Genomic DNA, 288,358 nt, shown 5'->3' with positions numbered 1-288,358 from the left:
AAGAACATAATTTGTTTTCTTTTAAATGTCATTAAATTAGGTCTGACTACTTTTCAATTAAGATTAAATTTATTTTGAAGGTAATAATATGCTTTTACATTATAATTTGATAAATTCTTAACAGCTTTCCTGGGAAAATATGTGCCCTCATTCCTCCTGCATATTTATTTATGTTGTAGAACTTTTACAGTAGTTTAAAAAATTTTTTTTCTTTAAAGATATATCAACTTAAATCCAATTGGGAATAACCCATTAAAATCCCCCTTTAATTTATTTATATACTTTTCTCCAAAAAATAAAAATACATATATATATATATATATATATATATATGTAAAAATAAGTAGATGACATCTGGGTGAAGGAGAACTAAGAAAGTGGGTGAGGGAAGAAGCAAGTAAAACAGGTTTATATGCCATAGGGACATGTTCAGTCATTAAATGTAAGACATAATGCAATGTACTGGGAAAGGAAATGAAAATGTTCTTTATCATGATAAGCTCTGGGTTACAGGATTATGATGAAATTGTATAATTAATAGCTGGATGGCCAAGATGGTAGAGTAGGAAGACCCTGAGCTCCCTTCCTCCCATGCACATACCAAAATTACAACTATCTACAGAACAACATTTGTGAGAATGACCCAAAGACTAGCAGAAAAGATTTTCCACAACTAAAGATATAAAGACAAAACTACAATGAGTTGTGTAGGAGGGGCAGAGATGCAGAATAGTCAAGGCCTGTATACCAGGGTGGGTGACCCACAAGTGGGAGGATACAGTTGTAGAGGTTCTCCCCAAAGAGTGAGGGGAAACACACACTAAAAAACTCAAATAGCCAAAATAATCTTGAGAAAGAAGAACAAAGTGGGAGGTATCATGCTCCCAGATTTCAATCTATAATACAAAGCTACCGTCATCAAAATGATATGATTCTGGCACAAAAGCAGACATAAGGTCAATGGAACAGAATAGAGAGCCCAGGAATGAACCCACACTTATAAGGGCAATTAATCTACTACAGAGGAGGAAAGAATACACAATGGGGAAAAGATAGCCTGTTCAATAAATGGTGCAGGGAAAACTGGGTAGCTACGTGTAAAGGAATCCAACTGGACTTTCTCATACCATATACAAAATAAACTCAAGATGGGTTTAAAGACCTAAATGTAAGACCTGAAACCATAAAACTCCTAGAAGAATACAGGCAGTAAGGTCTTTGACATCAGTCTTAGCAGTATTTTTTTTTGATACGTTCCCTCAGGCAATTGAAACAAAAGCAAAAATAAACTAATGGACTACATCAAACTAAAATACTTTTGCACAGTGAAGACAAAACTATAAATAAAACAATACGGCCACCTACTGAATGAGAGAAAATATTTGCAAATGATATGCCCAATAAGGGGTTAATATCCAAAATATACAAACTCATACAACTCAACATTAAAAACAAACAGTCCAATTAAAAAATGGACAGAGGACCTGAATAGACATTTTTTTCAAAGAAGACATACAGATTGCCAACAGACACATGAAGAGGTGATCAACATCACTAATAATCATGGAAATGCAAATCAACTCCACAACGCAATATCACCTTTTACCTGATAGAATGGCTGACATGAAAAAGACAAAAAATGGGGCTTCCCTGGTGGCGCAGTGGTTGAGAGTCCGCCTGCCGATGCAAGGGACACGGGTTCATGCCCCGGTCTGGGAAGATCCCACACGCCGCTGAGCGGCTGGGCCCGTGAACCATGGCCGCTGAGCCTGTGCGTCCGGAGCCTGTGCTCCACAATGGGAGAGGCCACAACAGTGAGAGGCCCGCATACCGCAAAAAAAAAAAAAAAAAAAACAAAAAATGACAAATATTGGCAAGGATGTGGAGAACAGGGAACCCTCATGCACTGTTGGTGGGAACGTAAATTGGTGTAGCAACTGTGGAAAGCAGTATGAAGATTCCTCAAAAAATTAAAAATAAAATTATCACATGATCCAACAATTCCACTTCTGGGAACTTTTCTGAAGAAAACAAAATCACTAATTTGAAAATGTACATGTATCCCTATGTTCACTGCAGCTTTAGTTATAATAGCCAAAATATGGAAAAAAAACCTGTGTCCATCCATAGATGAATAGATACAGTGTATGCGGTGTATATATATATATATATATATATACACCACACACACACACACTTTGAAATAGTAGTAGTAAAAAAATGAATGAAATCTTGCCATTTGTGACAACATGGACAGATCTACAGAGTATTATGCTAAGTGAAATAAGTCAGAGAAAGACAAATACTGTATGTTTTCTCTTATATGTGGAATCTGAAAAACAAAACAAATGAACAAACATAACAAAATAGAAACAGACTCATAGAGCCAGAGAACAAACAGGTGCTTGTCGGAGGGGAGGAGGGGGGGAGATAAAAAAAAAAAGTGACATAATAAAAAAAAAAAACTATGAGGTAATGAATGCTAATTAGTGTGATTGTGGTGATCATTTCTCAATGTATATTTATAGGAAACCAATCACACTGTACACCTTAAATATATACAGTGTTTTCAATTTTACCTCAAAGCTGAAAAAAAATTTAAATTGTATAGTTAATATTTGTGCAGTTTAAGGTACGTAAATTTTACATAAAATAACTGTGATTATAATGGTAATTATGGGGAGAAGGAGGTAATTTCGATGAAACAAAAACTAAAGACTGGAGTATTATTGAAGTTTGATGATAGATAAGTGGAAGTATCATGGACTATTCAGTTAATCTTACATGAATTTCAAATTTTCCTTAATTAAGAGGCCAAAACCTTAATTTAGATTTTCCACTCAATCAGAACAGAGTCAACATAATTATTTATCTTATTAGAGCACACCAGAAAACTAGAAGTACATGTTTTCTTGATATCGTTGCCTTAAAGAAATTATGCCCCTGAGTTCTCATAAAAAGGATATATGTGATTATTTGTCAACATTTTCAGTAAATATAATAGTATGTCTTAATAGATGAGTCTTATTCTTAATCTCTCTAGTCAAACTGATAGCAAAAAAAACAGTTCTTAAAGCTAAAAGAACTGAATAATGTTGATAGTGTTTCTCTCCAATTGTTTAGCTTGATGAATCTTTCAGCTTTGTAAAAAATTAATTTGCAAGTTTCAGTATTTTATTAAAAATAACAAATAAAAAAAAATAGCCAAAGGACCTGAATAGACATTTTTCCAAATTAAAAGGTTGGTCATACAGATGGCCAACGGAAGCATGAAAGATGCTCAACATCATGAATCATCAGGGAAATGCAAATCAAAACCACAATGAGGTATCAACTCATACCTATCAGCATGTCTGTTATCAAAAAAACAACAAATAACAAGCATTAGTGAGGATATGGAGAAAAGGGAACCCTTGTGCACTGTTGGTGAGAATGTGAATTGATGCAGCAACTATGGAAAACAGTATGGAGATTTTTCAAAAAAAAATAGAACCACCATTCTATTCAGTAATTCTGCTTCTGTGTTTACCTGAAAAAAATGAAAACACGAAAGGTGCATATGCACACTGATGTTCACTGCAGCATAATTTACAGTAGTCAAATTATGAAAGAAACATAGTTGCCCATTGATAGATGAATGGATAAAGAAGATATGGTATATCAATCAATGGAATACTACTCAGTCATAAAAAGAATGAAATATTGCCATTTGTAACAACATGGATGAACCTTGATGCCATTATATTAAGTGACACAAGTCACATAAAGACAAATACCATATGATTTCACATATATGTGGAATCTGAAGAACAAAACAAACTAACATAGTAAAACAAATAATCATAGACATAGAGAACAAAGCGGTGGTTGCCAGAGGGGAGGAAGTAAGGATATGGGCAAAATAGGTGAAGGGGATTATGGCATATAAACTTACAGATATAAAATAAAGAAATCACAGGGATGTAATGTAAAGCATTGGGAATACACTCAACACTCAATAATACTGTCGTACCCTAAGGCTGCTGCTGCTGCCACCAAGAAGCCTGTGTGCGAGCACAGGCCACTATCCACACCCCCGTTTGGGGAGCCTGTGCAGCCCACCACTGCCAGGGTCCCGTGATCCAGGGACAACTTCGCTGGGAGAACGCACGGCGGGCCTCAGGCTGGTGCAGCGTCACGTCGGCCTCTGCCACTGCAGGCTTGCCCCGCACTCTGCGCCCCTCCCTCCCTCCGGCCTGAGTGAGCCAGAGCCCCCAAATCAGCACCTCCTTTAACCCCGTCTTGTCTGAGCGAAAAACAGACGCCCTCCGGCAACCTACACGCAGAGGCGGGGCCAAATCCAAGGCTGAGCCCATAGGAGTTGTGAGAACAAAGAAGAGAAAGGAAAATTTCTGCAAGCAGCCTCAGAAGCAGCACATTAAAGCTCCACAATCAACTTGATATACCCTGCATCTGTGGAATACATGAATAGACTACGAATCATCCCAAATTAAGGAGGTGGACTTTGAGAGCAAGATGTCTGATTTTTTCCCCTTTTCCTCTTTTTGTGAGTGTGTATGCGTATGCTTCTGTGTGAGATTTTGTCTGTATAGCTTTGCTTCCACCATTTGTCCAAAGATTCTATCTATTCGTTTTTTTCTTTTTCCTTTAACAATTATTTTTTTTATTTTAATAACTTATATTTTACCTTACTTTATTTTATTTTACTTTATCTTCCTTTTTTCCTTCCTTCCCTCCTTCCTCCCTCCCTCCTTTACTTTCTTTCTTTCTTGCTTGCTTTCATTCTTTCTTTCTACTTCTATTCTTTCTTTCTACTTTTTCTCCCTTTTATTCTGAGCCGTGTGGATGAAAGGGTCTAGGTGCTGCAGTCAGAAGTCAGTGCTGTGCCTCTGAGGTGGGAGAGCCAACTTCAGGACACTGGTCCTACAAGAGACCTCCCAGCTCCACATAATATCAAACGGCGAAAATCTCCCAGAAATCTCCATCTCAACACCAGCACCCAGCTTCACTCAATGACCAGCAAGCTACAGTGCTGGACATCCTATGCCAAACAACTAGCAAGACAGGAACACAACCCCACCCATTAGCAGAGAGACTGCCTAAAATCATAAGTTCACAGACACCTCAAAACACACCACCAGACGTGGACCTGCCCACCAGAAAAACAAGATCCAGCCTCATCCACCAGAACACAGGCACTAGTCCCCTCCACCAGGAAGCCTACAAAACCCGCTGAACCAACCTTAGCCACTGGGGACAGACACCAAAAACAACGGAAACCACACCTGCAGCCTGCAAAAGAGAGACCCCAAACACAGTAAGATAAGCGAAATGACAAGACAGAAAAACACACAGCAGATGAAGGAGCAAGATAAAAATGCACCAGACCTAACGAATAGGAAATAGGCAGCCTACCTGAAAAAGAATTCAGAATAATGATAGTAAAGATGATCCAAAATCTTGGAAATAGAATAGACAAAATGCAAGAAACATTTAACAAGGAACTACAAGAACTAAAGATGAAACAAACAACGATGAACAACACAATAAATGAAATGAAAAATACTCTAGATGGGATCAATAGCAGAATAACTGAGGCAGAAGAACGGATAAGTGACCTGGAAGATAAAATAGTGGAAATAACTACTGCAGAGCAGAATAAAGACAAAAGAATGAAAAGAACTGAGGACAGTCTCAGAGACCTCTGGGACAACATGAAACGCACCAACATTCGAATTATAGGGGTTCCAGAAGAAGAGAAAAAGAAAGGGACTGAGAAAATCTTTGAAGAGATTATAGTTGAAAACTTCCCTAATATGGGAAAGGAAATAGTTAATCAAGTCCAGGAATCACAGAGTACCATACAGGATAAATCCAAGGAGAAATACGCCAAGACACATATTAATCAAACTGTCAAAAATTAAATACAAAGAAAACATATTAAAAGCAGCAAGGGAAAAACAACAAATAACACATAAGGGAATCCCCATAAGGTTAACAGCTGATCTTTCAGCAGAAACTCTGCAAGCCAGAAAGCAGTGGCAGGACATATTTCAAGTGATGAAGGAGAAAAACCTGCAACAAAGATTACTCTACCCAGCAAGGATCTCACTCAGATTTGATGGAGAAATTAAAACCTTTACAGACAAGCAAAAGCTGAGAGAGTTCAGCCCACCAAACCAGCTTTACAACAAATGCTAGTGGAACTTCTCTAGGCAAGAAACACAAGAGAAGGAAAAGATCTACAACAACGAACCCAAAACAATTTAGAAAATGGGAATAGGAACATACATATCGATAATTACCTTAAATGTAAATGGACTAAATGCTCCCACCAAAAGACACAGATTGGCTGAATGGATACAAAAACAAGACCCTTATATTTGCTGTCTACAAGAGGCCCACTTCAAACCTAGAGACACATACAGACTGAAAGTAAGGGGATGGAAAAAGATATTTCATGCAAATTGAAACCAAAAGAAAGCTGGAGTAGCAATTCTCATATCAGACAAAATAGACTTAAAAATAAAGACTATTAGAAGAGACAAAGAAGGACACTACATAATGATCAAGGGATCGATCCAAGAAGAAGATATAACAATTATAAATATTTATGCACCCAACATAGGAGCACCTCAATACATAAGGCAAATACTAACAGCCATAAAAGGGGAAATTGACAGTAACACATTCATAGGGGATTTTAACACCCCACTTTCACCAATGGACAGATCATACAAAATGAAAAAAAAATAAGGAGACACAAGCTTTAAATGATACATTAAACAAGATGGACTTAATTGATATTTATACGACACTCCATCCAAAAACAACAGAATACACATTTTTCTCAAGTGCTTATGGAACATTCTCCAGGATACATCATGTCTTGGGTCACAAATCAAGCCTTGGTAAATTTAAGAAAATTCAAATTGTATCAAGTATCTTTTCTGACCACAATGCTATGAGACTAGATATCAATTACAGGAAAAGATCTGTAAAAAATACAAACACATGGAGGCTAAACAATACACTACTTAATAACGAAGTGATCACTGAAGAAATCAAAGAGGAAATCAAAAAATACCTACAAACAAATGACAATGGAAACACGATGACCCAAAACCTATGGGATGCAGCAAAAGCAGTTCTAAGAGGGTAGTTTATAGGAATACAAGCCCACCTTAAGAAACAGGAAACATCTCGAATATACAACCTAACCTTGGACCTAAAGCAATTAGAGAAAGAAGAACAAAAAAACCCCAAAGTTAGCAGAAGGAAAGAAATCATAAAAATCAGATCAGAAATAAATGAAAAAGAAATGAAAGAAACGATAGCAAAGATCAATAAAACTAAAAGCTGGTTCTTTGAGAAGATAAACAAAATTGATAAACCATTAGCCAGACTCATCAAGAAAAAAAGAGAGAAGACTCAAATCAATAGAATTAGAAATGAAAAAGGAGAAGTAACAACTGACACTGCAGAAATACAAAAGATCATGAGAGATTACTACAAGCAACTCTATGCCAATAAAATGGACAACCTGGAAGAAATGGACAAATTCTTAGAAATGCACAACCTGCCAAGACTGAATCAGGAAGAAATAGAAAATATGAACAGACCAATCACAAGCACTGAAATTGAAACTGTGATTAAAAATCTTCCAACAAACAAAAGCCCAGGACCAGATGGCTTCACAGGCGAATTCTATCAAACATTTAGAGAAGAGCTAACACCTATCCTTCTCAAACTCTTCTAAAATATAGCAGAGGGAGGAACACTGATACCAAACCAGACAAGGATGTCACAAAGAAAGAAAACTAGAGGCCAATATCACTGAAGAACATAGATGCAAAAATCCTCAACAAAATACTAGCAAACAGAATTCAACAGCACATTAAACGGATCATACACCATGATCAATTGCGGTTTATTCCAGGAATGCAAGGATTCTTCAATATGCGCAAATCAATCAATGTGATACACCATATTAACAAATCGAAGGAGAAAAACCATATGATCATCTCAATAGATGCAGAGAAAGCTATCGACAAAATTCAACACCCATTTTGATAAAAACCCAGCAGAAAGTAGGCATAGAGGGAACTTTCCTCAATATAATAAAGGCCATATATGACAAACCCACAGCCAACATCGTCCTCAATGGTGAAAAACTGAAAGCATTTCCACTAAGATCAGGAACAAGACAAGGTTGCCCACTCTCACCACTCTTACTCAACATCGTTTTGGAAGTTTTAGCCACAGCAATCAGAGAAAAAAAGGAAATCAAAGGTATCCAAATCGGAAAAGAAGAAGTAAAGCTGTCACTGTTTGCAGATGACATGATACTATACATAGAGAATCCTAAAGATGCTACCAGAAAACTACTCGAGCTAATCAATGAATTTGGTAAAGTAGCAGGATACAAAATTAATACACAGAAATCTCTGGCATTCCTATACATTAATGATGAAAAATCTGAAAGTGAAATCAAGAAAACAGTCTCATTTACCACTGCAACAAAAAGAATAAAATATCTAGGAATAAACCTACCGAAGGAGAAAAAAGACCTGTATGCAGAAAATTATAAGACAGTGATGAAAGAAATAAAAGATGATACAAATAGATGCAGAGATATACCATGTTCTTGGATTGGAAGAATCAACATTGTGAACATGACTCTACTACCCAAAGCAATCTACAGATTCAGTGCAATCCCTATCAAACTACCACTGGCATTTTTCACAGAACTAGAACAAAAAAGTTCGCAATTTGTATGAAAACACAAAAGACCCCAAATAGCCAAAGCAATCTTGAGAACGAAAAATGGAGCTGGAGGAATCAGGCTCCCTGACTTCAGACTATACTACAAAGCTAAAGTAATCAAGACAGTATGGTACTGGCACAAAAACAGAAAGATAGATCAATGGAACAGGATAGAAAGCCCACAGATAAACCCATGCACATATGGTCACCTTATCTTTGATAAAGGAGGCAGGAATGTACAGTGGAGAAAGGACAGCCTCTTCAATAAGTGGTGCTGGGAAAACTGGACAGGTACATGTAAAGGTATGAGATTAGATCACTGCCTAACACCATACACAAAAATAAGCTCAAAATGGATTAAAGACCTAAATGTAAGGCCAGAACCTATCAAACTCTTAGAGGAAAACATAGGCACAACACTCTATGACATAAATCACAGCAAGATCCTTTTTGACCTACCTCCTAGAGAAATGGAAATAAAAACAAAAATAAACAAATGGGACCTAATGAAATTTCAAAGCTTTTGCACAGCAAAGGAAACCATAAACAAGACCAAAACACAACCCTCAGAATGGGAGGAAATATTTGCAAGTGAAGCAACTGACAAAGGATTAATCTCCAAAATTTAAAAGCAGCTCATGCAGCTTAATAACAAAAAAACAAAAAACCCAATCCAAAAATGGGCAGAAGACCTAAATAGACATTTCTCCAAAGAAGATATACAGATTGCCAACAAACACATGAAAGAATGCTCAACATCACTAATCATTAGAGAAATGCAAATCGAAACTACAATGAGATATCATCTCACACCAGTCAGAATGCCCATCATCAAAAAATCTAGAAACAATAAATGCTGGAGAGGGTGTGGAGAAAAGGGAACCCTCTTGCACTGTTGGTGGGAATGTAAATTGATACAGCCACTGTGGAGAAGAGTATGGAGGTTCCTTAAAAAACTACAAATAGAACTACCATATGACCCAGCAATCCCAGTACTGGGCATATACCCCGAGAAAACCATAATTCAAAAAGAGTCATGTACCAAAATGTTCATTGCAGCTCTATTTACAATAGCCCGGAGATGGAAACAACCTAAGTGCCCATCATCGGATGAATGGATAAAAAGATGTGGCACATATATACAATGGAATATTACTCAGCCATAAAAATAAACGAAACTGAGCTATTTATAATGAGGTGGATAGACCTGGAGTCTGTCATACAGAGTGAAGTAAGTCAGAAAGAGAAACAAATACCGTATGCTAACACATATATATGGAATTTAAGCAAAAAAAAATGTCATGAAGAACCTAAGGGTAAGACAGGAATAAAGACACAGACCTACTGGAGAATGAACTTGAGGATATGGGGAGGCTGAAGGGTAAGCTGTGACAAAGCGAGAGAGAAGCATGGACATATATACACTACCAGCGTAAGGTAGATAGCTAATGGGAAGCAGCTGCATAGCACAGGGAGATTAGCTCGGTACTTTGTGACCGCCTGGAGGGGTGGGATATGGAGGGTGGGAGGGAGGGAGACGCAAGAGGGAAGACATATGGGAACATATGTATATATATATAACTGATTCATTTTCTTGTAAAGCAGAAACTAACACACCATTGCAAAGCAATTATACTCCAATAAAGATGTTAAAAAAGATAAAAATAATATTGTTGTTACTTTGTATATGGTAGTTAGATGGTAACTAGACTCATCGTGGTGATCATTTTATAGTGTATAAAATTATTAAGACAAAACTTATGCCTTCATGAAGCTTATGGGTGAACAGTTAAAGTGGTAGTTAGAACTGAATGTGAATAATATATTCTCAAATATACATTACATGACAGAAAGATAAGATGTATAAAGAACATAGTATTCAATGCATTGACATAAAAAGAAAAGTGATTAAATATTTTAGCATCATCTGTACACATTCATATTCATTTACTTTAATTGAAAACAAAATACTCTAATATGGTTAGCTTAATTTAATTTTATTAATCATGTCTAACCATCATCAATTAGGTAAATATTTCATGAAGATTATAATGTCTTAGTATATCTATTTTTATGTCATTAATTTTTAACCTTCATTAATTTCCAATTTTCAAGTTTCAAATGCTTTTATGAAACTGCTCTGACATATTAGGATTTTACTCCAGTTTCCTTACCAAAATACTGCATGAAACAAAACATTTTAATATGTTTTTTCCCCCAAAAAGACCACATTATATTAGGCTTTATAAAATGTGTTAATATGTACAACATAAAATATGTGTTTATGTTGATAATCTCTGCTGTAACTTTAATTTGTTTAAAAGCAATTTTAATTTTTTTATTTTATCTTGGGCCATGCCACATGGCTTCTGGGATCTTAGTTCCCGGATCAGGGATTGAACCCGGGGCCATCCATGGCAGTGATAGCATGGAGTCCTAACCACTGCACCACCAAGGAATTCCCTAAAAGCAATTTTAAATGTAGTGATATCTTACTAGATGTTAATAAAAACTCATAAGTTGATCATATACACGTTTACAAGGCGGATAAAAATGGTAAAGATTATTTTTCATGAGGCAGCTTAAAATTTTAACTTAAACATGTAACAATATTCAGTTTATAATAGGAAGTGTTTTATATTTCTGGTCCACTAGTCCTATAAAATAAGTCCCTAGTACATATCTATAGAGTGCAATTTGATAATTCACATATTGGTCATGCTTTATCAGAGAATCGAGTGTTTAAAATATAGAAGTGTCTATATTTGTAAAAAAAAAAAAAGTCTTTTAAATGAGCACAAATAGAGCTAGTCGTTAGTCCTTCAGAGTTTCTTTAAAAAAAAATTAGATTTTATTGCTGAGCCTTTATAAACATAAGAAGCAACTAGCCAACAATCTTTTTAATTGGACTTTCCAAACATACACAAAGTCATAAACCCTTTTTCTTTAGAAAAAATAATTTAACTCTAAATGTTAAATTCTGTAGACTAGAGAAATGATAAGTTAACCAATATTTATTCGGCGTATTAGATGAGCTTGAAATGGATTTTGAGGTCCTTCTTTTAAAAATCATTGTGCAACAGAATGAACTAAGCATCTGAATGCATACAGGAGCCATATAGTACATTATAAACTTCATCCCTTAACAGCCAAACCATAGTCTATGGACGAAAAAAAAGTAGTATGGCAAAACAAAACAAAATCTTGCTGCGGTCGTAGAGTCCATCTTGTTTACTTCCTGCTAATTGTTTATGATTTGTTTTCTACCTTTATTAAAAAATCTATATAAATTTTATATTATTTGATTATATATACTTATAAAGTCCAAAGACAACAGATTAAAGAAAATAACAGAAGTCTTCTTAATGTCAACTTCTAATCTGACACTTCTTTTAAGAGATAACCACTTATGGGCTTCCCTGGTGGCGCAGTGGTTGAGAGTCCGCCTGCCAATGCAGGGGACATGGGTTCGTGCCCCGGTCCGGGAAAATCCCACATACTGCGGAGCGGCTGGGCCCATGAGCCATGGCCGCTGAGCCTGCGCGTCCAGAGCCTGTGCTCCGCAACGGGAGAGGCCACAACAGTGAGAGGCCCGTGTACCGCAAAAAAAAACCAAACAATGGCAGCTACTATCTACTTACCATTTTTCTTGAGCACATACTACTGTCCTTCCCTAATTCTTTTTTTCAAATAATAATGCACAATTCCCCCATATTGTAATATCTCTGTATTTGGGTTGACTACTAAATCTTTCAGTCACTCTCAGCCTCATGTCAGTTGTGACACGTTTGTCAATTGTCTTTGAGCAAACATGGTTGTTACTCATGAAAGTTTGACTAGACAATTGCAGTCACTTAACTGTTAAATCAAAAATCATCTTGGGACCAATTTGGAGAAAGAATGTTAGTCATGGTATAATTTGAAAATCTTTCGTTGATACCTTCTGGTAAAATTATTTTATTTCTAGCACCCAAACTAGAAAAATAAGTCACTGGCTGGAAAAATAAACACACTGAGCCAACAGTTGACCATTCTTTTCAGTAATGTTTGTATCATGATGCTGGTAGAACAGAAGATGGACTTATGAATTTCAAAGGTATTGAGTCAATCTCAGAATGTTTAGAAGTCTTAGACATGCCTCCATCAATTCATTTTGCTTGTTTTATTTTAATGTATGCAGATAATGCTATATGATTAGATATATGTACATACATGTTTAAAATAACTTTCAATAAATACAAAATAAAATGTCTAGGTGATTACTGAGTATCATGTCATCGTGTACTTCCTCTTCTTCCTACTATACATAAAATAATCTTACATCTTTAAATTGATGGCATCTTATATTTGATGAAATGTAATTGGTTCTAAGAATTGTACTAAAAGATTTATAAGTAATACTTTACTATATTTTCATATCTAGTCTGTACTACAGTCTATACTATACTGTACTTCAGATATGTAAAATGAGCCACACATGTTAAGTCCATTTCCACAATCCTACATATAGTAAATAACAATTTCCTTGGACCCCACATCTGTCTAATACCAAGACTTGCTCTGAATCATGGTGGCAGTGGATATCAACTTCACTGTGCACAATTATCACCCAGTGAACTTGGTAAATATTTAGTTTTCTGCACTATTTCCCAAGATATTCTGCTTCAATAAGTATAGTATAGACTCTGGAATACACATTGTTAACAAACATCTGAATTGATTTTTTAGCAGGAGGTTTGCATGCCTCACTAAAATTCTTCTCTATTAGATGATGGTGAAACATAAAAAAGGAACACAGCCTATTTGGGGCACACAATCAACAGTAGACAGCAGGAAGGCAAATTGGAAATTAGTTCTCCAAGTTCCCTTGGCAATTATACAAGACAGACTCCAGAGTCTGCTGGAAAATAGTAAAAGAACAACTTGAATGCATCAGTTGTGAAGATTAGACAAATTCAGGGGCAGATAGCCAATCAAATAACTGCTCCAGTGGATTTAGGTAGAGACTATCAAGTATTTAAACAAGTCACCATGCATCTGAATTGCAAACATATTTAAAATAGTAAATCTCAGAATGTTTAAAAATATTATAAATAACTTATCAATTTGTTTTGCTTATATTTATTTATTTGCAGTACGCGGGCCTCTCACTGTTGTGGCCTCTCCCGTTGCGGAGCACAGGCTCCGGACTCGCAGGCTCAGCGGCCATGGCTCACGGGCCCAGCCGCTCCTCAGCATGCAGGATCCTCCCGGACCGGGGCACAAACCCGCGTCCCCTACATCGGCAGGCGGACCCTCAACCACTGTGCCACCAGGGAAGCCCTATATTTATTTTAATGTATGTAAATAATACTATATGATTGTATATATGTGCATACACATATATGTTTAAAAGAGTTCTTTCAATAAGAATTTTTAAAATAACTGTTCATAAAGATGGAATTGATGACATCTAATTTCCTTCAAAAAGCAATATCCTGTTACTTTGATATGTTAAGTCATCAGTTTAGACAAAAACAATGTTTAAAATAAAATATTTTGTATACTCGCAGATAACGCCTGAACACACTTATCTAATTTCACTGCCCCTACTTCGAAAAAAAAATCTCATTAAAATTAGATTTTAATAAATTCAAAAGAATATCAAAGTAATACCCACAGATTTGGGATTCTGATTAATTTCTCCCACAAACAGTATGGACATAACCAAATGGGTGAAAGGAGACACACTACTTTGGCTCCTTGGTAATACAAAGGAATATACCACATGAAAGTAAATGGGAGAAAACCTGGAAGAGCTTTACTTAGAAACCTTATCAATTAATAAATGCTAGAATCAGAGACAAGTTATGGGGCATGTGCAATACAAACATTTCCCTCAGTCACTTTTGGGAAGCACACCAGACAAAGGCAATTGCACTGAATTTGGATTCTGTGGCAGTGCTTGTACAAGCTTATTTTGACGTGGATGGAAACACTAATTCCATGCTACCACACAAAATGCAAAATTAATTGACGCAGAAGCCAAGCTAATATTGGCTTCCACTCTATTCCCAACAAACTTCTGTGTTTCTAAATTAGCAATGTAATGTTATGGCCAAGCTAAGCATTTCTACTTTGTTTTGTTAGGACTGAACTATTTGAACATATCAAAACAGGAATAGAAGCAACCAGATAGAAATTATCTAAGTTTTCTACTGAAAAAGAAGAAAACTCTCTTTAAAACATAATTTTAAAAGCTTCACTAAACATAAGAAAACATACTTAAATAGAAATAAAACTTTGTGTAAACTCTCTAAGATTATCTTATGAAATAGAACTAGAAGAACAAAAGGAATTTTAGAAAATGTGTAAATCTGTTCTCAGTAATATTTAAGAAGAAACTGCATCTATACAATTTATCAAAAGTCCCGATTAGGAGCCATTTAAATAAGGAAAAATTGAGTGGAATTTTAAAAAGAAGTTAAAACCAAAATGAGAAACAGAGAATACAGATTTAAAATTTTAAAACATGATTCAGTGAAATAGACAAACTTAAGACTTTTTCCATAATGAAAACAAAAGGAAAAACAATGTAAAATAATAAGAGAAGATTTGAGAAGCATTTTGTTTTCATTAATGTAATATGGCTACTGGTAAAGGAGTAAGAAAAACATCTTCTTCAAAGCATTGAAGAAATGACAAGCTACTTAATCTAGTAAAGACTGGAGTTAGAGAGGTATGGAGAAAAATTTATCAATTTTTTTCCTGATGTCATTTGCTAAACCTGGTGAACTGGATCTCAGATTTTCTCATCTTTATGGAGCAAGAAGTTTGAAAATAAACCTAGGTAGAGACCTAAGGCAGAGAATCCAATAGTAGGTGCAGCCACCCATGAATCTAGAAGCCCAAAGATCTAAACATTCAGTATAGAAGTATGTTTAAAGAAAAATTCAACTGAGTAAATTTTAAAGATCTTATTGGCTTTATTCAATGATTCATGAATTAAGCAGCACCTGATCTAGCAGATGGAAAGTAATTAAGTAGCTCTACAAAATGAAAGACTTTTATAGGCAGGAGGAAGCAGGAACAAGGTAGTTAATACTGGACAAAAAAAGTGGGTTGGTTATTGTAAGGTTACTTTTCTATAGGGGATGGCAGGGATCTATCAAGCAGATTACCTCACTAGTGCTGATCAGACGATTCCTGATTGTCTGGTTTAAGATTCCATTTCTGGGAGAGTCAAAACTGTAATTAAGTCTCAGTTTGGTGACATAGGGCTTAGCCTAAGCAACTCCATTTTGGGTCTGTTTTATTCTTTTTATAAATTTATTTATTTTATTTATTTATTTTGGCTGCGTTGGGTCTTCGTTGCTGTGCTCGGGCTTTCTCTAGTTGCGGCGAGCGGGGGCTACTCTTCATTGCGGTGTGCGGGCTTCTCATTGTGGTGGCTTCTCTTGTTGTGGAGCACGGGCTCTAGGTGGGTGGGCTTCAATAGTTGTGGCACGTGGGCTCAGTACTTGTGGCTCATGGGCTTAGTTGCTCCGCGGCATGTGGGATCTTCCTGGACCAGGGCTCGAACCCATGTCTCCTACATTGGCAGGCATATTCTTAACCACTGCGCCACCAGGGAAGCCCTGTTTTATTGTTTTTAAAAGATTCTGGAAGAAGAAAATTCATCCCAGATGTTAGGGTAGAGATACAGGAAGGAGTGGGAGTGAGTGCTTGCTATTCTAGGAATGATGGATGGGACAGTCATATGCAATAATCTTCAAAAATATTTAAAAACCATCTTCTTGAGACCATCCAAAAGCTGCTTAAGCAATATGAATTTTTTTAGCCACTATTTAGGAGAAACTGGAAGTCAAAAGAGGTAAAAATGACATTGGGTGCTGCTTTTCCAGCATGTTGATTGGTGATATTAAAAGCTGTAACCAAGAAGTAGGTGAAAACTTGAGCAGAACTTTCCATAGTCTCATGCGGTTAAGGGCGGGTGGCAGGGGGGTGTGGAAATCAGGACTTGCCAATGAGGAAAAGTTCTTGTAAACAACTGAGGTTTGGGAACCTAAAGGGCTACAAATTAACGATTAAAGTTGAACTGAAAATAAACCAGAGAATAAAGACCAGCTGTTATAATTTCAAGTGCTGATTATATTAATTAGGTTTGTCATCTGCCTGCCAGAGAAAAAGTAAATCCTCTCTGGAGAAAGATAACATTATCCAGAAGCTCAAATGATCTCTAAAACATTTCACTTGTAATGTTTAACTTATAAACAAAAGTCGCCAAGTATATAACAGGACAAAATTTGAGTAAAAACAACAACAAACAGAAAATAAAAGAAGGACCACAGGAGAAGCATAAAGGAGATTATCTTACAAAACACAAGATTATGTTTAATATAGTCAGAATATGAAAACACAGATGGAGAATTCTGGTACAGAAATGGAAATATATACATAAAAATCATATAAATGCATTATAAATGCATCAAACAATATCACTGCCAATGGGGGAAAAGGGTGCTAACCTTAGTAACTTTGTAAATTAGTCTGTAAGACTAAAGGCAAAGAAACTTTGCATAGCACTATACTCTCCTTGATAAATTTGTGTCCAGGGGATATGGGTTAACAAGGTTAAAACCAATAATATTTATACTGGAATTGAACAATTAAGAAAATGGATGGTGGATAGTGAGAGCCAGGTTTCTCAGTGTTGAAGTAAGCAGTTACAGATAAACAAAGGAATGTTCTATGTGGTGATGGATAAGGTTTGGTGACATCAGTATGAACTCATGACTTAACATAAATACAGATGGTTACATATAGAAATAGTTATAAGCATGTATAAATACATGGGTTAGTAGTATCCATGCATATATTTCCTTGTTCTGTCAGCTGAGTGGGCCCAGAAGCAACAGGCACATCTACTGCCCAGCTCGTGGTTTCTAATGCCATTCTCCAATAAAAGGAACCAGCACCTCCTGGAAAAAAAGGCTGATTCTAGGACTGGGGCAGGAAGTATACAAGATGAGCCTGGTGTATCGTATAGTGCCAGAAAATATAGATATGCCTCCTCTCCCCCGAAGTAGTACATACACACTGATGGGGGTATGTCAAAGGAATACAGGAGCTAACTGAAAGATTTCCCAATTGCCAAAGCTGGAACACTTTGAACAACAAAATAAATAAAGCAGAGTTGAATTATATGCCACAGTATAAATAAATATCTATGTCTTATGTTGATACAAATGATTGAATTAAATAAATGAGGACAAATAGACAAATTTTCTATGCAAAAAACTCTAAATAATTTTTGTCAATACTTTGCTCTCAAGGAGGTGAAGTGTCACTTCCCACTCATTATGTGTGGTCTGTACATAGTGACCCCCTTCCAAAGACAGCACTGTGAAAAAGTGGAGGGAAGTAACTTTACAATAGAAACACCTGCCAAACGACCTCAAGGTTAACATCAGTTTTAAGCCATGCTGATAATGTATCCTTGATATGATGTAATGAGAATGGCACTTTTCCTTTCTGGACTTTCTCCCCAAAATGCACAACCAGAGTCTAATCATGTAAAAAGTAACAAACAAATCTTGAGGGACACTCTGCAGAATAACTGACCAGTACTCCCCAAAATGCAAAGGTCATCAAAAACAAGAAAATTCGGAGAAATTGTCACAACCAAGAGGAATCTAAATGTAATACAATATCCTGTTACAGAAAGAAAATAGGTAAAAATTAAGGGAATTCAAATTAAGTATGGATTTAGTCAATAATAATATATCGATATTGTTTCATTGATTATTTCACACTTACCATTCTATAATATAGAGTAATAACAATGGAGGAGACTGTGTATAGGGTATGTGGGCATTCTCTGTAGTATCTTCACAATTTTTCTGTAGATTTAAAACTGTTTCAGGGCTTCCCTGGTGGCGCAGTGGTTGAGAGTCCGCCTGCTGATGCAGGGGACACGGGTTCGTGTCCCGGTCCGGGAATATCCCACATGCTGCGGAGCGGCTGGGCCCATGAGCCATGGCCACTGAGCCTGCGCGTCCGGAGCCTGTGCTCCGCAACGGGAGAGGCCACAACAGTGAGAGGCCCGGTACCGCAAAAAAAAAAAAACCCCAAGAAAAACAAACAAAAAAAAACTGTTTCAAAAATTTTTAATAGTATACTACAAATTAGAATGGGCACAATACCACTTATATTAGGACCCAAACAGAATGAAATACTTAGGTATAAATCTAACAAAATATATACAAGATCTATATATAAGAAAATTACCAAACTGATGAAAGAAATCAAACCATGTAATTTATAATATTAATAAAATAAATGAGAAAAATCATATGATCCTATATGAATGCAAAAAAAATCTAATGATTGAAAATTTCTCAATCAGCTAAAACTACAATAGCAATCTAAGTTATTAAAGTTTATATACAAAAAAATAAAGCAGCAAAAACAAGCTTAATAGTTAGATGTTGAAAGCCTTCCTCCTAAAATTGAGAATTAGATAGCAATGTCCACTTTCATCATAATTCAAAATTGTACTGCAAGTCATGAAAAATAAAACAAACAAGAGAGAATACAAAGATTACTCATAGATGATATGACTGTGTAGATAGTCTAAAAAAATCTATAGGTAATCTAATTAATTATAAGAGTATTCAGCAGTGATGTTGTATGCAAGGCCAACCGGAAAGTAAGGTTTTTTCATGATTACCCTAACCACAAAAATCGTGACATAGCTTCAAATAGCAATATTGCAAAAATGGGGAATAAACTTGCTTTTACTAGCGAGTCAGTAGGTTAGGGTAAATGTTAAAGGTTTCATTTATTTTGGGACCAGAACTATACAGATTAACCCTGTTTGTTGTTTTGTTTTTTAATCTTGAGGGAAAAGTGTTTGTTTCTCTTTTGACTGTGAGATCTATTTACTCATAAAGTCAGAACTAAAAGTATCAGTTTCAACTCCATAAGGGAAAAGTGTTTGTATAACAAAATATAAGTAATTTCCTCAAATAAATATAAAAAGTAAAAAACCATTAGAAAAATGGGCAAAAGAAAAAAAGTCAACTCTCAGAAGAGAAAATCCAAACTGGTAAATTAACATTTGAAATATGATCAACCTCCTTAGCAATCAGAGATGCTCAAGTGAAAACTATAGTAACATACTTTAAGATTGACAAAATTGAAAGACGAGATATCAAATGTGTGACAATGTAAAGCAATGAGTCCTCTAATATGCTGCTTGAGGAGAGAAATTTGACTATATCTGTAAAGATGGAATTTTAAAACAGTTACTCAGAAATCTCTCTCCTAGATATATATCCTATCAAAAAAATCTCACATAGTTGCCTAAGAAGATATATGTAAGCATTTATGACACCATTGTTTGAGGTTAAAAATAAAATTCTTGAACTAAATTTCCTCAGCAGGAAAATGAATATTAATATATATTCATAAAATGAAAGTACACAGAAATTGTATATAAAAATACTAAAACAATAGATGGTTGGTTGGATGGATGGGTAGATAGAAATATAGTGAGATAGATGATGGATCACAAAACATTGAATAAAATGTAGCAGAAGAATACACAGGCTATACCATTCATAAAAATTAATTGTGCAACTATATATATTGTACTTTATAGGGGTATAATATGCTGGCTTTAAAATATGTCCACAAATTCTCTGACACTCTTTGAAAGTTGGAGCCTAATTTTCCTCCCCTTCAATGTGAGCAGATTTACTGATTCAAGCAAACAGACTGTAGCAGAAGTGACAGTTTATGATTTCCAGGGCTAGAGCAAGAGGCCATCTTGGCTTCTGCCATGACCTTGGATCATGTAATCTGGGGAAAGCTGGCCACCATATCATGAGGGCAATCAAGCTGTCCTGTGGAGAAGCCAACATGGAAAAAGTCTTGAAAGGATTTGAAACCTCCCATCAACTACCAGCATCAACTTGCCAGGCATATAAGTGAAAGAAAATAAGTGAATAGAATGCAATATATTAACAATGATAATTCAACACTTATATAATTAAAAAAATTGACAAGCTAGAAATAAAATGGAACTTTACTAGATAAGATATGAATATTGGGATGCAGAATTCAAAATTGCAATTATTTTCAAACATTTTAATTATAATGAAAAAACAAGAAAATTAATTTCCCATTTTTAGACATCTAAAATAAACAAGTGGCCAAATTAAAAATTAACACAAAATTTTCTACCTATGTGCCATTTTTATCAAATGGAAAATGAAAGAAGTATTTAAAAAGTGTAGCACACACACAAGAACCACTTTAGAACTCACAAATAACCAAAAAAATGGTCATGTCTAAATGAAAAAGAAAAACTATAGAGCTTTCCTGAAAGTCGTAAAAGAAGACCTCAATGAACTGAAAGAGAACACATTCCTGTAAGGGAGAACTCACTATTGTAAAAATGTCATTTCTCCTTCAATTACTCTATAAATCCCTAGAGGACTTTTATGAAACTTGTCAAACCATCTAAAATGTATCTGGAAGTGAAAATGTGCAATAGCCTAGTACATTTTGAAGAGGAGGACAGCAAGCAGTAACTTCTCCTGTCAGATACCAAAACATACATATAGTATTTAACACAAGTTGATATTATCAAAGGCATATGTGAACTTTATCTTTGTGCACCCCTGCACATGCATAATGTTTTAAAGCAGCGGCTGCCAACCTTTTTGGCAGCAGGGACCGGTTTGTTGGAAGACAAATTTTCCACGGACGGGGGTGGGGTGCCGATGGTTCAGGCGGTAATGCGAGCAATGGGGAGCAATGGGGAGCGGCAGATGAAGCTTCGCTTTTCTTCGGGGGGGTTGGGGACCCCTGTTTTAAAGTATTAGTTTTCACACTTATGCCTTAAAGACTCAGTTGCCTTACCAACAAATCCAAGTAGATACTTTGACCAGCGTCTAAATTTAAAAGCCCTTGTCTAATATCATCCAAAGCACAGGCATTATTTTCTTATACTGCTTATCTGCTCCACTCCCATTCATTAATTCTTTTCCATCCCAAAGTTCTCCATTAAGAACCAGTTATCTTAATTTTGCAGAGTTCTCTAGTTGCTTGCTATTAGAATCCTAAGAGAGATTCTTCACCTGCACGTGTGAGAGGACAAAAGTGCAGTAAAATCCTGACAAAAGTAGACTCATTTTATAAAGCTCTAATCGTATCAACTTCAAGTAGTTTTGCATCTCTATCAAAATTCTGCTAGAGCTGGCTAGCAATGGCCTCCCTTTAAACAAAATGCTGTTAAGAATACAGTTCTACTGCTGTATAGCACAGGGAACTCTACTCAATACTTTGTAGTGGCCTATATGGGAAAAGACTCTTAAAAAAAAAAAGAGTATATATATGTATAACTAATTCACTTGTACACCTGAAATTAACACAACATTGTAAATCAGCTATACTCCAATAAAAATTAAAAAAAAAAAAGAATATAGTTCTCCAGTTTAGTATGTCTTAATTTAACCCACAGCTTCTATAATCAATGATGGCTGTAACTGCATAAAATTTAAAGGTTCTATATAACCAAAAGCACCATAAATAAAGATCGTAAATGATACAAATAGAATAAATATTTACAATATATAACAGAGGATCAACATCCTTAATATGTAAGAAATTTCCATAAACTAATCAGGAAAATATAAGCTACCAATGGAAAATGTTTCGATTAGAAAAAAATATATACAAAAGAAAAACACAAATTGCAAATATTAAAAAAAATCCTTAAAATCTATCCTTAATATTAAAAAGTGCATGGGTAATAACTTTTTAATGAGATTCAATTTTTAACTGATCATATTAAAGAAAAAAGTAAATGATCATGAACAATGCTGAAAAGAGTACGAAATCTGGTATTTTCATACACTATTAAAAGAGTACAATTTGATGTATATATTTGCAAGTCCATTTGACAGAAACTATCAAGATTTAATATACTTATAACTTCTAAATTAGCACTTCTTAGGATTCCAAAGCAAAGCTATGTGTGCAATGATGTTCATTGGTGTATGGTTTGCAATAGCAAAATACTAGAAACTATCCGAAACTCCATTAATGAAGGAATTTCTGAATAAACCATGGTACTTCAGTACCACATGTTACTACATGGTAATTAGAAGTAAAATGTATACACAGATATGGACATACTATAAAGTTATATTCTCAAATGAGTCCATTAGGAATAAACACTGAAGACATGCATGGACCTTCCATGGAAACAACAGTCATGGTGGTTAACAGAACAGCTCTGGAGCCAGATTGTCTAGGTTTAAATCGACATATCCTATTTAGTTTAAGTGTGGTTCTGGGTGAGTCACTTTAACTTTCCGTGCCTAAAGTTTTAATCTGTATGCCCTAAGGGAAAATACTGAGCCCTAAATGGTGGCATTTCCTTTATGGTTCATTTTAGAATGTAAAATGAGCACTGAAGGACTTTAGTTCTGAGCTGTGAACATTGGACAAAATTCACGGAACAAAAGTCCTGCTAGATAAAAAGAAAACAAAATCAGTCTTGAAACTCATTACAAACTGTATTAAACCGTTATAAGTGGTTATCTTTTTTTTTTTTGCAGTACGCGGGCCTCTCACTGGTGTGGCCTCTCCCGTTGCGGAGCACAGGCTCCAGACGCGCAGGCTCAGCGGCCACGGCTCACGGGCCCAGCTGCTCCGCGGCATGTGGGATCTTCCCGGACCGGGGCACGAACCCGTGTCCCCTGCATCGGCAGGCGGACTCTCAACCACTGCACCACCAGGGAAGCCCTGCCATTTTCTATTGAGTGCTTTATTGTGGTCCTCTCTCACACCATGTGCTTGACACCTACTTCCATCTTTCAGATCTTGACCTTGTAGAAGTGTCTGAGTCTCCATTACTCTACCAGATCCCCTTGTAACATAGTTCCTACTTGCCTAGAGCTCATCAAATACCCGTTAACTGAGGCTGTGTATCTAAAGTCCTTTGCACACAGCAGTCCTTCAGTAAATGTCAGGTTCTATCCTTTGCCCCTGTGCTGCTGAGACTCTCCCTGAATGCCTTGTCTCCAGGTCACAACCATCCCTAACCTGGTCTGCCCCAGCTTCCTTAACCCACTTTTAATGCCTATAGAGGTTTCTGAACTCCACCTAGAGATTCATTCTACTTCTATAATTATTTTGTAAACCATGGAATACTATATGAGAATATTAATGATGCATCTCTTTCTTTTCTTTAACAGACATTTTGCCTTTACTGGTACAAGATATTGGAAATCTGTTCAAGGTTTTGACCTTTTATGAATCTGGATTTTTCACTCCACAGTTAGCCAGAGGACTTAATATAAGGTGAAGATTATGTACAAAGGTTATTTTCCCCTTCTGCTTCATGAGCAGTAATATATAGTTAGTTATAATTTTACCAAAACTGGGAGATAAGTATCTGTTGGTCCCTATGTCACTTCTACTCTTAATTCTACAGAGCACAATCAGTTATTTAAATTGACTTTCAAAGCCCTTGGTAATCTGGCTCCATATTAATTCTTCAACCCTCTCTCCTTATGCTTTCTTCTAAAAACCTCTGCTCAAGTCAGGTTGATCTCATCACCGTCTTCTGAACACACCATGAGCATTCCCACCTTTACTCTTCAAACATCACTGCAGCTAAAACAAATTTCATTTTCTCCTTTTTTTCTCAAGTGTTGCATCTTCTCTTGCTATTCTAGAACACATTCATATTTCTCTTCTTTCATTCATTCAATAAATATTCCTTGAATATATATTATTACCAGGCAAGTAAATAAGAAAAACAAAAGCCTCTGTCATCTTGGAACAATAAAGGGTGTAGGAAATAATCAAATAATAAACCTAACTATAAAATATATTTTTAAATATTATGATTATGCTAAGGGAAATTTGAATAATTGGAATAAATTAACAGACTTTATCAATAACTGTCAATTCCAATCTATAGCATGTTCAAATATTGTGCATTGGATTGTTATTTTACTCATATGTATATAGCTTGCCTCCATAATTAGAGCACAGAATCAAAGAAACTGAATTAATTCATATCTGCAGTAGAATTATCAGTGCATTAAGAAATAAGAAAGCAATTCAAACTTTGCTCATTCCCTCATAAGATGGCTTGCAATCACCTGGTATGTAAATACATTAAAGCCTCACAATAAAACAAGTATCTGTTACCTACGCTGACTCTTGTGTTTCCCCTACCCTGTGCAGGGGACGTGGGCATTCTTATGTTCTCCTTGAGGATAAGTAAGACATGAATTGGAGGGGAAGATGATGCTTGTCTCTTGCCAGAGAATTGGCCAGCAACTCAGTCTCAGGGAATAAAGGGGCAGAGAGTAGATTCCTATGTCCCCAGTGTTTTCCAGGGCCACTAATTGGACAAAGGTTAATACTGCAACCACACAATAAGTAATAAGTATAAGATTGTATACCACAATCTTAATACTGTAGCCACAGAACCTGCTCAGAATATTTAAGCTGGAGTGAACAAATTCTATCAGGTAGTGACAATCTATTGCCCAGACTTAATGAACGATGAATATAAGGACCCTCACATCTATGTTGATAAGCACTAATAAGTTATTGCAGAATTGCACTGAATATTTAAATTATAGTGTAGATTGCTTCACCTATTATTGTTAAAACCAAAGATGTTGATAACATTTTCCACAGATTTAATAAGTATCTAATGTACTTGCTATTTGCTTAGTATTAACTGACAATTCTGTAGATACCAAACTTCTGGCATAATATTTGTATAATTTTATAAAACATCAAAACTTCTCTCTCATGCTTATAGAAATAAAAATTTGGCAGTGAATTCAGCACATGATATATATTTTTTTAACATCTTTATTGGAGTATAATTGCTTTACAATGGTGTGTTAGTTTCTGCTTTATAACAAAGTGAATAAGCTATACATATACATATATTCCCATATCTCCTCCCTCTTGCGGCTCCCTCCCACCCTCCCTATCCCACCCCTCTAGGTGGTCACAAAGCACCGAGAGCTGATCTCCCTGTGCCATGCGGCTGCTTCCCACTAGCTATCTATTTTACGTTTGGTAGTGTATATATGTCCATGCCACTCTCTCACTTTGTCACAGCTTACCCTTCCCCCTCCCCATATCCTCAAGTCCATTCTCTAGTAGGTCTGTATCTTTATTCCTGTCTTACCCCTGGGTTCTTCATGACATTTTTCTTAGATTCCATATATATGTGTTAGCATACAGTATTTGTCTTTCTCTTTCTGACTTACTTCACTCTGTATGACAGACTCTAGGTCCATACACCTCACTACAAATAACTCAATTTCGTTTCTTTTTATGGCTGAGTAATATTCCATTGTATATATGTGCCACATCTTCTTTATCCATTCATCCGATGATGGACACTTAGGTTGCTTCCATCTCCTGGCTATTGTAAATAGAGCGGCAATGAACATTTTGGTACATGACTCTTTTTGAATTATGGTTTTCTCAGGGTATATGTCCAGTAGTGGGATTGCTGGGTCATATGGTAGTTCTATTTGTAGTTTTTTAAGGAACCTCCATGCTGTTCTCCATAGTGGCTGTAACAATTTACATTCCCACCAGCAGTGCAAGAGTGTTCCCTTTTCTCCACACCCTCTCCAGCATTTATTGTTTCTAGATTTTTTGATGATGGCCATTCTGACCGGTGTGTGATGATATCTCATTGTAGTTTTGATTTGCATTTCTCTAATGATTAATCATGTTGAGCATCCTTTCATGTGTTTTTTGGCAATCTGTATATCTTTTTCGGAGAAATGTCTGTTTAGGTCTTCTGCCCATTTTTGGATTGGGTTGTTTGTTTTTTTTGTTATTGAGCTGCATGAGCTGCTTGTAAATTTTGGAGATTAATCCTTTGTCAGTTGCTTCACTTGCAAATATTTCCTCCCATTCTGAGGGTTGTCTTTTGGTCTTGTTTATGGTTTCCTTTGCTGTGCAAAAGCTTTGAAGTTTCATTAGGTCCCATTTGTTTATTTTTGTTTTTATTTCCATTTCTCCAGGAGGTGGGTCAAAACGGATCTTGCTGTGATTTATACCATAGAGTGTTCTGCCTATGTTTTCCTCTAAGGGTTTGATAGTTTCTGGCCTTACATTTAGATCTTTATATCCATTTTGAGCTTATTTTTGTGTATGGTGTTAGGGAGTGTTCTAATCTCATACTTTTACATGTACCTGTCCAGTTTTTCCAGCACCACTTATTAAAGAGGCTGTCTTTTCTCCACTGTATATTCTTGCCTCCTTTATCAAAGATAAGGTGACCATATGTGCGTGGGTTTATCTCTGGGCTTTCTATCCTGTTCCATTGATCTATCTTTCTGTGTTTGTGCCAGTACCATACTGTCTTGATTACTGTAGCTTTGTAGTATAGTCTGAAGTCAGGGAGCCTGATTCCTCCAGCTCCATTTTTCGTTCTCAAGATTGCTTTGGCTATTCGGGGTATTTTGTGTTTCCATACAAATTGTGAAATTTTTTGTTTTAGTTCTGTGAAAAATGCCAGTGGTAGTTTGATAGGGATTGTATTGAATCTGTAGATTGCTTTGGGCAGTAGAGTCATTTTCACAATGTTGATTCTTCCAATCCAAGAACATGGTATATCTCTCCATCTATTTGTATCATCTTTAATTTCTTTCATCAGTGTCTTATAATTTTCTGCATACAGGTCTTTTTTCTCCTTAGGTAGGTTTATTCCTAGATATTTTATTCTTTTTGTTGCAATGGTAAATGGGATTGTTTTCTTAATTTCATTTTCAGATTTTTCATCATTAGTATATAGGAATGCCAGAGATTTCTGTGCATTAATTTTGTATCCTGCTACTTTACCAAATTCATTGATTAGCTCAAGTAGTTTTCTGGTAGCATCTTTGGGATTCTCTATGTATAGTATCATGTCATCTGCAAACAGTGACAGCTTTACTTCCTCTTTTCCGATTTGGATTCCTTTTATTTCTTTTTCTTCTCTGATTGCTGTGGCTAAAACTTCCAAAACTATGTTGAATAAGAGTGGTGGGAGTGGGCAACCTTGTCTTGTTCCTGATCTTAGTGGAAATGGTTTCAGTTTTTCACCATTGAGAACGATGTTGGCTGTGGGTTTGTCATATATGGCCTTTATTATGTTGAGGAAAGTTCCCTCTATGCCTACTTTCTTCAGGGTTTTTATCATAAATGGGCAGCACATGCGATATTAAAATTTACCTTTCACTCTTGCCTTTTAAATGACATCTGTAAATAATTTAAATATCTGTAGGAATATTTCTACTTCTTTTCCGTTTGTCTACTGGTGTCTGCAGAGTTCCCATCTGAATTTGGAAATCTATAGTAGATAGTATTATGGCTCCACAGGACATTACATTGGGTTCCTTGGAACTGGAGGTAAATCATCTCTACAAAAGTTTCCTTCTTATAGTTGAAGAGCCCATACTGGTTTGTCTATAAACATTTGAAAATCTCAATTATTTTCCCACTCTTTGAGCCCTAATCAGATGTTACTTTTGACAAATTATTTTTCCCCTCTTATTCATGAGGTCACCACTCCTTTCTTTTTATTTTTCAAGAGGCATTATACATTCAACTTCAACAGATGTATGGCTTTAAAAATGCCTTATCATGACTTATATTCATCTGTGAAAATAGATGTATGGACAAAATAACTCAAAGAAAAGTTTATACCAAAACTCATGTAATGGGTGTTGAATGGTTCCAATCACCTGGAAAAAAAGGTGTTACGTTTAGTAATCATTGAGAGTTGCTAATCAAACATCTTCTGTTTCTTTTTTCCCCTGTTCTTTTATTTTCTGCTATTTGCATCAACTTGGGCTCAGGGATTTTGGCCCTGGATTCCAGCCCATTTTTCCCATTGGAAGTTTTTCAGAAATCCTGTGGGTAAGAGAGCATGTGGTTTATGATATTTATAAGTGTTTGAGCTCCCTAATATGCCTAGTTACTGTGGAGACTAAAAGCAAATAGGAACATGCAATGAAAACAAACTGACAAAGGCTGAACCGAAAAGACAGCTTAAGAATGGAAAGTGCATGGCATTATTCTGCAGTCCTTTCCAACTGAAGTTTAGAACAGGTCATGTTCAGTGTCCTTTCTTTGCAAAGAGGCCAACTTAAAAAATGACATTATTTATCAATACTGAAAACAGACATCAGATAACCCTCACAGCTTAGCGTAATGCACAATGAAAGCTTTCTGACATTTGAACTGATTCATTCTGTATGAGAGATTATATATGCTTCTACTGCTGTTTGCTCATTCTATTTTAAAATGTTACTTTTTTCTTCTGGATAAATATTGCATATATCTACCTCAGTTTACTCATTAACAAAACAGGACCTCATACATTTAAACCACATTATTTGTAAGTTAAATCCACTTTTCATAGACAAGTTTTCCTTATCTGAAAAATGAAGGTGAAAAACGATGCTACTCTGTTTGCTACCCCACTTCCTTCTGTACCTTTGCCTTCCTGGCTTTACCACTTCCCTTTTAATTTTTATTATTTAAAAGAGATGCTGTTTTTTACTCTAATACTTGATGTCTAAGGACACTCCCGGCTTTAACAATACCAGTCTACTCTGTTTGGTATCTATAGAATTGTCAGTTAATACTAAGCAAATAGCAAGGGTGCTACTATTTGATGCAAATGAATAAAATAAGGAACACTGTATTTCACTTAAAAATACTTTTCCAACATTTAAACATTATCTTATACATAAAAATACATCTCTGATACAAACATATTATAATTCTTCACACATATGCTTTTTATCCTAATTACAAACTCATCTTTATTTAGAAATGTTGAAAAAGGATTTTGGTTGGAGAAGAGACGATGGTGCCGGAGACAAGTACTAAAATAATAGAATTGGAAAGACCTGACATATGGGCTTTTTTAGGACTTAATTTCTCCATCTGTAAAATTTTTTCTTTGGGGATATTTTTTGGAGGAGCTGTGATACTGTGGAAAGAAGATGAAACAGAGATTCAAAAGACTTGGATGCTGCTCCTGGCTCCACCATTTATTAACTGGATGTACTTTCAGTTAATAAGCACCCTGACAAGGTCCTTGTAAGGATCAAATATATATGAAAGTACTTTATAAATTACAAAGTTCTATCTAAGTCTAATCTATTAATATTTATTGCTGTATCCCTAATTTACTAAGTGGGCTTATTTAGAGGAGATTCACAATGCACTGTTTTTAATTAAATATTTTTAAATTGTAAAATGATGGATGCTTCTTGGAAGAAGAGAAACAATGCAAGAATATGTAAAGACAAAATTGATAACTTTCCTGTAAACCCCTTTCTTAATTCTCAGACACAAGTGATATTAAAAGCACAGTATATAACGTTCCACAACTTTGTTCATGTTCATGTCAGTTGTATATTAATACAGTTTAGTTTTACGTTTGATAATTATTCTTGTTTTTCCTCATTATTCTTCACTTATACATATTCTTGTGGCTTTGTTTTTTCATTCACTTTTTTAAAGTATGTCATGTTTGTGTACTTTGTGATCTCTGCACATGAAAGGTAGAAGATCTAACATATTTTTAAAAATCACTTTATAATTTTATATGGTGAACGTACTGTAAGTTATTCAACTATTCCTTTACTGATGTCCATTCATGTTGTTTCCAAGTTTTTGCCACTAGAAATTATTCTAAATAAGCTTCCTTCTATAGCAAGACCTTAATTTCTATTGGATAGATTCATACAGGTGGGTCAAAAATGTATATTTTTAACTACAAAAGATAATATCTGATCTCTTGCTGAATTTACATTCACACCAGTTATGAATGAAGAGGGCCAATTTTTAAAGTTTGGTTAATCTTACAGATTTTTAAAAAGTCATCATGAATACATCCATTTTATTGGACTATTAATTATGTTGTGCTTATTTTCATATGCTAGTCTACTATTTAGAATTATGCCTGTTTTTATTTTTAGCCAATTAAGGGGAAAATCTATTTTTTTATCTTTTATTTGTCCATTTGTAGAAAGTTAAAACTGGTAATATGGTAATATCAACAACCTTTTGTTCAATATTATTATATCTTTGAAGGCTCTTACAAGACTTAATAATTAGATAGTCTCTAATATAATACACAAAAGCTTAATTTCAGCCAATGAAATTCTCTAGATCAATGCTGTCCAATAGGACTTTCTGCTATGATGGAAATGTTCTGTATCTACGCTGTCCAATATGGGATCCATGAGCCACATGGGACTGTTGAGCACTTGAAATGGAGTAATATGGCTGAGGAATTACAAACCAAATTTTCTTTCATTTTAATTCATTTAAGTTTAAATTTAAATAGCCACGTGTGGCTAGTGGCTCCTGTAATGGAGAGGGGAAGTCCAAAGTTCTTTCATGTGCTTAGAATTGATTCTTTGGGCAGGGGAGGGGGAGAGTGTGGTTTTTTAACTTAAGAGTTAAAATATACTGAAATGGTTATTTTTGCATAAATAACCATTCGTATGTGTTACTGAAGAACTGGTTAGAATGACTCACACTCAGTCAAGTTGATCCATTTTGACGTGTCAAATCAATCAACTCTCTTGCAATCAGACTTAGCATTTAGATGCTCAACATTCAGAAATAGTAAATGATTCTGCTCAACTGAAATTTAATTGGTCAACTATGAGGAAATGGCTCCATAATATTGAATGTCATGCTATTCTATTTTGCCAATATTCTGTTAATATATTAATACTTTTACAAGGTATGCATTCTTAATTCAATAGTATATATTTTTATGTAATATCTTGTAACATCCTTTTCTATTTTTTAGGAGAAAATATTTTCTTTTACCTAGGTTCTGCCTCATGTGACTTTAGTCAACACTGGAATTTCTTTTAAAGGTAAATTTAATGAAAGTAAAGTATTCTACTATTCTCCCTGTATTTTGAATTTCCTATAATTAGCACCTGAAATGATTTTTCTCTCTCTCTGATTTGATATCAGATTGAGTCTCATCTAATCATGAGATTTCAAAGCAAATACTTTGAAGGAGGCTTTTTTTTTTTCTGCTAGTTTTTCTTTGCAGAAAGAAAAGTCAAGAAAAGTTCTAGCTTCTAGCTGTTACTGGCACAAATCTGGGCTCATTAGAGCTAACCCAATTTGTAAACCTTACCAGTTTCATATGCAAACATTGAGGGCTTGAGTAGCAGAAAATGTAATCCTATTACAGTCTCAACTTTATCTGAGTTTTTAGAAATGCTGATTAGCCTTGGTAATCACCTGGCTTCTTTCTCAGATACTATTAGTATTTGTGGTGGTTTCACATCCTTTCATGTGAGAAAATATGATTTTGGCTACAGCTGCTTCCAAGGTTCTCTTCTGTCAGAGAAATATCTGCATATCTGCAAATATCAGCATAGTCTCTTTTACTTCTCAGTTTGAGTTTTAGTAATAAAATATCTAGATAGATATTTTGTTACACATCCATTAAATTAAAAATTATCTATTTCACAAAATCACTTTAAAAATACTCTAATCTCAAGCAGTGGAAATGGCTTTTCAGTTCAAATCTACCTGAATTTGAGTCTCAGTGATATCAAAAACCTACAACATAACAATACACAGTACAACAAAAAATGTAAGCCTTGTTAAGCAGGAAGTTTAAATAAAACTAAAGTGTATCTGATAGTTTACAAGCATAAAATAAAAAGGACTGCTTTTGTTATTTCAACATGAGTAATTTGGAATGTCTTAAGACTACTATAAATTCTGATTAAACATTGATTAAGAAAGCTTAGATATTCTAAATCAGAAGGATAATGAAAAGAATGTAACTGTTAAAGTTTCAAATACAACCTTTTTGCTGATAATGTATTGTGCAAGATTAAGGATGAGTACAAATACATTGACACTTCTCCTATCAAGGATCTGGGGTTACCTCGCTACTTCCTTAACAAATAGAGCATGGTAGTAGTGACACCATGACAGCTCTGGCTTAGCCTTTAGCAGGACAGATTCCCCCTACATCTCTTGGAGCCCTAGGGTGCCATGTAAGAAGTCCGATGACCCTGTTGAAGAGCCCACGTGGAGAGGCTCTGAGGTTTACATGGAGAAAGAAAGTGACCCAGTTGAGACCAACCTTCTCGCTATCTGTGCCAATAAAACAAAAATGTAGTTAAAGTTATCTTGGACCCTCTAGATTTACCCATCCACCAGTTGAATACTGTAGAATGGTCCCAGTGAATGTCATGCAGAGCAGAAAAATCACTAATCTGAGCCCTGCTCAAATTCCTGATCTGTAAAATCATGAAATATACTAACATGTTTTTGTTTTGGACCACGAAATTATAGGGTAGCTAGTTACACTATAACAGATAACAACAATAACAACAACAAAAAAGTAGAAGTGAAGGAAAAGAATTTCTTGCCATTTGCAATTACATAGACAACTGATTAGTTTTACATGTATGAAGTGTTAAAATCGTAACTCTACACTAATGTATCCAAACTTGTTTGAGCAGATTAACTGACCGAGAGTTTTATTAATATGTGTGAATAATCTTTGCAATAATTATTGGTCTTTACTATTTTACTTTACAGAAGTAATCTGTTGTAAAAATCAAGAGAGGACACAGGAAAATCAGATATTTATAGAGGCAGTTTAGTGTATTTGCAGAGAAGAATTAGGTACCTATCAAAAGATCTGAGATAAAAGATCCACTGCCACTCATTAGCTTGGAGACTTTGATCAAGTCACTATTTTCGTGGGTTTTAAATTCTTCATCTATAACATTAACTCATTAGATTGCCTATCCAGAGGTTACTTCCATCTCCTTGAAAAATCTCTAAGCCCCTGCTGTGTCATTGTCCTATATTCTTTCATGAGATGGTCAGTCAGGTGTGGCCACAAGAAAACAAGGTTTCTTATATCCCAGGTCCGAGAGAGACAGGGTCGTGAAGGGACCTCATGAAGGGAGCACCAAGGGAGCTGGCTCAGCCAAGTGGGTGGGGAGCTGACAGAGAGAGTGAGGACCCGTGGGCAAGTGAGGGTCAGGGGGGAGTACTCAGCAAAAGGTGCCAGAGGATTTCATTGCTGTGTTTGAATGTCACTAGGTCATGGTCAGGGAAGGGCAAGAAGGGGAACCTGTAGCAGGGGTCAGCCTTATCATACTAGTGTACCTGGTCACCTGGGAGGGGTGCTTATAGCCTGTTAGGGAGACGTTGAGGTGGCAGGAAAATAAGGAGTTTTAAAATTTACAATCCAGTCATTAGGTTCTGCTATGGTCTGGATTGTTTGGGTGTCCCTGAAATCCATATGTTGAAATCCTAATGCCCAATGTGATGGTATTAAGAGGTAGGGGCTTTGGTAGGTACATAGGTTATGAGGGTGGAGCCTCTTGTGCTCTTATAAAAGAGACCCCACAAAGCTCCCTTCTGCCATATGAGGATTCAAGAAGTCAACCCAACCATGCTGGCACCTGATCTCAGCCTTCTAGCCTCCAGAACTGAGAGCAATACATTTCTATTGTTTATAAGCTACCCAGTCTTTGGTATTTTATTATAGCAGCCCAAACAGACTAAACTAGGTTGCAAATATTTTAACACTTCACAACTAAATGTGTACCAAACCTAGGAGGTTTGAGAGCAGATAACTTCCTTCCCTACCATTACATTATATAGTATTATAAACATTTGTGGTGGTCCTAAATATTTCATTCTCCTAAACTAACCCTTGATAGTTTCCCAGTGAGAGCTACCTTTACAGGAAGGAGTTGATACACTGTTTGATTCTCAGGTGTTGGATTGTCAGGTAACAGGTGTAGCTGGGAGAATGCTTACCTATACATTATTTATCACTAGAGGCTATACTATCTTATGCCTCATGTGAGCAATCCAGCATATAAATAATATGTATTTTTCCATTAATTTGATTCCTTCTCTGCAGTTTCCATACTTTAAGGTTAATTGTGACAGATTCAAATTACAAAATAATATTAGAGATAATTCACAATATAGTGTTAGCTATAGAAATTTTCTAACATTTGAATTCCCTAAGCGTGTGAGTTTTGGGGGAGCATTATTACGGCACATGAGTTTTACCTTTAGCTTCAAGTAAATTGGTTACGTTGTGTATTTCACAAGTCTATTTTTTGTAGACTTAAGTTTTGTGCAGTTGGTGCTAGGCTAAGCACTTTGAACCCGTGCTGTGCGACAGCCTTATCATCTTTGAGTCATAATTGTTTCTCATCTTTGTTCTCCTTCTGACTGGGAATTAATTTTATTTGCATTTATGTCTCCTCTGCTAGCCTGTGAGTTTGACAAAGGCAGAAAATGTATTTATGCATTTCTTGTACCCCAGAGGCTAGCAAATAGCCGGGTATGAAGTAGGTGTTCAATCAATATTTTTCAATAAAATTAAAGCCCAAAAAGTACATTTTTTCTCTCTCCATAAAAATAAAGCTGGTAATTTTGCAGACATGTTTTCAAAATGTCTTATTTTTCACGATCGTGACAGTTGCTGCATATGTCCTAGAATTTTTTTTTCTTTTTACAGAGGAGAAAACAGCTAACAGTTCTTATTATGTAAAGGATTTTGCCATAAAGCTTGAAAATAGACTGATTTTCTTACATTCTCAGGGCTTGCTCTGGGCGTAGGAGCACATATTTTCAAATAAAATATAATTACTGATTTTTATAAAGGAAGAAACCATTGACTTCATTTTACTCTCCTGTGTGAGCTGATGCTTGGTGACAGTTCCTATCCCCCATGGGCTTCTCTGACAGTTCTGACTAGGCAACTCTATATTGGAACAGGGTAGGAATATAATTGTGCTCTTGTTAAAACATGCTGTAATGTCAAGCGCACTGAATTTTAATTCCCTTGGTGGGTCCAGATAATCAGAAAATTTTCCAACTGCAGGAGGACTTTGAAATAGCATGTGACATTTTTACAGCTGGCCATAATTTCATGTTTTGTCACCTTTGATCCAAGTGTCATCTTAAATGAAAGCAAGGAGACAGAAAATGCTACAGTGAAATACACAATGTAACCAATTTACTTGAAGCTAAAGGTAAAACTCATGTGCAGTAATAATGCTCCCCCAAAACTCACACGCTTAGGGAATTCAAATGTTAGAAAATTTCTATAGCTAACACTATATTGTGAATTATCTCTAATATTATTTTATAATTTGAATCTGTCACAATTAACCTTAAAGTATGGAAACTGCAGAGAAGGAATCAAATTAATGGAAAAATACATATTATTTATATACTGGATTGCTCACATGAGGCATAAGATAGTATAGCCTCTAGTGATAAATAATGTATAGGTAAGCATTCTCCCAGCTACACCTGTTACCTGACAATCCAACACCTGAGAATCAAGCAGTATATCAACTCCTTCCTCTAAGTAATCATTCCTTAAAATGTAATTGTCCTAAGAAGGTGAAAAGTATACTAATTGACCGATTTATAATGGTTTTCTTATTAACGTATGTCTTCTAAATTCAGGAACCACTTCAATTCATTAAACATGTTTGGTATTGTCAACAACTTTTTAACTCTAGTTAAAAAGAAGGCTTTTTCTGGGGGCTTCCCTGGTGGCACAGTGGTTGAGAGTCCGCCTGCCGATGCAGGGGACACGGGTTCGTGCCCCGGTTCGGGAAGATCCCACATGCCGCAGAGCAGCTGGGCCCGTGAGCCATGGCCGCTGGGCCTGCGCTTCCGGAGCCTGTGCTCCGCAACGGGAGAGGCCACAACAGTGGGAGGCCCGTGTACCGCAAAAAAAAAAAAAAAAGAAGGCTTTTATTAAACTCTAGTTTTTACTGATGTTTGGTGTTTTCATCTAACAAAAGGTAAAAATTCTAATATAATCAGAAGACATAAAGTAATGGTAAAGCTAAGAAAGAGGAAAAGGGGAGTTTTGTGGAGGTATATCAGCGGCTCCACAGTAGGAAGGTGGAGGTGTGCAGAAGAGGTGTCTGAGCTTCTATTCTACATTTGTGAGAGTAGCTTTGAATTCATCTACATCAAATATTGAGCATCAACAAAAGACTTACTTAAAAAGTCATACTGCTCAAAATATTTTGTGTATTTCATTTATTTTTCTCACTACATTAATACCATAAGGAGCCATTTCCATTTCTGTGGCGGGCAAAAGCAGTTTAATCCCATTGCAGATTTGACCCAAATCTTTAACTTGTTTTGATTCCTTTGAGACTCGAGGTTCCACTCATTTCCGTGGTTAGAAGAACACCAAGTATTCTAAAGTACTGCCTTTTACCTCTTTGATTTTTCTCCTCCCACCAAGTAGCTGACCTGAAAAATATCTCCTCAATATATGAACTTAACTCATTACTGCTGATTAAATTTGATACACCTCTCTTGTCTTATATGTACCCTTAATTCATCTTTTGTGAATTCTTCTTACTCAATGATACCACTGGGTTGTTGGGTGGTATAGGGTAGGTTGAGATACCCTTCCAAAGTGAAGAATAAGTTGTTACATCTGACCCCTCTTACAACTGAAAAAAAAAAAAAATAGGAAAGAAAAAAAAAGTACCAGAATGTCTAGTGTCATCCTCTTTGGATTCTGGAGGCAACGTATTACTATTTGGGTGTGTTATTCTGGCTCCTTTACTGAGTGACCAGAAAAGCTGCTAGTTTTGAGTGGGGCCCAGAACAGAAGGCTCTACAAAAGGTCCAGGCTGCTGTACAAGCTGTTCTGCCACTTAGGCCGTAAGATCTAGCAAAATCTAATGGTGCCTGAAGCATCAGTGGCAGAGAGGGATGATGTTTGGAGCCTTTGACAGGCCCAGAGGAGCCTGACTAAAGTTTGGACAAGGAGAGAGTTAAGGGGATGGGGTCAGTATAGCTACAATTTTTCAATTTTGTTGATCATATCAAAGAATCAGCTTTTGGTTTTCTTGATTTTTCTCTGCTTTTTTCCTGTTTCCATTTGATTGACTTCTGTCTGATTTTTATTTTCGTCTGCCTAATTTTGGCTTAATTATTTTTCATAATATTTTAAGGTGGACGTTAGATGACTTGTTCAAGACCTTTTTACTTTTTTAAAACCATATACTTCCCTCCAAGAATCGATTTATCTGTCCCCATAAATTTTCATATGTTTTTATTTTCATTCAGTTAAAAATACTTTTAAAGTTCCCTTATTATTTCTTTTTTAATGTATGTTTTATTTAGAGATATGATCTGAGATTATAAGTATTTGGGAGTTTCTCAATATTTTTCTATTATTAATTTCTAATTCAATATTTGAATAATGTCAATCCCTTAAGATTATTGACTTTTGGTTTAAGGCCTAGCCTAAAATTTATCCTGAAGAATGCATGTATATATGAAAAGAATGAGTATTATTTTTTTGTCTGGTAGAATAGTCTATAAACATCAATTAGGTCAAATTAACCAATAGTTTTGGTCAAATCTTATATAATCTTACTAATTTTCTATCTAGTTTTCAAAAATAACCTATTTTTGATAGAGGGTATTGACATTTCTACCTAAAATTTTTAAGTGGCCTATGTATGCTTTTAATTTTCTTAGATTTTGCTCCATGTTCTTTGTTAGGTTCATATATATTAGTGGCATTATATTTTCCTGATATATTGATCCATTTATTATTTTGAAATGTCCCTCTTTGTCTCTAATAATATCTTTTGTCTTATAGTCTGTCCTGATATTAATCTATCCATTTCAGCTCTTTAATGTATGGTTACTGATGGCATGATGAACTTCTTCCATCCTTTTACTTTTTTTTAAAAATAAATTTATTTTATTTATTTATTTTTGTCTGTGTTGGGTCTTCATTGCTGTGCACAGGCTTTCTCTAGTTGCAGCAAGCGGGGACTACTCTTCATTGTGGTGTGTGGGCTTCTCATTGCAGTGGCTTCTCTTGTTGTGGAGCACGGGCTCTAGGCATGCAGGCTTCAGCAGTTGTGGCACGTGGGCTCAGTAGTCATGGCACATGGGCTTAGTTGCTCTGCGGCATGTGGGATAGTCCCAGACCAGGGGTCGAACCCATGTCCCCTGCGTTGGCAGGCAGATTCTCAACCACTGCGCCACCAGGGAAGCCCCCATCTTTTTACTTTTAATCTATTTGTGTTTATGAATCTGTAGTGTATATTTGTAGACAGGCTATAATTGGATATTGTTCTTTAATCCAATCTAACAATATCTTTGGATTAGTGTTTAATCTATACACAATGTTATTATTGATTGGATTAACCTCTGTCATTTCGCTATTTTTTTAATGTGTCAAGTCTTTTTTTGTTCTTCTGTTTTTACTTTTCTACCTTGTTTTGAGATTATTAAATTTTTTTATTGTACCATTTTAATTTCTCTGTTGTTTTTTAGAACTTTTTAAAAGTTACTTTCTTAATGGTTGCTCTAGAGATTACAATATGAATTTTAACTTATCATGGTCAATTTCAGATTAATACTTTGTTAATTCTGGACATAGATAGCAATACTTCTCCAGTATGATTCTATTTCTTTTCCTTCTTCAATACTAATATTTTCATGTATATTTCATTTATGTATGTAAGTTCAATGATATAGTGTTATAGTCATTGGCCTTTGCAACAATATTTTCTTTAACTATTTAAGAGGAAATGGAAAAAAATACATTTGCAGTCATTTATATTTATCTATGTTTTTGCCATCTACAGTGCTCTTTATGCTTTTCTTTAGATATATCATCTGATGTCATGTACTTTAAGGCTGAAAAAGTTCCTTTAACACATTTTAAGGCATTTCTGCTAGGAATGAATTGACTTAATCTTTGTTTATCTGTGAATGTCTTTATTTTCCTTTTTTTTTTTTTTTTTTTTTTGCGGTACGCCGGCCTCTCACTGTTGTGGCCTCTCCCGTTGCGGAGCACAGGCTCCGGACACGCAGGCCCAGCGGCCATGGCTCATGGGCCCAGCCGCTGTGCGGCATGTGGGATCTTCCCGGACCGGGGCACAAACCCGTGTCCCTTGCATCGGCAGGCGGACTCTCAACCACTGCACCACCAGGGAAGCCCTCCTTTATTTTTGATGGTAGTTTTATCACATATACATTCTGGGTTGACAGGTTTTCATTTTTTCTTTCAACACTTTGAAAAAGGCATCTCGTTGACTTCTGGATTCCATTGCTTCTGAAGAGAAGCTAGCCATGAATCATATTGTTGTTTCCTTGTACATAATTAGTCATTTTTCTCTTGCTGCTTTCAATTTTTTTTTTATATTTGTCTTTTAGCAGTTTGAATATGATGTGCCCAGATGTAAATCTCTCTTCGTCCCATGGGAAGTTTTTTGATCTTCTTGGCTCTGTAAACTGTTTATCATCAAATTTGGGAAATTTTGAGCCCCTATTATTAAAATAGTTTTCTCTCCTTTACTTCTGCGACTCCTATGACATATATGTTGATATGTTTCATGTTGTTCTATAGGTTTTTGAAACTCTATTCCTCTTTTAAAAATATTTTCCTTTCTGTCTTTAGATTGGATAAATTAAACAGATTCATCTTCAAGTTTGAGCATTCTCTCTTCTGCTATCTAAAATATGATGTGGGACCAATCTATTTTCATATTGGTTATAGTGCTTTTCAATTTTAGAATATCGATTTGGTTCCTTTTAAACAGTTTCTGTTTCCTTATTGAGATTCCCTTAAGTGTTGATTAATTGACCACATATGTTTCTTTAACCTTTAAGCATGTCTTTTAATTCTTGAACATATTTATAATTTCTTCTTTGACGTCTTTGTTATATTCAACAACTGCACTCTCTCAGGAACACTTTCTATTGACTGCTTTATTCCTTGCGTAAGTCACATATTCTGTTTCTTTGTATGCCTCATAGTTTGTCATTGAAAACTGGACATATTAGGTCATGTATTGTACCTGCTCTGGATGCTGCAGTAGTTGATGTCTTTGCTCAGTTATTTTTCTTCTCATTTTTGATTTTTTCAACTCCCCTGACTTCCTGGGGTTGCTCCTGTATCCACATATCTCACTGGTCAGCCAATGATTGGTTAGAGGTTGTGCTGAACACCATGAGCACATAAGATTTCCACCCTCTGCAGATAGATGTGTGTTTAGTTAAGGAGCGTATGTAAAGTTCAGACAGCTTTCAAGTCTCTTTTGGCATTTGCTTTTAACCATGTCCCCTTGGGTCTCCCCTGCATGTGCACACAGCCTGCTAGTACACCAGGTGTGAATTAAGAGTTAGTCTCACTTTTATAATGTTCTTTCATTCCTGCGGTTCCCCGGTAAAATAAGTGGCAGGTCCATTGATAGCCTCACATGGGACTACAATCCAAAGATAGCAGAATTGAAGGCTTTTCTCATTTGTTTCCTATTGAATGTGCTACTTTACTGACAACGCCCTTCACAGCTTGTGCTTTGAACCTGCAGGTCATGGCAGCACTCCCCCATGCAGTGAAGCCTCTGCTTTACATGGTCAGCACCACACTAACCAAGCTGGGAGTGGGATGAGACCAGGTCCATGGAAAAAAGCCACTGTCTCGCATGGATCTTATTCAATGTTTTGGCAGCTTTTCGTAAATAAAGCCTTTTCCATTTATTGTTAGTAGTTTTCAGAAAGATTTTTGCTGATTTTGCCCAATTTTATAGTTTTTTTAGGGGGTGAAAAGAATTTACCAATTCTTTTATTCTTTCATACTCACATTTTTTAAAATGAGTACTGAGTGGGAACTTACTACACAATGTATTTACAACTTACTATAAGGTTACTAATTAATAGAGTATGAACCTGGAGTAGAAATAATTTACAAGTCTATAAATAAAAGTTCACAAAAGGATCTAAATGAAGCATTGGAGAAACTATGTGACAATGTGTTGTTTTAAATGAATGGGGAGAAGTTAGTTTATTTAATAAATGGTGGTGGTATAATTGGCTATCTATCTGGAAGTAACAAAATATTGTCTACCAAGTATGAATTACATCATAAAATAATAAATTTCAATAAATCAAAGATTTAAAATTCAATAATTAGTAAATAATAATATTAGCAGAAAATGATATAATTTGGGGGCAAGTAAGATTTTTCTTAAGCAAGACTAGAAACACAAAAGCTCCAAATGAAAACAAAATACCTTGGGGGGGCAGGGGGAGAAAGCATCATAAATAGAGTGAGAAGTCAAATGGTATTGAGGGAAAAAAAAGTGTAATAAGTAAAAAGACACAATTTGGCACTGTTCAAAACGTACCCAGAGTCACACATTTGATGAGAAAAAAACAATAGAGAGCAAATGGTGAGAGAGGTTGAAATTGTGAAGTAGACATTAAAGCATTATCATTCAGATCTCTTTTCAAGAGGGAACTTCTGCACTGGTCACTTAGCTGAAAACCTGTAGCTAAAGATGCCTTCTAGACCCCCCTCTGCTACCACACACCCCCTCACAGTCCCAGGCAATGATTTGATTGGTGTTTATTGATTACTTTGTAGCCAAGTTGTTTTCTGAGCAAGGTGATGTTGCAAGGACTCACCATTTCTGCCCAGTATAGGAGCAATATTTGTATCATCCCTCCCACTGGGCTAGCAGAGGCTTTCCCAGAGCTGTCCTTACTACAAAATTCTCCTTCCTTTCATCTTTACTTTCACAGGTCTTACAAACGCATCTTGGATCTGAAGGCTCCCTACCCACTCCTACTTCCTCTCCCTTTTATCTTTCATATGAATTATCCCCATAAAACTTTTTTTTTCTTCCAACTCTTTCTCATGTTTCCATTGTTCCTAAAATAAACTTCTAAGAACTTTGAATTTAAGAATTCAGAATTATAACCAAATAAAAGGATGTTTCAGAAAGACTCTTCCAATACAGTGAGTTATTACCACAACAAAGTGAATCTGCCGTTAAGATACCTGGGGAAGTAGGTTGCATGTTGTTCCCTTGTACACAGTCAATAAACTGATCATATGAATTAAGATTTGAGAACCACTCTACAATTTTGAAGGTAGAAGAACTTCACAGTTACTCTTCCATAAAAAAAGAAATAAAATCATTCAATCAATTATAAAATACATCATCATAATAAATGCAAAAGAAACACAAATCACAAAGGGCAGAATATTAAAAAAAAAAAAAAATAGTTCCGTGAACAAGCCATGTGATTCCTATTGCAGAGTGTTTGCATGTTTAGTTCCTTCTGCCTGGATATTCACTATTCTTCTCTTTTTTAAGTTAATTACTACTCCTGTGTCTAAAATCAGGTGAAATGTCACTCCTAGATTGATCTAAAACAACCATCAAGTGTTCTCATATACTTTTTCTTATTAGAAGGTATTTATAGTTAAATAATTCAATTTGTAATATCATAATATTTTGCTCTCTTACCGATTATAAATTTTATAAAGAGAGAAACTGCATTGTTTGTTCACTGATTTAACTTCATCATCTAACCCAGGACCTTTCACTAGTAGATCACCTATAATTATTTGTTAAATGATGGCATATACAGAATTCAAAAATCATGACCCCTTACATTTATGTAACTGTTTATGGTTTCCAAAACTCTTCCAGAACAAAAGCTTATTTGAACTACACAATTACTGTGTAGCAGGAGAGGGTACTTATTCCCATTTTACAGATGAGCAAATTTTGTCTCATAAAAATATACTTGCACAGACCTGTGTTAGAGGGAGGAAACAACTTTTGGTAATCAGTGATCATCCTCAATTTTCTAACCCTTGCTACCCAAGGGATGGTTCCCAGGCTTAAAACATCTGTGTCATTCAGCTTTTAGAACTAGAAAATCTGTTTTCCTCCCCAAACCCACTAATTCAGAATCTGCATTTTAACAAGATTTCCAGGTGATTCATATGCCCGTTAAGCTTTGAGAAGTATGTTTTAAGACACGTTGATCCTTTAGATGAGTGGAGTGGTGGTGGCCAGTGGTGGGTATAAACTGTTCTGTATAAATAAGAAAGAGAGAAGAGGCAAGAAAGGTGAGTTGAAAAACTAGGGTAAGTAAGCCCTGTAAAGGGAGAGGAGAGAGAAGAGGCTCTGTGACTTCAAAACAGAGACTTGAAAATTGAGCGAGGATGCTTAACTGGGCTTTCTTAATTGAAAATTTCAGTGTTAATAATGAAAATCTTCTCTCCATCTCCACTATGAAAGCTTCAGTAAAATATGTATTGCTTATACTTCCAGAGAATACCAGCCCGACAACAGCAAGGGCATTTTTCATTTGATTGGTGTTGATTGATTACTTTGTAGCCAAGTTGTTTTCTACCATTTATATTATTCACAGAGCGGAAGGTTCATTGAAAAAGAAGGTACAGAGGAAAAGTGAAAAAGTACGAATAAATGTGTTTTAAGTAGTACAGAGGATGCTAAGTAAAAGCACAGTATTATGATAATGTTCATGAATTATCACAATTATGAATGAAAATGCTCACTTGTGTTATTATGGGATTTTCTCTAGAAGAATGTAAATAGAAGAATTTAAGTTTTGTGGACACTCTCTAATATCTAATTTTTTTTCAGTGTCTATTATTATGGAGTCAGACAAGAACGTGAAAACATTAAAAAAAAAACCCACAAACTTAAGGCAAAAAAACAGCAGTGTGATAAGAAATAGTTTACTCATGAGTTCAGTAGATACAAACTGTGTTCCCTGCTAAGTTTGTATATAAAATTTTTTATGCAAGGAATCCAGTATTCAATTAGATTCAACAAGTCTTATGAGGGACTTCCTTGGTGGCGCAGTGGTTAAGAATCCACCTGCCAGTGCAGGGGACATGGGTTCGATCCCTGGTCAGGGAAGATTCCACGTGCCGTGGAGCAACTAAGCCCATGCATCACAACTACTGAGCCTGTGCTCTACAGCCTGCCAGCCACAACTACTGAGCCCACGTGCCAGAACTGCTGAAGCCTGCATGTCTAAAGCCCATGCTCCGCAACAAGAGACGCCACCACAATGAAAAGCCCACGCACCGCAACAAAGAGTATCCCCTGCTCGCCGCAACTAGAGAAAGCCTGCACGCAGCAACGAAGACCTGACGCAGCCAAAAATAAATTTATTTTAAAAAAAAAAGAGTCATGAGTCCTAGACTATGGGGAGATAGAAATTTGTGTGATATAGTCTCTTACCTCAAAGATCTTAGACTTTGCAGACCACACAAATACACACATACAAGTGTGGATGTTGTTTTTTTAGAAAAATTGTTCTGGAAGGCTGTTTACTTAGTTCAATGTAAATATCTTTTTTCTTAAACAAATATGCAAGTGATTCACCTTCCAAACACAGATTCTTAGTGTATTAGTCAAGACACTCTTTTTTTAATGACAAAATTCCAATAATAATAGAAAAATATTAGTGACTTGTATAATTGAAAATTATAAGATGAGAGGTGCTTTTTTTTTTTTGCGGTACGCGGGCCTCTCACTGCTGTGGCCTCTCCCATTGCGGAGCACAGGCTCCGGACGCGCAGGCTCAGCGGCCATGACTCACGGGCCCAGCCACTCCACAGCATGCGGGATCCTCCCGGACCGGGGTACGAACCCGTGTCCCCTGCATCGGCAGGCGGACTCTCAACCACTGCGCCACCAAGGAAGCCTGAGAGGTGCTTTTAAGAAAGGCAGGAGCCTGGCATGGATACAGTCCCCTGAGAACTATATCTCTCTTTTCCTCCCATTTTTGTCTCTGCTTTTTGCCTTTTGCTTTATTCTCAGGCAAGCTCTCACTATGTGGCAGCAATTGGCTAACATGTTTTTTAGTATCCAGGAGCATCAGGGGGAAAGAGATCCTCTCCCAGCATCCATACCAGTTCCAAAATTGATGTTGACTGCTCTGTTTGAGTTATATGCCCACCCCTGGACCAAGTACTGAATCCAAGGATATAGTATATTGCTGTTGGCATGCCCAAGCTAGGTGGGTTGGAAACCTTTTAATTGACAACTCCTGCACATGGGCCAGTACAGTTATGAAAGCAAATTAGTGATTTGTTAAAAGAAAGGAGAGAGGGGACAGACAAGCAAGGATAATAAGTCCTTAGGGGACATGTTTGCATGTTGGTACAAGTTTTATAGTATCCCCATGTTTTATCTGGTATGATAAGGGGAGCAAATCCTAATTCACGCTGAAATAGCAGTGTATGTAAATGAACATGCACACTATATTTTTTCTTGAAAAGTAAAATTGTGCTTTATAAGGTGTGTTTGGCATCAAGATTTCCAAGAATTAGTTCTAGAGAAACCCAAGTTCTATTCAACAGAAAATCTTGCTCTCGGTTGAGATTCATTTTGTGATTTTCCTTATTGAAAGCACTGCAGAAAATCAATGAAACTGCAAAGTAATCTTAAACCTTAACAATATCAAAACCATACCCCGTACCTGAAGGTCCTCCTTTATCCTTCTCAACAAGAAGTTGTTAAGCTGCACTTTGCTGAATTTGAAGTCATCACATGACAGTTTAATCAACTCTTCCCTTTCCTTTGCCAAGAAGCCATCTGGCAGTGTGTCTTTTTCATTGAAAATGTGTCCCTGATCCAATTTTCATTTGTTACTCTGTCGAAGAAGCAGTCATTCCATTGGGGGACCAAATTTCAGCACTGTTCTTTTCTGCCAGCTCTAAGGATGAATTTTCATTTTATTTACAATGAGTAAATTTCCTTAAGGTTATGGAATGATTGGCAATTCTTTTTTGCTTCTTTTGTATGTTCTGCTGATGTTGCTTTCTTGTGGCTTTTGTTTTGTCATGAACATTCAAAGGCAAGCTTTTTTAGTTCTAATATACTGGCATCCCTTTCTTTCATTGTGGTGTGTCAACAAGTCAGTTAAGTAGACTCAGCTTCACAGACATAATTCATCCATAAAGAAATGACTACACTGAAAAGAAATGTGTACCTCAGCGTAGACTTTCAAGAGGAGAATCAAGTTCTTTGGAAATATTTATTTTAAAAAATACATAATACGGGCTTCCCTGGTGGCACAGTGGTTGAGAGTCTGCCTGCCAATGCAGGGGACACGGGTTCGTGCCCCGGTCCGGGAGGATCCCACATGCCGTGGAGCGGCTGGGCCCGTGAGCCATGGCCACTGAGCCTGCGCGTCCGGAGCCTGTGCTCCGCAACGGGAGAGGCCACAACAGTGACAGGCCCGTGTACCGAAAAAAAAAAAAAAATACATAATACATTTTTTGAAATGTCTTTCCCTCTTACCTCGTCCCCCCGCCCCAGCTTTATTGGTGTATAATTTACAATAAAAATGTATACATTTAAGATGTACAACATGATGTTTTAACATACATATACATTGTGAAATGATTACAACAATCAAGCTAATTAACACATTGGTCACCTCACGGTTACCATGTTGTGTGTGTGTGGGAAGAACACTTAAGATTTACTTTCTTTGAAAATTAAAGTATACAATACAGTATTATTAACTATTGTTGCCATGCTGTACGTTAGATCTCCAGAACTTACTCATTCACTGTAACTGAAACTCTGTATCCTGCGGTTAACATCTTCCCATACCCCCACGCTTCAGCTGCTGGCAACTACCAATTCTATGCTCTTCTTTTATCAGTTCAATGTTTTCAGATTACACATGTAATGAGATTATGTAGTACTTGTGTTTCTGTGGCTGCCTCATTTCACTTACCAAAATATTCTCCAAGTTCATTCACGTTGTTGCAAAAGGCAATTTCTTTTTCTTTTTTCTTTTTTATGGGAGAAAATATTTGCAAATGAAGCAACTGACAAAGGATTAATCTCCAAAATTTATAAGCAGCTCATGCAGCTCAATAACAAAAAAACAAACAACCCAATCCAAAAATGGGCAGAAGACCTACATAGACATTTCTCCAAAGAAGATATACAGACTGCCAACAAACACATGAAAGAATGCTCAACATCATTAATCATTAGAGAAATGCAAATCAAAACTACAATGAGATATCATCTCACACCAGTCAGAATGGCCATCATCAAAAAATCTAGAAACAATAAATGCTGGAGAGGGTGTGGAGAAAAGGGAACACTCTTGCACTGCTGGTGGGAATGTGAATTGGTTCAGCCACTATGGAGAACAGTATGGAGGTTCCTTAAAAAACTACAAATAGAACTACCATATGACCCAGCAATCCCACTACTGGACATATACCCTGAGAAAACCATAATTCAAAAAGAGTCATGTACCAAAATGTTCATTGCAGCTCTATTTACAATAGCCTGGAGATGCAAACAACCTAAGTGTCCATCATCGGATGAATGGATAAAGAAGATGTGGCACATATATACAATGGAATATTACTCCGCCATAAAAAGAAACGAAATTGAGCTATTTGTAATGAGGTGGATAAACCTAGAGCCTGTCATACAGAGTAAAGTAAGTCAGAAAGAGAAAGACAAATACTGTATGCTAACACATATACATGGAATTTAAGAAAAAAATAAAAAGTCATGAAGTACCTAGGGGTAAGACAGGAATAAAGACACAGACCTACTAGAGAATGGACTTGAGGATATGGGAAGGGGGAAGGGTAAGCTGTGACAAAGCGAGAGAGAGGCATGGACATATATACACTACCAAACGTAAGGTAGATAGCTAGTGGGAAGCAGCCGCATAGCACAGGGAGATCAGCTCCGTGCTTTGTGACCACCTGGAGGGGTGGGATAGGGAGGGTGGGAGGGAGGGAGACGCAAGAGGGAAGAGATATGGGAACATATGTATATGTATAACTGATTCACTTTGTTATAAAGCAGAAACTAACACACCATTGTAAAGCAATTATACGCCAATAAAGATGTAAAAAAAAAAGGCTGAATAACATCCATTTTATATATGTTTGTGTGTAATATTTTATATATATACACACAAATATATTTAGATATTATATATATATGAACAAATTAAAAATGTGAGGTTATATGTATATATGTGTTCTATATACATATAACCTCACAATTTTAAAATGTGTTCATCTGTTTTAGGCACTTGGGTTTTTTTCATATCTTGGCTCTTTTGAACAATGCTGCAGTGAACATGGGAGTTCATGCACCTCTGAGATCCTTATTTCATTTCTTTTGTATATATACCCAGTACCCGTGGGGCATATGAGATCATATGCCTTCTCTCAATCCCACAAAGCCAGTTTGACTGCTGAAAGCCTCCCATTTATTTTCCTTGGACACCACCATGAAGTGTTTAAGGGTATGTGCCTTCCCCCAATCCAGCAGAGTCAACTAGCTATCTGTATGTGCTCATGCATGATTCTATAGAGCTTGTAGGTACCTTCTGCTGGGGTACTGGCTACCAGGGGAGGGGTCCTTGGAGTGCTGGGGGCACATGTGGCCTAGTTGAGGTGGGGGTGGTCTGCAGGTGATGGGTCCTAAGAGATTAATAGGAAGGCCTCTTAGTGGAGTTCACAAGGCATTTGGTAGAAACCAAGGCCCTTTGTTGAGTTCTGCACCCCAGCTGCTGTGAACTCCCACCCCTTTTCCTGCTCCCAGCTACTCCTGAACTATTCAGCCATGCTGATCTCAATGTTCTGGGTGGGGCAAGAAAGAAGTGGGCCTCTAGGGCAGTGCTCTGCATAGCTGGGGGAGCCACTGCTCACTACCCTCACTTTTCCCTGTGGGAGAAATCTCTCTTGAGGAGAGATTTGTTGGAGTCTCTCTTCACACTGAGCTGTGCCACCGTATAGAGGAGGAGTAATGTGGGTAAAGTGAAATTGTTTTTACCTTATTAAATGCATCTATTATCAGATTTTTTTGCTCCTACAGAGTGCTATGGCCTCTCTGCCAGAGTCCCTGGTTCCCAAAATGGTACTCTCATCCGTGGGTGGTTGTCAAAATCAATGTTTCTGTGGGGCACGAGCCCTGAAAATACTTATTCCACCATCTTGCTGACGTCACTCTCCTAATTTCTTTCCTTCTTTCCATTATGCTGTCCAAAAATATAGACTAAAGTTGATTCCTTTCTTCAAAACAAATTGAGCATCTTTCATGAGTATCTTTGTTAGAATAGGCAATTTTTATGAGATTTGGACGTAGGTGATATAAAATAAGGTGAATGAATTCAACAAAATGTATAAAATATGACTATTTGTTTAACTGTAAGAAGATAGACAACCAGGGAAATGGGCCAGAGACATTATGACAAAGTATGAAGCAAGAAAGCAAGATATTTAGAATATTGTTTTAAAAGTTTGTAGCGTGCTACATGAAAAAGGTAACACTTAGCAAGTGCAAATTAGCTTGCCAGAAAAGTTCTTTCTTCCAGTAACTGACGAAGTCCCTGTTTTTCACAGGCAAGGCCCTCCTCTGGTGAGAAGTCTTTGTTGACCCCTTTGTTCAACCCCTGTGTGTCTCTATTGTAATAACATTTACCACATGTCCTTGCTAATATATGTTTAACTTCTGTGTCCTATTAAGATATGAACTCCTATAAAGTCTGTTCCTATCTTTTTGTGCCAATGCCTAGCATTTTGTGCTCAGTCCAAATTAGCAATGAGTGAATGACAAGGTGTATAAGTTAGTAAAAGGCAGCTCTCTCAGAAACCTCCAAAGAACGAAAAACTCTATAATCATTTACAGGAGGAGGAGGAAAAAATACATGTATCTAAAAATCTCAGAAAATATACTTATATGAACAGCTCGCGGGATCTGTGTTTGTTAGTAAATAAGCAGAGTGTCATAAGTTCAAGCCATCAGTTGCCTAAAGAAAAATGTGAAGGAATTTGAGAAATGGCAATCTACATTTGGCTTACTAGAGAGGATGAAAATTTAGTAAATAAGATGAACCAAACAATAAAATCTGGAATTAAAAATGTTTTGAACAGTTTTTATGGAATCAAAGATGCCAGTTAGGCCAACAGAATACCACAAAGGAGGATGAAGGAACAAACCAACCATTGAAATTAAAGCAAATATAAAGTTCCATATACAGAACATTAAACTAAACCTTCAGAAGAAATCACAGCTAAGTCATTTCAAACCCAGAAAAAAGTAATATTCACTGACACTAATAGGTAAAAACAAACAAGCAAGCAAACAAAAACAAAACAACAAACACAAAACCATTATGGGTTTCTGGAGAAAAGACATAACTGTTATATGTAAAAAATTGTATAAGAATTATAGTCGACTTAAAGCTAAGACCAGCAGTTTAATTTAGAGGGGGAAAACCTCAGCTAGTTCTAAAGTAATGTATTTGGTTTTAGCCGTCTCGTTTTTTTTTAAAAGTGGAGTATATACAGAAGAAGATCTAGGCTGGTAGTAGGAGGTATAGAAATTTTGTCATAAGAATAGAAAAGTTCATTTTATTATAACATTTAAGTATATAAAAATTAAACCCACCTATTAACAGAAAGCAGTATTATAAGAGGAAGTAATCTTCCCATCATCTGAAAAAAACTTAGCAGAGAAAGAAAAACTATCTTTATTATGCTATGGTAGAAATTTCTGCATTTAGTGACCTATTCAATTGGTGATCCCTAATAGTCTCTGCCACACCTAAGATATCATTCTGGGTAGCAAATATTAATGGATCTTTGCAAAATAACTGACTGCTACTAAATATAAAGGAATTAACAACCTTTCTCCTAGCCACCCACATTAAAAACTTGATAGCCTTCATATTGCAATAAACCAGCCTCTTTCTTAATATTATTAGTTTCTTCATTTTTAAAATGCCATTTTCTTTCCATCCACAATTCTTACTGTTTTAGTAAAAGTTCTCTTTCCCTCCTAAGGATTTTCTTGCCTCCAGGGTGTCTGTTCTCCACACTACTCAGTAATCATTTTTGTACATAATAGGAAACAGAAGTGAGCTCATGTCTCTCATCTACTTGAAAAATATTCATGAAAGTATGAGTTTTGTTTAGTTGTGCTTTTGTGTGAAGATGATTATATAGCCCCAGCACCCAGACATAACTAGATCTTATTTTGTCACAGTCACCTTGTTGCTCATAAGTTCCTTGAAGGAGATGTATTCAAGAGCAAAAACAGCAAATGTCAAAAAGGTACTGCTTTAGAGCTGGGCTTCTGCCTGAGACCCTAGTACTGGAGTCCCTAAATCCAAACTTGTGGTTTGCCCAGAATGTCTTTAACATTGCCCTCAGTTTGACTAAATTTTAGGGTTTTTTTTACCCCTGACTATAGGCCCCTGACCTTCCTTTCCTTAGAGCATTTACTTTAGAAAACTTCTAATTGCAATTTTTTTTCTGCCCCTTTGAAATGAATATAAAAGTCTCTTTCTAGTTTTAAGACTCAGAAATTCCAGAGACTGTCTTTTTTAAGGACCTGGAAGCCCTCTGTGTTTGCTTTTGTGGAAGCAAACACAGAAGGCCTAAGACCCCAGATCTTAAAGACTCTACAGCCTTTTTTTTTTTTTTTTTTTTTTGCGGTACGCGGGCCTCTCACTGTTGTGGCCTCTCCCGTTGAGGAGCACAGGCTCCGGACGCGCAGGCTCAGCAGCCATGGCTCACGGGCCCAGCCACTCCGCGGCATGTGGGATCTTCCCGGACTGGGGCACAAACCTGTGTCCCCTGCATCGGCAGGCAGACCCTCAACCACTGCGCCACCAGGGAAGCCCAGCCATTTTTTTTTAAGTGGAGTTGAGGTCAATCTCTCTCCCTTGTTGCAACAGTCTTGAATAAAACCTTCCTTGCCTGTTTAACTTTGGTGGGTTTTTTTGTTTGTCTTGTTGTTTTACTTATATAGGCATTTGCCAATGGAGGGGTGAAGGCTCTTTCTCCTCTAACATGAAATTCAAAATTCTTTTTTTTATTTTTTAAGGAGAACACTTTTATTTTATTTTCTGGTTGCTGCACGTGGGCTTTCTCTAGTTGTGGTGAGCAGGGGCTACTCTTCGTTGCAGTGTGCAGGCTTCTCATTGCGGTGCCTTCTCTTGTTGTGGAGCACAGGCTCTAGGCACGCGGGCTTCAGTAGTTGTGGCACACAGGCTCAGTAGTTGTGGCTTGCGGGCTGCAGAGTGCAGGCTCAGTAGTTTTGGTGCATGGGCTTAGTTGCTCCGAGGCATGTGGGATCTTCCCAGACCTAAGCTCGAACCCATGTCTCCTGCATTGACAGGCAGATTCTTAACCACTGCATCACCAGGGGAGTCCCAAAATTCTTAACATCAGCCATCTGTTGAGCTTTAACCATGAGCAAGTTCAGTGAATGATGAGAGAGAGGATGAATAAGGTGACCTATCTCATTATTAGCTAGCTTGTTCTGAATCATTTTTCTAAGGTAGTAAGAAATACATGAGTATCAGAGGCAACATGGTAGCTGGGCTGGACTGGGTAAGGTATAGGTGAGTGAGAGCCACATCAAGTGTCTACCAAATTGCACACCAATAAGTGGAGCTTAATCAGTGTCCTAGAGAGGGGCCCCATCTGATTATTATTACTTCTTGTCATTTAAAGCAGAAACCAAGGCAGGAGAGGTGGTTTGAGAGAAAGAAAGACAGGTGCATTCAAAAGTTACCATTTGACTGTACAGAAAAGTCCAGCCTCAGACTGTCAGCTAACTTAAGAGTTTCATTTCCAAACAGTGCTGTGATGAATTGGGCTATTGTTTGGCAGGTATTTACTCAAATCTCTTTCATTCTTGAGGTTTGTATGAATTCACTGCTGCATGAGCTTAACCATGCGATTTGCTCTGGTCAATGGGATATGACAGATTTGAAGCCAACAAAGGTTTTTAATGTGCCTGCATAGGTTGGCTTGTTCTGCTAGTGTCATTCCCCATGAAAAGAATATGCCCCAAGTGACCACTAGTAAAAGAATAATGGGAGAAATATGAAACAGATTTCATTCCAATCCACAGTTTGGAGACAGGCCCAGATGCTCCAAAGCCTGAAGCAGTGCCACTAAACCAATCCAAGGCTAGATGCAAGAAATAGTTTCTTATTTGTTAAGCCACAGAGATTTTGAATTATTTCTTATATAGTGAACACTAATACATGTGCTAATATACTGCATTATAATTATTATATCTGTCTCTCTCCTGAACTACACCATAAAAATTAGAGGGCAAAGACTTTTTCTTATTCATTTTTATAGCTAAGAACTCAATACAGAGTAGATGTTTTTACTGTGGGTCTAGTACACAAGTTTGACTGAAGTAGCCACTCTGGTGATGCTAATCAAATTATTCCTATTCAGTGCATAATTTATTTTTTTTTGAAAACTTATGGTAGATGTTATTTTTTTGCATCTACCTCAAATATTTTTGGAAGTAAATAGAATATAAATTTAAAATTCTAAATATCTGAATAATTTCAAACTCTTTGGAATTACGTGAATATTTTAGCTATGAACACTTGCTGCTTTTGAAATCTATGACATGCAATGAAAAATATATCATGTGGTTTTACCTTTATTTGTCAATTATCTATTCATCCAGCCATCCAGCAATGTAACATCTTTTCACTTTCTACCTTTGTGACACCATTAAAATAAACAGAACTTGGAATATGTTGTGAATGATGACAAGGGAAAACAAGAGCCTAAGGACAGAGTGGATATAAAAATTAAAAACCTAAATGAATGTCTGTATAGATCATTATTGTGACTTCTCTTTGACACTCAATCATAAAACTAACATATTTGGCATCACCGAACACTGATAAAATTATACTTTATTACCAAACATTTATTGGGAAATATTAGCTAGGTGAAATCTAAACTACCAGATATCTTCCAAGTTTTGTCAAATATTAAAAAAGACGATCTCTAGCATGCAGAAATCCCTAATTAAGTATTTAACAGTCTTTATGTCTGATCTTTTCATCAGTTATCAATCTATCATTTGAAATTTTGTGCAGCTCTGGTTTGTTCCTCCAAGGATATGAAGTAAGGATGCCAGTGCTCACTAAAGCACAACATATTTAGGAAGCTGTTGTAAAAGTCTAAGTGAGAGAAAATGAGTGCTAGAAATTAAATAGTAGCTGTGGAATCTGAAATGAAAGAGTAGTTATAATTCACATTAATTCTTGCAGGCTTGCATGTGACTGAATGTGCTAAAGTAAGGGGGAAAAATATATATATATATATAAACCTGAAACTTTAATCCTGGGTGATAGAAAGATTTTTATGTCATTATCAGAAAGTGGGCAGTCAGAAAGAGGATCTAATTTGAGAAGAAAGATGATATTTTCATACATATAGGTCAATGATGCAATGTACTTTTCATTATTCTTTTTTTTAAATTATTTCTGTAGATGGGACTACTCAGTTTAATTAGAGCCACTATTTTCTATTAAGTTGACACATGTATAGAGGTGTTATGGCATGTATTAGAGTCTAACTAATTTCTTCCTTTCACCAAAACTCCCAGTTTGGAATACAGACATTCATAATAATAAGGAGGATGAAGAAGAAAAGAAGGTGGAGGAGTGGTGGAGGGGAAGAAGAGAAAGAATTATCCTCCTATGTTGGTTGTCTATTCTCCAAGCATCACTTTACACATTATTAATATTATTACAACTTAAAAATTATCACATTTCTGTGTGTACTCATTAATTCTTCTACATTTTATAAATGCATATATTGAGGTCAAAAGATGTTAATGACTAACCTTTGCTATAACAAAACTGGAAAATATTTGCTCTGAGGCTTGAACTCCCCATTGCCTCACATGTGACTCTCTCTTCCTTGTTTGAAATCAGTCATAAGTGTAACAAAGGAAAGTTTTCCAATTCTTTCTGGCCAGAGACATAACGTAATGCCTATCTATTTCCCAAGCAATTGTTTATGTATATAAATTCAGTTATTTGTCATAAGAATGGGAACACCTTAAGGAAAATATTAATCTTTTCAATGGAATTTTAAACCAAATTAATTTGATTTCAAATCATTACTCATAGATTGTATCATACCACCACATATTTTAACCCATGAGTTATAAAATGATCTCACATCAAGCAATCATTTCTGCATTCAGAAATCTTTAGGCAAAAGTGTAATATAGGAAAAAAATGAAGAGACAAATGCCTACCACAAATTGCTGTCTCATATTAATTCCTGATATCCACTTGTATATATTTTCTTTAGCTCTCAGATATAAAAGATATTGTGAATTCTGTGACCTAAGAAAGTTCTAGAAAGTGCTAGCATTTGAAAAAAGTCTGAAATCTTTCCCAGCCTTCCTCAGTTAGGGGTTTATCAAAAATATATGTGTTTCCTTCTTCTACACTGTGAATCTAACACATTTTTCTCTTCCCCTGGTTTGTGTTCTACCTACTCACTACCTTTTCCAGATTCACTGCTTTAAGGGCATGCCCAAGATGGAGAAGCAGAAAGACCCTGAGCTCACCTCCTTCCACGGCACGCCAAAATTACAACTATTTACAGAGCAACTATTGATGAGAATGACCTGAAGACTAGCAGAAAAGATCTTCTACAACTAAAGATAAAAAGAAGGAACCTCACTGGGGACAGAGATGAGGTAGAGTCAAAACACATACTCCTGGGTGAGAGACCCACAAATGGGAGGATAATTACAACTGCAGAGGTTCTCTCCGAAGAACGAGGGGTTCAACCCCACATCAGGCTCCCCAGCCCAGGAGTTCTGCACTGAGAAGACAAGCCCCCAGAACGTTTGGCTTTGAAAGTCGACAGGGCTTACTTTTGAGAGAACCAGAGGGCTGTGGGAAAGAAAGACTCCACTCTTAAAGTGTGTGCAAAAAAATCTCACTCCGAGACCCAGGGCAGAGCATTAATTTGAAAGAAGCTTGGGTCAGACTCACTTGATCTCGCAGAGCCTTTCAGAGAGGCACGAGACAATTAAGACTCAACCTGGGGACACAGATGGTGCCATAGCTATTTTGGGGAGCTCAATGAACCATAAGGACACTGGTGCTGGCAAAGGGCCATTTTGGAATCCCCGTCTAGCTTATTAGTGCTGGGAAACAGCCCTGCCCACCAGCCTGTCTGCACCAGTCCTAGGATGCCCCAAGCCAAACAGCAAGCTGCATGAGAATACAGCCCTATCCACCAGCAAGCCAGCTGCCATAGGAACCCCTGAGCCCTCAGCTGCCCAGGAAGCAGCCCTGCCTATCAATGGGCCAACAACAGGCTGAGGACCCAGCCTAACACACCAGTGGGTGGGCACCAGCCCCAGGACCAGTGTAGCTCCACAACCAGTTGTGTCAAAGCCTGGCCCAGGGATTTCCCTGGCGGTCCAGTGGTTAAGACTCTGCACTTCCAATGCAGGGGGAGCGGGTTTGATTCCTGGTTGAGGAACTAACATCCCACATGTCGCGTGGTGCTGCTCCCCACACAAATAAATAAATAAATAAATAAAATAAAATGATGTCTTAAAAAAGAAAAAAGATCCGGTCTAACCAGCAAGCAGGAACCACCCTGGGACACCTCGGGTTCCTCAGCCAGCTGCCCTGGGATCTGGCCTCACCCACCAGTGGGCTGTCAACCGTTCCGGGACATCCTGGGCCCTGCAGCCAACCATGTCAGTCAGGAACTGGCCCTGTCCACCAGCAGGCTGACACTAACTCCATGACCCCCAATCCTGCAACCAGTCACCCCAGGACCAAACTCCTCCCAACAGTGGGCCAACACTACCCCTGGGAACTCCCAGAGCTCTATAGTCAGCCATGCAAGGACTCAGCCCTGCCCACCAGTGGCTGGCAGCCTCCACACGAGGTAGGTCCTGGTAACCAACCAGACTGGGGTCCAGTCATGCCTACCAGAGTGTCCTCAGTAGCAAGCCACCTGCAAGAAGACCTAAGCAGCCCACATAGAGGGCACTCCTAGGGCTTAAGTGAACCTACACTTATATGGGCAATGAATCTACCACAAAAGAGGCAAGAATATACAATGTGGGAGAGACAGCCTCTTCACTAAATGGTGTTGGGAAAATTGGACAGCTACATGCAAAAGAATCAAACTGGACTACTTTCTCACGCCATATAAAAACAAACTCAAAATGGATTGAAGACATAAAATGTAAGAGTTGAAACCATAAAACTTCTGGAAGCAAACATGGACCGTATACACTTTGATATCAGTCTTAGAATTTTTTTTTGAATATGTCTTCTCAGGCAAGGGAAACAAAAGCAAAAATAAACAAATGGGACTACATCAAATTAAAAAGCTTTTGCACAGCAAAGGAAACTCTCTCAACAAAATCAAAAAGGCTGCCTATTGAATGAGAGAAGATATTTGCAAATGATATATCCGGTAAGGGGTTAATATCCATAATATACAAAGAACTCGTACAACTCAACATCAAAAAAACAAGCAACCTGATTAAAAAATAGACATTTTTCCAAAAAGACATACAGATGGCACATGATGCTAGGCTCAGCATCACTAATCATCGGGGAAATGCAAATCAAAACCACAATGACATTATCACCTCACACTTGTCAGAATGGCTATTATCAAAAAGACAACAAATAAGTTTTGGTGAGGATGTGAAGAAAAGAGAATCTTTGTGCACGATTGGTGAGAATGTGAATTTGTGCATCCACTATGGAAAACAGTATGGAGATTCTTCAAAAACTTAAAAATAGAGCTACTGTATGTTCCAACAATTCCACTCCTGGGTATTTATCTAAAGAAAACTAAAACACTAATTAGAATAGATACCCTTATGTTCATTGCAGCATTATATACAATAGCCAAGATGTGGAAGCAACTTAAGTGTCCATCAATAGATGAATGGATAAAGAAGATTTTATATATATATGTATATATATACATATATATATGGCCTATTACTTACATAATAGACTATTACTCGGTCATTAAAAAGAATGATATCTTGCCATTTGTGACAATATAGATGGACCTAGAGAGTATAATTCTAAGTGAAATAAGAGAAAGACAAATACTGTATGATTTTACTTATGTGTAGAATCTGAAAAAAAAAAAAAAGAACAAACATAACAAAACAGAAACAGACTCAGAGATACAGAGAACAAACAAATCATTGCCAGAGGGGAGGAGGTCGGAGGAGAGAACTAAGTGAGGGAGATTAAGTGGTGCAAACTTTAAGTTACAAAATAAGTGAGTCATGGGTATGAAATGTACAGTGTGGGGAATATAGTCAATAATTATGTAATATCTTTATATGGTGACAATGGTACTAATCTTAACATGGTGATCATTTTGAAATGTAGAGAAATATTGAATCATTATGTTGTATACCAGGAACTAACACCGACAGTATTGTCGGTCAATTACATTTCAAAAACAAACAAACAAACCCATAGAAAAAGAGATCAGATTTATGTTTAACAGAGGCAGAGGCCTGGGAGGAGAGGGGGGAGGAAGATGACCAAAAGGTACAAACATCCAGTTATATGATAAATAAGTACCAGGATGTGATGTACCACATGATTAATATAATGAACACTGCTGTATGTTATGTATGCAAGTTGTGAAGAGAGTAAAGCTTAAGGGTTCTCATCACAAGGAAGAGCATTTTTTTTCTATTTCTTTAACTTTACTTGAAATGGTGGATGTTCACTAAACTTATCATGGTCATCATTTCATGATGTATGTAAGGTAAATCATTATGCTGTACACCTTAAACTCATATAGTGCTGCATGTCAGTAAAACTGGAAGGGGAGAAAAAAGCAAACAAAAACAAAACAAACAAGAAGAATCATTGCTTTAATTAGTCATAAATACTGATAGGATTATGTCAATGCCACAAGCATAGGCATTAAGAACTTCTGATAACTGTGTAACCCCATTTACAAATGAGAGTAAGTAATGCACCCGATGTTACACAATTAAAATTGACAGAGATAGGAAAGACCTCATTCTGAATAATCTAACCCCTAACCAAATATGATTGCTACTACATTGATGATACTTATGCCAAGGAGAATAGTAGACATAACGATCAATCTGTTAAAGAGTGATCAAAATTCCATCTATTTCTTCCCTCTTTCTTCTTCACTGGCTGGGCAGAGAGAGAATTTTCTTTGTATTGTATAGCTAGCTATTGGGATTCCACAGAGGTCGATGGGATGCAAGAACTTTTGATGTCAATGAATCTTAAAAATTGTGTATTCCTCTCCCTCCCATAATACTTAGGTCCTTATAAGTAAAAGCAGAAACCTGTAGGTACAGGTATACGCAAATATAGCAAATGATTCCACATGGCACAGTGGTAGAAATGTACTAATTTTCAGATAGATGTGGTAATCTGAGAAGGATAAGAAGCGTTTCCTCAAGATGTGTTTTAGTCAGTGGAGATATATTTTAAATTCAAGTTGTAGGTACAAGAGATAATAGAGCAGAACAAAACCACTTGCTGGGTGATTAGGCAAACAGGCCTGATATTACTCACTAGATTTAATGAAAAATGTGTTAATCAGAAAGGGAATGGTGATTTGAATCTTTAAAAAACTTTGTAGTGGCAAACTCTAGTGGTAATATCCACAAGAGGAGGCTTTAATTGATGTAGTTCTCAACTGCCAGTCCCCTAAGCAAGAAGAATCCTCCTTGGAAAATGGACATATCAGACTGTCATAGACCAAAGCCTTTAACGGTTGCTTCTCCCAGCTCTCCCTATTGTAATTCAAGGACCACTCATCAGCCTTCAGTTTATGATTTGATTTCCTGTATACATCTACCTACAGGGAAAGAATGCAAAGATTATGTGATGAAACGTGTCATTTAAAATGAGTACATCAGCGTTCTGGTGTTTACAAGTAATCCCATTAATCAAGATAATTGGTCTCTGAGAGATGATGGACTCAGTGTCTTGAGACATTTAGGTTGAAGAGTCTTCAAAGTTGACCATTAGATCCTGTATCACAAGAAATTCACTAACGTAATAAAGGGCCCCTTTGAGGTTTCTGGGGAGTCAATCTGTAGACCTCACTCCCTGGAGTGTGCAGTGACTGAGAGAAAAATAATTATATATGTTCCCACCTTCCAAGTTTATTCATTTAACAAATATTTACTGTGTGCCTACTATGTGCCAAATATATAATTTTGCTATATATTTCAATTTGCTCAGAAGCTTTATAATCTGGCCATGTTTTTCCTGCTTTCATTATTTCATAGCATGTGATGCAGCAATCGTTTTTATTTGACACAGTGAAGTTGTCTATACATCAGGGTAGTTTCCTGCATAAGACCTAAAACTTTCTTGCATTTGCTAACGTTAACATTAGTGTGCTTTAATTTTCTGAAAACTGTATATTTACATTTGTAGTTGAACCTGCTCCTCAACACGTTTTTTTACTGCCCTGCTTGTGATCTGTAGTGCTATAATTTGTACTGCATTAAGAGATAGCATTCATTAAAATATTTTATTTTATGTGGAACAATGGGAATATTAAAAATGGTTGATCTTCATAGTGAGAGTTGAAAACTCAGTTATAATAATAAGATAAAAATAAAAATTATACCACATAATTTTATATTATGATGATAATTATATTATCCCTTAATATACCACTTGGTCTTTTGCTTAGAAGTAAACAACATGGTTAGATATGGAAGGGATGAATCTGACTAAATGATACCTACCACACAGGCTTCTAGTCATTTGACACACTTTATTATTTCTGAAATAAGTATTACAGTCTTATGGTATGATATTTAATAGTAAAGTAGTTCTTTACACTCAACATTCTTCAAAAATCACTACACAACTGGTGTTTAAATATAATAGAATTAAAGTTGTATACCAGAGAGTGAATGGTCTCAGATATAAGAGCTCTTTCTTAATAGTAAACAGCTGTGTGATAAGAAGTACTTCAATTGAAACTAAGTTAAACATTAAACATGTAATTACCTCTGTTTTGGATTTCTCAAGGATATTAATTTTGTGAAGATGTTCTTTCTTGTTTTCTATAGAATACTTCTAAAGAGAGATTTTTCAAAATCAAGAAATGTATTAACCCTTAATCATGGATGGATTTGTAAAAGGAGCACTTCTGAGCACTAAAAAACTATTGTCTCTAATAGCCCAGGGTCCAAATATTTATTATTTAGGTAACAATCCACCTAAACAGTAAAAAGAATTAAGCCTAATCTTCATTCCTTAATCTTACCTATTCTAATAATCATTTAATCTTCATTGCTTAATCTCCATGTGTAGGAATAAGATCCCTGATATCCTTGACCCAAGTAAAATATATGTGGTTTTCTTTGACAGCACTCATTTTTATTTTTATAATTTATTAATTTAATATAATTATATTGTAATGAGCTTAGGACTTAGCTAATTCATCATCAAAGCAATTAGGTCATTACTCACATAAATTGCTATGTGCCTATGGAGAGTAACCTCTGCACTGACATGATGGCGACTCAAACATCCACCAGCCTTGTCACCCAGTCTCTGTGCCTTGTTCCCCTGATAGGCAGCTTAGAAGAGCAAATAGAAGTTTTGGCTCTGGAGCTCAGAACACCTAGGTTTGAAACCTTGTGCCATATACTCACTGATTTTTCTGATATCGGCAAGTTATTTGTCCTCTTCACCTCAGTTTTCTTATGTGTTAAATGGGGACAATGATAGTACTACAACTCACATGATAGCTATGAGGATCTAATAAGAATCCTGGGCAATATATTTAGGACAGTGCATTAGCACACATTTGGTTTCTAAATAAATGTCGATTATTATTACCTGTTTGCAGTTATCTTCTAAAGGATTTGGGTGTTCAATAGACTAAACAAAATGTATAAAAGCAACAAACTGGGATTAAAAATGGAATATAGAAAGTAAGAAAATTCCTTCCGTAAGACATCTGCGAGAAAAACTAATTATCATAGTAGGGCAATTAACTTGACTTTGTTTCTTGATTACTAAACAATGTTCTGATAAAATAATTATGAATAAATGGTAGTTAGAGATTTTAGTCTAGAATAGCCTTTATGCAAAGTATATTCTCAACTTTCATTGGGTTAATAATCTGTAATCTGAGCTAACTGCTAAAATATAATCACATTGCAGTAACAGGTACTACAGACAGCAAACTAGTTCATGAATCCTTCAGGTGTGTCCTCAATGTGATATTTTGCAGTCCATGTTTCTACTAGCAGTTGAAAGTCAATTTTGCTAAACAATTTATATGTATTACAGTTGGATTTGCTATGAAAATATCAATAGCAGTTACATTTTGTATTCTAGAAAAAAAATACATCATTAATTGTTCTTTCACTTTTTTACTGAGTGGAATCATTTTCAGTGACGATAGCTTTGGGAGCAACAGATTTGCTATTTATCACTCACAATCTGGTATTGCTTTCAACACCTCCTAACTCTCCATTAATTTTATATCAAATTTACATTTTAATTGTTTGCAAAGTGCATTTATTTTCTAATATTTATTACTTAAGCAATTTTGGCACTTTTTAAAACAACCATTTACTCAGCACAATAAGTTGCCATTTCTTAATTGATGGGGAATCACATTTACATATACCTAATTCCATTTGATTTTTCTCTCTAAACTTCGTGCTCATTTTCAATAGGTTGGGCAAGTGTTTTGGAATGGGTCCCTCTCCTCATGGAACTTTTACCTCACTTTTTAGCCTAAAGTTCTTTCAGTTGTGTTTTTTCTGCTTAGTTGAGTCTGTTTAAAACAACTGATTCATTTTTATGAAATCATATCAGTTTTAGTTAAATTAATTTTTATCTGAACTTTCTTTATATTTCGTCTTATTTATTTATTGTATCTGAACATATTGAATATCTATGGATCTGGTTCGAAAATCTACAAAATCCATTCAACCTCATATGAATGAGTAGGACATTAAGTGAAAATTATTTTATAACAGATATTGGCACTTTATCTTGTAATTTTTTTTTTAATTTGGGGATTACCTTAGTGGTTTAAAATGTAAGATCTTTCTAGGATCTCTTTCCAAATTTAAAGCCCTTTGTATGGTTTGTAATACTCTGCATACTTTACCCTCAGCACCATTCTCACCCATTTTCTTCCTCTTTCTCTTTTTTTCTGTATGCTTCAATTACAATGACCTTTCTACCCCTCAGACATGCTTTTACTCACAGGGCCTCTGCTGTTTTCTTTTTTGCAAATCTTCCCAAATAGTAGCCTGACTTTCTCCAACACATCTTCTAGATCTCTGCTCAAACACCTGCTTCTCAGAGAGGTGTTTCTTGACCACCCTATTAACATTTCACTCCTTTTTATTCTCCTTTCCCTTGCATTATTTTTCTTTATAGCATTTATCATTACTTGAAATTTCACTATTTATTTGCTTGTATGTTTATTATCACTTGTGTCCAGTAGAATATAAGTACCTCGTGGTGTGAACATTATCTATTTTGTACTCCAGTGTATCTCCAGGATCTAGAAGAGTGCCTGGTGGACACCAGACACATGTTATTGAATTTAAAAGTGAATTAATTCGTTCATATATTTTCATTTGTCTTCTCAGATGAAGGAAAAAAGTCAGCATAGTTTAAATCAAGTACATTTCCTGACTATGTGATATATTTTCCAACTTACTTAAAATATTGATTTTTAATAAATTAGTACCTCTTTGCAAAAATTCTTATTATAACCTAGTGCATTTAATATCATTAATGCTGTTATTCAAACATGGAAGAAGTTACTATCATACTTTTATTATTATTAAAGTATAAATGTGAAAGGAAACAAAACAACTTCATAGTCTTAGGAAAGGTTAAGACACTCTCAGATTTCAGAAGACTGCTCCTAAATGTTTCTACCTGTTTTCATTATGTGCATAAAATAAATATATATATAGGTCCTTCTCACTATAAATTAGTTTATCCTCAAATTCAATCACATATCAACTTTTTATCCCCCAAAGTCATGTTTATTTAAATTCTTATCCTCTGACCATACTTTTCCTTTCTTTACAAGATTATGTTTTACTCTTAAAGCCAATTTCTAAATAGTTGCACATATTACACAAATTCTATTTAGATTCCCCATGCTACTGTAAGATTAAGCAGTGCCTATTTTGACCACGTGTCTATGTGTCTGAATGTATATGACATAAAAGTTAATAAAAAGCTGATGAGTAATTTTTAGCACCTAAAATATATTTAATAGGATGGATGCCTGTAAATCTGCCCATGAATCCAGCATAATCTTAATATTGGCAAAAGTGAAAAGCAAAGTTATGATTTTATGCTAATATTATGTATTTGATGGCTGCTCAAGGAAATAACTATTGTAAGATTAATCTGAAGAGAGTAGAAGCCAGTACCTTTCCATGATTATCATTCTGAACACAAACTTCCTTCCTTTTTTATTGGTAGAGAAAATAGCAGAATCCTTCCAAATTGTGGAAAGCAATTTTTTTCTTTCAAAGTTTTATCTGAAACAAAATAATGAGTGGTAGCATAGAAAAGTGGGAATTTGCCTCTTTTAGACAATTTTTAATTTATTTTTTATAACATACAGTATAAATTGTTTTTAGTGGGCAACAATCTAGATCACTTAATTTAATATGTAATCTTTTCTCAAATTAAAGGCATCAGAGCTCATATTTTAGTCTTGGCATATCTTTATACTGTAAAGTAGGAAATGGCACATGTTAATTATCTTTATGCATCCAATGACTTAAGCTCTTTCTGGGAGAGAGAGGGAACAGGACAAAAATTTTAATTGAAAGAGTAATTCCTAAATAGTCTTACTGACAAAGAAAAAATACCATAATGTCTAGAAATGGCCCATAGAATATATGAAAATGTGTTATACATTCCTGTTGGGTATTGTTTAATTGAACATTGGACGTAATCAAAGGTTCCAACACTGGCACTTTTATGTTGTATGATATCAGACACTGAGATTAAGAGCTGTGAGATTTAACTTCATGATTTTTACTCAAAAAACTTTGGAGTATCAGTTAGCTTTAGTCTTCTAAAAAAAAGACTGAATAGAGAGTAAATTTGTAATTTAGGCCATATACTGTAATTTCAGGTACTCTTCCACACTCTTTGGTCTTTCTCCCCTTCATCGTAGATCGTCAGAGTTAGATCAGAACTTCCTCAAAGCTCTGGTCCCTACTGGAGAACTAATAGAGTGATGTTTGTTTAGAGGCTGACAGTCATGGATTATCTAATCAGATACATTTTAAAATACTTTGTTAGATAATCTAGTACTTTAACACAGTGGTCTTTAAACTATATCACTGGAGTTATGGTAAGTCACACCACAGAGTACACAGTTGTGGACAGATGGTTAACATCAACTTCCATATGTATTCTTTTCTAAAACTGCTCTACCTAAGGAACACCTATGCTGGAGAGGTCTTGACCATTCCCTTTTCCTACCTTCTCTTTTATAATCTCTTTTCTCTCATCTCACCGAAAAAAAGCCTATTCTTATCTGTCTTTAAAATTACTGTGATGCATTTCCCAGAGCTGTATAAAATTCCATAGTGAACAACAGAAAGATAACTTGATATACGTATGTCGGCTGAGCCTTTTATAAATAAGATACCAAAAAGCCAGGTTACAGTTTTATGTCTTTTTTATCTTACTACACATTCCCTAAAGGCACTATTCTACTTCATGGAGCACACAAAAATTTAGAAGTTGTATGACAGATGGTGGCAAATTCGGAGATACATAAAATATAGGTCTTTTAGTTTGATCAGTTCATGAGTATTTCCTATCACAGTCAGTTAGTCATTTTAATACACTATTCCAGCAAAAAGAACATCAAATCTAATCATTATTTGCTTTCCAAGACCTCCTAAGAATATGATTGGTAAGGGGACTTACAAAACTTTGGATATTATCTTTAAACATGAGGATGCTGTGATGACTAGGCTCTAAAGTAGCTTTATTAAGATATGTATATATATAACTGATTCATTTTGTTGTAAAGCAGAAACTAACACACCATTGTAAAGCAATTATACTCCAATAAAGATGTTAAAAAAAAATGAGGATGTAATACCTATCTCTTAGAGATGCTGTTAAGATAAAAATATAATAATAATACATCTGTACATTTCTGACATCGTAGGCACTTAGTAAAACATCTATTAATATTAAAAAAAGATAGTAACATTTTAAATTATAGTTTGGGAAATGTTTGGCTGCAAAAACGTATTGAATTCAGATTAACATGAGTTTTGGGTATTTCCTTAAAACAGTAAATATGATTAAATATAGGACTTTAAACTTGCATCTTTATAATGTGCATTTAGAAATGAGATGGTAGCAAAGTGAATGCTATTAACATTTGCTTTGATTGAAAAAGACAGTAAAATTATTTTCTGACTGGGAGGATAATTTGACTGATTCTTTTGAGAAGGAAAACTGGCCTTTCCCATTATGTAATGGTAGACATTTTTTTCACTTTTGCATCAAAATCTGCAGTCCATTCACTTCCTTTACAGGGTAGGTAGGGGTGGTTGGGTCTTGGGAATGAGAAAAGCAGGTAACCCAGTCTGTTTTCTTTGTTAATAACAGACCTTGTGGCATACAAATTAAAAATGTGTTATTAGCAGGAGAACTCTAAACTATGGAATTTTTGCAGAATATTCCTTGTTGTCTAGGATTGCTTATGATAAACCAGCAAGCCGTGGATTTATGGAGCAGAGGCTCTCTGGAAAAATGTCATATTAACTATATGTACTATCCGAGTGTAAAATGTAAATGTTGCATGAACCCAATAGTTATTTGTATGTAAACAGAGTGACTATAAACCCTCCTTATAAACTTTATACATTAATCTGTTCCAGAAAATGTCAGATCCAGATGGAGTCTGGGGAGCTACTCCAGGGGTTCAGGACATCTCCTCTGCTTTTTGCATGGGAAATATTCTTGAAATTATTAGGAAAACTTGATACTAGGTAAGACCTGTGATTCAGGTAAATTTGATTTGACAATCCAGTTCTTCGGATTATCTCAGTTGGTTTCCAATTCCTTGTTTAACAATATGGAGAAAAGAGCTAATCAAATTATCAGCTGATTGGTCATTAAACATAATTTTTTCATGAAGATGCAACCCAGAAATTGTTCAGAATAACTGAGTGACAATGTTATAAGAACACATCTACTTTCAACTGCTTGAGCTGTGCTCCTCAGCACTTACATGTGCTCAAATAAAAACAGTGTATCAACTTTAGACATGGAAATGTAATAGACCATAAGATCCCATCCTTATGCCTAAAGAGACGTTAAAAATACAAAAGAAAACTGGAACACATTCCAATAGGCAGTTATTGACTTTGTTTATCTTTGGAAAGAATGCAGATTACTCCTATTGAAGTTCAGCCTTCAATCCTCAAAAGACTTTGAAATCAGCTCCTATAAAGTCCAGGTGTAAACCTCTCCTGGAAATTGTGTAACTTTCCTTGGTACAAAATAGACTTTCACTCAAACATACAATTAATTTTCTTATCAAATATTTACTAACTTTTAAAAGTAATAAATCCATTTTCTAAATTCTAGGAAATTTTAAAAAATATATACAAGAACCCAAAACCACCTCTTATCTTATTTATATTAACCAAATATAAACATTGCTAGCATTCAGATGTTATTTTTTTAAATTCCTTTTGTTGTTATTGTTCATATAATATTAGTGAATTTCCTTTTTAAAATTTGGAATCATAGTCTTTTCACTTAAAACATTAACATTTTCATGTGTTACTAAATATACTTTGAATGCATGACTTTAATGGCTGAATAATATGCTATCAAAAAATAAACAAAAATGTATTTCAGTATTCTGTAACTAATATTGTTACCTCAATCATCTTTTTATAGAAATTGTTGCCTACATTTATTTATTTGAAATAGTGTCCCTAGGTCAGGAAGTTTGTATAGATTACTAGGCTGACAGGGAGCAAAAATGCCTGTCTCTCCGCATTCTCCACATCATTTAGTATGATGTTTTCAACTTTGATACGTGAGAAATTTTAATTTGCCTTTCTTTGATTACGTAGAGGTTGAATGGTTTTTAATTTTTTTTGGCATATGAAATTTTTTCTTCCATGAATTGTTGAGCAACCTAATCTTGAAAATTAAATGTGCTGTTCATTTTATTCATTCTCCATATCCCCAATAATAAAAAATATAGCTATCTCTTTACTACCATCTTAATGAACACGATTTAAGGTCAATCATTTCAGAACATGCACAGACAACATGCTCTCTATAAATGATCTTGTTTCAAGGATACTTCATTTTCCATTACGTAGGAGAGGACTAGTAAATAGTTCCTACTTGGGTACATGGAGATTTAAGGGTCCAGTGCAGCAGACACAAATTTTCATTTGCCCTGAAAAATAACGTATGGCTCTCTCACACAACTCTGCCAAATGCTTTTCATGTATCTCTAACTGTTCTATTTCAAAAAAGTATAACAAACCATTTATATACAACCAGCAGGAAATATGTTTTTTATCTCAAAACAGCAGAAAAATAAAATATAATAGCTTATCATTTTCCTAAGTGCAAAGGACCGTATTGGTCCTGGAAATGAATCATGGAAATCTCATGAATTACATATGAAAAATTTCAAAATGCGTTTGGAATGGAAGCCAAAAATCTCCACACCTAAGAGCTGCTGATGTGGTATTATTTGTTGTTAGATGATTTTTAGTTCTGCTAGCTGAGATCAAGCATTTCCATATTATTTGCATTTGCATCCCCTTTTTTATAATAATTAACAATTCTGTTTCACAGTCAGCAGTAAAACCAATTTACTGACATCAACATTAAATTCCAACAAAGTTTAGGCTACTATTCAGAGTGAAACATTACTGTAAACTACACTTAGCAAAAGGAATCTTTTAAAACTCATTTTAGCAAAATTTTAACTACAAATATTTGATGTTTTATATTTGTAATTTGACTGAAGTGTTGTCATCAGTTGGACATTTACATAAGTTTATTAAAGCAATACAGAAACTCTTTTGTAGATATATTAAGTTTTGTTTATCTGATAAAGAGTAACTGAATTTTAAACCAATATTTCTGGGCAAGAAGATGAAATAATAGCAGAGAAAAGCTTTTTGGTATTGAGATTTTTCTAAGCCATCCTGGTAAACAAAGATGGTAGGCAAAGTTAAATCATTTTTAGGAAGCTCTCTACACTAAGCTGTCTAATTTAAAAGAAAGCATCCTTAGGGAATAAGATAAGCCTACACCTGATAAGAGCTGAGCCTGAATACCTCAAAAGTAAAACTAAGTGACTAGAAAAAAGTGATAGCAAATATCTATGAAAGAAAAATTTGAAGAGTTTTGACAACTACAAACTCATTTCTACAAACATACACACATATTTTCAGGTAAGTTCTCAAGTTTGAGACTATTTCTGACTCTGTGGGCCCAACAACCGAATCAACTCATACTCTGCTGGTGAATACATTCAATTGACCCAGTCACCTGATTTCATGAGCACAGTGATGTGTGAATGGAATAACTGGGGGCTCTAGCTTTCTTGACTGTGTCGGCTGGTTAATAAACTTCAGCATGTAATTGTTTCATTTCACATGTATGTGTGCCATGGGTCTGTATATTACTTATAAAATTAGATCATTTGTAGGACTGTTAAGCTTTGTGGGGATGCAAAAAGTTCAATATGGAAATCAAAACAGTTGGAGGAAACATAACTACATACAAAGACCTTATTTCAGTCTATTCCAGTTGTTCTCAAACAGGGTAATTTTGCCCCCCAAGGGACTCTTGGTGATGTCTGGACACAGTTTTGGTTTTCATAACTGAGGGAGTACTACATGCATCTAGTGGGTAGAGATCAAGGATGCTGCTAAACATAGTACAAGGCACAGAACATCTTCCAGAGCTATGGAAAAGTACTGGAAGGCACTGGGGAGAGGAGGCAGGTTGATCAATGGGATTTGGGATGTGTACAGCAAGCGCATTGAGTTATTCCTGAGTTTGCAGATGTATTAACTGTGATTAGGTCATCTATGTCAGCTAATCAGTATTCATGGAAGTTAGGCTCCTACCCTTCCACAGAGACTAGGAAATGGGGTGTTCTCTCTGTCAGTGTTTACATTTCAAAGAGAAGGTTCTCAGTTTCCTGAAAAAGACATTTCCTGGGTTGTAACACTTGCAGAAGGCTGGGAGAACATTGACAAATATTTCAAAAGGGCAGAGAAAGAATTCACAATTGCAAGTTTTCCAATGTAAATCCTTTAAGAGAAGGTGGGTTAGGGGCCTAGAATCAGGAGGAAACCTCGCTAAAGTTTAGTCACGTTGAGGGGAACATTAAGACCATCTTGGTCACTTGTTATCAAGTTTGTTCACTATTACTTTATAAAAGTTACCTATTTCTTCCAATTACGTGATGACCTCCATAAAGAGTTTTTCTTTCTTTTTAATTTAAGCAGAGAATTGGTTGTATTTTGTGCTCAATACGTAGAGTGCAGCACACAGAGATGAAATAAATCCTTTTAAAGTAATTTGATTGAAATAGGTAGAACTTTTCAGCTCAAATATTTAACTATAATAAAACCTGAGTTTTTTATTCAAGTGTAACCGACTATAAACTATTTAGCACAAAAGAACTAGATACATGTTACACTATATAAGTTAACAATCATAAATATAACTACTTGATTATAATCTAGTTTATGGATGCAAGTATAAGCTTTAGAATCAAACACATATGGGGTTGAGTCCCAGATTAATCACTTACTATCTCATTGAACTCTGAGCTTCAGTTTATTAACTGCAAAATGGGTTTAATAAACCTACCTCGTAGATTACTTTAACGATGAAGTGAAATTATATGTGCTCTTCTTACTCTATTCACATCTTCTCCTTTGGTGGTCTGATCTACTCTCTTGGTGTCAAATACCATTTAAATAATGATGAATTTTAAATGTGTAATCCAGAAGAGGATTCTGAGCTTGGGATCCACATACCAATTGTCTTTTGATTCGTCATTTAGCTTTCTCATAAAACCTCACACTAACATATCCAAAACATGAAGCAGCACCATCATCTACACAGCTACTCAAGACATAATCATGGAAGGTTGTCTTTTCTCTTTCTTTCTCACGGGGAACTGTATCTAATCCATTCAAATATTTTCCATTTTATCTCCTAGCCATTTCTCAAGTCTGTTCACTTCCCTCTACTTCAACTGTTATCTCCTACTCCATGCTATCATTCATTCTGCTCTTAATAATGAAAATGTCTTCAGTGTTTCTTGCTTCATTCTGGCCTTTCTATAATCTAGTTTCCACCAGTTCTTTCAAAAGCATGATGCTGAAATATTTGGACACCTGCTAATTCCCAGAGTCTGGAATACAGTAAGCCCTCAAAAGTTAGTAGGCAATATTGCTATGACTGCTATCATTATTCCTACAGAAAAAGCACTGTGGGTCTCTGATATAAATTTCCAAATCTCCATACCCTAGGATTAGTGAAGGGGCAGAAATGTCTTTCCTCTCATTTGTTCTGCAATTCTCACTCAGCTTTCTCTAAATTCTACTGATATCTTTCTGTGTATTCCACTCTGTTCCTCTGTCCTTACTAATTTGTGCTTATATTGCCCTTCCATAACAAGGCCCATATTAATTTGGCTAGTTTTGCAGGTTAGTACTGGGTTGACAATGTTGCAGGCAGCCTGAGTTCATAACCTTTGGCTCCATCACCTACTATAGTGTGATACATGATAAGTTACTTAACTTCCCCATGATTCAGAAATCCCATCTTTACAATGGGTATAGTAATATGAATTGTACGGAACTCACAGGGTAGATATGAGGATTAGAATTAGAATGTAAAATATTTATAACAGTTTTTGGTCACTGTCAGCACTTAGACATATTAGCATTAATAACGTGTTATCATTACAAAGAAAAATGTCATTATAGATTGTTAAGAACAGACAAAGTATCTCATCTCAATTTTAAATTCTAGGTATTTTTTTTTAATTTCTGGAATATCTTTTAAAGTTACTGACTTCAGCAGATCAAGACCCTTTGTGCCTTTTCCAGGCAAAGTAAGTGGTTGCTCCAGGGTTCCCAGAGTATTTTTAGTTGGATTATTGGCCCTCTTTCAGTTTTTCTTTGGCTTAAAAGCATTTGTGAGGTTAAAGGGACAATTTCACAAGGGTAGCATGGCCAAGATATCTGGCAGTAAGATAACTGGTATGTTCAAATTGGAATCATCAAACTATGGTCCTACTGGAATCATCTCCTAAGCAAAGAAATTTAACCAGGGCAGCTGAATTAGAGAAATACTTGCTCTCAATTGATATACCTATAGAGTAATTTGCTAAATATGCTGGACTATATAAACAATTTTGAACAGATATCATGCTTTAAAGTTATTTTATATTTTCAGTAGTTTGTAAAACCATGCTAGGCATGCAGGAGATAATAAATACTTAATTGATTATTGATTATTACTCAGGGATTTGGAGTAATTAAAGCAGATCCTTGGGACTCCCCTGGTGGCACAGTGGTTGAGAATCTGCCTGCCAATGCAGGGGACATGGGTCTGATCCCTGGTCCAGGAAGATCCCACATGCCTTGGAGCAACTAAACCCGTGCGCCACAACTAAAGAGCCTGCGCTCTAGAGCCCACGAGTCACAACTACTGAGCCCGTGTGCCACAACTGCTGAAGCCTGCGTGCCTAGAGCCTGTGTTCCGCAAGAAGATAAGCCACTGCAATAAGAAGGCCGCACACTGCAACAAAGAGTAGCCCCCACTTGCCGCAACTAGAGAAAGCCTGGGCACAGCAACGAAGACCCAATGCAGCCAAAAATAAATAAATTAATTAATTAATTAATTAACTAGTTTAAAAAAATACAAATGCTACCAAAGCATGCAGAGATAAGTTTTTTAAAAAAGCAGATCCTTATGTACTTGTGAATAACCTAACTTGCTTGTTATATATTCAAGTCAGAAGCTTTTGGATAGAACCTTTCTCTTTATCCATCATACTCCCAGTTATTGTCAAGTACAAACTCTATTCTAGCACATATTATTCTGTCTTGCCATGATTTGTTTACATGTCTTCTCTTTCCTCAGTCTTCCAAGGAACTCAAATATTTGTTGAATTAATGAACCAATTAATGTAGTTTTGTTTGTGTGTGTCTGTGTGTGTGAATTCTCAGGCAGAATCAGTGAGTGTAGAGGTAAATAAATATATTTCCTTGAAGACTTTCTGGATAACGGAAACTTTACTCCCCCCAGAAGAGGGCAAGAGTATCATAAATTAATACTGGTCTGTTTAGCCTAAAATCCTAATGGCCTGGTATGTTTGTTTTGTTTATAACAATATGTCAACACTTTGAGAGGAGATATGTTCCTAGAAGCAGCAACTCAGTCTTCATATTGGCACAAATGAATCTAATGAAACCTAAGTGGATAAAATTCTCTTAAATATAATTTTTATGAATGCCACAAATCCATGCTTTGGATATTATTGGGGAGTTGCAAAACCTAAAGTGTCAATTATTAATAACTGAGTGAAGGGGAGTGCCAGAGGAGAAAGCCATGAACCCAGGAAACAGGTTGTTCTCTACTGTGTGAAAGTTCATGGTGCTAGGAAAGTAGACACAAGAGAGTATGGGAGAGGTTTTGGCTCAGTGACCCAATACTTATAAATTCCCTAGTCATTCTCCCAGTAGTTCAGCTTTTTCCAATGCAGTCCAGAGAGAGGAATTGTTTGAAGCTAAATTAAATTGTGTGTGCAAATTCCAGCATACCCTATAGGGAAAAACACAGATATTGACAGCCAGAAGAGAGAACATGCTTGGCATTGGGCATGTGGAGAAATAATTTAAGAGACTGAGGTTTGAAGAGATGGTGAAATATATCCAAGATTATACAGATTCATATTAATTCAAATTACATCTTCTGAATACCTATTATGAGACAGATATTGTGGTAAAGGCTCTAATATGCAGTTTCTCATTTCCATATCAATTTAACTCCAAGAGGAGAATCGTAAGTGTTAGATTTGGGCAAAAATATAACACCATACCAAGACTGCTCTTTCATATCTTCAGTTAGTTCTAGAAAAACTCTTTTACATGAACAATACTTTTAGGATAAAGAAAGTCTAATTCTTTTGTCCAGACAGCACTGAGGCAATTCTCTTTGTCAACTCTACTTGAGTGAGAGGTAACGTACTATTTAAAACCAGAGCTATTCCAGAGAAGAACAGAGAGGGATATTGGTAAAAACCAGTAGTAGTCTTTTAGTTCCATTCCTTAATGTGCATTTGTGAAACTGTTATCCTTGGACTGTTGCATAAAGTGAATAAATTTTAAGATCCTTCAAATCTAACAGCATGACAACTGACAGAACACTACTATGTCTCAATTCAAAATCAAACCAATAATAGGCATATTTCTAGAAGGGGAAACCATAAGTATCAGAAAACTCCACGTCCCCTTGTCAACAGCAGATTGGACCAAATGGGCTGGGGTGAACCTAGCAGATAGTTTACAAGAGAGATGAATAACCAATGTATAAACTCTCAGCAGAGGCACAATAGTTTAATGCTGGTCCCAGTAATTATAGTAGTCCATGTGCGAAGGAAAAAGAAAACAGATGAGCAAAGAGAATGGCATACATATGAAAAGAAAATCAGAAATTAGAGTGGTTATATAGCTCTTGGTCAGGCCAGAATTGCTGTCCTTCAATTCCAATTTATTTAAAGCCTAAACATACTTTCTCCCCTTGGGTTCCATGAGATTCTCTTTATATTTGAAAACACACACCGTCCCACCTCTTATTGAGTGGAACTTTTGTTTTCTTCAACCTCAAAAGATCCTAGCTACAACAAGCTCATTCATTAAAAAAATCTCTCAATCTCATATTGATATATTGACATACCAAATTATCAACTGTCAACATTATGAAGCTTCAGTAACAATTCGAAAATTGTTACTCTCTTCATTTTTATGTCTGAAAATAGATATCTGGGTCCAACTGGACTTATCTATGTAGTTCTTTGGTAAAAAGCCTTTTGTTAGTAAAGTTCTGAGTTTTTGATTGCTAAATTTTTGTTATAAGGCAAACCTTGTTTAATCTTCAACAGATCTACATTGTTTTTTATTTTGACCTTAGGGATGTATTATTTGTTTATATTTTTTCTGAACTTCAAGTTAAGAAGGCTGGTTGAGTTTTGTACCGTTATAATCAGTGTAGTTCACCTAGAATTTGTGACTGTTTTGAGGACACTTTGCTCAATTTAGATACTCAAGCTCTCTACTAATTTTCCTAAGAAATTTTCATTGACTATTTGAAATATCAGAAACCATATATCTGGATTTATTTCTCCCAACATCTGAATAGGTTTGTTCCTCTTGACAGCCTATTCTCATGCCAAGTATGTAGTTTTCATCTTTTGAATCTGAGGCTAATATAACTTTGGACAACCTGTGAAGTATTTAGCATATCTGAATTAATGTTTACATTGTCTTGCACAAGCCACTTAACTCTTCTGCTAAGTTGACGTGAGTTATATCTTTATGTATTTTAGAAAGTTTCTCTTGATATTTGAGATATTACCAGTACACACTCACTGGTGAAGGAATTCTTCTGAGCCATTAAAATGTCAGTGAAAGAGGACGTCAAAATTGGAATTTCAACTTAGGCACCAAGAAGCAACAATTGCCACAGAAGGCAGCAGGTCAATATTACAAAGAAAATGAAAAAAGATTCAGAGCCAAGATTCTCAGGAACGCCTCAAGCAAGAGCATAAAAAATGTATCAGGTTTAGAGAGGCAACAGATTTTTTTAAGAGGTTTTTTTGTGTGTGTGACTGTTATTTTTTTTTCTGTGTGTGTAAAAGTGCTATTGTCATGCTTTGAATGAAGTTAGAAATATTGATTAATATCTTACACTAAACGCTTCTAATCGCTAAATTGAGACTATGTTTTATAACTCGAGATAAATCTAGAACCGTCTGTCACACTAGATTCAGCACACATTTTCATCCAGTGGGAGAAAAAACAAGCTTCCTCACTGAATAAAATTAAAAAATAAAATTGTGTTTTATTTACATCCACAGGCTGTACATTTTAACATATTGGCTACAACAATTTTTATTTAGCCAAAATATGCTGCTGGAGAGTTATCTCTTTTTTGTTTCATACATCAGGTGGTCAGGAGAGGTCATTAAAAGTAAAACAAAACAAATTTTAAAAAGACTGTAGTGTTAGGATGATGACTCTTCCTGGAAACCAGAATTTATCAGAATATTTTATTTTGCGATTTATAGAACTGGTGAGAGGTATTCCTTAAATATCAATAATTTTTTGAAGTGACTTGCTCTTTTATAAGCCCAAGGTAGTTGGGTAAAGAAGGGTATTTTAATGTAATATATTGGACCCTTGAACCAAAGTAATACTATCATTCAGACAGAAGTGATAAGAAATGAATTCAGGTCGGGGTTGAGATTTTGAAAACAGAAAAAGAAATAAGAGGAAAGCAATATTTTAAATTTTAGTTCCATTAATAACTAAAGGTAAGATGTTTGCGTTAATCCTGACAAGAGTATAATCTTTGAAAATGGCAGTTGGCTGCAGTGAAGGGAACCAAAACCTTACTGGAGAGTTGAATAAGATTTAGTTGGCTAGAATTTTTTTTAAAGCTTAATAAATGGAGAAGAGTAGCCTTTTTATATGCTCCAAGGAGAGCCAAAGGGGGAAACCTAACTATATTCCTATGGAGAAGTGAAGAAAATGAAAACTAGCACAACTCATATTTCTAATACACGATTGAAAGAGAATGGGAAAGGACAGGGAATAAAAGCGAGCACTGAGAGGTTATGAAGAGAAGCCAGTGCGGGTAGGTGAGGTAGTCTTTATCTTTAAGCCTAGTTAGTCAACAGAATAAGAGACAGAAGGAGAGAGAAGCTGCCACCACTAGAAAAGACTGTCCTAGTGCTAAGAGACAATTATGGTGACACAGTTTCATTTCACTGAATATGTTACTCACTCAAAAAGCCATTTTAACTACCTATGGTTGATTTTATATGGGTTGGAATTGATATAACCGAACTGATGGAAGAAATAGACAACAATAAAAAGTGTCCATTTATCAAATTTGCCATCATTAAAACATCCCCATGCAGCTTAATACCATAATTGACAACAGAGATCTGAGAAGCTGTAATTAGAGAACCGCCTTAGTAATAAAATGTGAGCTATTGACATATGCATACCATTATGTTTGAGAAATAGTCACATAAATTCAGGACAATTAATATTTTATATTTAACTTTTGGGTTTCATAGCCTGACTATATGGTACTGGATTCACAGAGACTCCCTGCTTCTTCTTTTTTTTTTTCTGTCTATGACTACTTTTCAATCATTTCACTTCAAGTCAATAGGTTCATCAAAGTGTGGGAAGAAGATGACAGAGAGGCTATAAAACCTGAACCAGTTAGTACCTGCAATTGCTAGTAGTACTGTCAAGAGCTTATAAAGAGGGAAAGATGGAAAATACTATCTAAAATTACATTAGGGTATTATTGTGGCTTTAAATTACCCATGCAATTTTTGTCTCTCATTATCACATGTAATTGAGAAGTAGCTGTTCATGACAAGGCAATAATAAGCAAAAATTCTTGTCCTTAACAAACAATAGAAGCTGTTAGCTTTTTAAGTATTAGCTTAAGTATTAGCTAATACTCTACTAGTTTTAATTAGTGGAATTATTCCCTTTCTACTACATTAGTGCTTACTTAAATGTAAAGAAACCCAACTATTTCTGAAAAGCAGGACAGAACTTATTCCATTTCATTCATAGACATATGTTCTTTTTGAATGTTATGCAACTGAATTTGTAAAGTTGTTTTCAATTAATCTGCAATTGTAAAATTAATATATTTTATTTTGTTATTAAAATTTCTAAAAAAAAACAGTCTTACAATCTGAAAACACATTTTCCTTTACAATACCACCTTCTTTAATCTTGCTTCCTAGAGATAACCAGCCACCATTAACAATTTAGTTTGTAACTTACCAGAATATTTTCCATGAACATGTAGACATATGATTATGCTACCTATACATAACCTGCTTATTGAGGAGTCACAATTCATTCAATAATCAACATAATGACTTTTAGTTTTATGGCTTCTATCTTCAGAAACAGTATGTTTAATTCTTCTCTCTCAGCTATCTCTTCCCTTAAATTCCCTACTTTTGTTTATTAAAATTGAACTCAGTATTCAGTACATTTTAAGATTCTAATATCTTATGTAATTCTGGTGGCCTCCACTGGTGTGTCATTTCTGAGTTCACAATGTGTATGATTTCTTGAGGTAGATTGTATCAATAGCTTCGCTCCCAGTCATACAGAAACACCTGAGGGAGAACAACCCATCTCCCTTTTTGGCCCTGATCAGCACCCTAGCCTCTGTCCAGGGCATGACTTCCTTGGGCACCAACAGCTCTTACCCCTACGCTGGGCTCTATACTCCTTTATGAGGCCCTTTTTATTCTCCAAGAATTGCAGAGATTGGCATGGGTGTCTGCTGCCCACATCTCAGGCATACTATCCCAAAGATCTTTTCCAGCCTATTGCTGGCTACTCTCAAAAGCCTCTACCTTCAGGAACTTCACACAAGATATTGTCTTCAGCCTCAAAATTCATACTTTCTTCCAAACTCCAGAAACACAGGCCCAGTTTTTGCAGAAACTTTGTCACCACGTTTCACTGTTTCAGTTGCAATAGAGAAGCCTGAGTTTCAGTGGGAAAGAAGATGCTCATCTCCTTCTAGAAAACCACTCTCAGTATCTACCAGACAGTTTCTTAGAGCTACCCATTCATTTGGTTTTGAGTGAAGTGGGACTCAAACCCCCTCCCCTGCTGAGAGGGAAGGAAGTTACCTCTCACCCCTAACACTTATCATCACTAACACTACCTTTCCCATAATGCCCTGGTCCCTCCTGCTCTCTCTTCTTCCCGGGCCTCTCCTGGGAAGGGTGCAGGGGAAGATTTTTGAGCGGAGATGCATTTTCAGAGTTTGTTTTTTTCTCTTTCCTCTTAGTAAGCCCAAGAAAGTATCTGACCCTAGCTATCATTTGAGGGCCAATAGGAAATGACTCACTCAGTACAACGTCGCACAGATGTAAACACATTCACACACATGCATACAAAGTGCAATAGCATATTACTATACTATCCACCTTGTTATGCAAATTGATATTGTTTAATATTTTATCAATATTTCCCTCACTGTAAATATAGTGTCACCACTTTCTATTAGTAGTGTGAAACTCCTATGTCTTCAATGGCTATATTTTTTTATTTTGAGCTTTCTGATTAGCTAACATTTATTATGGCATACATAGCATTTACTTACATCTATGCAATGCACTTTTTTATTTTTCAAAAGAAATTCTTTTAATCTTTAAAATATTTTTCAAAATTATTAAAGTTGGAATAGCTTTGATTATATGCAGTAATTTGAAAAAAATTGTATCAATATTGAATTAAACCACATGAATTGGTTTTTTTACATTTTTTAATTCTCCTTTATAATTCTTATTAAAATTTTATTTATTCTTTTTTCTGCAAAATCAATGTACATTTTGTTTTAATTTTATTCCAATGTTTTTGTATGCTGTTTTTTTAAATAAGATTATTTTCAGTGTAATAATATTTTAAGTATGTAAGGAAGCTATTTCTGAGGAGCTGAAAAAATAAAAGTGCTCATGAATGAAACTCTGAAATAGTCTTTTTCAGAGTCTGAATAGTTTGAATTTGATAATTCAAATTATCAATCTATTATTTCAGAGTTTGAATAATAGTTTGAATTTGATAGCTTTAAATTTTTCTTTCAGTTGTACTATGTAACTTATGTTTTCTATTTTTAACTCTTTTGACCTTTTTTTTTCTCATGGAAACATTATGTCCTGATTTTTTGTTTTGTTTTGTTTTAGAATTGCACACAGTATTTTCCGATAATAATATCTATTCTACCTTCAAATTATATGTACTCATGTTATCTCCTTTGACTTTTGAATATTATTTGACAATTACATTATTTTACAAGGACTTGGCCCTTGGAGTGACTTATTCATTTTATTGTTTTACTGCTTTTATAACTCATGATTTTCAATGTTTAATTTGATTGCTTATCTTCATTTGTTTCCCAAAAGCTTTGTTTCAGAGTTTCTGATTTTTAGTTTACTGAATTTCTCTAAGGTCACTCATGTAACCATCTACTGTAAATGCTTAATGGACACTATAAAAAGCTTTATCTTTTCATTGGAAGGTGAAAATTTGGACATATAATTACCATATAATCGTTAATAATTACTTAATTCAGCTATCTCATTTATTTTTCTACTTAATAGTGAAATACTGAGAAAGCTATGTTAAAATTGTTAATCTTTCCTAAGAGTTCAATGATTCATTTATACATGTTAATTACATACAACTATGGCTTATTATAAATTTTGTTTCTCAAATAATAAAAACTTCCATTTAGTAGAGTTACTTCAGAGTCTACCTAGATTCATGTATATATTTCTTAATTTACTTATTTATTTATTTTTGGCTGCGTTGGGTCTTTGTTGCTGTGTGCAGACTTTCTCTAGTTGTGGCGAGCGGCGGCTACTCTTGTTGTGGTGCGCAGGTTTCTCATTGCGGTGGCTTCTCTTGTTGTGGAGCACGGATTCTAGGCACGTGGGCTTCAGCAGTTGTGGCACACGGGCTTAGTTGCTCCACAGCATGTAGGAACTTCCCGGACTAGGGATCGAACCCGTGTGCCCTGCACTGGCAGGTGGATTCTTAACCACTGCACCACCAGGGAAGTCCTTAGATTCATATTTATATTTTGCTTTGTTTTCTTTAAAGGCCTGTAGCGGGTGTATATTTTATCCTGTATTTACCTAATTATTTGAGTTTTTGTGGAAGCAGTGTCTGTCTAAATTTTGGTGTTGTTTTTCTATTTTAATGATAGATTTAAATACTTTAAATTTATTGCCATGACTCATTTTAATTATTGGTTTACTTTCTACTCATTAGGCTGCCAGTTTCTTGAGGCCTGGAGTCTATACATCCCCAAAGACTAGTATAAATTCTTGTTCATAGACCATACTAAAAAAATAATTCTTGGATGAACAAATGAATCTCCTCTATCCCTTCATTTTTCATTCATCAACTTATACTACGATCCCAGATCACGTGTCAAAATATTCCATTTTAGTCCTCAAAACTCCAAATTTCTCACTGTTTTTATAGAAATTAGTTTATAAAATAAATAATTAAGAAATTAAACACATTTCTAGTAGTGTAAAAATGGTTAAATTGGTAATACCAAACTCCTCAGTGTTTTATAATCTAATGCAGGAGCTTAATTTACTTTTAGAAGTGTAATCTTTAGGTTCTTCTAAAATCATTGGCCAAATCACTAGAAGCAATCTTTATTTAGAATAAATAATAGGACTAGTTACTATTTATTCCGAAAATAATCTCACTGAGTTGTTGTGAAGAATTTTGAGGAGGCAAATCCCTTTTGGGGTTAAATTACAAAACATAATAAATTCTGTTGGAAATCGATACTCTGGAAGTTCTGGCACATACGTTATAGATTGAGTTAATTTGACATTCATTTAAAATTTAATCCTTAAAATTATTTTCACAATTAATTATAAGGTTACATACAGAATTATTCTGAATCACGTATATTAAAATTTACTTTTCTAAGCATCTTGGATATAATAAAAATGTACTTATTTAAACTGCTTGATTAAAAGAGCAGTAGGAATTAAAGAAATATGAACTGTAGGATATTTTTCAATCAATGCAATGACCGGAAATAGACCAACATATTGCCTTGAAGACAATCAGATCTCAGTGCTTTATTATTTTGTAAAAATTACTTATGCATTGAAATCTAAAGCTTTTAATATGTAAAATTAGAATAATATACATTATATGTTTCAAGTAGTTTTGAGGTAAGAATGAAATTGTGAATTTAAGCAAAATTAAAATTGTGCCTGAATTTAGTAAATATTGTGACCAGGATTAGAGTCCAGATCAGTCACCAAATCTTCAAGAAGGAAGGGGAAGAAATCATGAGTATTCTCACTCACACACACCTCACATATTCTCAATGAACTGGCAAAAAGAATTCGTGGAGAAACAGTGGTCCCCACCAGCAGGTCTTCAGCATCCTCATGACTCTGATCTCTGATTTTTAGGGCTAATTCTTCCCTTTACTTTCCAGACTTAACCATGATCAAAAATGTCTCCCTCCTTTTCCCCACTAGTTTAGAGAAAGCAGGGCGATTTTATGAAAAATCATCAAGAAGACTTTACTGAAGAAATAAAACAAAGAAAACAGAGCTAACAAAAAGATTATGAAATAAAACATAAATCTACAATGCTTTCTGATGATAAATGGGTTAATGTTATTCATAGACCTGAGTTTCATGCATCCTCCTTATAAAATTCCATGGTCTTTGCCAAGAAAATTTTCTTTTCATATGTGTAAATAATTATTCCTATTCATCTCGTTTTTTTCCCCTACATATTCTCCTGGAGTGGACCAATATATAAGTTTTTTAGACAGCTGACTATTTTCAAGATGTCATGGACAATAGTATATTATTACTTAACTCACATTCAGAGGCTTTCTTTAACTATCTTAGAAATCTACAACAGAACTTTTTATAAATTACTGTGTAAACTAATGCATAAAATGCATAAATGTATTTGTGATTATGTGCAAAAATACTACTAGTGAATCATGTTTATCTAGAATGGACAATGTTTTATACTCTAAATGTGCAAGTTTACTACTATATTATCTTGCTCTTTCTACTGATTACAATTTGTATTATTTCCAAATCTGTATCAAAGTCTGAAAATATTATTTTATACCTGGTCCTTAATAAAAGATAATTCATGATTTACATCAAGAATGTTATAATGTAACAACACATCCTCTTCCACCATCTAATTTCAAGAAAATAATGGAAACATAATTACTCTGTTACAATTTAATGAGTATATGAGAAGTGTCCTAATAATAAAAATGAAAAATATTTTTATATGCCACCCCAGGTAAAATTTCTTCTCAGGAAAAAAATGGTAATTTCAAAACAGAGCTAGAGATATAAAATTAATAATTCCAATAAGTATAGTGAAGATAATGACTCATAAGTAATAAACATATTTTCCTAGACATAAACAACAGATAATTAGTAGAATGAATATCACATAATTTATTGTGCATTATAATGTGGGAGAACTTTAAAAATATCTTTAAATGAAATGATGGTAGTAATTTGAAGGAGGTAAAGGCATTTTATTATGAAAGCAAAATATTTCCTTTATCATATTGCAAGAAATTTAAATATTCTGAAAACGTTATCAAATTAATATGCAGTTACTTCGTAAATGTTCCACACCTGAGGACTTACAGAGTTACAAACTATGCTTTATCATCATCTCTGTTCTTCATTTAAACCTTTTAAGAACTAAAACTGTTTCTGTTTGCCTATTTATTATACAAAGCTTTTCTCTCCTAAACTCCTCTGCAACATAGTGTATTAGAAATGGATAACAGCTTCAAAAGACCCTTCTCCTAGTACTTTGTTTATTTTAGCTCCAGTGACTCAGCCCCCACCATTTTTCCTTAGAATAAGAATATAAAATGTTTATTTTGAACCTATTTTATTTTTCACCTGTAAAGTGTGAGACCAAGTAGATCTTGCAGCTTGTGTTGTAATTAGTATATGAAAGTAATACAACACAGCAGGATGTTTGTTCTTATCATGCTAAAACTATTCCTATGGGGTATTTGAGGAGAAGGCACAGCTGTTACAGGGGAAAAAAATGCAAAAAAAAAAAAAAGGTTTTATGTAAATCTTTATTGGGGAGGAAGATGAATGGCGTTCCTCCCATTATTGAAGAAAGGTTACTTCAAATATGGATGGACAAGCAACCTCAGTTCAAGAATAGGTTACTAAGAAACTTTCATTTATTAACTCGGAAAGTAGTATCAAAAATGACTCAAATATAAAATGTATTAAAATAGCAATAAGATGTTTTAATTTAAGCTTGACAATAATATGAATTTATATTTGATATTGTATTAGTTTTTGACATTCTTTTTATAATATTAATGACATTAACTCTAAGTGGAAAATACTTACATAAATCTAATAAATTATATACCCTTCTAAAAATAATTGATCTTGATTTAATGAATTTATTTATCCTTATTATTTGAAAACACCAACACTATCTACAGTGAACACCATACAATCAACACTTTCTTTTTAAAACAATTTGCTCCTTTTATTCAAATATTATTTAAAGCTTATAAGAACAAAAGAAAACAAATGATTAAGTTTTATACTCTTCCTAAATTCAGGATGCTGGTAAAAATAGAATATTTTATCTTTAACATTTTGCTAAAATTGTTTCAGAAATGTGGTAAAATGGATGCTGGTTCTCCTCCTGTCAGATCCCTCATGTCAGATATTGTGCCCTGATTTGATCTGCTCTCTTGTTATTACATGTAAACACATGTTAGGTGTTAGCCACATCCAACATTTTGATCTTTTATCAATAAATATTTATGGATAATATCTAATTTTATTTTGTTGTTGCTGTAGTACCTGTACCTAATGATTTGTGCACTAAGCAAACTATTAGTAATAATACCCTGAATGTTGTTTGATTCTTAAAAAAATATAATAGGAACTTGAAAGACTGTGATGCTTGTATGATATAAAATTAAATATACATATAATAAACCACTCTACATTTGGCATTATACACACACACAGAGACACACACATATATTTTTAAATCCATTTTGTTCACACAGCTTTAGGTTTACCACTTCTAAAAGAGCATGAAGTTTGATTGTATTCTTGATCCATTCAGACAGTCCTTGAATTTTAATAGGGAAATTTAATCCATTTTTAATTGTCATAAGTGTTACTTTGGTTGTCTATCATCTACTTTAAATTTTCTATTTTTACTCTTTTCATTAACATGAACTATGTTTTATAGACTTTTTTTTTTTTTTTTTTTTTTTTTGCTGTACGCAGGCCTTTCACTGTTGTGGCCTCTCCCGTTGCGGAGCACAGGCCCCGGACACGCAGCCTCAGCGGCCATGGCTCACGCACCCAGCCGCTCCGCGGCATGTGGGATCTTCACGGACCAGAGCATGAACCCATGTCCCCTGCATCGGCAGGCAGATTCTCAACCACCGCACCACCAGGGAAGCCCACTTACTAACCTTTAAAACGTACCCTTGATCAAGAGAATAGATCCTTATTTTATGAATACAGTTGACAACATGTTAGTTTGGAGAGATTATCACTCTTTGCCAAAGTCTACACCATTTGTTCCACACTTTAATTACCAATAAAAGAAGGACCTAATTCACAGTTGCATCATAAAAAAGTTAGATGTGATTTAAATGCATTTGTTTGTTTTTTATTTAAAGAATATTCAATGATGCATCTGTTACACATTTTTCAATATTTTGACACAGAGCATAAAAAAGTACTTGAAAAGGTGTATAGCAAGCAAATATGCCACGTTTCCAAAGGGACAACTCCTATTAGTATATGGACCTTAAAAATCTGTGTTATTAACCATTAGATTAATGATTGAGTAAAGGAAGTTCATTATAGAATTAGTGAGTATTTTAAAACAGCATTTTAAAATGTTTAAATTCAGATTACCTAAGAAATTACATAAGTAAATTTACAAGTGATTATTATTTCAAGAAAAATCAATCAATTTATATTAGGAGGTGGAGCATTTGGGAGGTAATTAGGATTAGATGAGGTTGTGAGAGTAGAGCCCTCATGAATGGGATTAGTGCCCTTACAAGAGTCAGGAAAAAGGTTGCTTCCTTTCTCTGCTCTGCTATGTGAAGATACAAAGAGAAGTCAGGAGTCTGCATCCCAGAAAAGAGTTCTTACCGGAACTTGACCATGCTGGCACCCTGATCTCAGATTCCCAGGCTCCAGAACTGTGAGAAATAAATGTCTGTTGTTTACAAGCTACACAGTATATGGTACTTTGGTATAGCAGCCCAAACTAAGACAGCGAGCATGTGAGTGTGGAGAATCCTGGAGCCACCTTGAGGCTCCAAGAAGAGGAAAACAGCAGATTCCTGATGTCATTTGACCTCTTGGACCAAGCTGTGTTTAAGAACCAAAATTTCCCTGGATTAGTCAATTAGATAATCCAGTAATTTTACTGATATGCAGGTTCTATTTTAGTCCATTAGCTTGCAATTCAATGAGTCCTCATTAATCCTAGATTAAGTAAGAAGCAAAGTATTCAAACCTTTTATACCCATCATTCATATAAATTTAGTAATATATCATTAGGAGTTTAGGAGAAAATATGGAAAGATGTTTATATTAATTTACTGCTCTTCATTATCTGATGGATTCGTGTGAAAATAATATTATTATTGGGAACCATCATGTGATTATGTCTTTGGTAATATATGGTGGGCTTTGAATGAGGTGCTTTTCATATATCATTTAATTTAGTCTCTTGTATACAAAGAAGTGCTCATTTTTATTTTTTAACTTTGTTTTTTGTTATTTAACTTATTTTACTTTAAAATATTTCAAATGTAGATATAAAAATATACCAAAAACCCTGTATCTACCGTTCAGTTTTATGCCATATTTGCTTCAAATATTTTTTAAACACAAACATAAATTAAGCAGATAAAGTTGAGGTCTCTCTCTCCAATCTCATGTCTGTTTATCTCTACCTAGTTGTAACCATCTCTGTGTTTATCATTCCTATGTATGATTTTACACTTTAATCACATATTTGCATTTATATCGAGTAGATGTTCCATAATTGGATTATTTGTATCTAAACACTATAAAATTGTATCATATTGTGTTGAGCCTTTTTTTTAACTCTTCAGTATATTTTGGAGATTTGTCTACAGCTTAGCTTATTCCTTTAAAATTGCCATAGACATATTTATTTTATACACGAACCACAATTTATCTTTATATTTTGAGGTCAGCATTATCTATATGCTAAAAATGTTAAAAGGTTATATAAGAAAGTAAAATTACAACCAAACTCATTAAATAACTAAATGCAAAATTCCTAAACAAAATATTTATGAATAGGATAGAAATACCATGTATTTTGAATCAATACATGAATAGGATAAAATACCGTGGAAAAGTTTTCTTGACTCTAGGAATACAAGATTGTCTTAATGTTTTCTAAAAACCAAAGTAATTTACATTTTAGCAAAATAGAGAAGAAAACAGTCAGATCATATCAATAGATGAATAAAAAGCATTATATAAATTTTGTTATTCGTTCTGGGGAAAAAATAAAACTTTGCCCTTAGTTCCGCTTTATAACATTTTATTTCCTGCCACTGAGACATGCAAAATACAGAAATACATTTTATAAGGATTTTCATGCAAGAAACAAAAAGTCATTATTTTCAGAGAATATGATTATGTTCATAAAACTTTTTAAAGAAAAATAAAATCTATGAATAGGATTACAAAGGCCTAAAAAGTTGCTAGGTACCAGATCAATATACAAAACTCATATACATTTCTATATACCATCAACAAACATACAATAAAGTAAGTATTGGGCTTCCCTGGTGGCGCAGTGGTTGAGAGTCCGCTTGCCGATGTAGGGGACGCGGGTTTGAGCCCCGGGAAGATCCCACATGCCGCGGAGCGGCTGGGCCCATGAGCCATGGCTGCTGAGCCTGCGCTTCCGGAGCCTGTGCTCCGCAACGGGAGAGGCCACAACAGTGAGAGGCCCAAACTACAATAAGATACCTCACCAGAATGGATAAAATTTAAAAGTCTGATGGAAGTCGAATACTGGTAAGGATGTATATAGCATTAGGAGCTCACATAAACTACTGGTATATGACAAAAGTTTAGCACTATAGTTGAAGCTGCACATGTTCTAAGAGCCAAAATTATACACCTAGATATGTAACCCATTGCAATTCATGCACACATGCTCTAAGAATTGTCCAATGGCAGCAATATGCTTAATCAGCATAAATTGAATTTTCCATCAATATTAAAATGGATAGAGATTTTTTAATAAAATGTAATAATATTCAGCAATGAAAACGAACAGACATGCAGCAACATAATTAAATCTCATAAAACCAATGTTGAACAAAAGAAGCCAGACAAAAAATATAAACTGTGTGATTCTATACATTTAATGTTCAGAATGAAGAGAAACTCAACTACAGTGTTGTTAAAAAAACATAACAGGTCCAAAGAGAGTCACTTGTGCTAAGTGCGTGTCACCGAATGGAATGGTGACTTAATACCTAACCTAATTTCAGTTTCAGCCTCTCCCTGGAAAGTAATCTTAACCAGTCTGTCTGGAACAACCTGTTCAGCACTAGTGAGGTAATCTGCCTTATAGACCCCTGTTGTCCCCCAAAGGAAGGTGACCTTGCCTGAAATAATCCACTCTTTGCTAGAAGTTTCTTTTTCCCACCTCCTTCCAACAATAAAAGCCTTTCATTTTGTGCAGCTCCTTGGCAATCCTTTCTATTTGTTAAGATGGGATGCTGCCCGATTCATGAATCATTAAATAAAGGCAGTTAGATCTTCAAATTTAGTCTGTTGAATTATGTTTTTTAAGTGCTTAGGCATATATACTTAGTTGGTATCTAAAGAACCAACCTACTTTATGAAGAAAAGCCAGGAAGCACTTCAGTAAAATCAGGATAGTGGTTACCTTAGGATGGGAAAAGAGGGTTAAGTGGTTTAGACAGGACAACATGAAGAATGGGCTTCTGAGGGTGCCATTTGCTATTCGTTCTCTTGATATGGGTAATAATTACATGGGATTCACTTTGTGATAAAGAACCAAATAAAACAAAGCAAAACAAAAAAATATACAATCTTAAGTCTTACTCCTTACCAAAATATCCTTTAGGTTATCTGGACTATAGGGCATCATGCCACTGGGAATAAAATAGGTATTTCAGGTAAGAGTTCTCATTATCTAACATAATTTAGTGTTGTTGTTTTTTTTAATATAGATACACACGTATGATTGAAGAGATGGTCTAAATGTCCCTCTCATTTACAACTTGTTAATGACCTGCTGAGTAGCAGCCTTGGGCTATCTTTAGATTTTACTAAATCAGTCATTAAGAGAGGAAACTGTAAATGACCACCAGGAAGTAAATTGCCCTTAGTTAAAATGAAAATGTGTTAACTCCATTTTGACTAATAAGATTACTTTGGGCACTAAGCCACAAAATAGGAGACAGCTACAATTCCTACTGGGAACTTGAAATTTTAAAAAATGGTATTATCCATTCATCCGATGATGGACACTTAGGTTGTTTCCATCTCCGGGCTATTGTAAATAGAGCTGTAATGAACATTTTGGTACATGACTCTTTTTGAATTATGGTTTTCTCAGGGTATATGCCCAGTAGTGGGATTGCTGGGTTATATGGTAGTTCTATTTGTAGTTTTTTAAGGAACCTCCATACTGTTCTCCACAGTGGCTGTACCAATTCACATTCCCACCAGCAGTGCAAGAGGGTTCCCTTTTCTCCACACCCTCTCCAGCATTTATTGTTTCTAGATTTTTTGATGATGGCCATTCTGACTGATGTGAGATGATATCTCATTGTAGTTTTGATTTGCATTTCTGAGTGAAGTAAGTCAGAAAGAGAAAGACAAATACCGTATGCTAACACATATATATGGAATTTAAGAAAAAAAAATATCATGAAGAACCTAGGGGTAAGACAGGAATAAAGGCACAGACCTACTAGAGAATGGACTTGAGGATATGGGGAGGGGGAAGGGTAAGCTGTGACAAAGCGAGAGAGAGGCATGGACATATATACACTACCAAACGTAAGGTAGATAGCTAGTGGGAAGCAGCTGCATAGCACAGGGAGATCAGCTCGGTGCTTTGTGACCGCCTGGAGGGGTGGGATAGAGAGGGTGGGAGGGAGGGAGACGCAAGAGGGAAGAGATATGGGAACATATGTATATGTATAACTGATTCACTTTGTTATAAAGCAGAAACTAACACACCATTGTAAAGCAATTATACGCCAATAAAGATGTAAAAAAAAAACGGTATTATGTACTTTGATGCTTCTGAACTTGAGACATCTTGTGTCCAAATAATTATATTTCAAAGGGCTAGAAAGTCCTTTATAAATATTTTGCAAATAATAAATAATTTTGAAAAGCATAGGAGCTGTAGCAAAACAGTATATAACATTTTGAACTCCTTTTGTTAAGCAAATTTTAAGAAATGAAAGCATATTTTATTGAGGAAAATATGCCTCAGTTTATTGGCGTCTCTTAATGTACAATATTGACAAAAAAATCCTGTGTTTTCAAAGGACACATTACTGTTATATGCACTATAAGTTGATGCATAGTGTTAGTATTCTTGAGTATTTCTGCTTGTCTCTCTGCCTTTAAGCCTTATGTTTTCCCCAACTGAAAGGCATGTTGCTCCCTCTCATTTTTCTGTTTTCTTCATGGGGTAGCCTAGCTCTAGTGCCATCTATTCTAGGAATAGAACCACACCCCCGCCCTTTTTTTTTCTCCATCTGAATGAATACTCCATCCTTTGCACCTGGATCCCTTAGTTTCCCCTTCCACTATATAAAGTATCATAATCAACCAATTATTGATTTATCCATGCATGTTTCTATAGCACTAGATTCTAAAGTTCTTTAAGGACAGGGACAGGTTTTATCTATCTGTGTGTGTCTATAAGACAGCAAAAACAAAAAGCCTATGAGCAGGATATATATTGATAGTTCATTCATGAATGAAATCATAATTAAGTTTTATAGTATAATGTAGTGAATTTGAAGTTAAAAGTGGCTTCAGTTTTGCCCTATTATAAACTTTTGAACAAATTACTTGGTAGATAATGCTGAGGCTATGGTATTTCCGGTCATATTTAGAGGATTTTTGAATTAATATTTGAAAAATGTCTTTAAAGAAACTATACATTAAGGAAATATATGAAATTATTATATTATGGTTCTCTTATCTGAAGCAGCTATTATGATGGCAAAAATATATCAGGTCTGTTTATTTAATGTGTTGTTTACTTAGGAGTGGAGGAGTTTCCCTAAAACATCACCTAGAAAAAGAGCTGGCACAATCTTTGCTGTCAAATGTTTTACTTATTCAAGTTACTTTAGACAGGTTGATAAGAGATCTATGATCTTGAGAATGCTATTGTAGCAGTACTTCTTTTCATTCCAACTCAGATGACATTTACTGAAGCATGACTCTGAGTCATTTAATAACTAGGCTTACTTGGCTTAACTTTAGTTGCTCTTAAGCAAAAAGAATTGTATTTTCAGAAGAGATAGTCATTGAAGGGTTGGGTATACACAATGCTCAATACATAGTAAGGACTCAGAAAAGGTTATACAATGATCCTTTGGATAGGAATGAATTGGGAAAGGTATAATCACTGTATCATGGTAGTACAACATTTAGAGATCCAATGAAGAATTTGAGAAATCAATTCCTCTCATGCCCCAAGAAATCAGACTAAAGCAAGTGGCAGTGGCAATGGGTGAACTTGGTAGACTTTGCACGTAGTCTAGTGTGTTCTGAGGTGAAATAGTTCAGTGCTTTCATGGCTATAATCATGTCTATTTCTCATTGAGCTCCAAAATTTAGGATTAGGCTCTTTAGAAGCAAACTTCAGAGCACAATACAATATTTTATGAACTACTCCCTCGGCGATTTGGTCAGTTAGAGCAATTTGGTCAGTTAGAGCAATTTACAAATCAGTTCAAATTAATAGACTCTAGGAGGATCCTACATCCTCAGAACTTGTTCAGGTAGAACAGTTTTAGTTCTAATCTACCCAAACCCAAACAAACAATCGTGGCTTAAATTAGGTAGCTCTACTTTAGTACTATTGTGGCTGAAATTATGGAATAATCTATATGGTTCTCCAATAGGGCAAGATTGGCACTTCCACCTAGTTGGTGTTATATTTGCAAGTGGAAAATATACATTCACAAATTTGCAAAAAATCAGCAGGTGGCCTGCCTATCTCCAGTCACATCTTTCCCCATTTACCGACATCTACATGATGAAGTAAGTCAAATCCCTCTTCACAGAGTTACAAGGACATTCAATGGTCTCTAATGCTACAAAACCTTTTTACTTCTCCTAGAATGCCCTTCAGTGCTCACTACACATTTTTTTATAACTCAGAAAAGACTATCAGATCAAAATGGCATCATTCAGCAAGGCTGTTCCAGATTTTCATTGAAATAAGATACAGAACAAGATTTTTAAGGATCACCAATTGAGACCCAAATTGAGACCCTAAGTGCTAACAAATGACTGGAACTTTCTGATTATAAGACATATGAAAAATACCTTTTGGGGGGATTGACCGGAGGAAGTATACAAAAGACTCCTGTTACAGGCATGCCTGGCTTACGGAGCAGAGCTAAGAGAAAGATAGAAAGAGAAGAAGGAATTGGTATAGTAAGCCCCCACCCTGAGGTATTATCACTGGAATCTTGATTCAGAAACCCAGAACCCATCAAAGCAACTTAAAATGCCACACGCTTACTGTTCATACTGAGTTCAGCTGTTTTTCTTGAATAAACACTCCTCATTGTTGTAACTTTTTAGTTAATATCCAGAGGTTTGAAAAAGTTGATTTTGACAGATTTGCCAAGTATCATTGATTTTACAGAAGGGTGAATTTTCAGAGGCTCTTCCTACACCATTCTGGAAGTCAGATCGCAACTCTTCTTTAACTAAAAATGAACAAGTTTCATTGAATCTAAATCAAATCTGTGAATATTTGAAAGAACATATGTAGTTGGCTGATTTAAACACCTCCTTGACCTGAAGGATGTCACACAGAAAAAAAAATGATTTGTAAAACATTTTATCCTGACATTAGGTATGAGTATGCAAAAAATAACAAACGGGAATATTCTCCAATGAGCAAGAAAATTTTTAAAAATATAATAGAGAGGCACCTTCAAGGTGGCAGAGGAATGAGACGTGGAGATCACCTTCCTCCCCACAAATACATCAAAACTACATCTACATGTGGAACAACCCCTACAGAACACCTACTAAATGCTGGCAGAAGTCCTCAGACTTCCCAAAAGGGTCTTGGTGCTCTGGTAAGCTGTCAGGCCTGAGCCTCTTAGGTGGGAGAGCCGATTTCAGAACACTGGTCCACCAGAGACCTCCCGGCCCCGTATAATATCAAACAGTGAAAAATCTCCCAGAGATCTCCATCTCAATGATAAGACCCTGCTCCACTCAACAATGAACAAGCTACAGTGCTGGACACCCTATGCCAAACAACTAGCAAGACAGGAACACAACTCCACCCGTTAGCACAGACGCTGCCTAAAATCATAAGTTCACAGATACCACAAAACATACCACGGGACATGGTCCTGCCCACCAGAAAGACAAGATACAGCTTCATCCACCAGAACACAGGCACCAGTCCCCTCCACCAGGAAGCCTACATAACACACTGAACGAACCTTACCCACAAGGAGCAGACATCAAAAACAACAGGAACTACGACCCTGCAGCCTGCGAAAAGCAGAACCCAAACACAGTAAGTGAAACAAAATGAGAAAACAGAGAAATACACAGCAGATGAAGGAGCAAGGTAAAAACCCACCAGATGAAACAAATGAAGAGAAAACACGCAGTCTACCTGAAAAAGAATTCAGAGTAATGACAGTAAAGATGATCCAAAATCTTGGAAACAGAATGGAGAAAATACAAGAAATGTTTAACAAGGACATAGAAGAAATAAAGAGCAAACAAACAATGATGAACAACACAATAAATGAAATTAAAAATTCTCTAGAAGGAATAAATAGCAGAATAACTGAGGCAGAACAACAGAGAAGTGATCTGGAAGATAAAAATGTGAAAATAACTACCACAGAGCAGAATAAAGAAAAAAGAATGAAAAGCACTGAGGACAGTCTCAGAGAGCTCTGGGACAGTATTAAATGCACCAACATTTGAAGTATAGAGGTCCCAGAAGAAGAAGAGAACAAAAAAGGGACTGAGAAAATATTTGAGGAGATTATAATTGAAAACTTCCCTAATATGGGAAAGGAAATAGTCAATCAAGTTCAGGAAGCACATGGAGTCCCATACAGGATAAATCCAAGGAGAAACATGCGAAGACACATATTAATCAAATTATCAAAAGTTAAATACAGGGCTTCCCTGGTGGTGCCGTGGTTGAGTCTGCCTGCCAATGCAGGGGACACAGGTTTGTGCCCCAGTCCGGGAAGATCCCACATGCCGCAGAGCGGCTGGGCCCGTGAGCCATGGCCGCTGAGCCTGCGTGTCCAGAGCCTGTGCTCCACAATGGGAGAGGCCACAACAGTGAGAGGCCCACGTACCGCAAAAAAAAAAAAAAAAAAAGTTAAATACAAAGAAAAAATACTAAAAGCAGCAAGGGAAAAGTAACAAATAATATACAAAGGAATCCCCATAAGGTTAACAGCTGATCTTTCAGCAGAAACTCTGCAGGCCAGAAGGGAGTGTCAGGTCATATTTAAAGTGACGAAAGGGAAAAACCTACAACCAAGATGATTCTACCCAGCAAGGATCTCATTCAGATTCAATGGAGAAATTAAAACCTTTACAGATAAGCAAAAGCTAGGAGAATTCAGCACCACCAAACCTGGTTTATAACAAATGCTAAAGGAACTTCTCTAGGCAGGAAACACAAGAGAAGGGAAAGACCTACAATAACAAACCCAAAACAATTAAGAAAATGGTAATAGGAACATACATATAGATAACGAACTTAAATATAAATGGATTAAATGCTCCAACCAAAAGACATAGATTGGCTGAATGGATACAAAAATAAGACCTGTACATATGCTGTCTACAAGATACCAACTTCAGACTTAGGGACACATACAGACTGAAAGTGAGGGGCTGGAAAAACATACTCCATGCAAATGGAAATCAAAGAAAGTTAGAGTAGCAATTCTCATATCAGACAAAATAGACTTTAAAATAAAGACTATTATAAGAGACAAAGAAGGACACTACATAATGATCAAGGGATCAATCCAAGAAGAAGATATTACAATTGTAAATATTTATACACCCAACATAGGAGCACCTCAATACATAAGGCAAATACTAACAGCCATAAAAGGGGAAATCAACAGTAACACAATAAAAATAGAGGACTTTAACACCTCACTTTCACCAATGGACAGATCATCCAAAATGAAAATAAATCAGGAAACACAAGCTTTAAATGATACATTAAACAAGATGGACTTAATTGATATTTATAGGACATTCTATCCCAAAACAGCAGATTACACTTTCTTCTCAAGTGCTCATGGAACATTCTCCAGGATACATCATATTTTGGGTCACAAACGAAGGCTTGGTAAATTTAGGAAAATTGAAATCATATCAAGTATCTTTTCTGACCACAACGCTATGAGAATAGATATCAATTACAGGAAAAAAATCTGTAAAAAATACACACACATGGAGGCTAAACAATACACTACTAAAGAAGCAAGAGATTACTGAAGAAATCAAACAGGAAATCAAAAAACACCTAGAAACAAATGACAATGAACACATGATGACCCAAAACCTATGGAATGCAGCAAAAGCAGTTCTAAGAGGGAAGTTTATAGCAGTACAATCCTACCTCAAGAAACAAGAAACCTCTCAAACAACTTAACCCTATACCTTAAGCAATTAGAGAAAGAAGAACAAAAAAACCCCAAAGTTAGCAGAAGGAAAGAAATCATAAAGATCAGACCAGAAATAAATAAAAAACAAATGAAGGAAATGATAGCAAAGATCAATAAAACTAAAAGCCAGTTCTCTGAGAAGATAAACAAAATTGATAAACCATTAGCCAGACTCATCAAGAAAAAAAGGAGAACACTCAAATCAAAAGAATTAGAAATGAAAAAGGAGAAATAACAACCGACATTGCAGAAATACAAAGGATCATAAAAAATTACTAAAAGCAACTACATGCCAATTAAATGGACAACCGAGAAGAAACAGACAAATGCTTAGAAAAGCACAAACTTATAAGACTGAACCAGGAAGAAACAGAAAGTATAAACAGACCAATCACAAGCACTGACATTGAAACTGTGATTAAAAATCTTCCAACAAACAAAAGCCCAGGACCAGATGGCTTCACAGGCAAATTCTATCAAACATTTAGAGAAGAGCTAACACCCATCCTTCTCAAACTCTTCCAAAATTTAGCAGAGGGAGGAACGTTCCCAAACTCATTCAACGAGGCCAACATCACCCTGATACCAAAACCAGACAAAGATGCCAAAAAAAAGAAAACTACAGGCCAATATCACTGATGAACATAGATGCAAAAATCCTCAACAAAATACTAGCAAACAGAATCCAAAAGCACATTAAAAGGATCATACAATATGATCAAGTGGGGTCTATCCCAGGAATGCAAGGATTCTTCAATATACGCAAATCAATCAATGTGATAAACCATAGTAAAAAACTGAAGCAGAAAAACCATATGATCATCTCAATAGATCCAGAAAAAGCTTTTGACAAAATTCAACACCAATTTATGATAAAAACCCTCCAGAAAGTAGGCATAGAGGGAACTTACCTTAACATAATAAAGGCCATATATGACAAACCCACAGCCAACAACATTCTCAAGGGTGAAAAACTGAAACCATTTCCACTAAGATCAGGAACAAGACAAGGTTGGCGACTCTCACCACTATTATTTAACATACTTTTGGAATTTTTAGCCACAGCAATCAGAGAAGAAAGAAATAGAAGTAATCCAAATTGGAAAAGAAGTAAAACTGTCACTGTTTGCTGATGACATGATACTATACATAGAGAATCCTAAATATGCTACCAGAAAACTACTGGAGCTCATCAGTGAATGTGGGAAAGTAGCAGGATACAAAATTAATGCACAGAAATCTCTTGCATTCCTATACACTAATGATGAAAATTCTGAAAGAGAAATAAATGAAACACTCCCATTTACCACTGCAACAAAAAGAATAAAATACCTAGTAATTGCGGCTTCCCTGGTGGCGCAGTGGTTGAGAGTCCGCCAGCCGATGCAGGGGACACGGGTTCGTGCCCTGGTCTGGGAAGATCCCACATGTCGCGGAGCAGCTGAGCCCGTGAGCCATGGCCACTGAGCCTGCATGTCCAGAGCCTAAAAAAAAAAACAAAAACCTAGTAATAAACCTACTTAAGAAGACAAAAGACCTGTATGCAGAAACTATAAGACAGTGATGAAAGAAATTAAAGATGGTACAAAGAGATGGAGAGATATACCATGTTCTTGGATTGGAAGAATCAACATTGTGAAAATGACTCCACTATCCAAAGCAACCTACAGATTCAAGGTAATCCCTGTCAAACTACCAATGGCAATTTTCACAGAACTAGAACAAAAAATTTCACAATTTGTATGGAAACACAAAAGACCCCAAGTAGTGACAGCAATCTTGAGAAAGAAAACAGGAGCCTGAAGTCAGGCTCCCTGACTTCAGACTATATTACAAAGCTACAGTAAATAAGACAGTATGGTATGGGAACATAAACAGAAATATAGATCAATGGAACAGGATAGAAAGCCCAGGGATAAACCCACACATATATGGTCACCTTATCTTGGATAAAGGAGGCAAGAATATACAATGGAGAAAAGAAAGCCTCTTCAAAAAGTAGTGCTGGAAAAACTGGACAGCTACATGTAAAAGAATGAAATTAAAACACTCCCTAACACCATACACAGAAAAACCCTCAAAATGTCTTAAAGACCTAAATGTAAGGCCAGACACTATAAAACTCTTAGAGGAGAACACAGGCAGAACACTCTGTGACATAAATCACAGCAAGATCCTTTTGACCCACCTCCTAGGGAAATGGAAATAAAAATAAACAAATGGGATCTATTGAAACTTACTTTTGCATAGCAAAGGAAACCATAAACAAGACAAAAAGACAACTCTCAGAATGGGAGAAAATATTTGCAACTGAAGCAACTGACAAAGGATTAATCTCCAAAATATACAAGCAGCTCATGCAGCTCAATATCAAAAAAACTAACAACCCAATCCAAAAATGGGCAGAAGACCTAAATAGACACTTCTCCAAAGAAAATATAGATTGCCAACAAACACATGAAAGGATGCTCAGCATCAGTAATCATTAGAGAAATGCAAGTCAAAACTACAATGAGATATCACCTCACACCGGTCAGAATCCATCATCTAAAATCTACAAACAATAAATGCTGGAGAGGGTATGGAGAAAAGGGAACCCTCTTGCAGTGTTGGTGGGAATGTAAATTGATACAGTCACTATGAGAACAGTATGGAGGTTCCTTTTTTTGAGGAGGTTCCTCAAAAAAATAGAACTACCATATGACCCAGCAATCCCACTACTGTGCATATACCCTTAGAAAATCGTAATTCAAAAAGAGACATGTGCCACAATATTCACTGCAGCTCTATTTACAATAGTCAGGACATGGAAGCAACCTAAGCATCATCGACAGATGAATGGATAAAGAAGATGTGGCAAATATATACAATGGAATATTACTCAGCCATAACAGGAAATGAACTTGAGTTAATTTGTAGCAAGGTGGATGGACCTAGAGACTATCATACAGAGTGAAGTAAGTCAGAAAGAAAAAAACAAATACTGTATGCTAACACATATATATGGAATCTAAAAAAAAAAAAAAAAAAAGGTTCTGAAGAACCTAAGGGCAGGACAGGAATAAAGACGCAGCCATAGAGAATGCACTTGAGGACACGGGGAGGGGGAAGGGTAAGCTGAGACGAAGTGAGAGAATGACATGGACATATATACACTACCAAATGTAAAATAGGTTACTAGTGGGAAGCAGCCGCATAGCACACGGAGATCAGCTCGGTGCTTTGTGACCACCTAGAGGGGTGGATAGGGAAGGTGGAAGGGAGATGCAGGAGGGAAGAGATATGGGGATAATAGGTATATGTATAGCTAATTCACTCTGTTATAAAGCAGAAACACACCATTGTAAAGCAATTATACTCCAATAAAGGTGTCAAAAAAATAAAAATAAAAATAAAAAAATGTAATAACTCTAATGTAAATGTGCATGCTGTTTTCAATTAGCAGCATTTACTATTCCCCTAACTTTTAACACATGTAGCAGTTTTGCAGAAAACTCAAGGAAAGAGACCAGAAATTATCTTAGATTATTTCAGCTAGAGTTTAAATGCTTCATATACTACTACTACTAATAATAATAATAAAGCAAGATGACTGAAGCAGCTTACTAAACACAGTAGACAATTTCAGAAAAATAAATTATTTGATTTGAAATCAGAAAGTAGCCTTGTACTTCTTTAAAAACATTTAGACTTTATAATTCTAGGGGTCCTCATTTCATAAGACCTAGACTTATGTAAAATAATGCACATCCTCCTGAAAAACATTTCAGCTTAAATTATTAACAAACTAATGACATTGTATTTACCGTAGTGGTAAAGAAACAGAGATACAGTTTTCCGGTATAATGAGAAAGAATTGGGAATATACTGTATGAGGAGTATGTGTAAATCAAGTGTACGTGGCCAGATGATGTAAACAAAATGATTTCATGGCTGCTAAAGGAAAAGTGTTTCAATAAAATTTTTGGTTAGTTCAGAAAATCATTTAGTTGAAGATGTCACAAAAAGAGAAATAGTCTAATTTTACTGTCACTACCATATAGATCCATTTGTACATAATCTGTTTAAAGGCATATTCATTTTATTGTACTTCACTTTATTGCACTTTGCAGATACTGCATTTTTTACGAATTGAAGATGTGTGTCGAGCAAGTCTATCAGCTCAATTTTTCCAATAGCATTTGCTCATTTTGTGCCTTAGTGTGACATTTTGACACTAATTCTCAAAATACTTTAAACTTTTTCGTTATTAGTATATCAGTTATGGTGATCTTTGATCAGTGATCTTTTATGTTATTATGACCATTCCCTGTAGGCTCAGATGATGGTTAGCATTTTTAATAATAAAGTATTTTTAAATTAAGTATGTGCATTGTTTTTTTAGACATAATGCTATTTCACAGTTAACAGACTACAGCATAGTGTAAACATAACTTTAATATGCACTGGGAAACCAAAAAATCAAGTGACTCACTTTATTGTGATATTTGCTTTATTGTGTTGGTCTGGAACTGAACCCACAATATCTCCAAGGTATGGCCATATTTATTCACTTCCTTAATTTTACGGTGATCCCTTCCTCTCCAATGGCTCTCAATTGGCCACAGAATAAATTCTAAACCCTTGTGTTGGTATAAAGAGCTCTTCATCAGTTGATCTCCGTATATTGTTCCAGGCTCATCTCATCAATTTCCTCCCATCTGTCTCCAGAAGCCCAAAGACAGGTCAGCAACTATACTGACCATATTTGTAGTCCAATGCATTCGTACTTCTGATTGTTTTTGCATGTTCTTTCTGTTTTGGGAACTACCTTCTGATTTTCTGCCTTCAGGATTCAGTTTAAATGTTACTTTGTAAAGCCTGTTGGGACCTCAGGGAAATCTTAAGCTGCTCCTTCTACCTCTATCACTCCTATCGCCAACGCTTTTAAAATGTAAGGAACTTAGGAAGAATTGTGGGAGATGAAACTGGAATGGAAAAGGAGTGATAATTTTTCAATGGAGTCTGAAGAAAGGAATTAAGAGACAGTAACATGCTAAAACAAGTGTGGACTCCTCAGACCAGTAATGACAGGAACAGGACTTGACTAGAATATTTGGAAAGATCCTCTTGGGACCTGAATTTCTGCTGCTGCTGCTAGCTCTCTGCACACTGGCCAAAATTTATGATTATGCTGCCTCTAAAGGCATGTACAGTCTCATGTTCCTATTACATCCAACTGAGCTTTATTTGAACAAAAAGCAAAGAAAAGGTTTCTATCAAGGAAAGCAAAAAATGACGCTGGCAGCATTTTTCACAATATATTCTTCAGAGACTTGATCCCCTGAGATGTTCTTTGAGGAAAAGTATTAATCGGGAAAGTAAGTACAGGAAATATTGCATACTGTCAAACTATATTCCTCTCTTGGTAATTCACACATTATATTTAACTTACTGAAGAATTTGCAATCCTGTAGTAGAGTATCTTGCTTAATTCCATTTATTTCAGTTTTCCCAAATTATTAATCACTTAAAATCAAAGTCACCCCTTTTTTTTACTTTTTTGACTATTGTCCAACATCAATTAGCATTTTATGAAAGTAAACTGTGTAACATATAATCTTCAATAAATATTTTAAAAGAATTTTTGCAGTGTAGATTTTTATCTACAATACTGTTAGTTCCCCCTATTGGGCTGAGTCTTGGCAAATGCTGCCTTGTAATACAAGTTGAACTCTTTGGTTATTATTATTCTCAAAATTAGTTAAAGCCTGTAGGCCTAAATATATACAAGTAAATACAGCAAGAGTATAATGCCTAAATGCAAATTAACTATTAATTTTTAAGTTTGAGAAGTCTGGCCATAAATGATATAAATTGAAATATTACTTTTACATGTACCACTCAACTTTCAAACTCAGACTTCAAATCCTCTAGTAAGGTCAATGACCAACCCACTTTGCCACATTAAAAAGAGAACTTCATTATTCTATCTCCAGGGAAGCCTAAGGTGATAGAACGTACTCTGTATTCCTTACTGAGCCATTACACCTACTAGATATTTTTGGTTTCCTCCTCTAACCAAACAATGCAGATCTAGTTTCAAGGACACCACCTACCCCTTACTGTTCCTCATTCCTTCCTCCTGTCAGCTCCCACTGCTCCCTGTCTTTCATCCTCATGGTTTCCTAGTAGATGTGAAGTCAGCCCTCAAGTATATTTTTCTCATATACTGAGTTCTCTATTTAAAGGCTTTACAGAGACACACCTGAAATTAGGAATCTAGCATATAACTAATTATAACATTTTAAACTCTTCTTCATGAAAATTCCATTCTTTAGAATAATTTGACATTGTGAATGTGTACTATTACCTAAAGAATGAAGGAAATGTTGCTAGAATTGAATGTACAGCGTCATGTCCTGCAAAGAGTAAGTTATCACTATTAGCACTCAGATAATTATCTGAAAGATGACGGCGACACTTACAAGCCTCCAGAAAAGAGTGAGAAACATACCTGCTTTATGTCAGATGAGTGTAAGCTCATAAATTGTTGCTAGAGATTCAATTTGGGGAAACAGAAAGTCTAAGGCCTGGAGGTGGAAGCTTTGGGGCTCAGTCCTGAGTGTAACACTTACAGGTCAAGCAGAGATCATATGAGGTTTGTGGCAAATTATATCTTTGTTCTTCAGTTTCTTCCTCAGTATGATAGTCATTATGTTATTTCTGCCTATCTCATAGGGTTGTTTCAAGGAAAAAAAAATTTGGATTTTTGGGGATGTCACAGCAGCAAGACAAGTAAGTTTCATGATCCCTCTCTTCTCTCCCTTTCTATCAGTCTTTACTTTTAATTCTCTTCTTTAGATCTCCCAAAGATCCATCTCTTCAATATTTTGAAACTGTCCTCAGTTCCCTTGTCTTCTGAATCCACTGTCCATACTAAATGTTAAATCCCCAGCTGCGGATTAATTCAGCTATTACCTTTCTTTCTTCCTTAGCTGGGACTGGAGTCCTAATGGAAAAAAAATAATATACATTCATACATTGGTGCTACTATAAATCCATGTCCTCGAACTTCAGTTGGACTCCAAGACTGTCTAATAATCCCTCAATTTCCTGGATAGGGAATTGTCCACAGTGGTATTTCCAAAATACGTCCACTCTTCTTAAATACTCAACCCCTTCATTCCTCATTTTTGTCTCTTCTTTAATAGAAAAGTGGAAATCCCCAACGTTTCGTCTTTTTTTTGAGGGCGGGGGTGCACTGCTTGGCTTGTGGTGCCTTAATTTCCTGACCAGGGATCAAACCTGTGCCCCCTGCAGTGGAAGCATGGAGTCTTAACTGCTAGACCGACAGGGAATTCCCAATATTTTATTTTTATAAACATTTTGCAATTATAAAATTACTTACATCATAACTCATCTGTTCCCTCATTTTTAACTGATATAGTGGGAAAGATGACCTTAGTTTTACGAAAAATTACCTGCACTTTGAATATCCTCATTGGCTACTTCTTCAGTGACCTGAGACTGCTGATTTCCTCCTCTATTTTATAGCTTCATTCTATTCATTTTTAAAAATAGAGTTTATTTTTTAGAGAAATTTTGGGTTCACAGCAAAACTGAGCAGAAAGTACAAAGTATAGGTATATTTCCCATATGCCCTCTGCCCCCCCACCCAGGCAGCCTACCCCACTATCAACACCTGCACCACAGTGGTACCTTTGCTATCACTGAGGAACCAGCAATGACGTAATTATCATCCAAAGTCCATAGTTTACATTAAGGTTTACTCTTGATGTTGCACATTCTATGCATTTTGACAAATGTATAATGATATGTGTCCACTATTATATTATTATTTAGAGTAGTTTCACTGCCCTAAAAATCCTCCGTGCTGTGCTTACTCATCTCTCCCTTCCCCCAATCCCTGGCAAGCACCAATCTTTTTACTGTTTCTATAATTTTGCCTTTTCCAGAATGAAATATATTTGGAATTTTACAGTAGGTAGCCTTTCTAGATTGGTTACTTTCACTTAGTAATATGCATTTAAGTTTCTTCCATGTCTTACAATGGCTTGAAAGCTCATTTCTTTTCAGGACAATCCTCTTAATTTCACCATCTCCTTCCTTCTTAAGGAAGTGAATACTCATTTAAATACTTTTGATTCTCATTAATCTTTAACAAAAATAAACCAAGCACAAATGTTCCTAAAGAAACTTTGTCCTTCAGAGATCATCCTCTCTTCTCCTTTTCCTAGCAATCCAGCTTCTTGAGTTATTTACTCACTCTTTATTTCCTCTCCTTCCATTTACTTCCCACCCACACACTGAAATCTAACGGCCACTCATATATCCAGTTTCTTTCCAAACTGGGATTACCTAATAAACCTTTTTTTCCTTTCACTTTCATGAAAAAAAAAATTCTGATCTCTCTACTTTTCCTTCTTCTCCTTGATCTACCTCCCTCTCCCCTTTGATCTTCTTATTGAATAAGGTGGCAGATAGATAAAATAGATGATAGATAGCTTTCACTTTGCACATTCTCCTCAGACAATCTTATCCACACCCATGTCTTTTATTACAAAATAAACTACAGGCAGTCTTTGCTTTTCATGGTACCATATTAACTGAAACACGTATGTATTAGAACCATGTCTGCACTTTGCATGGTTACCATGGAACCATGTCCATGTTACTAAGGACATGTTTCTTATATGCATGAGTTTCAGTTGATACAATATCATACAAAGTGAGGATTTCCTATCTTAATTAAATATCCTATTTGTAGATCCAAATCTGAATTTTTCAACTTCCATCTATACTCCCTTCTTGCTATCTTCTCTATCACAGGTAATCAGTCAGTAAGCATATTTACTAGTACATGCTATTGCCAAGCATGATGCTAGACACCAATGATACAGTGATGATAGTATTTCAACAACATGTCCTCTGCCCCCGTGTAATTTACAATCTAGAAGGGAAGGCAACTCCTAATATAATAAACACTATATAAATGATTATAGTTATCCAATGTCCTATAAAAGAGACTGTAACTGAAAGAAAGATGAATCTGGCAGCTCTCTTTGAGGAAGTAATAAATAGACTGAGATATGAAAGGTAAACTGAAATTAGGTAAAAAATAAAGAGCAAGAGAGAATATAAGGATGGGAAACCACATGTGTAAAAGCTCTAGGGAGGGGGAAAAAATCAAACAAATTTTGATTTAGCATACAAAAAAGTCTGGAGAGATGAATACGAAATGATCATGAAGGGCTCTGTGATCAGCATTTTATTTTGTGTTGCCTAAGTCAAAATCTGCAAGTCATTTTCATTTCTTCCTACTCCTCACTCTATATAAGCATTCTATTAACAAACTCCATCATCTCTATCTCCAGAATACCTATCAAATGTATTGATGTTTTCCTGTCCCATTTCCTCACTCATAGCTCTAACCAGTAATAGCTCTACTGGCTCACTCTATTATGATCTGGCAACTGATTATCTTGTAACTGTCTCCTTTCATATCCTAAAATCCAGGCAAACATTCATTGATTGATTGATCGATTGATTTTTAACAAACACTTAAAGGAAGCCCTGTTCCATATATAAACTCTTTTAATCCTCACTATTACTATAATTAGAAACTATTACTATAATTAGAAAGTACTATTATTACTCCCACTTTAAAAATAAAGACATTGATATACAGAAAACCTATTGCAGTTCCCACAGTAGCTTATCTTGTTAAAAGCCCTTACATATGCTACTTCTTTTTCACTTGCTCACCTCCACTTTCCCAGTCCTCTTTCTCAAGCTAACTCCTACTCATCTTTTGGTGTCCCTTCACTCAGGAGGAATTCCTTTATCCTGAGACTTGATTTGATCTTCTTGTCATTTGCCCCAGCCTACACCATGCAGTATTATAAAAATCTGTGTGTCCATCTTCTATTCTGCACTCTAAGCTTGTTTTAACTGTGTAATTGTAATTCTGTAATTATTTTTTGAATGAATCAATTGATCGATGCATCATATGAGATAATCTATGCAAAAGTGCTTTGAAAAAAAGTGACCATAAATGTGAAGTATTGTTTATAAATAATAAGAGTATCAACAATAACAATTATACTTAATTTTATTTCATTCAACTGAAAATTGCCTACTCTTTACAAGACACTATTTTATGAAGAGGGAATAAGTAAAATGAATCAGAAATAACTACTGCCCTCAAGGAACTTCCATTAAAAATAATTATATCAAATTACGTAAAGTAGCTTTCTGAAATGAGTGCATTTTAAGTTATTCGTGTGCCTTAAAAAATAAGGCCTAGAAAGAAGATATTTAATGCTATTTATATTACTTTACTATCTTTCCTTCATGTTTATGAAATTTGGGACTCATAAAACAAAACACTTTTGTATAAGCATTACATAGACTCCTCTAATAGTTAAGAGGCATATTCTGTTTGATTACTTGATTTTTTTTTTTAAACTTCCTAAGGGGCAATGGACTAAAATGAACATTATACAGCACTACATATATTCATTTAATTATTATTCCATTTATCTAATATTTTTGAATATAATATAAATATCACATAAAAATACTGTGCTAAGAATTTTAATTCAATAGTAAACCAGAAACAGGAAGATTTTATGGTCATTTATTGTAAGAGTGGACTAAAGATAGGAAATTGTGCCAAAACCCCCCTAGGAGACTGGAGACATGTTGGAGAGAAGAAAAGAAAGGAAACATCTTATGAAAGTTGTTCCTACCAGCAACACTGGTGAAGGTTTGGGGTTATTTGTTCCTCAGTACAAAGAGGCAGACAACAGCCAATCTGTACTCTCTGCATTATTGAAAAGTTGGGAAGCAAATCTACCACAATTCAAGAGGTTTACTGGATGCCTCCAAGACAATGTGGATCTCAAAGGAAGATTAACTCTCTTATCCTAATGATGACTTGTCCATTATCATCTTAGTAGGAGCAGAAACCAGTACCTTCAGCAGAGTCTTGGGAAACCTGAGAGATGCAATATGTTCTCTGGGGAATGGCTTTATCTTATGGTGGTCTAAAAATAAAATACTTGGATCTGATGAGTCAGTAAGGGCATGTTAAGTCAATCGTAGAAAGAATATTCTAGATCTAAAATCCATAAACAAGGCCAATTTAACATCCCACAGTTAAAAAAATAAAACCAGTCAGTAAACTTTGAACATTTTATATCAGTAGAAACATTGACTATGGTCCACCAGACTGGCATATTAACAAAAAAGATTCTGTGGAAGCCGAGTAAAATTCTTCATCTTCAAAACATCCTAGTTTTTTACTCAGGTTGATTATGAAAATGTTATATATAAAATGAAAAATCTAAAAGGTTTGATATATTAGGTAGCTATTTTATACTGACTACTTAAATAGATGAGTAGAAGTCATTTCCTTTTTTTTTTTTTTGCAGTACGCGGGCCTGTCACTGCTGTGGCCTCTCCCGTTGCGGAGCACAGGCCCAGCAGCCATAGCCCATGGGCCCAGCTGCTCCGCGGCACGTGGGATCTTCCCGGACCGGGGCAAGAACCCGTGTCCCCTGCACCGGCAGGTGGACTCTCAAGCACTGCGCCACCAGGGAAGCCCTAGAAGTCACTTCTTAATTGTGGTTATTCGTGGGGACTCCTGTGGGGTCTCGTGAGTGCATGACTATAGAAATGGGGCAGTCTCTAATCAGTTATAGTCAATAGTAGCCATCAGAAATTGTTACCATGAAGACCCTGGAGGAGGGGTCTCCCTATGGGAGTTACAGTCATTTAGGAATTCAACAGCTACCAAATGAAGGTGTCAAAGCAAGGAGGAAGTAGAGCATGTACTACTCTTTTTTTTTTTTTTGGCTGCATGGGGTCTTAGTTGCGGCATGCAGGATCTTTTGTTGCGGCACGTGGGCTTCTCTCTAGTTGTGGCGTGCAGGTTTTTATCTTCTCTAATTGTGGCACACAATCTCCAGGGCGCGTGGGCTCTGCAGTTTGTGTCACGCAGGCTCTCTAGCTGAGGCACGCGAGCTCAGTAGTTGTGGCGCGCGGGCTTAGTTGCCCTGCAGCATGTGGGATCTTACTTCCCTAAGGATCCAACCTACGTCCCCTGCATTTTAAGGCGGACTCTTTACCACTGGACCACGAGGGAAGTCCCAAGCATGCACTACTCTTAATCTCCCTTTCCTCCTGCTCTCTGATGTCCTGTGGTACTGCTTCTCCTTGGCCAAATCACATAGCAAATCAGTCACAAAGGGGTCTGGGTGATGCAGCCAGGGGTCAGCAACCCGGACCCAGAGCAGAGCAGAACAACGCAGAGAGCAGATCTTTGGTGCCAAATTGAATATAATCAGCATAAAGAGTAGCTTTTTCTTTGTAAAAGTGAGAGGAAAAATATAAATCACTGGTATAGCTATGAATCTATTTTGTTAAATAATGCTGCTTTGTTTTATTTTATTTTTAAAAAGATGTATAATATTTGGAATTGTGTCGACACATTGAAGTAGGTATATGTGATATTCAAATATGGGATGCACTATTTTCAGTTTACTAAGTATTTACTGTTTGACCACTACGTAAAAAGCCTGCTCTGGGATGACTGGATATTCTTCTCTATAATCAAGGAAAGAACAAGAAACAGCCTTAAAGTATAAGATGTAGGATTTATCATTAGTATTAGTAAGACCATGACACTGTATTAAATATTTACCTGTCTGACCCAACTTAGATTAGCACAAGCTGCAGACAGAGCTGTGAAATCATTTTTTTTTTAATACCTAGGTGTCATAATGTTTTTGTGTTTTCTTTGCTAATGGAAGAATAATGTTCATCTAGAAATAGAAAGGCTAGAATTAATAATTCCTGCTCACAAGTCCAAAGAAATTTAATCTACTCATAATGCCAACTTACGTAAAAAAATGCCATGAAAATAAATTGCTTTAGAATTTTTTTTTCCTGTAAACACAAGGAAATAAATGGCAGTAGGCATCAGTAATGTATGCTTCTACATGCTAGTACAGAATCACTCTGTGGGGTTCGTTTATAAGCTTCAATGTCAAAACTACATTCAACGGTAGAGGCAATTTCCTGAAAAAAATGTGTAAATATTATACTCTTTTTGCTGTATTTTACCAATATGTGTGACTACACTACAGATAAAAGGGACTAGACTTTTTTTCACTCAAATCATTTGAAAAAGACCCTATAAAGAAACCCTTTCCACCCACATGAAGAGTGTATTCACTTCCTAGGGCTGCTGTAACAAAGTACCACAAACTGAGTGGCTGAAAACAACAGAAATTTCTACTCTCACAGTTCTGGAGGCTAAAAGTCCCAAATCAAGGTGTCTTCAGGGCCATCCTCCCTCTGAAACCTGAAGGGGAATCCTTCCTTGCCTATTCCCAGCTTCTGGTGGTTTCCAAGTAATATTTGGTATCTCTGGGCTTGCAGCTGCATAGTTCCAATCTCTGCCTTCGTCATCACATGTCATTCTCTCTGTGTGTCTCTGTCTTTGTAAGATAAATCATTTTTGTTCTTTTTAAGCCACTAAGTTTGTGGCATTCTGTTACAACAGCAATGAGAAACAAATACAAAGTATTAAGGTAGCTAGTCCTATGCCACTCAATATGTGCAATTACCTTTCTAATTCTATTCTTTAGTGCTTGTTTCTGATGCTGGGTTTTTGTTCTGTTTTGGTTTTGCCACAATATAATTTAAAAGTTGTACTCAACAGTGATACTCAAATAAAAGCTCTTCAAGTAACTTTATGGTTTTGTATTTTGTATGCAAAACATTGATCTACCTGGATTTATTTTGGTGATGCTATTAAAGTGGTAATATAACATTATTGTTTTTCCAAATGATTAGCCAGTTGCCTATTTATTCAACAACCCCTTTGTTTCCTACTGATTTGAGACACAATCTCTACTACATTCTAATTCCCACATGTTTTGATGTTTATAGCATAGCTCTGTACTATATTTTGTTACCAGGTCAGCCAATACCTCCTTCTCCAGTAACAAACTATTTTCCTTAATATAATTTTATAATACATTTTAATAGCTTGTAGTTCTATTCTACTCCTGTTACATTTCTTTCTCAAAATGTTGCTTATTCTCTTCCCATGCTTTTTTTCATGAGAACTTCTATATAATTTTAAATTATATAGCCATCAACACCCCTATCACCAACACAGGAACTACAGAAACAAAACAAACAAATAACCACAACAGCAAAACTATCTGATGATATTTTGGGGGAGTTAATATTAACTTTGTCGATCAGTTTAGACAGGAAATGACATATTTATAATATTAAAGAAAAATAAACTTGGAGGAAGCATACTGTCTGATTTTAAGATTTACTTTAAAGTTGCAATAAGATAATTGAGGCAATGTGGTATGGGCAAAGTGATGGACACATAGATCATTAGAACAGAAGAGAGAATCCAGAAGTAGAAACATAAAAATTATGGCCAATTTTTGGCAAAGGTGCAAAAATGGGGGCGGGGGAAGGGGGCACGAACCTTACCTACTGAGAGTACAGACTTACAATTATAAGGTAAATAAGTTCTGGGAAATCTAATGCACAGCATGGTGATTACAATTAACAATACTGTATTATATACTTGAAAGTTGCTGAGAGAGTAGATCTTAAATGTTCTTACCACAAAAAATGGTAACAACCATTGCAAATGGCAACAACCTAAATGGGAAAAGAATTTGAAAAAGAATAGATACATGTATATGTATAACTGAATCACTTTGCTGTACACCTGAAACTAACACAACATTGTTAATCAACTATACTCCAATATACAATAAAAACTTAAAAGCAAACAAAAAAAAAAACGAAAAAAGAAATGGCAATTATGTGACATAATAGAGCTGTGAGCTAATGCTACAGTGGTAATCATATTGCAACGTATAAGTGTATCAAGTCAACACACTGTACACCTTAAACTTATACAATGTTATTTTTCTATTATATCTCCGTAAAACTGGTGAGGGGGAACAACCTGACCTAAACTTTACAACTTATGTGATATTAACTCAAAACAGAGCATAGGTCTAAATGTAAAACAAACTATAAAAATTTTAGAAGAAAATACAGGTGAAACTTGAGGGTAGGCAAAGAATTCTTAGACATGACAAGAAAAGCATGATCCATAATTTATATATAGAGATATTTATGTATGTGTTTATCTATATATACATATATATAGTATAAATTACTCAGCCATAAAAAAGAATGAAATATTGCCATTTGCAGCAAAATGGATAAACCTACAGAATATCATATTAAGTGAAGTAAGTCAGACAGAAAGACAAATATTATATGATATCCTTATAAGTGGAATCTAAAAATACAAGTGAATTTATTTACGAAACAGAAACAGACTCATAGACATAGAAAACAAACTTATGGTTACCAAAGGGGAAAGGGGGGAGCGATAAATTAAGAGTATGGGATTAACAGATACACACTACTATATATAAAATAGATAAACAACAAGGATTTACTGTATAGCACAGGCAACTATAGTCAATATCTTGTAATAACCTATAATGAAAAAAATATATGTATATAACTGAATCACTTTACTGTACATATGAAACTAACACAATATTGTAAATCAACTATACTTCACTAAAAAAAGTAATGATAAATTGTACTTCATTAAAATTAAAACTTTTGCTCTGCCAAACACACTGCTAATGGGGTGAAAAGACAGACTATAGACAGGAGAAAACATATGCAATCTACATGTCTTACAAAAGACTTGTAACCAGAATATATATATATATGTATATTTTAAAACTCTCAAGACTCAACGATGAGAAAGCAAACAGTCCAAGTAAAAAATAGGCAAAAGATTTGAACAGACATTTTTAAAAATGAGAATATGTGGATCAAAAATAAATGCATGAAAATATGTTCATCATTATTAATCATTAGGAAAATTCAAATCAGAACCATGAAGAGATACCACTACATACTTATTAGGTACATACTTATTAGGATGTAAAAACTAAAATTGAAATTAAAAATGGCTAAAATTCTTATAATGCTAATTCCTGGCAAGAACACAGAACAACTGCAACACTCACATGCTAGTGGTGGAAATGTAAAATGGTATAGTCACTCTCAAAAAGTTTTCCATTTTGTTATTTGCTATTTACACTTTTAGCCTAACAGGGTCTCCCTAAAGAGATCCCAAGTTCCTAAGTGTAGAAGATGTTTTACAACTCTAATTACTCCAGAAGTCGACTTCTTAAATCCAAGATTTATTCTTAAATTCCAAAAATTATTCCTTTGGAAGTTAATGGTGAATTTTTTATTTGTGATTTAGATTGATGACATTTCTCCTAAACCTGAATAAGTACACAGCAGCACAAGGGAGATGTGAAAATATGTACAGAAACCAGGTTGACTCAACCTTCCCTAATCCCTCATTTTTTGATGTTTAGAAAAAGAGCGTAAATTGAAAATCAGAATTTGTCCCTGTATTTAATGTATGAAACAATTAGTTTCATGAATCTACAGGGCTTTAAATATTTTATAAATATAAAAGTTTATTTTAAGAATATTTTCATGTCTCCATAATTCAAGCAATCCAACTGAAGCATTTTCATGATTAGAATTTGAAATCCTCTTAGGTCACAAGCATTAGTCTTAGAGAAAGAAAAAATAAAAACAGAATTTAGTTTATGGCAGTGGCACCTTAGATATTCAGAAAAAAAATTGGAATTCTGGATAAAATAAAGTAAATTTCCTTTTAAATACATTATTAACCTTGTATTGAATTAGGGAAGTCTCCAGGGATTGAAAAAAAAAGTTGCTTAAAATCAGAATGGTTTTTAACTATACCAAATGAATTTGTCAACCTTGGTCATAATGAAGCTTCAATATTGACAGTTATTAACTGTTAATTAATAATACAGGGATAGGGACTTCCCTGGAAGTCCAGTGGTTAAGACTCTGAGCTCCCAGCGCGGGGACCACGGGTTCCATCTTTGGCTGGGGAACTAAGATTCCACATACTGCACAGCACTGCCAAGTAAGTAAATATAAAACAGAAGTAAACCAGCCGACCCACTTGTAGCAATTTGTCTTAGGAAAAGAGGAAGCAATGAAGCACATGGCATACAAAGTATCTTCATGGCTGCTTTGCTTAGAAGAGCTAAATAAATAAATAAATAAATAATACAGGGGCAGCAGTAAAAACCTTGGGTAGCATGAACTGGAAAGCTGGATCTGAACTAACTGCTTATAGTTGGTATCCTCAAATAATGAGACTAGATTAGGAAAAAAAATCATAAACAAAGATGAGATAAGAAGTTTTTTTTTTTTTTTTTCCACCTCAAACTGAGCTCTGGCTAGGAAAAAAATAATGTCTCTTAAAAAATCATAACCACTGGCTTGCTGTCTCACACAATTGGGTGACTAAATTGATACTATTTACGTTATTAGGGAAACTTCAAGCTGGTAAATGAAAATAAAAACTGAATCTCTTATAGTGACTTTCCTGTGCTATCTGGCAGAAATAAAATTAAATCTTATATTGAGAAACTAACCTTCAATTAATGCGTTATGATACTGTGGCATATGAAGGTCCACTAAGCTTTAGTGAGCAATTCAAAATTACAAAGATATATGAGGAAATATTATGGGGATTGTCAGCATAAATTAAAGAAAGCAACATAGGACAAGACACTTAGAAAATAAAATAAATGAATCATCCGATTTAAAAAGCATACAAAATCCCAAGCTTGATTCTAACATATAAATTACACCACATTGCAGAGATCCTGCAGAACACTGAAGACAAAGCAAAGATCTTAAAATAAACCAGAAAAGGAAAAAAAAAAAAGGAGAATGCCATGACAAAGAGTGTTCTTAGACTGAGGACAGAATTTTAACAAAACAGAAATATTCTAAATGAGCTAAGAAAAATAACTGAAAATGCATGATTTTCTGTCAAAGTAAAATATTATTCAAGGAAGATGTAGAAATATAGACATTTTCAGATAATCAAAATTCAGAGAGATTATTGCTAACATTATCAGACTGAAGGACCTTCCACAGATATCTCTGAAGAAGGAGAACATTTTAAGTAACATATAATATTGGTAAGTGGAAATCAGGATAAATTACTAGAAGATTGGAGACATTCTATATCATTTCAAAATCAGAAAGAGAAAAAAGAAAACAAAAAACCCTTTACCAATCTAAAGCAATATATAAAATGTGAAAAAGGACAACTAAAAAAATTCAGAGTTAAGTAGAAATCACAAGTGTAAGTTGTAGAAACAAATCCAAACATATGGTGCTCGCAATAAAGTTAAATAAAGTCACCTGTTAAATGATAGAGGTTGTCAGAATGTATTTGTGAAAAAGAATATCTTCCACGAATGTGTTGTTTATAGATACACACATAAAATGCAATGGTAAATACAAGTTGAAAGTATGGAAAAATTATGTACTAGGTATACAATAACCAAAATAAACCTTGTATAATTCTATTAATATCAAACACAGCTTTCAGCAACATGGATGGACCTAGAGATTGTCATACTGAGTGAAGTCACACAGAGAAAGACAAACATCATATGATATCACTGTATGTGTCATCTAAAAAAGGGTACAAATGAAGTTATTTACAAAACAAAAATAGAGTCATAGAGGTAGAAAACAAACTTATGGTTACCAGAGGGGAAAGCGGGGTGGGGGGAGAGGAGGGATAAATTAGGCGATTGGGACTGACATATACACACTACTAATATAAAATAGATAACTAATAAAGACCTACTGTATTGCACAGGGAACTCTCCTCAATACTCTGCAGTGACTTATATAGGAAAAGAATTTTAAAAAGAGTGGATATATGTATATGTATAACTGATTCACTATACTGTACAGCAGAAACTAACACAACATTGTAAATCAACTATACTCCAATAAAAATTTTGAAAAAAGCAAATTTTACTCACCTTAAATATTAATAAACAAACAAGAACAGACAAGGCCAATTAAAGCATAGAATATCCACACAATGGAATGCTATATAGCAGTGGAAATAGCTAGAAGATGACTAACAATATTAAGTTGCTAAAGAATATATATGGGCTTCCGGGAAGACGGCGGAAGAGTAAGACGCGGAGATCACCTTCCTCCCCACAGATACACCAGAAATACATCTACATGTGGAACAACTCCTACTGAACACCTACTGAACGCTGGCAGAAGACCTCAGACCTCCCAAAAGGCAAGAAACCCCCCACGTACCTAGGTAAGGCAAAAGAAAAAAGAATAAACAGAAACGAAAGAATAGGGACGGGACCTGCACCAGTGGGAGAGAGCTGTGAAGAAGGAAAAGTTTCCACACACGCGGAAGCCCCTTCGCGGGCGGAGACTGCGGGTGGCGGAGGGGGAAAGCTTCGGAGCCGCGGAGAAGAGCACAGCAACAGGGGTGCGGGGGGCAAAGCGGAGAGATTCCCGTACAGAGGATCAGGGCCGACCGGCACTCACCAGCTCGAGAGGCCTGTCTGCTCACCCGCCGGGGCGGGCGGGGCTGGGAGCTGAGGCTCGGGCTTCCTGGGGTTGGCTGCGTGAACACAGCCTGCAGGGGGTTGGTGCACCACGGCTAGCCGGGAGGGAGTCCGGGGAAAAGTCTGGACCTGCCAAAGAGGCAAGAGACTTTTTCTTCCCTCTTTGTTTCCTGGTGCACGAGGAGAGGGGATTAAAAGCACTGCTTGAAGGAGCTCCAGAGATGGGCGCGAGCCGCGCCTAAAAGCGCAGACCCCAGAGACGGGCATGAGACGCTAAAGTTGTTGCTGCCGCCACCAAAAAGCCTGTTTGCGAGCACAGGTCACTATCCACACCCCCTTTCCGGTGAGCCTGTGCAGCCCGCCACTGCCAGGGTCCCGGGATCCAAAAACAACTCTCCCGGGAGCACGCACAGCGTGCCTTACGCTGGTGCAACGTCACGCCGGCCTCTGCCGCGCAGGCTCGCCCAGCACTCCAAGCCCCTCCCTCCCGCCGGCCTGAATGAGTCAGAGCCCCCGAATCAGCGGCTCTTTTAACTCCGTCCTATCTGAGCGAAGAACAGACGCTCTCCGGCGACGGGGCCAAATCCAAAGCTGAGACCCTGGCAGCTGTGAGAACAAAGAAGAGAAAGGGAATTCTCTCCCAGCAGCCTCAGAAGCAGCGGATTAAATCTCCACAATCAACTTGATGTACCCTGCATCTGTGGAATACATGAATAGACAACGGATCATCCCAAATTGAGGAGGTGGACATTGAGAGCAAGATATATGATTTTTTCCCCTTTTCCTCTTTTTGTGAGTGTGTATGTGTATGCCTCTGTGTGAGATTTTGTCTGTTTAGCTTTGCTTCCACCATTGGTCCAAGGGTTCTATCCTTCCTTTCTTTTAAAAAATTTTTTTCTTATTTTTTATTTTAATAACTGTTTTACTTTATCTTCTTTCTTTTTTTCCTTCCTTCCCCCCTCCCTCCTTTCTTTCTTTCTTTCTACTTCTACTAATTCTTTCTTTCTAATTTTTCTGCCTTTTATTCTGAGCCGTGTGGATGAAAGGCTCTTGGTGCTGCAGTCAGGAGTCAGTGCTGTGCCTCTGAGGTGGGAGAGCCAACTTCAGGACACTGGTCCACAAGAGACCTCCCAGCTCCACATAATATCAAACAGCGAAAATCTCCCAGAGATCTCCATCTCAGCACCAGCACCCAGCTTCACTCAACGACCAGCAAGCTACAGTGCTGGACATCCTATGCCAAACAACTAGCAAGACAGGAACACAACCCCATCCATTAGCAGAGAGGCTGCCTAAAATCATAATAAGTCCACAGACACCCCAAAACACACCACCAGACGTGGACCTGCCTACCAGAAAGACAAGATCCAGCCTCATCCACCAGAACACAGGCACTAGTCCCCTCCACAAGGAAGCCTACACAACCCACTGAACCGACCTTAGCCACTGGGGACAGACACCAAAAACAACGGGAATTACGAACCTGCAGCCTGCAAAAAGGAGACCCCAAACACAGTAAGATAAGCAAAATGACAAGACAGAAAAACACACTGCAGATGAAGGAGCAAGATAAAAATGCACCAGACCTAACGAATGAAGAGGAAATAGGCAGTTTACCTGAAAAAGTATTCAGAATAATGATAGTAAAGACGATCCAAAATCTTGGAAACAGAATAGACAAAATGCAAGAAACATTTAACAAGGACCTAGAAGAACTAAAGATGAAACAAACAACGATGAACAACACGATAAGTGAAATGAAAAATACTCTAGATGGGATCAATAGCAGAATAACTGAGGCAGAAGAACGGATAAGTCACCTGGAAGATAAAATAGTGGAAATAACTACTGCAGAGCAGAATAAAGAAAAAAGAATGAAAAGAACTGAGGACAGTCTCAGAGACCTCTGGGACAACATGAAACGCACCAACATTCGAATTATAGGGGTTCCAGAAGAAGAAGAGAAAAAGAAAGGGACTGAGAAAATATTTGAAGAGATTATAGTTGAAAAATTCCCTAATATGGGAAAGGAAATAGTTAATCAAGTCCAGGAAGCACAGAGAGTCCCATACAGGATATATCCAAGGAGAAATACTCAAGACACATATTAATCAAACTGTCAAAAATTAAATACAAAGAAAGCATATTAAAAGCAGCAAGGGAAAAACAACAACTAACACACAAGGGAATCCCCATAAGGTTAACAGCTGATCTCTCAGCAGAAACCCTACAAGCCAGAAGGGAGTGGCAGGACATACTGAAAGTGATGAAGGAGAAAAACCTGCAACCAAGATTACTCTACCCAGCAAGGATCTCATTCAGATTTGATGGAGAAATTAAAACCTTTACAGACAAGCAAAAGCTGAGAGAGTTCAGCACCACCAAACCAGCTTTACAACAAATGCTAAAGGAACTTCTCTGGACAAGAAACACAAGAGAAGGAAAAGACCTATAATAACGAACCCAAAACAATTTAGAAAATGGGAATGGGAACATACATATCGATAATTACCTCAAATGTAAATGGACTAAATGCTTCCACCAAAAGACACAGATTGGCTGAATGGATGTTACATATTTTTGATATTACAAATGTATATGTAAATATATATGTTTGATTATATTATATATACAAATATATGTTATATATGCATATATATGTTATATATATGTATGTGTGTATATTTAGAAAACTATATATATATAAAACAATCTTGACTAGGTTTAGTTCAGTTTTGCTTCATTTTAGTTTTTATTTAACTATGGTAGGATAATATTATAGGCTGGGTTTGAAGTCCCCCCAAATATATCTTTTTTCTTGCTAACCTTCCTGCCTCAGCTACCACCCCTCGTAGATTTTTATCTCAATATCACAGCGATTGACGGATATCGTTACACATCTGTGCGTGTTCTTGTTCTTGTTTTTCTTTGATTTGATTCTTTCCTATGGTAAACCCACTGTGATGTCAATTTGCCAGGCCTATCTCCAGGTCCTTGGCTGCAAATGCAGGCATATGATCCCTGATGAATGAATAAAAGGACCTTACCATCCTCACCAATTATTTCAATGAGGATATATGAACCAAGCTAGTTCAATCAGAGTCTTCACTGTTTAGGTGTTTATTATGTTGACCTGGACCTTCCATTTTTAGGCAATAGCTCTCTATAGAAAAGTCTTCTCTGGGTGATTAATATCAAAGCCACAGCAGAGACCCAGCATGCTTAGTGATCAGTCTTCATTCTATTCATGGCTCTACTTGCTGTTGATATCAGTTCACTCCAAAGATGACCAGTAAATTAATAGGCCCTTTGAGCAATTAATACAATCTGTAGTCCTTGGTATAATATTTGGAAAGAAGTCAGAAAAATCAGTATTGCATACATTAAATCAGCCTTTTATTTATTGGGTTAATAATCAACTTCAAACTCTTTAAGTGTTTACTCTTACCTAAGCTTTTATTCTCACTTCAAATTTCAAGGTGTGTTGATAAATGCAGCATGTTTTTTAACGAAAAAATTACCTGTTTCACTTATGTCATCAGTAAGAAGTATATCAGCTGTTAAATGCTGGAACCTATGTTTACTTCCGTGCTTTGATGCTATCCTTGGTGGAGACACCACTGCATGTTAGGGATGCTGTGCTTTCATTTTCTAGTATACCCAGCAAGATTCTTAGAGTATGGAATCTAGCTGCCCCTTCCCAAAGGTAGTGTACCATTGAGGATAGTCAGTGGCATTTTTGGTACCTTGGAATCCACGTTCTGTGCAGGTCACTCTGCCGTCCCATTCTCTTCTTTGACGCCCGCTGCACGTTCTGCCTCCAACCAAGGTGGTTACTTGAGTCTCTAACTCTGATCCTCTGCAGACCCCATGATGCTCTTTTGTTACATATTGCAGAACATGATTATTTGTTTACGCTTATATGCTTACTTTGCCTACATACAGTCCTTAATGGTACTTAACTGTCCTTAATCGGAGGGTATTAAGTACTTAAAGACTCAAGTAATATTTCACCCACACACTTGAGTGTAAAGAAATACAATTTTCATGTGAGGGTTAAACTATAAAATCTGCTCATAATCAAAACTGCCAGAATAATTCAGTTATGATAAAAAGGTTGGCAAAGGCCCTTTGGGGGCCAGTGAGGCCCCCAAACCAGCAAATTTAATCATAATACTTTTGAGTTATTCATTAATTTATTCAGCCACTCAATTTCATTTATTCAATCAGCAAACCTTATTAAGCAACTTCTATGTGTTCAGCACTATTCAGAGCAATGAAGGTATGAAAGTGAAAATGATACAAAAGTCCTTGCCTTTATGGAGCCCACAGACAATTGCCAGTGTAAGATGTCTAGGAATAGAATGAACTTGGCATGTTTATGGAGCATAATGAAAGGCGGTACAATGAGAATATAGTGAAAGTGAGAATTTGGGAAAATGGTAGTAATGAGGACTGTGACAGAGACAGGATTCAGCTTTTCCTGGGCCCTATGGGTATAGTGTTATGGACTGCATGTTTGTGTTCCCCTCTAGTTCATATGCTGAAACCCTAATCCTAAATGTGACAGTATTTGGAGATGGGCCTTTGGGATGTAATTAGTTCATGAGGGTGGAGCCCTTATGATTGTATTAGTGTGCTTATAGAAGAGGCCGGAAAGAGCTGGCTTGTCTCTCAGCTCTCCATCCTGTGAGGACACAGCCAGAAGGTGGCTATCTACAAGCCAGAAAGTCATTTTCCCCAGAAGTCCACTGTGCTGGGGCCCTGATCTCAGACTTCCAGCCTCTAGAAATGTGAGAAATGAATATTTGTCTTTTAAGCCATACAGTCTGTCTTATTTTGTTACAGAAGCCTGAACATACTAAGAAACATAGTAAGTATTTTGAACTGAATTTATAGCATGATGATAAAGGTATAATTTGAAAAGATACATGCACCTCAATGTTCATAGCAGCATTATTTACAATAGCCTAAGACATGGAAGCAGCCTAAATGTCCATCTACAGATGAATGGATAAAGAAGATGTGGTATATATATACAATGGAATATTACTCAGCCATAAAAAGGAATGAAATAATGCCATTTGCAGCAACATGGATGGACCTAGAGATTATCATACTAAGTGAAGTAAGCCAAAGACAAATATCATATGATATCACTTATATGTGGATCATAAAGATACAAATGAACTTATTTACAAAACAGAAATAGACTCATAAACATAGATAACAAACTTATGGTTACCAAAGGGGAAAGGGGTGGGGAGGGATAAATTAGGAGGTTGGGATTAACATATACACACTACTATATGTAAAATAGATAACCAACCAGGACCTACTGTATAGCACAGGGAACTATACTCAATATTTTGTAATAACCTATAAGGGAAAAGAATCTGATCTGAAAAAGAATTTATATATAAATATGTATGTATATATATATATATATATATATATAAATATATGAATCACTGTGCTGTACACATGAAACTAACACATTGTAAATCAACTATACTTCAAAAATATATAGTAATATAAATCTTCCAAAAAAAATAACCCAGGAAATAAATAAATGAATGAATAAATAAACAAATAAATAGAGTATGATGAGAAACCTTTGGGGCAATCTGATCAGGGGAGTAGTGCATTGACCAAGCTGGCCTTAACGTTTCCCTCAACTTGACCAAACTTTAGATAGAATTCTTCCTGCCTCTAGGTCTCTGGCCTCCCTTTTCTTAGAGTACTCACTTTGAAAATCTATAATTGTAATTTCTTTCTCTGCCCCTTTGAGATATAAATCTGTTAAAAAGCCTTTTGCCCATTTTACACTCTTTCTAATAGGTAACTAATTACAGGTGAGTGTGTGAGTGGCAGGGTGATTCCTACAGAATGTAAGTACCCTATGACAAGGGAGCGTGGCCTTTGCATGAAAAGAAGTTCAGTGAGGCTAGAGGCCTGAGAGAAAGGAGGAGTGAAGTGTAACCTAAAATGGGAGTATCAAGTAGGGACCAGCCCATTGCAAACTGTTATAGGCTATGCTGAATATTTGCATGTATCCAAAAGCAAATGAAGCCATCCAAGTGTTTGGGCAAGTAGAAACGTGGGAGGTGACATGGTTTAATTTATCTTTGGGGAAAAGTAAAACACTCCATGGGCAGTGAGGGAACTGAGTAGAAAAGGATAGAGTAGATGAGGGTTTAATTAGGAGGCTGCTGTGCTAACTTAGGTAAGACAGTAGCTTGGTTTGGATAACCGTAGAGATGAAGAGGAGTGAATATACTTTAAGTATTTATGAGGCAAAAATAGCCAACTTCGGGATAAATTAATGTAGGAGGTGAGAGAGAAAGAGCAAAGCTGACTCTCAGGTTTGCAACTGAACATGAATAGACCTACCATTCACTGAGAAGTAGAATGTGCAGCAGGACCAGTGGCTGAGTTGGGAGAAGTATATAGAAAGAAAGGATGGGAGAAAGGGAGTCAGTGAATCTTGAAAGCACAAGAAAAGAATCAGAGAGGCATGTGTGGACAATGGCTTTGCAATTACTATGCAGGGAAAGGAGTCATATTCTCATTCTCTGGTCATAACCTGATTGGTGGGGAAATCCACATGGCAAAACAAAACAATCAAAAACAAATGGCAGAACAAATATTATCTCAACAAAAATGTTTATTAAGCACCAAGTGCTGGGAAGTTTAAGTGTAGATTTTAGAATCATCTAACGCTACCCGTTTTCTGATATCATGCTTATTCACTCTCTTTATATTTGTAATTTGGATTTTATGTAGCTTTCCTACTGGGAAAAAATGGGCTATCCAAAGAACATGAGTTTGCAGGAGACATTTTGGCATTTAGATGTCCATTACAACATAATTAATTTGCATTCTAGCTTTATGTATCAGTGTCCTCAGCTTGGAAAATGTGAATTTATCCCAGATACATGGGGCCACTTGGAGTAAGCTAACAGCCTACTGAGCTCTCTGAGTCTGAAAGAATGAGATTACTGTACACTCAGGGTTTTTTATCACTCAAAAATTTATGGAAAATCCTTTCCATTGGCCAGATTCACAAAATGTTCACATACACATTAAGTGTAATGTCTTGAATGGAAAGCCACCTCAAGTGAGAAATAAAACTGTAGTGTCTCTATAAATATGCTCGAGGGAGCATTTTTGAACCATTCCATACCTGTGTCATTTTTAAAGTGTTAGGTGTAGTTCACTTATCCCATGAATACCATTTAACATTATTTGAATTAGCACTCACCCTTTCAGATCTTACAGCTACTAGCATTTAACTACATTGTTGACTGGTTAATTCATCTTCCACTAATGAATGTTTCCAGCATGCGGACTTGACAGACTATTACCCAACTTGTAAATGTATTATTTGGTGTTTTAAAGTCAGAAGTGATTTGACGTAACATGACCTATAACTAAATAAACAATTTAAAAGCCGTACGCCAACTCACTGGGCTATTCTGTTGATTTTTAGTTAGTGCCTAGCGACATGTAAAAGGATTGTTTTAAAGTAGCCACTTTTACCACACCAAGGAATGGTGTGGTATGGATACTTAGAAAACATTTTAGAGTAAAGCAGACCATGGATTGAATCCCTGCCAGCTCCTGTTTACCACTGTACATTTCCCTTATTTTCCTATACTGCACAATTAGTCTGAGGCTTGGGCATCATGTTTATAAAATATATACACAGTAATTAGCAAAAAGAAAGGGCCTCAGTAGACAGTTAATGAGAAATCATAATAAAATTATGATTATGAATAATTATCATTGTCATTTTCAGCAACAGCAGCTTCTGAAATCTTTTTCAGAAGAAGCACCATTTATCTGGTATTTGGGGCAGATCCAGGTTTTACAGAACTTGAATCTTAAACAATTATGGGTTTTTCTTTTTCAAAAAACTAAAAATCACAAAAAACAAAATTAGGTGCTGGGCCTTAGAAGAAGCCATGCTAACTGAGGAGCCCTGAAGCTTAAGCTTTATTAACTTCACAGTAAATAAAACTCTAAGGAAAGCAGATGAGGGTTTATAATCTGGAAAATCTGTACCATAACAGTAATTAATAGTTTTCCCCCTCAGGAGTGAAACAGAACTGCAGTTCAACGATGCTCATCTCTCTAGCGATGTCCATTCTCTTTCCCATATGTCTTTATCTAAATTATGAAAACGCCATCAGAACAGAGCACGTGGGCCACCTGAAGTCCCACTGATAGACATGAAGATATGCCTACATATACATTCTGGGACTTTAGTGACAAATATTCACCAATAAAGTTTGGAGAGAAATCAGGGGGAAAATAATGAGAATTACAAGATTGGACCTGGACTTGCATTTCAATGGCTGGAACAATTTCAAGTGTCAGTGGAACAATTTCAATTCAACTCAATTTAACAAACATTATTTACTTTGAACCAAATAAACCAAACCAATAAGATCTGAGGAAACTTCACAGAGAAAGTGACAAGTTTGGCATCAAAAGATGATTTGAATCCATCTAATTACATTTCTCTTGTTATATCCATTGCCAAAATAGGCTTTCCTCTCTTGAAAGGATCGGGATAGCAGCCCCAATGTTGTCTCTAAAATGCACCATAATAGAAGATCCTTCTTTTTTCTCCATACTACTACCTACAGCTCAAAGTTGAGAGATACAGGCACCTTGAAATGATATTAAATCATTTAAAGTATTTTTTTTTAAAAGGAAGCAATGTCATGATCTGGAGTGGCTATGCCTGTATACAAGATTAGGAAATTGAGGTTTAGATGCCATGCTTCTTCAACTCACATGTGGCAGAGACAGAAGTTAAATCCAAATTGCCACAGATCTCTGTTTCCAGAGCACATGCTTTTTCCATCCTCCAATGCAGTTCTATGTCTTTCCTGATTATTTCTCTGCTTTTCTCTCACCTAATAAGGATAAAGTGCTAGAAATTTTTAAACTGTTCATTACACAGGTATTTATAAAATTATTGTCTTTGTTAAGATTTTTTTAGAGATTTGTATCTCACTCATATTCAGGAAACTCATTGTCTAAAGTACATGTGATAAACAACCTTGTTATTTAAAGTCATGTGATATAAATTAAAATCTATATATTGAAATCGTTCCATTTGCAAAGGACATAAATTACCTGCAAACTCTTGTGTGAGTTACCCTTCTATAGGGAAAAGTTGACTCACTAAAAATGTTAAGAAAACTATTTGATCAATGTAATACACTTACATGTTTTCATATGTGACTTTTGATGCATGTGACATCTTGATAGGAAATCCAGTTTACCAGTTAATATTTGAAGTTAAATCTAGAGTTCTAATCTAATTCAGTTTTTCATGAGGAAGTAAACTAAATTTCACTACTATGTTCTACTTAGATTCATGAAGTCCTTAGTTTTTACTTTAGCGACATCCTCTTCTTTTTTCCTTTCCTCCCAGTCATTGCTTTGGCTGATATTTTAATTCTACAAAGGGGGAAGGTCTTAATCTTTACTTGATTTTGGGAAAAAAGAAAAAATCTCTTACTAAAAGTAGGAAAACTTTTTCATATCTTTGAAAAAAACTTTTTCATGTCTATTTCCCAGGGGGAATATTTGAAAAAAAGAGATAGGCAAATGAAAAGAAAAACCTGTTATCTGAAATACTTTATTAAAATTTTAAGATTCCAGGAGGAACTCAAAATGACTTCAGGGCTGAGCATGCCCAATAACTACAAAGAAGAGACACTTTCCAATGTATCTGAAGTCTCTCTGAAGGAAAAAAAACAAAAACAAAAACAAACAAACAAAGAAAAACGTAGGGATCAGGCTGATAGGCAAGTGGAAAAAGAGAAGACAGGTGACATGGTACTATCACCAAAGTAGACACCATAAAGAATTTTCCTTGCACTGGTAACTATCTCAATGGAGATTCAACTGGAAACTTCACAATTTTTTTTTCCTCCACAAGGTGTTAGAGAAAAGAAAAATAGGTAATGGGGGAATAATAGGTAATAGATAATAAAGTGATATTACTAAATTTTGCAGTAGCTTTTTCTGAGAAAATATAAAATCCTCACAGAAAAGTGTCTAATTAACCCTCTGAGCATACTTATGGGCAAGGAGCTCACAAAACCAACACATACAGGTGAAGTGATTTAAGCAGACCCTGTGTCTTACTAAGAATTCAAATACCGTCATGGATGTCTCAACTCATTAATCCAGCCACTAGAGTTCATTGGCAAATGCCAATGCAAGAGTGATGGCCCAGACAGTGGAGATGGAAATGTTTTTTTAGCATGGCTCACTCAGCAGAATACCCAGAGCCTTACTATATTTATTAAATTCTCTGCTTATTCTAGCAGTTAAGTAGCTTTTTATCCTGAGTCACAAATGTAATATAGTGAAAGCTCATTAATTTCTATTTCAACGGTTTATACTTTTTATAATTTTGAAAGAGGTTATACAATATTTCCTTTAGAGTATCTATAGAGAAAAATTTAGAAAGCAAATTAACAGCAAACACAGGTTGCTAGGGGGCTTTCTTAAAATACTTTACAGATGAAACTTTTCATTCACCATCAAATAATTTGTAATCACCCACTTTCTTGCAAAGGCAATCGTATGTTAGTCAGAAATTGTTCCTATATCTTCATTTTAAAATGTTCTCCAAGACATTCCCCGAAAGATTTGGTTTATCTGATTCCAGATACTTCGTTTACAATAAAGGCAAATATTTTAACACTCAGTTATTATCTATCTATTTATTAATCCAATTAATTTCTCCTCAAAGATGCCATTTAAAAACTTTTTGTTTTTACCATAGTCAGTCTCCACTTACAATTTTTATGTCTCATTTAGTCCTTGGCCTCTTTTTCCTGCTCTGTTCTCTTTATTTCTCTTATGTGTTCTGCATTGTCATATTGCTGACTTGTTGTCATTAGTCTCAGCTGGTGCCAGGATAGCGCTTAATGAGACAACATTTTTGCATCTCCATCCGTGGTCAAAACCAGTGACCCATTTCTTAAAACCAATCCTTTCTGCTGGGTGAACATGGGTAAGAGTAAAAATCCAAGTCCTCCTGATGTCTTAGTCTGACATTTACTTCATTTAAGCAATCAGATCTATTAAGTCAGTTAAAAAGCATATTCTTTCAGAACTTTTAGAGTGATCTTATTAGGATACTTGAAAACCTTGAAGCTCACGGTTTTGGTTAGGTAAACCTTGAAATCACCACCAAATTACTATGGATATGACTGACTGTTTTGCTAGACATAGATGCTTTTTGAAAATGGGGGCACTACTTTCACTAATCCTTCCAACAATTATTCCTTCTAGCACTCATTTTGTTTGTCTTGTCAGGCCTTTTCCACTTGTGAAGGTTTTAAGAAATAGAGCACTACATGGAGTCAGGCAGAAATGTGTTATTTTCTTTCAAATTCAGGCCACACTATAACTTTAGTATTGCAATTAACAGATTTTTTAAGCTAATAAGAAAATACTCGGCATATTTTCAAAGTCACTTTCAAGCTGAAAATTTTAGAAATGTAAATCCGCCAGTGTCTTTACAACCTCTCTTAAGTGTTCTTTCATCTGTAAAATGCAGGTAATGCATTTTATTTCACAGAATTGTTCTAAACACTCCTACTGTGCTTGGAATAGGTGCACTGCTCAATGTTTTGGTGGTTCTATTTTCTTCTTGCCCCTTATCTCTCTCTCTCTGTCTCTCTGTCTCTCTCTCTCACACACACACACACACACACACACACACACATACACACACACACAAGTGGAAAATTGTATACACTTGAATTTACTTGAAGATGTTTATTTAATGTAAATAGTGTTTTTTATTATATTATTTCACTTAAACTTATACTAACGAGAGCTATACCACGCTTCCTTCCTACTCTGTGAGAAAGAGTGTATAGGCTTCATTGCTATTTTTGCTTATATATCCTTAATATCAAAAGAGGTCCTCATCCTTTTAATTCATCTTAAAAAAGTGTTTTTGTTTATGTAACCACAAAGCCACAATGTATGTAGATATGAATGTGTGACTCTGTGAGAGCAGAGATCTTTCTCCCATATCCCCAAGACACCCCAGCTATGTTTCTCTGAGGTACTGAACACACTGGTAAGGCCCATGAGGGTAGGAACATTGCCTGTGCACTCTGATTGGCTTAATTAATTTCATACTGTTAATTTTTTTGAAATAGCACCTAATAGATTCATATTGTAATTTTTATTTTATAAATAGTACCTAATAGATTCATACTGTAATTTTTACTTTAGAAATAACACATAATAAAGGAAGAAAAGACCGAATACAGGACTGAATGAAGAAAGAAAAATGTCCTACATCTAATAGAGCATATGCAACTTTTAAAAATAAGTCTTGACAATTAGCAGTACCTTGTCACTTAACGGCTCTTAATGTTTGAATTTTCCCCAGCCTGTTCTGCACTTACATACATGCATGTGCATGAACACATGGGTGTTCGCGCATACACACCCCTCCCCCCAGCTCACTGTCTCACTGATCTATTGTTGACCAGAGAGGATAGGTGTTTAGGATTCACTCTGATTCCATTCAGACTTACTTGTTTACTTTTTGTATTGATTGCTACATCTCCTCCTTGCCATAAAGTTGACACTTGTGCAGCACTGGCAAAAACAGAGCCAATGAGTAGGCTTGACTTTAATTTTCTAGTGATTAACTTCCCTCTGTGCAATTTGAGTTGAGGTAGACTTTGTTCACTGTTCAGAGAATTTCAGGATGTTAAAATTGCCACCTTTGTTTAGCTTTTATCTCACCTATCTTTTACTGTCAGCAATTCATGAACTAAGTTGTTATCATTAATAATAGCATCAACATACAAAGGTTTATGGAAACCAAAGTACCCCAGACCTTGTGGCTGAGAATGACGTCACACAAGTAGTTGGATCTGAAACTTAATATCTCATTATTTCCAAGGTCTGCAGGTCTTCTTTGAGGTACCTCTAGTAGACCTCTGAAAGTTTGGAAGTCTGAAATGGTATTTCAGATGAATTTTCCATCATAATTCCTGGCAACTCTGGACCTTTGCTGTTTGCATACTACATTTGAGTCAGTCTCACCACATCTTGGGCCCTTCCTGGGCCAGCAATGTTCAGCCTCTGTAGCCCCCAACCACTACAGATTTCTTACACAGTACCCCAACCTCATGCCGTCTTACCTCCTCCTCTCTTGTGCTTTCTCTTCTCATCTGTCCTTTGTTTTCTCCATCTTCCCCAAATGTTGGCTCCTTGCTAAGCAACACTGTTTGGCTACTGCTTTTTTCACTTTGGCTGCCAAACAACAAAGCCACCCTCCTCCGAATGATTTATCAAGATTTTCTTTTAAAAAACGACAATTCTTTCCCCATAAGACAAATGCTATGTTCAACTCCTAAAATATTAAATTTTGACCCTAAGTGTTTAAAAAGTATTTAGCTCTAAAACGAAATACAAATGTATAGGAAGTTTCACTTTGAGGAAAGGATTTATATTTTTACCAGCAAAGGTCAATCTCTCATCCTCCATCACTGGGTATTGAATAAACTCAGAAATCACATATAGGAAAATATTTCATGTTCTCTCTCTCCATTTACATATATTTTCTCATATATTTCTAAGTCAGGATGATATTAAAATATGTTTAACAGAGTGTAGCATAGATACTGACTACTCAGAATGGAACCAACAACGAACCAGAATGGATACTGGGCACAAGCCAACTTTGGGAAACCTGTCCTGGTATGTGATGACTTAATATGTCTTCCTTTTAGTCAGCTTTTAAAGCTTTCTTCCAATTTGTTTCACACATCTTTTATAAATTAAAATGATCCCTAAATACCTTTCTGTTGCCATTTTCAATGAGGTGATTCCCTTTTGTATTTTCCTACTTGATTATGTGGGGTGTGTGTGTGTGTGTGTGTGTGTGTGTGTGTTCATCTTTTTATAAAAGAAAAAGGAGAGCTGGGCAGTAGAGTAGTAAAAACAGATTTTATTCAAGACTATTGCAATAGGGGAAAAGAGACAGTATAGAACTGGTCTCACATATGAACACAACATGGGCAAGTGGGAATTTAGAACCAAGGAGGAGGATGTGGGTCAGTGGCTACTAACAGGAAACCTGAGCGGTAAGGAGGGATTCTGGCTAAACCTACCTACCAGTCCAGGATGATCAGACATCACCTGGGAGATGGTGGAAAATGAAGAATTTGATCAGATATTACCGGGATCAGGTATCCAGGGTGAGGGTTCTGGTTAAACTGACTCAGCAGGGATTGGATTTTACAAGGAAGTGCACAGATGGGCCTAGGGGAAGGTTCAGGAGCTTGATTACAGCTTGGTTCAAGCAAAGTATCTTTGTTACGATATTACTCTAGAGATATCCTTAATCATTCACAATACTAATGGATTCTCTGGGTTTTTAAGATTTATTTATATGTTCAAGACTAAAAGTATTATCTCTACCTATGCAATACATGGTTATTCTTGCTCTATTTAATTTTTAATTTTAATTATTTAATAGTTAATTGTTATTTTTATATTTTGTTAACATTGACACATGCATGCAGTAAAAAGAAAAAAAACAAAAACTCTAAGACTATAAATGTGCTTACGGTGCAAAGTAAGTTACCCTGAGGGCTATCGTCTAAAGAAGATACAGCAATATATACTCCTACCAAGAAGGTTTGAAAGTACCTCTTAACAGAACTTTTCCCAGTATATAATTAATGTTTGTAATCTTTATGAGAGTAATAGATAAAACAGGTGTGATTGATGTAATTTGCCTTTCTCAAGTATACATGACTTAGCATATATTACATATGATTAAAAACATGCATATTTCTATTTTTGTATACTATCTCTTTCTGTCCTTCGTAGGTGAGTAATACATGAATAATTACTACTATAAAAATAAAATACTACAGATAAAGCATATATGCCCTCAGATCACCAACTTCAATCCTATGATTTTTATTACCTAACTTTTAATATACGCACATACACACACATACACATACACGTAAAATATAAGGTTGTTTGGGGGACTTCCCTGGCAGTCCAGTGGTTAAGACTCTGCGCTTCCAATGCAGGGGGCACAGGTTCGATCTCTGGTCAGGGAACAAAGATTCCACATACCGTGTGGTGCAGCCAAAACAAAACAAAAACATAAGATTGTTTGTGTGTGTTTTTGTTTTTCATAAGCATTATTATTCTTTATGAAATGTCCTTCAACCTGCTTTTTGTTTGTAGCAATATCTTGAAGTTTTATTTATGTAGATACATGTAGATCTACCTCTTGCTTTTAACTGCTGCATATTATTCCATTGTACAAAATACATTTTAGTTAGGCTTTTCTCTTGTGATAGTAATTTGGGTTGTTTAAAATTAGTGTCCTGTACATGCTTCATGCGGTGTATATATGAGTGTTTCTCTGGTGTAGGAAAATTTAAAAGGAATTGTTGTTACACAATATGTATATTTAGAATGTTTAAATATTGCCAGACTGCCCTTCAAAGTGACTGCATGAAGTTCCACAGCCACCAGCACTGTACGGCTGTATCCTTCTCTACATACTTACCTATAGTTTATATTCTTAAGCTTTTTGATTTTTGCCAACATAATGGGTTAGAGATATCATTTCATAGATATTTTAATTTGAATGCTCATGTTACCTAGTTGGATCGAGCAACTTTTTCATATGTATATTTGCAATTTTTATAGGCAACTTATTTGTTTTTATTCCTCAGCAATTTTTTATTTGTTTGCTTATCTTTAACTTAGCTATAAATAAATAAATTTTGGATTCAAGTTTGTTTTTTTCTAAGTCTATAGCTAATCTTTTCACTTTGGTTATGGTGGTTTTTCATACACAGGATTTGTTTGAAATTTTGATGTAGCTAGATTCTTAGAGCTTTGCTTTTTAAATCTTACTTTTTAAAAAATTCTCCTACCCTGTGTCTTATAGATATTATTTTATATTTTCCTCTAATACTTTATAGTGTTGCTCTTTGTATTTAGAACCTGAATCTACCTGGCAAATACATAGCAAAATGTCTCAATATAATTTACTGAATAGTTTGTTCTTTCTAAGCAGAACACTTCTAATGTAATACATTTCTATACATGCATATATGATCTATTTATCTAATACACACAAATACCATGGCATTTCAATTATTAAAATTTCATATTACATTTGTTCTATGATTTTTCTCCTTCAAAAAGGTTTGCTATTTTTGCATACACTTTTCTATGTGAATTTTATCTTCCCTTTGTTACCATCCTTAAATTAAAATTTAGGGTTTGACAGGGAAACATTGAACACAGAGATTAATTTGGGGGATAATTACTTATAACATTAAGTATCCCCATTCATGAACATGCTATATTTCTACATTTATTTGGGTCCTATACATGCTTATATTTTGTATTTTTTTCCCATTCCAGTGCTGAATGTTTACTCTTTACTTCATAACTATGTACTATATATTTTTGTTGCTACTGTGAGATTTTAAATTATATTTTCTATTGATTATGTTTGGTGAGTAGGAAGCTTTAGAGATCTGATGTTCTTCTTGAATTCAGCAACTTTCTCACAATTGGCTAAATGATTATCTTTTTTCTCTGGGTAGATGATCACCTGTTCTTTACATCATTTATTTCCTTATTTTTCACACCATTTATTTCTACATTATGTTCTACTGCAATAATAGAGGGATTTTATTGATTTTTAAAGTTTTAAATTATTTAAAAATGTATGTAATAAGAAATGTTATATCATATTTTAAGGAAATTATACCTGCACCTGCCACATATATTTTTACTGACTGCCAGCTTTCCTTTTTTTCTATTTTTTAAAATTTTATTTTATTGAGTTGACAGAAGCATCTTTATTAAGTGATCTGTTCAGGATTGCTATCCTTGCCCTCCAGAAAGAGAATAATATAATCTTTGAGAAGGTGGAGGTGTATTAATTGGAAGTAAGGAAAAAATCTAGATGAAACAGGTTTTTTTTTCAATAAATAACTTAGTACTTATTTTAAATAAAACACTGCCATTGTTTTTACAGGGTTTTACTTTCCCTTAACTTTTAACATATTATGAGTTATTATGCAGTGTGTAAACTACCCAATTAAGCCAAATAATGGTGGGTCGATACAACCAGAGTGATATAGCCAAATGACACCTCCTTTTGGCCATAAATATGGTTATTATGATGTCCATAATAGAACAGGTGAATGACTTAATAGAACAGGTGAATTTGATATGAATTTCTTTCTCTTTCCATAATAACTGAAAGATGACTTATTTTGGAGCACCATACCTTATATTCAAACTACTGTACGTGTTGTTACATTACCTCTTTGTATTGTTGTTAAGGAGAAATCACAAGCGAAATGTTTTTGTTGTTCTTTTTTCTCTTGTAGATGACCTTTTTTCTAAAAAAGAAAATATATTTATTTTAGGATAAGTGTTGTAAACTTTCCTAAGTTACGAATTCAAATATTCTCCTATGGTGACTGCTTTATTGTTTGTTTGTTTATTCATTATTTGACAACTCAGTGTATTTAAGTGACTGTTGTTCTTCTCTGGTTACCTCTAATGGTTTGTACTGTCCTGTATCGATTCTGGAATCACCGATTTTTTCAAAGGGCCCTGGTTCCTTTTAGAAACAGATCTGAGAATTTCTGTGCTCAATGCTACTGTGGTATTTTTTTTTCTAGACTGATTAGAAGACAGAGCTAAAAGATATATACATCTATTCATTTTCTATCAGCTATGTCTCTTAAAACCATAAACGGTGAGCTAATACTGATCTCTCCAATTCCAATTTAACAACCCAAAGTTCATCCAGCACATCCTCTAACCATATTAGTAACTCTTTTATCCGGTAGTAAGGAATCTGGATCCCACCAATCTCAATATATTTATCATTTATTTCCACCAGCCACACACAAAATGTATTTTCAGAATTGCTAACCCATACCATTGAGGAAAAAAACTCTAATTAGAGTTCAATGTATGTTTACATTGTTCCCCATCTTTAGATTGAGTATATGGACTCAAAACAGTGAGTTCAAAAGTTACTTGAGCTAGTACTCTTTTCTCTCCTTTTACTAAAGTTAAACTATCAATCTGGAATTTGTTTAGGTTCATATGTTTCTGTTTGCATTCTATTCTGGATTTTTTCGGCTATTTCCTCATTTTGTTATTTTGCTTATAGTTTTTTAAGTGTGTAAAATGTACTGTGGTTCCCAACATCAAAACTACAAAATGAACGCTACAAAAAGAGCTACTCCACCCACCAGCCAGTCCACATTCACACCACTTTTGACATTAACTCACTTCATTTTCCAGTTTATCTCTTGTATTTCTTTTTCACAATAGATGAGTAGATAGATGGACATTTTCTTATTTCCCCCTTTTATTTCTTACTCAAAAGTTGGCATGATATGAAATCAGTATTGCACTTAAAAAAATTAACAGTATAACCTGGAAATCTCTCTGCGTCAGATCATAGAGATCTTCCTCATTCTTTAAAATAACTGCCTAGGACTCCATTGTACCTTAGGATATTCAACCAATATCCCAAGTATGCGCTTTTAGGTCATTTCCAATATTCTTCCAATGTAAATAATGCTTCAATGAATTATCTTGTGCAATTGTATTTTCTTATGATAGGGTTGAATCTTTAGAGCAAATCCCTGTGAAAGAAATTGATGGATCAAGAGATATTTTCAAATTCTCCTCCATATAAGTTATACCATGTTACACTCCCACCAGCAATGTGTGACAGCCTCACCAGCAGAAGATATTTTCAAGTTTGTTTTTTTATTTTGTTTCTGTTTTCTATTAATCTTGGTAGGAAAACACTGAAGTCTCAGTTTGGTTTTAATTTGTATTTCTCTTATTAAGAGTGAAGGTGAATATATTTTCATATGTTTAAGAATGGCGTTAATATCTTTTTCTTAAAATTATGGTAATTTCATTTGCTCATTTAGAAATAGGATTTTTGTACTTTTCCCTTAAATTAAAAAAATGTGTATTGTGCATAGTATCCTATTCCTATGATATGTTGTAAATATTTTTTCGTGGAGTTATATAATACTTTTGCAAGTTTGTCTCTTAGTCTGTAATTATTTTTCTTTCCAATGCAAAGATATTTTTTATTATCTCAATTTAGTCAAATATTTGTTTGTTTGTCCATCTGGATTTTACGTCATAGTTAGAAACCTTTCCCAGTGCCAGGTTACAGAAGAATTCACCTATATTTTCTTCAGAACCTGTATGGTTTCATTTTTTACATTTAGATCTGTGACCTATTTGGAGCATATTTTTGGATATGTTGTGATAGGGAATTTAATTTGCTCACTTTTCCAAGTGGCTATTCTGTTGCCTCAGTACCACTTATTAAAACACTCACCTTTTCCCTTGTGATTTGAAATGGCTTCTTTATCATTTACTAAATTTGCATATATATATATATGTATGTATGTCACTCTATGGTTTCTGTTTCACTGGCCTCTCTATTCACGTATCAGTACAATACTGTATTATTTACAGAGGTTTCAAATCCCTTAATATCTGGCAAGACTAGTCCTCTCCTGTCCCTCTGCATAGCTTTTTTTTTTTCCATTTTTTTCCCAGATATCCTTGTCTGTTTTTCTTTCTATATGAACTTTAGCATCAATTTGTCTGATTCTTCAAAAAGTGCTATTTCTATTGAGATTGTATAAAATGTATAAGTTAAACTGGGGAGAACTGACCTCTTTATGATATAGATTCATCTTATCCAAGAATGAAGGGATATTTTTCCATTTGTTCAAGTCTACTTTTGTGCTTTTCATGAACGCCTAAAAATTTTCCTTTCACAGGTTTGATGACTTATTAAAATTGTTCCAAAATATTTCATCTTCTTTGGTGATACTGTGATAGTTTTGCTATAATTATATATATATATATATATATATAGTTGTTATATATGTATATATATTATGCATATATAATATTCATATATGTATACATATATAATATGTATATTATTGTTGCTGTTTGTTTCTGCATACTTAATTCTTGATTTCTGATGTATTGTATGAATGGATTTCCTATTAAAAACAAAACTTTAATTCCTGAAATAAATTTCACATTATCATAGTGCATTGTTTTCTTGCTCTGATAGTATATATAATTTTTAAAACCAATATTTATAAATGATATTGGCCTATTAATTTATTTTTGTGTGTGTGCTATCATAATCTCATTTTATTTTACTCATTAAAAAGAAAGAGTTTCTAAATTTCCCTTCATTTTCTATTCTCTGGAACAACTTCTGTAGCATTGCAATAATCAGAATTTCCTTTTGAATCTACTTGGGCCTGATGATTTATTTTTAGGTGGTTCATTAATAAAATTTTCTTCAGTGGGAGATGGTCTGTTTGAACTTTCTATCTCTAGTGGGGTAGATTTTGACTAACAGCATATCTTCCTTTGAAATTATCCATTATATATACAATTTTCAATTTCACTTCAGACACGTCTGCAAAGTAGTATCTTAATTAATTTCTTATATTTTAAAAATTATACCAACCATGTGTATTTTTGACTTCTCACTTTTTGATTGATTAGGTTAGATAAATGGTTTGCCAACTTTGTAATTTTTTCTTAAAAATGAACAGGATTTTTACTTATTTTTCATATTTATTCTTTTCTATTTCTGACCTTATGAATTTCTTTCTTCCAGAAAGATAAAATTTCTTAAGAAAACAAAAAACAAATAACGCCTACTCCCAACAAAACTCAAGGGCATTACCTCACTTTGGGTGAAATAGTTCTAAGCACTTCCTCTTCTTTCATATCCTGTGGTTTTTGGGAATTGGTGCCTCTGAAAGGGCATAATAGATTAAAGTAAGTTATTCTGTCATTTTGGCAAAAAGCATTCAGATATTGGCAATTTCATATGGTTCAAACCTTCGATGATAAAAATCTCTTTGGAACATGTGCTCTAGCTGCCCCCAGAATCAGTTTCCACATATTATTGAAAGAGTTCTCCTGTTTGGTTTGTTGTTAGATATCTTTGTTCTGTGAGTCAGAGGAGAAAGACAAAGGAGGAGGAGTAGTGTTCACTTTGATTTTTTTTCCTGAACATGTTTTTTTTTTTTAATGTGGAAACAGGTACAACAAGAAAAAAATTGTGGTTGTATTTTGAAGATTATTTTCTTATTCCAGATCCATATGCTTTAATGCAAAGTCCTCCAGTATTCAATACAATATCTATTCTTTCATACTGGATTTTTTATGATATTTGTTTTATAGTATTTTAGCAAGCTGAGAGAGGCTATATCTAGTCTATATCTCCTTGCCCAAGAAAACTGAGATTGGTGTCACCTGAAAGAAAAAAAGAAGCCCGACACTGCAATCATTTTAGCAATTGCATATCTAGACCTGGCTGGTATTCACAGAACAAGAATCATATGGAATTTTATAGAAAAAGAAAAATTTCCCCCAAATAGCTCTGGGGACTGGCATGATAAAGCTGGCAGCCTACATTGTTCAAAGAAACTAGGAAGGCCTCTATCTTCCTTTGCTATATAATAACTTATTAGTATTCTTTATGCATTTTCAACCAGGAATTTGGTAGCAAACACCCTTGTATTTGAGGCATGATCCATATTGAGGTCATTTGAGATTTTCAGAAATTCTTTAGACAACTATCTCAGCACAAACTATTATTTTTATTTGTAATGCACGCACCATTGTGTTAGGAGAAAGGTGGCCTTTTGTAGACATCCAGTAATGTGGCATTTACTTATTTCTTATACCACGTCATGTTTCCGAATTCTCTTAGTGTTAATACATATTGATATACAATTTACTGACATTGGAAATTAAGTTTGTTTATATGCATTATATTCAAACTGACAAACATCCTTCAAAGAAAAAATTGGCTGGGAGCATATAAAGAAGTCTACGAAATACAGAAGCAAATGTGTCTTGGGAATTTTATTTACCCGAAACTAGTATCAAACTAGAAATATGTTTTATAGTACATGCATATAATTATACTTTACAGCTATTTCATTTTCAGCCAATGTTCGGGTAATGAAAATGTTTTTTGCTTTTTATGGGTCCAGAGACCCATTTTCAAAATGGAATTGACTCTTTTAAATGAAGAGTTCTTTTGAAATGAAATAGCAGAAAAGTGTAGAAATTTGGAACACAGGAAACAAACTCATAAAGTCCCATTTTATTTAGAAAGCTCTACATTTTATATTCAATGTCTCTTTCTTTCTTCTAAATAAAAGGAAATAATTTACAATACTCAATTTAATGTAGTGTTCTAAATGGCCAAGTGTCACAGACAACACTCTACATCATAAACGAAAGTGCACAGCAATTGTCCTTGGAAGTTGGAAGTGAAATGCATCATAACAAAGCAAAATTCATTATTTTTTCCATGGGCTTGATAATGTTAATGTGTCTCAGTTGTGTTTAAACCATAAGTAAAGTACACTTCTGCTGGGTTAACTTCATTATGCTTGACTAAATGATTCAGGGAATAAAGCAGCTTAAATTTGCTTAAGCAATTTGTTTGAATTATTCAATGTAATGTAACTGTGATGACATATATTTTTAAAAATTTCAACTAAAAGTTCATTTTCACATGATAGAGAAACTACTCTTAGTATAAAACAAAAGTAAAATGAGCAAAATGAAAGCAAAAATAATAAAAGATGAAGGGAAAAAAGGATGATAATACCAGATACAGTATAAAATGTTTTCCAGATATCACACATACCTATTTTCCCTTCTCAACTTTTTGAGGATGCACATTATTCCAATCTTTTTTCTACAGCCAAAACTGCTACTAACACTATGTAATGTATCCTTTCTTTGTTTTGTTGTCTCAGATAATTTTTCATGGTTTCCAGTTTTCAAATTTACTAAGTCTGCTATAAAGAAAAAACAAAAATAACTAAGGATAATATTACCACTACATATGGAAGAAAGTACTTGGAGGTTACTGCACCAAGGCATGGAACATGGCTAATTCCTCACTGTCCTGAAAGGATGAAGTCCTTGCCAATAAACTTCAAATAATGTGAACAATGTCTGAGAAATTTGGCATTAAGGTTTTCTATAGACAGTATACGAAATCTCATCCACTCAGAGCCACTAGAGTGACAGTGCAAGAATGGGTAAAAATAACCACCAATGAAACATATTAACTGTGCTTCAAATCACTGGCTTGATGATATATTGAAAAGACCTAAATCTAGTGGAAAGGTTTCATGAGGCCTCATTTTCCCATAATAATTTGGTACAGAGTTAATGAGCTCGTTCTAGACCTCTGCCTTCAATTCCCTCTTTCTTTGTGTTTTTTCCTCTAGTGGAGAAGCAGACACTCCAACACAGGTCATAGGGACTCCAGAAGGAAACATCTGTCTAATGATGGGAATTCCATTGACTTTAGAAATATAGCAATAAATAAAATGTGAAGGATAATTTCTCTTTAAATTTATATTGATATTTTTAAAACACATTTTCTTCTGAAGCCACTAGGAATCATATTACATTGTATTATAGGTGTTACTTTTTATAAAAATGTTAAGTTTTGCTTTAATTTTTGTGTTACATAGTAAATTGTGACAGACACTATTACCCACTGAGTATAATAACCAGCTCCCTCTAAAAGGGGCTCATTAGGTAAGTTAACACTCCGTGTAACCCATAGAATGAGCTTTACAGGTATCCCCCTATGAACAATTTATACCTTCTCTGTTATAAAATGTGTGACTAAGGAAGGTGATGACTGAGTTGAATTTATCATAAATTATATTCCACGTTCTGTTGGCGTCAGGCAAACTAGGTGACTTCAAATTCTGTTTTATTCCTCTTTTATACTAATGTGAAAATAATGGTACTTCATGTGGGTATTGTGAAGTTTAGTTAAAATCTATATAGAGTTTTATATCCAAGTCTATAAAGTTATGTATGGGAGTCTTGTTTGTTTATAATGCTGATATGTTGTCCAAATAGGTAAGGAGAATTAGAACATTATATTGGGTGGGCCAAAAAGTGCCTTCGGTTTTTTAAGCAAAAATAAAAAGACACATTTTTCATTTTCACCAAGAACTGTATTGAACAACGTAGTCACCCTTTTATTCCACTACCTTCTGCCATTTTTCAGGTAACTTCATAATTCCATCTTCCCAAAACTTTTTATCGTTTTGAGCAAAGAACTGTTTTAGGTGCTTTTTACAGTCTTCCAGGGAATTGAAATTTTTTCCATTAAGAGAATTTTGTAAAGACCGAAATAAATGGAAATCCAAAGGTGCAATGTCTGATGAATACGGCGGATGAATCAGAACTTCCCAGCCAAGCTGTAACAGTTTTTGCCTGATCATCAGAGAAACATGCAATCTTGCGTTATCAGATTATGCATTTTCCATTGCCTAATTCCAGACGTTTTTCGTTGAGTGCCGCTTTCAGTTGGTCTAATTGGGAGCAGTACTTGTTGGAATTAATCATTTGGTTTTCCAGAATGAGCTCATAATAGAGGACTCCCTTCCAATCCCACCATATACACAACATCACCTTCTTTGGATGAAGACCGGCCTTTGGTGTGGTCGGTGGTGGTTCATTTCGCTTGCCCCACGATCTCTTCCGTTACACGTTATTGTACAGTATCCACTTTTCATTGCCCGTCACAATTTGTTTTAAAAATGGAACGTTTTCATTACATTTCAGTAGAGAATTGCATGTGGAAATATGGTCAGGAAGGTTTTTGTCTGCTTAACTTATGTGGAACCCAAACATCAAATCAATTCATATAACCAAGCTGGTGCAAATGATTTTCAACGCTTGATTTGGATATTTTGAGTATATCAGCTATCTCCTGCGTGGTATAATGTTGATTGCTCTCAATTATTGTTTCGATTTAATCGCTATCAACTTCCAACTGGTCTACCCGACCATGGAGCATTGTCCAGTGAGAAATCTCCAGCACGGGAATTTCGCAAACCACTTTTGACACGTTTGATCAGTCACAGCACCTTCTCCAAACACTGTACAAATCTTTTTGTGTGTTTCAGCTGTGTTTTTACCTTTCTTGAAATAATAAAACATATGCCGAAAATGTTGCTTTTTTTCCTTCCATCTTTAATATTAAAATGGCTACACAAAAATTCACGAATTTTGATGTCCTTTTTTTTTTTTTTTTTTTTGCGGTACGCGGGCCTCTCACTGTTGTGGCCTCTCCCGTTGCGGAGCACAGGCTCCGGACGCGCAGGCTCAGCGGCCATGGCTCACGGGCCTAGCCGCTCCGCAGCATGTGGGATCTTCCTGGACCGGGGCACGAACCCGTGTCCCCTCATCGGCAGGCGGACTCTCAACCACTGCGCCACCAGGGAAGACTTGATGTCCTTTTTTAAATGCAGTATGACAGCTGTTACATACAATCTAACAAAACTGTTTCGAATAAAGTTAAAGACAACTAAGTGCTACTAGAGCCGTCCTATGGAAAAAAACCATATGAACCTTTTGGTCCACCCAATATTTCACACAGGAAACTGTGGTTTTAGGGAAAATAATTTTGAAGCTGAAATTGGACGTCCTGGAATTGAGTCCTTATGATTTTATGAGTTGAGCCATGGAAACTCCTTGGACAAATTTTGAAACTTACCTGGAACTTTGATTTTTCTTTTTTAAACCTGATAAAGTTGAACTGACTTCACATGGTTTCTGTAAATCACAAATGTTACAGCATTTGTAAATCACAAATGTTACAGCATTTGTAAAATAAATTATTTTGAGTGACTACTAAGATGTTGAAACACTGAGGGGCTCCCAGAAGTGAAGAATATTAAAGTCCAACCCAAGAGAGGATGGTGTGATGAGTTGTCAGGGATGCATCTATATACCCTCAGGGGAATTTATTCTATGGTCAGTAAAAAATTAATAAACAAAAACCATACTTAAATAAAGTCAGGAAATCAAAAGAGGGAGCTCTCATGTCCTGAGACAACATCAGAATGCAACAGGAAGAAGAAACACTCCTCTTGTTCCCTGGGAAGAACTCAGCCCATTAAAAGCCATGGCTTCTTTGTTTACTATATCCCTCCCAACTTCCTTTCCCCCTCTAAAAGCACTCTCCTTGCCTTGCTGTGCAAGGACTTGCACGTGGCTCACCATGGCAGCCGACCACACATTTCAATTCTCTAATGATCTGAAATAAATCCATCTTTGCTAGAGAAATAACTGGCAGTCTATTTGTTTTAGATGAATTCAATAATCTGATTAATCAGAAAATGAGGAGGGTTAAGAATGTGGGCTAGTGCCAGAAACACAGAAATTGTCTAGATCCTTGCAACACAAAGAGCAGTCCATGGATCAGTGGCATCAGCAATAATTGGCAGCTTGTTAGAAATGCAGAATCTTAGGCCCTATCCCACACATACTGAATCAGAATCTGCAATTTAAAAAGAAGCCCAAGTGATTCACACATATATTAAAGTTTAGAAGTATTGACTTTGACCTTGTGATATAGCCTAGGAAGGCCTACTCTTTTTTTTTTCTTTCTTTATAAACCCTATCCTAAAACATGTACTTTAAAAAAATAGAAGCCAATTTCCTTTCTACTTTATAAACTACAGAGTTCCTTCTTACATCTACCTCTGGTAGGGCCCTTACTTTATTTATAGTCTTTGTGATTTAGACAGAGCTTTTTAATATGATAGCTATCCATCAAAATGCACCTGTTATTGCACCTGTTATAATGATAATTCTGCCTGTTTTCTTTTGACAAAGAAGCTGCATGGTATGATTGCTAAAATGACACAGAGAGAAATAGAATAAGAATCTCATGTCTTCCTACTATTATTCATGACCTGCCTCATGAATTAAAAGAAGTCACTTATGACATTTTCCTGAAGACTACACTTACTGCACCATTTCCTCCACTTGGAATATGCTCCATTTCTCCAAAATAAAATATAGTAACAATCCTGTGAAGGCAAGGAACAGTGGCTAAGGATAATGAATCCAAAAGCAAGATATGTGAGAGTATAGCTGGGAATTGTTCTCTTTTGAAGATGGACATTTCTTCACTGGTCTGCAATTATAATGACAATCTATTTGGCTTTCGATGAGCAGAGAGGGAGTTATTAGGTGAACATGAGAAAAAGGTTTAAGGTGTAGAAAGTGCTGTTACTCAGGATGGCAAAGCACCAATGTTGACCTGATTATTTTCATGTAGGGAGACTCATTTTGTGATCACCAGTTGCAGGCTATGTTAGCCAGAAAACTGGTTAGAAGCACTATAGGACATTTAATACTGATGGAAGCCCATCCCCACTCCCCAGACCAAATAAATCAGGAACACTGGGCTTGGAGTACAGTAGAATATACTTGAAAATGTCCTCAGGTGATTCTAATGTGCAACTAGGGTTAAGAAGTAATGCCCTAGAGAAGTGGTTTCCAGACTTGGTTGCGTATTAGATGTTCATGGGGAAACAGAAACAATGCCAATTCCATCCAGTGATCCTCATTTGTTGGGTATGGCCAAGATACCTGAAATTTTGACAGGAATACCAGGTACATGCAGGTGGTTCATGGACCTCAATGGAAAACATTGCCCTGAACATTAGTCCCTAATGCATGCACACTGTGAGGTAAATTTCTGGTAACAGAGAATGAAAGAAGGTGTTCATGGCCAGTCTATTCAGTTAATTCATAAATAGGCAAAATCACAGGTTTGAATAAAGCCAGGGATAGTGAATTTATCTGTAAAAGAACAAAGAATAGTCCATTTTAAAATGCAGAGTCCTGGAGAAATCAGCCTTTGGGGCATTGGAATCTTCATTTTTATAAGCTTCTTATGCCCTGAAAATATGCCCTGGTCTTGCAGGGATCTCCAATGCTTCCTCTGGGACTCTTAAATGACTTTTTGAGTAGTTGTAAGGAAGCAACCAAGGTAGCTAGTCTTCCTGTATAGAATAGAAAACAAAGCAAAACAAACAAACAACAACAAAACAGGCAATAGGTCTTATTTGAGATCTCTGTTTTTATAAAGACCTAAATCCTAAAGTGACTTACTTGTCTAGATATACTCATTACTAGTTATAGACCCACAATAAATGGGTCTGTGCTTGGGAAAATTTGTGACTAGGAGGATCTAAGGATCAGAGAAGGGAGAATAAAATTCTAAAATACTACCAGGCTTAATTGGTCTAGTCCTCCTGCATGTATTTGGTTACTATTCATTTCAAGGGGTTGTATAAAGAATAGGCATTCCTGGACTTCCCTGGTGGTGCAGTGGTTGAGAGTCCGCCTGCCGATGCAGGGGACACGGGTTCGTGCCCTGGTCCGCGAAGATCCCACATGCCGCGGAGCGGCTGGGCCCGTGAGCCATGGCCACTGAGCCCGCGCCCGGAGCCTGTGCTCCGCAATGGGAGAGGCCACAACAGTGAGAGGCCCGCGTACTGCAAAAAAAAAAAAAAAAAAGACAGAAAGATGTATATTTATGCAGGCACAATAATTTTATATAATGGATTAGACAAAAGAGACCTTAGAAATTCTCTAGCACTCGTTTACTTGTTTACACGTGAGAAGAAGACAAAGACCATTGGAGATTCTATGACCTTTTTTTTACACTGTAGTTAGAAGCAGGTTCAAAACAAAAGTCAAATGTCCTGACTTCTAGCCAGTGTTCCCCCCCCCCCCGCCCAACATATCCTTTGTCTTTGAAAGGATAAATGAAATTAAGTATAGGAATTTGACATTTAGATTCATACCATGAAATCAGGTTTTTTAAAGGTGGGGATTGATTTTTAAGGTGCAAAAGATCACTAATGCATGAGCATTTAAATATCTAAATTAGATGTAATAATACATTTTATTGAAGATTTAAAATGTCCTGGGCTTTTAATGTTAATAGTTTTCAAACATCCCCTAATAGGTAGGCCAATTAATGCGGAATGAATACTTAGCACCATTATTTAAATAATGTGAAAGTTAAATGTGCTTCTTATCTTATTTTCTCCTTTATTCTGAGATACTGTCTAAGTGGTGGTTTGCATCTGGTAATTTTTCCTAGTCACACGTTGCTTTTGTAGTGCAGTTTGTAAATAAAGCAGGACTTGCAGCAGGTTCAACTTAAAAAATAAAACGTGTGGCCAACAGTATCCTGAAAGGCTGGTTAGATGGCAAGTGAATAGACAGAGGCCTGGCAAATTACCTACCCCCTCTTCTCCTAATTCCCTAATTTGTAAAATGGGATTTACAACTATTCCTTTTTCAAGAGATATTTACATTTTAAAGATCCCATTCAAATTGTCAAGGGCAACTTTTGTAGCTAATTGCTTTTGAGATGTTTTTTGAAGAAAAAAAAAAGAAAGGCAGCATCTTTACTAGTCTGGGTAGAGTAGGATTAAAAAGTTCTTAATGCAAAATAATTATATAAGAGTAAGTTTTTTGTATTCCATATAAAATTTTATCAACAATAATCACTTAAATAAGTAAAACCTTGTTTGAAATAAAGATAATCTGTTTAAGGAAAGTTGAAATGCTTTCTCAAGGAAGTCTGACATGTGTGATAAACTGAATAAGAGAATTGAAAGTTTGATTCAGAATACTTACTAGCTGTGAAAGGCTGGGGAAAATTATAAATGTACATTGACCAAATGTTTTCATAAATGTAGGCCAAGACTCAAAAAGAAGGCAGTGCACTCAGAAATATAACAGCCTAGAGCCAATTCATTATCCAGTGAAAAGAAATAAAAATGATTACCTCACTGATCTTAGTACTAATTGCAACATTTGCAGATTTAATATTTTCCCCAATAATTTGTGAGAGGCACATTTAGCTAGTGAGTAAACCTAGCTACCTGCCTTCCCAGCAAGCGAAATGCCACGTGGCTTTTTTGTTCCATATGCATTATTTCATACGCTATAATGCTTAGGTTGTGGTTTTAAAACAAAACAAATTTATAAATGCTTAATTTTTTTTAAAAAGCACACTCAAAAGAAATAACTGGCATTGATGTAGAGAGTAAATATTACATAAACCCAAGAGTTCTAAGAAGCTAGTAGAGAGGGGTTAAATCAAGAGCTGGAGAGCCTCCTGGGGCAGGCAGTGCTGAGGGTGCAGCAGCACAGGTAGAGGCAGTGCACCAAGGGCCAGTCAGACACTGACTGGTGTGTCTTCTTCTTGCACGTGGTCACAGTGTTGCCCAGGTGGACGGCAAGCTGGCGGGTGTAGAGGAAGGCACGTTGGTAGCCGACACTGGGGCCCAGGGCCAGCAGCTTGGTTCTGCTGCACGAAGCTGAGGAGGGGCAGAGCGCTCCAAGAGGTGAACTTGAAGTCTCTCAAGTACGTGATGTACATTTGTTGAGGACTGGATGAGGAAGGCATCCTTCTTGTGCTGCAGACTCTTATGAGGACCGGGAAGGCCAGCACTCGCAGCCTCTCTTCACTCCTGCTGCACAGGACCACCGTCCTTGTGGGCAGCATGAGGCACCACGGCCACCAACTGCATGACTGAGCTCTGGTAAGCCTTGAGGTCCAGATGGAACCACCCTCCCTTACCCAATGGACTGCTGGATGGCTGCAGCACTCAACTGCTGTCCTTCAGGGCTTTTCCAAACAACAGTTTCTGGAGGCAGCCGAAGAGAGCTCTGATGGAGAAGGTGACCAGAGCACTGAACACAGCACTGTCGATGGCCTGGAATTTGCCAGCCTCGGTACCTTCCTGGTCTCCTTCGGTGGTGGCCAGGACAGCTTGGAACACTTGCACAACTTGGTGGCACAGCTCTGGAGTAAGGGGCTGCTTTGCCTGCTGCCTACTTCCATCTCTTGACCCGCTAAAGTTCAGCAGGCTCTGGTCATTCTCCTGCAGGACCTTGTGGAACTCAGAATCTTTGTCCTTCAGCCAGGAGGGCTGTTCCTTGTGCTCAAAGGCATGGCCTTGGTACTGGCTGGTTGGGGGGGCTCCTGTCTGGCCAACCTACCTCTCTGTAGCTCTGTGTTTTTCTGTCTTTAGTTTCATTATCTGTTTGTTTGTTTACTTGTTTACTTATCTATTGCTTATTTGCTTATTTATTAGTGATTAAACAATGAGGCTTGTGGTCAGTTTGTTTTGTTTTTCTGTTGGCAGTAGTTGGTGTAAGGAGATGTTAAAAAATCAGAATTACAGACCTCAGTTTTACCTCAATTTCCATATGGTTTTCATAGTAAATCAAACATAATCACATATATTTTAAAAAATAGTTTTCATAGTTAATTGCATATGATCAGGTATATTTATAATTAATGCTTAATACATAAATGCTATGTGGATTTTATTTAATTAATTAATTAATTTATGTTTAACATCTTTAGCTATGTGGATTTTAAAATGTTGTACCTACTCACAGTTATTTTATAATATTTTATTATTTCAGCAAAGGAATATGCTGCAATTCCATAGAAGAAGTATGCCAGCTGTTTTCACTGAAGGGTTTTCTGGAAGTTAAGGTGTAATGACTTTGTTTTTTCTACTATGTTATATCCCATTTCTAATAAATCAACCTTCCAAATTGTCAAAGGTGAGAGTTATGGATAACATTTCTAGTCAGGTGATAACAGAAATTGAGAAAAATAGAGAAAAAAATAAAAAGAATGAAACACAAAGAAGAAAGATACATAAACCACCTTTTTTTGATATCTTGCTATAATTCTTTTCACTCTTTTTAAAAAAACATTATAATTAATCATTCTCTTTTTTGGACAAAACGATTGTGTCCAGTTTCTAGCTTACCCTTTGAGCAGTAAATTCTCTTTTAATTTTCAAAACATATTTTGAAGGAAATCCTTCTAGATATACCATAAATCCCTTTATCTTCTTGAACGGAAATAGAAAGTGTTGTTTTACCTTCTGTTCCTAAGTCTGTATCATCACCGTGAATGAATTACTACCCTGCAGCAATGCCCTCAGTGGGTACTGAAATGTGTGGACTTGCTTACCTTTCACACAAGGGGGCAATCTGTTTCTTAGGATGTTATGTGGATGTGCTTGAGTTTTAACATTGAAATATCATATACATCTTCACATCAATTTCTCCTGAAATATGTCATTGTGTTCACTCTAACATACGTCAAAATAGTACTCATTTCTGGTCCTCTGGCTAGTAGGGATCTGGGATCATTATCCATAAGTTGATATTCCCGATCTCTAAAATCTTTTTATATACAGTAAAAATAGAGTTTCTTATCTAGTACAGCTTTGCTTAATAAGTACATAATCATTTGGTGGTTTCTGTCTAGGCACAAATATATCACTCACGTCTTCAGAAAATTCAGGTCATTATTCTTCTTGGTGCCAAACTTAATCAGATAACCTGAGCTTTGCTTTTTAAGAGATGAAATATTACATTAGCTATAGGACATTAACAAGAAAAACAATGCAACTGTGGACTGAAATGCCTCTGATAACTCGATTTTCGAATGTATTATGCTAATACTGCCAAGCAGATGTTACAGCTCTGTGGGCATTTTACATGAGCGGCTGGAGGAAAGACTGAGGATTTTTTTTCTTCTTTATTTCTGAGGATGCCTTTTAAATCAATAAAACATATGATAGTAATCATGAGGAGAGAACATCCATTCTGGTAACTTTTAAGTGATATCCCCATTGGCAATGGCTGTTTGGGGGTGTCTGTTAGGGAGATTTTCTTACTTGTAAGTTAAACCAATTTCTTATCCAACAAGGAGCTGGATATGATTTGTAATCTTTGAAAAACTTCAGGGGCAGTGATATGAAGGTTTGAGCATTTCACAAATAATTGCACACATTTGGTAAAATCAATTTTCACTTAGTTTAGTGTCTAAGAGGGAAAGTATTGCTCTGGGCATATCTAATGACCTTTCCACCTTAGACAAGGATGACTATTCTGTGTGCAGGATATAATTGGATAAAAGGATTCAGGCTCTTGAATCCCTTGATTATGACCCATTTCATAGATCCCAAGTCTCTAGCTGATTCTTCAACAAAGTGTCAGGTTTTCTCAGGTGGCTGATGGTGTGAAATCAGTCCATGCATAGACTTTTATTTTAGTTTGTTTTTTATTGCTATTGTTGTTTTTAAGTACTTTTGCCCTATGACTTCACAAAAGCCATTTAAAATTTTCCATATAACATTGATTTCATAGTAATGGTAGTACTTACCTTCTTTAGGTTCTATACATTCCTCAAGTGGTTGCTACATGATTAGATGTATGATAATTGATGAAAGTGAAAGATTCAAGACAGTTTTCAACTTTCTTGCACTGTCATCTTGAAATGCTATTAAAACTAAAAATATCAACCTAGGCAGAATGAAACATGAAGTTAGAAAATTACCATTTGGCAAGGAACACAATAAAAATTGTTTAGACAAGAGATATCAATAGTTACTAAATTGAGAGGATTATAAGAAACAGAATATCCTCAGTACCTTCCCTAAAATACTTATTAATTACAAGTGCAATAACAGCATCTCTGCCGTGTAGAAACCTGGCAGGTACCACTGTAACCAGGTGATCACAGCTAACTTTACTGGTAATGGAATAAATAGGTACCATTTGCCTCCTGCTGAATGATTAACCAAAAGTACAACGTCTCTTTTCTGGTGTTCTTGCCAAAAATGTATAACTTGAATTGAATTATGAAGATACTTCAGACAAACTTCTACAAATAAAGAGCTTGCACTCTTCAAAAATGTCAAGGACATGATAGAGAAGGAAAGAGTAAAGAACTGTTCCAGATTAAAGAAGACTAAAGAGGAATGACAGCTAAATGCAACATGGGATCCTGGCTTGGATCCTGGACCAGAAATTTGTTTCTTTTGCCATAAAGAACATTAGAGGGACAATTAGAATTTGAATAAGGAATGTAAATTAGATAACAGTGTTGTTTTAATGTCAATTTCCTGAATTCGATTATATGAGACTTGTGATTCTTAGAACTATATGCTGAAGTGTTTAGTGGTAAAAGGGCATCATGTGTACAACTTACTGTTAAATGATTCAGATACTATAAAGGATGCACGGATAGAGAAATAAGGGACATGACAACGCAAGTGTCTACATATCAGAAATGAAGAGTTTGGGACAAAGCTGCTCAGCACTAGAGCACAGAGGAGGCACACGCATAGGGACAACACACAGTCGGAGGGAGATTTCCATAGCGATCTTCTCTAACCTTCTACTCAAAGTATGCTCCATGGACAAGCAATATGGACACTAGCTGGACAATTGTTAGACATGCAGAACTTTTGCTCCTACCCAAGATTACTGTTTGCAAATTTGCATTTTAATAAGGTCATCAGGTGATTACGAACTTCTGAGAAGCACAGCTCTGTCACCTTCATGACAGGTATAGTATGGCTGGAGTAACAGTGAGGTGGGAAAAGCTGGAGTCTTGCTATGCTTAGATATGCCATCGTTGGAATATGTTTGGAATGCCAGGTCTTATTGTTATCCAAGTATATAATATGTTAAAAATCAGAAGACCTAAAAATCATTTAGAGTCAGAATTTTTATGCTTTCCTTATCTTGAACTAGAATTTTCAAATGAAATCTACAATTAATGGGTCATAAAATCACTGTAGAAGTTTATGATCAGTATTATTTTAAATGAAATACCATGGAATGGAACAGAAAATATGAAAATTCATTACACATCGTTAGGTAAGTGCCGTGGTCACTCTAAAGACATGGAACAGCCCTCAGATTTGGTTCAGATGTGGTGGCTGATGATGCCACACATGCAACAGGAAAGTATGGAAAATACATCACACACATAACAGGCTTTCTGGGGAGAGTAGAGAAGCTCTAAGCAAGCTAAAAAATGACTTGGGAGAGTCATGAAAGGGGAGTGGCATAGGCTTTTTATAGTGGTTAAGGAGGGGAGATGTGGCAAAAATTCCCATAGGCAGACTGGGCCTTGGGTGATTTGAAATCCCACACCTCTCTTAGCTCAAAAGGAGGGATGTGGGGGAAGAAAAAAAGGGAGAATGTTGGGGTATGAAGGCTGATCAGTGGCCACATATCAAATGTTGAGTCACACTCTTCATCACAGTAAGCGTCACTTCATGAAACCTTTTTTCAATAGTAGTGTGCTCATGCATATGGACTGGATTCTGAAAATATATATTATTTTGGTTTGTGGTCGAGAAAGTTTGAAAGCCAGAAACCTCAAAGTTATTGAGCAGGTTACATTAAATTATAGCTTGACTTAAAGAACGTAGATTCAGAGGCTATTTTCCCCTGAGTTCATCACCAGATTAAGTGCAGAAATGAATTTTAATGGTCTCACTCAAGCTCTTACTGTCTCCCTTTTCTTTTATTCCAGGGAGTTTAAGGACTGGGAAATTTAAAGTCCATTTATTAACACTGTTACTAACTGCCAAGCCATTTGGATCACCTGGACTCTATTACTAAAGTTATTTCATCTAATTTAACCTTGACAACTAGACCCTGTGCTCCAGTCCCAACATAGGTTCAGATTTCAGAACAATCTGATCACATAAATACTTGAATCTCTCATATATTAATCTTTCTCATAGCATCTTACTTGATACTTCATTCTGATCTATTGTTTTGCACAATTTGGGGTAGATCTTTTGAACTTTTAGAATCCACAAAAACAGAAAATCAAAATAACCTCTCTTTTCTATCCAGCAGATGTTCTTTCTATTGTTTGGTTTACCCAGATAGGGGTAAAGTTTCTATAATATATTTTATTATCAAGTGGAATTTAATTAATACAAAAATATTTTATTTTGATCAGCCTATGAACATATTTAGCACTTGTTTTGCCTCATGACTCCTCCTGTTAACCCGTCTCCCAACCTGACCCTGATTATAGCACGTCATGATGTTTCTGTGCTTTAGGGTGTATTGGCTTTTATCTAATTATTTAATTTGTTCCTTTTTCCCAGAGTTATACCTATGAATTATGGTCACAAGGCTAGGATTTCCAGAGATATTCTAACTTTCTGACATAATAATATTTAATTACTTTTATTCTTGAGCTAAGTGTACTTTTGAAATGTATATGATTTAGCCTTTTTTATGCTATTTAAGCAATGCAGTGAGATGATGCCAACCACACAGACATACACATACATACACACACACACACCACACACACACACACACAGAGCCACATGCCTTTGATGGACAGATGGAAAATGGTGATTAAAATGATACCGCTTTTCAATGTTAATTGGACTCTGTTCTCACTGTATAATAAGTTTCCATGTTCAAAAAGTCTGCAATTTGAGGTGTTTTTGGACAGTGCATTTTAGATCAGAACAAAATTGAATATACAGTCCGCTGACTTAAAAAGCACAATTGCACAATTATCACTCTTTGAAAGAACAGCATAAGTCACTGGGTAATCTGACATGTGTCTCGTGATGCTGTTCATCTAGAAGCAATGTCTCAGGCCTGTGAGTTGGGAGCCGTACGAAGAGGAAGGGAGAGTAGAAACACACTTATGTTTTACTTGTTTTGACTTTGGTACTTCTAAAGATTTTTATCAATAAATTGAGCGTTTTTCTTTTCACGCTTTTCTTGGCTGTACTGCTGCCACTTCTGCTTTTTAAAATTATTTTTCTATTATTTTTGTCTTCTTCTTGCTTCTTTTTTTCTATTTTAATCTATTCTCTTAAATGCTATAAAATTCAAAAATATAGATGGGTTTGTGGAACAGTGTTGATTAGATAAGAGGGTATCAGGGTGGGACTTTTTCCTCTGCCTAACAATCTACTCAATATAGAGTTCTGTTACCTCAGTTTTCAAAAATGCCTAAGTTTTGTCTGAACTTATATTTGGAAAAGACTTGGAGGAAGCGTTTAGTCTTGCTCACAGCAGAGCAATAAAGGTAACTTAACTAGCTTTGGTAGTGTAAATGCCATATGGGCTACAACTTATTAGAGTACAAACACCTTTGGAAAAAACCTTACTAACAAAAAAGGAGAGGTATCATCTATTACTGTTAGGTTTTCCTCCACAGAACCTCTATCACATGGCAGGCATTCCAATGTACCATGTGCTCCAAATTCCAGGAGGAACACATTTCATTAAAATACCTTGGCTCATTTGCAAGGTCTCATTTTTATTAGCCTTGTTTGCTATATCACCACACATTTGGATTTGTTATTGTGTAAGTGAGCTAAAAATTTGATTTCGAGAATGTTTGAGAAATACAGGCTATTAATAGTATAGACTAATCAAATAATGTGTGTGAAACTAATTAGTCAACAGTTGCCCTAGAGGTAATTCGCTATTTTAAACAGTTAAGTTTCAAAGATCAAGGACAAAACAACAAATGGTGAAAAATGAAGTTTGATTGGTAATTTAGTTATGCAGCAAGTTACACTTTACATAAAAATTAAAATATATTAATGTATTATCTGCACATTAGATATATTTTACCTAAATCATCAATTAAAATGATGAGCATTAAAGTATTCCATGTGTGACTTCCTTCTATACTGACATAATTAACATCTTTTTGTAACAATATTATACGAAATATCTCATACTACTGCCTTTCAGCACATATGTTAAGCCTAATCTGAAAATTGAGGATACCAAAGAAATTGTGAAATGCTTTACTAATCTCATGATTAGTAAAGCAAACATAACTGCTTTTACTGGCAATGATCTGTATTTAGATCCATATGTATGAACACATCTGTTTTTATTAATAATAGCCCACTCCTCTTCCTCATTTTTTATTGCCTAAATATTAATCAAAATATGTTTGCTAATCCATGACAGCAATTCAAACAAGCAACTCTTACCATTTAGCTCTAGTTTCCAGAAGGCTCTATTTTTTAAAAAATCATGCTATTTACTAATCTTAATTCTGCTGACTATATTTCCGTTCACTGTCGTCTTTCAAAGACCATCCAAATCAGCCCCGAGATTGCTTCAGCATCTCTTCATTACAGAACAGTAAATTGAAAGAGATTAGATATCAGTGTGGGGTCTCCCTGAGAGGGACATTTTCAAAATCAAAAATCGAAACTGGGTTTTGCAAATCAAAAGCCATCATTCATGTTATTGAGATGAAGAAAGGGAGATTTATAAAGAGGATTTCTTTGGAGACAGCAATTGAGACCTGTAGAGTAAGAGCGGAAATTGTTCAAGCCTGGTGAGGAGACTTTTCAACAAAACTTCTGAGAAAGTTTAATAACGTGACCTACAATGTTGAATGGTGGGTTTCTGTCTGGCTTCTATCTGAAAAATACAAGGGTCATATATATGATGTAGCCAGCAGCTGATAGAGAGTTGAACAAGCGGTGTATGTATTTCCAGAGTTCATTGGAGAAAAAAATACATGAATGCTTCCCAGAATGAGTGGTGGGCTACAAAGGGGTGAGGGTTGGCCTGTTAGTATTTTAATCTGAAGGGGTCTCTGTAGAGTACAGTGGACCAGCAAAAAACAAGATGAGGAGAGGAGTGAATGTGAGAGGAAAATGCTTCGTGGGCAATGCAGTGGATATTCCCAGTGGGACCTCTGAAAAATCCATACAAAAGTGCCCTACAAGAGTAGGCTTTAAATACCAGCAATACCCAGAGACTATAAAGCCATCGAAAAACAGCAGCAGTCAAGTAAGAATTTTTCTGTTCCCTTTTACTCTCCTCTCTAAACTAAACCTGAGGGAGATAAAAATCCTCTTTTTGCAAATGGACAAATGAATAGGAAAAGAAAAATGAACCACAATACCACCCTACTCTATTTTCTGGCCTCTTGCCTGCAGAATATCATAACTTGGGAGGGGAAGATTTAAGGTTATAATATAAGAGTTTTATCATACAGGTCTTGCAACTGGAATTTTTGAATTGAGACATTATTTCCTGATTTAAAGCAGCCATATGATTTTTATTACCTATGAGTAGTCAGAAAAGTCAACGGACTTAGTTTTCATGTACACTCAAGGAAAAATTTTGACCACTGAATTTTTTAAACTTTTTATTACAGAAAATTTCAAACATATAGAAAAGTAGAGATCATAGTACAATGAGCTCACATGTGCCTATCACCAATGAGAACAGTCATCAACTTATGCTCAGCTTGTTTCATCTATACTGCCAGCTTTGGATTTACTGAAGCAAATCTCAGATATTGTATAACCCATTGAATTAATTTAAAAAAGACAAAGGGGGACAAAATTACTTTAAGATTATACTTTAAGTGTCTTATAAGTGAAACAGTTGTAGAACAAAAGACATATGAGTGTTTCTGTGTGCCATGTCAGGGATGGGGCTGGCCTGGATTTTAAATCATGCTTAAAGACAGCTGGATTTATGAGATCCAAGAAAGTGGAATTGATTTTAAAGTGACTTGAAACTATTGTCTCCTAACCCACTTTGGGCTTCTGGGAAATAATTCATTCTCTCTCTTAGAATATATTGTGAAACATTTCATTAATACATGGGAATGTTTTAATACCTTTATAAGGTATAGATAATAATATAATCCAAGTAATTGAATTATCAATACTAGGGAAACACTCTGTGTACTCCTCCCTGACCCTGGTCCATTACTCCTCTTCTCTGTGATAAACATGATCCCCACTTTTGTATTTATCATACAACTGCTTTTTTAAAGAACTGTTTCACATGTATGTATCCTTAAAATATATATGATGTAGTTTTGCGCGTTTTTGAACTTCATGTGAAAAGTATGATTGGCGATGAACATTTGGATTGTTCCTAGTTTTTTGGACATTACAAATAATGCTGCTATGAATATTCTTTTATATGACTCCTTGGGCATCTGGGGCAGAATTTCTCTAGGGTATATGCCTAGGAATGAACTGGCTGGGCCATAAGACTCACATCATCAACTTCACTGGTTGAATTTAGGCTTATTTACAATGTTTCCCAATATACATTCCTGCCAGCTCTGTGTGCTAGTTCTCAATGCACCACATCCAAAAATAACCCCTAAAATGGGCAAAATGTTTAAAGTTCTGTCAATGTGATTCATGTGAAATTGTAATTTAGTATTGTTTTGATTTGTGTTTCCCACAAATTTTCCCATAAATTTCATCACGTTTTTGTATTGTTATATATTATGTGTGCCTCTCTCATTTAAAATGCACGGCCTTGATTTTTGCCCAAGTTTTAATTTGGTTAATTTTCCGCCCTCATTTGTAAGAGTAAATGATTTATTCTGCTACAATGCCTTTACCAGTTTTATATGTTAAAAATCTGTGGCTTGGGGGCTTCCCTGGTGGCGCAGTGGTTGAGAGTCCGCCTGCTGATGCAGGGGACACGGGTTCGTGCCCCGGTCTGGGAAGATTCCACATGCCGCGGAGTGGCTGGGCCCGTGAGCCATGGCCGCTGAGCCTGCGTGTCCGGAGCCTGTGCTCCGCAATGGGAGAGGCCACAACAGTGAGAGGCCCGCGTACCGCAAAAAAAAAAAAAAAAACAAAAAAAACTGTGGCTTTTAATTTTAAAATGGTCTCTTTGATGAATGAAGGCTTTAAGTGTGTAAATTTTTTTTATCATGAGTTGTACTTTTTATATCTTGTTTAATAAGTTCTTACCTTAATTTCGTGACATCGTCTCCTGTATTTACTTCTAAAAGCTTTAAAGTTCTGTTTCTCACATTTTCAGATTTTTTTTGTCTGGATTTGATTTCTGTGTACAGTCTAAAGTGGGATACAAACCAATCTTTTGCCAAATAGATACCCAGTTGTGCAACCATCCTTCACTGAACAGTCCATTCTTCCTCCAGCTGATCTTCAGAGGCAATTGAGATTGATACCAAGATTGGCAATACCGGGGAGTCTGCTTCTGGGATCTTAGTATCCTACCATTGGCTGTTTGACTACCCATATACCAATGCTACTGTTTAGTTATTATTATAATTTTATAATAATTTTTGGTAGAGTCAAATAATGTCCTTTTATAGTCTAAGAAAAATATTTTCTTGAAACTTTACAGACTTTAGAATTACCTTATGTTAGGTTTTGATTGGAAAAGAAATGTGTATATAGATTAATATTGGGAGAAATGTCAGATTCATAACATTGTGTCTTCTTCATGGATATATTAAGTTGAACCATACGAAATTGCTGATATCTATTTTTGACCTGCCAAAACAGCAGTATCATATAGTTCAACTTAATAGTTTATCTCTTAATTTATTTGTATCTCTTTAATGTCTTTCATTAAAATTCTATTATTTTCTCCACAAATTCACAAACATTATTGTTAAATTTAACTCTAGGCACACATTTTTATTTTAAGCTATTATTGTGAAATAAATTCCTTTTTAAAATTATACTTCTGTTCTGCTAGTATAATTTACTTAAACTCATCTTCTATCTATTAACTGTATTTCCTTAACTAGATCCTTTAGTATAATATTTATTTGAGGAGTGATTGGCAATGTCTTTCTCTCACTCAGTTCTTGATTTTAAAGGAAAGGCTTAAAAAATTTCACTATTGAAGTATAATGTTTGCTGGAGGTATTTGATCAATAACCTTAATAGGTTTAGGAATTATCCTTTTTAATCCTAGTTCACGAAAAGGCTTTATTTTATCATGGATGAAGGTTGAATTTTATCAACAGATTTTTCTGTGTTTATTGAAGGGACATGTGGATTTTCTCCATTTAACTAATAGATTATAGTGCAGGATACTGATCGGTATTTGTGGAAAAATATACATGTCTTTCCAAGTTGTTTCATTTTTTATATTTAAAAAATTAGATAACATGCCTACATAAAAGTGAGTAAATATGTAGGTATGGTGCAAAATAATATTTATAAAATGAACACCTATTTGCTTTATCCAGTACAAGTGAAAGACAACTATCAATAGCCCAAAGGTTACCCAGAAATAAATATTAGCCAAGATTTTGTAAAAAAAAAAATAATAATTTACCTGTATTTTCTTCTGGACAGCAAACAATTCTGACCTCTGCCCTGGAGGGAGACACTGTTTCTATCTTCCCAACTTGTGTGCTCTACAAACATCCATGACAGTTTGGAACAAAGGCTGAAACACGATGTGCAGCAACATGAGAAACTCATGGAGAACTGTCTCTCAACAACCCTGTACTTCCAACTGGTGTAGCAACCTAGTGGGATTTGGAGTTGTCTGTTTTAAGGATGGCTGGATGACCTCTCTCTGCAAAGAAAGGAGTTACATATTTGGAGACCAGAAAGGCAGATTGTAACAAAGACCACAAATGCTCGATAATATCCATTCTTTCTCTTCATCCGGGATTTACCACTAGACCTCATTTCTCAGGGCCCTTGTAGCTACGTGGAGCTTTGTGATTAGTTCTCGTCAATGGACCATGGGCTGAAATTATGTGTTAACACTTACCAGAGTTATTAAGAGGGGATATACCTTCCACATGTTATTCATTTTTGCTTTTGTGTGACAGCTAACTACAAAGAATCCAAGACATCAGAAAATGACAAAGGTGTGCAATGAGTAGAGTCTAGGTTCCTGAATGACTGAACAGAGCAAAGCTTCCCTTCTGACTTTTGTTAGACTGTAAAGTAAGAGATAAATATTTTTTTCTTGTTAAACCTCTGAGATGTTTGTTACAGCAACTAGCCTTCCCTGACTCATATAGAGATCACAATAATTTATTGCTGTATTTTATTGGGTACTTATCATATGATAGATACCATATATTAGCAAATTTAATTCTTTCACAAGCCTATGATAAAGGTTTTATTAACCCCCTCTGAGAGATTAACCTTCCTCTTCAAAATTGTCACATGGCTGCTAAGTGGGGGAGTTAGTACTTCAAACTAGTTCTAACTGAACCCACCATGTGTGCTCTTAACCTGTTTTCTATTATGCCTGCAGTTAATTGCTTGGCACACCAAACAAACAAAATCATATGCTTAGTCTTGGGTAAATCCATCAACCCAAACTGTGAAAATCTCAAACTGTAGCTCTCATTAATGTTTGGTTCGTAGAGTAATAGTTCATAATAAAACACAGCTGAAGGGAAATGTGGAGCATACTCATAAACTAAACAGTTTTATTAATAATGCATGTGGCATTGCTGGTTAACGTTCATTATTGCTCTAAGTTTATAGAGAACTGAAGCTCTGACCATCTACGTGGAAAACTATTTCCATCATTTTAACTTCTAATGTTCCCACACATACATATACGAGGGTGTTTATATGTATATAACACTTTACTTATGCTATTAGGTATTTTTAAAATCATATTTTTAAAATTTTGAAACAATCTTTAGGTTATAAAAATTGAAATTTTTAAATGTTTTAAAATATTTTAATTTATTTTTTAAAAGTACAGTGTTGACCTTATACCCTATCACCTCCAAATTTCTTTATGTACTTTCTACCAAAAAGAATGTTCTTCCACACAAATGCAGTGTAACCATCCCTTTTCCTTTCTTTCCTCCAAACACACACACACACACACACACACTTATTTCTACACTTGTCTATAACTATATATTGAAAACCACAAGTTCATATCAATACTTTCAATCTAATCCAATACCAGTAGTTTATTCTGCTTTTATTCTGCTTTTCTCCCTTTCCAAATTTGGTAATGCCTTCTCCTTCAGTGAGAAACCAGCTTTCACTATCCCTCACAGCTATACTTTCTGTTGTATCTACTTCCCTTACATGGATGCCTTGCTCACCCTGCTCAGGCTCTAGCACCCTGAGCCAGGTTCCCTTCTCATTTCACTTGGACTCTGACACCTCACACATGACCACCCTGACCCAATACATATATGCTCTCCTTACCCCTCTCCAGCTCTAAAACCCTACCATCCTTATGCTGCCCAGGCTCTGACACCAAAGATGCCCTCCCTACCCTACTTGGCCACCAATATCCCACTCAGGGCATCTGAAATTCTCCCCACAGGATGTGTTTTAAACACAGAAATTATATCTGTGAAGGATAGTGAAAGCTGGTTTTTCACTGAAGGAAAACGGATTGAAAAATTTGGAAAGGGAAAAAGTAAAACAAACTATGTGGTATTGGATTAGAATTGAAGATATTGGAACAAACTTGTGGTTTTCAATATATAGATATTGAAATGCTTACCTTTCTCTACCTTACCTAATGATTTTGAGTCCAAATTGTTCAGGAATGGAAGGAAAGATGAAGAAAAGACAATATTACAATTTTCAATGGCTGCATTCTTTTTTGTGTTTGTGCCACAGTTTTAAATTCATTCTTCTAGTCTTGGATGTCTTAAAAATCTTGAATTTTTCTCTTTAATACTGTAATAATTTCTGGATCCTCAGCTTATTAGGGAAGATTGCTAAAATTGAAATTACTAGATTTCAGCATGTAAAATTCTTAAACCTTTATAATATAACAAGAAAAAAAAGCCCTTTCTCATTGTTATAAACTCCTTTTTCTTTTAAATTAGAGTATAGTTGCTTTACACTGCCGTGTCAGTTTCTGCTGTACAGAAAAGTGAATCAGCCATACATATACATATATGCCCTCTTATTTTGGATTTCCTTCCCATTTAGGTCACCACAGAGCAGTGAGTAGAGTTCCCTGTGCTATACAGTCAGTTCTCATTAGTTATCTATTTTATATATAGTAGTGTATATATGTCAATCCCAATCTCCCAATTCATCCCACCCCCCCTTCCCTTTCCCCCTTGGTATCCATACATTTGTTCTCTATGTCTGTGTCGCTATTTCTGCTTTGCAAAGAAGATCATCTATACCATTTTTCTAGATTCCACATATATGCATTAATATACAATATTTGTTTTTCTCTTTCTGACTTCCTTCACTCTGTATGACAGTCTCTAGTTCCATCCACGTCTCTGCAAATGACACAATTTCATTCCTTTTTCCGTTTCTTTAATTACCAATAAAATTACATGCTTTTTCTTGTTTGTTTCCCATTTTTGTTGTGAATTATTATTTTTCATGTTAACTGACACTAGTTTTTTTGAAGAAATAATTCACATCTGCTACTTTATTTTTGGAACTGGTCACAAAGCCACAGATGATATTTACAAATTCCCTTTTTCTACCACCCATTCTGTATTCCCTTTGCCTTCAGCCAGCTGGTCAGTGTGACACTACTTCTTACAGTGCTTTCTTAATGATTTTTTAAAAGCTGTTTACATTAAGCAAAGTCTTATTTATTGCAAATATGTTTACTAGTTTTTCTTTTAGCTTTTATGATATATTTTTAATGTACCATAATTTAAAACAGTTTTAATATTATTGAATAACTTCTTTGGCATATTTAGAAAATTCTATCTCAATGGTAATTTAACTGTTTAAAGCTTTCTTCTAGAGTTTTACGGTTTCAACTTTCGTTTTTAGCTCTTTAATATATCTATCAAAGATTTATTTTGTGTGGTTTCTGGTGAAGATTTAAATTATTTCTTTTCTAAATATTGCACAATTTCCCCAACATTATTAGTCAAACATATTTTCTTTATTTAAATATTAAGTTATTATATATGTTAATATCCAGTTAGAGGCAATTTCTTTTATTCTGTCCACTTTTCAAGTCTTATGCGAATACTGCAGTGTTTCAATCACTGTTTGTTTAAATAGCCAATAGAACGAATAAATTCCCTTCATACCGCATTAAAAGAGTTCTGGAGCTAAGTCCAATGTGCACGTGGGGGGAGCAGGGGGGAGGGTTTTCCCACACTAACAAGCAATTGTCAGACACCAATAGTGTGTCCAAGAGTTTAACTCAATTCAACTCAATTCTCACACTCTCTATCTGGAGATAGCGTCAGATTCCACTGGTTAAGGGTTCAGTCTTACAAGACTGCCCCCAACCCCCCACTTCAGATGCTAGTCAGAAGCCTAGGATGCTACCTGTGCTTCTGACTGTCTGGCTATAAAGCAGAGGTTCCCACAGCCCACTTCTTCCTTAGGTTCAATTAATTTGGCTCACAAACTATAATGGCTCACAGAACTCAGGGCAACATTTCACTTACTAAATTACCAGTTTATTATAAAAAGATATAACTCAGGAACAGCCAGATAAAAGATGCATAGGGCAAGGTGTGGGAGAGAGAGTGAGGAGCTTCCATGACCTCTCCAGCAGCAACACTCTCGCCAAACTCTATGTGTTCTCCAAACCCCATCATTTTGGGTTTTTATAGAAGCGTCATTACATAGTCATGATCAGTTAATTACTGGCCACTGGCATTTGATTCAAACTCCAGCCCCTTCCCCTCCCTGGAGGTCAGGGGGTGGGACTGAATGTTCCACTCTAATTTCATGGTTGGTTCTCCTGGCAACCAGCCCCATCTTTAGGTGGGGTCCAAAAGTCACTTCATTAACATAACAAGAGACACATTTGTCACTGTCAACACTTAGGAAATTCCAAGGGTTTTGAGAGTTGTATGCCAGGAACTGTGGATGAAGATGAAATACATATGAGAAATATATTTTGGTCATGTGAATGTATGTATTTCTTATAAGTCACAATATTGCATTCATCATATTCAATAATGCCTGAGCTATGATGAGTATTCTTCCAAATAGTTTTAGAATCACCTTTCCTGTTTTTCCCAAAGAGACTTTAAAGTGTACTTAATCTATTATGGTTTATCACTCATCCAAATCTATGATATGTCTTTCCTTTTATTCAGCCTTTTTGTTTCTGGATAAAGTTTTCATCTTTTCTTGTTACTCTGATTCCTAGTTGCTTTTTTTTTTTTAATTATATTTCAATGTCATTGTGAATGAATTCACATTTTTCTTATAATTTCTACTGTCTATTATACAGGAAAATGATTCATTTTTGTGCATTTATCTTATGTCAAGATATTTTACTGTAGTCCTTTGTACTACATTATTATATCATGTTTTTCCTGATATTTTAGGAATAAAATGATATTGCCTGAAAATCTACCTTGTGTCTTCTCCCAAATAAACTACTACATTCAAGTAAATTTATCAGTATATTATGAGAGCTAATCTATCCCAACCACATTCTCCTCTGGGATGACAAATTTACTTTAGAGATATCTTGTTGGAAAACATACTGTCTAACTGGGTTTGGGGAAATTACAATGAAAACAAAACCCATGTCCATAAGAGGAGATATAAATGGCTATTTAAATATATATATTTTTAGTAACACAAATAATACTGTAAAACAAAGAATGTTGCTCACCATCTGGTTCTGCAAGGATTGAATCATAGCCACTGCAGTTGCTGACCAACAGGACACCCTGAAAGGAATTCAGGAAGAAAAACAGCATGAGGCACTCTGTGCTTTGGAAAAACAGGCCTCTAAGATAGATAAATCTCAGGAAGAACTTTAATGAACCCAGATTCTTGAATCTTCCTATACGCATAAAAGCACTAAAATCATTTACTGAGATCGCTGTTCCTTGTAACTAGCAATAACCTTTTACAGTGTATGCTTGATTGCATGTATTCCTTCAGCAAAATTGTATATATACTGACTTCTCCCCCGACTTCTTGGAAGCAGTTCTCTCAGAGCTACTTTACTGAAAGGCTGTTTCCCAAGCTATAGTCCTCAGTAAGACCCTGAATAAAACTCAACTCACAGCTCTTATGCTGTGCATTTTTCTTTCAGTTGACACTACACAGCCACAATATCACATAAACATTTTATTTTATAGACAGTCTTAATATGTATTTTACTAAATTTATATTTTTTCTCTGCGTTTGTATACAGACCATTCTTGAATCTGATTTCTAATAGTAGTGAATTGCATTTCAAAGTCATTCTGTATTATTTTGATACCCAACCATCATGAAATAGTAAATGCTTTAGGAAACCCCAATCCTTAACTTCAGGAAAAGTCCAGCATATATAACAGGAATCTCTAAAGTTCATCTTTAAAAGAGAATTTTATAAAGATGTCTAAAGTCCAAAACTGGAAAAAAAAAAAAGAAAAAATACTTTTTAGACATTAATTTGAAGACCAGTCAACATAGGTTGAAGCTCTATTTACAATTCAGTGAAGTTCAGTAAGGATATGACCTTCTCTCCTCTCTGTTCTGTTCTTAATTCTACTGACCTTAATCTGTATTTGCCTCACTACCCTGTGCCAGGCCAATAATAGTAAGTGGTGAACCATTACCCAAGAATTACTGAGATTTTTATAATTTGAAGAAAACTCATCTTAAAATAACTTTTCTTTTTAAATAATGTCCTATCATAAGGGAGTGATTTTGTTTTGCTCTTGTCTAACTATTCCAAGCCTCAAAACTTGGTAGGTCTCTTAATTCCATGAGAACTAACTATTAACTTATCCTTGGAAACTTAGTCTATGAGTATCTCAGTGTTTATGCCACCTCAGCACAGGAAATCATAATGGATCCACTGGCATTTTCTTGAAGATAAATGTCTATATCTATACACTTTGACTTTATCTATTCAGTAAACTTTTAATTAGTCCATATTTTGCTTCCTCAAATATGCAGAGAAACTAATTATCTTGGAAAATTAGGTTGGGTAGAAAACCTGGTGAAAACTTCTATGGGCAGTATCATTTTTCAATATGTTTCCAAGGATGTGGGAAGGTCTTGGATTGTAATTTACCTGTTTAATAGCTACCTGGAGTAAGCTGATATGCAGGACTCATTCTGCAGATATTCTTCTCTTCACCTTCAGCAAGATATTAAATGCTTTTAAATAGCTATTCTGTACTGTTTTATTGATGTTAACAGGACTATGATGGCTGTTACTGGCCATCTTTATAGCCCTTTGCTGCTTCACTTCCACAGCATGCAAGTCTGGCTACCAAAAATGTCATTGATCCTAGTTTTAAGCATCAACCTTAGATGATAAAAATGGTGATATCCTTGAATGACAGATTCAAAAGTATCATAAAAAGTCTTTCAAACAGATGGCAAATATACCACTGTTTACATATTTTAAATGAATGCTACAGATGGTAAGAAATTATTCCACTATGTTTAATAGGAAAATTCCACAGCATTTCTACAAAGGCACTTTTCTTTTTACTGCAAGGAAATATATTCAGTAATTTAGCTACCAACCACTCTTTTGCCTTCCAAATTGTATATTGGAAGCATATGGGAAAGATAGCTAAAGAGCCTGTATTCATTTTTTCTTTATGTATCCTTAAATTTATTGAATAGTAAAAATAAATAGGAATGAGAAAGGTGTATGGATGTGTTCATTTTTAGGAAAAAAATGATAATTCTTAAAGGCATTTTTAGATAATTTACTCATTCAATTACAACACATTTCATGCTTAAAAATTTGGGGCTATAAAGAAAACATTAAAATGTCAGATGTTAACAGTTTAAAAATATCATTTTTTAATGTATGAAGAATCCGTTTGTATTGTATGCTAATGTTATGTTTATTTTATGAAATGATGGTATAATAGGAATAATTCAGTAAATTAAGTAAAGATTTGAAATAATAATATTTCAGTAATAAATAATTCAGTAAATTAAGTAAAGATTTGAAAACAAGAATTTCAAATTTCTATTTGATTATAAATATGATTATAGTTATAGTAGCTGAGCATCAAAGATTATTGCACTTTATATGAGCACTTGTCCAATACCATAAAATATTTCATTCTGTTCTCTCAATATTGTACACATATTCCTTGGATATTGGTGAGGAAATCAGTCTCTCCAAAAGCAAACTTACTTGATGTGACAAATTCTAAAAAACAAAAAATTAATTCCAAAATCAGGATCCCTTCATAGAACTTCAATATCATTCTCACCTTTTTTTTGAACAATTACTATAACTGTCTTCTTTTCAAAATACATTTAACTTTAAAAAATGTAAATTTGATGTATTGAAACATACACGTTATCAGATTTTTCCCTTCAAATAGCTTTTTGAAATATTTCTCACTTTTGAGCATAAGGCTGTCCCTTCGTGAAGGACTGGTAGTAGAGGTAATCCCTGTTTCCATCACATATAAAAACATAACCTGTTACATTTATGTGTTAAGAGTTGAGGTACAGTCTTCCTTGCCTTCTGGCTACTGTTTGTTGCCATTATTTCTTCTTCACATAGACCTTTATAAAAAGCATTGTTAAAATTCAAAGTTTTAAATCTTTTTAAACAAGAGAATATAGAAGGGGAAGACCTTCAAGATGGCAGAGGAGTAAGACGTGGAGATCACTTTCCTCCCCACAAATACATCAGAAATACATCTACATGTGGAACAGCTCCTACAAAACACCTACTGAACGCTGGCAGAAGACCTCAGACTTCCCAAAAGGCAAGAAACTCCCCATGTACCTGGGTAGGGCAAAAGAAAAAAGCAAAAACAGAGACAAAAGAATAGGGATGGGACCTGCACCTCTGGGAGGGAGCTGTGAAGGAGGAAAAGTTTCCACACACTAGGAGGTCCCCTCACTGGCGGAGACGGGTTGGCAGGGTGGGGAAGCTTCGGAGTCATGGAGGACAGCACAGCAACAGGAGTGCAGAGGGCAAAGCAGAGAGATTCCCGCACAGAGGATCAGTGCCGACCAGCACTCACCAGCCTGAGAGGCTTGTCTGCTCACACGCCGGGGTGGGTCAGGGCGGGGAGCTGAGGCTCTGGCTTCAGAGGTCAGATCCCAGGGAGAGAACCGGGGTTGGCTGCGTGAACACAGCCTGAAGGGGGCTAGTGCACCACAGCTAGCTGGGAGGGAGCCCAGGAAAAAGTCTGGACCTGCCTAAGAGGCAAGAGGCCATTGTTTCGGGGCGTGCAAGGAGAGAAGATTCAGAGCACCACCTAAACGAGCTCCAGAAACGGGTGCGAGCTGCAGCTATCAGCGTGGACCGCAGAGACGGGTATGAAATGCTAAGGCTGCTGCTGCAGCCACCAAGAAGCCTGTGTGCAAGCACAAGTCACTATCCACACCTCCCTTCCCGGGAGCCTGTGCAGCCTGCCACTGCCAGGGTCCCGTCATCTAGGGCCAACTTCCTTGGGAGAATACACTGTGCGCCCCAGGCTGGTGCAATGTCACGTTGGCCTCTGCTGCACGTTAACCCCGTCCTGCCTGAGCAAAGAACAGACGTCCTCAGGTGACCTAAACACAGAGGCGGGGCCAAATCCAAAGCTGAACCCAAGGAGCTGTGCGAACAAAGAAGAGAAAGGGAAATTTCTCCCAGCAGCCTCAGGAGCAGCGGATTAAATCTCCACAATCAACTTGATGAACCTGCATCTCTGGAATACTTGAATAGACAACAAATCATCCCAAAATTGAGGTCGTGGACTTTGTGTGATTTTGTCTCTATAGCTTTGCTTTTACCATTTGTCCGAGGGGTCTGCCTGTTAATTTTTTTTTTTTTAAATTTAAGTACAGTTTTTAGTGCTTGTTATCATTAGTGGATTTGTTTTTTCGTTTGGTTGCTCTCTTCCTTCCTTCTTTCTTTTTTTTTATTACTTTTAAATTTTTTTATTTTTAATAATTTTTTATTTTAATAATTTCATTTTATTTTATTTTTTCTTTCTTTTTTTCTCCCTTTTCTTCAGAGCCGTGTGGCTGACAGGGTTTGGTGCTCTGGCTGGGTGTCCAGCCTGTGCCTCTGAGGTGGGAGAGCCGAGTTCAGGACTCTGACCCGAGTTCACAGACCTCCTGGGTCCATGTAATATCAAACGGTGAAAAATCTCCCAGAGATCTCCATCTCAACGCTAAGACCCAGCTCCACTCAACGACCAGCAAGCTACAGTGCTAGAAACCCTGCAGCAAACAACTAGCAATACAGGAACACAACCCCACTCATTAGCAGCGAGGCTGCCTAAAATCATAATAAGGTCACAGACACCCCAAAACACACCACCGAATGCAGTCCTGGCCTCAGAAGGACAAGATCCAGCCTCATCCACGAGAACACAGGCACCATTCCCCTCCACGAGGAAGCCTACACAACCCACTGAACCATCCTTAGCCACTGGGGCAGACACCAAAAACAATGGGACCTACGAACCGGTAGCCTGCGAAAAGGAGACCCCAAACACAATAAATGAAGCAATATGAGGAGACAGAAAAACACACATCAGATAAAGGAGCAAGACAAAAAGCCACCAGACCTAAAAAATGAAGAGGAAATAGGCAGTCTACCTGAAAAAGAACTCAGAATAATGATAGTAAAGATGATCCAAAATCTTGGAAATAAAATGGAGAAAATACCAGAAACATTTAACAAGGACCTAGAAGAACTAAACAGCAAACAAACAAGGATGAACAACAAAATAAATGAAATTAAAAATTCTCCAGAAGAAATCAATAACAGAAAAACTGAGGCAGAAGAACGGATAAGTGACCTGTAAGATAAAATAGTGGAAATAACCACCACAGAGAAGAATAAAGATAGCTAGTGGGAAGCAGCTGCATAGCACAGGGAGATCAGCTGGGTGCTTTGTGGCCACCTAGAGGGGTGGGATTGAGAGGGTAGGAGGGAGGGAGATGCAAGAGGGAAGAGATATGGGGATATATATATATATGTATAGCTGATTCACTTTGTTATGAAGCAGAAACTAACACACCATTGTAAAGCAATTTTACTCCAATAAAGATTCTAAAAAAAGAAAATATAGAAATTGAAATGCATGAGAGGTGGACATAGAAACATATTTATAGGTCAAAATTTTAACACTACATGGTGCAACTTCTATTTTGTGACAAGATGGTGACCAATGTCCTTCCAGAGACAGGACATAAACATTGCCTCAGTGTACCAAAACCAAGGACATCTAAGACATCCCTGTTAGGAAGTGTTTTAAAGTTTTGATCTCTATTTTCTAAACAGTGGTTCTCAAATGTTATATTACAACAGAATCACTTGAAGAAGGCCCAGCGGCCACGGCTCACAGGCCCAGCTGCTCCGCGTCATGTGGGATCTTCGCGGACGGGGGCACGAACCCATGTCCCCTGCATCGGCAGGCGGATTCTCAACCACTGCGCCACCAGGAAAGACCCCACTTAAAGACTTTTTAAAATAAAGATTGCTGGTTACCAGACCCAGAGTTTTGGATCCACCCAGTCTGTGGTGGAGCTACAAAATTTGCATTTCTAACAAGTTCCCAGTTGATTTCTATGCTGCTCATCCAGAGACCACATTTTGAGAACTACTACATTAGCATTAAGACAAAGGGAAAAAGCACTGTACTGAGGTCAAGTTCTTAACTTAGTTTAGCCATTAACTGTGTGATCTTGGAGATGGCATTTACTATCGCAGGTTTACTGTTTTATCTTTTGCAAATGAGAGTTTTGGCCCAGGTGATTGCTTATTTCCTTGAGTTTTACCCCAAAATCTACGAGTATAAATCAAGAGCCACGAAGGAGCATACAAGCCCTTTAATTAGGATGATTCAAAGGTCTTACAGAATACAAAGGTTTGAAAATACTTTTAAATTACAGAGGAGCTCTTCCCTTCATCCTGGCTTCCTCTGCAAAGGTGACTATACATGAGCTCAAAATGTTTCTGCTTGAACTATACAATCAAACAAAGAAACAGAACTGAACATATACTTTAATGAGTATGTGATTCTAAATTCAGTTTTTTCTTTATCATATTATAAAATAATTGCTGAGGCCCTCATAACAGCGTTGTCGGAGATTTCTTCGCCTCAGGCTGCTCTTTGGACTTAAAGCTAGTTCCTTACCACTCTATGTTGATTTAAAACCTGAGGGTTTTTAGAGCCTCTTGCCAAGCCACCTATGTGACAGGTTATTCAATAAATACTATCTTCTGTTAATTATAATGGTGGCACTTTCCATCTCTGTATTTCAGAGACTTTAAATTCTCTGAGCTAGAGAGAATTGGAGAGCATAATCAAACACACAAATGTTCTCTCCGTAGCTGATCTGACTAGGTTCTACACAGGTTAGACTTACTTAGGTCCACCTGACCTCTCTTGAATTATATTATTCCATTTCAATTACAGTTGAGACAATTTCAGTCACTGATGAAAACAGACTGGAAAGATAATTGACTATTCAGAATCAATAAAGAGTGTGAGAGGTTTTATGTTCTGAGGGAGCAATGGAGTGTTACGAAAATGGTTTTCTAATTTGTACCCTTGGCAGCTCCTAAAGTTTTAACAAAAGGGCTATTAAAGTATCAATATTAATAATTTAAAAGAAGTCAGATATCATATTCTTAAATTTTATTTGTAGTCTATTATAAAACTGATCAGCCTGAAAAATTGTCTGCCCTGCGGGTTCTCCTTTCCCTTCTCCCTTTAACAGCGATCCTTTTAAAAAAAGGCAATCTCAAAACTCCCTTCAGTGCTTGGCCTGATGTGGAAAAATCTCCAGAATGGCAAATAAAGGAACATTTCCACAATTGTTTCAAGCAAGTAATTCACAATCATCTCATAAAATAGTTTTTCAAATGAATTTTACTGTATAAAAATAGTATTTATTGGAATTCATAATGTATTTTGCTGTTTTAAATAAAGTACAAATAATAACTGCAATAAAAAGTCACTTTAAAAGATATATAGAGCTTTATGGCTACAGGAAATTAAAATTTTAAAATAAATATCTATAGAAAAGTATGATAAGATGTTCAGTAGAAAACCTTCAAGTTTAAAATCATACATTGGGATAAATTAGTGTTTCAGAATTAGAATGGGAGTAAAAATTCAAGGAGACAAAATCAATGGCATAAAATTTCCTACCATTAAATAATAACTTGTTTCTGTGTTTTTAAATGAATGATGATGATATCAATTTATTATAGTATTTATGTTCCATTGCTGTCAATACTTAAATAATATCATAATTTCAACTATCTATGCTAAGATAAAACGTTTAGATGTCACTTTAAAATTCGTGCGTAGAATGGTTTTTAGCAATTCATTTTGGAGTAACAATAATACCTGAACAGCTGTGTTCCATTATTGAATAAAGTATAGAATTGACAACTCTAATAATAATAGTAATAATTAAAATAATGACAACTTAATAACCTAGTTTTAAAAACACTTCTGAAATATACTGAATTAAAATGTTCATATAATAAAGTAGGCATTATTATCTCCTATTTGTAGATGTGGAAACTGGCCATTGGGTAACATAGGCAAGTCACTTGCTTGAATTGAAAATAATATGAAAGGTGAAGGCAGGACAAAATTTGATCCCAGTGATTCCTATGTTTGCTTTTTCTGCCTACTTCCACCGAAGTGTAAAAAGTAATTGACCATGACAATAACATACCAATTTCGTACACATCTGCAAGATCTATACATATGCATTTCATACATCTACATTTTGTTCATCTATACATGTATATCTGCATTATACATATATATTTCACTGGGTCTGAAAAACTTTGTAGAAGATCTTTGTGCTGAGGTTTCATCAAAATTTTCCCAGTTAATAATTCTTTAACAATTACTATATTGTAATGTCATATGTTTCCTTCCTAGAACTCTGATATCTTTCTATTTTGAACTGTTCTTCCTCTGTAATTAGTTTAGGTCACTCTTCCATCTTTTATTAAAATATTATTAGTGAAGCACCAGTGGATTCAGTATCATCAAATCCACTAAAGGTAAATTATCACTTGTGACTGATAATTCTCAGTAGCAAAATATCTCTGAATTCATCAGGGAGATTAACACTTATAATCACCTTTATAAAAAAATGAAGTTTATATTAGTTCAACCAAGGAAAGTGATAAAATATTTTTTAATTTGACTAAAATGTTGCCATTGGCAATATAATGCAGAAGAAAATGAGTGTCTGAGCTGCCAAGAATATTTGTTACATTGCAACTGTCTTTCCCTCTATTAAAAGGTATTAGACTCAGCCTTTATTTTAATAACTAGGCAATCTCAAAGCTTAAATCAACATTCGCAACCAAAAACCATGTCAATCATTCTGACTTGAAAAGAAAATCTTGAGCATTGCAAGTGCCAACCACCATCCAACATGTGTTCTTCAAACATCTATTAAAGGGTATTATCAACTGTTCAGCTAGCATTTTGGGGGGAAAGAAATATAACCTACTCTGAGTTCCATGAACTCGCTGATTTAATGTAATCTAACACATTAGTTTCAATGCCTCAATATATATAGGTACTTTTCTGAGTATCTAAAGATGTCTGTGGGTCACAGGACGGTTATAGTTCAGCCCTTAAGGGGGAAAACAGTTCTTCAATTTACCTCCAGCCATTTCCAACACTTACATATGTGGTACAAGATGCCATATAATGGGAAAATGTCTCAAGAAACTTTATTCTACCTTGTCATACCAGAAAGATATGCTTGCCAGGTGTCTACTTGTCAGAGAATAGAATTTTTAAAACATCATTACTAATTTCCCCAATACTAGATAATTTTATCTATGATGAGCAACCCTCACTCACACCTGAAGAAGAGCATCATAATGAGGCTTAAGTGTAAATGATATGTCATCTACATTTAAAATCACAGATAATTAGTGACAGAAGCTTGTGTTTTTGAAGGATGCATTTTTTATCTGGCTCCTCTTTTAAACAGAACACTGGGGCTTCCCTGGTGGCACAGTAGTTGAGAGTCTGCCTGCCGACGCAGGGGACACGGGTTCATGCCCCGGTCCGGGAAGATCCCACATGCTACGGAGCGGCTGCTCCCGTGAGCCATGGCCGCTGAGCCTGCGTGTCCAGAGCCTGTTGCTCCGCAACAGGAGAGGCCACAACAGTGAGAGGCCCGCGTACCGCAAAAATAAATAAATAAATAAATAAATAAATAAACAGAACACTGTACTGGTTGTAGATACCGAAGAATATTTTAAAAAGTTATACATATGTTATTAAGTCAGTTACATGTTATCCGTAAAAGGTCTGGATGATGGTAATGATGGCACATGTTTATAAAAAAAAATGGATAAGAACTGAAGAAGGAACACAGATGAAAGCTTGCCCTTTCTTAGTGAAGCTGTGACACATATGGATTACAAGATTGAGTGAGGATGGGACGTCCCTGGTGGTGCAATGGTTAAGAATCTGCCTGCCAATGAAGGGGACACGGGTTCGAGCTCTGGTCCGGGAAGATCCTACATGCCGCAGAGCAACTAAGTCCCTGTGTCACAGCTACTGAAGCCTGCATGCCTAGAGCTTGTGCTCCGCAACAAGAGAAGCCACCACAATGAGAAGCCCGTGCACTGCAACTAGAGAGATCCCGGGCACAGCAGTGAAGAACCAACACAGCCAAAAATAAATAAATAAAATAAATAAATTTATATAAGAAAAAACAGTTAAAAAAAAAAAGATCGAGTGAGAAAAGTATTCTTCAGAATAAGTATAGGGGATTTTCCTCTACTTATTAATCAGAGTAATGCTCATGACATTTCTAAGCTTTAGAGGCGTAAGAATGCATAATAGATCCAATCACACTTTACATAATTATGCAGTCATAGGGTGCCAAAATGAAGGCATTTTTAAAAGTTCAGAATGAAGTAAAATTCACTTTCTAAATATTAGATAACTCTATTAGAATATTAAAAAAATCCTTTCCAAGTTATCAGAATAAAGGCATTTCTTCAACAAACTTTACTTGATAAAACGTGTTTATAAGAAGGAGGTTCGTATGTTTATATACAAATACAATTCATCTAAAGCTCACTGCATTGCTAGTGAAGTCAATTAGTCTTTTCTTGGTCACACGTTATTTGACAGGAAGTCTATTGTTGTGGCATCATTTAGGTTTTACAAGCAGGCCTATTTTATAGGAAGCTGTGGTAGTATTTTTTAAAGAAAAGCTATATAATGCATTTTAGAGCCTCTGAGGTGAAGATTTATTGTATTCAATGGTGCCAAGAATAGACAGCATGGGCTGGCAATATACAAACATGTCCACGGTCATGATACAGTAGTCCAGCACTGGCATACAAAATGTCTACGATTTCAGCCCCTGATGTCTTAATGCGGATTGGCAGCTCAATCTCATACTAACTTGTCCAAACATGAGGCAGAGTTTGCAAATAAAAACTCTAAATATATTTACTAATATGTGACTTTTCCATAGAAATTGCCTAATATTTTGAGTTTAAATATGTAAATAGAACTTATTCTCATAATAATTTTAATTCTCAGACTTTTCTTAAACCAACTAGCTACCATGTGTAAAATATTTACTTAAGTAGAATTTTACAGTCATCTTAGAATTTATGTTATCTAAATTAAATTTGATCAGCCTATTGAAAAATTTTGAGCTTTAATGAGTAACTCACCTTTCTTAATAAATTTAATTAATTAATTAATTAATTTATTTATTTTATTTTTGGCTGCATTGGGTCTCCATTGATGCGCATGGACATACTCTAGTTGAGGCAAGCGGGGGCTACTCTTTGTTGCGGTGCATGGGCTTCTCACTGCAGTGGCTTCTCTTTGTTGCAGAGCGTGGCCTCTATGCGCACAGGCTTCAGTAGCTGTGGCTCGCAGGTTCAGTAGTTGTGGCGCATGGGCTTAGTTGCTCCACAGCATGTGGGATCTTTCCAGACCAGGGCTCTAACCCATGTCCCCTGCATTGGCAAGTGGATTCTTAACCACTGCACCACAAGGGAAGCCTGAGTAACTCTCCTTTATTGTCAGAGGTACTTTGCTCAAAGGGCCATACATGGTAACTTTCTTGACAGAAATAGTAATGTTTGTGGTGAACATGCATTTGAGAATCATGAAGAGTAATTTTATATATTTCAATAAGAAATTTGTTTGCTTCTTAGTAATCTGACATATTATGCCAGAGAAGATTGACTGTTTCTTACTGCCTTTACTTAAATTAATGTAATTATATGCAATTTTAACACAGTTTTTAGCTTAGGAGAAAAGTATATCATTTCCACCATGAAGATATTAAGTTATGCATTTGAGCATAACTGATATTATAAATTACTTGTCATATTAATGATCCCACTAATCAAAGAAAATGTAGTGAAAGTATGGAAGGAAGAATTCCCCGTGAGTCTTTAACAAACAGACTCAATAGCAAAGGATCCTATAAAAACTAGAATATTTATGCAGGATGTCTTCCATTATTCTGCCTGACTGAGGTATGCTACTATTATAGAAGGAATACAGGATGAATGAATGAATAAATGAGTGAGTGAGTAAAGAAACAGACTAGCAAACAGATAAGTTTACAACTTGATTAAATTACAACATTTTGAACTTCTGCTTACTTTTACAGTTTTCATGTCTACTGTAATTACCCTTGGACACAGTGATTCCTACCAAGCATAGATTCAAATCACCCTCACCAAAAATGGTGTTACTTTACATAGCAAATGCCTGTCATCCAATTTCAAATGAAAGTTTGCCTCAAATCAGTAAACTTTTGAATTAACAACATGCTTACACATTATATGCTGAGTTATGCATTTTGAGGTTCATTTTTAATGCAGCTTTTATTGATTAACTAATATTTAGGTTTTAAAATTGTGAACTATATTGACCAAAAAACAATGAAATGTGAAGTGATATGTTAGGTTTTACTATTTCCAAGGGACAAAAACAAATAACTATGTTATTAACCCTAGAAATCTGTCATTTTTAATGTCTAATTTTCTTCCTCAATCATCACTTATGTTTAGTCTCTTATTAAATATATAGCACAGACACAACATAGTCACCTTCATTGGCAATATTTTCCTTATCTCAGAAAAGGAGCATATGCAATTAAGTAACACCTTATGTCATATTTGGTTACTTAGAGTAGTATTATATACAGGGCATATGCCTGCCAACAATATGTCAGATTTATTTAGTATTATATGACAAATCTTTCAAAGCCTTATCAGCTCTGGATACTGTTAAGAAAGTGTAGTATTATTTCTAGATGAACCATATGAAAGGAAGTGACACATTTTGGAAGGCAATTTTTTAAGTGAAAATGCCTATAAACCACATTAGGGGTGAAGAAAATGGTTTACATTCTAATTTAAAAATGATATATAGCTGTCCAGTTTTCCCAGCACCACTTATTGAAGAGGCTGTCTTTTCTCTATTGTATGTTCTTGCTTCCTTTGTCATAAATTAGGTGACATTTCTGTGCATGGGTTTATCTCTGGGCTTTCTATCCTGTTCCATTGATCTATATTTCTGTTTTTGTGCCAGTACCATACTGTCTTGATTACTGTAGCTTTGTAGTATAGTCTAAAGTCCAGGAGCCTGAGTCCTCCAGCTCCATTTTTCTTTCTCCAGATTGTTTTGGCTATTTGGGGTCTTTTGTGTTTCCATACAACTTGTAAAATTTTTTTGTTCTAATTCTGTGAAGAATGCCATTGGTAGTTTGATAGGGATTGCACTGAATCTATAGATCGCTTTGGGTAGTATAGTCATTTTCACAATATTGACTCTTCCAATCCAAGAACATGGTGTATTTCTCCATCTGTGTTATCTTTGATTTCTTTCATCAGTGTTTTATAGTTTTATGAGTACAAGTCTTTCACCTCCTTAGGTAGTTTTATTCCTAGGTATTTTATTCTTTTTGTTGTGATGGTAAATGGGGATGTTTCTTTAATTTCTCTTTCTGATTTTTCATTGTTAGTGTATAGGAATGCAAGAGGTTTCTGTGCATTGATTTTGTATCCTGCAACCTTACCAAATTCATTGATTAATTCTAGTAGTTTTCTGGTGGCATCTTTAGGATTTTCTATGTATAGTTATCATGTCATCTGAAAACAGTGACAGTTTTACTTCTTCTTTTCCAATTTGTATTCCTTTTATTTCTTCTTGTTCTCTGATTGCTGTGGCTAGGACTTCCAAAACTATGTTGAATTAAGACTGGTGAGAGTGACATCCTTGTCTTGTTCCTGATCTTACTGGTAATGCTTTCAGTTTTTCATCATTGAGTATGATGTTTGCTGTGGGTTTGTCATATATGGCCTTTATTATGTTGAGGTAGGTTCCCTCTATGCCCATTTTCTGGAGAGTTTTTATCATAAATGGGTGTTGAATTTTGTCAGAATCTTTTTCTGCATCTATTGAGATGATCATAAGGTTTTTATTCCTTAATTTGTTAATATGGTGTATCACATTGATTGATTTGAGTATACTGAAGAATCCTTGTATTCTTGGGATAAATCCCACTTGATCATGGTGTATGATCCTTTTAATATGTTGTTGGATTCTGTTTGCTAGTATGTTGTTCAGGATTTTTGCTTCTATGTCCATCAGTGATATTGATCTATAATTTTCTTTTTTTGTGATATCTTTTTTCTGGTTTTGGTATCAGGGTGATGGTGGCTTCATAGAACAAATTTGGGAGTGTTCCTCCCTCTGCAGTTTTTTGGAAGAGTTTGAGAAGGATTGCTGTTAGCTCTTCTCTAAATGTTTGATAGAATTCGCCTGTGAAGCCATCTGGTCCTGGACTTTTGTTTGTTGGAAGATTTTTAATTACAGTTTCAATTTCATTACTTGTGATAGGTCTGTTTATATTTTCTAATTCTTAAGAGAAAAACAAATACCGTATGCTAATACATATATATGGAATCTAAAAAAAAAAAAAAAATGGTACTGAAGAACCACTGCAGGGCAGGAATAAAGATGCAGACATAGAGAATGGACCTGAGGACACAGGGCACGAGGGGGAAGCTGGGGCAAAGTGACAGTAGCATCGACATATATGCACTACTGAATGTAAAATAGATAGCTAGTGGAAAGCAGCAGCATAGCACAGGGAGATCAGCTTGGGGCTATATAATGACCTAGAGAGGTGGGATAAGGAGGGTAGGAGGAACATACAAGAGGGAGGGGATAGGGGATATATGTATGCATATGGCTGATTCACTTTGTTGTACAATAGAAACTAACACAGCATTGTGAAGAAATTATATTCCAATAAAGATGTATAAAAAAATAAAAATAAATAAAAATGATATATAGATAGATACCTGACTATTTTTATACTTTTATGTTAACCAAATGAAACTGATAGCTTAAAGGAGATGAAGGCTTTTAAAAAGTCTTTAAAATTTCAGAGTGAATGTAATGAGCAATATTTTATAGAACATTAAATTTTAATAAGAGGAATTTTAATGAGAAAATGTGGGAACAGAGGTACTTGACAAAATATCTCAAGGCAATTAAGGAAGACTATTAGCATAAGGAAAATAGTGTAAAATTACTTGCATGGAATCATATTAAAAACAAAAAAGGCAAGAGAAAAAGCAAATTATTTGGAATTAAGAATCAACTTTGTGCAAAAAGAGAGTCAAGCAAAGTATATAAAAGGGTCAGGAGAAGACCCTTGATTATAAAATTGTGGTATATTGATAGTAAAAAGTAAAAGAGGCAGATTTCAAATAGAACCAAATAAACCAAATAGAGCATAAAGAGTGAAATATATTCATATATGTATATAATTGGTAATAGTAACTCAACGGATAGATTTACTCAGCATGTTAAACTCAAGAGAAGAAAGTATAAATTTATTCAAAGATAGATATGAATAACTGATCCATCTTCAAGCCAGTCATGGAACACATAAAAATCACTCATACAAAGAAAGAGAAGTTTCAACATAGATGTGATTGGAGTTTCAGAAAGACTTGATTTTCATATATTGGATTTCACATGCTGCTGGTGAATGTGCAGACTGGTAACCATATTGGAGACAATTCAGCATTCATGTGTATCACTGGTGTCCCGCAATCCAACTCCTACCTATGAAATGATCCTAGAGGAATTATTTCAAATGCATCAGGGGAGCTACAGGAGCATATTCATTACAAAAACAATAGCAAAAACAACCCAAATCTTCATCAGTATTAAAATAATCAGTGACAATGTACACAATCAATAGAATATTATATAGTGTTGAAAATGAATGACTACAGCTACATGAGATAAAAAGAATAAATTTCAAAAATAAGCAAAAAGGAAAACCTCAGAAAAATACACACATTATTATTCCATTAATAGAAATTAGGTATAAGCAACATTAATTTTTGCTTATGTCTACATATTTATGTAACAAATCTATAGAAATCAAGGAAATTATTATCATAAAATTTAAGGTAGGGGTTATGTTTGAGAAGAAAAGAGATGTGATAGGTTGGAGGGAGAATGCAGTAGCTTGGAATTGGTTGATGTGGTTGGTATCTAAGGAACACAAAAGTTCTGTTCCTTAATCAGCAGGATTACAGCAGTGTTCACATTAGTATCTTTCTTTAAATACTACATGTAGTCTTCATACAATTTTTCTGTATATTTCATTATTAAAACGTTTTAAAATAAGAAATATCTGTGCAGGGCTTCCCTGGTGGCGCAGTGGTTGGGAGTCCGCCTGCCGATGCAGGGGACACAGGTTCTTGCCCCGGTCCGGGAAGATCCCACATGCTGTGGAGCAACTGGGCCCGTGAGCCACGGCCGCTGAGCCTGCGCGTCCGGAGCCTGTGCTCCGCAACGGGAGAGGCCACAACAGTGAGAGGCCCGCGTACAGCAAAAATAAATAAATAAATAAATAAAAATAAAAATTATTCTCTAGGACTCCCTCTTTTGGCCATAAAGATTAACTATGGGAACTAAACTAGCCCTCTCTCATAAACAAATAGAAAACTGAGCAAAATAAATGAAAAATAAATCCTGTTTTCCAGCACTGGACAAAGGCAACATAGGACTATGAGCCCTCAGAGTAGAGAATAAATGAAGTAAGCCCTGCAACTAACTTTTTGATAGTAGGATTTTACCAAAGCACAGATTGGAAGGGGAACTCATGCAGAACATTGTGGTCTTGCTAAACTGAAGAGATAGAGATTAGGGTTTAGGTGAATTAAAGCAGCAATGCATTTGTCAAGGGGAAGACACACTGAAAAGTAACTACCAAATCTGCATAGGTAGGTGTTCCTTTGAATTGTTGCAGAATCCTGATGTGGGCATTTGAAGGCAAGACTCTGTGTGGTCAGGAAAAGAAAAACGACCAGAGAAGAAAACAATGACCAATAATTTATGAATGGAATGTTTCCTATAGCTTGCACAGGATTGGGAGGTGTCAGAGAGCTGACAAAACAGAGTAGAGAAACCTTGTTCAACACCTGAGACATTTAGTAGAGAATCCCCAAACACCCTTTTCTTTTCTTTAAGAGGAGGATTAAAACTCTCCCTAGAGGAAAGCTACTTTAGGGTAAAGTTGTCATTGTCATTGCCATCATCACCATCATCATCAAGATGATACAGAGGTAAAGTAATAATTGAAAACTCAAGCTGCAAACCCAAATAAATTAATACCTGCCAGGAAAAACAAGGAAGCAAACAAACAAATGTTCAATATCCTTTGAAGAAGAACAATGAAATCAGTACACAAAACAGTGACCAGCATCCTATAAAAAACTTATTACACATATAAGGAAGTGGAATTCATGATGCATAATTGAATACCATTATGGTGGATACGGATGGTAGTTTTACCAGACATATTGCATGAAGAGAAGGCAAATCTCTATCCAGAGTAAACGTCTATTCCAGTAAAAACAAAACACTTCCCATGGTGGAAATGGTCCAATGTAATCAACCTGACACCAGGTAGCCATAATGGGGCCCAGTGTTGATCTCTGCTTTGGTAGATGGAACATTCAGCAGTAGCCACAGATTGGTGAGCCTTGATGAGTAGAAATCCACGTTATTATTTTCAGAGAACAAATATGAAAATTAAAAACTTAAGGATATTATTTTTAACAATAAATATGTAGATGGGTAATTAATATTTAGATGGGTAATTAACAAGTCTATATTGTAAAAAGTTACAAAAGTCAGATGCAGTTTCATAAGAGATTGAAAATACGTTAAGAATGGGGGGGTACTTTAATTCATTTCTATCTTACAAGTACCTAAACACTTCTGATAATATGACATTTATATATAAAGATGTGTATGCATGTAGCAAGTAACTTATTCTTCACATTGCTTGTACCATGAGACCAGTGCGTCACACTGTTTGTGAACTGTACTTCACACATCTATTGTATAATTTCACATTTTGTTGTGGTAACCTGATAACTGAATTAGTGTGACATGAAACAAGGGGACATTTTTATTCCTGTCAGTTATGCAGTGACCACATTAAATAGAAGATATCACCCACCTAGCACTCTTGTCAGGGGGTTAACATTTATTCACGAAGTAATAAAGGATTTGGGTGTCAGAAGCGCATTTTTTCAAGCCCCACATCTAACCGTTGTGCAGGATGTCAGAGACCAGAATCCTAATTATCTCCCAGTCGTAACTGCTCTGATTAGAGGGTTGTGTCTTCAGCATAACTGGCTCAAGCTTTGACTTCTGAGGGAAGTTTACCTGCTCTCTGGTAAATAATCCTTCACTAACAATGTTCGAATTCCCAGCCAAACTGAGGTATATTTCTCAGGTCGTATAAAATAGATTCTTCTTTCCTACAAGTGATACACGATATGAATTAGATGCAATTTCTAAATGCCATCAAGCGTTTCCATAGACACACAGGTGAGAAAGAGCAAAACAAATAAAACAAAGTGAAGCAGTTTTATAAATAATTTGATGAAGATGCCTACTTTGGAAGAATTTTGAAATATAATGATTTATCTTGATGTTTAGTGATGAAAATGATCTATTAACAGCATAACGGATGGATGCATATATGATCTTTGAAGATATTCATACAGATAACATTTTCATATTAGATCAAACCATATGAAATTGGCATTTTTTAAAAACCAGTTGGATATTAACAATTTCATATAGTACCACCTAAATACTGTGTAGTTTTATCTTTTTATCATTGTGTAGTTAGATACACTGTTTTAAGTTTATGATACCTTTTTTGTTTTTAGTTGAAGCTACTTTTTTCTGTAGCAACGGGTATTATATTAAAATGATCATGTTTGTTGCTTTAGGGAATCATGTTGTTGAAGCCTAAGTCATTTTTAATGACTGAAATTTTTCTATTCTTGGCTCTGTTGACTATTTTTTGTTGCTGTCTCATACAATACAGGAGTTACAGCATGTTCCAAAGAAAGTTCTGGCTGACCAGAACCTGCAGAAGTTCCGAACTGGCCTTGCAGATATAAATGGTGGTAAATTGTGAGACAGCACTGAGATAGGCATGCCAGTGTAATGTGGCACTTTTCAGGAAGACTCATTTTCAGGAAGACTCGTTCTCAGGAGAGTCAAATCCCATGCAAAGATACCGCCCTTTTTGCTCACAAACTCATTACTATGCCTCTTACACTGCTTGAAGAGGAGCTGCTGACACTCAACCTGATATTCAGCTTTGTTTTCCTTTATCCCTTTGAAGCTTAACAGATACCCAGGAGGGGGAAAGGAAACAACACAGAACACATGACTGAGTGACAGACAACAGTTAGGACTGAAATACAAACAAGCCTGTGTGACTTCAGTTCCGGAGGGGTCCTACCAACAAAATACACGTAAAATGTTGCATTTGCTTTCACCAATGAGTAGTTTTCAAGGAGGTAAGTGAGAGGGTGAATATCACTTTCACAAATATTTTTTAAGAAAAATTTTCTTTTCCAACTCAGTATTTTTTTCCCCTAGTATCAGTTTAAAGTATTTACCTTTGTTTGTCCTTGATACTCTCCTGTGAAGGTATATAGAAAAGAACCATTTTTAAAAAATCATTTATTGAAATGTTTATTAATATCTGTCTTTACCCTTGTGTGACAAGCCCCGTCAAAATGACATACAGTGGACATACTGATGTGCCTGTGCTGTAGTCACTCATGATTGGAGGCTTATTTTGTCACTTGATCTTTATACCTAATGGGTCCCTGCTGAACCCGAAGGAGTGACTGAAAATGACAGAAAGAGCAGGTCAATGTCTCACATCTCAACGGAAGGTTGCACGGCACCTCGGGTCAAGGAGTCTTTGTGTTGGTGTGAGTCCTGATGCAGTGTTGGCACGAGCCTTGCCATAACACGTGCTTGCCTTTCTTTGATATGGTTTTCAAATTCCTGATTTATAGCTCTGACATTTGACAGAGCAAAGGAAAGAATCAGAAGCGAGATTCAGTGACAGCTAACAACTTGCTCTTCTCTCAAAGATTTTGTAGCTTCGCCTGAGAGGTGAATCTCAGCTATTTGATTGTTAATTAGAACTGCTGTATGAACAACAAAATCAAATTAAATATAATCTGGTTTGTGTCACCTTATGTTAGCAATGTGGGGCAAAATCATCAGTTTACTGCAATTCATGAATAACTGCCTCAAGGACTGTGGGAGTGATTTGCGTCAAAGAAGATTTTCAATGCATTCTAATTTCAGAATTTTTAATATCATACTACAGAATAGTAATAAATTTAAACACAAACATGTGCAGATACATAAAACTCAGGCTGTCCTTAACAGCCCTTCTTAACTAAAATTGGTTTAGACTGAATGCCATTTATACTGAAAGTCAAGCATGGGAATTGTATTTGGTGTTTGGTTTGCTGACATTAGATAAATATTTGAGTTTTTTGGATAAGTTAATATGAAGAACTTGACACCTTTTAAAAAAATTTTCTTGGCTCTTTTACTGAAGAACAGATCACTATGGAAATGACATTAATGTCTAAATTCACATTTTTAACACAGACGACCACCACTGGTAATGCCATATGAGAAACCTCACAAATATTACTGGATATGATTAACTTATATGGGAAGACAGTTTAAAAAGATGCTGTGTCACGCTACTAGAGATTGTCACACTACTTAAATTTTTTCAATGATAATATCATCTCACCTAGTCCATAGTTTAGGAGTAGATGCATATAGTTTGTCAATGGTTCATAAAAGAGTAAGTGTAATTTTAAAAAAACATATCTGCCTTTTTCCCTGTTTTACTAATTATGTATTTTTTTTGTTTTTCATTTCTTTACTATGTTAGTTTCAAATGTATGGTCAGGCATAAACATGTTACCTTTTTAGTCATTCATACACTTACACATTCATTCACATACACTTACTGTGTATAAGGAGGCACTGGGAGGTCCTATTTTTCTGCATGTATTGTTTGTTAGTCTCTCTGATTTATCCATTCTCATTCACTGACTTTATAATCCCTCAATATTTTAGTTTAATTTATACTGTGATTTTTTTCAATATGTGTCCATTTTGTTTTGAACTACCTTTAGCCCTTTTTTCAGCTTCTCTAATAATAAGTCATCATTTACTGAGATACTCTGTTAAATAGTCTGTACCCCCCAAATTTCCTTTTATTCTTCTAATAGTCCTGAGAGGTAGATGCCATTATAATCTCTGTTTCATGGATTAGGCACAGAGAGGTTACCTGTCCAATTTCACATAGCTAGAAGTGATAAAATCAGAATTTTGAATGAAAGTCATTAGGTTCTTGAACAACTACACTGCTTTGTTTCCCAGAGCATACTGCTTTGCAGTGGTCTAGGCCTTACCAATTAACTGCCTAACTCAACAGGCTTATCTCCAAGAAGGATATCAGAGCTAGGATCTGTTTTACCTGCCTTCTCCTCTAAATATATGTCATATGCCACATTCCCTCCAATTTTTTTCAAAATTCTCTATTAACACAAAATTGTTCATCATGACTTACAAACTAAAGAGGTAAGACATCTGCATACACAAGAGCCTCTTGAAAGTAATTACTTAGTCTAAATGGATGACTTTGACGAAAATCAGGTGGGTCCTTGAAAAAAAAATATTGTGTACATGGAAACCTTTGAGAAAATATAGTATTATTGTGGCAACTACTTATCTCAGTTTTATACTGCAAACATACAAAATTCATCTCTCTCTCTTTCTTTTCCCCCACTCCCTGATTTAACCAAGATATTAACAGGAAAGAATTATTCTTTCTTCAGATATTAGTGAAAAACAAAAATTTTGAGATTCAAAAGGTCAATTTTTGCTTCTCATAGGTTATTTGAAAAAAAATGAAATAAATGTGTATGTAATATGAAAGGGAAACACATGTTAAATGAAGATTATGTATTTTTCTGTTTTCTGTTCCCCTTACTCTATCTACCTATTAAATATCATTGTTCCCTTTATTTCTCACTGTATATGCCAAAACTCTAATATCTAAGGCCTTATATAATAATCCTCATATTAGTATCTCATCTTTTCTCTTGAGCTATACACATTTATTGCTACAGAGTCTCCAGATTAATATATTCAAATAGATTCCCACTCCTCCCAATCATTCCCTCTTCTATTCCATTCTCACCTACTCTTCTCTATCCTTGTCTATTATCACTCATCTTAATTCTATCAATATCCTCCTATTGACTTCCTGTTTATAGCCACTCAGACTATCAATCAATGATTAATCACACTGGATACAAATTACCTTTTCCAACACAAAGATGTTATCATGTCACTCATCTTCTCAGAATCAAGTCCAAACTCCTTAGCAATGAATATAGAGTTATTCTAGCTAGTCCTTTCTTTAATTCTTTCATACTTATCGAGATTATACCAAAGTATGCTACCAGTTTGGTGGCATTGAATTAATATATTTTTCCTTAACAGTCATATAGTATATATGCATATATATTTTTTCCTTCTCATGACAAGTCTTTGCAAATATTTGGTTGTAGAATGCCTTAGTTTCCTTATTTACCTTCACTATTTTTTGTGTCACACCATAGATTTTTATGAAAATTAGTTCTCTTTCCAAACGTGGAACATGCTCACAATAGAAATTAAAGTGCGAAAGGAAGAGTACATCTCAAAATCAGAATGGCAGAGGTGAGATTCATGAAATATATCAGATAGAATTTTTAGCAACCCCTACAAGTAACACAAAAATAGAGACAAGGGGACAGTAGGTAGATTAAAATGAACATTAAAAATGAAGTAACCTAAGAGAGGGAAGAGAAGGGGATACAAGTACTCAAAAGCAGTAGGGATAAATAGAAAACAAATAATAAAATAGTAGACCTAAATCAAAGCATAGTAGGAATTACATTATGTACTAATTGATTAAACACTATAATTAAAATATAGAGAATGAAAGATTACATAAAAAAGCAAGACCCAACTATAGGCTGCTTGCTAAAAACAACAGATAGATTGAAATGAAATGGGTAGAAACATATACACTACTCAAATAAATAACAAGCATAGGAAGGTTGGAATGGCTATATTAATATCAAAAATAGTAGACTTCAAGACAAAGATTATTATTAGCAAAAAATAGGTGATTTCATAATAATGAAAAAGTACACTTCATCAGGAAGATACAGCAATTATAAATTTGTATGTGTCCGATAACAAAGCTTCAAAATGAATGAAGCAAACATTGGTAGAATTGAACAGCAAAACAGAAAATTCATAATCATGGTAGAAAATTTGAACATCTTTCTCTCAGAATCATAGAGCTAGATAAAAAATTAGTAAAGATAGGGCTTCCCTGGTGGCGCAGTGGTTGAGAGTCTGCCTGCCGATGCAGGGGATACGGGTTCGTGCCCCGGTCCGGGAAGATCCCACATGCCGCGGAGCGGCTGGGCCCGTGAGCCATGGCCACTGAGCCCGCGCGTCCGGAGCCTGTGCTCCACAACGGGAGAGGCCACAACAGTGAGAGGCCCGCGTACCGCAAAAAAAAAAAAAAAAAAAAAAATTAGTAAAGATAAAGAAGTTCTGAACATTAACAACCTCCTAGCTCTAAATGACATTTATAGAACTCCATCTAACAACTAGAGGACACACATTCTTTTAAAGAGCACATAGCATATTTCCCCAAATCGACCACATGATGGACCTTAAAATAAGTCTCAATAAGTTTAAAAGATTAAAATCCTACAGATTGTATTCTCTGACAACAAAGTAATTAAACTAATAATCAGGAGCAATAATGCATGTAAGAAAATCTCAAATTTCTGGAATTTGAATAATGTGCTCCTGAATAATTCATAGGTCAATGATGAAATTAAAAAGGAAATTAAAAATTATTTTGAACTGAATGACAAGGAAAATGCATCATTTCACACCAGTTTACCAAAGGAGTGCATAATGGCAAAATGGCAAATACAATATTTGTTAGTATAATTAAAATGCATAAAGAAAGCTGGACATTTTAGAGAAATCTGATGTCAATGGAAAACAATAATTTTTGGGTATAAATAATTGTGCCTACTTATGCGTTTGGATTTTTGTGTATATGTATGTGTGTTTACACACACATATATCTGTATATAAAAATATATACAGGAAGCTTCTCTGCATTTGATAATGGCTTATAAGAAATCTCCACACAAACATTTATGTGAATAATTGAAGAAACTAACTCCCATTTAATAGAATCTGAACAAAGATCCTTTACAGATGATTTTATTAATATCCAAAATAATTATCATAATTAGCTATAAAGAAAAAAAGATAGGCACACTAATATGGTTGAAAGACAGAATCTGGAAGGAGGTAAAACTTACTATGGAATTCGTTTAAATCCAATTTTTTAATTGTTCCTATTAAGATGACATTCTTAAAGATTCCACACTTTACCATAACAGAAAAAAAGGATAAAAATTACCCTCTCAAGTTCAACTCTTTACTTCTTGACTATTCATTGTACATTATCTTTATGTGCTAGTTACCAAAGCCTTTAGCAGGATCCTGAGCCTCAGCATCTTGCCTGTTATATACCATATTTGGTGCAGCATTGTGGGGAAACTGCATTTTTTTTGTTGTTTTTTGTTTCTTTTTTTGCGGTACGCGGGCCTCTCCCGTTGTGGAGCACAGGCTCCAGACGCGCAGGCCCAGCGGCCATGGCCCATGGGCCTAGCTGCTCCGCGGCACGTGGGATCCTCCAGACCGGGGCACGAACCCGTGTCCCCTGCATTGGCAGGCGGACTCTCAACCACTGCGCCACCAGGGAAGCCCTACAGTGGTAATTTTTAAGTATCAGTATCTTGCCACAGATAAAGATGATAATCAGTCATGATCAATCTGTTGTAGACATGCATTTCTTTTCTTGTACATAGAGAAATAATTGACTCCACCAGTCTATGGAAATGTAAAGAAAAAATTTCTGGGAAAAACAAGGGTCGTAATTAGTTCTTAAGGAATTTGATGTTAGAAAAGTTTTAGTTATGTGTTAACATAGTTTCTTGAAATGATTGTTTTGTATTCACAGAAAAGTTGGGATCATTCTAGCAGTATTATACATTACAATAGATTTTTAAATTTCTGCTGTTCATGTATTTATTGCCAACATTTACAGAATAATTTATTGTTTCATGTTAAAAGATCATCTTTAATTTTAGCTGTTTTATATTTCAGCTTCTGAACCTTCCTTAGTCCTAAAATATCCCTGATCTAATGAAACCACATCAAGGTGATCTTTGTCCGTTCAGTGCTGGGATCAGTCCACACCTTTTTGTAGAGGTGCATCTTATCATTAAGCAAATTAGATACATAAAATTTTTCATGTAATCAAAAGGTTATTTATCCTCTGTATAGAATTACTTTGCACTTTGGAAATTAATTTGCATAATTTCTTTGCATAGTCTGCCACGCCACTGAATTTAAGGTATTATTTTATTGCAAGGCATTTTTTTTTCACAATTTTTCAGGAAATTATCCACTGTAAATCCAGCAAATGGTTTATCTAAAAGTAGATAATCACTGTTTCATTCATACATAACTATATTGATGAAGCTCCAAGGATGTAATTTTGCAAAGTTGGTGGGTGCTCTGATATTTACATTTAATTTACTAAAGACAGTAAAAAATTTGATTCTGAACTCTTTGACCACACTAAAATTCAGTATTACATTATATACAAGAACATAGCAATGATGTTCTAAAAATTATTTTTGGCATTTTTGCAGTCAGTGAGAGGAAAGCCATTTGCATCACTCTGAGGCTTGTTAATGAACTCATTCTCTTTATTCATTCAACTCTTTTTTTCTTTTTTTCTATCTTGTCAGTCTTTATATTATAATGTATAATTATCGGCAATCAATTCAATAGATGTTTATTGTGTACCAACTATGCATTATGCATTAATCTAGGGGCTGGATTTATAAAGATAAGCCTGTATTCAGGAATTATATAGTTGGGCAGATATGGAAGTAAAAGGTAATTTTAATACAGTGTGATGAAAGCAATAATTACTATGAATGGAATGACATGGGAAGACAAAAAAGAAGGACTGAGTAATTACTCTGGCTAGAGCTGTTTCAAAAAGCTTTATGGAGAAGATGATGTTGAATATGTTCTTGGCATGTAAACAACAGATTGTTGCTCCTGTTTATTGTTTTTTTTTAAATTTTTTTGTTGTGATAAAATACACATAACATTAAATTTACCATTTTAACCATTTTTCAGTGTACTGTTCAATGATATTAAATACATTCATAACGCTGTGCAATGATCACCACCACCAATCACCATAACTCTGCATCTTGTAAAACTGAAAGTTTATTCCCATTAAATAATAATTCTTCATTCTATTCTCCCCCCAGCTCCTGATAATCACCATTCTAATGTCTGTCTCTATGTTTTTGACTATATGAAGTACCTCATATAAGTGGGATCATACAGTATTTGTCTTTTTGTGACTGGTTTGTTTCACTTAGTATAATGTCCTCAGGATTTCTCCAGGTTGTAGCATATGTCAACATATTCTTCCTTTTTAAGGCTGAATGATATTTCTTTGATGTATATACCACATTTTGCTTATCCATCATCCATCTATGGACAATTGGGTTGCTTCCACGCTTGAGCTATCATAAAATAATACTGCTGTGAACATGGGTATACCAATATCTCAAAACCTTGTTTTTAATTCTATTGAGTATATATCCAGAAGTAAAATTGCTGGATCATATATATGGTAATTCTATGTTTAATTTTTTGAGGAACTGCCATAATGTTTTCTACAGCAGTTGTACCATTTTACATTCCCACTGAGTGCACAATGGTTCCAATTTTTCCGTATCCTTGCCAACACTGGTTATTTTCTGTTTTTATTTGATAGTAACCATCCTAATGGGTATTAGGGGGTATCTCATTGTAGTTTTGATTTGTGTTCATTTTAGTTTTTTATTTGGTTTGTTTTTTTCGCTAATTTTCCTTAGATCAGTGTTTTTCAAAGTGTGTTCCAAGGACCACATGACCAAAATTACATTGTCAATAAACTAGAACGTTTATTAAAAATGTAATTTCTTATGCTACCAAACTTTTATTCAATAGTTATGGTATTGTATGAAGAATATACATTTTTAGAACTCCTCAGGTGATTTTTTTAGCAGAATAAACTTCACCACAGAAACAAGTAAAAATTATTTCCCTCTGCATCAACATTACTATCATATTCAGAATCATATTGTCTATTACCATCATCTCCAAGTTGTGTTAACAAGAGTACTTATGTAGATTTCACTAATGTATTGCATACCCCGCCAAAGCCTGGTTTTCTTAGAGATAAATTAGATTCAATGAGCCAAAAATCTTGGGATTGGTGGACACTTTAGCAGTCCAAGTAGTTTAAGGCACCATTTAATCCTCAGGCCCTCTCTGCAATGCCCTACTAAGTCACCTCGCCTGTGCCATGTCTTTGAACCTACAGGTTCCCTTTTTCTGGAATACATTTGAACCCTCACTCATTGTAGGATATTTGCTCATGTTTCACATCCAGCCCAAGTGCCTCTCCACAAAGCCATCCATAAACGACTCCAGCCACGTAGAGGTGATGTTTCCTTCTATTGTACGATCACCAGACATACCTTCGCTTTTATACTTACACTATCTTGCAAATTTTGTTGGCAAGGCTGCCCTAAACTCCATGAGGATAGAAATTATTCTAATTATTATTATTATAATTTTGTCTTAGGCAGTGCCTTATACCTGGTATATAAAAGTATGCTCTTTATTTGAAATGAAATCTTAACAAAACTTTAAAAACTATGTTAACCAAGCAGTCCTTGATATATTGATACTAACAATTTTATTCACACAAAGGGCTGAGGATTAAGAGTTACAAAGATCTTTTCAAGCTAAAAATTATTAGAACTTGAATTTTGTCATAAAATTGTGTATAGTGATATAGAAAAAATGAAATATCAAGAGTCTATGTAAGAAAAATGTATATTTTTTAGGTTTTTTTGCAGTGATAAACAGGAAAATGTTTTTAATAGGTAGAAAATAAGAATATAAGGATATGTTTAATTTTTCCCTTTGACGTGACATGCAGAATTTTAGTTTCCAAATCAAACAAGGATAATTAAGTGTTGGAAAAATTCTGTATATAAGGTACTAATACAGATAACTTGTAGTGTACAGTGTACAATTTCAAGACAAATGATTCATTTATGAGGTTTTTTAATAGTGAAAAGTTTTCAGTTTTAAAATATTGATGGACTTTGTCTTTGAGATACCATTTTGGGATCATTTTCTAAGCAGTAAAATAGGAAAAATAATTATGGGATACAGCTTTCCTTGGGAAACTGTATGGGTGATCTCATTGGTGGCTGTTTCCTTGAGAGAAGGATCCAATCCTGGAGTCACTTATTCTCTCACAGTTGATACACACTAATACCACAGACAACCCAGAATTGCTTTACAATTTATTCCCTCTTGGTCTCTCAGATAATTAATTGTAGGTAAAATCAATAGTTGTTTCCCCAAGGGTATGTCATTACAGTGACAATAAAATAACCCTTTTCATTATATTTACCAAGCTATTCTTTCAATTTGGTGCATTAGTGCAAGGACTAGACTTTCTGAAGAACATGTTTATAAAATAGCATCTACAACAAAGCAATGTACAATCTGTAGGGCCCATTAAATGGTGAAAATGCATGTCTATAGATAATGAACAATACTTTACTGAGCCAGTATTACCATTCACAATATCAGTTGTGTGTTCTAAAGACTTGTGACAATCTGATGGCAGGCAAATGATTGCAGTAAGATAACAATTGAGCAGGTGCTTCAAAATAATGACTCAAGCCTTTTCCAGAAAGCCTATGGGAACCAGAGGTCAAACCTGCCCAGAGATACTGATAATGAGGAGGTGAAATGTCTGTGATGGCAGTAAGCTAATCATCATGCGATTCATTATCCAGGTACAAAAATGCTGTGAGAAGCCCTGTTAAAAATCAATGCACATTGGCTTTTTAGCCAAAAAGGTGCCTCCTGAGAAACACCTGACGGTCTTTCAGTTTGCGATTACAAACAAGAAAAGGAAAAGGAAAAAAATTTTTAAGTAAAATAAAGTTCTCACAGAGTTTCTACCTAAAGTTTTAGGACTGCTTTGGGCCATCCCAGAAATGTTTACACTGCTGACACTCAGAATGTAAATGTAGCTCTCATGAGTGCACTGACATACTCTCCTTTATCCTGTTCTCTTTCTCACTGGAATCATTCCTGAACCACCACCTACTGGCTTCTGGAAATGTTCCCCAATTTTTTCTTCTGACAGCAAGTAAAACTCAAAATTTTTATCTTAATAGAGTGATATACAGAAAAAGAGAAAGAAAATAAAATTACTCAAAGTTGCCAATGTATTAAAAGGTGACGGTTTAAAATCATTTGTCAGATCAATCTGTAGACTTCAAATGTCAAATTGGCAGGCTAGCAGTTCTAAAACCACACTTCACTGACTATTTTGTCTGGGAAAGTGCCTGAAAACTGTGTTCTCTGGGGTTAATCCTCTGTCAGAGAGCACTTGCAACCCCCTTTAATCAGGCAAAGTTGTATTGAATGTTCTTTCTTCATAGCCAGCAAATAAGTGGGGGATGATTGTCAGTTTTGATCTATTAAATATCTTGATTGTCCTCCCCTCAGTGACATCAGTTTTCTGGCCAAGACTGTGCAGCCATTCTTAGCACTCAGAGGTGACTTTTTTTTTTGTAATGCTCATTTTATTGCCAATTCTGGGTCAGTGTGGAGTGGTGGTCAGCTCCCTGGTCTCTCTCTCTGATGTCCCATCCCCTCAAGAGGCGACTTCTTTTGACAGACGGACTGGCAGGGACTGAAGGTAGCTTGACAGCACCTGAGATTCTATTGTGTGTCAGCATCAACCTATAGATTGACACCAGATGAAGGCAAATGTGGAAGACATTACCCGCTAGAGTGAGAGTGTCCTTATACACGCTGCTCTTTTGGTTCATTTGTTGTTTTGTTTCACTCCTGCTTTCATGCTTTTCATTTTTATATTCTCTGACTAGAATTCAGGGAGGAGCCCCATCTTTGATGTCCCGGAATCTTACAGGAACTGAGCATGTGGGTCTGTGGAAAGTCAGCCATACAGGCATTCAGGAGACTCAGACACGTGTAGCTCAGTTTACAGAGTGTATCTATTGGAGAATTTTTCACTTTGCTAAATTCCTTTAGAAACTAGAAGACCCACTGATTGATAACCAAACACACTATGCTTGAAATAAGGAGGATAATGTGTCTTGCTACGATTATGATAATTTAGTTATATAATTATAAAAACTAAATAAAATCTGCTGGTTCTAATTCTGTGTGAAGGATGCTGGATGTTCAGATTACAGAGGCACAGTGCAGATGTGCTCTCCTCCCACATCTGTGCTAAGCCCCCAGTGTTCACAAGTTGCTGCCTCGAAAGAACTTCATTATAAATTCAGGGCATCATGTAAAGTTTCTGTCATGTTTTCAGGTCTGAAAAACCACAGTCTTACCTACCTAGGCTGGAAATCACAGAGAAGAGCAGTGGTGGCACAGGTCCCCCATCTCTCAGTGTCCTGCGGGGAGGTGCACTTGCATCAGGGCAGGGCTAGATGTACTGCACTTCAATACAACTTTCTACAGGGGGTGACAGTAAACACTGATGGTACTCCATCCAGATCTCCTCAAACATGTTTTACCATTTTAGCACTCCCCTTCTACAGCTTCGGTGTGCTTTTGCCTCTAACAGCTAGTACCTGAGGCCCCTCCAAAAGCACAAAGAGCAAAAAGTACCTGGGAGTTTACATCCCACCACACTATCTCCATCCCCAATCAAGCTGCCCTTAGTCAATGACTAACAGCTGCGAGCATATGAAGGCCCACCTCTCTTGCCTTCATGCAGGACAAGTCTGAGGAGTAACATACTCCAGAGTTCCTCTGTGGGACCAGGCTAAAGCTACTCCCCTCCAGACTTTGCCTGGAATCACATCTTGGCTTGTCTTCTTCCCTAACTAGCTTTCCCCAATTCTTTACATGCTTCTTCAGGAGGGCTTCTTTAGTAAATCACTTGCACAGGCTAATCCTTAACCCATGTCAGAGTCTGCTACTAGACAACTTCACCTAAGCATGGGGCAAGTGTAGAAGCTGCCTTATACAGACAGATTTACTGGTCACCAGGCTAACTGAACACAGTGTCAGCAGTTGCCAGTTGTGAGACAGGAGTTGCTGAGCACTTGGAGACCTGAGGAACACAGGAGCTTAGGTGGGTGTATTAGTTATCTATTGCTAGATAACAAATTCCCCCAAAGCTTGACAGTTTAAATAATACACATTTGTAATATCACAGTTCCCGTGTGCCAGCAATCCTGGCACAACTAAGCTGGGTCTTAGGAACCCGCACAGGCAGGGTTGTAGTCATCTCCAGTTTTAACTAGGGTGGGAGCCACTTCCATGCTCCCTTAGCGGTTGATGGTAGGATTCAGTCATCTGTGGGCTGTTGGGTTTATTTCCTCACTAGCTGTTGGGCAGCAGCCCCTCCGAGGTCTTCATCTCATGAGCTTCTTCAACATGGCAGCTTGCTTCAGCAAAGCAAAAAAAAAAAAAAAAAAAGACCAGAAAGCAAGCGAGATCAAGAGCTAGAAGGACAGGAGTCACAGCCTTTTGTAACCTAATCTTGGAAGTGATACCCCATTACTTGTGCCATTATTCTCTTGATTAGAAGCAAGTCGCTAGGTGCAGCCCATGCTCAGAGGAAGGGGACTGCACAAGAGCCAGCATCCAAGGAAGTGGGAAGTGGACTTTCCCTCTAGAGCCTGAATCCTTCAAGGCAACCTGACATAAGAATCTGGGGTCATTTTTGCAGATTCTTGCTTGTCACTCCAGTTTCCTTTCATTAAAACTTTAATTTATACTTCAATGATCATATTCAAAAGTAAATTCTATGGAGTTTATTATTCCACATAAAGAAGTGAAGCACATATTTACACATAAATATCATTCAAATGTCAGCATAAGGAAGAAATACTTGTAATAGTTCCATCCTTGGAATAAGTTATAAAAAATAAAATGGTTAAAATTCCGTTATGACAAATCATGCACTTTAGAAACTCAAAAACCTCTGCTGCCACTCAGTTGGCATTTCTTTTGACACATTCTGAAATGATGCTCAGATAATTTGCTTCTTTTCTCAATCTGGCTTGACAACTGGAAGGTATTTTATGCTGGTCTTCTATGAAAAGCCCTGTGTCCACTTCAGTGGCTCCAAAATGAATCAGTTCAACTCCCGGATATGAATGATTCATTGGATCTTATCTCCCTCATGCTGGCTGCCTTGGCACTCAATTCACTAACATAATGATTTCTAAATACTGAGTCCAGATGTTCCCCTGGGATAAGCAGGGCAGAGAGAAAACAGGTGTGTGAAAGGATGAAGTATGTTTTATTTTGAATTTTGAATGTGAAATAATTGTAGTTATGGCTTATAGTTAGACCATGCTTAAAGCTTTTAATGCACTGGTTTAGGCAACCCTTTTCTCTCCACCTGCGCGGTTATATATGAATATATATATATAGAGATAGATAGATATACATTTGTGCCTCTGTGTTATAGAATAAATGAGGTCTAATCAACAGAGTTGCCAAGATAGCCATTATTTTGAAGTTGGCCTTATACCTGTCTGAAATTTCAGAAAAGATTGAGAAGTTCCTGCCTCCACCAGTTAATAAGAAAACCAAGTGGCATTAAATAAAAAGTAGCAATCCAATGCTAGATCAAGTGGTCTTTTACGTTCATTGACTGTGGAGTGAGCTGTAACTACTGACAGGGACCAGTGACCTTGTTTTAATATCAACTTGGTTTTCAGAAATTCTTACCCAGAATGTTTAAAAAGCACTAAAATCCCAGGGTACCATCAGCCAGACAACCCCTCAGATAACTGAACAAAACAACAGAGATGTGCAATTCATATAAATACACACAGAGGTGACACTGAAATCCATTATTTTTCTTGCAGTATACATTGTCTCAACAGTAATAAAATTTATACAATTGTTAAATCAAACAGATGTAGCTTACATTGTGTCTAAAGGTCACCAAATCTGGATTCTGGAAGACTTAGATAAGAGAGAAAGCTCTTGTGTCAAAACTGTAAGCCCTGTACTAGCTTCACAGCCCTTTATGTTGCTATGAAGGGATAAATAGAAGGTGAAGTCAGATCTTGATCTACAGTTTAATCTTTCCCAAATGAAACAACGCATTTGTTGAGCAAGAAGCATATAACACCTCTTACCCCAGTTAAGAAACTCTCAGGGCTGCATGCAGGAGACAGAAATTCTGGTGGTGGGGACACTAAGATATGAGGTGAGCAGACCAAAGCCTTTCAGAAAACCTGGACTATTTTCTAAAAATCTAACAAAATCTGATCCAACAAAATATGTCGATCTTATTTTTCTTAACTATTATAAATCCAGTATTTAAAATAGAGTTACGTTTTAAAAAATTGTCAACCGTCATTTCATTTTACATAGAGAACCACATACATTTTCATTCATAAAGACACACGTGTGTATATATACACACACATATATATACACACACACTAAATCCTTTTGAAAAACAAAATCATACATTACATATCATTTGCAAACTACTTTTTTAACTTTAAAATATATCATGAATACCTTGCAGGTTATGGTAGAAATCGTTAGTTACCTACAACCTAGTTACCTAACATTTATCCCTTTTTTTCTGCTGAAAAGGACATAGTATGAAGCAGCAGTGTATTTGTGAAATTCAAGAGGCTGGATGAGAATTGGTGCAAACCACACACAGAGATCCTTTTACCTAATTTTCCAGCTTCCTTAGCATCTGGGGTGAGCACATGCTCTAGTTCAGACTAATAAGGTTTGAGAGAAGGGGGTTGAGGGGTTCTAGGAAACTTTTGATTTTCTGATTAAATAAGATAGATGCAACTGGCTCACTTCTTTCCCTTCCCCTCCCTTACCTTCTTCTGACTTGCATATAGATGTGAAGGCTGATGCTATGGTAGCCATCCTGGGAGAATAAGAGAAAGGCAAAGAGGATCACAGAGGTATCATCCTTGAACCTAAGCCAGCACTGCCTACCTCTAGGTTCCTTTATTTATTTTATGTTTATTAAGAGAAAAATAAATATAAATTATTAAAGCCATTGTGATTGAGTTTTATGTTACTTGAAAGTCAAATACATGCCTTCTATCTTTAATCTACCTCAGATTTTCCTTAAAAATAGCATACATATTGCTGACGCTATAATTACAAAATTGAATTTCAAGCTGTTTAGGACAAGGCATTAAATAATATTAAATCATATAGCAAAACTTTATGCCACTTTCTGTTTTAATTATTCTGATCATTCAGATGATATAAAGAAGAGGGTCTTAGTCTGACTTAAATAATTATCTAATTTTTGCTAATCACCCTTTTAAAAAATGCCTTAACAGGCTTATTAGCTCAAAATTAATAATTTTGTTTTGATTATTTTTTATCATTACTCTTCATTCATATTAAGCATATTGGTTTCTAGTTTTGATAAGATAGTAGATTTAGGAAGATATATTAAGAAAATATTAACTCAGTTGGCACAGGCATATGGCAAAAATCTTGAATGTGGAATAGCAAATAACTAAAGTTGGGAAACACCATTCTCTACTATATCATTTTTAAAGGTTGTATACTATATTCTCAGAAGGTTATTTTTGGGGGTAATATTTAGAACATTTAACAACTGGTATGTTGTAGTTGCCAACCATCAACAAATGACCATAAAGCAAATAACAGAAACAGATGCCAACATAAACAACTGGTATTGTTGCTGAGTACCAGCTGCGTATCTGTCCTGGCTGTTTCAACAGTGCATTTAATCAATTAATCTCTTAGCAAATAAATATTTGCTAAGTGGTGACACGCTAATGCCTAAATCTTTGCTTAATGTATTTGCCATATAAATGTTTGATTATTTCCTCAGGATAAATGACTAGAAGTTAAATTTTTGGGAAACAAGCATAAATATTTTTAAGCATTTCATATGTATCTGCCTAATTAGCCCCAGAATGCTTGTACCAATTACATTCTCACAAATATAGAAGATTGCATTTTTTCTGAATCTTTCTATCATGTTTTTTGTACCACTCGAAAAAGCAGAGGAATAAAATAATAATAATAAATTAAAATTAACATACACTAGTGTTCTCTCTCTTTCTCTCTCTCTCTCTCTCTCTCACACACACACACACACACACACACACACACACACAGTTTCTTTTGGTTTTGGTTTTGAAATGAGCCTATTTGTTCATAATACATTATTATATTCACTTGGTTTAAGTTACAAAATATTATGTCATAGCAATCCTCCAATTTAATGTAATTGATCTAGCTAATTATTTCAAACTTTCAGTCTATTTTAAATTATAAAAGTCATATATGCACTTTCTAATAAGCCAAACAGTGTTGAGATGACAAAAATAAAATGGTAATAATGTCCCTTCCCTCTTCAAATATAACTACCTTGAATTTATCTTTATTAATATAGGTATCCCATATCTTTCTCCATGTTTAAATGCAAGTGTGCCAACATATACAGGTATATATAGGCACTTTACTGCTATCTTAGAAAAATAGGATTTTACAAATATACAGTGCACCATTATTTTTTTTTTAGTATATCATTTATGTCCCTTACACATCAACAGTGAGAGATATAACTCAGTTTAGTAGCTGGGTAATATTTTACAATGTTAATCCTCCATAATTAATTCAAACATTATGCTATTGGTATATACGCATTCTGTTTCCAAATCTTTTACTCCTGTTTTAAAAATGTCCACGTAGACATCCCCTTTTCTACTTGTGTTTGTCTGTTTGGTTTTCCTCTAGGCTAGAGATGTCCCCACCTCCACCTCACACAAACCAAAATAGGATTATTAAGTCAGAGTATCTACATTTTTAACTATAGAATAAGTGAGGAGATCACATTTCCCCACAACATGTGCCAGTATACACATCTCTCCATTTAATACTGGTGTTATTAGTCTTTTAAAACTTTGCTGATCTAATATGCTTAAAAAAATGGCATTTCACTATGATTTATCTACCATGAAGTTAAGAATGTTTTTCCTTTCTTTCTTCTTTTTTTGTAATTTTCAGGGCACTTTTGAATTTTCTCTGCTTTTGAATTTATAGAGCTTTTTGTATGTATGTGTTAGGGATATTAACTTTCATTTTCAATAAATGCTGCAGGTTCTTTCCTGGTCTATTAAGTAATAGACTAAAGAAATTTAGCTTTCTTAGTGTATATTTACCTTTTTGGTTACCAAGTTTTACATTTTTCAGGTAATAAAATACGAATATTTTACATGTGGATTCTTAAACAATAGATATTTTATTTTTGTGCAATTGTGCTAGACATTTAACTGTATTTTCTCTAAGTTGGATAGGCAATTATTCCAGCTCCATTTACTGAGCAAATTATCATTTCCAACTGACCTTTGCTAGTGGTGTGATGCAAACACCAACTGTTTAATTTTTAGGAGAATCTGATTGTCATCACACTTGGTACGTTAATATTGACCAAGGTAGGAGTATTTATATCATAGAAACTAGAAATCACTACATCAGGCTCCCCTCACCTCATTTCAGCCCCAGAGAGCTGGTTGTTAAACATTCATTGTCCATCACTTTTTGGTCATATGCGGTTTCCACATATCCTTGGGTCTATCCTTGGACTCAATATTTTTATTCATTCATCTGTTTGTTTAATGATATACAAATATTATACATTTTATGTACACTAGATTTGTCTTCGAATGTGTTATGGCAAAAAGGCTCCTCTCTATTCTTTTGTAAAAATCTTTTCTCATTTCTCAAGTATATACTTTGAATTGAAAAATAATTTTGACAAGTTAATTTTGACAATTTTAAATTGTCAAATTTAAATTCTCAAATTGGCCAAAATGAACAAAAAGTGTTATTCTTACCAACATGTATTAATATATTCATTTGGGAATAATAGATTTTTTATGATATTAAACTCTTCCATTCAGGAAATTTGTTTCTCCTTTACTTAGGGCATCAGCATTTTAGAGAAATCTATTCTTGACCTCTTTAGGCTCACTGTAATAAGTCTAGTTGTCTGAGTGAGTTAATTTAAATTGTGAAACTGAAATTAAAAGAGTTCATTCCCATTTTCAAATTGCAAAATGCATAAAAACCTAAAGGATATGGTGTCCTTTTTTATGTCACTTCTCTAACGTAATCTATTAATTGGAGGCAATTGCCAAGTAGTCTATCATCTATCTATCTAAGTTATATAATTAATATGGCAAATAACTGAACAAAATAGTTGCCAACTTAGTAACTTAACTGTGTTGGTCCAAGCTACTAGCCCTTCTGGCAGTTCTCAGAGCTGATCCTCTCTGCTTCCTAAGTGACACTGCTCATATCACTATATGTTACCAATGCATGAGATCAAAACTTCAATATTTTTTCACCTCTGTTCATGACAGTGTGTGCAGAGAAGAGGAACCAATTTGGAGGAAACAGGGGCATTTTTTCTCATGGTTTTTGAAAAGTTTCAGGGATGGAGTTATACCTCTAAGTTGTCCATGAGAAACAGAACTTAAAGCCCTGTGCCTCAGTTTTGCTGTGAATACATATGAAAACGACGGATGAATCCGAGAGGGAGGATTGAAGTGTGTAGGGAAAGGCTTTTGACTTCTTTGGCATTAACTTTCTGATAAAATATTGCACTGAGAGATAAACAAACTTCTGAATAAGTCTGAATCATTAAACTTTAAGGAGAGGAAAGAAAGAAAAGTAGAAATTGGCTAAAGATATATATGTAATGAGTAAAGCAAAAACTTCACAGGGCTTCCCTGGTGGCGCAGTGGTTGAGAGTCCACCTGCTGATGCAGGGGACGCGGGTTCGTGCCCCGGTCCAGGAAGGTCCCACATACCGCGGAGCAGCTGGGCCCGTGAGCCATGGCCGCTGAGCCTGCGTGTCTGGAGCCTGTGCTCCGCAACGGGAGGGGCCACAGCAGTGAGAGGCCCGCGTACCGCAAAAAAAAAAAAAAAAACAAAAACTTCACAAACACCTTTGTTCTTTAAATAGGAGACACTGCTAAGGGCTAATAACACCTGGGAAAAGCTGGCAGTGGGATCTGTTTTCACAAGTGAGGTTTTGGTTATTACACGGAACCCCCACTTTTCGAAATTTCACTTTATGTCACTTCACTTTTACAAAAGACCTACATTAGTACATGTTTTCACTAACCAAAAGAAATCTAAAGAGGATTTTTGCTTTTCCAAAAAAAGGCAAAAGGTGATGAGAGTGTTCAGTGCTTGTTTTGTAGCAGGTGTTATAAGAGGCAGTGAGACTGGCATCCCTAAGCTCCCTCCTCCAAAACTACACTCAGCATCTCAGCATTAAGCCTCCTTAACTTTGAACTGTGTTTGTGAGCCTACGTGCTTGATCTCAATTTATTTTATGAAGCCATTATCAAGATGTGTCCTAAGGTAATTGCTTTTTTGCTTCACACCATTTCAGCTTAGAAAAGGTTTCATAGGCATGCTCTACTTTGGGAAAGCGGGAAACTTATACCTGGATTTAGTCATTTTCACCTGCTATCCTCTGTGAATTGGAGAAAAGAGCACAACTGACAACTGGAAACAGTGGATACAAGTAGTACAAATGGTTTTCGTTGGTAATATGAACTTGAATCCTTTCCAAGGTTTTTGTTTGTCTTTTAATAAAGATAACAAGGACGATTTGTGTGTATGTAAATGTGGGTGTGTGTCTCCCTAATAAAACTGAAATCAAAACCTTTCGTTAATGTTAGACTTCGAGCTTATTTGAACTTCACTTATTATGAGATCATCACCTTGTCTAAGAGATACTTGGTGCTTTCTTGGTGAGGCCTACCCCTGGGTGGCCAAATACTTATATCTAATGAATATATAAGAACAATCACTCCATCTTTCCTAGCCTATTACCTTATAATTTGTGGGTGAATTTGTGAGGGTTTATGTGCCTTTGTTGCGAGAATTAATAGCCATTTCCCTCATAAGAAGCTGAGTCATGGGAATGTAAGGCATAGCATAGGGAATATAGTCAATAATATTGTAATAACTCTGTATGGTGACAGATGGTAACTAGACTTACTGTGGTGATTATTCCATAATATATAAAAATATTGAATCACTATGTCAAACACCTGAAACTAATATAATACTGTATATCAATTATAATTCAACAAAAAAGAAACTTATGAGATGATTATTATCATTATTTCTATTATCTGTAGTAGCAGTAGTAGTAGTAATAGCCAATTATATATTTGTATAATCTTACCTCAATAATATTTTGTTTTTTCAAAAATTCTTCATTGGTTCCTAACGAAGACCAGGCTGATGGTCTAAGAGAACCTATACTGAGAACTTAAATTCTATCAGTCCATGATAGAATACCAGTTTGGCCCTGACGTGTCCCTCAGGGCCAAACTGGTAGTTCTGTTGACCTATAAATTCACAGCAAAGGAAACCATCAGCAAACGAAAGGACAACCTATAGAATGAGAGAAAATATTGCAAATGATGCAACTGACAAGGAGTTAATATCCAAAATATACAAAAAGCTCATATAGCTTAATATCGAAAAAGAAAACCACCCAATCAAAAAATGGGCAGAAGATCTAAATAGCTATTTCCCCAAAGAAGACATACAGATGGCCAATAGGCACATGAGAAGATGCTCAACATCACTAATCATTAGAGAAATGCAAATCAAAACTACAATGAGGTATCACCTCACACCGGTCAGAATGGCTATCATCAAAAAGTCTACAAATAATAAATGCTGGCGAGGGTGTGTATATATAATGGAATACTACTCAGCCATAAAAAAGAATGAGATAATGCCATTTGCAGCAACAGAAATCATCACACTAAGTGAATGAAGCCAGACAGAGAAAGATGAATATTATATGATATTGCTCGTATGTAAAATCTAAAAAAAAAATGATACAAATGAACTTATATACAAAACAGAAATAGACCCACAGACATAGAAAACAAATTTACAGATACCAAAGGGGAAAAGGAGGGGAGTAGGGATAAATAAGGAGTATGGGATTAACAGATACAATCTCCTATATATAAAATAGATAAGCAACAAGGATGTGCTGTATAGCATAGGAAACTATATTCAATATCTTGTAATAACTTATAATGGAAAATAATCTGAAAAAATATATAACTGAATCACTTTGCTGTATATCTGAAACTAACACAATATTGTAAATCAACTACAATGAAAAAAATTGCAGACTCTGCAAAGAGTTCAGAAGGTCCAAATTTCTACAAATGTTTTGCAGAATATAAGGCATCCATTTTCAAGCTGAGAGTTAATACCAGGTGGAGTATAAATATGGGGACTATAGAGCCTAACTGGCTGAGCTCAAATGCAAATTCCCCACTATCTTCTCTGGCTTCCCCCTCTGCTTCTCTCTGACATGATCCCCTACCTCCCTCTGGGGCTCACTGCACTTCAGCCATGCTGGCCTTCTCTTGATATGTTTTCCATTATGTATTGTCCCTCTTTAGCCCTGGTAATTTTCCTTGTTCTGAAGACTACTTACTCTGATATTAGTATAGTCTTCAAGCTTTCTTTGGATTTGTGTTATCATGACCTAGACATGAATCTCATTTGGGATTTGCTTAGCTTCTTGAATCTGCAAATTCACATCTTTTACCTTTGTCAAAATGTTACTATATATGTTTGGATTTTATTTTGTTCCACTGTTCTTTGGTCTATTCTTGTGCCAATGCCAATTTATTTTAATCACTTAATAAGACTTGATATCTGGTAGTATACATTCTGTAAATCTGTTCTTTTTAAAGATAAAGCTATTCTTGGCTTTTCATATATGTATATATATAATTCTATATATATACAAATATATATTATACATAAATATAACCATATGCCAATTCACAGACAGTAATGCACAAAATTTGCTGAGACAATTAGCTTTTTTCCCCCTCTTTATCATGTGGTATTGGTTTGACAGTTAAATGTTGAAAATAAGCTGTAATAGAAGAGCAAAAGTTTTTAATGTTGATCAAATCTGGTTTTTCATATTTTCTCTTATTGTTCATACTAATTAGTTCCTATCTAAAGAGTTTCTGTCTACCTCTATTATGAAGACATTCTCTAAATATTTATCTAAGATTTTATGGTTTGGATTTTATGTTAACATATAAATCCTTCTCAAAATAATTTTTGTGTATGGCAATGGTTTTCAGTGGGAATGATTTTGCCCCCTAGGGGTGTTTGGCCAGGTCTGTAGACATTTTGGCTGTGATGCCTGGGGAGAGTTTGTTACAGGTATCTAGCTGATAGAGGCCAGGCAAACATTTTAAAATACACAGAAAAAAATCCTACAGCAAAGAATTATCTGATCTTAAACAACAAGTGACAAGACTGGTAAACCCTTGTGTAAGGTATGAGGTAAAGTTTGATGTTCACTTTTTTTTAATACAAATCCATATATTCATGGGTCCTTTCTGAACTCACTTATTCTGTTCCATTGATCTAAATTCCTCTTTCACTGTTTTGAATACTATATGTGTCAATTCTTGAAATCAGGAAGTGTAAGCACTTCAATTTTGTTACTGCTTTTGTTTTAATAACCTTGGCTATTCTAGGTTGTTTGAAATTTTATATGCACTTAGAATGGGCTTGCCAATTTCTCCAAAATAGTATGTTAGAATTTTTATTTTGATTTTATCAAATCTAGACATTTCTCTCTTTGGAGAAAACTGACATCTTAACAATACTGAGTCTTCCCATTCATAAATATTTATTTATGTATTTTTTAATTTCTCTAAGCAGTATCCTATGGTTTCAGAGTAGAACTATTATTTGTCATTGGTTATATTTATCTCTAAGTATTTTATGTTTTCAACACTTTTGTAAATGTTTTATTTTAAAATTGTTTGCCTCTAGTAAATACTTTTTGTAATTTAATAGTGTAATTATTCACCTTGCTAAATTCACTTATTAGTTTTTGTAATCATTTTGTATATTCTTTTGGATTTCCTATGTGAACATTCATATATGCTGAAAATAGAAGCAGTTTTACGTCCTCAGTTCTCATGTGTATGGCTTTTCTTCTTTCTTTTTTTTTTTCCATATTGTAATAGCCATGCCCTCCCTACTCCCTCCCCCATATAACAGTGAAAGGGAGTGATGAGAATAAGCATCCTTACCTCATTGTCAAAATTATGAAGACAAACATTCAATATTTTGCTGTTAAAAGTGAGACTACCTGCAGGACTTTTGCCAATTACCTTTATTAGCTATTATCTTGAATAAGTGTTGAATTTTGTCAAATGGTTTTCTAAAACATCTAACTTCTCCCAATGGGGCATGGAGGAAGATTTAAGTCCCAGGACCCCAATAGCTCTCCGTAATCATTTTTCAATAGCCACTTCCTCTCTCTCACTCTGTAACCAATTTTGGATTAACAGCTAAGAGCTACAAAACTAGTTTTTAACAAATTGTTTTGGTGGCCACTCCTTTTTGTACTATTAACAGTTGGAACTATTATCTTGTGAATTGTACAAAAACTGAGACAGCCAAACCCATTTGGGCATCTTACTAAACCCAACTTGGTCTCAAACTCTCTTAGGGTATATATTTATATATTTATGTATAATGTGCATAATATTTGATAGTCTTAATAGTAATTGCCTTGATCTGGGCCTTTGATACATGCTAACCTATTCAAACATCTCATTACCAGCCTCTGTTAATAGTAAGTTCCAGATGACAGCCTTTATAAGGAAAAAATCCTTGGTCATTCTTCCTTCATTCCCACTTTGCTCCATTCCAAAGTTTGCCTGACTTCTGACCTCTAACTCCTACTGCTATTTTCAGCCCTATCCTCATCCTTTGGCCTAATGAAAGATATGGCATTTTTTCTTTTACCATTTTTTGACACTTCTTGCAAAACATGATTTTCCACCAATCCACTGTCTCTACTAGCTTCAGATATATTTGAGTAATTGCCCTGTTATTTCTGCATTTACATGCTAGGATTCTAATCCCAATTTTGGCTTTGCTTTGGTATTCCAAGATGTGCCTGAGGCTCATGGCAAACTGCAGATAAAATTGGCTGAGTCATCTAAAACATGGCACAACGAAAGAGAATGTATTCACTGACCTGAAACCACAGTGAGCAGTTTTATAGTTGATAAAGATGGACCCAGAGAAAAGGCTTTCAATTAGGTTATAAATTTTGATAGCATAAGAATGAGAGGATATAGTCTGCTTTGGTAGAAGTAAACATAGAAATAATTGTGGAGATGATATCTCAAGGACAAAAAAAGCAGATTAAAAATGATACATCTGTGCATCCATATTTCTGAGTATACAATTATATTTACTGTGATTGAAAAGAGAGGCAAATTCCTAATACAATCTTCGAGACCTAATGAACATGTATCAGGCATTTAGCATATATTGGCAAATTGTGTAAATTGTCTATAGTATATAAAAACAATACATATTTGCCCATGCTATTGATTTCTCAAATCTGTTATCTGATTTTAATTACCAAATAACTTGATGGCTCATCTATAAAAGTAAAATATCCATGGACAAATATTCATAGTCCTTTAAGGCAATAAGTTTAAATTACATATGTTATTTCCAAATAACACCCAAAATGATTTCGATCATACAAAATTCTGTACGACTAACTTTGTTGCACAATTTTTCTCTTTTTTAGTTTTTCACATGTCATGTAGCCAGAGTGCAATTAGGTATATTGTTGGTCAAAGTGTATTGAAAAAGACATAAGACATTTAAGCACTTCTCAGTTTGCAACATCAAAATTTTACAAGTATCTCACTCTCTAATATATTTAGCAGAATAAGGAGAATTCATTAAATAATTTTTTCTTCACAAATTAACATTGGAATTTGCTGCCACAGGCCCCTCTATTATCATATATTAGTCTTATAATCAGTTTGTCAAATGCTAGACAGCATGTTGCCCCACCCTCTCAATGGTACTTAAGACTCCACCATAAACTAGTGAACTAATGGCTACTGTTTATCTACACATTGCAGAGAAGTTGCAAAAATCATCTCACTTTTTCTAGTTCATTTATTTTCTAGCGACAAACCACATAATGTAACACTTAATTCCAGAGAATTTTAGATTGTCAACTGTTCAGAATTCATCTTATCAACTAGACTGCTTGAAGTAGGACCCACAACCATTGTTATGCATGCATAACATACTAGAATGATGTTAGATAGATGACCGATAAATATAGATGCATACTAGAATGATGACTATGATAGATGATTGATAAATATCTATTAGTTTAACTGGTACTACAGTGTTCATTGTAGACTTGGCCAAAGGGACAAATGATATCAATGACTTTCCTCAAAATACAATTATTGTCCTATTTTTCAAGCATCTACAACTTTCTTTTTCAGTGAAAATCATCCCAATATTTACATTATATGCATACGTAATTGATGATAAAACTTAGAAACAAATAGTCATAGTTTTTACTCAGTATGTAAGGTGATAATCAGCATAACCAACTACAGAAATAAATTATGTGATGAGAGTAATAAATGTGTCTTTTGTTATGTTAAAAAATTATGAATCATTTTGATTTAATAGGGTGATATAATTGGACTGTGGATATAATGTTGATTAATGTAGATCATTTCTGGTAAAATCTTTATTAATTAAAAACAAAGTAAACTGAACTCTTAAATGGAATATTTTAGGCCCTCATTTGGCCATATTTGGAGACAGAAACAGAAGACATAAGTTCCTAAACAAACCAGAAATAGAAATTTTGGATTAAAAGTACTTTTAAGAAACTTACAGCATTTTCCCTTACCCTGTGCTAATTTTCACTATGGTCATTTCTAAAATGAGGAGACTTAGATAGAGAAAGGCAATATTCAAATAACAAAACTAATGTTTATTGAGTACTTATTATGTTCCAGGCAAAGAGTTAAACACCTTCTAAGCATTATCTAATAGATTAAAGGAACGAAGCTATAAAATACATAGGAAAATTAAGCAAATTTTCCAAGCCTGACAGTGGAAAATTTTGGAGTGAACTAGCATGGACTACTGCTGAACCTGCATTCTTCTTTTTAAAGAAGACCTTTACAAAATAATTTTATAAAGACCCCCAATCTATAAATAGATAGTAACTGCCAAGCATTCTTAGATAATAGAACATTATTTAAATGTACTCCTTCAAACATTTTATTCTCTTTCTTTCCCTCTCTCTTTCTCTTTTTTTTTAATCTGCTTCACATTTTGTTTTTTATTAGAATTCTTTAGATCAGCTTTAGTTCACAAAAAAATTGAGTGGAATGTATATGCCCCCATGCCCCCACAGACATACACAGTTTCCCCTATTTTTAATATCTTGCATTAGTATGGCACTATTGTTAAAATGGATGAGCCAATATTGATACATTATTATTAACTGAAGTCCATAATTTATATTAGGTTTCACTCTTAGTGTTGTATATTCTATGGGTTTTGACAAACACATGACAAGTATCCACAACAGAGAATAGTTTTACTGTCCTAAACTTTCCCTGAGCTCCACTTAATCATCCCTCTCTGCCTCTCCCCAAAACTCTGGGAATCATTGATATTTTTCCTTTCTAATTTTGCCTTTACCAGAATACCATATAGTTGGAATCATACAGTGTGTAGCCTTTTCAGATTTACTTCTTTCTCTTAAAATATACATTTAAGATTTCTTCATGTCTTTTCATGACTTAATAGCTCATTTCGTTTTATCACTGAATAATATTCCATTGTCTGGATGTACCACAGTTTATCCATTCATTTACTGAAAGACATCTTGGTTGCTTCCAAGTATTGGCAATATGAATAAAGCTACCGTAAATACTTATGTGCAAGTTTTAGTGTGTACAAATGATTTCAGCTCATTAGAGTAAAAACCAAGGAGTGCAACTGCTGGATCATATGGTAAGAGTATGTATAGCTTTGCAAAGTGGCTGCACCATTTTGCACTCCTACCAGCAATGTACGAAAGTTCCTGTTGCTCCACATCCTGGCCTCTACTTAAGGTTGTTGATGTTAGGGATTTTTGCCTTTCCAATAGGTATGTAGTGGTATCTCGTTCTAATTTGAATTTCCCTGATGACATATCATATGGAGTGTCTTTTGGAATGTTTATTTGCCACCTGTATATCATTTTTTAATGAGGTTTCTGTTCAGGTCTTACGCCCAATGTTTTTAATTTTTTTTTTTTTTTTGCGGTACGCGGGCCTCCCACTGTTGTGGCCTCTCCCATTGCGGAGCACAGGCTCCAGACGTGCAGGCTCAGCGGCCATGGCTCACGGGCCCACCTGCTCCGCGGCATGTGGGATCTTCCCGGACCAGGGCTCGAACCCGTGTCCCCTGCATCGGCAGGTGGACTCTCAACCACTGTGCCACCAGGGAAGCCCCTAACCATTTTTTAATTGAAGTATAGTTAATGTTTTATTAGATTCAGGTGTACAGAAAAGTGATTCAGTTATACATATAAATATATATTCTTTTTCAGATTCTTTTCCGTTATAGGTTATTATAAGACATTGAATATAGTTCCCTGTGCTATACAGTAGGTCCTTGTTGTTTATCTATTTTATACATAGTAGTGAGTACATGTTAATCCCAAATTCCTGATTTATCTCCCCCGCCACCAGCCCCCCGCCACTATCCCCTCAGGTAATCGAAAGTTTGTTTTCTATCTGTGAGTCTAATTCTGTTGTGTAAATAAGTTCATTTCATATCATTTTTTCAGAGTCCACATATAAGTGATATCATATATTTCTCTTTCTCTGTCTTATTTCACTTAATATGATAATCTCTAAGTCCATCCCTGTTGCTTCAAATAGCATTATTTCATTCTTTTTAATAGCTGAGTAATATTCCATTGTGTATATATACCACTTCTTTTTTATTTTTATTTATTTATTTAGGTCATGCTGCACAGCTTGCGGGATCTCAGTTCCCCAAAACAGGGATTGAATCTGGGCCCCTGGAAGTGAAAGCATAGAGTCCTAACCACTGGACCGCCAGGAAATTCCCTACCATATCTTTTTCATCCATTCTTCTGTTGACAGTCACTTAGGTTGCTTTCATGTCTTGGCTATTGTAAATAGTGCTGCTATGAACATAGGGGTGGATGGATCTTTTCAAATTAGTGTTTTCTCCAGATATATGCTGAGGAGTGGGATTGCTGGATCATATGGTCATTCTACTTTTAGGTTTTTAAGTAACCTCCATACTGTTCTCTATAGTGGCTGCACAAATTTACATTCCCACCAACAGTAGAGAAGGGTTCCTTTTTCTCCACACCTTCTCCAGCATTTATTATTTGTAGACATTTTTGATGATGGCTATTCTGACCAGTGTGAGGTGATACCTCATTGTAGTTTTCATTTGCATTTCTCTAATAATTAGCAATGTTGAGCATCTTTTCATGTGCTTTTTGGCCATATGTATATCTTCTTTGGAGAAATGTCTATCTAGATCTTCTGCCCAATTTTTTTTTTCTGCCCACTTTTTGATTGGGCTGTTTGTTTTTTTGATATTGAATTGCATGAGCTATTTATATAGAGATTAAACCCTTGGAGATTAATCCCTTGTTGGCTGCTTTGTTTGAAAATATTTTCTCCCATTCAGTAGGTTATCTTTTTACTTTGTTTATGGTTTCCTTTGCTGTGCAAAAACTTATAAGTTTAATTAGGTCCCATATGTTTATTTTAGCTTTTATTTCTATTGAGTTGGGAGACTGAACTTCAGGTACATTCTTTTTTTTTTATTAAACTTAATTTTTTTTTGAATTTTATTTAAGTTATTTTTTTATACAGATTTTTATTAGTTATCCATTAATACATATTAGTGTAAATATGTCAATACTAATCTCCCAATTCATCACACCACCACCCAAAACCCCTTTGCTTCCCCCCTTGGTGTCCATACGTTTGTTCTCTACATCTGTGTCTCAATTTCTGCCCTGCAAACCAGTTCATCTGTACCATTTTTCTAGGTTCCACATATATGCGTTAAATACAATATTTGTTTTTCTCTTTCTGACATACTTCACTCTGTATGACAGTCTCTAGATTCATCCATGTATCTACAAATAGCCCAATTTCGTTCCTTTCCATGGCTAAGAAATATTCCATTGTATATATGTACAACCTCTGCTTTATCCATTGGTCTGTCGATGGGCAATTAGGTTGCTCCCATGACCTGGCTACTGTAAACAGTACTGCAATGAACATTGGGGTGCATGTGTCTTTCTGAATTATGGTTATCTCTGTGTATATGACCAGTAGTGTAATTGCTGGGTCATATGGTAATTATATTTGTAGTTTTTAAGGAAACTCCATACTGTTCTCCATAGCAGCTGTATCAACTTACATTCCCACCAACAGTGCAAGAGGGTTCTATTTTCTCCACACCCTCTCCAGCATTTGTTGTTTGTAAATTTTCTGATGATGCCCATTCTAACTGGTGTGAGGTGATACCTCATTGTAGTTTTGATTTGCATTTCTCTAATAATTAGTGATGTTGAGTTTCATGTGCTTCTTGGTCATCTGTATGTCTTCTTTGGAGAAATGTCTATTTAGGTCTTCTGCCCATTTTTGGATTGTGTTGTTTGTTTTTTTAATATTGAGCTGCATGAGCTGTTTATATATTTTGGCGATTAATCCTTTGTCACTTCATTCGTTTGCAAATATTTTCTGCCATTCTGAGTGTTTTCTATTCGTCTTGTTTGTAGTTTCCTTTGCTTTGCAAAAGCTTTTAAGTTTCATTAGGTCCCATTTTTTATTTTTGATTTTATTTCCATTACTCTAGGAGGTGGATCAAAAAAGATCTTGCTGTGATTTATGTCAAAGAGTGCTCTTCCTATGTTTTCCTCTAAGAGTTTTACAGTGTCCGGTCTTACATTTAGGTCTCTAATCCATTTTGAGTTTATTTTTGTGTATGGTGTTAGGGAGTGTCCTAATTTCATTCTTTTACATGTAGCTGTCCAGGTTTCCCAGCACCACTTATTGAAGAGACTGTCTTTTCTCCACTGTATATCCTTGCCTCCTTTGTCATAGATTAGTTCACTATAGGTGTGTGGGTTTATCTCTGGGCTTTCTATCCTGTTCCACTGATCTGTATTTCTGTTTTTGTGCTAGTACCATATTGTCTTGATTACTGTAGCTTTGTAGTATAGTCTGAAGTCAGGGAGTCTGATTCCTCCAGCTCCATTTTTCTCCCTCAAGACTGCCTTGGCTATTCGGGGTCTTTTGTGTCTCCATACAAATTTTAAGATTTTTTATTCTAGTTCTGTAAAAAATGCCATTGGTAATTTGATGGGGATTGCATTGAATCTGTACATTGCTTTGAGTAGTATAGTCATTTTTCACAATATTGATTCTTCCAATCCAAGGACATGGTATATCTCTCCATCTGTTGGTATCATCTTTAATTTCTTTCATCAGTGTCTTATAGTTTTCTGCATACAGATCTTTTGGCTCCCTAGGTAGGTTTATTCCTATGTATTTTATTCTTTCTGTTGCAGTGGTAAATGGGAGTTTTTCCTTAATTTCTCTTGCAGATTTTTCATCATTAGCGTATAGGAATGCAAGAGAAGTCTGTGCATTAATTATGTATCCTGCAACTTTACCAAATTCATTGATTAGCTCCCATAGCTTTCTGTTCGCATCTTTAGTATTCTCTATGTATAGTATCATGTCATCTGCAGTGACGGTTTTACTCCTTCTATACCAATTTGTATTCTTTTTATTTCTTTTTCTTCTCTGATTGCTGTGCCTGGACTTGCAAAATTTTTTGAATAATAGTGGTGACAGTGGACATCCTTGTCTTGTTCCTGATCTTAGAGGAAATGCTTTCAGTTTTTCACCATTGAGAATGATATTTGCTGTGCGTTTGTCATATATAGCCTTTATTATGTTGAGGTAGGTTCCCTCTATGCCCATTTTCTGGAGAGTTGTTATAATAAAAGGGTGTTAAATTTGGTCGAAAGCTTTTTCTGCATCTATTGAGGTGATCATATGGTTTTTCTTCTTCAGTTTGTTGATATGGTTTATCACAGTGATTGGTGTATATTGAAGAATCCTTTCATCCCTGGGATAAATCCCACTTGATTGTGGTGTATGATTCTTTCAATGTGTTGTTGTATTCTGTTTGCTAGTATTTTGTTGAGGATTTTTGCATCTATTCTCAAAAGTGATAAGAAAACACATCCAAGGGAAGTGTTTTCTATCCCTGCCAGGACTGAGACTTCTCTTTTCCACTGAGACAGGCAGGCACAAGCAACAAGAGAGACTCAACCATAGCAAGTGTCCCAGGCCAGACACTTCTTTCTCCGTAAGTCTGTCCCACCCTGCAGTAGACAGTGGGTCAGGGGTGGGAGGGAATGGAACTGGCTAAAAGGAAACTGGGGAAACAGAGATTTGAAAATGGAGGCAGAGATCAGAGTGATATGCCTACAAGCCATCAAACCACCAGCAATTAGGAGAGAGGCATGTAGTAAATTCCTGTCACAGCCTTCAGAAGGAATCAACTCGGCCAACACCTTGATCTTGGAGTTTTAACCTCCAAGATTGCAAAATAATAAATTCCTATTGTTTAAGTCACCCAGTTTATGGTAACTTGTTACAGCTGCCTTAGCAAATTAATACATCTGATACTCAAGACAATGATATTTGAACATTGGGAATATAAAAAAGATTTAAGTGAAAGTGAGTTTTCCACACTTCACTCAAAGAGGTAAATACTAAGTCAAATATGTTTATTGTAATACCCAGGAAAATTGCTAAAATTACTAATAAAAAGAGATACATTCAAAAATACTATACATAAATCAAGATGGAGTCCTATGAAATGTTTAAGTAGCCCCCAGGTAGATAAGAGAAAAAGAGCAATAAGAATAAAAGAAAACAAACAGAAAACAAACAATAAAATGCAATATTTAATTTCAAACGTACCAGTACTTAACCTTAATATTAATGGTCTAAATGCACCAACCAAAGACAAAGATTGCCCATGGCAGTGAAAGTGCCGATTCCTAACCACTGGACTCCCAGGGAATTCCCTGGAACATCTTTTCAAATGCTTCAATTTTTTAATTGCAAAATTAATGTAAAACACTTTGAGATAAAGGCTTAGAGCTTTCATATATACGTAATCTTCAAAAACTTCAAATAGACAAGTTAAACACGAATGTCTACTTTACATTTTTGCAGCATGTAATTATATACAAAATATGAAGCAAAAGAAGATACACTGCAGAAAAATATAAAATGTGGCTGACATTTTTGACATTTTTAGTTAGCTTATAAGCAGTATGATATTAAGTTAGTGCTAACGTACTAAGTAGTGATTTTTCCTCCCTATGTATACCACACTCATTAATCCATTTGCTGGTTGAGTATAATTTTTAAATGTCATGGTTGATTTGTGAATCAAAGTACACTGTAATAGTTAGATGCTGAATTCTACCATGAAAATACTCATTTTGTACAATTCTTTCAGTACAGGTGTAGCTTTAACTTCTTAATATGACTCTGCAGGAATCATCATTATTTTATTGATCTTCAGAATGTGACAATTTACTCTATGATACATGTATTATTATCATTCCCACTAAACTATCTGCCACATGATTGTCATTTAATGGAAGGAAGGCAGAGGATGCCTGGGGTTTCAATAAAAAAAGACACCTGAATTGTAGATACTGCCTACTGTGGTAAAACATTGAAAACCATATCTTTAAAGATAGAGGAATGAGAATACCAAAAGTGAAGAATGATTGAAAATGAATATAACTTATTATATTATATTCTCTTACTATATTCTTTTCAATTTCTACCTGGACTTAAGACTCTTTGTAACTTATTTTTTTTAATTTTGTTTTTCATCTTTACCAGGATGTTTCTATTTGTAAACTCCTTTAAACAACTGTGCCTAATTTAGACTCTGTGTGTGTGTGCATATCTATACACTCACATACACATATATGTGTATATATAAATATATATATATATATATATATATATATATATATTCCTAACAAAGAATTAAAAATACATACTATGGACTATGGTAAATACAGCTTGCCCATTACAGCAGTGGATAAATGACTAGATGGCATTGATAACTCAGTTGCCAAGCTGTATTACTCCCTGAGAAGACTAACTGCTCAGAACAGCGAATCACATCACATAATTCTCACTTGGTTCATTCTTCCTCTTCTAATAGTGGCTACTTCCAGATGTCAATCTAAACCTCAGGAATTTATGAGGTTTAACAATGGAGCTGTGTCACAAGGCTCTAAGATAGCCTCAACCACCAGAGGGCATACAGAAGAAGCAAGAAGAACTACAATCCTGCAACCTGTGGAACAAAAACCACATTCACAGAAAGATAGACAAGATGAAAAGGCAGAGTGCTATGTACTAAATGAAGGAACAAGATAAAACCCCTGAAAAACAACTAAATGAAGTGGAGATAGGCAACCTTCCAGAAAAAGAATTGAGAATAATGATAGTAAAGATGATGCAGGACCACGTTAGAAGATTGGAGGCAAAGACCGAGAAGATGCAAGAAATGTTTAAAAAAGACCTAGAAGAATTAAAGAACAAACAAACAGAGATGAACAATACAATAACTGAAATGAAAACTACACTAAAAGGAATCAATAGCAGGATAACTGAGGTAGAAGAACGGATAAGTGACCCGGAAGAAACACTGGTGGAATTCACTGCTGTGGAACAGAATAAAGAAAAAAGGATGAAAAGAAATGAAGACAGCCTAAGAGACCTCTGGGATAACATTAAATGCAACAACATTCGTATTATAGGGGTCCCAGAAGGAGGAGAGAGAGAGAAAGGCCCAGAGAAAATATTGGAAGAGATTATAGTCAAAAACTTCCCTAACATGGGAAAGGAAATAGCCACCCAAGTCCAGGAAGTGCAGAGAGTCCCATACAGGATAAACCCAAGGAGAAATATGCTGAGACACATAGTAATCAAACTGGCAAAAATTAAAGACAAAGAAAAATAATTGAAAGCAGCAAGGGAAAAACAACAAAAAACATACAAGGGAACTCCCATAAGGTTAACAGCTGATTTCTCAGCAGAAACTCTACAAGCCAGAAGGGAGTGGCATGATATACTTAAAGTGATGAAAGGGAAGAAGCCACAACCAAGATTACTCTACCCGGCAAGGATCTCATTCAGATTAGATGGAGAAATCAAAAGCTTTACAGACAAGCAAAAGCTAAGAGAATTCAGCACCACCAAACCAGCTCTACAACAAATGCTAAAGGAACTTCTCTAAGTGGGAAACACAAGAGATGAAAAGGACCTACAAAAACAAACCCAAAACCATTAAGAAAATGGTCATAGGAACATACATATCAATAATTACCTTAAACGTGAATGGATTAAATGCTCCAACCAAAAGGCACAGGCTTGCTGAATGGATACAAAAACAAGACCCATATATATGCTGTCTACAAGAGACCGATTTCAGACCTAGGGACACATACATACTGAAAGTGAGGGGATGGAAAAAGATATTCCATGCAAATGGAAATCAAAAGAAAGCTGGAGTAGCAACACTCATATCAGATAAAATAGACTTTAAAATAAAGACTGTTACAAGAGCAAGGAAGTAAACTACATAACGATTAAGTGATCAACCCAAGAAGAAGATATAACGATTATAAATATATATGCACCCAACATAGGAGCACCTCAGTACATAAGGCAACTGCTAACAGCTATAAAAGAGGAAATCAACAGCAACACAACAACAGTGGGGGACATTAACATCTCACTTACACCAATGGACAGATCATCCAAAATGAAAATAAATAAGGAAACAGAAGCTTTAAATGACACAATAGACCAGATAGATTTAATTGATATTTATAGGACATTCCATCCAAAAACAGCAGATTACACTTCCTTCTCCAGGATAGATCACATCTTGGGTCACAAATCAAGCCTCAGTAAATTTAAGAAAATTGAAATCATATCAAGCATCTTTTCTGACCACAAAACTATGAGATTACAAATCAATTACAAGGGAAAAATCATAAAGAACACAAACACATGGAGGCTAAACAATACTTTACTAAATAACCAAGAGATCACTGAAGAAATCAAAGAGGAAATCAAAACATACCTAGAGACAAATGACAATGAAAACACAATGATCCAAAACCTAAGGGATGCAGCAAAAGCAGTTCTAAGAGGTAAGCTTATAGCTATACAAGCCTACCTCAAGAAACAAGAAATATCTCAAATAAACAATCTAACCTTACACCTAAAGGAACTAGAGAAAGAAGAACAAACAAAACCCAAACTTAGCAGAAGGAAAGAATCATAAAGATCAGAGCAGAAATAAATGAAATAGAAACAAAGAAAACAATAGCAAAGATCAATAAAATTAAAAGCTGGTTCTTTGAGAAGATAAACAAAATTGATAAAACATTAGCCATACTCATCAAGAAAAAGAGGGAGAGGACTCAATCAATAACATTAGAAATGAAAAAGGAGAACTTACAACAGACCCGCAGAAATACAAAGCATCCTAAGAGACTACTACAAGCAACTCTGCCAATAAAATGGAAAACCTGGAAGAAATGGACAAATTCTTAGAATGGTATAACCTTCCAAGACTGAACCAGGAAGAAATAGAAAATATGTACAGACCAATCACAAGTAATGAAATTGAACCTGTGATTAAAAATCTCCCAACAAACAAAAGTCCAGGACCAGATGCCTTCACAGGTGAATTCTATCAAACATTTAGAGAGGAGCTAACCGCCATCCTTCTCAAACTCTTCCAAAAAATTGCAGAGGAAGGAACACTCCCAAACTCATTCTATGAGGCCACCATCACCCTGATACCAAAACCAGACAAAGATGTCACAAAGAAAGAAAACTACAGGCCAATATCACTGATGAACATAGGTGCAAAAATCCTCAACAAAATACTAGCAAACAGAATACAACAACACATTAAAAGGATCATACACCATGATCAAGTGGGATTTATCCCAGGCATGCTAGGATTCTTCAATATATGCAAATCAATTAATGTGATACACCATATTTACAAATTGAAGGAGAAAAACCATATGATCATCTCAATAGATGCAGAAAAAGCTTTCGACCAAATTCAACACCCATTTATGATAAAAAAAACTCTCCAGAAAGTGGGCATAGAGGGAACCTACCTCAACATAATAAAGGCCATATATGACAAACCCACAGCAAATATCATTCTCAATGGTGAAAAACTGAAAGCATTTGTCTAAGATAAGGAACAAGAAAAGGATATCCACTCTCACCACTATTATTCAACATAGTTTTGGAAGTCCTAGCCACGGCAATCAAAGAAGAAAAATAAAAGTAATCCAAATTGGAAAAGAACAAGTAATAGTGTCACTGTTTGCAGATGACATGATACTATACATAGAGAATCCTAAAGATGCCACCAGAAAACTACAGGAGCTAATCAATGAATTTAGTAAAGTTGCAGGATACATAATTAATGCACAGACATCTCTTGAATTCGTATACACTAACGATGAAAAGTCTGAAATAGAAATTAAGGAAACACTCCCATTTAACATTGCAACAACAACAAAAAAATACCTAGGTATAAACCTACCTAGGGAGCCAAAAGATCTGTATGCAGAAAACTATAAGACACTGATGAAAGAAATTAAAGATGATACCAACAGATGGAGAGATATACCATGTCCTTGGATTGGAAGAATCAATATTGTGAAAAATGACTATACTACTCAAAGCAATGTACAGATTCAATGCAATCCCCATCAAATTACCAATGGCATTTTTTACAGAACTAGAACAAAAAATCTTAAAATTTGTATGGAGACACAAAAGACCCCGAATAGCCAATGCAGTCTTGAGGGAAAAAAATGGAGCTGGAGGAATCAGACTCCCTGACTTCAGACTATACTACAAAGCTACAGTAATCAAGACAATATGGTACTGGCACAAAAACAGAAATACAGATCAGTGGAACAGGATAGAAAGCCCAGAGATAAACCCACACACCTATAGTGAACTAATCTATGACAAAGGAGGCAAGGATATACAGTGGAGAAAAGACAGTCTCTTCAATAAGTGGTGCTGGGAAACCTGGACAGCTACATGTAAAAGAATGAAATTAGGACACTCCCTAACACCATACACAAAAATAAACTCAAAATGGATTAGAGACCTAAATGTAAGACCGGACACTGTAAAACTCTTAGAGGAAAACATAGGAAGAGCACTCTTTGACATAAATCACAGCAAGATCTTTTTTGATCCACCTCCTAGAGTAATGGAAATAAAATCAAAAATAAAAAATGGGACCTAATGAAACTTAAAAGCTTTTGCAAAGCAAAGGAAACTACAAACAAGACGAATAGAAAACACTCAGAATGGCAGAAAATATTTGCAAACGAATGAAGTGACAAAGGATTAATCGCCAAAATATATAAACAGCTCATGCAGCTCAATATTAAAAAAACAAACAACACAATCCAAAAATGGGCAGAAGACCTAAATAGACATTTCTCCAAAGAAGACATACAGATGACCAAGAAGCACATGAAACTCAACATCACTAATTATTAGAGAAATGCAAATCAAAACTACAATGAGGTATCACCTCACACCAGTTAGAATGGGCATCATCAGAAAATCTACAAACAACAAATGCTGGAGAGGGTGTGGAGAAAAGGAAACCCTCTTACACTGTTGGTGGGAATGTAAGTTGATACAGCTGCTATGGAGAACAGTATGGAGGTTCCTTAAAAAACTAACAATAGAACTTCCATATGATCCAGCAATCCCACTCCTGGACATATACCCAGAGAAAACCATAATTCAAAAAGACACATGCACCCCAATGTTCATTGCAGCACTATTTACAATAGCCAGGTCATGGAAGCAACCTAATTGCCCATCAACAGACCAATGGATAAAGCAGAGGTTGTACATATATACAATGGAATATTACTCAGCCATAAAAAGGGATGAAATTGTGTCATTTGTTGAGACGTGGATGGATCTAGAGACTGTCATACAGAGTGAAGTAAGTCAGAAAGAGGGAAACAAATATCCTATATTAATGAATATACGTGGAACCTAGAAAAATGACACAGATGAAACAGTTTGCAGGGCAGAAATTGAGACACAGATGTAGAGAACAAACTTACGGCCAGCAAGGGGAGAAAGCGACGGGGGTGGTGGTGGTGTGATGAATTGGGCAATTGGGATTGACATGTATACACTAATGTGTATAAAATTGATGACTAATAAGAACCTGCTGTATAAAAAATAAATAAAATAAAATTCAGGAAAGAAAAAAAAGAATGGAGCTGTGGCCTTGTAACTCTTCTCAGAGTTATCTCATTCTGTTTGATGTCAAAATATATTTTTCTTTTAAAAACAAACATTTCCATTGTTTCAGCGTAAAACCACTTACCCAGTAACCAGTTTTTCCCCAGTTCTCTCTCTTTCCAATAGCATCCCCCACAACCACCAATCTGTAGTCTGTCTCTATGGACTTGTCTATTTTGGATATTTTTTATAGACAGAATTTTACAGTATGTGAGCTTTTGTGTCTGGGTTCTTTCACTTAGCATAGTGTTTTTGAGGTTCATTCATACGGCAGCATGTACCACAAATTCATTTTTATGGATGAATAATATTCATACTTATATAATCACAATGTGTTTATCCATTCATCTGTTGCTGGACATTTGTGCTGTTTCTACCTTTTGGCTATTGTGAATAGTGCTGCTGTAAACATACACGTACGTATACTTATTTGACTATCCAGTTTCAATTACTTTGGATATATATCTAAATCTAAAATGGGATTGTGGGGTCATACTGTAATTATGCTTAACTTTTTGAGGAACCAATAAATGCTTTTTCACCACAACTGAATCTTTTTACATTCTCATCAGTAATGTACACGTGTTTTAACTTCTCTACATCCTTGCCAACACATTTCCTTTTTGTTGTTGTAGTGGGTATAAAGTAATACCTGATAATGATAAATGAAATAGAGAACAGAAAATAGGGAGAATCAGTGAAACCGAAAATAATTTCTTTGAAAGAGTCAACATAATTTGCAGACCTTTGGCTAAACTGACAAAGAAAAAAAGAAATAAAACATTATTAATATCCTAGCTTATATTTGTATAAGCGACAGAGATAGAGAAATAAATATAGGGGAAAAAACTCATTCTAATTTGTTATTTATTGTTCTATCATTCTAGTTTGTTATTCTATCTCTACTCTATCTCAAGGTTTAATCATTAACAATGTATTTTAAAAGCTTTAGAGTGCTTAATTTTTTTTTTTTTTTTTTTTTCTGTACGCGGGCCTCTCACTGTTGTGGCCCCTCGCACTGCGAAGCACAGGCTCCGGACGCGCAGGCTCAGCGGCCATGGCTCACGGGCCCAGCCGCTCCGCGGCATGCGGGATCCCCCCGGACCGGGGCACGAACCTGCGTACCCTGCATCGGCAGGCGGACTCTCAACCACTGCGCCACCAGGGAAGCCCTGCTTCTGTAATTTTAATGAAAGTATTTTCCTTTAGGGAGGAAGTAATTTTCCTTTTTCACATTATCTCTGTATATAAAAGAAAAGGTATATATAGCACAAAAGCTTAGGTAAGTTACCATCAGGTCATTTTGATTATGTGCACATCTTCTGGTTTCTTTCTTCTGTAAATAGAGAATAAATTTGTATAAAAGAGTTTACAAAGCACATTTTAATTTATTCTGATTCAGTTGTTTTCCTTTTTTGTTATATATGCTACATATGTGCAAAATTAAGGCAAGAGAGCATTTACCTAGTAACAAGGAATTAGGAGGCTTGGGACAATTACTTCTTTAAGAGTCACTCATAAATGTTTCCATTCCTTTTGTTTGGGGGATGGTGACAGCAACCGACAAAGCTCACCAATTAAAAGTAGCTGAAGAAGAAATGGAAAGGCAATGTAGATTGTTTCCTACGGTAAGTTACCTTAGTTTATTTCCTATTCAAAGTGTTTTCTACACAGTCTAAAATAATTCAACGTACATATTCAGAGCAAAATTAAAAATTAAACTGATTTTCTTATATTAAGGCAAAGTTTGACAAACATGATAGTGTTTTTGAATAGTTTGATTTGGATTCTACAATAATATGGAAGAAATAAATCCCCTTGTGCTCAATATCTAAAAGAACAATTATAAAATTTATCAAATGTTGATTTGATATTCTTCATTTAACTATGAACAGTGTTTTCATTATAGAAGAGTCAATATTATACTTTAACTTTGTCAAACTATTTTCAATGTTTGTTGATTAATGATGTTCTAAAAAGTATCTATGTAATGGTTATGGCTCATATTCCCTTTCTTTGAAAATAATGCATTACAAATTTTTCTTGACTTAGAAATAGAGAGTAAGCCCTATGTGTACTACCAGTGTTATCAAGAGACATATGTTTCAATGTAGGAATCTGCCTTCCATGTTTTAAATCTCAAAATAGGAATTTTAACTAAACAACTCCAATAACTCTAAATATAATAGAGTTCTATTACCTACAAAATCTTGTTGAATTAATTCCTTTTTGTACCTAAATAGTTTCTCAGAGTAATAAATTCAAATTATGGTGTGTAAAGTACGACTTCTTTCATCTGTCTTAAAAGAAATCTCCACTCAGTTACAATATGTTTGAAAAGGATCAATTTTAATTTGAGTTATGAGATCTCCCAAGATCCTGCTTCCTCAAATCTACTAAGAGAATACTACACCACATCTTTCAGTATTGTTGGAGAAAGAATATAAGATAAAGAATATTGAAGTGCTTTGTGTGATATAAAGCACTCTGCCCACAAACATCATGCTTAAGGGAGATTCTGAAATTTGGTGAACATGTCCAGCTCTTTGTGATTTTATAGAAATAAATCACATTATTTTAGCCTTCATATTTTCAAACTGAAAACCTCTGCTTTTGTTCAATTGTCCTTTTAGAAATGTCAGTCAAACCAAGACTTATTTGTGCCCACTATCCACTGAGCAGTTCACTGGCTGTTTATAATGCATAGATGAACATATCAGGATTCATCTCTATACTTCCTTTCTAACCTCCTTGTCACTTATTCAGTGCTTCTAAAATTATTCAGCTGAAATTCCCTCTTGGCTGCGTATTGTGAATATGGACCTGGGGGAGAAACACTGGGAGCAGGTGTGCCCGAGTTTGAGGAGAAAATAAATAGTCCATCTCTCATTGTCCTTCAGAAGAGCAATGAATAGAACTGTCCACAGTATTTTGAGTGTGACTGTCCATTGTAAGAAAAAGATCTATTTCTAAATATTTTATCCAATACTGAAGTACAATGAACAAATCTCTGCTCAAATAAATTAGCTTTCCAATTTTGACTTGTACCCTAGTCAAGTTAATAAGTGAATATACTAATGTGAAATCATGGAGAATAAAAATAACACACTTGAAGGTGGTTATAAGTAAATTACTAATTTATCTCTTAACAAAAAGCTTGGATGATATGACAATTTCTATAGTGGTCTGAAAAGACGATCTAAATCACCTGGAAATCCGCATTAGTGGTTAACTCCTTTCTCATAGTTTATGACAGTCACTAAGAAGATACTATGTCTATAAAAACACTGACAAGAAGGGTCCACATTTTGCAGTTCTTGACTTTCTGAAGTTACTTTAGCTCTACTGAGGAAGAGCTGATGCATTGTAACATGGCTCTGCCACTTTGGTTCTCCCATGGTTTGTTCCATCCCTCATTTTTAACTATATTCTCTTATAGTTTAGTAGGAATGAGCATAGAAACAGAGAAATGAATGCAAATATTAAATTTAATCTCTATACCCATGACTAGATAAATAAATTTGTCCAAAAATGAGTTGTCTAATAATTTTATTGTCTAAACACCTATATTTGCTTATTAAAATATTTACAAGTCTCAAAGGTTTAAAAAAGATAACGTTAAAAAAAATACAACTTCATGGGATGGAAGTTCACATCTTTTGGTCCCGTCATTTATTTACTATTGTTGCCTTTGACACCCAACTTCAAATTGCTGAAACCATTCTTTTGTATGCCAAATCATTTTTAAAAGGAAAAGGCAGTACTATAAAAATCAATGAGGAATTCTAAATTGAATAAGTAGTTTGACAGTGTAAGTCAAGATTGTTAACATAAAATGCACCATTTGAAATAGAAATATAGGTCATGTCATTCTTTCTTCTCCCATTTCCAGGAATAGGTCACAAACCTCTGAACCTCTGCAAAGAGTTTCCTCATTTACTTTACTCAAACAAAATAATAATAATAAAGGATTTAGCTGCAAGTAGATATGAAATAAAGAACACACACATATTGATATAAATCAACTTAAAAGTTACCAGAAACATGCTCTTAAAAAAACGTAATGTGATACAAAGCATCTTCATGTTATTAGAAAATTTGTTTAGATCAGACAAACTCAGCATATTGAATACTCGTTAACAAACTCTGACATTTTCTTTGTTGGGCATTTTTATTCAAATCCCTCCCACCTGCCTAATCACCAGGTGGCAGTGTAGTAGCACTCATCCATATCTGTCTTTGAAAAGCCTCAATGAAAGTGGCATTGCAATGATATTTTCACATAGAATAGGTAGAATTGTTTGGGTTTAAAATTTTTTTAAGTATTACTCTCTTTTAGTGTTAAAATAGCCCTGCACACATTTTCACAAATTGCCTTGTGCTTTGAGTACTATGTATATAGATAGTTCCTTTCTCTAATTTTCTAAACTAGAAAAACTGAATATATATCACTTAACTGTTCTTTGTTGTCTTACAGTTTTAAATAGGAACATTTTCTACATCATAGTTGGAAGTGAACGTATTTTTTTTAACCAGCACTTTTCAACAATTGGATTAAGTCACAGATTCCCACAGCTTCAACAAAAGCATATGCCAGCAGACTTCAAAACTTTAAGAGAAGAATTCTGACATTTCATTGTTCCTTATCTAAACTTCTCCAGCTGTCGTTATGCCATCTGAGACAAGTTTTCAGTGTACAGTATTATTCCACTCTATCAATTCCTTTGTATTTGCACAATGTCTTTTAAGCAGTTTAACCAAGCCAAAAGAACCAATTTCACCTTTTGGTTTCAGATACCGAGGATTTATTAGTGTTTAAAGTATGTCTGAACTCTTCTTTTTTGCAGTTGGAAATTCAGATATCCAGGTTATGTCATCTGATCCAATGTCAACTAGTAAGTACAGTTCAAAACCTACAACTTAAAACATTTATGTTTTCTCTGAGTATAGTGTCATATCATCCCCAAATACTCTTGGTAGACTGGAAAGAAGGTGTTTGGGAATATCTCCCAAACACTGTATATAATCTTTTCCTATATTTAGAGTCAGTGGAAGAGGAGATTGTCTTCATCTTTGGAAGAACTATGCAGATACTTTTTGGGAGGCAGAGGAAAGTGTCTTTTTCTGTAGGAACTGGGGTTAAACTGCAGGTGCGGTTCTTTAAAAGTTGACTACACAAAGCCTTTGGAAAACAAAATGAAAGGGAGTTACTATATGATCTGAAGAATTACTGGAGGTTTTAGAAGACAGAACTGAAAAAATATTTAGACTTTGATTTGAGAAACCTTTCCTCTACTTCCATATGCTTGAGGCAATTGACATTTATTTTACCCTAAATAAAATGATCCAACCCCACAGCTAATCTAGAAAATGATACAATTATAATCCACATCTGGCTGATTAGCAACTATATTTCACTAATGTATAATTTTCTCAAATTATTTTAGAACATTTTGCAAAATATGTTAAAAAACATTAAAAGGGACAAGACCCAAAATTAGGATACTAAGATTTCATATTTCAACTTAGTCTCAGTCTTAGACTTGAGGAGCTCTTTGGTTGTACTAAAATTCCAAATATGTTTGGGACAAGGCTCAACTATACATCATTGTAGCCAAAGTTTATGTAGCTCTATTTGAATAAAATTGGATAGAGGGATGGGTCAAATTTTTCAAAAGATACCTCTACTGAATTATAAGACGTTTCAATTTCTTGGTTTTCAGAATGCCACTTCTGGAATTCTTCAAATATAAGCATATATAATGTCATAAAATAATTACATTAAAACTCATTCAACCTATGCAATACATGCTAAAATGAAAATCTACTTGTCAAACTACAAGGTGAAAACTGTGGTGAATAATATTTTTAAGATGTTAAATCTTAAATGTTTCAATTATGTTTGTAACTAGTAAAATCTCATATAGATTCATTTTTATATATTTCCATAACTGCAAAGTCATATTCTTTTTTAAGAAAAATTTTGTAAAAATTATTTTAAAATAAATGTTAAATTAGATAATAAGCAAAGACATTACATCAGTTTTTCTTCTCAGTCTTAATATAAATTAACCAATAAATATTTCTAGAGATCTTATAATTTGAGAGCTAGAAAGGTCTTGGAAATATCCCAGAAAATCATATTTCTTTTATAAATGTGGGATTTAGACCCAGTGAAGTTAAGTGACTTATCTGAATGGTACAAATAATCAGTGGGGAAATTAGGATTAGAATTCAAATCTCCTGTGTCAACTGCCTGCTTTAACATTTTCCAACATTTTTATAGGAATAACTGAACTGTTTAATTACATTCACATTTCATATTTTATAGGTACAATTCCTAGTGGATTCCTAAAGCTTATCATGTAAAATTTAAGGTAAATTTTTTTCTTACTGTTTTTTATTAGGAAAAGTTACTATTTTTGACCATTCTTGAGATCAAATTAATTGGCTAAGAGTAACAAATACATAGACGAGTAGGCCTGAATTCAAATCCTACGCATGTCTATAACTAATTTTGAACAAATTACTTAACTTCTCTGAGTTCTAACTTCCTCATTTATATAATAAAAATAAGTATGTGCCTTCCTCCAGGCTTGTGGCAAGGAATAAATAAAATGCATCTTTATGTTTGCATTTAGTTATAACAATAATAATAACAGCAATTATTATAATGTGAATGTGGTAAGGCTTCTGCTGACCTATATTAGGATAAAATGACTGTATCTTTCTATGTTTTTAAAATACAAATTACAAATTAAATTGGTGATCAGTTGGTTGTAACTCTCAGTTGACTTGTAAGTGGTGTATAGGCATAAATATTTTTTAATTGAAAGTGTATGAAGTATATGTACCACATAAATTGGAGGATAACCAGGTTCAAGTCCTGAGGGTAATAGAAGTTGAAAGATGCTAAGAGCCACATGGCAAATCAGTGGTCAAGTTTAGTCAAGAACTTGAATCTCTTTATTTCCAGTTGATGTCCTCCTCTCTACTATTAGTGGCTTTCAAACTGTACTTAAAGGACCCTAGGGATTCTTCTGAGGTATTTCAAGACCAACAAGTGGACACCAGAAAGCTGCCAAAGGGTATGGCTGACATGAAAAGGCTCCAAGTGTCCTCCCTCCTTGTCAAATAGATCAGCTTTATTTTAATTCATATGTATTTAGATTTTGCATAATGTAGGTGGATTCTTCTATTTACAGAAGTTTACAGTGCATGCGTCCCTGTAGTATTAAAATTTGAATCATAAGCATAGAACATTTAATTATTTAAACAATCACTGGAAGAAAAGTTGGTAAGATCAAGGAAAAAAAGTTTAACTCTATTTAGACCTCTTGCACCAACTACTAAGGAAATATATTAAATTTATGATTAAAATAAATTAATTTTTTCCTAATGACCTAGTGACCCTAGCATAAAATAGATAAAATCTATTATATATTAAAATATGAATTAAGCAGTCATATGTGTTAGATGATTCCAGCAGAAAAGAGAAAGCAATTTCTTACTATCAAGTGATACTTGGCTGATATTAAAATCTCTATTGAAAAGAATATAGGAGTTTAGGCATCAGTAAAAAAAATCTAAATTAATGATAAGTCCTTGTAAATCACTCAGGGAACACTATGTATTACAGAAGTTTTCTCAAGGGAAAGAAAAGAGAAAAATAGTAAGATGTTCAATTGAGAGCATAAATGTGCTAACTTCAAACAGATAAATAGATAGATAGATAAAATATTCAAATAATAATAGTATACCCTTTAATACATGGCTCATTCATAGGGCTAAAATTTCTAAATTAATCATGCTGTGGCCAACCTAATGATATGATATAGACATAACCAAAATGAAAGTAAGTAAACTTAGGTTTATGCATGTAAAACCATGATGACAGAAAGAGACGTGGAAAATGGTAAATTATCTGGGTATCGTAAATTGTGTCTCCAGTCTAACTTCATGGCTGAATTAAACTCTTTAAGAAATTATTTCATCATAACTTAATTTTATAGATATAATTTTAGTTAGACAAAAGAAAACCAGTTGTGAAAACAAAATATGCAAAAATATCTCTAAAAATATATTTTGTTTAAAAAAAGAGGCAATGAATATTGTAATATACATTTGTGGCCTATGCTATTCTATCCCTGTTTGTTTTGCTATCTGCAAAACTAGAGAAGAAATCAGTGGAAATTATTCTTGCATCTAGATTAGACCCTGTGTTCTAAAGTCTCAGATAAATAATTAAGACTTTCAGATTTAAAAGGATTCAAAATCATGGAATACTCAAAATATTTAGTTAGAGTTGCCACACATCAGTTAAGAGTGCTCAAGTTGAATTGAAACTTCACAGCAGCTGCTGTAGGATACTTGCATACTTTACTTGCATCCTCTGCTCTATCTGGCCAGGGAGCTCACTGGGCAGTTCTGCCACATTTGGGTCCTAGCCATTAAGCCATAATGGCCATGGAGCCATTTCTATTGCCCTGCTCAGGCAGGGAAACAAATTTGCAGCCCTGTCCAACTGCTGAATATAACGTACAGTCCCAGCTGGCTAGAAAGCCTGATCAAAGCATCCAGGCAACCACAGAGCTCACCATACAGAAACACTGTATGGGTAAGGAATCAAACCAGCATTCCTATACAACTCTTCCCAGCCAGTAGCCCTGCTCTTGACCTCAGAACATGAGCAGCGGCCCCACCCAAATAGAGACACTGATAGCAAGCCTCACCTGCCCAAGGATGCTACCAGCTGACTTATCCAGAACTCTAGGCTGAGCTGACTGGTGATGGACTACTGTCTCTGCTGAAGTGAACCTATAAAGTCTGGAAGAGGAGATGACTTACTCAAACATGGAGATACCAATAGAAGGAATCACGGTTCATGAAGAACCAAGTGAACATGATGCCCAACAAAGGAAACTAATAGAGCTCTTTTGGTAACCAAAAGAAATCAGAGCTAGCTATACTTATATCAGACAAAACAAACTTAAAGAGAAAAACGGTCAAGAGACATGGTCATTAAATAATGATAAAGAAGTCAATCCATCAAAAAGATATAAGAAGGCATCAAACTTTCTAATTCCAAACTATATTACAAAGCCTTAGTAATCAAAATAGCATAGTACTGGCATAAAAGCAGACACATAGATCAATGGAATGGAAGAGAGAGCCCAGAAATAAACCCATGCATGTGGTCAATTAATTTATGACAAAGGAGCCAAGAATATACAATGGGGAAAGGACAGTTTCTTCAATAAATGGGAAAACTGAACAGTCATATGCAGAAGAATAAGAACAGACCCCTATCTTACACCATTCACAAAAACTAAATCAAAATGGATTAAAGACATATGTAAGACCTGAAACAATTAAACTCCTAAAAGAAAACATAGCTGGAAAAGCTCCTTTACTTAAGTCTTGGCAATGGCTTCTTGGAGGTGCCATCCAAAGCACAAGCAACAAATGCGAAAATAAACAAATGGGACTCCATTAAACCAAAAAGCTTTTACACAACAAAATGAACAACCAACAAAATGAAAAAGCAACCTATGGAATGGGAGAAAATATTTGCTAACTGCCTATCTGATAAGAGGTTAATATCCAAAATATATAAGGAGTTCATATAACTCAATAACAACAAAAATAACCTAATTTAAAAATTGGCAAAAGACCTGAATAGACATTTTTCCAAAGAAGATAGTCAAATGGCCAAGTACATGAAAAGGTGCTAAATATGACTAATCATCAGACAAATGCAAATCAAAACCGCAATGAGATATTACCTCACACCATTAGGATGATATTATAAAAAAGACAAGAGGTTAAGTGTTGGTGAGAATGTTGAGAAAAGGGAACACTAGTGCACTGTTGGTGGGAATGTAAATTGGTACAGCCAGTGTGGAAAACAGTATGGAGGTTCCTCAAATATTCGAAAATAGATCAAATGATCTATTTTCTATCTACCATATGATCCATCAATTCCATTGGGTATATGTACAAAGGAAATGAAATCACTGTCTCAAAGAGATATTTGTCCCCTTACATTCAAATTCAGCTTTATTTACAATAGCCAACACATAGGAATAACCTAAATGTCTATGGACAAATGAATGGATAAAGAAAATGCAGTATATATAACAACAGAATATTATTCAGTCATAAAAGAAGGAAATCCTGCCATTTGTAACAACCTGGATGTTCCTTGAGGGCATTATGCTAAGTGAAATGAGTTAGACAGAAAAAGAGAAATACTGTATAATTTCACTTATATGTATAATCTAAAAAAAACTAACTCATAGATACAAAGAACAGACAAAAAACAAGGAATCTAATGTACAGCATGGTGTAGTAAACAGTACTGTATTATACATTTGAAAGTTGCTAGGAGAGTAGATCTTAAAAGTACTCATCACAAGAAAAAAAATGTAACTGTGTGAAATGATGAATGTTAATTAAACTATTGCAGTAAATTTTTGCAATGTATACATATATGAAATCATTGTGTTGTACACATTAAACTTATACAACATTACATGTCAACTTTATCTCAATAAAGCTGGGGAAAACAAACCAAAAACCAAAAAACAAAAAAGGCACTGTGTAGAGGGCGTTCTTCGTAAATTAGATGAGGTAGGGAGGGAAGTCCTCTAAGGTAATTTCAGTTGAGCTATGACCAAAATACTGAGGAGGTACTCAACAGTTTGGAAAACAGTGTTCCAGGAAAAGGAAAACATAAATTCCAAAACCCTAACTTGGAGGAAAAATAATAAGGTTTAATAATAATCAAGCCTCTTAACAGGGCAGAATTATTAGTAAAACAAAGGACAAATCCACCATAGACAAATAGATCTAGGATGAATTTCCACTTCCATCCACTACCTACAACACAATGTTGAACAAGTTCATTAAACTCTGAACCTCAGTTTCTTTATTAGCAAACTGCAGATATTAACTGCCTAGCAAAGTTTTTTCTGAGTAGTAATTGAAGTTATATACGCAAGGCTCATAATAGGGACTCAGTAACATTTTATTCTGTACTTTATTGGAACCACTTAAACAAATGTTGACATATTACTGCTTTAATTAATTCCAAAGTTTTTTTTTTTAAAAGATTTGTTTCCTTATGGAGAGGAATTAGACTATTTAGTATAATCTAATGGGAGAAGGTAAAAATTTTACATTCCAAAAGAAAAAAAATACTGAACTTTGTGTTTTAATTTTTTTCTGACTGTTTATTAATGAATACACAAGTAGAGATATTTAAAAATTTCATGAGTCATCTGTACCATTTTTCTAGATTCCACATATAAATGATATTACATGATATTTGTTTTTCTCTTTCTGACTTATTTCACTCTGTACGACAGTCTCTAGGTCTACCCACATCTCTGCAAATGGTACTATTTCGTTCCTTTTTATGGCTGAGTAATATTACATTGTATACATGTACCACATCTTCTTTATCCATTCCTCTGTTGACAGGCATTTAGGTTGCATCCATGCCCTGGCTATTGTAAATAGTGTTGCAGTGAACATTGGGGTGCATGTGTCTTTTTGAATTATGGTTTTCTCTGGGTATATGCCCAGTAGTGGGATTGCTGAGTCATGTGGTAGTTCTATTTTCAGTTTTTTGAGGAAACTCCACACTGTTCTCCATAGTGGCTGTACCAATTTACATTCCCACCAACAGTGTAGGACGGTTCCCTTTTCTCCACATCCTCTCCAGCATTTATTATTTGTAGAATTTTTTGATGACGGCCATTCTGACTGGTGTGAGGTGATACCTCATTGTAGTTTTTATTTGCATTTCTCTAATAATTAGTGATGTTGAGCATCTTTTCATGTGTTTGTTGGCCATCTGTATGTCTTTGGAGAAATGTCTATTTAGGTTTTCCACCCATTTTTTATTGGGTTGTTTGTTTTTTTTTGATATTGAGCTGCATGAGCTGTTTGTATATTTTGGAGATTAATCCCTTGTCGGTTGTTTCATTTGCAAATAGTTTCTCCCATTCTGAGGGCTTTTTGTTTTGTTTATGGCTTCCTTTGCTGTGCAAAGGTTTTAAGTTTAATTAGGTCCCATTTGCTTATTTTTGTTTTTATTTTCATTATTTGCAAAACAGAAATAGAGACACAGACGTAGAGAACAAACTTATGGATAACAATGGAGGAAGAAGGGGGTGGGATGAATTGGGAGATTGGGATTGACATATATACACTACTATGTATAAAAGAGATAACTAATGAGAACCTACTGTATAGCATAGGGAACTCTACTCAATGCTCTGTGGTGACCTAAATGGGAAGGAAATCTAAAAAAGAGGGGATAAATGTATATGTATAATTGATTCACTTTGCTGTAAGGCAGAAACTAACACAGCATTGTAAAGCAACTGTACTCCAATAAAAATTAATTTAAAAATAAAAATAAAAATTACATATGAGATCATCTGCTACTACTGCAATCTATTTCTTTATGTATTAGATGACTCATGTTTTGATACTTACTTCAGTCAGATTTTGAAGAAAATTTTTAGATTCAGAAGAATCATTTACTTAACTAGTGAATATCTAAATATAAGAATGATTGGAACCTGAACATTGTATAGAGTATGAGGAAGGCACAAGAGAGATCGAGGGAGGGAAAAAAATACAGAGGATGCTAGGGAATGAAAATGAGGGTATGTGTTGCCTTCATAAATATATTTTAACTGGGGTCGGAAAAAAAGCACTAATCAAATGCTAATTTGATTTAGTATCAAAGAGAAGTAATTGTAGTGTGACTATGTGTTTCAGGGAGGAAGATGTAGTTCTCTAAAATTATTCCTGATTAAACAAGAGTCCTCATGAATAGAATAAAACAAAATTACTAAAAGGGAAAAAAACATTATGTTGCATAAGGGAAACTGCATTTTTTCTTCAGGGGGAAAAATAATTTTAAATATAATATAAAAATAATAATTTAAAAGATTGTATAATTTCCAAAATGCTCAAATGACTTTTTGGGTACATTGGTCAGCTCAATTTTCTCTGGTGTAACTTGTTTTAGATCAGTCTAATATATGTACATGTCAATTATTTATTTCAGCACATCAACATATTTTCTGTCAGATTGATTTCTATTTCACTTCTTCTAGGATTAATTGGTAGGTAGTATAAGTTGTCAGGGAATTTTCTCATGCTAATAGGTTGAAGTGGTGGGTGGTGGGTTAGTACCTGCAGAGCACTGATTTTATTTGTGTGGTCTTGTTTTAGAGAAAAAGAGAAACTGTAATTTATTTTTAGATGCAATATACACCAAAGAAAAAGTAAATGAGAAATAAATGATGTAGTAATTGTATATGGGTAGAAAGACTGAGAAAGAGGCAATAAGAAATAAACAAAGAAATAAAAGAAAAGAGGTTTCAGACATTATTCACCTGAGTTTCATATTAACCAACTGATAGCATGTCAATACAAGAGATGGCCTGAGATTTCCACTTTCATTCTGCTCAATCCTATTTGTCCCAGTTCAAATTTCAACCTCCTCAAAATTCTCTATTTGATTTCTTATAACTAAAATAGAAAAAATAAGTTCTCCCCTCTGAAAGGCTTTCTATTCACAATCATAAATTTAGCCCTGAGACTCTCAACTTTCTGCCTTTCTTTCATTTTTTAAATACTACCACATGATAATTGTAATGAAAATAATCAAAGTATCTGTGTGCTTGTCACATCATCTTTCAATAATTGTGACAACAAATTACTTTGGAAAGGGAGACATTATTAAACTGATAAAGTGGCTATTTTAGTGGAAAATTTGTTCCATCATCTATTCTCCACACAGAAATGTTATTAAAAGTGGGAAAACAAATTAACTGACTATGGCAGTATAATGAAACTGAATTGATTTAAGCATATATGCTTTGTGTGTTGTGTGTTCTTGTTATCTGAAACATGAAGTTTTTCAACCAACACACTGTTGTCAGTTAGGGCCAAAGATTCATGCATTTGAGGAAGTGTGATCATGTTAAAATGTTTTACTAATTTTACACCCCTCCTCATTTTCACTATAATCTAATATCTAACATAAAGATAATAAATGGTGGGGTAGAAAAAACAAATACATTTAGAAAATCTATAATAGATTTGAATGAGGGGCATATGTGAAGCAATAAAATTCAGAAATAAGAATTGTTACTGAAGACATATTACTTTCTCAGTAAATGCTAATTACAATTACCTATTGCTTTATTCATTTAATTAAACATTATCTAACACTCCCAATATAATAAATTCCATGTATGGGCGATTTTGCCGCACCCCTGTATTCCCTGCATATACAATATCTTCAATAAATAATTTATTGAATAAATGCGTACATGTCTACTCTTCAGGAAAAAAATGGCAAAAAAACACTAGCTTCTTGGACTTGAGGGTACTTACACGTACATATTGATTGGAGTATACATTAAAAAATACAGTTTTATCTGTCTTGGGCACCTATTGGTTTCTGAAATCAGAAAGCTAAACTTTGCTGATTGGAGAAGTTCACTGAGCTACAATGGACTTAATCTTTACTTACAGAAAGAAAATTGAAATAGAAAATTGAAGCAATCATAAGATATATCATGACTGTATTTTGAATAGAAGTGCTCTTCTTGCTTAAAATCTCCAGATAATTACTTAAACTTTCAAATTTATTTTGTATGAGTAGGAAAAGTTGAAAGATGCCATTTCCCACCCATGTGCTAAAACCCAAAACTCGAGAGTCCTACACATCTTTCTTTACCATACTCTCAGTCAGATCAACCACTCTGCCTTCAAATGTGTTGAATCTGCCCAATTCTTTCCATCTCCATGGCTAGTCCAAACCATTACTTTTCTCCTGGATAACTACAATAACCTTCCTGTTTCTGCTCTTGCCCTCCCCTCAATCCTTTTCTAAATGGCAGCATGAAAGATCATTTTTCAGAGCCAATCCAATTATGCTATCCCTGTGTTTCAGACTCTAGTGACTCCCAGTTCCAACTAGAATAAAATCTAAATCCCTTACATGGCTTATGAAACTTGATATAATCTGCACCTCTCTTAGCTCATAACCACAAACTATAGCACACTATATTCTAGCAACATTGGCCTTTTCTCTCTTCTTCAAAACACTGAATTTTTTTTTTTTTTCCCAACCCAAGGCCTTTGTATATGATGCACCCCTTGCTCACATACTTCACTCCTGGATATTCACATGCCTGGCCACTTAGCATTCACACTCACATCCTCTGAAAGATCTTCCTCGACAGTCCTTTGAAGAAGCCCCTCACCTCCAATTATTCTCTATTCCAGGGATTGGCAAACTGTAGCTCCCAGTTCATCTGCCCGTTTTAGTAAATATAGTTTAATTAAAACAGAGCTATGCTATTTGTTTATGTATGACTGCTTTTATACCACAAAACCAGAACAGAATATTTTCAGCAGAGAGCAAAGGGTCCACAAAACCTAAAATATTTAGTATTGGGCCCTTTAAGAAAGTATTTGTCAACCAGTGTTTTATGCCATGACTCGGAGTACAATCTGACAGTATGTTATGTTCACATATGCTTCTCTGTGACTATCTGTGAGCTCTATAAGAGCAGAGATGTATCTGTATTACTCAAGTCTTAACCTTCAGCACTGTACACATTTCCAATAACATAGCAGGTTTTAAATAAATATCGTTTCAATTTTGAATGAAAAATATTACAAAAGATTTAGATTTTCAGAGGGTTGGTAGATTATAATATCGTTCAAAATATTGGTTGCTTTTTTCTAGGAGAAGATAGTTCCCTACTTCATTAAAATCATGCCTGATGTTGTGACTTGTGATACAATCTTATGGGGGAAGATTAGACCCCCTCCCTATTGCTGTGACCATTGAACTCAGAATGGCTGTTTGTCTAGATCTGGTAAATGAAAGTGGGTAGAAATACTAAATGTCAATTTTAAGCAGAAACTACAAAAGCCAGCTCTTGGTTCACCCACTCATTCTCTTTACCATAAGACCAGTAATGTCCAGAAAGGGCACTGCTTCACCAACTCAGATCCTGAAGTAAAGACCTGACTGAAGTGACTTATTTTGGATATGTTATAAGAAGAAGAAATAAACTTTTTACTAAAAATCACTCAGATTTGGAGGTTGTATCTTATCACAACCCAACTTACCCAAAATAAATTGATACTAGGAGTATGAAGGATATATTTTTGATAAAAATAGAATGGTTTTTAGGTCAATGAAATAAGTCTTCTTCAAACTACATAGACGTATTTTCTTGTTACAGCCTGGGGTGTTTAATGTATCTTTACTAACTGTTCTCTTACATCTCTTGTGATTGGGAACAGATGGCTGCAATGATTTTCAGATGATGTTCTGATGATCTGGGAAACACTGAACAATCTTTAATCATCTTGAAATTCTTAAGCAATAATTTGTTATGTATTGGAAAAAATGAGCTGCAAGATATTTTTTCTTCAAGAATGACTTAGCATAGAAAATACCCATGATTATGGACCTAGAGTCTGTCATACAGAGTGAAGTAAGTCAGAAAGAGAAAAACAAATACCGTACGCTAACGCATATATATGGAATCTAGAAAAATGGTACTGATGAACCTCGTGGTAGGGCAGGAACAAAGATGCAGACATTGAGAATGGACTTGAGGACACAGGTGGGGAAGGGGAGGCTGGGACATAGTGAGAGAGTAGCACTGACATATATACACTACCAAATGTAAAATAGCTAGTGGGAAGCTGCTGTGTAGCACAGGGAGATCAGCTTGGTGCTTTGTGATGACCTAGAGGGGTAGGATAGGGAGGGTGGGAGGTAGGCTCAAGAGGGAGGGGATATATGTATGCATGTAGCTGTTTACTTTGTTGTGCAGCAGAAACTAACACAACATTGTAAAGCAATTATTCTCCAATAAAGATGTATAAAAAAAAGAAAATACCCATGATTAAGGCAAGTATCAAGACTAAGTACTATTCACGTATTCCAACTGATTTCAACTGCATTTTCTTTCCTATCAATGTATAAAGATCAGTGTTGTGCAAAACTATACATTCTGAATATTAAGCAGTTACTGAATAACAGATCAGAGACAAAAACAGTAGAATGTTATGACATTCAAATAGATATATGTAAAGTTGAAACTGTACATTGAGGTAAAAATATTTAGTAAAAATCATTAAAGCTTTACACACTAATATCTTTATGGTTACTCTTTTGCTAGAAATATATATCTAGTATGGTAAAAAAATAAAATTATCTTTTTTATTTAATATGATTTTTTAATTATATAAATAATAATGGAGATCATTTAAGTATAAAGAAAAAAGAAAACTATGAACTTCACCATTCAGAAGTTATTAATCACAGTCAATATTTGGGGCTGGTTTTTATAATTTTTCTATATTATATCTACGGCTATATCTGTCTAAGGTTTTACAAAATTTAGATCACACATTATATTCAGCTTCATATCCTAGAATTTTTGTCATTATGAGTGATTTCTATTTCTTAGATACTTTTAGAAAATATATTTTATTAATATCATAATAATTGCTAATAAACAGAGATTTACTGAAACATTGCCCTATTTTAGACATTTTTTGTTTAGAAATTTTGCTATTAAAAGTTCTATTAAAAGAAATTCTTCCCTTTTTCAAGTTATGGAAATGCTATTCATATTGTAAACATAATTGAATGACTAGACCACTGATGCATATTTACTGTTTTCTATTAGTCTGTACCAATTTTCTACCCACATTAAGTATTCATGGAAGTGCAATCTTCATATATACTCACTAGAAATATTATCTGTTTTTGTTTTTGTTTTGTATTTTGTTGGCTTATAAAGTAAGTTTAAAAAGCTGTCTCAATTGTTTTAATGCATATTCTTTCAAATACTTCTATTTATTTGTTACACTGCATCAAATATTTAAGTATTTGAATATCAAACATTTACAACTTCTTTGTAATAAAGTCTAACTCTGGGTTTTCTCTTCTGCCTTATTGATCCATACTATACAACAATAATTTATATTATGGATCTTCTCTTCTTAGATATTTGGATTATTTCTCCAATAATGGTAGGTAGATGACAGTAGTTATTGACGTTTCTTGAGTTCTTAGTATGTGTTAGCTACATTGCTAAGCATATAAATCTAATTTTATTAGGTACATAAATTTGTGTGTGTATTTGTGTATGCACATGTGTGCATGCACCTGTGTGTTTTGCCTCAAGGAATGAACCTATTATTATCTAATGACCTGTTCTTCCTATATTTGTTTTATGTCTTAAATTTTTCTCATATAGCATAGTTAACCAATTGCTTTTTTTTCTTGGTGAATATTTGCCCAGTTGTTTTCCATCTCTTTACTTTCAATTGCTATTTCTTTTAAAATATGTACCTTGAAATCAACATATAGCTAGATTCTTAAAAACATTCAATTTGACAGTCTCTTAATTGAAGAGTTTACTCTATTTATGAGTGTTATTATTATTAATATTGTAGAACTTTTACACAATACTATTTTTTTTTAATTTAGTATATCCCTTTTTTGCCTTTGAATCAGCTCGGTGCTTTGTGACCACCTACAAGGGTGAGATAGGGAGGGTGGGAGGGAGGGAGATGCAAGAGGGAAGAGATATGGGGATATATGTATATGTATAACTGATTCACTTTTTTATAAAGCAGAAACTAACACACCATTGTAAAACAATTATACTCCAATAAAGATGTTGAAAAAAAATTAGTTTTAAAAGTCACTTTATAGTCTTCCAATTTTTTTATTTCACTCTTTACTCATTAGGAATATATATATTATTTATTTAAATTAACATTCAACTTTGATAGTTTTCCTTATTATATAATATAAATATATCCGTACATGTACATGTAATACTTTAAATCTTCAGATCACAAATAAATATTATTTTTCATTATATTTCTTTTGACATGTGTTATCCTTTCATATGTATGTTCACATTCTCACTTCTTAGATTGTTCTCAGATAATTTTTCCACTTCCTGAAGTACACCAACAAGGAAAGGTCCCATTGATATCTCCTTATGTAAAATGCTGATTTTTATGCACCTATTAATTTCTTTATTTCATGTTCTTGGAAAATAGACTAAAATATAATTTTCAGTCAACAATTATTTCCTTTTAAATACTTGAGGATATTACTCCATGATTTTCTAGCTTCCATTGTTGCCTGTAAGAATTCTGTTCTCATTCTACATGTTTCTATATAGGTGATTTACTTGCTCTTAAGATTTTTTTCTTGGCTCTATGTCAGTTTACTATAGTATGTCTAGGTAATTTTAAAAATTTATTTTGCTTGGAGTAGTTATGCTTCCTGATTTGTGAATCCATACTGGTGGAACTGGTGAAAACCAGTTCTGGAAAACTGACAGCCATTATGTCTTCACATATATTCTTTCAATAATCTGCTTTCTCTTTGTGGGACTCAAATATATTTCAAGCATCTCATTCAATCCTGTTCATATCTTAACTTCTCTCTTATAGAATCAGATTTCTTTATCTTTCTGCTGCTTTCTATTAATGTCCTTAGATAAAACTCTCTGTTCAATAATTCTCTACTCAGCTGTGTCTAATCCACTATTTGACACTTCTACTTGTTTTACAGCTATATTTTTCTTTTCTGTAGGTTTTGTTTTTCAGTTTTTGCTATTTATACCTTACAACATCTTCTTTTCCCATTTGAATAATTATGTCCTTATTTACACACACTTTTCATACATAGTTATTATATATTCTATCTTTGACAATTAGTATTTGTTGCATTGCAGTCTCTTTGGGGATCTAAATCCTTCTTGGGGGGGAGGGGCAATTCCCAGTCACTGTTCAGCTTTTATTGTGATAATGCATTGTGAAAAATAACCTCAAAACTCTCAGTGGCTTTAAAGCAACAACTGTTTATATCTCTTTTGCAGGACTTATCAGTGGCTGTGCTGTGTGCTGAGGCATTGCTATAGGATGTTACCTTTCAGTCTTCTCACTGTGGGAGTCAGAGGATATGGCTATCTGAAATGTGATTGCCCTGTGATGGAAAGCAGCAGAGGGGCCAAGATGGCAGAGTAGGAAGACCCTGAGATCATCTCATCCTCTGGGCACACCAAAAATACTACTTTACTAACTATCGATGAGAATGACCTGAAGACTAGCAGAAAAAAAACTCTACAACCAAAGATATAAAGAAGGGACCACAACAAGGGTAGGAAGGGCAGAGGTATTGTACAGTTAAGATCTATACACCCAGAGTAGGTGACGCACAAACGGGAGAATAATTGCAATTGCAGAGGTTTTCCTCAGGGAGCAAAGTGTCTGAGCCCCACCCCTTGCTACTTGAGGAGAACCTCTGCAATGGGCTTCTGAGCCTGGAGGTCCTGCACTGAGAACGTGAGCCCCCAGAACATATGGCACTGTAGGTCAATGGGGCACACACAAAATCTCACACACTTTGAGACCCAGGGTAGAAGCAGTAATTTGAAAAGAATCTAGGTCAGACCCACTTACTGATCTTACAGAGCCCCCCAGAGAGGTAGGAGGCAATTGGGACTCACTTTTGGGGACAGAGATGCTGGCAGCAGCCATTTTGGGGAACTCAACCAACCACTAGGACACTGGTGCTGGAAAATGCCACTTTGGAATCCTCCCTCTAGCTTATTGCTGGGACCCAGCCCTGCCCACTGCTAGTTGTCACTAGTCCTGAGATGCCCCAGGCCAATCAGCTAGCTGGGTGGGGATGCAGTCCCAACTACCAGCAGCCTGGCTGCCTTAGGACCCCCTGAGCCCCCAGTGGCCCAAGGACCCAGCCCCTCCCCCCAGAGGGCCCACAACTTGAACCAGGACTGGCTGGCACCAGCCCTGGGAACCCTTGGGCTCCTGCCCCACCCACTAGCAGGCCAACACCAGCTCCCAGGGCCCTGTAGAGACCTTGAAATGCAGCTTTGCCCACCAGTGAGTGGGTACCAGCACCAGGACACCCTGGGCCCCAGCCCCACCCATCAATGAGCTGACACCAACTCTGGGACCCCCATAGCCCTTAAGTCAGAGACCTAGGAATTGACTTGGCCCACCAGTAGCTGGCACTATCCCTAGTATCCTGTAGGCCTCAATCCCACCAGAGCTAGTAGAAAGGTTAAAAGACAAAAATATTAAAATGAACTCTACCCACAGTAAGTAGTCAAGGGACATACACACAAGAAAGATGTAAATTATGATGTCAAAACAGTAAATGTGTGGTGGGATGAAGAGGTAAAAATGTAGGGTTGTTAAAATGCTTTTGAAATTGAAGAGATAAGCAACTTAAAATAATCATGTATATACATAGATTACTATATATAAATTTCACGGTAACCACAAACCAAGTATCTATAATAGATGCATATACACACAAGATAAAGGAATCCAAACATAAAACTAAAGATAGTCATCAAATCACAAGGCAAAAGAGCAAAAGAAGAGGAAAGGAATGAAAAAGAACTACAGAAACAATTAACTAAATGGCAAATAAGTATATACATACCTATTAATAATTACTTTAAATGTAAATGGACTAACTGTCCCAATCAAATCACATAAAGTAGCTAAATGGAATCACAAACAAGACCTATATATATGCTGCCTGCAGGAGACTCACTTAAGATGTAAAGGCACACACAGACCTAAAATGTGGAAATGAAAAATAGTATTCTATGCAAATGGAAATAAAAAGAAATCAATAATTATATCAGAAAAAACAGACTTAAAAAAATACTGTAACAATATACAAAAAAGAACATCCCATAATGATAAAGGGATCAATCTGAGAAGAAGATATAGCAATTATAAATATGTATGTACCCAAAATAAGAGCACCTAAATACATAGAGCAAATATTTACAGGCATAAAGGAAGAAATTGACATTAACACAATAATAATAGGGGACTTTAATAACCACCCCACTTACATCAACGGACAAATCATCCAGACAGAAAATCAATAAGAAAAGAGTGGTCTTAAGTGACACATTTGACCAGGTAGACTTAATAGATATAAATAGAACATTTCATCCAAAAGCAGCAGATTACATATTCTTCAAATGTACATGGAACAGTCTCCAGGATAGGCCACAAAACAAGTCTCAGTGAATCTAAGAAGACTGAAATCATATCAAGCATATTTTCTGACCACAACACTATGAGACTAGAAATCATCTACAAGAAAAAACCCACAAAAAACACAAACATGTGGAGGCTAAACAATATGCTACTAAACAATCAATGAACCACTGAAGAAATCAGAGAAGAACTAAAAAATACTTGGAGACAAACGAAAATGAAAACTCAGTGATCCAAAATCCATGGGATGCAGCAAAAACAGTTCTAAGAGGGAAGTTTATAGTGAGACAAGCCTCAGGAAAACAAGAAACATTTAAAATAAATAACCTAACCTTATTCCTAAAGGAACTAGCTAAGGAAGAGCAAGCAAAACCCAAAGTTAGTAGAAGGAAAAATCATAAATATCATGGCAGAAATAAATAAAATGTAGACTAAAAAAATGGAAAAAAATCATTAAAACAAGAGCTGGGGTTTTTTAAAAGGTAAACAAAATTGATAAACTTTTAGTCAGACTCATCAAGAAAAAAAAGAAAAAGGGCCCAAATCAATAAATCAGAAATGAAAAATTGACACCACAGGAAACAACTGACACCAAGAAGTACAAATGATTGTAAGAGATTACTATGAAAAGTTATATACCAATAAACTGGAAAACTTAGAAGAAATGGACAAATTCCTGGAAACGTACAATCTCCCAAGACTGAATCAGGAATAAACAGAAAATATAAACAGACCAATTACCAGTAAAGACATTTAATCAGTAATTTAAAAAATTCCCAACCAACAAAAGTCCAGGACCAGATGGCTTCAAAGTTGAATTCTATCAAACATTTAGAGAAGAGTTAACACCTATTCATTGCAAACTACTCCAAAGAACTGCAGAAAGGGAACTCTTCCAAATTAATTCTATAAATCCATCATCACTCTGATAGCAAAACTAGACAAAGAGATCACAAAAAAGAAAACCACAGGCCAATATCACTGATGAACACAGATGAAAAAATCCTCAACAAAATATTAGCAAAGTGAATTCAACAATACATTAAAAGGATCATACACCATGATCAAGTTGGATTTATCCCAGGGATGCAAGGATGGTTCAATAACTGCAAATCAATCAGTGTGATACAACACATTAACCAAATGAAGAATAAAAATCATGATTATCTCAATGGATACAGAAAAAGCATTTGACAAAAGTCAACATCCATTTATGATAAAAACTCTCAACAAAGTGGGTATAAAGGGAACATACCTGAACATAATAAAGGCCATATATGACAAGCCAACAGCTAACATCATACTCAATAGTGAAAAGCTGAAAGCATTTCTTCTAAAATCAGGAACAAGACAAGAATGTTCATTCTTGGTACCACTTTTATTCAACATAGAATGGGAAATCCTAACCCCAGCAATCGGACAAGAAAAAGAAATAAAATGAATCCAAATTAGAAAGGAAGAAGTGAAACTGTCACTATTTGCAGATGACATGATAATACACATAGAAAATCCTAAAGATACCACCAAAAAACTACGAGAACCCATCACTGAATTCAGTAAAGTTGCAGGATACAAAATTAATATACAGAAATCTGCTGCACTTCTATATATTAATAACAATCTAAAAGTGAAATTAAGAAAACAATCCCATTTACAGTCACATCAAAAGGAATAAAATACTTGGGAATAAATCTAAATAAGGAGGTAAAAGACCTGCACTCAGAAAACTATGAGACACTGAGAAAGAAATTAAGATAACGTAAAGAAATGGGAAGATAAATCATGATCATGAATTGGAATAACTAATATTGCTAAAATGACCCTACTACTCAAAGCAATCTACAGATTCAATGCAATTCCTCTCAAAATACCAATGGCATTTTTCATAGAGCTCAAACAAATAATTCTAAAGTTTGTGTGGAAAGACCGTGAATAACCAACAATCTTAAGAAAGTAGAACAAAGCTGGAGGTATCACGCAGCCTAATTTCAAGCTATACTACAAGGCTATATGAATCAAAACAGATGGGACTGTCACAAGAACAGACACATAGATCAATGGAACAGAGTAGAGAGTACAGAAATGAACCCACAATTTTATGGGCAATTAACCTATGACAAAGGAGGCAAGAATATACAATGGGGAAAAGACAGCCTCTTCAATAAATGGTGTTGGGAAAACTAGACAGTTACATGCAAAAGAATCACACTGGACTACTTTCTCACACCATATACAAAAATAAACTCAAAATGGATGAAAGACTTGAATGTAAGACCTGAAACCTTAAAAATTCTAGAAGAAAATACAGGCAGTACACTCTTTGACATCAGCCTTAGCAATATTTTGGGGGAATATGTCTCCTCAGGCAAGGACAACAAAAGCAAAAACAAACAAAATGGTACTACATCAGACTAAATTTATTTCTTAGAATTCATGAAATTCCATTTTAGTAAACACTATCCTTATTATATCTCCATACTTAAATAGATTGAGATTTATCATAAAAATGGTCCATTTATTTTTGACATTCATCCATTCATTATTCAGTATCCATTTACATACTAATTCTATGATGAGCATTAGGCTAAGCTTTGGAAATGGATATATATGTTTCTTACTCTCTAGGAATTTATCTTTTAATTGAGAAGGACCTATAAATAGATAGCAGCTATAGAACTTATTAAGTTACAGTAGCAGTATTTCATCATGGTTGTAACTACGGGTTCCAAAGAGAAGCTTGGCTCACATGTTGGCTCTGCACTTACTAGTTTTTTCACTGGTGAAGTTTATTAACTTGTTTATGCCTTGATTTCCTCATCTATAAATTGTGATAATAATTGTAGCTACCTTACAAGATTAAATGCTTTCTGCACTTAAGGTTCATAGCAATAACAGGCACATAGTAAGCTAATTAGTGTTAGTTTTCTGGTTTGTGATTTTCAACAATCTCATCCCATTTTCACCATCATTATTATTACAGAGAAAACAACAATGAGCACATTGGTTGAGCATCAAACTGCCTGATGGATAAGGGATCTCTTATCCAGATGAAACTGATGTTAGGTCTTAAGGATAAGCCATTGTTTACCAAGTGAAGAAGAAGTTGAAGGCATTCTAATCAAAGGGAAAGCACATAACATAAAAAGTGAAGGATGTCTTGATATTAACTGGTAGGCTCTAGCAACAGTGCAAAGTTTAGTGTCACTGAGGAAAAGAGTGAAAAGTTATCATCTAAAGGTCACTCATTTAAACTATATTCACATGTTTTCTTGGTTCTAGATCCTTGGAAGATTTAGCTTATTTCTGTAAATAATCATCACAAAGTTGACTCAATCAAAACAACAATTTGGTTAGGATATTTCATATAAGTTTTCATCCTGCCATACAAGCTGAGAATACAATTTTATTTTTAAAAGAATATAATGGAATTTTGTTTTCAGGTAGTGAAATTTTCTAGGTTCCTACTTTCTGAAGTTTTTTTCTTTCTCAGAATTTTGGAATTCCATGGAGATACACAGGAGGGCGAACAGGTTGGTTCCAGTGTCCAAGCCTCCCTGCCATCAGGGCAATTCGGTTTACAACCAGCTTTATATTCCACCAAGGACTTTCTTTGCGAAAAAATTGATGATGATTCTAAAGGACAGAATATCATTGTGCTAGATACTTTTGACCTACAAGAGAGAAATGGGGGCACAACTGTGGCCTGCTTTCACACTCCACGAACTGTTGCTGAGAGCTAAGATGAACGAAGTCAAGCTCAACTGAACACTAAAATACTTGTAGTGATTCAGGGGCATTGTCATGAATAAGGAACAGGCAATGTGCTGCCTCAGACACGCTCCAGTCTTCTGAACAGCTCTCACATGTTCCACCAAGACAGACATTTAGATGACTTTGTAATTCCCTTAGGAATCTGCATTAGGTTTAGGGACTGCATTAGGCAGCAGCTGCTGGCTACAGCTGAATGATTATCTATTCAAATGGAACGGATTCTAGGGAAGGTATGAAGGGAGGTTTTTCCCTCACTGTGACTCTGCAAGGCAGAGTCTTGAGCCATGTGAAGCCAGGAGAGAGTAAACCAACAAGGTTTTATGGTGTTGCTTAGCTTTTCTAAAATCCTTTTGAGGAGACAGATGCAAACAAAAAAAAAAATGTAGCAATGAAAAGACACTGAAAAAAATCCCTCCAACATCTGGAAATAATGTAAGGATGATAAAAGCTTCATTTTTTTCCAGGCTGGTTCGCTCTCCTACATAACTTTTGTGCTAATGAATAAATTTCCTTATCCTGTAAACTAGATAAGGAGCAAGTGAATATATGAGCACACCATTCATCACAGTGGACCTGATCTATAGAAAATATTCAAGTGGGCGTTATGTGATTTTTCTAAGAACACTTTTTAGAAATGATTTAATTAAAATGAATGATTGCACAGCTGTTGCATACAGCAGCAGTTTGAAAAGTGCCCCCTTCTGCCTGACCAGCAAGTAAATATAGATGAAGGGAAATGCCACTTTCCTCCTGCTGATCATATATTCACAGATACCTTTTAAATTGAATAATGGTAGAGATATCTGTGTTCCTATCACCTGGTTCAAATATCATCATCATGACAACAGTAAACACAATTTTTGAAATATCCTAACTTATAAATTATATGTATGTTAAAAATATATATCACAAATCCTTATATGTAAATTCTTCTAGCTAAAAAAGAATTTTTCGTATTATTTCACATAAAAAGTACTCTATAAATCAAGTAGTTTTGGAGAATGCTAAATTAAATAGTTAAATTGGTTTCTACTGCCTAAGGCTTTTCAGAGACTATAGTTGTAAATGTCTGAGAGAATATGGTAGGAAATTTCTCCTCTGCTGATTATAGAATTATGTGTGTGTGTGTGTGTGTGTGTGTGTATGGAGTTGTGTATACGATATGTAAAATATCTTGAGGAACACAGTGTTTCATAAAACATAATTTGGGAAAATAGTCTAGAGTGTTCTGTGGATACTTGTTGCTTACTAACAATACTGTGCGTATAGGCCTATAAAATAGAATTGCTTAATTAAATAGTCTATACATACCCCCTTGTCTTCAGTTGTGGTAACCACAGACAAGCATATTGATCATATTTTAAATCACTGAGCATGCAGTCTTCAGGTGTTAAGATCCAAAAGTAACTCTGATAATCAGTTTAACATCACTGGCCTTTTCCCCAGAAACACGTATAACTTCAGGGATTTCCAGACCCCCTGAAACTTCTCAGAGTACAGAGAGGGAAAGGGATCCCATTCACAAAAATTCTTTGGGGAAAACATCTGTGAGCTATAAAATAAAAACTTGGGTGATTTGGAGAATCATTCGAATCTAAAACTAAGAGTTGGACTTGGGATTCTTTCTCTGTGGCCAGAAGAAACTTCAACAGAACAAGTTATGGGAGAAATGAGAAGAGAATCATGATTGTATATTAATGAATGGTGAGAACCCCAGCCTTTAAACACAACATATAAATATTTCATTTATAAAATCAAACACTGGAAGTACCTCAATTAAAGCTCTTGGCCTCACTCAAAGCTGAATGGATCAGGTGAGTAGCTCTATCTTAAAGAGATCAAAGAGCAGGTACACAGTGGTTAGAGTACAGACTCTGGAGTCAGACTGCATGGGCTCATATCCCAGCTCCACCACTCACAACTATGTGAACTTGAACAAATCACATAGCCTAGAAGTATCTCCACTGCCTCATCTGTAAAATGCAGATAATAAAAGAAACTAGTCCGTCAGGTTGTGATGTTTCAAGGAGTTTTTAATTTTATTTTTATTTTTTAACATCTTTATGGAGTATAATTGCTTTACAGTGGTGTGTTAGTTTCTGCTTTATAACAAAGTGAATCAGCTATACATACACATATATCTCCATAGCTCCTCCCTTTTGCATCTCCCTCCCACCCTCCCTATCCCATCCCTCTAGGTGGTCACAAAGCACGGAGCTGATCTCCCTGTGCTGTGCGGCTGCTTCCCACTAGCTATCTATTTTACATTGGGTAGTATAAGTCCATAGAACAATCATATGACCCAGCAATCCCACTACTGGGCATATACCCTGAGAAAACCATAATTCAAAAAGAGTCAAGTACCACAATGTTCATTGCAGCTCTATTTACAATAGCCAGGACATGGAAGCAACTTAAGTGTCCATCGACAGATGAATGGATAAAGAAGATGTGGCACATATATACAATGGAATATTACTCAGCCATAAAAAGAAACAAAATCGAGTTATTTGTAGTGAGGTGGATGGACCTAGAGTCTGTCATACAGAGTGAGGTAAGTGAGAAAGAGAAAAACAAATACCCTATGCTAACACATATATATGGAATCTAAAAAAAAAAAAATTGTTCTGAAGAACCTAAGGCAGGACAGGAATAAAGACACAGACGTAGAGAATGGATTTGAGGACACGGGGAGGGAGAGGGGTAAGAAGTTAAGTTTTTTATAGCACTGGTATATATAGATGGAAATACAGACTGAGAGATTCCTGGTATATATATATATATATATATATATATATATATATATATATATATATATATATAAAACAATATTTGTAAGTGGAAGAAGACCCTTAACATGCTACTGGTGCCAGTAATGACTATCTCGTGTCAGTCTGTCTGACTCTGCCCCCAGTGAGGGAAGACGTGTCCTCTGCATGCAAAGAATGCATTTTCCATGAGATGCTACAAAAGACAATTTTGTGAATAGATTGTACCATTAGCAAGAAACATCAAAAGACATTGGAGGTTAAATCGTTTTGTATGGCCTGAATGCATTATTATCATTTATAAAATTATCTCTATGAGGAAAACTATTCCTATTATAAACTTTGTAAGAACTTTGTTATAACAACCTATGTATAAATTGAGAACACCTTGCAAAATTTATGCAGTAAAATTCATACTAAAATAGAGAATATTTTGAATGTTTGAGTAGGCACGTGTTCTACTGAAGAGGGAAAAAGGGAAAATAAAACGTGTAGGGGAAGGACTCTGATTCTAGGACCATGGCCTTTTGAGGGGGAATAATGCTAGGAAGTCTCATAACAATTCAGAAATTTCTAGTCTTTAGACAAGCTGGGACCTGGGACCTGGGACCCTTTGCTGCAGTGCTTGCACCTAGACAAACATCTCCTCGAGCAGCAAAATACAAAGAAACTAAGTGGGACTAAAAATAATTATGAGCATGTGCAGTGGGGGACAACAAGAGACAAAAAGACCAAAAACCCAACCGCCACTCCTGAAGAGCCAGAAGCAAAAGCAGGGTACCGCGCATGCCCGCGCATTCAACATCACCAAAGGGGTGGGCAGACCATCTAGGCCAGCCCTCCAGCTGGACACACCCTTACCCTCACCCCATATAAGGAAGCAGTCCCCTCACCCCGGGGGGAGTGAGCAAGGGAACCTGTTACTTGTTTTTGCAGCAGGGGCCCCAATAAAACCTTGTCTGAATTTCTTGTCTGGCCTCTTAGCAATTTCTATTGATTAAGGAAGGCCAAGAACCCTGGTCGGTAACAGTCTTAGATATTTTAAGCCACAGTATATTCTTTTGTCCTTTGCTTTTCCAGTGATTAATGTGCTAACTTGCAGATTCAGTCCAAGTCAGGTAGGAAGTAAAAACTGGCCAGTGTGTCATCTGAAACTGGATGTGACTGTAAAAGATATGCAAAAGATAAAGGCTTTTCCCTAGGCTTCATAATTTCAGCATTTCTCCAAAAGAATTTCATTACACATAAACAAACACATAAAATATTTTTATTTTCAATGATTTTTTTCTTTTTGGCTCATGTGGCTAGCAATATTTGTTTTTGTACAAGGGAGACAAATATTACTTTTTAACACAAACGTCTAGGAATCATATTGTGGGTGGTGACTTTCATCTCAGACTGTCTGGGGTCATATACTTGTGCTGTCATTTACCATCTGTGTGACCTTGGTCAAATTCCCTGAGAATTCTGGGTTGCTCCATCAGTTTAATAGGAATAACAATAGTTTCTTACTTTATAGAATCGCTGTGAATGTTCAGTAAGAATACACATTTTAAGCACTTAGAATATAGCCTGGAAAATAATAAGAACTGAGGGATAAATTTTTACTATCATAATAATGGATTACCAGATTGCATATCAGCTGAGTCCAAAGTGTTTGTTATTCTGTCTTTGTAGGGTTTCTTTCCCCCTTATGAGTCTAGCCTTATTTTCACAGAGAAAAGATTCCTTGTCCCTGTATGAAGACATCTAATAGATGTGATTCCCATAAATGATCAGTGAACTGTTAACACAGCATTTTTGGACTCCCATAGTATTACTTTCATTTACCAAAGTTGTTGCTCTCTGGTTTGCAATCATTATTGTGCAGCTTAGTGTGGAAAAAGTGTTTAGCTTCAGTAAAGCACAAATATCGATTACACACAAAACTGAGGTGCCAACTATATCTAGGAACATCCCTACACATTTCTATTAGTGAGTTGATATGCCAGGATGACAGGTCATTCATATAATTTAGATGTGAAAGGTGGTCCATGGAGGGGCTTCACAGATGTGGTTTATAGTAGGGAACTCTGAAATCTGTAATTTGACCAGAGAACCAATAGATTCAAACTTTGCCTTATTGTCGAATAACTCAACACATATGCACAATTCAATATATTAGGAAGCAGAAAGGAGAAAACCTGTCCTTAGAGAGCCTTCCTTAACAATTGTCATGCCTGAGATTGAGACACTAATTTACATAAACAGAATCAGTTCTGGTAAAAGATCCACAAAGCAGAGGTTTCCTGAGTGTATCACACTCCAGCAATTGTCAAAAGGGTATTAGCACAATGAAAATGTCTTGGTTGCTCTTAAGATTGATGAGAGTGTCTTATTCAAATACCAAATTCTTATATAGTTAGTGAAACAACCAGAAGCAAACATCCTTAACTACTTCTAGCTGACTTCCAGTGTTGGGAAACAGAGGTAAGTGAGTAGATCCTGCCTCATCAGGAAAGATCAGTTAATTAAGCAGTAAGGGTTGGTGGAATACCTACATCATGTCCGATGCCAAGGAGAGTGTGGTATTACTGTGTTGACTGAGGAAGTACTAGGCTTGGACTAACAAAGAGCTAACTTTAGGGACATCAGTTAGGAATGATAGTTATCCATTCCCTCTCCAATTCTGTGTCAGAAAGATGATAATCTCCAAATAGAGATTTAGTATTTTAAAGCAGATGAACTTTAAAAGAAAGTGAGTTAATATTAAATGTTCTCATACTATAATTGAGGAAAATAAAATCTCCAAAGTGTGAGTTATTTGCCTAAGAAAAACCCAAATATTTAATGGAATAGACTGAAGTAGATTCTAGGTACCCTGTTTCCTAGGCCAGGGATGAAAACTTTATTGCTTCCTACTTCCTTGCTCCTTCGATTGCCTTATTTATTTTTTTCCTTTCTTAATGCATAATTCAAAGAAGCTGCATTTGCTGGGCCTCAACATCTGTAAGAAACTGAATATCAGGGATTTTTTTTACTATCCATCCTAGATCCCAGCATTTGTGACTATTCTTGTTGCTACTATCACATGTTCAACAGGGAAAAAAAAATTCCCTGGGTTTGCTAGATAAGAAGCAATAACCTAACCAGAGTACTTATAGTCCTGAGTGATACACAGTTAACTTTTGATAATTGTCCCCTTCTCTCTGCCCATTGCTGGCATTGCTAGAAATGGCTCTGACTGCTCCTTCAGCTGAAGCTTTCCCACTTTTATCACAGATAACACCTAGAAACCATCCATCTATTTAAAGTTATTTATTGTCATTCAGGAAAAAGATCTAAGGAGATGCTGAAGGTTTGTCTATTTTCCCTCTAAAGTATATTTCTAATCTCTTCTTAAATATTGTCTGGCTGGGCCATTGGGGCTAATTTCCTACTCTTAGCCTGATTCTCTAAGAATTAAAATCCAATTTAGTTCATGACTGCTCTTCTTTAATTTTTTAAAAATTATATTATTAAATTTTTGAATGTATTTCAAGCAAAAAAATACTTTTAAGTATCTGAATACCCATCTAAATTTATCAAATTTTATTTTGCAATATTTGCTTCATAATTTTTGATGAAGTAAAAACACTACATAGAGGTTGTAGCCCCTTAGGTGCCCTCCACCAGCCCCATTATTTTCCTTCTATGTGCAGATAAAATCTGACTATGGTGCTTTATGTGTTCTATATGTGCACATATATATGTGCATATATTAATAAAATATATATTACTATTTGCATGTTTAAACTATGAAATATTATTTTGTATCATTTTGTATTGGACATTCTGGTGTACTTGTTAAATATTCTGCAATTCATCAATATCAATAGATGAAACTAGTTCACTAGCTACTACACAATGTTTCATTATATAAACAAATCACTGTTTTTCTTCTAGTCATTGATGCTTAAGGTGGCTTATAATTTACTCCTATTAAAAATAATGTTTTAATAAAAAATTTCTGTTGATATCTCATAATGTACTTGCGTGAGAGTTTCTTGAAGATACATAGACAGAAAGTGAGCCCACTCATTAGATAACTGGGTAATTTCTACTATTTTACCAGATCTTGCCACATTGTTCTTCAAAATGATTGCAACAAGTCACATACCCTTTCCTGAGAACTTTTTTGCTAGACACTCAGCAACATTTGTTATTATCAACATTTTTTTTTGTTTTTACCAATCTGATGGTTGTAAAATAATGCCTTGTTGTTTTAATTTGCATTTTATGGATTGCTATTAAAATGAACATCTGTTCACATGTTTATTAGCCATTTGAGCTTTCACTTCTGTGAAATGTTTGCTAATGTCCTTTATCTTTTTTAATTGAAATGTTTGCCTTATTCTTATTGCTTTTTAGTGGTTCTTTATATATTCTGGTTACCTATTCTTTGCTTATTATATGTATGGCAAATATTCATTCCAAGTCTATGATTTATATTTTCATTTTGTTAATGGTGTATTTTGATGTCCTGAGAATTTTGCTTATTTTTTATATTCAAATGGATCAATATTTTCCATCAGCTTGTTCACTGATTTTTTATTATAAGCAGTTAACCCAATGTCCGGTACATACATTGTCTTCAATAAATATTTGTGGAATGGATATCTTTAGGTGTGGGTATAGTTTCCCTCACCTACTTTATCTACAAAATTTGCCAAACTATGTTTATCTATGTAAGGTTCTGTTCAACAATGCAACTTCTGTGAAAAATATTATTGGTAATTTTATGGGAAATGCATTGGATTATAGAACATTTGAAGATATCTTTCTTTTTCATGTTACTTCACATCCCCATCCATGAATGAGGACTCTCTATTTGGATCTTTTCATCATGACTTCCATTTAAGGTTTATACTTTTTCTCCAGGAAGATCTTTCACACTTTTGTTTCATATATATTTTACTGATTTGTTAAATGCTATTGAAAGAATATATTTTTTGAATTTTATGGAATATGTATAGGGTCAAATTAGTTTTCTGCAGCAAACTAACTATGTTTGTTATAAGCTAGTAATGCTAATTAGTATCAAGTGTTTGAAGATTCTCCTGGATTTTCTATGTAGACAATCATATGTAAGGCGAAAATGACGTGTGTGCTTTCCTTTTCATTCACTTTTATTCCCATTTTACTATGTAGATTAACACATGCAGTACAATGTTGAATAGACTCTAAAGGGAATGGCTATAAATTTCAACATTATGATGTAATCTTTTGCTATATACCTTTTATCTAACTTCTTGACTTGGATAGTTAACAATTTTCAGACTTTCTTCTTTTGTAATGTAAACATTAAAGGTTATGCTTTTTCTTCTAACTACTACTTTACTTATATTTCATAAGTTTTTACACATAGCTTTCAGTATTAATACTACGTTGTTTCTAATTATTACGTATTTTGAATTTTTAAATTATAAGTTACTTAGAATATTGTTGTTGTTTTATTTTCAAATAGATGGAGGCTCTTTTGCTTTAACTTTGGGTAAGAGGAATAAAAAGTTACAGTTAGAAGTGCATGAACAGAGGCATGAACTTCATAGGGATATGGCATTCAAATTTATACAGACTATGCTGAGTCTTAAAAATTTCTGCACCTCCCTATGGTAGTGAACACAAGTTCTTCCCTAGTGCAACATTTTACTGAGAATGTCTTCCTTTAGAGTCCCAGCCACATGCTTCTGTCTGAATATTTGATTAGTCCAAACTAAAATTTTTGACTCCTTTCTGTATGGATCTTATCTGACTGACCTAGATATCTCCGAAAGATAACCCAAAACCAGGTAGCAACACCCAATGCAACCATGGTGTAAGCCCAGGAGCACATTGCTTTGGTCATTAGCTCTCTTTTCATCACTGGCTCCTTGAGATAGACCTTATACCATAAGTTGTGCATTTGAGACAGTGTTTATTGCATGTTAATTTTCATTCTTAAGTATCTGTTGCAATAGAGTTTCAAGTTCTTCCTATTACTTTATAGCTGGGATCAAACGTCTGCTCTTCTGTGTTTTATTTGCCTTTCTATTAATTATAGAACTTTCAAACCCAGTGCTCTCTGAACAGCACAGCTCACAGCACTTTTCTAACTCTAGCTATGCTAAATAAGCTATTGCTCAATTCCAAAGTAGGCTGTATTACATCCCTTTACCTCATAGCTTCTGCCCCAATCTCTTCTTTTTATCTAGTACCTAGTCTCACATGTATTATTCAGTCCTTTTATTGCATATTATATTCTAGGTATTGCACTAGATGCCCTAAAACCCACTACCTTAATAACTTAGAAATGACCCGAAAGCTAAATATCATGATTCTTGCCAAAGAGATAAAACTGAGTCCCCCAAATTTATAATCTCACTTTACTTTGCTATAACAATGATACTTTGTAACCACTTTATATAGGAACAATTATATAATTTATAGCTATTTCAGAAGAGGTAACATCTTCTCATAGGAAATCATTTTTTAAAAAACACTGTTCCCTAAACCATAGTAATAAAACATAATAATTTCAAATATACATATTATTTTTAGTAAACACCATTGGCTTATCACAATACAACCTTTCTCTGAGCAGTTTTCAGTAAACTGCTAGTGTATTTCCTATTTGTTAAGACAATTAATGATCATATAATTATGATCATATAATTTTGTTAATGTGGACTGGAGGCAGTTTTGCTTTTTCTATGACATGGTAATAAGCTGTTTCAAAAATAGAATTAGTATATCAGTCAGAGCCCATTCAGGAGACAGAAAACATACCCACAAGTTGAATAAAAAAATTTAATGTAAAAATTGTTAACTACTAAAAAGTAGTTAACTATTAAAAGGGTTAAAGTGGACTCCAAAAAGCCAAGAATTACCAGGTGAAAAAAAACAAAAGCAGCGATTGTCATTAGGTTGGGGAAGAGTGAGCAACAAAAGAACAGAGGACCTAGAAGAAGTTCTTCCCCAAGGATGAGTTCAGATCTCTTCAAAGTGGGCATAGCTACAAGAGAACACCCAGGGTGTCTGTACAAACCTGTCAGAGGGTGCAGGATGGAGTTGCTACGTAGAACTGGCTTACCAGTTGAGGAGACAGCTGCCTGAGAATATGGCTGGAACTATGTGACAGAAATGGTCTCCCAACCTGAGAGTAGGGCTAGAACTGGTGTGTGCAGACCACTGGGCCACCATGCTGAATAATAAAGAAAGAAGATCAGAGTCTAGAAGTGGAGTGCCTTTCTGGGCTAGTGTGCTGAAATGTCTCTCCAGCAGCCTCAATTAACAAAGTCTAACATTTGTACCATCTGACAAAGGAGAAATGTCTAAAGGGTGTGGCTCCAGTATCACAAGTTTGTTGAAAAACTCCAAATTACAAAATAAACTTGAAAATATGTGTAATCTGTTGATAACACATCAAGAATGTTTTCATATGAATCTTTCACCAATATGATCCTTCTACATTTGAATGATCATAATACGGTTTTGCAAGATTTGCTAGTGAAAGAAATTCTAAATTAGGAAAATCTCTTCAAAGAACAGTAACAATTAAATTTTTTGAGGCATGAGTAATTTTAACGAGATAGATTCAAAATTTCAAGGCTTTAATTTGAAGATACTTAACATGTTATATCCTTGTATTAAAAAAATAATAATGGGTATATCTGTCTCTATAAGTTTAGTTTTAACCCAACTAAATTAGTTTTCTAGGAGGAGCATGTATTCTAAAACTGAGGGGAATATGCATGTATTGATTGTCCCATTTTTTAATGATTTCTGCACAACAGATTGAGAACTGGAATGTAGCTTTTGATTGATGAATGGATTATCATTTCTAAGTAAAAGAAGTGATATGTTCTTTTATTGAACAACTTTGGAATCTACACTTTTTCTTAAGAATATTCTGGGGCCCCTTTTCAAGAGAACAAATCTAGAAATTGGTACTCTTCGATCATACAGGATGAGCAAGGATATTTGCTTAATACCCTGCCCCCTAAACCTAAGGAAATAGTTAAAAACCACTAAACTTCCAGCAATCTCATCTGACCTTGCCAACCTCAAGAATTATCTGCCTAAAAATGAAATGTTGTAATGCATACCTACAATGGCTGATTTCCAGAGGAATCCATCTACTGTCTTGTTATTGGTCATTAAAAGTCTACTATCTAAGCATTATTCATTTAGTTCATGGATTTGAACCCTTTAAAAATGTAGACATCTTGGGAATAGAAACACCATGAAAGTCAACTTTTATTTTCATTTTTTTGTATAAATGTGATTCAAATATTTTCCTAATAGGGATAAGAATGTGAAAAGATGAGCACGGTGGCACCAATGGAGGGCTGGCAAAGAAGTACTGCACAAAGGGTAAATGGTTTAAAAACCAGGGGAAGAAGGGGCCAAAAGACCACCAAAAACTTGACAAGTTTATCATCTACATTTGGGGTTCCATTCCAAATTCCAATACCTTGCTGGTAATAGAAATGTGAAAATAATAATGATAAATAGCATGTATATCACCTCTAAAAATATGTTTAAAAATTTGGAAATGAACACTGTTGAAAATTAATTTTTTTTTCTAAGATTACTTAACACAGCTAAAGAGTGCAAAGGATATCTGAGGCAATGGACGTACTCGTGCTTACTTTGTTCAATGTCTGTTATAATGCTCCCATTTCTGTGAAGGCCTATGCTTCTACTTTAAATAGCTAGAAATGCTTTGAATGAACATTTTCATAGTTTTTTGGGAGAAATATGCAATTTTTTTCTGTTCAATTATTCTGTCTAATTAAATATTCTCTTTGTCTCTGTGCTTTTGTCTTATTTTATTTTAATTTAACCATTTTGGGGAGACACAAGGGAGAAGGTTAGAAGCAACGGATTAGAGAATAAAGACAAGATACAGATGGGAAAGGGAAGTTTAAATGTAACGTGATACTGACTTGGCCAGCTGGTTCTGCCATGTTCTTTACAGTTCAGCCACTTTTATCCACATTCCACCTCTTATATCTGCCAACACTTAGGCCACTTCACTCATTGGTACCCTGGGCCACTGCCCAACTGCCAAACCCTGCATTCCCCATGCTAGCATTTACCTATTCATTTTTTTATTCCCTCAGAGTTCCAAGGCAACAACCCGAAAGTTGATTATTGGGCTTTATCTCTTTTCCTGGTCCCAGGTCTGTATATTTTATGTAGGCTCTGGAATCGATACTTAGTACTTGTTTTGATTTTTTTAAAGACTTTGGGCAGAGGTAGGAGAGGTGTTAGAAACACATGAGGTTGGACATAGCTCTCTGGGGTCAAGCAGAGGCTACCCATTGCTTCTATGTTCAGACTGTCTTAGCCAGCATCTTAAAATGTTTAAATGCCTGGGGAAAATATCCTGGGTGATTTAAACAAGGTAACTTATTCTCCAGAGTCATAATTACAAAACTCCGTTTAAGAACATGTTTTGAAAGATTTTTTTAAAAGTCAGATTGCAGTTTTTCTTGGGATGGATATTTAATGCATTGGTTGTTAGCTCTAGGAAACTAGCTAACCTCAGGGGAAAAAATCCTTAAAATAGCCAAGAGTTTTGGAAGCTAGATAGAGAAGAAAGCAGACTTGATTGCTCAGTATAAAACTAAGTAAAAAAGGATGTTATCAGCAATTAACTACAAAGCTTGATTCTAAAGGAAAAAAAAAGAATCAAAGTGGAAACATTTTTAAAGAGATGAAAACACTACTGGGAGCTCCACGGGGTATGGAATTTCTAAGAAGCCAGAATCAATTCATATTTTCTTGTTTCTAGGCAGTATTCAGCTTTCAGTTATTTTTTAAACACTTGGGGGATACAACTGCTGAGAACATATTTAAAAATTAGAATAAGCCAGAATGACCCTGGAGCTTTCATCTCTCTCTTCCCGCCCCCCTTTTTCCCTCATTGTGCTTTGCAAATAATTTATCACCATAAGCCAAAATGGAACTGAAACATCGCTTCATTAAAAATCAAACAAAATCCAATCACTTGCAGTAGTCATGACAAGGCTGATTAACTGCTAAGTCACTCAAAAGAGGGATGAACTAAAGAGAAATAAATGTTCTGGGTGATAATCCAGGGAAAGAAAATGCCAGGTAAGTAAACAAGCAGAGTCTTTTTGCATTTGAGTTAGAGATGCTGCAAAGAAAATATTGCTTGTGTTAAAAAGAAACCACTTTTCTTATAAAAAATGAGGATGTCTGCTATTTAACAGGATTTCCATGAGGTCTTCTACTGATGCATTTCTGCATAACCTCAGAGTTAGGGAAGCCAGTGACAGTCAAACATATGCCCAATTACTAGTGGGGCCAGACATGTATCAGAGAAAACTACACAGAAAGAGGAAGATTTGTGTCGGGTACCAGGAAGAAGGAAAAATATCTATTTCTCCTTAGAAACAGGAATGGATGTCCTTAGACACATAGCTTCGGGGTAGAATCTGGGGCATAGGTCCACAATCACTCTTTCAGGCTAATTTATTATGATGCAAGTGTAAGAGTCCTAGACTTTATCTCATGTCCTGGTGCCTAATCAGATTTCTCAGCCTGTCAATGTGAAAACATAGTTCTAAAAGCATAATGCATAATTCTGGTTAAGAGATCCAGAAAAATGTGGAAATTCAGTGGCATATACCATAAATAATAGTTGTGCTTGTTTCTTTTCATTTATTTTTTCCAAATGCCAAAATGGTAATAGAAAATCATTACACTTACTAACCTCTTAACAAATAGAAACAGCAGAAGACAATTTTTTCCAGTTCATTCTATTCTAGTTTCCCATCTTTACTCTTCCCTTAAAATCCAGAAATTAGCCACACTTTAGTGCTTAAAACTTAGGGGTGAGACCATGTACTCTTCCTCTTCCATTCTGGTGAATGTTAAAGTGTTCCACCCCCTTTCAATGAAATTGAAGGGACTTTTTTTCAGGATAGAAGCCATTCTACCTCTTGGACTGGCACAGAGACACTACAGAAGATGATTTCAGCTGTCAAATATTGTGGCTCTGAAATTACAGAGTAGAAAAAAATTAGGCACTGTCTTTGCATCATTAGTGTTGTTGAGCATAGAATGCCTGGCAGACTTACAGGTGGCAGAAATAAAAGATTAATTGTTTTACTTTATTTATGCCTGGAATGTAACTGAGGACTAAGCAATTTGATTCCCATCAGTAATCTGTTTCCTTTTGTCATTTCCCAACACCTGTCATTCTGTTAATTCATCCTTCTGCTTATAAATGTTAGGCAATCGAAGGAAAAGCACATATTTTTTTTCATTCACTTATGTTGAACTAGTAACTTGGGAAACTTTCCTCTTTGTCTTTTATTCCCCCTTAGTAGGAAACAAAAGACACATTCTAAAAAACTGCAGCCTACTATAGAAATTGTGTTTTTCTCTCCTTAAATTACATAAAGTAAAGAGATGGGTATGGTTTAAAAAAACACAGAAATTAAGAAAAAAATCAAACAAACAACTACTACAAAAACCTCACCGTCTTCACCATTTCCATAGTCTTAAAATTGTTTAAAATCTAGTACAAGAATTGTTTAGATGTGAAAATATACTTGTCTCCTTTTTTGTTCTTTTTCTTATTCCAAAGGATGTAATTTCTCTGATTTTCTCTTTTTTTCCCTGTCTTTGATCTGTAGCTTTGAAACATTAAAATTATTGCAGAGAATGCCAATCATTATATCTGTCAAACATTTCCAAACTAATCCTGTACCACTTTCATAAAGAACATGCTCTTCTGTAGCCCTGTAAGGGGCAGCCCTATACGCAACATGACCCAGCTGAGCTGGTCACTGCCATGTAGCTGAGAAGTGTTGTCACTGTTCACATAATAACCTTGGTATTACCTACAGACACAACTTTTCATCAAAGGATGAATATCATAAATGTCAGGATTGGACATACCTTCCTAGTCTGAATTCAAGGACCTACTGCCTCCACAAGCTACTTATCTTTCTCCAATAGCAAAACTACCTCTACTAGTCTCCTACTCAGATCTCCTTCTAGGTGAATGAAATGTTTGAACAAAAAGACAGAGTTAGAACTTCCTGCTGGAGACTATAGGCTATCCCAGGTTCTATATCCAACTTAAGAGTTTTCTTCATTTTCCTCTTTTTTTTTTTCCTTCTGAACGTATCATTTAGTTACACTTCTCTTTTATCTCTAAGTGAGCTTGATCATCAATAGTAGATCATGGAATGAGATGAGTTGGGGGAAGTGGAGAGAGATGAAACTAGCCAGATGATCAGAGATCACATCAGAAAAGGCCTGGTATGATATAAAAAAGTTTGAATATTATCCTAAAGTCAACGGGGAGCAAACTATAAGTGACTTTTAAAACATTAAATGATGAAATTTGTGATGTCGATAACTTTGACAGCAGGGACAAGGATAGTTTGGGAGGGACTAAGCCCCTTAGCAAGAAGAACACAATAAAATGCTGTTACAGCAATCCAGGTAATAAATATGGAGAGATCACATTAAGGAAGAAATAATGTAAACAGAGGGGAAGGGGTAGATTCTAACAGTACTGAGACCATTGATTGAATTAAAGTAGGTAACTATTGACATATGGGTTAAGGAAGAGTAATAAATCAGGAATAACCAGGAAGTGTCTAACTTGTATCCTTGGAAGGTAACCAAGATGAGAAGTTTAATAACAAGTTTCACTGGGGAGGGTTGACTTCAGTGTTTGGATATACAAGTGAAGTAGGAAGTTGTATAGATGGGTATAGATATTAAAGGACAAGAGCTCAGGTATATATTTGCAAGTCATTACCATTTATGTAGCAATTGAAACCACATTTGTTGGATGAAATCACTCAGAGACTGTAATGGTCATTAGAACTATTCTCTTCTATTTTGGTTTGCACTTTTTGTGCACATTATAGGATTATACTGATCTGCCCCCTTTGAAGTTAGTTTTAACTATATTACTCACTTTGCCAACAAAATTGAGAGGAAGGAATTTATGCTTCTTTGGAGCAGAAGCAGGTTCTAAGTTGGTGCTCACTTCTAAGTTGGTGGTTCTCTTCCCCTTGCCACTATGACCAAGAATATCCCTGGTGATGGAGGATCTGTTGACCTGTATACCTGAATGAAGACAATGTGATGGGTACCCCCAGTTCAACTGTGATAAACATGTAATATGAGCAAGAAATAAATGCTAATTGTTTTAAGCCACTGAGATTGTAAGGGTTGTTACTTGTAATTTAGCTTATCCTGTCTTTTGGCTCAGTGGCCATGGCTCACGGGCCTAGCCGCTCCACGGCATGTGGGATCTTCCCGGACCGGGGCACAAACCCGTGTCCCCTGCATCGGCAGGCGGACTCTCAACCACTACGCCGCCAGGGAAGCCCAGCTTATCCTGTCTTGATAGAGTGATAGAGAGATAAGGAATATTCAGGGACAGAATCTTAGAAAACAGTAGCTTGTAAGCAAGAGGTACTGAAAGGAGATTCTAATGAAAAGACTGAGGATAAAAACCAAAAGAGGTAGAAAGAGGAATAAAATGAAAGAGAAAAAAATATACCTGAAGCCTAGGGAGGATGAAAGTTCCCAGTAGGAAGGAAAAGTAGATATCTTGGGTATTAATTGGTAATCTTGTCAAGAGTCATTTAGATAGAGTGTGATGTGGGCAGAACCCCAACTGTCATGTGCGAAGGAATGAAGGAAGGTGAAGAAGATATCTAAATTGTATATTGTACTTTTGAGTACTGTGGCTCTCTTTGAAAGGAAAGAGAAAAGTATTGTAACAGTACAGGGAAGAAAACACTTGGAAAATAATTTCATTTTTGTTGTTGTTTACAGATAGGCAGTACTCAAGCATTTTTACAAGCTAAAAGGGAAGAGTAGAGAGGGAGAGGTTGAAGAGAAAGGTGAGAGAAGGTAATGAATGACCTTTTACATGTTAGAAAGGACTAAAACACTGGCTCACTTGAAGTGAAAAAAAAACTGTCTCTAGAAAATAATAAAGGGAGAGGGTTTCCATGTCTACACTCATGAAACACAGTGCTTAAGGGGACTTAGCTACTATGAATCCATTCACTAAACTCTCCTCCATTGAGTTTAATCTGTAGCTTAGACTCTCAACAGAACTAAATATACAAGAATGCCGTCTACATTAAAAAGAAGAGATGCAAAGCCCTGGCCTTTTTAAAATAGTGGATACCCCATATGTATCCTATAATAGTATAGAGTTAAAGTAGGTTTATTTTGAGATTAACTGCATTATACTACATTTTTTTCTTCACGGGTTTAGTGGTAGTGGTGATGTTGAGGTGCAGTGGTATTTTGTTTGATTGTGCATTAAGTAGGCATTTTAAGTCCTTGCTGATATAAAACATCAGTGCCTCACTGATCCTAAGGGAATGTATGGATGCAACATTAAGTTTGTCTTTAGAAAATTATCATATTATGAATCTCTGATTAGACTCAGTTCTTGTCCTCGATATCTTGTGCTGTTCCGTATAGAAGTTATTTACTATGTATATTTGTTCTTGGGAGCAATGTACTGCATAAATAGTAAGAGTATCTGAAAAACATGTATTTTGTACATGTTTATTTACATTTAATGTTTTAATGATTATTATGCTGATCCAGTGTTTATAATTCTTTTAGATAAGAATTAATGAGTCTTGGGCAAAGGCTTGAAACTGTCAAAATTCATTTCAAGTGTTCTTTTATGTTGGTATTTATGATCTGAAAATAAAGATTCTCGTGCTTTCTTAACACTATAATTTTGATATATGGTCAGAAACTGTATAATTCTTTGTCATTAGATTAACTTTTCACATCATCTCAATACATTTAAAAAAAAATTTTTATGTTTCAGAAATTCTTTGGACTTGACTTTGTATGCATTACAAAACTAACCAAAGGGATCCATAGTTCCTTTTATTATTTATCAGTTGACTACCTTATACCTTACCCTTCCAAAAACTGAGAGATAATGCTAGTTTTTGACATATAAGACATTATTCACCCAGAAATACTGATTTTTATCCTATAAGTACAAAAATTACACAGTAAAAAATTGTACAATGGCATAGCTAGCCTAGAAATTTGAAATTCAGAAATAAATAGGAAATGTTGCAGAGTACCTTATGTGAGAAAACTTGTGTGATATTTTACCATTTGTAGCCAACTGTTCCCATTTACTTCACTGCCATATCTAACATTCTTTTCAGCACACTTTCATAGTCTGTAGTGACTATCTTGTAGGGAGATACCGTTGGAAGGATTCTAGTTTTAGCTACAAAGCTTGATAGACTGATTCCAAGATTCTGTCCAATACCAGGCTTCGATGACTCCAGAAATTCTAATAATTTCCATCATCCTCAATTCTTAACTGTCTGACCCTCTAGCAGATTACTCCAGATTATTTCAGATTTGAGGACTCTCCCTTTACTATCTCCCTGACCACTGACCTTGCCAACTGAATTACTCAATGTTTACCTAAATTACTAAATTTATATTTTACTCTGGTTACTTACACAAAGTAAGCTATTCAAGTTCTTTTTTGAAACCAACAGCATAGAACAAAATATAGGACTGATAAACTGCTATTCTACCTTAAAATTTTAAAAATGCTGGGAAAGTTCTTCTAAAATAGCCAAATAAGTCCCAATCTCTTGGCAGATAAAAACTACAAACTTTGAACAAAATATAATACACAACTACTTGAAGCCTCTAGATTCAATAGTAGCAGGATCAGCAGATTCTAGAAGGGACCCTAAAACTTGAAGAAGAGCTTCACATGAATGTGAGTTTCCAATTTTTCTCAGCTTTCACTCTGAAGGATTTCATGGCATGCCACAGTCACTGGAATGTGAAGAAATCCAGGATACAAAACAACAGATGGAAACACCTCAAAATTGTGTGTATTCTCTACCCAAGTCTCTACCAAATCTAAACCACACATGCAAGGAGCATACTTAGAACTGTCAGCTAAGGGGAGAAAAAGGATATGATGTGAGAGCACTTGCTACTTTAGCCAGTTATAGCTTCCACCTGTAATATTCTTTTTACTATAGAAATCATGCAATCACTTTGTATGTCATCAATACCCTGAGTCTAAAGGTTGCCCCCAACAACTTAAACAATGGTAATGTGTCTCTCAAGGGATTAGCCAAATACTTTTCACCAATCCTATAAAGAAAGGAAACAAGAGCAGAGACTAATAGAGCTGAAAAATAAAAAAACGTGGTTCAATTTTTTATTGGAATGTCAAGAAACTAAAGCCTGACAATGGTGAAAATGGGCTGTGTAAAATGAAGTGTGCCTTACCCTTGTAAAAGTATACAAATCAATCATTCCTGGAACTGCATAAATCAGCCACTGTCAAAATATATATTGTCTAACTTGTTCCAAGTCTACTACCCAAAACAACAGGTAAAATCCATCAAAAAATCTGAAGATCATGTAACCAACTTGTGCAAGATGGCAACAGTTTCTGTCCAATATGTTTTCCTTCAAGTAAATCCCAAGAAACAGGGACAAAGGAAACTGAACATGCAGCTGGCTTCTCCAAAGCCTCAAGGGTCAGTTCTTATGTCAAAGGTGCAGTCCCTGGTTATTTGTGTTATCTTCAACTTTTTGTTAAAATGAAACCAAATTTTTCTTTTTCTTCCATGTAGGAAGAATAAGGATATTTGAAAGTCCTTTCTGCCCAAAGAAGATGAAAAAATAATAAGATCCATGTGTTATAATGAGGTAAAGAATCAGACATAAAATATTCAGGTATAATTGGATTTCTGTCTTTAAATCAGCATACAATTTCAGTGCCCGAATATATGATAACAGAAGCTTAGCACTGATTGGTAGTCAAGAGAATTGCCAAGTTACTGAAAGTGATCCATGCACTGCAGCTCTGGTGCAGTGAGGTGAAGCCCACGTCTATTAAACAGTGAAAAATAGCTAACTATCAAGTCAAACAAACCTATGCTCAGCTTTCAGATGGGTTGGAGGAGGACAAAATGATAGCAGTGTCCTTGTCCTCAAGGAAGGTTGGTTTTACAATAGACAAACAGATACGTTTCCAAATAAATGATAAATGATATAAGAAAAGTAAGTACAAAGTGTTTTGATGCTACAATGTTGTGAATGATTAATTTTGCATACAGCTAAAGTTGAAGACTTGTTCTTTTTGATAAATGCTAAAATGTCATTTTAGTTATACCTATATTCTCCTACAGAATGAGTTTTTAGGGAGCTCATTTGCTCTTACTAATCTGATTATAATTCTACCATTGATCTGCTTCACAGTCAACGTAGTTTGATTAAGAAATTCGTGAAATAAGACACGTTTAGTTTATGCATTAATTTGTGAAGCATTTATGGAGTGCTTACTATATGCTGATCTCTGCACTTTTCTGGTACCAGCAACATCTGATAAGTGATCATCTAGGTCTTTGTTTTGACAGCTACAGTCCTAGGAAGTGACACCTTCTAAGTGATAAAAAATATTTTCATTGCACTTGAACGAAACATGCCTCCTACTGTGTTCACTCATTCATCAAACATATATTTGAGCAACTAGTGTGGACAGGAATTATATAGGACAAAGAGGGTGGAAATTAATTTAATTCCTGTTTCTGCTCCCAGGAGACTAACAGTACATGGACTTACTGATTAAGCCTGATTTTATCATGAATCACATAAACTGGGGTTCCCAACCTTGGTTGTCTAATTAGAATTACCTGGATAATTTTTTCTTTTTAATACAGATTCCTAAGGGCCACTCTTAACTCTTCTTATTTATTAGTTCTTGGAAGAAGCCCTAAAAATCTCCATTTTATAAAATTTTGTTAAGTGATAACTAAGCACAATCAAGTTATTTATCCAGTAAAATAAATAGTATCTCCCTAATCTTATAACCATTCAGACATGTGAAAACAGATATTCTCTACTCCCAATTTTCCCTACCTTTTCTGTGATTCATGTGATCAAGTTTCATAATTAATAACTACATAATTTTGAGCCTAATATCTAAAAATCATGAACTCAACCAACAATTTGAGAATTTTGATTTTTTCCTTAAAATATATCTAGCCATATCAAACCTATAAGAGGCTACTATATGTTTTTTTTCCTACCAGCATTTTAGTTCTTCCGTCCTAATACCATATTAATAGTACCATAAAGGGAATTAACTTGGCATCTATTTGACTAGTATTTGTGATCACTGAAAAAGACTGTAGGTTGAAGTTTACCAAGAGGTTTTTTTATAAGTATATTAAATAATAGTTGCAGGAATATAACTGTTTTCAGGCATCTTAAAAGTACCAGCTTATAAATATTATTTATGCTAGTTCAAAACTAACAATTTATTTATTAATTTTTACCAAAAAAATTCACACAGAACTTTTATTCTATTTTTAGTTTCTTTAACTAGAATAGAAAGAGAAAGGATTTAAAAAAATAGTCCTAACTATGCAATGATTTTAATCATGCAGCACCCTTTTTTCTTTTAAGTAAAAAGTTGAATTAATAAAAAGAGCTGGGTATCAACAGAACCTCTGTGAGCTAGGAAACACTATTTGCTTTAAAACAACAAAAATGCACTGTGATGTAAAGAATAAAATGTAGAGGACTATGCACTCCAGACTACCAGTAGTGTTTATAACTTTCCACTTTGTAAAATTACAATTTTTCCTTTCTTATTTACAGTCTGTGTACCATAGCAACCTCGGAGTGTTGCATCTGCATCGTGCATGCTGATCAGACACCCTTGTATTCATTAGAGGAACTGACTCATGATTCCACAGCTAATCCAGCCATGCTACCCGACAAAGTTTTACCTTAGGCCACCACTGCCTGCCTGGGTGGGTTCACTGCTGCTTGAGAGATCCATAAAAGAACATGTCAGAGATGAGTCTCTCTGTGTGGGTGTGATATTAAGATAAACTAAAAAAAGTAGAGCTTCTCTGAGATGATACAAGTAAAACCTTATTTTAATGCTGAACACTACAGTCACAAATACCTTAAAAGATGAAAAGTTATCCATGTGGTACCGAAATCTTCACTGAAGAGAGATATAGGCCTTAAAGTCTGGCACACATGAAGACATGGTGAGGGGAATCATTTCATCTAAGATTAATTCATCTAGAAATTTCTCCTTTAACATGTTATTCCACACTCATGAAAAAATGCATTTGTAATCACCAATAACAACTATTCTAAACTTTTGGGTAAATAATACACATTTTTAAACAGTGCTTCTTTTAGGCACTACAAATTTTGAATTATATTGCAGAATTTTGGAAACAAATATTTTCATTCAAGGAAAAAACTGAAATTTCAAAAATACTTCTTTACCTCTCTGCTTAATATAGCCTTTGTTAAAATATATACAATTTTTCATTAAAGAAAGAATATGCTTCCAGAATTATTAATAAAAATACATTAAAATAGTAAACATCCTATATAGTGCCAGTTCTTAAATACAGTGCCCTGATTTTGGGGGGGAAATCCAATGTTATTTCCTCATTTATTTTAATGCAATGCAAGCTCTTTTCTTTCACTTCACTCCAATAATTTAGTTTCATTATAATCATTCTATGTCCACCATCATTGCCATTTTAATATTGTTGGCCTTAAGGGACAGCCATTTTCTGCCTTGATCTTTCTCATCTGTCCTTTCCTTTTTGACATAGACTTACTTTTAATTTTAAAAGATCTCTGCTCTACTGGATCATTGTTAACATTCTTCTCAGAACACAAAAAAGGCTGGGACAAGACGCTGCCTAATTTCCAATAGTTTTAAGGGCTAGAAAAGAGCAAGGACCTCTGAAGTAAGGAAGCTTAAATAACCATCCAAAGAGCTCTTGGTAATGAATGAATGACAATAGCTCCGCCAGCTCCTGGGTTCTAAGAGTCAAGAACAGGGTCATCACATTATGATTGAAATGCTCTGCTTTCCAATGTTAGCTAGTCATGTGTAACCAAGCAGCATTGCACCCCTGGTCATGTGTAAACAAACAGCTTTACACCTCTCCTTTAAGACCCATCATGCTAATTATAGACTCAGAATTCTGAGGTGTCTCTTAGCCTGAGCTTCATATTGTTCCCAGCAGATGAATGTGCCTAAATGAACAACTCCTAGCCACAGGCATGCAGCTCCATGGATCAGGCTCCATCAATCTCATCCTCCCAATTCTATCACTAGGTGAAAGGCGGTTATCTTCTTAGAATTGATAGTGCTTTATAGACACACTCCATTTGACTAGCATCACAATCATGAGCAGGAAGAATTGAGATGACTAATTTCACTACATCAAACACAAATTCAAGTTCTGACCAATGTGTTTATCTTATTATTTGACATAACTCTACACAAAGTTAACCCCAGTCAAAATAGTGAATTAGGCAAAATTTTTACTTTGCTTATTGGTATCCACCATGATATATATTTTTATTATCCTTCCTGATTTGCCCCATTTCTTCCTTATGCTCTTTCCCTGATTTTCCCCTCCTTCTTTACTTAGTGCTTCAGGCATCCTTAGAAATTATGTATAGCAAAATAAGCATTTACCTTTTTATGAAGAAAAATTACCTACACAACTATATTTTATTTAATCCTCAAAAAATTTTGTACATAATCTCCATATGCCATTTCTTTGACACAAGTAACTTTTTCAAAGTCACATATATCAAGAGGCCCTAAAGACTACTTAAGTCTATACTCTGCAAGCTAGACTTCCCATTGTATATGCATTAAGGAAGAAGATATCTGGGGAGCATAATATTTAATACAAATGAGTGAAAGCTTAAAGAGTGGGACCTTATGCTCCAGAGATGTTTACTGTTATTGTTATTATTACTTAGAGAAACATCTGTCACGCCTCAAGCTGTACCACGTTCATAAGCCCCCACTTCAAGCAACTTCGATCTCATGCTGCTTTGCTGTTTGTGGTACATTAAATATTCAAGAAATTGACAGATATTGGATGGTCAATAAAGTAAAATAACTCAAGACATATGCAGATTGACTGAAGGTGGTACAGACTGAATAATTATGGCTGGCGATAACTAGAATTAAAGGGAAAAGAGAATTAAACAATGTCTCTCTCCTTTTTAGTGATTTTGGTATTAGTAAAGGAATATATTATGGTAAATGTAAGGATGATAAGAGGCTCATTATAGCTTCCTTATCTTGGTAAATTCTAATTTGTAAAGAATTGTCCTTGGTTGAATTATATCAAAGCAATGCTGGAAACAAAGCAGAGGCACAGGATGTAATAAGGATGCACTGTTTATGTTAAACATAATCCAAACTTTTCAAGTAAGAATAACATTAAATGGAAGAGAACAACCCACTGTTTGAAACAGAAGAAACTATGGCAGTGTTCTTTCTCATCAGTTTAGCTCATTGATACCTGCACTAGAATTACCAATTCCCAGGCCAGAGCCCAGGACTTTTAGGGTGAAATCTTTAGGAGTGTTACTCCGGCTTCTTAACATTTTTAGCGCAGATAATTCATATACACACCATAGATTAGGACTTTCGAACTACTGGTGTGAGGAATACTCCCAGAAGTAAATTATAAGAGAACTAGAGGTTTGCTAAATGACTTATGAAATAATATCAGAGCATATAGTTACATTTGTACAATTTGCTTTTTATTACTTACTGTTTCTACTAAACCTATAAATAATCAATTTCAGAAATGATCTAAGCTACTTTGAGCCATAATTTGTCTAACATATCTATTGAAACCTATTGACTCACTATCAGGACACAGAATGTCAGTGCTTTCTCATATTTGTGATTATCATATATATTATCCCCTCTCCTTCCATCTGGCAGGTAAAAAGGTCTTGAACATCTTATTTCCTAAAATATCCTGTTGGCTAAAAATTTTTTAAAGTGCTCAACTGCCCATTTTTTACATAGATACAATGTGAATTGAATGACAGAATAGAAGGATCTGAAATACAAAATGTGAACTCAGGAAACAAGAACATTGCACATCAAGGACAGATTAGAGAATGCTGGATTCAGTAAGAACAGACCATGCACCATTTCTAAAGGGATACTTTTTTATCCATAGTAAAATTTAAATTAGAGCAATCTCTTTTCAGAAAGTCTGGAGATCACAAAATTGACAGAGGGTAGATATAAAAGTCGTGCTTCTCTGACATAGGATGGTGCCATTTTAGATTTTAATCAGAATAATTCTTCTTCTCCTTTGATAAGGAAAAAGGATAAGGAAAGGTCTCTGAAATTTATTAACAGTAAAGGAAAGGTCTCTGAAATTTATTAACAGTAATATAAAGAACTTTACTAAAAATTAGAGATAGGAACAATTTATTTATAAAAATAATTTTTAAATAAAAATTCAAATAGAAATATTTCCTAACTTTAAATATATCTAAATCAATCTAATATATCCAAAATGATATATTGACAGGGTTTATTTGTCAATTATCTATGCCCAGATTCCAACAGAATGACACTGAAATTAATTTTTAATCAAACAAAAAATGAATAAATCCAAAATATAGTAATAGGGGACTTCCCTGGAGAAAGGCTTTTATTTATCTCTGAAGGTCAGATGCAGAGATGTGTGTTAACTTAGCAGAACACAGGAAGTTCAACCCAGGCTCAACTCCATTTGTAGGGAGACAGCGGAGATAATAATGAGAAACTAACCAACCTGAGAAAAGATTCATATATGTGAATGGTTGTGGTGAAGCACAATCTGAAAATAGATATGTAGATATGTTGAAAGTAAGTACTGTAAAAGGAGTCGCTAGATCCCCAGATCCCCTGTATGCTTTGTAGTCATGTGACTATACACGCCTCCCCCACCCCCGCCACCCCCCGCAGCAAGACTCTAGATTTGAAGACAGGAGACATAGTGTAGCAGGTGAATCTTGAGACAAAACACAAGGAGAGTAACTATACCTGTGTATAATGAATGTTGGGAACCTCGTCCTCTTTCTTACTCTAAGAACTTTTAAAGCCAGGTCTACTAACACCACAGAAGAGACCAAAGGGTTTTTCTTCTGAGAAATTAAAATTTCAGAGTGAAAAATGTAAGACTCCCATAACACTTGTGAGACTTGGTGGTAATGAGAGTGTTAACTATAAAGACAGGGTCACCCTCTATCTCACACTGGTGAGCTCACCATAGTGTCCACACTACCCCAACAGACATACACACAGCTCTCAATTAGTGTGTGTGTGTATGTATGAGTATGTGTGTGTGTAAGTACACATATCTTCTTATATGTAAGAATGGTGATTATATATAAGAATACATATACATTCTTCACTCTTGAATATGAACACATCTACAGTAATCACCAGACATTTGAGGAAAACACCTAACAGCAGAAACAAAAAAAATAACAGGAAGAAAATTCTTACAGGAAATAGACAAAATTCAGGGAACTGGGAAACTTAATAGAGAAAAGGCAACAGTTAATCTAATATCTTAAAAGTATAAAGATAATACATCCTCAACACAAGAAGGGGATTTTAAAATATAACTAATTAAATATTAATACAAAATTTGTGGAAACATGATATGTGAAAATATTTTTTAAAATAAAAAGGTGACAAGATAAAATATGAGAAATTTACTGGAAGATAGAACAAAAATTCAAAATTACAGAATATGAGAGATAGAAAAGGTAAGAGAACAGTCAAGTCAGTACAGAATCTCTATTCAGGATTTCTGGAGAAAACTAAATGGGACGGAAATTAATAAGTAAATGATTAAATAAAACTTCTCAGACCTATAGAACAGGATTCCCTATATTAAAAGACTCCATTGAATGTTCAACACTTGAATCAAAAAAGATCCACAAGGAGTACATCACCATGAAATTTCAAAACACTAATAATAAAAAAAAAATCCTAAAGTCTCCCACAAAAAAGAAAAAAAAAGAAAAACTAATCATATAAAAACAAATGCATAATAAACAAACTTTGGGACTATAATTGCATTACCCTTTCAAAAACAATTCTAGATGCCAGAAGACATGAAAGTAATGCCTTAAAATTTTAAGGGAAGTTGATTTTTAACCCCAAAATATATACCCAGACACTATGTATCAATATTAAGGCTATAAAGACATTTTTAAGCATCAAATATTTAATAAATTTACCTTAGAACATTGTTCGCATGGATCCAGCAAAATTCAAGTACTAACCACAGAAGAGGAAGACATAGCATCTAGGATATAGGGAATTCAGCAGAGTTAACACGGCAAAGAGAAACTGTTCTCCAAGCCTAGAAAGCGGGGAAGATTGAAGCAAAAGCACAAAAGGCTCAAGAAGAGACAGATCTAAGGGGGAATATAACAGTGGTAGAATATCTGATATATGTAAGCATTTGAGAAATATTACAAAGGTGAAGCAGATAAATAAGACGGGATACATTTAAGGATAGGGTCACTATGCAAAACTATGCAAGTAAAAATAAAATTAGGCAATTTTCAGATCCAGGAAAAAATAGCATGTAAGAAAGAGAACATACTAATAATACACTAGAGGATACAACAACAGAAAATGTTAAATAGATTTAATAATACAAACACTGACTTCATTTAATTGTTATATATGGGCAGGATAAGGGGAAGAAAAGTGGGAGGTAGTAGAAAAGCTAAGCCTCATTTACCAAGACAGAAAGTCAATAGAAAATGTCAAAAATTGATAAATGAAAGACAGTATAACATATCGTTTAGAATGCATTGGTGAAGACAGGAGACAGTTTAAAAAGCTGAAAATGGACGTCTCTTTTAGTGTGGGGTGAGAGAGGTAGTAGAGTGAACTATTATTTTCAGTGTCTTGCAGTATTAGCTGTTTTTCAAGCTAAGCGCATATATTACTTTGATTAAAATAGATATTTTTAATATCAAAACAAACACAATAATACTATAATGCTTACTACATATAATAAAAGTAGGAAGGATGGGAAAAAAGTAATAAAAAAAGACATTACAATTATACTTTTTAAAGTAACTGGCATCAAAATAAAATTTAGAGAAAAATAACTAGTTTTGAGAAAGTTCTAATTGCCTAGTTCTTCCTGTTTAGATTGTTCCAGATGTCTTTTTTATTTACTTCCAATGAAGATGATTACAAAGATGAGCATATTAGACCTTTCAGTAGATATTTTGATTGCTTTTATTTACATTATATATTGTGTCTCACTTCAATAATGGAACTCTGACACGAAATTTTATAACAAATTATTATCCTCCTAGTCTATTCCTCTAGGTCATTATTTTTGACCATAGAGTAATCGAGGTTCCAAAAATTCTCACTTCTATATTCTAGAGTATTATTATATAGAGTATTATTTCTATTTTTATCTCTCTAACTCACTTGATTCTATGCAGGTTGATTTTTTTAAAACAGTAATCAAAATAAGCAGATCAAATTGAGTTAATTCAATTTGTAATTTTAAAAAATTACTGTAATTTAAAAAAATCAATCATTTGAACAATTCAGTATTCCTTATAGTTCAGCCATTTGGATGATTAGAATTGTTACACAATCTGAAAATAAGTGATAAACGTTATATTACTTTATATAATATTCATTTGGGTTGCATCACAAACAAATATAAATCCCAGTTTCTTTTTGTTCCATATTTACACATAAACATATTTCAGATAATCTAAACTATTAAATTATCAACAGTGTTATGGGATTTCATAGCACATGAATATTTCTCAAAGTGGCAGATTTTATCCTCAAATCTGTTAGTAATGGCTAGTACGATGGGAATAAAACTGTATTTTTTCTGTTACAAATAAAATGTTTTAAACCAATAATACCTTTTGCTTCTTCAAATCAGTTTATGAAACCCCTCATTACTTATTCAAGAGCAACTGTATCATAAATTAAGAGATATGTCTCTCTATAAACACCCTCCTCTTCATGAATGCTATCTTCTGTGGCATGCTTGAGCTGTTATACTTTTATGTAAAAGCTTGAAATTTGTGATTAAAAGGTCAAGACTATCTTCTGAGAAAGTTAAAAGATTTACTACTCAAATGGCTCCTTTCGGAGTGTTGCTGAGTCTATCAAAACATTAAATTATAGGTAAAAGCAGCTTCTGTTTCCCTGAAATTCTAAGAGACAAAATGAGACTCAGTGACTTGACTAACAAGACTGAAGGTGGTAAGGACTAGGGATTCAGGACTAGTTTCCTATCTAGTCTCTTCAAAGTGGATGTGTGAGCCAATCATTTCTTAACTGAACAAGATGCTTGTGGGTCTGATTAACTAGCAGCTTTGGAAAGTAGATTTTGTCAAGCAACTGGAACTCTTTCATTTCCCGATCTTTCACTTTAATGTCTTCCCCTCCTTCCACATGATCTCCCGAGCAACTACTGCTGTCATCCAGTGGAATAAATGATAAAAAGCAGAATTTCAGCCAAAACAAGGAGAAGTTTGGGGTCAGGAGCCAAATTGCGCTTTTCAAGGTACACCACTTAAGCATTCATTACCATCACCATGGGAAAGGTAAATTCTAATGGAGAAACTGCACATGTACATTATCACAAGAGAAAGTAAGGGAAATGTTTCCAGTGAATGAAATTTTGCTTTGAAGGAAGTTTTTAGACAAAAATAGACGATAATAGCAGTCAAATAACTTGCCAAGAAAGTATATGAAAGAATGCAGGCTTCTAACTCTCATATTCTGACATGAATTCCATGTTCTTTTCTGCTAAGTAGGTAATTGGTGTTTTTATCATTATTAATCCCTTCCTTATATTTCTCTTCTGTTTATTTTATTATTTGGGGGGTTTGAGTTCAATGTTTCCTTTGTTTTCATTATCTTCTTATTTAAGTACTTATTATAAAGTTTCCTCTGAGCACAACTTTAACTGTATTCCATGTGCTCTATTACAAAGTGTTTTCATTACAAATGTGCTCAGTCACCCTAAAGTTCTGATTTCTATTCTTCTTTTACTAACAAATTATACAAGTGAGTTTTCTTTTTAATTTCTCAATAGAAGAAGTTTCTGTGTTTATCATTCATCTCTAGTTTTATTGTATTGTGATCCTTTGTGAAAATTTTGACTTTGGGGATTCTAATGTCTTTTTATTTTCTTTGTGATGGTTCCCCAGGCACTTAAGAATAAATTATACACTCCATTTTCAGGGAACAATGTGCATGTGTTTGGCCACCTGTGTCTGTTCTATGCCTTCTATAGCCTTTTTTATTTTTGTCAACTTGATATTTTAATGCACTAACAAAGATGCATTAAAGTTTTCTTCTGTGTTTTCCTATTGATTTCTCCTTTTATCTCTTATAATTTCTGCTTTCTGAATGTTGTTATTATGGCACTCCATGCATAGATATTCAAAACTATTAAAAATGTGTGGAGAATAGGAATATTTTTAGAATGCTCTTTCTTATTCAATACTTTCTGGCCTGATTATTAATATTTATATAGGTGACCACTCTGTTTTGGTTTATACTTGATTGTTATATTTATGTATACTCTTTAAAAAACTTTTTTGTTAAAGACTATTTTTTAGAACACTTTTAGGTTTAAAAATTGCAAGGAAGGTATATAGATTTCCCACATACTCCCCGCTCCCACATGCTCTGTCTCCCCCATTATCAGTATCATTCACCAGAATGGTGCATTTTTTTTTACCAAGGATAAACCTACATTGACACATCCCAGTCACCCAAAGTCCACAGTTTACCTTAGTGCTCACTTTTGATGTTATACTTTCTATGTGTATGAACCATACTGCTTATTTTTAAGCTTTATGAATCACTTTAATTTAGATTTATTTCCTCTATTCTAAAGAGAGCGGTGTCTTATTTGGCAATATAATTGAAAAATATTTTTTTCCATAATTGATGTGACAGATATGACTGATCTTAATTCTGTCATACTCCTTTTCTGTTTTCCAATTTTTTAAAAATAATTAAATGAGAATTGGAATTTGCAGTATGATTTCATTGCTCTGGAATGTGTGTGTGTATGTAAAACATTTTTATATTTCAGAAGTTTCATAGTTCCATTTTTCATCTTTATTTTATTTAACAAATATTTACATCCTGTGTACTATGTGATAGACATTGTTCTGAGTGCTTTAGAAATACTATCATAATTCTTATAATAACCTTGAAGTAAGTACTATTATTATCTGTTACATAAAACAAAATTGAGATATAAGGAGGTTAATTGATTTGCCCAGTATCATAGAGCTATTAGTTGCTGGAACTGATTTAAACCCAGTCAGTCTTGTATCAAAATCCATACTCTTAACAACTTCTCTAAACAGCCTCTCAAATTGATAATACTTTATATAACTCTTAATCCTGTATTTGTTTTAAGCAGTATTTTTGAATATTTATAATAACAGGAGTTTGGGGTTGAGAGAAGGATGAAAATGTGGAGCACAAAGGATTTTTGGAGCAGTGAAACTACTTTTATGAAACTATAATGGTGCATACCTGTCATTATACATTTGTCTAAACCCATAGAATGTACACCAACAGTGAACCCTAATGTAAACTATGGACTTTTGGTGATTATGATTTGTCAATGTGGTTTATCAGTTGTAATAAAGGTACTAATCCAGAGAGGGATGTTGATAATGAGAGAGGCTATGCAGGGGCAGGGGCTATAGAGAAATCTGTATCTTCTGCTCAGTTTTGCTGTGAACCTGTGTGAATGCAAGGGATATATAGGAAGTCTCTGTACCTACCTCTAAATTTTTCTATGAACCTAAAACTGCTCTAAAAAATAACGTCTGTTTAAAACATCAAATATAATCAACATTTTCTGATTGAAAATACCAAAGAAAAAACCTAGAAAATATCATGTGGAATGCATAATATTTTAATTATAATATACTTCAGAGTTTAGCTGCTTATCACATCCACACGTAACTTTTCTATTTATTCATATGGAATGACACATTTATTTTTTAATATTTTTTCTTATCATGAGCAAAAATCATATGATTATAATAAGTGGAAAATACAGAAAATTATAAAAAAGGACATAGTCATATTTCTTTCACCCAGAAATATCTACCATTAACATTTGGTTAAATTTTTCCCAATCTCCTTTCAGTGTGGTGTGAGGTGTACGTGTATATAAATAGAAAAGAGAGACACAGAGAGAGAGAGAGAGAGAGAGATTGACAGATTTTATTTTTGATGTACACTTTTGTATTTAGCACTATATTTTGAGTATATCTGGGTATATCAAATTTATTTAAGTCATTTTTGAAAGTATGAAGTTATTGCCTGAAAAATATTCCAATTATTCTATGAGTAATATTAGTCTATTCAATATTCTATGAGTTACCATAACTTATTTATTTGAGAGTAAAGGTGGTTTCCAAACGTTTGCTATTATGAATAATATCCTTACACTTATATCTTGGTCCATAGTTCTAATTAGTTCTTTACAGTAGATTCTAAAAGACAGAATTAGTACATTACAGAGTATGGACATCTTTAAGGCTCTATATACATGCTAGCAAACTGGTTTCTAGAAAATCTGAAATAACTTATATTTTGTCAATACTGAATATAGCTACCTATCTTCCAGCAATGATTTTTGCTTGTTTGTTTAATTTCTGCCAAATCATCAGGACAAAAATTTTTCTTATCCTTTAGTTTATTATGACTGTCATAACAAATTACCATAAACTTAGAGGCATAAACAATACCTATTTATGATCTCAGAATTCTGTAGTTCAGATGTCTAGGTGCACTGTGCCTCAGCTGGTTCTCTGCTCCTGGTGTCACAAGGCTGAAATCAAGGTGTTAGAGCTTTCTTTCTCTCTGGAGCCTCTAGGAATGAATACATTTCAAGTTCGTCCAGGTTGTTGGAAGCATTCAGTTCCAAGTGGTTGTGGGACTGAAGTTCTGGATAACTTTCTGGCTTTTGGCTCTCAGCGTTTAGAGGCCACTCAAATATTTTTGGCTGGGGCCTCTTTTCCCATCTTCAAAAAGCTAACAAAGGCAGGTAGAGTCCTTCTAATGCCTCTAATCTCTAAATTCTCCTTGCGTTGCATCTCCCCTCTCTCTTCTTCCACCCCATCTCTCTAACTTATCTTTCTGCCTTCTTCTGCTGCTTTTAAAGGCTCTTGTGACTGCACTAGACCCATCAGGATAATAATATTTTCTTATTTTAGTTTTCACTTATGTGTATAGAAGAGAAATACTTTTTTGTAGTTTTATTAGTTGTATATATCATTTCTACTTTTTTGTGAGCAGGAAGTTTTGTTATTTTCTAATTTTCATTTTGAATTATAGAATTTTATTTTATTTTAAAATATTTATGTAAAATACATAATTTATATAATAGTTATATATATTTCAATATTTTTATATTAAGAATATTTCATCTTGTTTTTACAATCTAATGCTTTATAATGAATAGTTTATTATCTCCTGGTTTTATTTTCATGTTTTTTGTGAGGTAAGGGTTAAGAATAATTGTTTTCAAGCAACCAATTTTCCAAAAATCTTTTGTGGACTAATTCATCCTCTGTTTAACATTAGTATTTTATCATATATTTTAATGTTCTCTTTAAGAGCTACCTATTCTGCTCCAATCTGTTTATTTCTCTTTGCAATTATATAATTATATGTGAAATACTCTAGTACTATCTGGAATAAAAAGCTGAGGTGTCTCATTGACAGAGGAATGGATAAAGAAGATGTGGTATGTGTGTGTACATATATATATATATATATATATATATACACACACACACACACACACAATGGAATATTACTCAACTATTAAAAAGAATGAAATAATGCCATTTGCAGCAACATGGTTGGACCTACAGATTGTCATACTGAGTGAAGTAAGTCAGACAGAGAAAGAGAAATATTATACGATATCTCTTATATGCAGAATCTAAAAAGAAATGGTACAAATGAACTCAACTACAAAACAGAAACAGACTCACAGATTAAGAGAACAAATTTATGGTTACCAGGAGGGAAGGATGAGGGGAAGGGATAGTCTGGGAATTTGGGATTGACATGTTCACAGTGCTACATTTAAAATGGATAACCAACAAGGACTTGTGTATAGCACAGGGAACTCTGCTCAATGTTATGTGGCAGCCTGGGTGATGGGGGCAAGTTTGGGAGAGAATGGATACATGTATATGTATGACTGAGTCCCTTTGCTGTGTACCTGAAACTATCACAACACTGTTAATTGGCTATACTCCAATATAAAATAAAAAGTTAAATACATATATATTAATATATATTAAAGTTTAATATATATATTAAAAATCTGAGGTGTTTGCTCATCACTTTTGTTTCAAATTCACTACAATTTTTCTTTGATTTTAATTCTATAATTGTTCTCTTGTAAATAAATCCATTAGAACTTGAATGGAGGCTTCATTAATCATGTAAGTGAATTTAAGATAAACTTTCCTCCTCACAATATGTTCTCTTGTTTAAATGATCCTTTTAACACTGTACAAATGGGTGTAATTCTCTCCCTCACTTTCTCACTTTTTATATATAGTTCTCACACATTTCCTTTATGTTTATTTTGAGGAACTGTGTTCATACTATTGTTAATGGGATTTCTTGCTTTTTTTAAAAGCCAGCTTGTGTATTTGGCTCTTGACCTGCCATTTTGTAAATGTTTAAATTTCAAAATCATTCTACTAATTTTTTGATATCCTATGTATATATTTATATTATTTATAGAAGATATTGTTATTTTGATTATGTTGGCTCTTGCTTGTTAGTGACTGTATTTGATTATATTGATCCCTGCTTTCTGATGGTTATAACTTTCATTTATTTTTCTTTCTTGCTTATTGAAAGAATATTATCTTTCAGAATGGTAAAAAATTAATCTTTTGAAACCTTATTAATTATATTGTGAAATCATCTGCCATCATTTACTCTGCCTACTTATTGTCAGAAAGCTAATAAAGTCTTGTTAAATAAATATGCAATTATGTTTCTATCATTGTCTTCTAACATTTTTAATATGTGCTTTGCTTTTTAATGCTTTTGTTATTTAAACCACAATGCTTCATCAATATTACATTTTCTTTGTACATTGCACCTTTTATGAATATATAATTATCTTCTCATTTAGCATTTTTGATGCATATTTTATTTGCATAAAATTAATAATGATACTCATTTCCATTTGAATTTGTGTGGTAAAAATATACTATTGTTTTTATTTTTGACATTTCTCAAAAATTTTATTTTAGTTTTGGCTCATATAAGTAGTATAGATTTATATTTGACTATTTTATAACAGGAGAGAAAAAATGTTGTGATTATTACCATAATAGATATGCTTGCTTGTACTTCCCTTGGGTCTCATTCTTTCTAATTTCCATGCTTCCTTGTTAAGTTTTCTCAAACTTTTTTTTTTTTTTTTTTGCGGTATGCGGGCCTCTCACTGTTGTGGCCTCTCCTGTTGCGGAGCACAGGCTCCGGATGCACAGGCTCAGCGGCCATGGCTCATGGGCCCAGCCGCTCCGCGGCATGTGGGATCTCTCTGGACCGGGGCACAAACCCGTGTCCCCTGCATCGGCAGGCGGACTCTCAACCACTGCGCCACCAGGGAAGCCCATATTTCTCTTTTTCTTCAAGAATATTCTTTGTAGAATCTATTTTTGTTTTTGTTTCTTCTGTTCTTTTCTTAGCATTATTGTAATTCAATGAAGTGATTTTCATGTAGATCTGTGCTATCCAATACAGCACCCAATAATCACATGTGGCTACTTACATTTAAATTAGTTAAGTAAAATTAAGTTAAAAGTTAAATTTCTCATGATGGTGGTTACATGAATCTGCACATGCGTTAAAATTGCAAAGAATTTGGGGACAACTGAATATCCACCTGAAAAAGAAGGAAGTTGGAGGTCTGCCTCATACCATATGCAAAAACTACAGTATATATTATTAAATATATAAAATTTATAAATGTTGTGATGTTATCTTAGAGGTGGTCATAAGAGATGTTCAACTCTTAAAAAAACCCCCAAAAACCTGTAGGCTATTAGGCCTCAAAAGACTGAGGAGATCTCTCAAAACTAGGGCTGTCCTTGGTTATTCAAGGTAGATTTGTGGAAGGATAACCGATTCTTTATTTGACATTTCTTTGCATTGAAATATTAACGCAGAAACAAGTAGAAAGTCACCCAGCTTTCTAAAGTAGACTCTAATAATGTGTAGATTTTATTCAGCTGGTTGGTCTGGGGCCTAGGAGGACATAGTTGAGGTCAGTATCATAGACTGGCTTCATTCTGCTGTTTGGAGTCTGTTGATAGTATCCTTAACCAAATACCAATGAGACAAATAGAATGGGTTTGGTCCTAGTCTCTATTGGTCACATAATGCAGTGGTAGATAGGATGCCTTACTTATGGAAAAATTCTCCTGAAGCCAAGGCACTGTAAAAAATGAAGGATGGATGTTGTTGGGAGACAATCTTCTGTGGGTCTCATGCATTTTTGTATGGGCCATATGCCCTTTGGAGGTTGCAGGAGAGAATCTGTTCTTTGCCTCTTCCAGCTGTTGGTAACTGTTGGCATTATTTGACTCGTGGCCACTTCCCTCCAATCTCTATCTCCATGAGCACATTGCCTTCTCCTTCTCCTCTTCTATATGAATGCTCCCTCTGCCTCTATCTTACAAAACTTGTGTTACTTACACAGGTAAACAATATGTAAATAATATGAATAATAAATAACAGAATTAACATTTGCTATTGCAGTTATGGTCCACCAGAATAATCCAGAGTAATGTCCACATTGCAAGATTTTTAACTTGATCACATCTGTGAATGCATACACTTTTGTCCACATAAGGTAATATTTACAACTTCCAGAGGTTAGGACTTGTCTTCAGTGACCATTATTTAACCTCCTATAGCAGATATTGTAGTTATTGTAGTTATATTGTAGTTTCACTTAAAGATCAACTCAGATGATATAGGTGAAGCACTTGGCCAACTCTTAAATATTCTAGAAATATAAGGTGTATTTTAAATTGCCTATCCATTGCTAACATGTACTATTTTCATGGCTAATTCAATCTTCATTTTATACGATTTCACAAAGTCCATGATAAATTAGTAAATTATACATCTGCATTAGGAGATTATTATAATTAGTATATGTCTACCACCTCCATCTCATTCAGAACCTTTTGTCAGATCTGAAATACACTGGTCAGATAACTATAAGTCTGGAGTTTGGAACTCATAGCTATTGGAAGATAAGATTAATCAAACTCAAGATGCAGTCCTTGTAGTATTACTCTCCAGGTACTAGGTTACCAACCATTACAATTCAATCTAAGCAGTGTCCCCAAATATATCCACTACTGAGTGTGACTTGGATTAAATCAGGTTTCAGTAGTATTTTATCATAAGCATAGTTATCTTTGTCTCTAGTTCATATTAAAGAGGGGAGAATATCACCAATCATTTTAAAGTTCACCTTGCACTTAAACTGATTCTCAGTTCATGCTTTTATTACTAAGAAAAAACATGATGCTTTCATTGCATTCCTAGATGCCACAAGGTTTTGTAGAACTTAGTATCTATTTTTTATATTTGGGAATGGATGTTTAGTCCCTAAACTTTCTTCCCAGTTAAAGGGAGAAGAAAGTTCTCAATGCTGAGACTTTGGAATCTTTAGCCATACAGCCATGTTAAAGCATACTTTAAAATACCTTGCCACTCTCTTTATAGGAATACTGTGTAGGAAAGGAGATAATGCCTTAACTATTTTACATGGTTCCTTTAGTATTAATTGATAAAGAGAATAATACAAGAAATAACAGACACATTAATTCAAGCCTTTTAGAATAAAATCCCATGAATTCAACACCATTGGCACCAAATTACAAGAGATGTAAGAAATTTGTTGGGGCAAGCAGTTGAAGATTGATAAACTTAACTCTTGTGTAACTAACTGCTTTTTCTGAATTCTTCCTCTTGATGTTAAATAAAAATAGCAATAACCTTAGTGCAGTGGTTCTCAACTACCCATTCAGTCAGAATGAGTTGAGATTTTTTAAAACCACAGCATAGCTGAATTCAACAGCACCATCAATTAACTAGATATATTAACAACTATAGGCTGCTTCATCCACCAACAGCAGAATACACATTCTTCTCAAATTCACATGGAACATTCACCAAGATAGACCACATTCTGGGCCATTAAACACATATTAATGAATTTAAAGGAATAAAAATCGTACAACATCGGTTCACAGTACACAATGGAATAAAACTAGAAATCAATAATAGAAAGATAACTGGAAAAATCTCAAAATATATAGCGACTAAACAGCACACTTCTAAATAACAACTGGTCAAAGAAGAAATATCAAGAAAATTTAATGAGAACTAAACGAACATAAAACACATCAAAATTAGTGGGCTGCAGTGAAAGCAGTGCTCAGGGGAAAATTTATGGCATTGAGTGCATATAGTCAAAAAGAAGTTAGATATAAAATCAACAATCTAAGTTTCCACCTTCAGAAACTAGAATAACTAAGAAAAAATAGAGACAGGACACAAATCACTAATATAAGTGAAGAGGGAACATCACTTCAGACCCAATAGACTTTAAAAGGATAACAAAAAACGACTATGAACAACTCTATGCTCACAAATTTGACAATCCAGACAAAATGGATAAATTCCTTGAAAGATTCAATGCAAAAACTCATACGAGAAGAAACAGATGATCTGAATAGGTCTATATCTATTAAAGAAGTGAATTAATAATTAATAACCTTCCAAAACAGAAAGCATAAGGCCCACATGGGTTCACTGGTGAATTCTACCAAACATTTAAAGAAGAAGTTATACCAGTGCTCTACCATATCTTTCAGAGGATAAAAGAGAGAATACTTACTTCCTAACTCATTCTTTGAGACCTGTATCACCCTAATACTAAAACCAGTCCGTGTTATTACAATGAAAGAAAACTACAAACCAATATCTCTCACGAACACAGATGCAAAAATCCTCAACAAGATATAACAAATAGAAGCCAATAATGTTTAAAAATTATTTTACACAAGAACAGTTGGAATTTATTCCAGTATACAAGGCTGGTTCAACATTCAAAAAGCAGTTAATGTAGCCTTCAGATGTAATAATGTGTCATAGATAGTTTTGGGGTGTGTATGGCCCTACATTAATCATGAAGATCGTGAGCAGGGGTTAAGAAGTTATTTTCTGTGTGAATCGGAATTTTATTGATTCTATGCCATCAAAACAAGAGGCAGAATTAAATGCTGCTGTTGGTCAGTTTGCAGCTGCTATCTCTAACTCCAGATTTCTGATGTGTGTCTCAAAGCACCTAGTTCTGAATATCATTTTAATAGGTTACAAAATTATAGATGTGAACTTACAAAATAAAGAAACGTGAATTAAAAAAATCACATCAATAGGCTAAAAAAGAAAAATCACATCGTCATATCAATAGATGAAGAAAAAACATTTGACAAAATCCAACATCCATTCATGATAAAAACTCTCAGGAAACTAGGAATACATGGAAAATAACATAAGAGAAAACATACATGACCTTAGTCACAGTGATAACTTTTAGATACAACATCAAAAGTGCGATCCATGAGAGAAATAATTGATAATCTGGACTTTGTTAAAACTAAAAATATCTTCTCTGTGAAAGATACTCAAGAAAACGAAATGACAAGCCACAGACCGGGAGAAAAATCTTTGCAAAAGACATATCTGGTAAATGACTATTATCCAAAATATACAAATATCTCTTAAAACTCAACAATAAGAAAACAAACAACCTGATTAAAAAATGGGCCAAAGGTCTTAGCAGACACCTCAACAAAGAAGATATACAGATGGCAAATAAGCATATGAAAAACTGTTCCCATTGTGTGTTGTCAGGAAAATACAAATTAAAACAAAAATGAAATACCGCTACACATCTATTAGAATGGCCGAAATCCAGAACACTGAGAACATCTAATGCTAGTAAGTATGTGAAGCAACGGGAACTCTCATTATTGCTGGTAGGGATGCAAAATGGCAAATTACTTTGGAAGACAGTTTGGTGGTTTCTTACTAACTTAACATATAATTACCACATGATCCAGCAATCATGCTCCTTATTACTTACCTAAATGAGTTGAAAACTTATGTCTACACCAAAACTTACAGACAGATGACTATAGCAGTTTTATTTATAATTGCCAAAAGTTGGAAGCAACCAAGATGTCCTTCAGTAGGTAAACGGATAAAAACTTTTTTTATATCTATTAAATGGAATATGATTTATCACTAAAAAGAAATGTACTAGCAAGCCATGAAAGACATGGAGGGACTTTAAATATATATTACTAAGTGAAAGTAGCCAATTTGAAAAGGCTACACACTGTATCATTTCAACTATAGAACATTCTGAAAAAGGCAAAACTATGGGGACAGTAGTTGGAGGGAAAGAAGGATGAATAGGTGAAGTACAGGGGATTTTTTTAGAGGTATAAATATAGATAAATAAATAAATATAATAATTTCTAAAAATTAGTCTATTAATTTAAAGAAAAGGAAGAAGAAGGGGAGGAGGAGGAAGAAAGAGGAGAAGAAGGAAGATGAAGAAAAAAAAAGAGATTTAAATCATGTAAGAAGAACTCAACACACTGTTGCTGGTTCTGTAGATGAAAGGAACAAGGGGCCTAAAATTATGAAATCCTACAATTGTCAAGAACTGAGTTTTGTAAACAACCTGAATGAGCTTGGAAGTGGATTCTTAACCAGAGCCTCTAGCAGTTGCCTAGGCCAGCTGACACCTTGATTTTGCCCTTGTAAGGCCCTAACCCATTGAGCCATGCTGTGCCCAGACTTCTGACCTACAGAACTGTGAGATAACAGATGGCCACTGAATTTGTGGTAATTTGTTACACAGCAATAGAATTCTAATACAATTCTCAAATTTTTCTAAGCAGGTGCCATTATAACCATTTCATAACCAAGGGAAATGAGGCCCAGGAAAGTTATAATCAAATCCATATAGAAACTGAATACTAGAATGAGCATGTTCTATCATTCTAAGCTACCAAGGGGTCAAATTGGATATCTATTTAGTTTTCTACCAAAAGATTTTGCCTAGGGAATATTAGAGCTAAAACATTTCTAGTGAAAAATTAGTTTGAACCCTGTCGATTCAGAGTATATGGTGAGTTAGACATTTTTTGTATGTTTCTCATTGCGCATAAAGTTTAAAATCAAGGAAGTAACCTGGAAATTTATTGGGTGGGCCAAAAAGTGCCTTCAGTTTTTTAAGTAAAAATAAAAGACACATTTTTCATTTTCACCAAGCACTTTATTGAACAATGCAGTCACCCTTTTGTTCCACTACCTTCTGCCATTTTTCAAGCAACTTCGTAATTCCAGCTTCCCAAAACTTTTTATCTTTTGAGCAAAGAACTGTTCCAGGTGCCTTTTAACAGTCTTCCAGGGAATTGAATTTTTTTCCATTAAGAGAATTTTGTAAAGACTGAAATAAATGAATATCCTAAGGTGCAATGTCTGGTGAATACGGTGGATGAATCAGAACTTCCCATCCAAGCTGTAACAACAGTTTCTGCCTGGTCATCAAAGAAACATGTCGTCTTGTGTTATCCTGATAGAAGATTATGCATTTTCTGTTAACTAATTCTGGACACTTTTTGTCAAGTTCCGCTTTCAGTTGGTCTAACTGGGAGCAGTACTTGTTGGAATTAATTGTTTGGTTTTCCAGAAGGAGCTTATAATAGAGAACTCCCTTCCAATCCCACCATATACACAACATCACCTTCTTTGGATGAAGACTGGCCTTTGGTGTGGTTGGTGGCGGTTCATTTCGCTTGCCCTCCAGTCTCTTCCATTCCACATTGCTGTACAGTATCCACTTTTCATCACCCGTCACAATGTTTTAAAAAAGGAACCTTTTCATTACAATGAGATATCTCCAAAATGAAACTCTGCAAACCATTTTTGACACGTTC

The sequence above is a fragment of the Delphinapterus leucas genome, chromosome 9 (assembly GCF_059928025.1).
Source record: "Delphinapterus leucas isolate spDelLeu-1000000601 "Yukka" chromosome 9, BTC_Dleu_Yukka2, whole genome shotgun sequence".
Taxonomy (NCBI): Eukaryota; Metazoa; Chordata; class Mammalia; order Artiodactyla; family Monodontidae; genus Delphinapterus; species Delphinapterus leucas.
The sequence above is the reverse complement of the archived record's forward strand: the minus strand, read 5'-3'. Positions refer to the sequence as shown.